The following is a 253,102-nucleotide window of genomic DNA, read 5'->3' on the forward strand; positions in this document are numbered from 1 at the left end:
TACTAATCATTGGTGTATATGTGTGAGTTTGTATGCAGGGTAACAAAACATCGTCCATGAAGGACAGAAGAGCATCCGGTCCCGCAGAGCTGGGATCCCCAGTGGTTGGGAGCTCCATGCTTGAAACTGGATTCGGGCTTCTCTAACTTGCAGCAGCTCTTAAACTCTGAGCCAGTTCACCAGTATAATTTTCAGTAGGAGTCACTTTTCAATTCCTGGAGTAAAATATCATTGTGGTTTGAACTCTTCTTCATTGTGGTGTCAACTCTTCTTGCCGTTAAAATCAAATAATACCAAACCAAAGGTTTACTTCACATTCTGACTCAAAGCTTGTAGGTCTCCTTCTCAGGAACTAGCTGGGCCATCTCTGCTACTGAGCCTTTGATGTTATTCCGTTTTATGTGTTTGTTTTGGTTTGGCGTTTGTTGTAGTTGTTTTGAGGCAGGGTATCCTGTGGCTCAGGCTGACCTCCACCTTACAGAGCCTAGGATGACCTTGAACCTCTGACGTTGCCACCTCTATCTCCCGAGTGTTGGGATGACAGGTAAATGCCACCAAGCCTGACGACTCTCTGGTGTCTGTTGTGTCTGACAACGGTATTCCCGTCCTTACAGGTGGTATTGTGAAGGCAAGGAACTTGAAAACTCCCCAGACATCCACATCGTACAGGCAGGAAACCTTCACTCACTGACCATCGCCGAAGCCTTCGAAGAGGACACAGGTCGATACTCATGCTTTGCTTCCAACATTTATGGGACAGATTCAACTTCCGCTGAGATTTACATAGAAGGTAAAGCGTGATGTGTTCTAATTATCTGTAATTAAGTAAACATTTGGAGAGGGTGGGGCTGTTCTACCCATCTAGACACTGGAGATAATAGCTATGAACCGAACAGACGAAACTCTTCAGATGATGTGCTGATGAACTCACATTACAATGAGAGAAACTCCCAACGAGTGAGATAAAGCAAGATAATATGCAGCCCTGCAGAAGAAAGAGGAAGAAGATGAATAGGAATTTTGTGTGAGTCTGCTGTAATTTTATAGGTGACCGATAAAGACCTCACTAACCAGGTGACATTTGAGGGAAAACCTGGTGGCCACAGGAGAGTCAAGGGAAAATCACTTAGGCAGAGAAATCAGCAAGTATGGTAGCTCAGAGGTAAGAGGGCACCAGTCTTGAGGTAGAAATGAGCCAATGTTTGGCCAACGAGATGCCTCCGTGAATAAAAGCCCAGAACCTGAATTGAATACTGGTACCCACAGAGGAGGCAAGAACCAACTCAGAAATGCTGCCCTCTGACCTCTGTGCATGCCTACACAACACACACACATCACACACATGCACATACACTTCACACACACACAGAGACACATACACACGCCATACATTCCACACACACCATATACACAGAGGCACACACACATGCCACACACACATGCACACACAACACACAACACACACACACAGGCACACACTCAGACACACACACACACACACACACACACACACACACATAGGCACACACCATGCACACCAATCTTTTTTTTTTTTCCAGAGCTGGGGACCGAACCCAGGAGGGCCTTGTGCTTGCTAGGCAAGCGCTCTACCACTGAGCTAAATCCCCAGCCCCACACCATGCACACCATATACACACAGGCATACATATAACACACACACACACACACACACACACACACACACACACACACACGAACTCTAATAATAATAGTAATAATAACAAAAACAATTTAAACAAAATAGGAAGAGTTGCGCTAATGTGGCCAGAGCAGAGCAAGGAAGGAGGAAAGTAATAGCAACTGAAGCCTGAAGTTCAAGGAGAAGTTGAGGTGCAGGGAGGCAGGTGAGCGAGGAAGGCAGGTAAACACATCCTAAATCCTTATCAGTCACTCCAAGGGCTTTGCTTTTCAGTAACATGGGAAATTCTGGAAGGTTCTGAGGAGAGGTGTAGCATAACATGATGGGTTCCCTAGCTGCTGGCTGAGAATACACACTGTTGGGAGTCAGGCGTAGAAGTCTGGTAACCACTTGAGAGGTTGGGAAGGAAGGCAGTTTCAGCAGGAGTAACTTTAGAGGAGAATTCAACTTGTAGTCCTAGGACGTCTATTAAGCTTGTCTGGGTTTGATCTGGGGCACTATTCTCTAATCCCCTTTCTTGCCTATTCAATACCTTAAGTATTGTATAAATGCCTTGCACTTATATATTATATGATAATGGAATAAACACTCATTTGCCATGAAGATTGCAAGGCCGAAGTGATCTCATTCCTCCTCATTTCCATCTCTTCACAATTTCCACAGAACTGAGCACATATTGAATATTTAACAGTCATTTAGTGAATAAATACACCGGCAGGAATGCGTTCAGCATTTTTAGCCCCAAAGTTTTGGAGCACAATAAATACCTCCAGGTTTAGCTCTGCTGTATATTCCCGGAGTTTGCTATCTTGAGAAGACAATCTATGCTCAGGCATCTGTAGGGGAACTGAGATTGCATTGCTGTTTGTGTGTTTTTCCATTCTGGCACCTGGACCTGGAAGACTCCCGCCCCCAAGATGAAGGATGACTTGTTAATATTAGGACAGGACGGAAGGGCCCCCACCTACACCTACAATGTTTGAAATCCAGAGTAATCCCTTCTTTCACCCACTCTGTTAGGATTTGTGAACACAAGGGAGTGCCTGCAAAGACTGCCCTGTCAATGCCAAAACCTCAGCAGGTGTTGTGCACACTGGGATTCAGAACATGGCCCAGTTAATTTGAACTGTAACATTGTAACACTCACTAGGCACATGGCCTTGAAGGGCTCCTTTGGTTTTTAGGGCGTACTTTCTTCCTTTGCCAGATTGAATGTTCATGTGAGGAACCAACAGGTTCCATCCTAAGTCCAAGTTTCTTTTTTAGGTCTTTGAATGCCTACGAGTTTGTTTAGTAAATGATCGACTTAAAAATCTCGTCTCTTGTTTTCCTTTCTCTAGGAGTCTCTTCCTCTGACTCAGAAGGGGACCCTAACAAAGAAGAGATGAATCGGTAATTCTAATATCCTAAACATTTGTACTGGGACTCCAAGAGAACCTCTATTTAATGTTTTAGAACTTGAAGGAGGTAGTTCCATGGTAGAGCCTGACACTTCAAGAAAACACACACACACACACACACACACACACACACACACACACACACACACACACACAGAGAGAGAGAGAGAGAGAGAGAGAGAGAGAGAGAGAGAGAGAGAGAGAGAGAGAGAGAGACATGCAGACTCAATTTATTTTTGCTTACATCCTGCCCACCAGATTAATTCGAATCTTTCCTGGTTCAAATTCAAATTCATTTAAAAAAAAAAGAAATGTCCCTTATGAAGTATCATCATACTTTTATCTACAGGATTAAAAGATATACACCTTCCCCAAATTTTTAAGTACATTTAAAAAGAGTAATTATAAAGCTGGGTGTGGTGGAGCACACTTGTAATCTCAACATTCAGGAGGCTGAGGCAGGAGGATTGCCATGAGTTTCAGATGATATAAATGTCCTGGCAAGTCATAGCCTTTTTGCTAACCAGTGACATTGAATAAAGTTTTATCCATCCAGTTACTGTTTTTTACAACTTCGATTGATCCTCTGCTATGACCCAGGTACTGAAATAGATTCAGTGGACACCTAGAAGAATCACAGGCTTCCTGCCTGTACAAGATTTAAGGTCTAGTAGAGTGACATGTACAGGAAGTAGGGTAAGAAATTCCAAGAATAATAAAGTACAGTGGAACAGGACCATTTGAAAGCTAAACAGGTCTGGGCTCAATAGACTTCTGGTCAAGGGAGGAGAGAGAGATCAAGAAAGGCTTCACAGAGCTAGGGCACATATCCTGCTCTCCCCACACAGGAGAAGCTCTGGGAGGGAAGAAATCACATTTTATTACTCAAACTCTTTATGCATCTATCCTTGCGATAACTTGTTCATAGCTCTTGAATGCATGTGAACATTAGTAAGGGATTCCTCTTTGACCTTTTACCCCTTGTTACCATCGTTCTCAAGGTCTTGGTCCCCAGTTCTCTGTCTTGTGTGTGTATGCCATCACCTCTTTAAAGGTCTTCCTCTCTGACCCCACTCTTCTCTCCCTTTTATAGACTTTGAGGTTGTACCAGTTGCTCTCAGATAGATTGTTCTGGTCTTATCATCAATCTGTTAAAAAAAAAATCCCCCCCCCAAATCAAACAGGAAACAAATAAACAAATAATATAATTTTTTTCATGTGGTCACCATACAAAGCCTAGTTCAGGAGAGTGTCAACTTTGATTGACAGCTAAGACGGGAGAGCCTGCCTTAGCCTTTCCCTGTGGCTGGGATCTCATCAAACAGCATGGCATTCATTTTTAGCTTTTCCCTCAGACTGTGCTCCTTGTGGAATTTCCCATTAAATTTGCCTTAAATTTACTTGTTACAGCAAACATTTTAGTTTCAGTTGTATATAACAGAGAGCAAACTAACTGTGATTTAAATGACACAGATATTTATTTATTTCTATTTATGTACAAATCAGGATTTGTCTGGTAAATAGGATTCTCAAGTATACTTGGTACCAGCATGGGCCGCCATGGGTCTCTGGTGGCCAGATACAGCGTTCTGTTTCACCTCATACTGACATGTGGCCCAGTCTCTTTAGCATGACTGGAAGGAGAGAGGGGTGTACCAACCTTCCTCTTGAGTTTCCACCCCAACCCCACCTTGGATTTTTAAGACAAGGTTTTCTTGTGCAGCCTTGGATGTCTTGGAACTCACTCTGTAGACCAGGCTGGCCTGGAACTCAGAGATCTGCCTGTCTCTACCTCCTGAGTGCTGGAATTAAGGTGCACATGCCACTCCCCTCATGGGCCATGTCCAGAAAGTCATCATAGGGGCACACCTGGCTACAGCAAAGGTTAGGACACAGTCTCTACAGTAGCCATGAGGGGAAAAAAGACTTTCCTATTATAGAGCTGAACAAGCGCTGGGAAGACGTGCAGTTTTGCTTCTTAGAATACATGCTCCCCAGCTAGGAGAAAAATTCACTGTGTCCGTATGTCCTCCCTGGTTGTATGGAGATCCCATAGGCATCTCTACTGAGTGTGGCAAAAGTGGGAGTTACCTCCTGTAACCTTCCTAAGAGCCTTTACAAACCAAACGATTATTTACCCACTTTAAAGATGAAGAAGTTGAGAAGCAACATCCAACCAAAGAGAGTAGCCCACTGCCAGTGGTCAGTGGTTATCTGTCCTCCCGGGCCATAGGTGACAGGCCCAGGTTCAAGATCGTGAGGAGGGGGGAACTTTAAGTTTTCCCAGGGTTCTTTTGGAAAACAAGAATCTTTCACCCAGAGCCTTCCCCTCTGCCTTAGGCTCTTTCTCTTGTCAGGTCCTCTGGCCAGATCCTCAGATCTCTATCTTCCTCACAAAACTAATTTTCTATCAGCATCCTTTTCAAGAGTACTTCCTGGTTCAAATTTCTTTAACTTGTATATATTTGAAGAGCTTGTTGACTTTAGGATATATTTATTTTTGCCAGGACAAATCTCAGAAATAAATATTTATAAATCCTGGCCCCCCCCCGTTCTTTTCTTGCTTGAGAAGGGAAGAGATGGAGTTGTTGATGGTTTGCTTGCCCAGTGTGCACAAAGCCCTGGATTTGATTCCCATCACCACATAAAACAGGCATGGGGGTTCATGCCTCTAATTTGAGCATTCAGAAGGTAAATGTAGAAGGATCAGAAGTTCAAGGCCCCCCTTAGCTGCATAGCCAGTTCAAAGTCAGCAGAGAGAGAGAGAGACAGAGAGACAGAGAGACAGAGAGAGAGAGAGAGACAGACACAGCCAGAGACAGACACAGAGACACAGAGACACAGAGACAGACAGAGAGACAGAGAGACAGAGAATGAGCGAGAGCACCCTAAATTTAGTGGTTTAGACCTTTAATCCCAGCACTTGAGAGGCAGAGACAAGTGGATTTCTGTAGCTTCAAGGTCAACCTGGCTTACACAGTAAAGCCCTGTCTTTAAAAAAAAAGAGGAAGAAAAAGGAAAAAAAAATAAATGGAGAGAGGGAGGGAGAAAGAGAAAAATAAGAAAAGAGAAAAAGTGAGAAAGAAATAGAGACGGGGACAGCAAAACAAATCTTTAGCAATTCTCTCCAGCCTGCACTGTCCCATCATGTGAGCCTCAGGTCACTGTTGATATATCTGACTCGCTGGCTGTGCCCCATGCAAGGAACCCAAGGCTAAGAAAGTTGTCTTCATGTGTGCATTGCCTGTAGAGTATATAGCAATGGAATGTGGGTGAATTCTTACTTGTAGAATATTGTCAAAGTCTTACTATGTCCAACTATAAGCAGTGCTGACATCACTGGTTTTGTAGACTTTTCATGAGCTTATAGTTCTGTTTTATAATCTATATTTTAATAATTTCTCAGAATCCAGAAGCCAAATGAGGTGTCCTCACCTCCTACCACCTCTGCAGCCATTCCTCCAACAGTGCAAGCCCAGCCTTTGGCAGCCCAGCCCAGAGTGTCCACCATTCAGCAGGTAAAAGAATCTAGGTCAAACACAAGTGACCATGACCACCTTGCATGGTCCAGTCGTGCTCCTCGTGTATAATCTATCATTAATCACTTTGTCTTCTGCCCATGAGCTCATGGCTTCTGATGGCTTTGGAAACCTAGTCTCTAACTCCTTGGGAAAACAAAGGAAAAGAGACATTTGATATGTTAATCCACAGCATCCCTGTTTTATAAAAAGTGCCAATCATATGTTGACCAATGGATGCACATCTTACCTTTCTTGCATGGAACTTGGCATGCTTCTCCTTACTAGACAAGGAGGAAGTTGGTGGGTTTGTTGTTGTTGTTGTTTTAGAAAACTCATAAAGACATCTTTCAAGTTGGTGATGATGTTTACTAGAAAACACCCACTGTATAGAAGCATATTCAGTAAAAGCTTTAAGCAGAGCTGGAGAAATGGCTCAATGGTTAAGATTAAGTATTGCTCTTGCAGAGGACCTGATTCGGTCCCCAGCCTGTACTTTGAGTTCATAACCAACAGTGATTCCAGTTCCTGGGGAATCAGCTGCCTCTTTTGGCTTCCACAGATACTAGCAGGCACGTGCACAAGCAGAGATACAGACCTATACACATAACTAAAACTAAAATAAAATCTACAAGGTTTCCAGGCATCTTCTATCCATATATAAAAATATTTATCTATGCATATACTTTAAAACATGAAATTATACTTTCTAAGTGTGTCTACTGCATGCTAATGAGGATCTAAATAAATATATTTTAACATATTGATTTACAACTTAAAAAAATATTCCCAATTACTTACCTAACCCCCTCAGTCATGCAGAAGTCAACTTTGAGTCCAAATACATTGGTCTTTCTATCATGATTTACGTAGCCCCGGGACTTGATAAGCTACTCACCTAGACCTTCAGGGGGATGGGGGAGTGTATTCTAGAGCTAGCCTGTCCTAGGAAGAAATGCAGTAGATTTGGTCTACAATCTCAAGTCCATGACTCCTGCATTTAGAAAACAAGGTCTTGGGCTGGAGAGATGGCTCAGTGGTTAAGAGCACCAACTGCTCTTCCCAAGGTCCTGAGTTCAAATCCCAGCAACCACATGGTGGCTCACAACCATCTGTAATGAGATCTGATGCCCTCTTCTGGTGTGTCTGAAGACAGCTACAGTGTACTCATATATATATAATAAATAAATAAAATATTAAAAAAAAAAAAGAAAACAAGGTCTTTTGACTTGAGGTTAGTGTTGGGACAAAGCCTGTAGGTTTGTTATCTTTAGGTCTCTCCATTCAGTAACCTTGGTGACAGTGACTGTACTGCTGATTCTCTCTAACAGTGTCAGAGTCCTACCAACTATTTGCAAGGCCTGAACGGGAAACCCATCATTGCAGCGCCGGTGTTTACGAAGGTAATCGAAAAAGATTTCTTTCTGTCAGGGCTTTAAACACCACGGAACCCAGACAAAGGACCTTTGACCAGCAGAGTTTATCTCAGGATTTGTTTTTTGGGAGTACAGTGTAGGACTTAAGGTATTTTGTGTTTCAGAAGTCCCCATGGTATTACAGTTAGACCCAGGTTTATTGGTTTTATTTTACTTTTTTTGAGCTAGGATTGAATATACCCCAGACTGGCCTTGAACTTACTTGTAATTTAAGATGACCTTGAACTTCTGATTCTTTTTACCTTAATCTCTTGAACACTGAGGTTAAAGATGTATGTGGCTACACCCAATTTATCCATTGCTAGGAACTGAACTCAGGGCCTTGCATGTGCTAGGCAAAATTCCATCAGCTAAGCTATATCCCTAGCCCATCTCCAAATCTCAGGTCTTCCCCCTCCTCCTCCTTCTCCTCCTTCCCTTCCTCCTCCTCTTCCTCCTTTTCCTCCTCTTCCTTCTTCCTCTTCCTTCTTTTTCTCCTCACTTCCTTTTGTTTTTACTAAAACAGGTGACAATTTTATTTTCACCTGTTACACTACAAGTGAAAACTGCACTTTTTAAAAAAAAATTTCACTTCTCCCTTCCAAAACTAGTCTGTTAGGGGAAAGTTTTCCTTGTTATGCAGCTAGGAAAAAAACAAAACAAAACAAAACAAAAAAATAACAGAAAAAAACCCCCAGAAAACAAAAGACACCCAGGCTCAGCACAGCAATCTCCTGGTGAAACAGAATAAGAAACAAAACCGATAAAGAACCTTCTGCTCTTATCTGTCTGGCTGAGTCACGCCAGGCAGAGTGGCCACCCTCATAGGACAGGCGGAGGAGGCCCGGGAATCCCAGGGATGCAGCCTCCCATGGATGACCGAGTTTCTAGGGCAGGTCCCATCCCAGGAGGAGGAGGGCCCCTCATTGGCATCATGGGAGGGCCTATCATGTGGGGTGCAGGCATCATGCCAGGGTGTGGAGGACCCTGGAGACTGGGGAGAGGTGGGGTCATGGCCCCTGCAGGAGGAGGAGCAGAGAATGGAGCTGGGGGTACCTTTCCTTGTTGATCTGCCGCTGTCGTTTTGTCAGTCAGGCCTACTCTTCCGTCTGTTCATTTCTGGTAATAGTCTTTCACATTGCCTTTGTTTTCCTATCACTGCAGTCTCACAGATGGAGAATCACTGGTAAGATACGTATCACAGAAGTGACCATAAACTTAAGCATGTTGCTCCTCAGGCTGTAGACTATGTAGTTCCACATCATCCCACGTCTCTGATTTCTAATGACACTTTCTGTAATGAGGGAAATGTACTCACTGCTAATCTCACTGACCTTTATGACCATTCTAAAACCTGTTAAACAGTCACTCCTGGAGATCATGGGACAGGGAGATCACATGACAGGATTCTGGCCACTTGTTATTCTCGAGATGGATCCCGACTTTCAGGAGAATCTGGTTAGGGGATTGCCTTTGGTGCCCAAGGAAACAGAGCTAAGTGATCTTGAGAGATTTAACATAAAGTCTGGCTTAGGACATAGAGCTTGCTCTTCTGTTCTGTGGTATTAGCAACTGTGGAATTATCCAATTCTAAATCACGCAGTCTTTGTATTTTGAACTTGAAAATTCAGTCAGAGGTTTTCATTTACAAAGGGAAAAGCTAAGGGAGGGTCAGAGAGATTAAACTAAAACTCAGCCGGTGTCGCAGGACTGGTTAATGGTAGGATTAGGGGTCAGAACAGGTTTCCTACTTGTAACACTGAGATTCTGTGTACAACACATGCCGTTGCCCAAGACAATGAATTCAAAGGTGAAAACTAAATCATGTCGGATGTTTTATGTTTTGAAAAGTAAATATGTCTCCATAATATTCTTCTTAGTATGAGTATGTAGGCCCAAGGAGATTTTTATTCTAAAAGGAATATGGTTGGAGCCATAGATAGTAATTGTGGGTAATTTTGTTTTCCAAGGGTCATTAGTAATGTCTAGAAACACTTTCTGTTCTCACATGAGTGGGCCATGCTAGCGGCGTGCAGAATATTGTTAAGCACCCTAGTACACAGGGTGCCAGCCCCTGTCCTCCAGCAAAGAATTATCTAGCCCCAGATCTCTAGAGTGCCCAAGATGAAGAAGCCCTGTTTTAAGAAAATTGGCAGGTGTGGTCTTTCCTCGAGGTACTGATAACCCTTGCTAGGTCCACAACTGTCCCAAAAGGGGAGCTCCGCCATATTGGATGAGATCATCCAAGATGGCTTTCCAAAACTCATCATGGAGTCTAGAGTGATCCTTGTCTACCCATTTCCATCTCAATTAGACACATATCCTTATGCGAATAAGGTATCTATTTACTTTAAAGATTCATTTAATATTCTGCCTCTGGTGTTTGAGCCTCACTATTGTGAAAGATTGGATGTAGAAAAACACCATGTCATGATTAGTAAACACAAGACTCTGAAGAGGAATTGTGGAGTGGAGTTGTGGATGGGCTGTGTGTGTGTATGTGTGATGTATGTATATGTATATGTATATATGTACAGGTGTGTATATGTCTCTGTGTATATGTGTGTGTGCATTTGTATATTCATATGAGTGTATATATCTATGTATGTGTGTCAGTTAACCTATTTCCGTCATCTCTTATTGACACTGCTAAGTCAGATAGTCTTACGATAGAGCATACAAGTGACACAGAAAGAAAGCAATGTATCATGCTCATTTGTTACAGGTTAGAGACCGTGCTGACTCTTCAAAAGTAGCTAAACCACCAGATACACCACATGTGGTCCCAGCAAAGTCTCCTGTCTTCCCATTCTCGGCACCTAAGCTCAGGTGTGCTAGGATTCACATGGCTCAGAACACATGCTGTTTATATTTCCCAGTCATCCTGAAAGCTATGTATGTATGCAGATAGGGACAGTGATGCAACCCCTATAACCCTAACAGTCGGGAAGCTGAGGCAGAGAGGCTGCTCAAGGCCAGCCTGGGCTACATAGAAAGATCCTTTCTCAAAAGCTAAGTTCCAAAAGCTAGTTTTCTTTCTTTCTTTCTTTCTTTCTTTCTTTCTTTCTTTCTTTCTTTCTTTCTTCCTTCCTTCCTTCCTTCCTTCCTTCCTTCCTTCCTTCCTTCTTTAAAAAAATCTGGGTTCAGGGTGTAGCTCAGTGGTTAGGTAGTTGCCTACCAAGCACAGAGCCCTGGGTTTATCCCCCAGGATTTGGGGGGAGGGTGGCGACGGCGGCACAGAGACAGAGAGAGACAGAGATACAGAGACACAGAGGGAGTCAGATAGGGCCCTTTGTGTTAATTCTATTTCATATTAATTTAATTTTCAAGGTCACTCATAGCATTCATTTTAACTGCATTTACTGAGGCGACTCTGGTTGCCTCTTTCTGATTAGATGTTCTGGGTGGCAGATACAAATGCCTTTGACATAAAAATGGGGAAATGAATCAATCACTAAATATGGTGAAGTCTAAAAATGTTAGCTTGCTGGTAGGAAATCAGCTCTCAGATTTGAGCTATGGGAAGGCTTTTTCTGCCTGCTGCATGTAGGCTTTTGCCTCCGTAAATGGGAGCAGGATGGCCCGGGGACATGGGGCACCAGGATAGGCTGGGGTTCAAATTCCAGAGAGACTTATCAGCCCCAGTGTGCTTGCGTTAGTTTCCGTCAGTGAGGGCAGGATTGAGGTCACAGTCACTGCCAGTGTCATTAGTGAATATCTGAGTCACAGTTACCGAGGATGGTATTACGCCACTGAGCAGTGATAGCAGGTGATTTGCATACATCGGTCCAGGTTATTCTGTCTCTGTTTACCTCTTTAAAGACGTCTGGCAGTGCAGTTCCTGTGACTCATTTTCCATACAGCCCAACAAAGCATTTCTTTGCCAATTATGGCAAGACAGCATTTTATTTTTAAAAGCCGTGATTGGAGAGTGGAGTTTTATTTAACTCCTCCCCCCTCCCCATGACAGAGAATGCTTGCAGGCTTTCAGGACTAGGTTTCTCTGTGTAGCCCTGGCTGTCCTGGAACTTGCTCTGTAGACCAGGCTGGCCTCGAACTCCACCTGCCTCTGCTTCCCAAGAGCCAGGATTAAAGATGTGACCACCACCCTGTGTGTATATTCCTTTTATAGAAGGTTTAAGTGAAAAGGAGAATTGCCCTACCAAGCAATGCCATTGTTACGAGCACACCATAAGTCCCAGTATGCTTACAGAGTGCCTGGTGCCAGTTGGTTGTCTTGTGACATAAACATGTGCTTATGAATGCTAGGCAAGCGCTCTGCCACTGAGCTACAACCCCAGCCCTGCTTGTTGTTGTTGTTGTTGTTTTAGGCAAAGCCTCAGGCTGACCTCAAACTCTCTGAGTAGCAGTGGGTGAGTTTGAACTCTGGGTCTTTCTGCTTTCACCTGCTGAGTGCCAGTGTTACAATGTATCCGTGAGCACACCTGCTCTTAGCAGTGCTGGGAATCCAACCCAGGGGTTTGTGCCTGCTAGGCAGCCTCTATCAATGGAGTTATATTCTCAGCCCACCTTGTATGCTTTGTTTCTTTTAATGTTTCACGTGTATTCACATATTTGGTGCGGGTGTGGGTACAGATACATGCATAAAATTAGAGACAACTTGCGGGAGTCAGGTCTGTTCCTCTACCCTGTATGTTTCAGGGATGGGATTTAGGTTCTCAATCTTGACAAGTGTCCTTCCCCTTTGAGCCATCTCACCGCGTTTCCTGTGTTTTGAAACACTCTGTGTTTGGAGCTAGACCACCCTTCCTCCTCCTCTTTGCAACATCAAAAACACTTCACTCTGCTTAGGAAGAGAACAGCACTCACACATCTTGAGTGTGGAGGGAGGGAGGTGACCAAATTAGAATCTTGCTCCTGTCACCTCCCACTCCATGGCAGCTGCCCTGGCCGGCTTTCAAGGCTGCCGCAGCCCTGGCTCTGGTAGCTTCAGCAGTAACTTGAAGATCATAAGGGGGCAGGGGAAGCGAGAATTTCAAGAGCGCTACATTATATAACCACAGAGGCAGGAAACCCTGAAATAACTGGGCCAGTGGCCAGATCCAGATTTCTCAAGGCTTCACCGTCCCTCCTCCCAACCCACCAATCCCATAGACTTCTGCATCCTTAGCCTGGAGCACCTATGATAACCAAACTGACATGGCCCAAGTATGGTAGTCAGAGGACAACTTGTGGGAGTCTGTTTTCTCCTCTCCCCATGTAGGTCCTGGAATTCAAACTCATCCTCAGGCTTGGTGGCAAGCACCTTTGCCTGCTGAGCTATCTCGCCATCTCCCATTGGTCGATAACCTTTCTTGGCCAACTGTAAGGCACTATATACATTTACATGCTTCATGTCCAAAGAGGCTGAAACATCTGGATTTTTTTTTCTTTTCTTTTTTTTCAGAGCTGGGGACCGAACCCAGGGCCTTGCACTTGCTAGGCAAGCGCTCTACCACTGAGCTAAATCCCCAACCCCTGGATTTAAAAAGATAAATAACAAAATGAACCTTAGAGCTATGCTTAAAAAATATTTTATTTTATGCAGATGAGCGTTTTGTAATTTGTCTGCATATATGTATGTGCACCCCATTCATACTTGTCTCCAAGGCCAGAGGAGTACATTAGACCCCCTAGAACTGCAGCTATAGACAATTGTGAGTCACCATGTGGATGCTGATAATCAAGCTTTGGTCTTCTTCGAGAACAAGCTCCTAACTGATAATGTATTTTAACCAGTAAGGGAGATGCTGTTTCTGTTTTCATTTTGTTTTGTTTTGTTTTTGGTTTTTTGGTGTTTTTTTTTTTTTTTTTTTTTGGTGGTGGTGGTGGTTTTTTTTGTTGTTGTTGTTGTTTTTTTTTTTCTAGACAGGGTCTCACTATGTAGCTGTGGTTGTCCTAGAATTTACTACATAGACCAGGCTGGCTCAAACAGAGATTCACTTGCCTCTGCCACCCAAGCACTGGAGCTAAAGGGTGCCACTATGTCTGGCTGAAATGCCGTTTGTGAAGGCATCCTTGTGTTGAGTCTGCCAGCCAAGACTGACTAAGCAGGAACCCCCATTTATGGCACTTGACTCTATAGGGCAGGGGCGAAGCAAGTATGTATTTAAATCTATTCTGTAGTAATACTTCCATCTCTGGAAGCTTCAGAATATCTTCAGGAAGAGAAGGGACAAAGGGCCCAGGGCTACCTGGTCATGAAGAATGTCCTGACTGTGTCGGATGTGTAACGAATGAACTCAAGCAGGAACTCTGCAGTGACAAATGAGACAGTTTTGTACTTTGGCCATTGTTTTTACTTCAGGGGAATGTGGACTTTTGACTATAGAGACTTTATTTCAGATCCATAATTTCTAGTAAAGATTAACTCAGGCTTTCTCAGTTAAGGACTGTCTCATTTAGCCTGTTCACCTTGACTGAAATTAGGTAAATGTCATCAAGTTTGAACTCCTTATGTGTATTTGTGTGGGTTTTGTTACTGTGACGAAATACCAAAGACCAGATCCTTTATACAGGAGAGAAGTTTATGTACCTTAGAGGTTTGGAGTTTCAAGGGTCTAACAGAGGTGTTGCCTCAGCTCTGGTAACACAATGATGGGGAAGAGAAAGAATAGGAAGAGAATCACACAGAGAGACGGGGTTTTAAAGAAGAAAGGAGGGCCTAGAGAGATAGCTCGGAGGTTAAGAGTACTTGCTGCTCTTCCAGAGGTCCTGTATTCTATTTCCAGCTCCCACACGATGGCTCACAACCATCCATAACTCCAGTTCCAGAGGAGGATCCAGCCCCTTCCTCCTCTCTCCTCCCTGAGTACCAGGCATATAGACGTGGCCCCTAGACCGACATGCAGGTGAATGCCACACATAAAAGTTCTTTTGAAAAAAGAAATGAAGAGAAAAGGAGCCAGTAACAACCTCTCAATTCACCTCTTTTAACACTGTCACACCGGGGAACGAGCTCCTAAGGTGTGAATGTTTAGGGAGATGTATTGTGTGATCCCCATCAGCATCGCAGCACTGGAGGATGCCTGAGGTCTACTGCTGTGACTACTACAGCGCCATCCACACTGTGTCCTAATGGCTTAACTAACCTGTATGTGTGAGTAGGTACACGGGCCATCTCCTGAAGAGACTTTGTACACGACCTTGGATTTTCCAGGTCTAGTGGTGCACACCTCTGGTTCCAGCACTCAGGAGATGGAGGCAGGAGAATCAAGAGTTCAAGGTTATCCTCAGCTACATAGCAAGGCTACTTTAATCTAAAAAATGAAAACAAAACAGCTCCAGAAAGATGGCTCAGTTGTGGGGCTGAAGGAAAACCTTAGCGGTAGAGAGACTTTTCCAAGGACCAGAGTTCAGAGGACTACACCAGGCAGCTTGTAACTCCAGCTGGTGCATTCTTTTGGTCTCAGAAGCCACTCCACCCACATACAAGTACATAAGCATACACATATACACATAATTAAAAATAAAAAATTATGTGGATAAACTTTTAAGAAAAAGAAAAATAAACCTACGGTTTGCAACAATAACAGCTTTGACTTTCAGCAACTATTCCTGAGAGGCTTGTAAGATCACCCTTGGACCCTTCCCTTTTGGGTATTGACCCCTGCTAGAATGAACTTCTACCTCCTAGACATTAGCAGGCCTACTCTGTACACAGTAGCACTGTGGGTATCTTGGCTGACCTTTCAAATAGAACACAGGTCTCCACTTTCATTGTCAAATGAAAAATTACAACCACCAGACAGGGCTTCTGTCAGCTGTGACACAGCCTCTCAAGAGGCTCCTTCTGCAAAACAGCTTCGCAGACCCCCTGCTGAGAACCAGCTTAGCGAGAACTGAGCCACAAGCCACATCAGAACCTGTAGATTGGCTTCATTCTGTATAGATCCATTTTATAAACCTGCCATATATCAATTACACAATCCATTCGGCCACTACTGTTTTCAACTGGGGACTGTTGATTTGTTTACCTCAGAAGTAATGAACATTCCATTGAGAATTAATTCCAGGGGTTGGGGATTTAACTCAGTGGTAGAGCGCTTGTCTAGCAAGCACAAGGCCCTGGGTTCGGTCCCCAGCTCCAGGAAAAAAAAAAAAAAAAAAGAAGAATTTTCTTGGAGGTCAGGGAAGAGCGTAGCATGCATCGGATGCATGGATGTTGCCTGCTTTCTAGGGGACGTGCAGAATGACTAGATTTTTCAATCCAATAGCACTTTTATTAATTCGGAACCCACTCTGTTATTTGGGTCATGAATGATTTCAGGAAATAAATTTGGGACTACGGAAAGAACAAAGTACTGACATTGAACTACAGTGCCCCCTGACTGTCATGATGCCAATTCACAGACACCTCCGAATTAAAAGTCAACAGCTATGCGCACGCACTGAGGTCAGAGTTTTCAACCTTTGGACGCTGGGACAAGACCTTGTCATCTACAAAACTCACGATTGAAAACTGTTCCACTAACCAAAATCACCCCACTTTGTAATATTTCTAAGGAGGTTTGTGTTTTTTGTGTAAGGCATCACTCCATAGCTGTTGTAGATGTCGTAGCCCACATCACTAGACAAGGGTTATAAATGTGTCAGAGCAATGCACAAATAGAATGTTTGTTTTTGTAGACAAGAACTGTAAAAAAAAAATGACAAATTATAGGAGTGGATGACAAAAGAAATAAAAAACTAACAAATAATAACAGAAGTTAGAAAAAAAAACCCTCCTTCACTCAAACTGTCTTACCTAATATTTAATAAACTTGATCAGCACTGAAGTGCAGGTAAAGTAAAACAATGAGGGGGCTGCAGCGATGGCTCAGTGGTTAAGAGCACTGGCTGTTCTTCCAGAGGCCCTGAGTTCAAATCCCAGCAACCACATGGTGATTCACAACCATCTGTAATGGGATCCGATGCCCTCTTCTGGTGTGTCTGAAGACAGCTACAGTGTACTCACTCACATAGATTAAATAAATAAATAAATCTGTAAAGGGGGAATAATGAGAAAAGAACCTTGGAAGGTTGGATGGTGCTATCTTTAGAGTAAAGCTGCCAGACACATAGATGATGTGGGGGAAAAAATCCAAGGGCGAGCCTCCCTAGGAGTAGGATATGGTCCCCAAATGCATTGGTCATAACAGTACTTCTGTCATCCCAGATGCTGCAGAACTTGTCAGCCTCTGAGGGGCAGCTGGTTGTCTTTGAGTGCAGAGTGAAAGGGGCCCCGTCTCCGAAAGTCGAGTGGTACAGAGAAGGAACCTTAATCGAAGACTCCCCAGACTTCAGGATCTTACAAAAGAGTAAGTTGACACTTTTCTGATAGTTTTGCTTTTTAAAATAAGGGTTTCATATAGGATTTTTTAAAATGTTTATACATATATATTTACATTATATATTAATATATATTAAATATATGTCTATTTTAAAAAGCTAACACAAAGGGGTTGGAGAGATGGCTCAACAGTTCAGAGCACTGACTGCTCCTCCAGAGGACATGGTCTTAATTCTCAGCTCCCATTTGGAGACTCTCAACTGTCTATAGCTCCAGTTCCAGGTCCGCTGCTCTCTTCTGGCCTCTGTACTGGAAGCATGGTGTACACAGACATAAATACAGACAAAAACACTCATGGGAAAAAGTTCTGTTCAGATTTCTTAAACTAATATAAAATCACTTGTCAGAATGTCTTCTAAGGCTGGGCATGGTGGCCTTTGATCCCCAGCACTCTGAAGGCAGAGGCAGGTGGATCTCAGAGTTCAAGGCCAGCCAGGGCTACACAGAGAAACCCTTTCTCAAAAACAAAACTAAAGAATGTCTCCAGGGCTGGAGAGATGGCTCAGTGGTTAAGAGCATTGACTGCAGCGCAAAGCCCTGGGTTCGGTCCTCAGCCCCGGAAAAAAAAAAAAAAGCATTGACTGCTCTTCCAGAGGTCCTGAGTTCAATTCCCAGCAACCACACGGTGGCTCACAACCATCTGTAATTCCAATGCCCTCTTCTGGTGTGTCTGAAGACAGCAACAGTGTACGCACATACATGAAATAAATAAACCTTTCTTAAAGAAAGAATGTCTCCTAAGATAAATTGTATTAATATATTGGTATACATTTTCCAAGATTTCTCCATACATACTTTTAATTAAAAAAATCTCAGTCTTTTTTTTGTTGTTGTTGTTTTAATTGATTTCACATTTTGAGACAGGGTCTTACTGTATATAGCTCTTGCTGACCTGGAATCTATGTAGACCAGGATTGCCTTGAATTCAAGGAGACTCCCCCGCCTCTTCCTTTCAAGTGTTGATACTAAAAGCATGTTCCACCACGCCCGAACATAATTGATTTTTTTACACCAGAATTTATAGACATCTTTTCATATTGCTATGTTGTTCTTAGTTTTACGTATTATTTTAAATTTTAGTTACAGGTATTTATTGTGTCTGTATGTGTGGATACATGTATACAGCACACCTGTTGCGGTTGGAGGACAGCTTGTGGGTTCTCCACTTTGTGTGGTTCCTGCTGATTCAAATCAGGCGATCCGCCTTGGCGACGAGTACCTTTACCCGTCGAGCCATTTTGCCAGCCATTATACTTTCGTTTGTTTCTTGCAGTGCTAGGGATTGAACCCAGGACCCTGTGCATGGCAGACAAGAGCTCTACCACTAAGCTACATCTAAGATTTGTTACCTTTGAAACGAGTATTAAGTCATGGGCCAGCTAGATGGCTCGGTGGGTAAGGGCACCTGCCTATATCCCTAGATCCAAATAGAGCAAAGAGAGCATTGACTCCTGAAGATCTTTCCTCTGGCCTCCACATGCATGGTGGCAGCAACAGCAGCAACCCTAAATACCATCTAACTGAGGTATTCCATCATTCTCTAACTGAGAAAGGAAAGACATGTTGGTAGTTCTGTGTATCGTGTAGAAGATGGATGGTATATGTACAGTCAATTATGGAATGCCTGCAATTGGATAAATGTGTGTGGAACTCCTCTATTTTGTGGTAGGCACTTTGAGGGAAACCAAACAATTCTAGGATAATGAACTTACTACCTTTGCATGGCCCAAGGCTCTTAAGTTTACAAACTTATAGGAGGAAGAAGCTACATTTTATTGGCACTTGGGAGCCTAAAGCTGAGAAATATTTCTCAAACATCACAAGCTTTCTTCTGGGGAAAGTGAGTCATGGGCCCGTGAGATGACTCAGCAGGCAGAGGCTCTTGCCTTCAAGCCTTAAGATCCAACTTTCATTCCAGGATCCACATGATGGAAAGAAAGAGCCGAGTCTTGCAGACTGTCCTCTGACCTCCACATGAGTGCTGTGGAGTGCACACAACATATGATAGATACATAGGTAGACAGATGGATAGATAGATAGATAGATAGATAGATAGATAGATAGATAGATGATATATATGTATATATACACACATACATGGATGATTGGATGGATAGATGGATAGATGGGTGGGTGGATGGATGAATGGATGGATGGATGAATGGTGGTAAATTATAGATGATAGATAGATGGTATATGATAGATGATAGGTAGGGATAGGTAGTAGATAGAGGCCAGTCCTTCTGAATCTCATCTCTCTCTGGCACTCTTCCTTGCCTGGGGCCCTGAAGCTTATTTTCCACTGTGTCGACCCAGGTGTGCTGTAAGACAAAGCACCACGTAGCTGCTTTCCAGCCCCCCTCGGCAGCCTTCTTGAGGTCATGGGTAGCTGGGTCATTATATAACCTTGACAGATTGTCCTTATCACTTTGCCCCAAGTAAGCAAGACACTGGGGTTCTACCGAAAGCTTCTGATGGAAATAATAGCTTCCCAGCCAACAAGTGCTCACAACCGTTTGTTCTTTTCTTCCTTCAGAACCCCGATCCATGGCAGAACCAGGTAAAGATCATCTCAACTTGAACTTATTCATATGTGATGAGTGGTTTGAGACACACATACATGGGAATGTCCCAATTACTCTAGTATCAAGACAAAGTGAAAATAAACATTTCTAGAAAGATCCAAATGAACTCTCGCTGTAATTGTAGAAGGGGGAAGATGGAGTATATCAATTGATCACCTGATATGAATCCAGTTAGGTTTGTTTTACCTTTTCTTGGGGATATTTTTCCTTCTACCCTAACTCTCACCCATTTCATAACCTCCTCAAAACCAGGCTTCAAATTTCTTTGATGCCAAGTCAAGTCCAAGCCCCGCAGTCTTTGTGTCTCAAACTTATTGGATGAGAGGCTAGGAAAATGGATTTTCCATGGATTTGACTGATACTAGGGTACCCGTCAAAATAAATAAAGAAATAATTTATGGATGAGATTCAGGAATTTATAGAGTTGTTTTTCTAATTTTGGAGAGTACTGAAATAGAAATGGGAGCCAGGAAACATCTGCCTGTAGACAGTGTGAGTGCTTTACAAACCAGAGCCTTCAGGCTGTAGCCCCCATGAAGTGATTGTTCACAGTTTTATTGCAGCTCTCTTCTCACAACAAAGGCATCCCAGAAGTAAGCTCAAATGGTCATACTGTACACCTACATACACTAGACCACCGGGCACGTAATGAAGACAGTTCTTTCTATAAGAAGTAACCAATATTGTCTGTCATAGCCTCCTGGAAAATTCTAGAACAGTGTTTCTCAACCTTCTTAAAGCCACAACCCCTTAATACAGTTCCTCATGGGGTTGGGGATTTAGCTCAGTGGTAGAGCGCTTGCCTAGCAAGCACAAGGCCCTGGGTTCGGTCCCCAGCTCCGAAAAAAAAAAAAATACAGTTCCTCATGTTGTGGTGACCCTCCAACCATAAAATTACTTTACTAGCTATTTCATAACTGCAAGTGTGCTATTGTTATAAATAATAATGTAACTATCTCCTATGCAGGACATCTGATATTCGACCCTGACCCACAGGTTGAGAACACTATGCTGGTGTGATCTAGTTGACTTAATTCAGTCATCACAAAGTACTGGGATGCCAAACTTCCCCCAATACATCTATTTTAACAATTTTGTTTTAATGACCCCAATCTCCTTTAGTTGTCAAAGAATATCTAACTGTATTAGTTTTAGGCTCTTGTCATGTCCTAGAATTGCCTGTACTGTGTCACAAGACTTCATTTTGTGTATCAGGTTAGTCCATAGGAACAACTGGAATTACAAAGGGAGATGCACTCCATCCCTCCTCACCTGGAATCTCTGTTCTCTATCAGCTAACTGCTACTATTTAAACAGCATTCATTGACAGTTAATATCTGTCTGATTTTTCGTGCTTCTGGTGATCAAACCCAGACCCTCTCACATATTAGGCACGAATGTTCACGCTGAGATATAGCCCCAGCCCTTCTGCCCAATATTAAACCGTGGCCTCTATTTAAAATGATCTCACAGTGGAATTTCCCCTCAAAGATAATGAGGGATTGGGGTTTAGAAACCTATTACATTACTTTTTCTGTTTCACACACACCCTTCCTTTTTCTTCCTTTGACCCTTGGTTTGTTCTTGTGTCTTTTGACAAAGTTTATTGCTAGTTTATTTTTGTCATCTGGATGCATGACATAGAAACAGAACGTGCATCATGGGTAACCACTGATCTTGGTCCACCCTAGCTGGCAAAGGCTGGAGAGACTATGACAGGAGAGTGAGGAGTTTGAGGCAGGCAGGCCTAAGTTGCACCTTTTGGGATGGAGCTCAATCCTTAAGGGGCACCCATAGTGTGATATGTAGCACAGCAACTCAGAACACTCTTGTCAGTTCTCAGCCTATTGGCACAGGGCTGTTGGTTTTATATCTTTGGACTCCTTCAGCCTCCTAACCGGTCAATTTGATCAAAATAGTTATTTGGTGCTGTCGTTTTAGAACTAATTAAGTCGGCTCCCTATGTCCACCTTTGTGGACATGTCGTTTGCAACCAGTAGTCTCAGGATTCTGTCTCTGTGAGTAAGCCATTGACCTCTTCTGCCTTACTGGCACACAGAGGAGATCTGCACGTTAGTCATCGCTGAGGTGTTTGCAGAAGACTCGGGATGCTTCACGTGCACGGCAAGCAACAAGTACGGCACGGTGTCGAGCATCGCACAGCTGGCTGTGAGAGGTGAGTGCAGTTGGGCTGCAAATGTGAATTCCAGAGTCATCTTTCCTTCTCGATTTGCATATGGGCCATAAAGAATTAAATTAGGGGCTAGAGAAATGACTCCGGGGTTAAGAGCACTGGCCATTCTTCCAGAGGACCCAAGTTCAACATTTCACACTTAACAACCATCTGTAACTCCACTTCCAGGGGAATCTAACACCCTCTTCTGGTCTTCAAGGGCACTGCCTACATATGATGTGTATACATACAGACAGGCAAAGCACACATAAAATAAAGATAAAATGTCTTTGAAAAATTAATTATTAAGAAAAATGTTCTTGGGGACTGGCGAGAAGATGGCTTAGCAGGGAAAAGTACCTTACACCAAGCCTGACTGACTGAATTTAGTCTCCGAGATCCACACGGTAAAAGAATAACACTGGTTCCAGCAAGTTGACCTCTGACCTCCACTCTCATCCCTTGGCCTGCCTGCATGAGTGTATATACACATGCACAAAATAATAATAATAGTAATAATAATAATAATAATAATAATAATAATAATAATAATAATAATGGTTGGACTGGAGAGATAGTTCAATGGTTAAGAGCACTAACTGCTCTTCCAGAGGTCCTGAGTTCAAATCCCAGCAACCACATGGTGGATCACAACCATTTGTAATGGGATCTGATGCCCTCTTCTGGTGTGTCTGAAGACAGCTACAGTGTACTTATAGATAATAAATTAATCTTAAAAAACAGAAAAGAAAGTGGTATTGTGGTAGAAATCATAATTGTTGGTAAAGCACTTGCCTAGCATGCATGAAGTCTTGGGTTCCTTCTCCAACATTGCATAGACCAGGCCTATGTGCACACACCTGTAATCCCAGTGCTGGGAACCTGAAGGCCAGGGGATAAGGAGTTCTAAGTCATGGTCACAGAGTGAGCTCAAGGTCAGCCTCTGATACAGGAGACCATATCTCCAAAATACAGTTTTCGAGTTCTTATTACACTGACAGCCACAATCTTCTCGGTGATCCTGTTGCCACTTCATGCATCCCGAAAAGCATCTCCTTGACCTTAAATTCCTCAAATTCTTCAGACAACTCCAAGGAGTTGGGAGATAGTCCAGTAGTGAGGTGCTTCACAAACTTAAGTTCCTGAGCTTGCATACAAAAGGCCGGCATGGTAGCCTATGGGTATAAGCTTGTGCTTATTCCTGTGTCTCAGCTAGGGTTTCCATTGCTATGAAGAGACACCATGACCAAGGCAACTCTCATAAAGGCAAATATTTCATTGGGGTTGGCTTACAGTTTTAGAGGTTCAGTCTATTATCATCATGATGGGAAGCACGGCAGCATACGAGCAGACATGGTGCTGGAGGAGCCAAGAGTTCTACATCTTGATCCTTAGGCAGCCAGGAAGAGACTGGTTTCTGCAGGCACCCAGGAGAAGGTTGTCTCTTCCACACTGGGAGGAGCTTGAGCATAGGACCTCAAAGCCCACTCCCACAGTGACACACTTCCTCCAAGCCACACCTCTTCCAATGAGGCCACACCTACTCCAACAAGGCCACACCCACTCCAACAAGGCCACACCTCCTAATAGTGCCACTTCCTGTGGACCAAGCATATTCAAACCCCCACAAGATGATTCTCTGGAATTCACTGGCCATGAATACCTAAAGTTGTGCTTTGGCCTCTACATGTACACACACACACACACACACACACACACACACACACACACACACACACACAGAATGGTTAGATTTCAGAAGTAAGTGTTCAGGGAATCATGCCCACATCCTTGAATAAACTAAACCTGCATTCCACATTGCTACATGCACAGCTGTGTGTCTGGATGTTCAAATATAGACCCTCCCACACTCCCCCATTCCACCCCCCCAACATCCTCACCATTCTTGAACGCTCCAGATTTGGCCTGTTTTTAACAAGCATCTTTCCATGTGTGCATCTACCTGGTCTGATGTTTTCCCCTTGCATGCCTGCTGCCCCTTCCCTCTACTCCCCGCTGGAGGTGACAGTCCCATGCTAGTCCTGTTGGTGGCTTGCAGCCCGGGTTCTCTACTTGTCCTTTCAGGAAACGAAGACATGAGTGATAATGAGACTCTTCACTCAGACAACTCAACCACCAACCCAGCTGCAACTGAGCAACAGCCCTCCCCACCCAACCCCCAGCCTCCTCCGGAGGAGCAGCCCCCCAAACCCAAACTTGAAGGGGTCCTGGTGAACCATAATGAGCCTCGGTCTAGCTCCAGGATTGGGCTACGGGTGCACTTCAACCTGCCTGAAGATGACAAAGATACTGAGGTATCCTCTGGGTGTGGCATGGCCAACACCAGCCAGACCAGGCCGGATTCCTTCCCTGAGAGGTTCAATGGGCAGGAAGCCAGAATCCCAGAGCCTTCCTCACCTGTCAAGGAGCCCCCTCCAGTCCTGGCCAAACCAAAACTGTAAGTAAGAACAGAATGTGTAGCTTCGAGGGGCTCTGAGCGTCCTGTGAGTCTGACCTTGACTATTACAGCAATGGGGCTGGTAGGATGACTCCGTTGGGTGAAGGGGCCACACAAGCCTGAAAAACAGGTTCAATCCCTGGGATCCACATGGTAGGAGAAAAGCAACTCTCACAAGCATCACCTGACCGCATGCACACCACACACACTCATGCATGCACACGTTAAAAAGTAAATTTAGGGCTGGAGAGATGGCTCAGCGGTTAAAAGCACCGGCTGCTCTTCCACAAGTCCTGAGTTCAATTCCCAGCAACCACATGGTGGCTCATGACCGTCTGTAATGGTATCGGGTGCCTTCTTCTGATCTGTCTGAAGACAGCTACAGTGTACTCGTCATACACACACACACACACACACACACACACACACACACTAAAATCTGTTTTTAAAAAAAGTAAATTAAAAATTTTTATTAGTAGAGTCGTCAGGCTGGGAGTGTAGCTCAGCTGTTAAGAGTGCTTGCCCAGGATGTACGAGGTCCAGGGGTGGATCACAGCCCTGCGGTAGGGGAGATAAGGTGCACCTATGATCCCAACACTTACCAGGTGGGGGCAAGAGGAGCTGAAATTCCAGGTCAACTCCAGCTTCACACGGACTTTGAGGCCAGCCTGGGCTACATGACACCTTGCCTCAGACAAGACAAAGTTAAACCTAATTCCAAGTGAGAAAATGTACATTGAGGAGTGGTCATCTCTGCACCACCATGAACAACTCTACTGTCACTCTCAGTATTTACATTCTATCCACACACACCCCAGCGGACACAGCACCTATGTCATTAGAGAAACCTTTCAGTTTATTTAGATAGTTCCTTGCGCATGCGTGAGTACACAGTGTAAAACAGCCCGATTTCCATGTGTTACAATGGGATGTAAGAAGCATTGGTCTTCCGACTCAGCCCAGGATCTCGACTCCTTGCGCAGAGCCAGGCCCCGTGTTCAGTACTCCTGCAGCCAAGCAAGTACAGAGCATGACCTTAGCATGTTGTGTTACATCCACATCTGTTACAGCTACCGATATTGTACATTGCAGATAATGATAGAATTCTATTTATAATTATATAAACCCTAATGTCTGTATACTGGTTGGTGTGTGTCATTTTGACACAGCTAGAGTCATCACAGAGGAAGGAGCCTCCCTTGAGGAAATGCCTCCATGAGATCCAGCTATAGGACATTTTATCAATTAGTGATCAATGGGGGAGAGCCCAGCCCATTGTGGGTGGTGCCATCCCTGGGCTGGTGGTCCTGGGTTCTATAAGAAAGCAGGCTGAGGAAGCCAGGGGAGGCAAGCCAGTAAGTAACACCCGTCCATGGCCTCTGCATCAGCTCCTGCCTCCAGGTTCCTGCCCTGTGTGAGTTCCTGTCCTGACTTCCTTTGGTAATCAGTGGTAAGGAAGCATGAGCCAGATTAACCCTTTCCCAAACTTGCTTTTTGGTCATGGCGTTTTGTTGCAGCAATAGAAGCCCTACCTAGGATGGTTGGCAAGCAAGCATACAGTGTCAGGTCCTGCACTGTGCCCATCGGTGGGCTGGTGAGAGGCTCACCAGGTGCGGTTCCCGTTATTTAGTTCGGTCATCAAGCCGGGCTCATTTGCTCACTGCACAGTGTGAGGCTCACTGAGGAGATAAGTTTCCAGAAGAGAAAGAGTTTATTCAGGAGGCAGCCACAAGTGGAGATGGAGGACCAGTTCGCAAAGACACATTCCTAGGGCATGGCTTGGGAAGCAGCATGGGCAGCGGGATGGAAAAGGTGAACAGATTAGGCTTCAACCCTTGGCTTTCTTTGGAGATGTTAGTGGTACGCCAGAGACCAGCCAGGAGCAGGCGAAATCGGCAAGGAGGTGGAGAGAGGATGATGTTCCAGTTTTCCTCCGTGTGTGTGTGTGTGTGTGTGTGTGTGTGTGTGTGTGTGTGTGTGTGTGTGTGTGTGTGTACAGGTGCACATGAACTCGTGTGTGCATGTGGATGCCAGAGGTTGATGTCATCCATGTTTTTTTAAACAAACAAACATGTATTTGTTTCTTTTAGGAGGAGTAGCATGTGCCTGGCACCCATGTAGAGGTCTCACATGGAATTCCAGTTTTCTTTTCTTTCTTTTTTTCTTTTTTTTTTTTTCGGAGCTGGGGACTGAGCCCAGGGCCTTGCGCTTGCTAGGCAAGCGCTCTACCACTGAGCTAAATCCCCAACCCTGGAATTCCAGTTTTCAACTCTGTCTCTTGTTTTTTTGGTTAGGGGTGTGATTCTCAGAGAAGGGACTTGGGGGATTGGCGAAACCAAACAACTCCCTTAGGGTCTGCCTTTTCTGTAGGGTGTTTTCTCGTCCAGGGTCTGTGTCAGGGTAGGCTATTTAAGATGTGGAGCCTTGTGCTACCAAAAACCTGAAGTAACAGGTTAAATACACAATAGTTCATTTTTTTTTTATTCATTTATTATATGTGAGTACACTGTCGCTGTCCTCAGATACACCAGAAGAGGGCCCATGTGGTTGCTGGGAATTGAACTCAGGACCTCTGGAAGAGTGGTCGGGTGCTCTTAACCGCCGAGCCATCTCTCCAGCCCGAGTTCATTTATTTTAAGAATGAGTCTCTTTCTGTCTACTCTGCCTTCCCTAGCATTTGTTCCCTGCAACCTCTCATGGGAAGGATGTCTGACGGTCTAGCCATTACCTGGTCACTTCAGGAGCAGAAAGAACAAAGGGGCGGAAGTCACAGACATAGGAAGCCCTTTGAAATGCCTTCTTAGAGATCTCAGCCAAATTCTTCAGACTTCATCTCTTTGACCAGAATTGAGTCCGTTGGTATTGTTGTAAAACCCTATAGTGGCCTTACCTCAGGAGTGTAACCCACAGAGCGCAGATTGACAAAGTGACCGCTGCGATAGCATGAGGGTGTAAGGTTTTTAATCCACGTACGTGGGGTTGCTCATCCATGCAGGGAGAGGCAACCCTGAACCCAAAAAGCGCACAACCTTTATTTGTTACAGAGGGCAGACTTCAGCAACAGGGTTAGCTGGCCTATTCTCATTGGTTGTGTACAGGACAAAGGATCTGGTCAGGTATTGGCTGGCCTGCTCAAGGGGCTGTTCTTGGCTTAGTTGGTCACTTTCCTCATCCAGCCCTACACCTGGCCTTGGTGAATCACTGGGAAAGGGCTAAGTTGGGGGTGGGGGGTGAACTGGGTGGTCGGGCAGGGTCAGGATGACACCTCGAGGTTGTTCTTGGAATTTATCACAGGGAGGGATGGGGGGTCTTTCCGAGGACAGTTTTTTTTTTTTTTAATCTTAATTAGCTTAGTCAGAATCTTGGTCACCAAAACGTTATCATATCACTGAGCATCATGACCTCAGATGTATCTCTCAGAAAGGTCACAAGTTTGTCATAGGCATCCTGACCACCAGATGTATTTCTCAAAACCTTGTTTTTTTTTGTTTTTGTTTTTGTTTTTTTTTTTTTGGTTCTTTTTTTTCGGAGCTGGGGACCGAACCCAGGGCCTTGCGCTTCCTAGGTAAGCGCTCTACCCCTGAGCTAAATCCCCAGCCCCAAAACCTTGTTTTTATAACTTTGTTTCTCATATCTATGAAACTATGAAACTTTATTTCTTCAGTATGGCAGCTGCAAAGGAGTCTGGGAAGTGTAGTCTTTAGCTATACACACTGTAATCATGAAAAAAAAACAAATCAAAATCCCCCAAAAATGTTTTAGGCAGGTACAAAAGCACACACCTGTGATCTTAGCACATGGGAAGTCGAAGCAGGAGGATTAAGGGGTTCAAGGTAGTCCTCAAGAAGTGCAGAATAAGCAGTGATGAACAGTGATGTCCGTCATATAAGACTTACAATTAATAAAAATATTTTTTTCCGAAATGAGTGACACCCTCTAAAAGTCCAATCCTTGTCACTATATCTTTTTTTAATATTCCTTGCCTCCTTTTTTGACCTTTTTAATCTCCCTTAATTGTATTTACATGTTTATATTAACATATATATGTTAATAACATATATATATATACACACACACACACACACACCCTTTGTGAACTCACATGTCCACCACATTTACTACTAGCTTAAAAAAGGATTGTACTTATTTTAGGTGTATACATATTTCGCTTGCATGCACAAATGCCCACTATGTATGTGCAGTGCCCACAGAGGCCAGACGCAGGTGTTGACTCCCGTGGAACTGGATGTACCGACACTTGTGAGCCAGTGCATGAGTGCTGGGGGTCAAGTTTCAGGAAGAGGAGCCAGCCCTCTTCACTGCTGAGCCAGCCCTCCAGCCCTGAGTGTTCCTTTTCTCTCTCTCCTTTAAATTTGTCACATAATAATTGTACAGTTGTGGGGTGCTGTGTGGCATTTCAGTAAAATCCACTACCATAATCGGTCTGATCAGGAAGGCCAGTGCCCTAGTCAGTTCTGGGTAGGGACTTCTCATTCCAGGTAAGCTCTGCCCAGCTTCCGCTGCACAAGCTTCGAGTTAAAAGGTAGGCTCACCCTTCCGGTGCAGACGGTTTTGCCTGTTTTCTTACTCTTTCAGTTAGTCATTCATATAGAAAATGATGTTAATTTTTTAAAATGCTACAGATAGAAGGGCTGAGGTGCATTCTTTCACATTTAATTGCTTGTTTACATTTCAATTGCATTTATCCTTTCACTTCTAAAGCAGAGTTGAGGATGAGGGAGGAAGCCACCCAAAGTACTGAGTTATTCATGCCATTCCAGACAACAGCTCTCCCACAGCTGGACAAGGGGCTGCTTAGTGTGTATCAAGCACAGGAGACGCGGAGGCAGTAAGCGACTTTTGCTTAGTAAATTGCTCATCTACATATAACGTATTAGAAATGTCGATGAAAGTGGGAGCCTTAAATTCCAAAAATTTGGAAAAATCAGTCAGACACAGCAGCACTCATCTGTATTCCCAGCACTCAGGAAGCTGAAGAAGGAAGATTGACCGTCCCTGGCTAGCCTGGGCTACATAGCAAGATTCTGTTTCAAAGAAAACTAACCAAAGGTCTGGGGGTGTGGCTCAGTGTTATAGGACATACTTAACATTTGCGGAACCCTGGGTTTGACCCACAACACCCCAAAAAGATGTAGGATATGAAGAAACTTCCTGTTCAAAATGGCGAGTGTTGGCTTTCCTTTCAACGTGTTTTTTATATTTGTGTGAGTGAGTGTGCATGTGATGCACACATGTGTGCATGTGCCCATGAGTGCTGTAACACCAGTGGGCGTCAGAGGACAACTTGCGGGCATCCTCCATGTGGGTTCCAGGGATTTGAATTCTGGTCAGCGGGCTCAGCAGCTAAGCCACCTCGCTGCCCCTCCATTCCCTGATGACTCTAAAACATGAAATATTTTCATGTTTAGTAGATCTCATATTCACCAGCTTACCCTCAGTGGCCCAGAAGCACATATTTACAGAGGGTCTGAGACCGATGGTCTTGAAATGTCACTATCTCCTATGTGTCTCTCCTCCAGGTCGCTCTTTCTGGAGTAAACTCTCCTAAACACCCCGGTTTGTTAGTCTCAATGCCTTCATGCACACATGATCCTAAGACACTTTCCTTTATCTTACATATTAATAATAATTCACTTGTGAAGAGAAACAAGCTGTGAGAAGGCAAGTCCCGTGTGCCTCTGTGGCCTGGCTCCTGCAGAGATCTCTCTCCAACCTCCAACTCCCCCATCTTCCTTCTCCTTTCTTTTCTCTCCTTTTTTTTTTTCCTTTTTTTTTTTTTTGGAGCTGGGGACTGAACCCAGGGCCTTGCGCTTGCTAGGCAAGCGCTCTACCCCTGAGCTAAATCCCCAACCCCTTCTCTCCCTTTTTAAATGCCTTTATTTTATGTATGTGTGTACCTGAGTATTGTACACAACCCATGTGTACAAGTGCACTTGGAGGCCAGAGAGGGCATCGGATCCCATGGAACTGGAGTTACAGGCAGGCATGAGCCTCTGTGTGGGCACTGGGAACTGAGCCTGGGTCTTCTGCAAGAGCAACCACACCTCCAAGCTTCTTTCTCTCTCATGCTGTGTGCACATATGGTGTGTGTTGTGTGGTATCTGCGTGTGTACTGTATGCACATGTAGGAGTGGGATTCCTATGTTTATTCCCTTGAGATACCGTCTCACTCAACTTGAATCTAGACAGGCAGCCAGAAAGTCCCACTGATCCTGCTGCCTGGGGGACAGTGCTGGATTATAGGTATGGCTGCCAGGCCATCTTTCTCACAGTGGTGCTAAGAATTTGAACTCATGTCTTCAAACTTGCACTGCAAGTAATCTTACCCACTGAGCCATCTTCCCGGTCTCCTTTCTCTTTTAAAGAACCAGGAAAGTCAAAGTCAAAGGTGACGTTTATAAGCACGATAAGTGTGAAGTTTATCAGCATATATTATATAATATATATCCTGATACACACACACACACACACACATGTACATATTTTTTAAACAATGTCTTTTATGGCCTGAACTAACATAAAACGACACAGCAAAGGCTATCCTTGATCTCCTGAGGTTCTTTCCTTCAACACTAAAGCACAGGGATTGAGGCTTGCCCCACCATTACAGTAGGGACCCTTTGGAGAGCAAAAATTAACATCTGTAATAATTATAATGCTAAAGGTTTAAAGCAAAACTGCTTTGAATGGATAAAGACAAAGGGTCATCTTATCCCCAAAGCCTTGCCTAGAGAGAGCAGAGAACATTCGAACACACCCGGCTCCTTCCATAAGGTGGTTTTGGAGGCAGCCTGAGAGTTAGCGTGCACCAAGCACTAGGCTCCATCCCCGTCATAGCGTGGGAGATATTCTTTTGGAGAATTCAATGCTTACACTTGTGTGCAGTGAGATGCCTTCTGTCCAAGCTCATCTAGTTAAGGCCATCAGAACAGTAAGTAGTATCACAAGAGTAACACTGCCTCCATTTCTTTTACTTTCCAAATTGTATAAACACCCACCATTGTACAACTGAAGTGTCATAGCACAAAGAATATTCTGATGGTGGTTCTCTTGGGAAGAGGGAAAGAAAAAAATAATGGCTCACTAGCAATTGTTAAGTGACTTCTTGCCACTTTGGCCCTATCTCTGTCTCTCTGTCTCTCTCTGTCTCTCTCTGTCTGTCTCTGTCTCTGTCTCTCTGTCTGTCTCTGTCTCTGTCTCTCTGTCTCTGTCTCTGTCTCTCTCTGTCTCTCTGTCTCTCTGTGTCTCTGTCTGTCTCTGTCTCTCTGTCTCTGTCTCTCTCTCTCTCTCTCTCTGTCATTCCTCTGTGCCCCTGCCCCCAGTATAAAATAGCCATCTGTAGCCCAGGCTGACCAGCTACTGTGTAGCAGAAGATGCCCTTAAACTTCTCATCCTATGCCTCCAACCCCTGCGTGCTAGGGTTTACAGGTGTCTGCCATGTTAGTTCAGTGCTGGGGATTGAACCCGGAGTTCCATGCATTCTAGGTAAGCACTCTCCCAACTGAGAGCTACAGCACCAGGTCCGTCTGTAGGTTTTTCTGAAGGGTGAGGGTGATAGTAACATGTCTCTTGTCTCTCCCTGCTCTGTTTTTCTGCAGTGACTCCACTCAGTTACAACAGCTTCATAACCAAGTGTTGCTGGAACAGCTACAACTGCATAACACATCTCCTTCATCACCCAAGGAGTCTCCTCTCAACACGAGTATCTTGAACTCTGCTCCCCCAACAGTGACCATTTCCAGCAAGCAAGTGAAGGGTCCTGCACCACAGACGTTTAACTTAGCCCGGCCGAAGCATTTCTTCCCTGCCTCAAGCACTTCCACAGCAACCGTGTCCCCATCCAGCTCCCCAGTGTTCACGTTGAGCAATACTCCTCAAACAATTCAGAGGACAGTCAGCAAAGAAAGCCTCTTAATGACTCACCCCTCCACACAAGGCAGATCTCCAGGCGGGCTCTCCATCCAAAACGAGCCAGCTCCTCCAAGCCCAGCAGAGCCAGCAGTGCCAGCAGTCTCCTACTCCATCCCCAGTGGACACCAGTTTCAGCCTCACTGTGTATCCCCAACTCCTGTCTCTCCTACCGGTCGGATTCAGAACCCAGTGGCTTTCCTTAGCTCTGTTCTGCCTTCTCTCCCATCCATTCCACCCACCAATGCCATGGGGCTGCCTAAAAGTGCACCATCCGTGTAAGTGTCTTAAAAGTTCAGAGATGCCACTTAAGAGCGGCATGCGCACAGAATAGCTTGGTCTGGCTATTAGAGACTCTTAGTGGGTTGATTCTGAGGTAATCTTATCAAATAGATACAAAGTGGACATTGAGTGGCTCAGAACAAGGGGCATGCTTTGGGGTGGTGGTGCTGATTTTGGTTTCTGAGACAGGGTTTCTCTGTATAGCCCTGGCTGTCCTGGAGACCAGGCTGGACTTGAATTCAGAGTTCTGTCTGCTTCTGGAATGCTGGGATTAAAGGCATGTGCTACCGTGCCTGGCAATTTGAACTATGCAGTGGAGCAAATGCCTAGCATGAGTGAAGCCCTAAGTTCTGTGTACAGCCTCTTATAAACTGGGTGTGGTTTGCACACCTGTAATTCTAACACTAAGAGCCAAAGACAAGAAGGGTAGAAGTTTAAAATCATCCTTGACTACATAGCTAGCTCAAGGCCAGCCTGGGCTACATGAAATTTTGCCTCAAGCTAATAAAAAGTAAGTTATAAAATAAAATGCCATTATATACAGTGTTTCATCCCCTGATGGCTGAAGTCAGGTTGTCGTTTAACCCACGACGACCCTCATAGGATGACTAATCATTTCATAGGTGTGGGGATTTATTTTGCAGACCACCCCAGGGTCTGATGAAGAAAACCACAAAGACCCCTCAAGCAGTGAGTGACGATTACATCCGAGAGACAAAGAACTCAGTGATTCTAGACTTGGGGAAGAAAGTGAATTTCAGTGACGTCAGATCACACCAGCAGGTAAGGCCATTGAAAGTCCGATGGTTGGGTGGAATTTTGTTGTAAGGATACAATTCTGTTTAATACAGTCTTTGGGTACTGAGGTTGTCTGGCCTAATAAAGTCGGTCACAGCTTGATTATAAAACAAGCTAGGAAGCTTGTTGACAGAAAATTGTGGCCCTGAAACATCTAATCAGTAACTCAGGTTACTTGTTTATAGGTGTTTGCCTAGGGTGGTTCCCTGTTACCCATGAAGACAGGATCCAAGACTCTCGATACATGCCTAAGATGGCATCTCTACACAGATACATGTCTATGTTAAAGCTTAATGTAGACAGAAAACATGATAAGGCTTGAGGCCATAGCTGCAGACCCAGAGTTCAACTCCCAGCACAAGGAAGGAAGGAAGGGAAGGGAAGGGTGATAGGAAAGACAGGAAGGAGAAGGGAGTGTCCGATGGGACATAGATCACCTGCCTAACATGTATGAAAATTTGTTTTGATTCCTTGGGATGTGGGTGACCAGCAGGATGGGGTGTATGGGGAGGGGCAGCAGAATGGGATGTAGGGACCAACAGGTAAAAGCACTTGCTGTGCAAGTCCAGCAACCCGACTTTGATACTGGAAGCCCATGTTAAGATGAAAAGAAACAAATAGAGAACTCCCCAAAGTCAATTTCTGACCTCAGTGCATGCTCCTATATACACCATGCACTAAAAATAGTGTAAGTATAAAAATATAAATGTAAGTTCAAGAAATATACGTAGTTAGATACTAACAACTATAATGATAGAATTGTTATAATAATACACTCTTTACAAAAACTAAAATGCAAATATTCTTTATTTCTGAAATGTCTCTGTTTAATGTCTTCAGACCTGTGATGGCCACTGGTAATGGAAAGTGCAGAGAGAGACATCAAGGTGTGTGTGCTGGCTGGCTTTATGTCACTTTGACACAGCTAAAGTCATCCGAGAGGAGGGAACCTCCACTGAGAAAATGACTCCACAAGATGGGGCTGTAGGCAAGCCTGTCGGGCATTTCCTCAACTAGTGATCAATGGGGGAGGGCCCAGCCCATTGTGGGCAGTGCTATCCCTGGGTTGTCGGTCCTGGGCTCTATAAGAAAGCAGGCTGAGTAAGCCATGGGGAGCAAGCCAGTAAGCAGCACCCCTCCATGGCCTCTGCATCAGTTCCTGCCTCCAGGTTCCTGCCCTGCGTGAGTTCCCGTCCTGGCTTCCTTTGATGGTGACCGGTGATGTGGAGGAATAAGCTGAACAAACCCTTTCCTCCCTGGCTTGCTTTGGTCATGGTGTTTCACCACAGCACTAGTGACCCTGACTAAGGCACCAGGACAACAAATATGTTAAAGAACAGAGAGTCTGTCCGCTGCAGCAGTCCTCAGCCAGCTCTAAGCTGGAACCATCTGATCTCTGAGACATTTCCACCTCTCTGTCCTTAGTCACTTTTCAATTGCTGTGACAAAATACTATGGACCATGACAACTGATAAAAGAAAACATTTAATTTGAGGCTCACAGTTCCAGAGGGTTACTCCATGACTTTCATGTTGGGAAGCATGGCACTAGGCAAGCATGGAACTGCAGAAGGAGCTGAGAGCTTACATTTTGGTCCATAAACACATGACAAAGAAAGAGACACAGAGAGAGAGACACACACACACAGAGACAGAGACAGACAGACAGAGACAGAGACAGACAGACAGAGACAGAGACAGAGACAGACAGACAGACAGACAGAGACAGAGACAGAGAGACATACAGAGAGATACAGAGACAGAGAGAGACAGAGACGGAGAGACATTGAGAATGACATGGCTTTTGAATCCTCAAAGCCCACTCCCAGTGACATACCTCCTCCAACAAGGCTACACCTCCTAATCCTTCCCAAACAGTTCCACTGACTGGGAAACAAGCATTCACATATACGAGCCTATAAGGGCCATTCTTTTCAAAGCACCACAGGAACTCTGGGTTTCTAAGCTCTACTAATATGATATCCTATAGCCTCAGGCTCCTGAAAGTCTGGCCACCCAGTTGCTCTCAATCTTTCCCCTCAATGCTCCCATCCCTCTAACACACACACACACCCACACACACACACACACACACCCACACACACACACACACCACACACACACACACACTCACACACACACACACACACACACACACACACACATTTCATTTTAGATAGGGTTGTGATTTGTAAGAGGGCTGGGATTATAAATAAGTTCCAATGCACTTAGCACTTCTCACCTCCCCTCTCCCCTGGCTTTTTGATGCAGAATCTTGCTATGTAACCCAGGATAGCCTGATATGTATATGTGTATATATACTATGATAGCAAGAAACCTTCAGCAAACCTCTTCGGCTCACAGTGCTGGGATTTCAAGTGGGCACCAGCATGCCCAGCTTCTTGATCTTTATATTACATTGAGGTTTGTGGCATGGCCACCAGACAACATCCTGCTCCTTACTCTGTATGGCTCCTTGCTCCCCATTACGTGTTCATGCCAAAGGGGAAGAATCATATGTGAGCATGGTGCAAACTAACAGAAAGATAGGGCTAGAGATGGAGCTCAGGGAGCCAATGGAGCCATCAGCAGGAGATGGAACCCAGGATTCTGTGGATTCCACCTCCAGCAGCAAAATAAAGTGGGCAAGTGGGCATGGTGGTGCACACCTGCAATCCCAACACTTGTCAGGCACAGGCAGGAGGATCAGGAGTCCAAGGCCATCTTTAGTGACATAGCACGTCAAGGCTAGCCTGGACGGCATAGGAATACATGCAAAGCTCTCAGCTACTGCTCTGACACTATGCTTGTCTGCCTCCCAACTTGATCATGATTAACCCTCTAAAACTGTAAAGCAGGCCCCAGTTAAATGCTTTTCCTTTATGAGGCATGGTGTTTCTTCACGGCAATAGAACAGTGATTAAGTCAGGTGATAATTTGATCCTGAAACACTGGATTTCCGGGATACCTTTGCAGAAAGTTGCTCCAGACAGGCCGAGTGGAGAGTGCCTTTTCCTATTGAGGACTACGGCATTAGGACAGGTCCTAGTCAGACAGCCAGCATTACAGTTAGCACCTGACACTGCCTGAGCTCACTGCTGGGTTCCTCAGCTCTGGGTTCCCAATCCGCCTTCCGGGGTTGATAATGAAACAGATCAAGCCTTAGAAAGTCTGGTCAAATGTTCCCAGTGGATTCTGGGTATGCAGTTCACCGAGATCCTAATTATTATGAGATAGTGTCTCACATATTCCAGGCTGCCCTCAAACTTACTAGGTAACTTATGACCTGGAGCGGGAAGGAATAGTAGGAAGAAAAGGAAGCTGACCACTGTGTAACAGAACAACCAATATTGTACACGGCTGTTTAAAGAGACAGAGCATCAAGGAAAACAGCATCTGAACTTTCCTTCTGGGGTACCTATGAAACAAATTCTGCAAGAACAGTTTGGCCAGTTCCCATTTTTGGGAAATAAACTATGTTAGAATATTAAATGCAAACCTGCCTTTAAAAAAATCCTTTGATTATCAAAAGTGCAAACAAGCATCTCAAACTAGCAAATGGTCTATATTACACACACACACACACACACACACACACACACCAGAGAGTTGCCAAGGCACACAAACAAACAGCAGTAGCCAGTGGGAATGAACAATCTAGAGTAAACTCACTCCTATCTGCTATACAAAGGCACGGAAGCACATTCCAAGAACAGCTCCATGTGTTTGAAGAAACTGAGGTCATCACTTGTTTTCTGGGAGTTTTCTCACAAGCACTCAAAATTCTCTCTACGAAACAATAATTCTAAACTCTGTGTGTGTGTGTGTGTGTGTGTGTGTGTGTGTGTGTGTGTGTGTGTGTGTGTGTGTGTGTGTGTATGTGGTGTGTGTGTGTGTGTGTGTGTGTGTGTGTGTGTGTGTGTGTTCTCCTTTGATTACAGGTATCACTGAAGGCAGCTGATATAGGAACTTGCATTTTTATTCTGAAAGTAGATAAGGTAGAAGTGAGAAGTGGCTTAAACCCAGTTTGGGAAATCAGAAACAGGCACCCGTCCATTGATGGTGGGCCAATCGAGACCTTTTCACTAGTAAACAGAAGAGAAAGGACCTATGGGTTTATTGTAGACACACTGCCTGCATTTGCACAGTCCATTAGGAATTGTAATGTAGGTTGTAACTTTACAGTTGGATCTGTGTGTGACAGATGTATCTGACCTTGAGATCAAGCAGACTGCTGCTCAAACTGCCCATCAGCTCAGGGATTTAGTAACAGGCCATGTAGAATGCTCTGTCACCATGTCCTTGTCCCTAAGGCTCCCCCTGCCAAATATTTGATCTGTCACGGAAGCAGCATGGCCTTTACGTTCTTATCTTTAGCACTGGTCTTTAGTTAATACATCAGATTACATGGTTAGTGCATTGGTCAAGGTATATCTGTTCATTTTTTTTAATTTTATAAACATTATCATCAAAAACGCTTGCAAATAAACTTAACTGTCACACACCAAAGTGAACCAGACCCAAACTATCCATGTCAGTGAAGTTCTCTATCGCTTGAACAGCCTTTTCTGAAGCTGGACTTCACGTTTCACTGTGGGATATGTTTTTATGTACTTCTCCTCCGTAAGCCCGGCAGCTGGGGTTCTTCCCCCAAACCCATAACAAGTTAGAAGCAGAGTTGTAGCTGGTTGGTTTTTCTCAGCTTGACACAGGTCCAGACATATCAGGGAGGAGAGGGATTCTTAATTGAGTAAATGCCTCCATCGGATTGGCCTACAGGCAAGTCTGTGTGGTATCCTATTGGTTAGTGACTGATATGATTGATGTGGGAGGGCCCAGCCAATTGTGGGTGGAGCCACCTCTGGGCATGCGTCCTGGTCTGTATAAGAGAGCAGACTGAACAGTCATGGGGAGCGAAGACAGAAAGCGGAGTTACTCCACGGCTTGTGCTTCAGTTCCTGCCTTAAGTTCCTGCCCTGACTTCTCTGGGTGATGTAACCTCCAAGACAAAATAAACCCTTTCCTCCCAGAGTTGCTTTTGGTCATGGTCTTCATCGCAGCTCAGTGGTTAAGAGAACTGTAAGTCCTTTCAGAAGACGACCAGGGTTCAATGCTAAGCACCTACATGATAGCTCATAGGCATGTGCATGCCATACAGACCTGTGCAGGCAAAACATCCAGACATGTAAAGTAAAGATAAATCTATTTTTAAAAAAGGCTAAGACAAGATCTGACTCCAGAGAGCTGTCTCTGACATTGGCACGGGTACGTACCCCCAGATCCTTATACAATTATAATAACAATAATGATAAAGCTTATTTTACATAGACATGTCAATAGACCCTTCTTCTTTGACAGGAATATAAAATTTCCAGCTTTGAGCAGAGGCTGATGAACGAGATAGAGTTCCGCCTGGAGCGTACCCCTGTTGACGAATCTGATGACGAGATACAGCATGACGAAATCCCCACGGGCAAGTGCATCGCGCCCATCTTTGACAAAAGACTCAAGCACTTCCGGGTTACCGAAGGCTCTCCAGTGACCTTCACCTGCAAAATTGTTGGGATACCTGTTCCAAAGGTAAGGAAGATGACCTTCCAGTTGATCGTCAATAGCATGGAACTATACTATATATAGTGTCTTCAGAAAGTCTCACGGGGCTGGGCTATAGCTTGGTGTCCCAAGTGACAGGCTCTAGCATGGAACAAAAAAAATCTCAGAGGGCTAGAGAGATGGCTTCACAGCCAAGAGCTCTTGCTGCTTTAACAGGATGGGAATTCAGTTCCCAGCACCCATTTAGGGTGATTCATAAACACCTGTGACTCCAGCTCCAGGACTTCTGATGCCCATTACTGGCCTCTTCCTGCCCACCAGAGACAACATTAAAAAGAAAAGTCTCTGACTTGGGATGTAGCTCACTATGTAGCAAGCATGAAACCCTGGGTTCAATCCCCAAAAACTTATAAAACCTGGACATGGTGACGCATGTCTAGAATCCCAACACTTATGAAGTAAATCAGAACTTCAAAATCATTGTTGGCTACACAGTGTATTTGAGGCCAGCCTAAGCTATCCTAATTAAGGAAAAAACAAAAAACAAAACAAACGGAACCCATATACACACAAACACACATGCACACACACAAACACACATGCACACACAAACTTATCATACTATAGTGAAATGTCTACAGAATAAAGATGAAAAACAATACTTAAAAATTAGCAAAGCCCCCAGGATTTAGCTAAAAATGTATCAGGAACAAGATCATTAGGACAAAAAGAAACCAGACTTGTTAGGGGTTTTTGTTTGTTTGTTTTTTTGTTTTGTTTTGTTTTGTTTTTAGGCAGGGCCTCATGTCATCCCAACTGGCCTGGGATTCACTATGTAGACCAGGCTGACCTCAAAGTCACAAAGACCCACCTGCCTCTGTCTCCAGAGGGCTGGGATTAAAGGCAAGTGCTGTCATGCCAAACTTTGTTTGAATCTTAATAAAAGTTTAAAACAAATTTCTTAGTCATGGTGTGTTATTTTGGATTATTGGCTCTCTTAGCCATTGAACTCATCCAGTTACTATTTCTCATTGTGTCGTTTCTATTTAACACCCACAGCGTGCCTTTTGTTGTACAAAGAGAGCTATATCAGTGTCCTTACTGTTAGGGTAGCAAACGCCAAGAATGCCCCATGCTTGTCACTGGCTCGAAGTCATCACATTCCTTGGCAGTCAGAGAAGGCTTTACACCCGGTGTGGCCCTGACAGGGGATCTGCTTTCACAAGCAGGAGTGTGGTGGTGCCACACAGGCTTAGGTAACAGGGCAAAGGCAGATGAACACCTACCACGGCCATGCTGTCTGCCCCGCCTTGAAGACCTTATTCTCCCTTGTACAGGGCCAGCCACAGAAATATGCACAACAGATCTGTCTATTTCAGTCTTAGAGTTTGGATTTTGGCCAGAGGGTAAATCTAGCAACTTGATCCTAGCCATATTCTTTTCCATCCAATAAACCACGCTAGCCTTTCAAGCAAGGTGAGCCATCCAGGTGCTCAAACCTGCATCTGCTTTATGACTGGGACTTACGTCGGGTAATGGGGGGATGACCCAGGTTCCTTGTTCATCATCTTGCCTGGGAAGACATATCGGATCCTTAAGCTAATTATGAGGTACAATAAAGATAGTTAAAAACTTTACCACAGTGCTAAACCACATTGTATTTTTTACTTAGGTATTGTATAGTACAGGTGGAACTGCACAGTGTACTGTCACTTTGAACACGTTTTATGATCTCTCTCGGTGTTTGCAAAAGGCGAGTGTCTTGCAACAGAGATGGTGTTTGGCCTTTGTCTCACAGTCTCTGAAAATCTCTACCCTTGAAGATGCTCACAGTGTGTCCTCACCAACAGTTCCTTTCTTCCCTCTCATGCCAGGTGTATTGGTTCAAAGACGGGAAGCAGATTTCTAAGAGAAATGAGCACTGTAAAATGAGGAGAGATGGGGACGGGACCTGCTCTCTGCACATTGAGTCCACCCACGGCGATGATGACGGCAACTACACCATCATGGCCGCCAACCCCCAGGTGGGTTGCAGGGTTCCTGGACACCGGCGGGAGTGGTTGATATCGCTTGTGAGAGAGAAGCATTGTGACTGTGTCTAACTAAAACACAGGGTCAAATTTAGACTAGTCTGCTACAGGCTGCCCTTGTCAGAAAACATTGGTGGGGCTGAAGGATACAGTTCAGTATTTAGAGTGCTTGTCTAGCATGCTTGAGGCCCTGCGTCTGATCCTCAACACCACGGAGAAACAAGTAAGGAAAGGCAAGCAGGATCAGTTCAAAGTTGAAATTTATCAAGTTTGAAGGCAGAAAACAAACCAAACCAAAACCAAGGGCCTCAGTAGTTAAAGAGTATTCGCTGCTCTTCCAGAAGACACATGCTTAGTTCACATATGAGAAGGCTCACAACTACTTGTAACTCAGTGGGTTCTGATGCCCTCTTCCAGCCTAGCAAAAACACATACACATACAAATAAATACAAATTAATTAAATAAAAGACTGCTAGAAGCATGGATCAGCACGTTAAGAGCACTTGATACTTTTGCCTAGGACGGGACGCAGATGCCTATTTGAGCAAAATACTCATACTTTAAACAAATCTTTTAAAAATTAAAATAAGCCTAGAGAAAAAATATCTCTTAAATTTATATCAGATTTGTTTTTTCTTTTTCTTTTGTCTTTATGGATAAAAGTTGGAGAGCTGTAATCTTTCTGCTTTTCTTTTCTGAATGAGACTTTTGTAAGATTCCCCTAAAAGACAGGACAGAGTATTTTCAATTGCCGTTTGAAATGTAAACACATAGAGCCATCATTGCTATGTTCACGCCTTACCTGCTGAAATGTCAGTGTCGATGAGGGGAGCATAAAAATGTCTGGCCAGGATCTCTGTATTGTTGCTGCAAGTAAGGTTAAATTCAGAAAAAAATGTATGCACATGCCCTCAGAGACCAGAAGAGGGTGTCAGATCCCCTAGAAGTATGGGTATGTAGATGCGGGGAACAGCTCAGGTCATCTGAGCAAGCTCTCTTAACCTCTGAGCCATCTACCCAGCCCCAGAAGCCAGATTTGTAAAAGCACTGGACAAGTGTGAGGACCAGAGCGCCAGTGAATGCTGGGTGGGTACGGTGGCCCACCTGGTATTCAAGCCCCGGAAGGCAGAGACAGGGGAGCCCCATTGCAAGCTGGTAGCCCTGTTAGTCATATCTGCAGGCACTGGGTTCAACTGAGAGATCCTTCCCCAATGACTAAGGTGGAGGGCCATCCAGTAAGACTCAGGCCTCAACACACATATGTAAATGCACCTGAATGCATATGCACGTGCTCGAAAACACACACACACACACACACACACACACACACACACACACACACACACACACACACACATTAAAAGTTGCATTGTTTTTAGCCAAGCAGTGGTGGCACAGGCCTTTAATCCCAGCACTTGGGGAAGCAGAAGCAGCTGAATCTCTGACTTCAGCCAGTGTTACAGAGAGAAGAAACCCTGTTTGGAAAAACAAAACAAAACTAAAGTTACATTGTTTTCTTTCCTTTTGAACACAGAAAAAAAATTTTAAAAAATTGTTGTTTTTAAAAAAAATAACGTGTAATGTTTTGGTGAAGAAAACATTAATATAAGTGGGAAAATACGGATTTCCTCCTTATTTTGATCTTGTTTGTTTTCTGCTTCTCAGGGGAGAATCAGCTGTTCTGGCCACTTGATGGTACAGGGTTTTCCCATTCGAAACCGACTCAGCCCTGCCGGTCAGTCTCACAGGTAACGACAGGAGATCACCTTCTCTGGAGCCCTCCTGTGTCCCTACCCACCACAGTGATCAGCAGTTCTAAGGTCTACAGATCACTGCTTCCATGTTCCACACACATTGCAGCGCCACCACCAGGGAGCACCTCGGAATACAGACGTCAAGTCGGATCCAAAGCATCCGAGTCAGAAGCCACACTTGAACAAAAACCCTCAGGAGATGACGCACAGGCACATTTATGTTTGAGAAGCTCCGAGCTTGGGCACTTACTATTATTAACTTTTAATGTTACGTGCATTGGTGTCCTGCACATACACATGATGGTGCCAGATCTCCTAGAATTGGAATTACAGACAGTTGTGAGCTTTGAAGAAATTGAACTTGGGTTCCTCTGGAAGAGCAGCCAGTACACTTAACATAATAGCTGGGCCATCTCTCCAGCCCCCACCCAACTCCTCTTTAAAGACAGGCTCCCATGTAGCCCAGACCCTTAAACTCACCATATAGCAGAGAATGACCTTAAACTGATAATTCTGCCTTCACCTCCCAAGTATTGGGATTTTAGGCATGTACCACCCTCTCAGTCCATGTGGTATTGCTAACCCATTAGACCACCTGAACTAGTCTATCCCGGGCCCTTTGGCACGATCATGGAAATTCAAAAAAAAATTATAGCCATCAGCACCTGTTCAAGTAGCACATAGTTGAGCCCCTTTGAAATGACTCACTTTTCTATCACTGAACAGAATCATGAGGGCTGAATGTTTCTACTGTAGTGTCCAGTATAACTGGTTTTCCTCTCAGACTTTTACAAAGCACTAATGAGAAAGAACCCGTTTTCCCCGGGTCTTGAGGTGCCACGAAGACTCAATGAAGCTTTCTATATTTGCCGAGGTCAATGAATGACATAGCTCACCAAAGGAACTAAAATAAAGACCTGTGTTCCATACAGGGTGAAGACAACTCTCCAGCCCCTCCTTTATCTTTTTTGTTTTGTTTTCGAGAACAGCTGTCACCGTTGATCACTCTTACTAGTTCAAATTTGTGGTCATCTTTAATTCCAGCCGTAGTTTATTACCAGACTGAATTTTCTTGCGGTCATAGCCATCCTGTTCTGAGTGACTCACAGGCCTGTTCTTTGGGCTGTCAGATTTGATTATGGATTTATTTCTTTATTTTGATGACTTTTCAACAAGTGCCAAATGCCACAGAGAGGGGAGCTAAGCTGATTAACACTAGTGAGTTCAGAGAGGAAGAGCAAAGATCTGCTTATTTCGTTTTTTATTATTTTTAATTATGTGTATGGGCGGGTCATGCGCACGTGAGCGCAGGTGCATTGGACCCTCCGAAGCTGAACTTAAGGGTGGTTATGAGCCCCCCAGCATGGGTGCTGGGAACTGAACTTGTGTCCTCTGGAAGCACCCACCCCTGAGCCTATTTTCTTGATTTTAGAGTTCAGAAATAATACTATAGTATATGGCCTACTTGCCACCAGAAGCTTTGGGTTAGGTTTGGTTTGGCTTATATATGTGAGCATGCATCAGTTCTAAACTGTGATTGATGATTGATTGATTGATTGATTGATCAATTGATGGCCTAGCAATTCCTCTCTACTCTAGGTGTGGCTCGTTTGGTAGAGTCCTTACCTAACATGCACCACATCCTAGGTAGGTTTCCCCCGGTACTACATAAACTGGGCACAATGCTACACGCCTATAATGCCAGCACTCAGGAGGTAGAGACAGGAGGATCAGAGGTTAGTTCAAGATCATCCTTGATTACTAATGAGCTCAAGGCTAGCCTGGGCTATATATACAGGGGACTCTCGACTCATAACTGTATAGCCTAAATACATACAGTTATTGTTATATGTTTGCAAATGTTTCTTGTAGAGGAAGGTCCAGAATGCAAGAAAGAGACAAAGAACCTCTGCAGGAGCGCTTTTTCCGACCACATTTCCTGCAGGCCCCTGGGGATATGGTGGCTCATGAGGGTCGCCTCTGTAGACTGGACTGCAAGGTACGTCCAAGCACAAGGCCGTCCACATTCTGCCTCTGGTCATTTCTCTACACTCATTTTTGTTTGCTTTGTTTGATGGGATTCTCTCTCAGATGAAGGGGTCTTGGGGAAAGGAGGGAAATTGTTCTCTTCATAGACTCTTTCAGAGAGCTTAATTCTTTTGATACCATATACAAATGTGCCGTTAACATCTTAAATCACCGTATCTTCATAAAAAGTATGGAAGCATAAAATTGTTAAAGCAAACCCATTTTAATGTGGGCATTATATCAAGTTGATTCTTTATTTTAAGAAGATAACCAAAGGATAACCTGTGGACTTTTCTTTTCTTTTTTTTTTTTTTTTTTCCGGAGCTGGGGACCGAACGAACCCAAGGCCTTGTGCTTGCTAGGCAAGTGCTCTACCACTGAGCTAAATCCCCAACCCCACCTGTGGACTTTTCTATGTGGTCCCTGGAACCCCTTCATCACAGTGAAGCCAGAAGCTTGAATCTTACTTGCATCTTTGGTTACAGGGAAGGGAGAAACTTCCTTTTTTCTCATACTAAGCCACCTCCATCACCTTTTGTCATTCTGCATTCTAATTTCCCGATCTGAAATGAGGCTTCATATAGGCAAGGTCTCTCAGTGTAACGGGACACTGACGTCATCAATTCTGTGCAGGCAACCATGCATGGTGTAATGGGAAATGTAGGTGCAGGTCAGTGCAGGCTGGGGAGCAAGTGTGTGCAGAGAGCCCCTTCTGTGTGTGGCTCTCACCCTCAAGTTGCTGCCTAAATAATATTCAGGTTCAGGTTGTGTGCTCTCCTGCCTCTCTAAGCTTTAAAAATACCCAGGCCTGGCTCCTCTCCCCAGAGAGTCTGTTTTAATATTATAATTAGTTCTCAAGCTTTTTATTTTTATTTTATTTTTTTAGATAGTCCATGGATGAAATTTGAAAACCTTGATTTAATACCTGACTTTTCTAGCTCTGGTACCTAAGCCGAAGCCATCTCTCTTACTGATGCCGCAGCCTGTGTTTTTCTATTGTCTCTGCCATCAGTCTGGGATATAATCACATGGCTCAGTCATGACTGAAATGGGGCTGAGATTCCGCACAGTTCAAAGTCACAGCACCACTCATTCAGACCCCTCTTCCAAGGCTGTGGCAGAGTCCCCACCCTCCCATGTCTTCCTTTACCGTACATTTGGTGCCAATAAGGAGAAAGCATTCAGTCACCGAATGACTCTGCCTGCCGACGCCACCCGTGTCAGCTGTTCTGTCATCTGTTAGGTGAGTGGCTTACCACCCCCGGAGCTGACATGGCTGCTCAATGGACAACCCGTGCTACCAGATGCCTCCCACAAGATGCTGGTCAGAGAGACTGGAGTCCACTCTCTGCTCATCGACCCTCTCACCCAACGAGATGCAGGGACCTATACATGTGTGGCAACGAACAAAACCGGGCAGAATTCCTTCAGTTTGGAGCTCACTGTGGTAGGTAAGGATTGCTATGGGACTCCTGGGCAGAAATCCTGTCAAAGTGACTGTTCAAATACTCGGAAGAGTCCCTTGCCCCAGCAATCTCTTTCCCCGTCATGGTAGCCGACCACATCTTCTACACCGCTTTCTGAGGTACGTAGTAATCTAGACATGTAATATGGCTGCCTCTTCATTTTAATCATATAATCAATGGGAACAATTGCAATAATTGACCAAGCAGTCTATGCACTATTTAACCAGCTGCACTGAAATCTAAGCTTTTGCCCTTCAGTCTGATTCTTGGACCACACTAGGCTCCTCTGTCACCTAAGTTACATACATCAAATCAGTGGTCCCCCATCTGAAGTGTTCCTTACCCAGCACCCTTTTGTAAAGCCTAACTTCAGGACGAGGGGTTTATCAGTTCAGTTGGTAGAGTGCCTAGGAGCACAGATAGCCTACTTAAACCAGCTATGGCTACATAAATCTGACACCATAGGGCTACAGAGGTAGAACAGGAAGTCTTCCTACACAGTGAGGTTGAGATCTGCCCAGTTACCCTAGGCTTCCCCTCAAGAATAAAAACAGAAATGAATAACATTTGAAAGCCTAAGTCTAGTGTCACTACCTGGGCATGGTGGTTTTGCCAGGCAACCCTTTGCAACCGTCTCTGTCGCCAAGGCACAAGAGCAGGCAGGATTCCCAGAGTGCTCGTGGACTACTGTGTGTGTGCTCACCGCTTTGCCTCCCTGCAGACCCTGAGCTTCTGAGGCCGGAGGCTCTGGTTTGCTGTGTTGTGCTTCTAGTTACAGAGAAGGGGGTATGCCATGGCCTGCATGTGGCTGTCAGAGTGCAGCTTGAAGGAATAGGCTGGCTCCTTCCACCAGGCCAGCCTGAATGATCGAGCCCCGGTCTTCAGGCTTAACAGTAAGCACCTTTACCCACAGAGCCATTTCCTGAGGCCCTGGTTTGATGTGTTTCTCTGATGTTCGCCTCAGTGGAAGGTGCTCAAGTCGATAAACAAATGAGACTGTACCCTCATAAGATGATGTGACCGAATCACAGCAAGGTCTAAGAAAGGGGAATCAGGTATCGTCCGTCAGATGCAGAGCAGTGGTCCAGCCAGAATTTCATTTTGGTACTTAAGAATTCTAATGCTAGGCTTCCCCCAGCTGTGGGTGACCCGTTAAGAAAACCAACCTGAGCCACACAGTGGTGATGCACGCCTTTAGTCCTAGCATTCGGGAGGCAGCGGCAGGTGGGTCTCTGAATTTGAGGTCAGCCTGGTCTACAGAGGGAGTTCCAGGAGAACCGGGACCACAGAGAAAATGTCTCAAAAAGAAAAGAAAAAGGAAGGAAGAAGAGAAAAGGAAAGCAATTCAAATCAGGACCGTTGCTCCTCCCTGTAGGCCAGTGGCCCTGTGAACCCTTAATTTAGTCTTGTCAACATAATAGGAAACACTCATTTTGCACAGGCTGCAGGCTTTTACATTTTCCCTATATTTCTAAAACCATGACTTTGATATATGAGGTTACTTCTTAGAATGTATAATTTTGTAAAAGTTTTTTTGTTTTTGTTTTTGGTTGGTTTGTTATTGTTTTTGGATTTTGGGGGGTTTGTTTTGTATTTTGAGACAGGGTTTCTCTGTGTAGCCCTGGCTGTCCTGGAATTTGCTCTATAGACCAGGTTGGCCTCCTGAGTGTTGGGACTAAAGGACTTTTATAAAGACTTTTTTCCAAATACATTATGAGAAAGAAAAATGACAATGTGACCAAACCTAGCAGGTTGGTTGGAGGCTGGAGAGGTTGCTAAGTGGCTAGAGCACTGACTTCTCCTGCAGAAGACATGGGTTTGGTTCCCAGCACCCACATGGCAGCTTACAACAGCCTTTAACTCCTGTTCCAGAGGCTATGAAGTCTTCTCCCAGCCTCTTCCTGAGCATGCATAAATTCATTCTGTCTCACATACGTGCACATAAATCAGAAATAAACAAAAAAATAAAGTTAGTGAAAATTTAGTTCCTATGAAGTAAATTCCTCAAAAAAAAAATCAGTTTTAGTTCATGAAAAATTCTCAAAACTATCTCAGTGGGTAAAGTTGCCTGCACCAAGCCTGCAGACCTGAGTTCAATCCTTGGTCCTATGTGAAGGAATAGAATTGACTCCTGAGAAAAAGGTATACACACACACACACACACACACACACACACACACACACACACACTAACCAGTTTAATGTAAGTTTGAAGAACCTCTTTTTAAAAGTCACTATTTCAGGCTTGGTATTGAGGTGCATGCCTTTAATGCCAGCACTTGGGAGGCAGAGGCAGACTTGAAGGCCAGCCTGGTCTACAAAGCACATTCCAGGACAGCCAAGGCTTCACCATGGGACCCTGTCTCAAAAACTAAAGTAAAATAAAAAGACGGTGATAAGTTTGCAGCATAAAGCTCCAGGCACTTGCTACCATTCAAATAGAAAAGCCATTTCTCTTCTCCAGCCAAAGAGGTAAAGAAGGCGCCCGTGATCCTAGAGAAACTCCAGAACAGCGGCGTTCCCGAGGGCCACCCCGTGCGACTGGAGGGCAGAGTCATAGGCATGCCCCCACCTGTGTTCTACTGGAAGAAAGACAACGAGACCATCCCGTTCACTAGAGAGAGGATCAGGTACAGCAGCTACCACCTCCGGGGACACCACCATGTTCAGAGGGGCCCATGGGACCATGCAAATAAGCCTGGCAGCCTCTTGCAGGTGGCTGCTTTCATTAAGTTTAATGCTCCTGAGTTTCAGCCACATTGTGGATGTTCTGGGGCAGCCTGGGCTACACAGTGAGTTCTGAATCAACCTAGACTAGAGTGAGACTCAGTCTCAAAATGGGGGGGGTCAGTATTCTTCCCTTTGAGCCCCTCTTCCTCTCAGTAGTTTTGTCTTGTCTTGTTGCCTTTACTTTGGCTTGATAAAAATATGTTTACAGTGGCTGGAGAGAGGGCTCAGTGGTTAAGAGCACTGCTGCTCTTCCAGAGGTCCTGAGTTCAAATCCCAGCAACCACATGGTGGCTCACAACCCATCTGTAATGGGATCTGATGCCCTCTTCTGGTGTGTCTGAAGACAGGGACAATGTCTTCATATAAATGAATACATTAAATAAATTAATATATATAAACATATATATAAATATATAATATACCAGAGAGACAGACAGACAGACAGACAGACAGATACTGAGGGAAAATGCCCAGGATGTCCATGCCTGCATTCCATACTTAGGAATGCAGAGGTAGGATCGGGAGTTCACAGTTATCAACTTGGCTACATAGCAAGTTGGAGGCCGTCCTGGGCTATAGGAGACTCTGCCTCCAAAATGAAAAGAAAATGAAATGAAAAGAAGTTTTAAAAACATACAGGAAGGAACTAGAAAAATGACTCAGCAGAGGACCCAAGTTCAATTCCCAGCATGCACTCTTCTAAGGGATCCAACAACCCTTTAAAGCCTCCACAGGCCCCTGCATCTTCATGGAGAATATAAACTTAAAGAGGCACACACACACTCACTTAAATGAAAATAAAAATTATACAAGGAACATATAAGACCTTGCATATTTCTGTCATATTCTCTAGCATATTAGGACCTGGGAAAGGTTTTTTTTTTAAAAAAGTATAAGGCTGTGTTAGGGCTGGATGTGATGTCATAGCCCAGCATTTGAGAGGTAGAGGCAGGAGGACCAAAAGTTGAAGTTCTTAGCTTCATAGTGAGTTCAAGGTCTCTCTGGGTGACATGAGACGCTGTCTTACGAAGGAGTGGTGGAGAGCTGGCTCAGTAGTCACTTGCTGTTCTTGCTGAGGACACATGCTTAGTTTCCAACACCTGCATGGTGGCTCACAACCATCTGCAAATGTAGTCCCAGAGAATTTGATGTCCTCTTATGGGTATCAGTATGCATGTAGTGTGCATATATACATACATATGTATATACATATACATACATACATACATACATACATACATACATATATACATACATACATGCATACATACATACTCAAATAAACCAATCTTTAGGAGGGGAAGCAGGAGAAATTTGGATGTAGTATCAAGAAGAATCAAAAGGATCTTGGAATTGAGGCTGGCTTGGTCTCCTAGTGAGTTCCATTCCATCCAGGAAACTGTCTCAAAGAGAGGGAGGGGCCTGGGAGGGAGAGGAAGATTGAAAGAGAACAAGATGAGGGCTTTTCTAGGCTGTGGTTAAAATGTGAAACTTCCCCTGTCCCTTCTCAAAGAGTTTCTCCAAGCCTAAAATTAACCGAGATGCTTCTGCTCCTGAGTTAAAGGTGAATGCACCCTTTCTCTTCTCCAGCATGCACCAGGACACAACAGGCTATGTCTGCCTCCTCATTCAGCCAGCCAAGAAATCCGATGCGGGGTGGTACACGCTATCAGCCAAGAATGAAGCCGGCATCGTGTCATGCACAGCTAGGTTGGATATATATGGTAAGCATGACCTCACTCAAGGGATGTCTGTGCTGGACAACAGTTTTTAAATAATTTTAAAGATTACTGTAGCATGCCCCATGCATACATTGGATAGATTGCATTATATTTCATGCTGGGAAGATGGTTTCTTCCCGCCATTTGTTTTCTGGTTTTGAGAATCAAGTGGTCAGACCACTGGCCTTTACTATTCCTCCTCTATTTAGAAATTCTGACAGAAACTCCATGTACAAGAAAAGGATACGTTTTGAATTCCTTGTTCAACCTCAGTGACTCACAGGTTTACCTTATCATCAGATTGTAATTCTACTGACACCATCTCCAGAGCCCTTCTATAACCTCACGTATCGAGAGGGAAAGACATGACTAGAGATTTTTATTTTTCAGGTTTACTTTATGTGTATCTGTGTGAGTCCTTGCTAAATGAGTGCAGGGACCTGGGAAGGCCAGAAGAGGGAGCCAGATCCCTGGAGCGGAAACTAGTAATTTCCGGTTGGGAAGGAAGAAAACACAGCAAGCTGTGGGTTTTTCCTTCCTTCCTTCCTTCCTTCCTTCCTTCCTTCCTTCCTTCCTTCCTTCCTTCCTTCCTTCCTTCCTTTCTGTGCTGGATTTTGTTGTTTGTTTGTTCTGAGACAAGGTCTCACTATACAGCCCTAGTTGGCCTGGAACTCTTTATGTAAACCAGACTGGCCTTGAACCCACAGAGATTCACCTGCTTCTGCTTCTCGATTGCTGGGATTAAAGACATGGTTTACCATGCGTGGCCTTATACAGGAATATTTGCTTCTCAGCTGGTGAGAGGCTTCGTCCCTGGATGAAGGCTTCTTTCTCTTCTAAAGTCTCCATAACTTTCCCTGTCTCTCTGTACTTCCTCAATTTTACACAGAGCCTCATGAAGCCTGGACTGACTCAAACTTGCTATGTGGCCAAGGCTGGATTTGAACTCCCAATCTTCCTGCATCTGCATCCCATGTGCTGGGATTACAGGAGTGTACTTGCCGTCAGGAAGGTTTAAATGTTTCTTTTTACAAATGGGGTCTCTCAGACTCAGCTATGCTTAAATGCTTTTTACCAAGGATCCACAGGAAATATTGACACAGGGGTCAAAAGTGTTCATTGATTCCTTTGATCATAACACTTTATTTGGTCCATTTTCCAGCTCAGTGGCACCAGCAAATCCCAACACCTATATCCATCCGGCCCAGCGGCAGCCGCTACGGGTCTCTCACCAGCAAAGGACTTGACATCTTCTCTGCCTTCTCCTCTATGGAAAGCACGATGATGTACTCCTGCACTTCTCGGAGTGTGGTGGAGAGCGATGAACTTTAAGGATGTCCGGGTGCCTGCTGTGTAAGAGAGTGGACTGTGGGGGAGGGGAAGGAAGACTGACGGCATGCGGTGGTTTCCAAACGACTGGATTTGAGTGAGTTTCCATCCTGCTGTACCCATGGCAAGAAGTGAGTTGGCTGAGGCTTTTTGAGCCTTGGCTGAGGGAGCGATGTCAGGCTGTGTATCTTAAAGATACCAGTAGACAACATACCCAAACCAAAGATAACCACACCACTGCTACCACAGCTTTTGGTGGGGGGTAGGGAGCTAGCATGCTCCCCCACCTGGTATGCTAGGGACCCTAGGCCCAAGTAGGAGCAATCAGGAGCCACAGCCAGGGCTGAAAGAAGTTAGCAACTTTAGGATAGAGGCAAAGGCGGGGAGCTCATTGCCACCTTTCATGGGTTACATCCATATCGGCCATCCTGGTAAATCCATTAAATGAACTCCCTCTTAACCTTAGAGGATCTTGCTATAGGCACCCCCCACCCCCGAAGCGACAAAACAGTTTGCATTATCTATCATACCTGTGGAGTCACGTGATAAGCCAAAATGTGCCTGAGATTTAAAGAAACCAAAAAACAAAAACAAGAGTTTATTAGACAGTCAGATTTCCCACTCTGCTTGTTTCGTGGTCAAAACAAGGCTCCCACCAGCCTATCAGTGCCATTTTAGGCAGAAAGCCACACCCACCTCCATCCCTAGTGCCTAGATGGGTACCGAGCACAATGGAGGCCTTCGAAACACATCTGCTGGGTAATGACTCCTAGACCATTCAGTTTCTACCGTTCTTAGCTAGTCCAAACATGGCCCCGGGAATGGTTGTCACAGCAGTCTTGCTGCAGGCAAGCCAGGGCTGTGAACTGGAAGTGTCTGTTGTCAATTCCCTTCACTCAAATCTCGGGTGTCCTCTCTGTGCCAGGTCCCCCTCAGCTGGCGTCCTTCTCAAGTGGCTTTAGTAATTGCTTAGAAAGGCTTGAAACTTCCTTTGCTTCAAGGCAAGGATTTCCAGTACAAAAATAAATTCATTTACTCAAAAAAAATCATATGTGTGTTTACTCTGTGTAAGATCCTGTGTTAGGTACCATGGGAGACTTGAAAATAAAAATAAAGGGCAAGAGAGCTGGTTTAACAGCTAAAAGGTGCTTGCTGCCAAGACTGGGAGCCTGAGTTTGAGTCCTGGAACCCACAGAAACCCATTCTCTTGGTGAAAGATGAACTTCTGCAAGTTGTCCTCTAGTCTACATACATACTCTGTGGTGCCCATGCACCAGAAATAAGCAAGACATAGGCTTTGCCCTCCAGAGCTCACAACGTGATTAACAGGAAGATAATATATATTTAAGGCATTGTAATATTGCTTCTTTTTTTTTTAAGATTTATTTTATGTATGACTACACTGTAGCAGTCTTCAGAAACACTAGAAAAGGGCATCGGATCCCATTATAGATGGTTGTGAGCCACCATGTGGCTGCTGGGATTTGAACTCAGGACCTCTGGAAGAGCAGTCAGTGCTCTTAACTTCTGAGCCATCTCTCCAGCCCCTGTAATATTGCTTCTTGAGTCAAAGATCTGGCCTTTGGAAAATGAAAGTTTCCAGTGTTCTTCATCCAATTTTTTTCATAACAAAATCTTGTCAAGCCAGGCATTGTGGTCTATGCTCATAATTCTAGCACTTGGGAAGCTGAGACAGGAGGATTAAGAGTGCAAAATCAGCCTCTACTTCTCAGGGAGTTTGGAACCAGCCTGGGCTACATGAGACTCCATTTCTTCTTCTTCTTTTTTTTTTCCTTCTTTTTTAAAGATTTATTTGTTTATTATATATAAGTACACTGTAGCTGTCTTCAGACACACCAGAAAAGGGCATCAGATCCCATTACAGATGGTTGTGAGCCACCATGTGGTTGCTGGGAATTGAACTCAGGACATGTGGAAGAGCAGCCAGTGCTCTTAACTTCTGAGCCATCTCTCCAGCCCAAGACCTCATTTCAAAAAATCAAAACCGGGGTTGGGGATTTAGCTCAGTGGTAGAGCACTTGCCTAGCAAGCTAAGGCCCTGGGTTGGGTCCCCAGCTCCGAAAAAAAAAAAAAAAAAAAAACCCAACCAGGTACAGTGATCCATACCTATAATCTCAACACTCAGGTGGCAGAGGCAGTCAGATCTCTGTGAGTTCTAGGACAGCCTGGTCTACACAGGAAATTCCGGGTTAGCCAGGAATACTCAGGACCATGGTGCTTTAAAAAGGGGTCTTACAGAAAATAAAAAAGACTGGAGATATGGCTCAGTTGGTAAAGCACTTGCTGTGTAAGCATGAAGACTGAGTGTCATACTCCAAGATCCACAAAAAAGCAGAGTGAGGTATCATGGACGTATAATCCCAGCTCCAGGGACAGATCCACAGAAAGACAGGAGAGGCCCTGACGCCTGCCAGCCAGATAGTCTAGCTCAGTGGTGATAGTCCGGGTTCAGTGAGAGAACTTGTCTCAAGAAAAAAAGGCAGGGGGTTGGAGATTTAGCTCAGTGGTAGAGCACTTGCCTAGCAAACGCAAGGCCCTGGTTTCAGTCCCCAGCTCCGAAAAAAAGAAAAGAAAAAAAAAAAAGAAAGAAAGAAAGAAAGAAAGAAAGAAAGAAAGAAAGAAAAGGCAGTGAGCAATTGAAGCTGTCACTAGTGTTGATCTCTAGCTTTCCCACACAGATACACACACACACACACACACACACACACACACACACACACACCCCTCTTTTAAGCACATTCAAAAATGTTGTTCTTTTCAGTTTTGAGTAAAAGTTTACATCCTTAGGAAATACAGATCCCAGTTAGTGAGCTTTGCTTTCCATTCACATATGCAGTGACGTCAACTTTATTTTTACATGGGGCAAGACATGCCCAGCAGCCCAGTAGAATTCAGATGACAACCTGAAGGAGTCTGTTCTCTCCTTCAACCTCAAAAATCCTAGGGACCAAACCCAGGTCGTCAGGCTTGGCAGCAAGTCCTGCTACCCACCGAGCCATCTTGTCAGCCCTAGGGGCGACTTCAACCTCACACAGAATGTACTAATAAGTTGTTTCCATAGTGGTATTTGGAATGAAATCCCTCAACCAAAATCCACTTTTTAAATTCTGAAAATGCCTCTGGAATATGTATATGAAATATGACCGCCACTATGCCTGGCTCTTGTCCTATGTATTCTAACTCCTATTTTAAATTTGGGATATATATTCAAGTATGTGATGTATATATTATCACCACCACCATTTTATCCACTCCTGTTAAGCATGGCCCACAAATACCCTTCATCTCAGATGCCAGCTCACTGAGTGTTTTTTAAATCTTGTCATTTGATCAAGAACTAAGATAGATATTATACTTGGCACTAGGCGGCGCTGTCTCACTCAAAATTCGACAAGCCTCAATTCCAGCTTGTGCTATTGGGTTGTTTTATATCATCAAGGTTTCATCAAGTCTCACCACTACTGGGTAATCATTCATTGTAGGGGGCTCTCCTGTGCACTGTGTGATACTTTACCTCCTGCCCCCAGAACTGTCACTACCCCAACCTGTGGTGACCCCAATCTCATGCATAACTGGCTGTTCCCTGACAGGGCTCTGGATAACCTCTCATGGAGAATTGTTCCCATAGGAGTCAAACTGGCTTCTGTTGGGCCAGGTTCTGTGAAAACTCCTCAAATGATTCATGTTTGCCCTGCAAATGTGTAGTGGGTTGGCCTGATGGTGCTTGTATTCTAATGCTAATACGGGTTCTTCAAGAAGCGGTTCCACACACTCAAAAACTGGCAGGTCATTAGTACTCGAGTCATACAATGTGAACCTTCTCCCTAATTTAAATCGTCAATAAAAGGCAAGAGCCGGTGATTTGGTTGTGGAGGGGAACAGTGGGACTGGAGGCTCTCAAGTGGAAGTTGCAGGTATGGAGGGAAAGAGAGAAGAAAGTAGAGAGAGGAGAAAGATGTCGTGGGGTAGGAGCCAAGAAAGCATGGCCCTTTTGGAGTTAAGAGCAGCCCAGAAGAAGCATAGTAAGTAGTGAGGAGTGGTGTTATCTATAGGAAATAGATTTTAATAGCATAGAGGGTAGATATCTGCCCAGCCTTAGTGCTAATAAAAGCTTTTATACATATAAAGGTCGTGTGGGTCCTTTATCCTGGAACTGAATGATTAAAGGCAGGGAAGGAGCCCCTGATTGAGATTAATGCTCACTTATGAACATTATGGTTATTTATTTTTAACCCCAGAAGCGGGAGAAGGCTCAGTGAGAGAGCCCCAAAACCCACGAGATTCACTAGCCCCCTCCTTTGTCCCAGGACTAAACAGTACAGGCTACTGAGAGTGGATCTCGGGCAAGCCAAGCTGCGAAGAGCAGACCAGCCTGGGGAAGAGGTTTAGACCAACTGAGGCACTTAGAAAGGACCCTCTCCAACCTAAGGATCTGCCTGCAGGCTGTGCAGTTGCTCCTGGTTCCCAGCTATTGTGAGCTGTCCCCTGTGCTAGGGTGGGCCTTGGCGACGCAGCTGCCTCTGAGTCATTTCTGCTTCTGTTCCCCATGTTCCAATAATGTTATGAATTGGTTATAAACTCAGAGCTGCTAGAGGAACCAAAAGCATAGGGAAATTCACTCAGAACCGATCTTACAAAGTCCTTCCAGAGCCCTTGGCTTGAAAGTCAACGTACCTCACCAGTGGGGTACCTAGCCGATTTTGTGTGAGCACTTCCCACGACACGTCGTCGTTTCTTGTTTGAAGTGGATCAGTGTTTCAGAGAGTTAATGACCGAAGAATCATCCTGCAAACTTGACAACTCAGGGCTTATCAGTATGCTTAAAAAGTTGCTCATATCATGTGGTTTTGTTTTAAAAATCTGTACAGTGCAAAAAAAAATTGCATATTAGTTAAAAACATGTTCGCCTCTGATTTCTGCCTAATTACGTTAGTTAGCATTCGAGACGTTAGGGAACCGCAGACACATTGCCTTTTGTTAATATGGAGGTAATAGCCGCTTCGGACTCCCAAGAGCAATAGCCTCGAAGTTGCAAGGAATAGACAATGAACACGCGCTCCGAATCTCTGGGGACTGTGCAGGAAGTGCTGAGGCGTGAAGAAATGCCTTTAACGCCCAGCCTGCTCAAAGATTTTAACTCATGAGTGAATAGAGAAATTAAAATTGCCGAATGTCATCTGACAATAAGTAATTTAAGGCTGAGATACTACATGTGCATTTCCTTTTATTTTGGAGACAACCTCATTCTGTAGCCCAGGCTGATTCATTTCTTACTAATTAGAACAGGCTGGACACAAACTCTGACTCCTTACGCCTCAGCCTCGCCTTCCAAGTCCTGGGACTGCAGGCTACCATGCCTGGCTGCGTGCGTGTGTATGTGTGTGTCCGTGTGTGTATGCACGTGTGTTGTTTTTGGGAGAAGGTTTCATGTAGCCTAGGCTATTCACTGACCAGTTTGCTATGTAGCAGAGAATGACCTTGAACTAACTCTGCCTCTACCTCCTAGCGGTAGGATTACAAGAATGTGCCAACAGGTCCAGCTTCTGTGATTGGTTGTTTATTATTATTATTATTATTATTATTATTATTATTATTACTATTACTATTATCATTATCCTCTGTGTGTGTGTTTGAGAGAGAGAGAGAGAAAGAAAGAGAGAGAGAGAGAGGTGGGGAGTAGGGTATAAGATGTCTTGGCACTCTTCAGGAAGGATTTCTCTCCTTCTACCTTATGTGGCTCTAACTTGGGTCACCAACAAGCACTTCACCCCCAAGCCATTTTGCAGGCCCTGTAATTATATTTTTTGTATAATATTGATAAATTAAAGGTTTGTCCCTTATTCCCATTCCTGTTTCTAAATGAAAAATTCTATTTCATTTAGTTTTTATAAATTTTAACATTAAATTTCCATGGGGTCAGAGAGATGGGTCAGCAGTTAAGAGCACTGCTCTTCCAAAGGTCCTGAGTTCAATTCCCAGAACCCACATGGTGGCTGTCTTAGTTAGGGTTTTACTGCTGTGAACAGACACCATGACCAAGGCAACTCTTATAAAGACAACATTTCATTGGGGCTGGCTTACAGGTTCAGAGGTTCAGACCATTATCATCAAGGTGGGAGCATGGCAGCATCCAGGCAGTCATGGTGCGGGCAGAGCTGAGAGTTCTACATCTTCATCTGAAGGCTGCTAGTGGAAGACTCACTTCCGGGCAGCTAAGGGTGAGGGTCCTAAAGCCCACACCCACAGTGACACACCTATTCCAACAAGGCCACACCTCCACATAGTACCCACATGTTCAAACCATGGCAGTGGCTCCTAACTCTAATTCAAGCTTTAGTGGCGCCAACTCCCTCACACAGACATACATGGAGGTCAAAAAACCAAATGCACATAAAAAATAAATTTCTTGGCCTATTTTAGCCCTTCATTTCCAATATAAAGATCTACATTAAAAGAAACATTCATATGACTATGAAGTATTAAGAGAATTTTAATAATTTGTATAAATTTCACATATATTATTTTTATATAACTACGGGATTTTTTTTAAACTGTAAAATAAGCAAAATACTTCAGCTTTCCTGGGACAGGGACAAAGCAAGTGTTATTCATGGGGGGTTGCTTAGATACTCCCCACCCCCACCCCCAGCTGTTGTTTTAATTGCCCAGGGCCCCTGGGGAGTTCTTTCACTATCCTGCACTACTGAAGGCTTCCATGATCTCGACATGCACAGCCCTCCCAGCTGCACGGCTAGGGAAAGGATGGAGTTTCTGAAGCCTGCCTAGAAACAGGTACCTGTTAATATCCATGCTTTGCTGAGATAGAGCAGCCCATATGCTGTGCTGTCATTGAAGTCAACAGATCTTCAAAAAGGAAAGAATCAAATGTGAACACTGGAAAAATGCTGTAACTGATCGGCAAGTCTTCCAAACAATGGAGTAAAGATAATGCCAAAGATGGACAACATCTGAATACTGACCTCACAAAGGTGTGTGTGTGTGTGTGTGTGTGTGTGTGTGTGTGTGTGTGTGTGGTGTGTGTAGTGTGTGTGTGTGCTTGTGTATGATATAATGTGTGTATATGTGTGGTGTGTAGTATGGCGTGTGTGTGTGTGTGGTGTTTGTGTGCTGTGTTGGTGTATGTGCTTGTGATATATGTTGTGTGCATGTTTGCATGGTGTATTGTGTGTGTATACAGGAGAGGTCAGAGGTCACCCTCAGGGGTCCTGCCACCACCTTGATTTTTGTTTAATTTTTTAAAAATTTATTTTATTTATTTGTATATGAGTACACTGTTTCTGTCTTCAGACACACCAGAAGAGGACATTGAATCCCATTACTGATGGTTGTGAGCCACCATGTGGTTGCTGGGAATTGAACTCAGGACCTCTGGAAGAGCAGTCAGTGCTCTTAACTTCTGAGCCATCTCTCCAGCCCTTGATTATTTTTTTAAAGACAGCATCTCATGTAGCCCAGGTTGATCTCAAACTCACCATGTGATACCTGGGAACTTCTGACCCTCCTGCCCCGACTCCTGAGTGCTGGGATTGTAGGCATTCCATACTAAATGGCGAGTGGAACCCAGGGCCAGGCTAGGCAAACGTGCTACCACCTAAGCTACATCCCCAGCACTCACTAAGCTAAGGCAATCGTTTTGATGGACATGTCCTATAGGTTTATTTAACCTGTAGGCTGCGTTGGTAGCTGGGGTTTAGAATCCATAATCAGAAGGTTTGGGCACTGTTGCTGTTGTTGACTTGTGACAGATTCCAAATGCACAGAAAACTTCAGTGTCCTGTTTCCCTAACCGTGAACACCCCCCCCCTTCACGAAGTACTGTTGAACACAGCCACTTTAGATGAAGGCTTTGGTCTGTCCATGGCTCAGCAAACTTGTTAAAGGAATCCGAATCCACTTCACAAGGCTCTTTCGACCAGCCATGACAGCAATGAAGCCTTCACTGTTCAAATTGTAGATTATAAGGAAAGCACTTGCACTAGCAACCTCAATTTTCTTACTGCTATAGAAACAGAAATGCTCTTCTGGGTGGCTATGCATCAATGTGTGTGGATGTGTACAGTCGTGAGCGGACACGTGTCGGAATGCCTGTATCTGGGTACTTGTAAGGAAATTTACTAACTGGCTCAGTAAGGACACTAAAATGTTGAATATTAAATATCTCCAATCTGAAAGCTATGTGTTATTTTAATTTAGCTTAATTTAGGTGATTCTCCTGCCTCAGCTTTCCAGAGAGCTGAGATTGTATGGTGAGCCACCACGCTGGCTTGGTGGGATAAAACACTCCCTGTGGAAACACACACCTGGCAAGCACTCAGCATTACCCCTCCCAATAGCTCTTTAGTGTCTCCAGGAATCTGGTAGAATATGTAAGTTCAAAACACACTCACAATAGTTGTATTTTACAAAATCTATATTTTAATGTGTACATAGTTAAAAAAATACAGAGCGCTCATGCCCAGGTACTTACTCTACCAGCCCTCCCATCCCTGACCTGAAAAAAAAAAGTTTTACTCTACCTGATACATGCACACACGATATATGGGGCATAAATGCATTATACCACAAGGTAGCTGCTCAGAACGTAAATGAGTCACATAATATAACTTCTCCCAATAGGGACAAACTTGCAAAATTTAAGAAGGTAACTGTCTGATGGTACCAGTCTTATCCAATCTTTTTTTTTTTTTTTTCCTGACACAGGGTCTCTTTTTATATATATATTCCTCCATCTCCTGAATGATGCTAGGATTACATCGCCGTGGTCTGCCTACCCGGCAGCTGGGGCTCGACCCCACGCCACGGCTTTTATACATGCAAGGCAAGTCCTCTACCAACTCAGCTAGACCCCAGCCCCGTGTCTTAGGCTAAAAGGGATAGAGCATTATTTTCCCAGCAGTCCAAAGTCATTCACAATGTCCACTATGAAACCTATAAAACACAAAATGGAGGGAGGGGGGCAATGAAATAATTTCATCCACCTGTCTGAAAGGGGAAGGAAATTAAAAGGTGACCGAGTTTTCTCCCCTAAGACCCAAATGGCCCTGTGGCTTAGCTGGCCATGGGGAAGGGCTCTGGCTGGAAACCGAAGAACTTCTGCCCGTAGGGCTCAGGGTCTACCTGGAGCCTAGCACCGGGGAATGGGAGGTAGGGGTGATCGCGGCCCCGCTGCTCGCAGCGCAGCCCCACCCAGTCCCGCTCGGCTTCGGCTAGGATGCGGGTGAGCGCCACGATGTAGCTGAGCGCCATCTGCAGTGTCTCGTACTTGGACAGCTTCTTGTCCTGGCCCCACTGCGGCACCACCCTGCGCAGCCGGTCGAACGCGGTGTTCAGCCCTGCATGCGGCGCCGCTCGCGCGCGTTGGCCGCCAGGCGCCTGCGCGCTGCGCTTTCCAGCCGCCCGGCCCGGCGCAGGAGACCGCGCGCTCGGCTGCGCCCGCGCACGGGGGCGCGCCGCGTGCTCCCGCCGGAGGACCGTGGGTTTGCAGGCGGACTTCATCCACGCTTCCTCTCTGCGGGGGCTCCGGGAATGAATAAGACACAGACGGAGCGACTTGCGTGCAATCAGTCAGTGGACGGAGGACACTGTGTGGAACCCTGGCTTGTGTCCTGCTGGGTAGCCAGGCTGTTGTCCTTTCCCTTGCCCAGATACAGTGGAAGTGATGCTCAGGAAAAAGTCATTCCTCCCACCCCACCCCACCCCAAACACGTGAAGTTGGACGAAAAGGAAACTTTCTTGGAGTTTACCGCGGATCGTTCTTGGGGTACGGGGAAGAAAGCCCTTCCAGTTCTCTGGGAAAGCCTGAGACTGCTTTTCGGGGTGATGAAATCTTCGCAGAAGCTCAGCTAGGTCACGAGCGCTTGGACAGCTTGCAATAGATGTGGAAGAGCAGTGAGGGAGGAGAATTTATAGCCCAGGGCTCAAGGAGGGAACAGGTGGTAGCAGGTGGGCGGGCGTCCCTCTGCTCCCATCTCAGCACCTTCCTACCCTGGGAACAGCAGGGGGGAGGAGGGCGACGCACAGCAAAATCCTGACATCACTGCCTTCGTCTTTTGAAGTTCTCTAAAGCTATGTCCAACGCTAACTAACACACCATCTGGAGTGGCCTGGACTGGCTGTCCCCAATAGAATAACAAGGTGGGGAGTGGAGGGAGAGCCTGGTCCATCGTTTCCCATACCAGCGGGCTGCTTGCATATCAAAAACAAAGGCCGGGTTTTAAATGATTAAGTAGAAAATCATTTTTCGGGAAGCTGTTGATTCTGACATGGCTAGGAGTATCTGAAGGCTAGTAAGATTGCTTTGTTAAGAAGTGGCAATTTTACATTCTAAAGTATTAATGTTTTCATTTAATTCACTAAATAAATCCATGCAAATTAGGAAATCCAAATATTGTTGCAAATAATCTCTGTGGAACGACTTACAATAAAGCCAAAGATCTGAATGTGTCTATCTTCAACTTGGCACTATGTTCTGTGGTTGAGTTATGCAAGTTCCAAGGCCTTGGCAGGCTAATTCAGCATCTCTACTTCATTTTCTTGTTCATTAATATTTGTGATAACTAATAACTTCATTATTTACCATTTAAACTTAAACCTCTTCTTTCACGTTCATGTGCAGAACTGGAAACATCTAAATAATTTGGGAAGCTTAAGAACTATTTTTTAATGGATTTTCTTTTTTGCCTATCTCTTTTACCACTAAAATTATTTCATGCAACTCAGTGATCTAGTATGTCCTCTGTCCTCAAGAACAGTAACAAAACGTGATTTCTGCCATTGATAATTATTAGATTTACACTGAGAACTCTTTAATTCCCTTCTCTTGTCTCAGCTTGTTTCTTGTTTTTCAGGTGAATCCAGAAGCAAAGAAACAGGCCCCAATAGTTTCAGTTTGATATTTCTGGGAGGGCCGAGGACGCTCTCTCTCGAACCATGAGTATAGCCTCAGATATTTTTGTTTAATCAAATCATCTACAAGCTCATACAAATCAAGAGGCCTTGTAACTTGGACTTGTTTCCCCCGCTGATACCTCTGACTACAACCCCAACACCATCACCCTGACTCCAAGTCCTTTCTTTCCATAAATAGTTTATTAATCCCCAGCTAAAGCACTGACGGGGAAATGATGTTGAATAACTTGAAGACAATGGGAAGCAATTGAACATTAATAATCTTCAGAACGACAGATGTTGGACAGAGACTTGCACAGAGCCACTCAGCTCCATCGCTCCTCTGTCCTAACAGTCATGTTGGGGGTAGCAGTTCTGCGCTGGGAACGACCGTGTTCTTCAGTCATCAGGATGTCAAACCTAGCTTATTCGCTTTGTAAGGTTTTCGTAGAAGTCTGCTTTCTTAGTGCTATTGTTCCTCATGTTAATTTAGCTCACCCTCCTCCCCTGAAGAGTCCCCTCTGTGAGGCACCGTGAATTATCTCCCTGCACAACAGCCATGTGTTTCTTCTGCCCATTAATGTCCAAAGTATTAATAAGACATATGGCTTTGCAAATTGCGTATCCAGGACAGATTGATTTGTCCCACCTACCAGAGAATCAAAAGCATTATCATAGGGAGCAAAAAGAAACACTGGGACATAAACTATATGTGATATGACATTAATCCAAAGTGAGGGGACCTTAACTAAAAGGGTGTCAGGCTGAGGGGGCAGCCTCTAGTCACTAATTTTGTGTCACTTCCTAAAGGCATCTTGGAAGAGATTGAGAGTACTGCTATCCCACACCTGGACAGTCCTGTGACACTTGTGATGGAAAATCAGCATAGGAAAGTTTCTGAGGGGCAGGTGAGATGACTCAGAGGTTAAGAGCACTGACTGCTCTTCCAGAGGTTCTGAGCCAACCACATGGTGGCTCACAACCATCTATCTGTAATGAGATCTGATGTCCTCTTCTGATGTGTCTGAAGACAGCTATACTCATATATAATGAAGACAGTGTACTCATATATAATAAATAAATAAATACATCTTTTAAAAAATTTTTAAAAAAGAAAGTTTCTGAGATCACTGAAAGAGGAAATCTATTGACATCAGGATTGAGTAGACTTAATTGAACCCAGGATTCTCTTCTATGTAGTTATGAACATTCTTTGTATACCTTTGCAAAGGTGCATCTGCTCTAGTGCTTCCCCTGGGATTTGTTTATTTATGGATAAGATCTTTTGCACCACAGGCTGGCCATGAACTTGCTACATAGCTAAGGGTGACCTCCCCCTCTAAAGTGCTGGGATTACCGGTGCGGGCTACCACACGTGGTGTGTGCCGTGCTGGGTTTCTGACATTCTAGGCAAACACTGCACTAGCTCAGCTTTATCCCTTGCCAGACCTTCCGTTCATTTAATAGAGAAGATGTCAGTCCAGGGACCCAGCACTATGCTTGGAAACTGGAAACATATATAGCTGGATTGAGAGAAGTTGTCTAGGGTTGGAGAGATGGCTCAGCAGTTTAAAAACACTGTTCTTCCAGAGGTTGGGAGTTCAAGTCCCAGCAACCACATGGTGGCTCACAACCATCTGTAACGGGATTCGATTCCCTCTTCTGGTGTGTCTGAAAACAGTGACAGTGTACTCACATACATAAAATAAATAAACAAATCTTTTTTTAAATGGAGAGAAAGGATGTCTAGTCTCTCGAATCCTTTTATCTTGGAGGCTTTAAAATTATGAGATTTCAGTCAGGTAGTGGTGGTACACATCTTTAATCCCAGCAGAGGCAGAGGCAGAGAGAGGCAGTTCTCTGAGCTTGAGGCCGGTCTGGTCTACAGAGAGAGTACACAGAGAAACCCTTTCTTGGAAAACAGAAACAAACAAAAAGAGATTACCTAATTATGCCCCTTACTTGATAGTGAGGCTAAAACAGATCTACCAGTGAGTTCCAGAAGCAAGACAAAGCTCTCACAAAGGTTTCAGGAATGTGATTAGCATTGCCATTCTTAAAGGTCAGTAAGCTTTATCTTTTTTTTTTCTTTTTTTTTGGGGGGGGGCGCTGGGGATTGAACCCAGGACCTTGCGCTTCCTAGGCAAGGGCTCTACCACTGAGCCAAATCCCCAACCCTGTCAGTAAGCTTTAGATTGCAGAGATCCTCCTACCTCTGCCTCCTGAGTGCTGGGATTAAAGGCATGCACCACTGCCTGGCTACTCCAGGTTTTAAAGGGAAGATTCTCATCGCAGTTTCTTTTCTCATGCTTTCTCTCCTCTGGGCCTATCATGGTTCCCATCTTTCCTACTACAGCTCATTTCCTGAAGGGAAATTTTGTGTCACCTCCTTTTCCAAACCACCCTGCAAATAGAAAAGTGTTTCTGCACCTTATGGCTCCCGGAGAAGTGTCATTCCTCTGTCCCTGCCAATGCTTGCCTCCAGCCTGGGCTTATGACCATCACACTAGCTGTCCCTGCAGCTTCAAATGCAATTTCCCAAGCTCCCCAGCTTCCTCCCTGTGCTGTTCAGTTTGGTCTGATGTTGTTTCCTTGCTTCTGTGTTTGGAAACTCCCGAAAATCAGGGACTTCTGAACGGCTCCTAACTATATCCTCAGCACCTAACCTTGTGGCTAGGACAAAGTAGATGCACAAGAAATCTTGTTGGAAGCTGGACATGGGGCACTGCTCTGCAGCCGCAATACTAGGGTGGCTGAAACAGCGGTATCTTTAGCTTGAGGATATCCTGGGCTACTTAGTGGACCGGTGTTTCTGCACACAACAAAGACTACAGTAAATAAGGCCAGCGGGAAAGCTCGACAGGTACTTGCCATGACAAGCTGAAGCCACATGTTGGAAGGGGATAACCAACTCCCACAGGCTGTTCTCTGACTGCCATGCAGGCCCACAAATAAATAAATAAGGTATAAATAATAAAAATAATAACAAATATTAGATGGAAAACGAGAGTAAATAGAAACTAGAACATGAGAGACCCAGAGAGTAGTCCCAGTTCCCATAGCAACCCGATTCTTTTTCTTTTTTCTTCTGTTAACAGCCACTCTGGGGGGGTGGGGAGGGACGAATGTGTCCTCCAAAAGCTTGCTGCCTTTGTTCCTGCTCTGAAAAATGTGACATCCGCTGTTTTTCAGTGAGCAGGTGGCTCCCTTCCCCAAAGGGTACTCTCATTACCATCCAGATTTTAGGCAGCTCCTGAGTCAGCTAAGGGCCCAGGTTTCAGTGGCCCAGTCCAGCCACGGATGTCCACTCCCAACCTGTGGGAGGAGGGTGTCTATGGGGGTTATTTTTGGCGGGTGTCTGTTCACCTTTTAGCGTTGCGATTCTGTTGCATCGGCAGTTTAAGCTCTTTGGATGAAGTTATTTTAAATGTCTAGACACTTTTTGGTTTCTGGAGCCTGAAGTTGGGCTTTTAGAAGTTCGTCCTGGCCATCCTGCATAACTCTTTCTCAGCTACACCTCAGTTCCCTCCAGCAAGGACAAATTAGAACAACATGACACTGTATTAGGAGACCAACTGCAACCCTAAAATATAAGACGCCTGAGTGGCTCTCTTCTTTTACTCATTGGCAACAATGTATTAACCTGTTAAACTCTCTCACCGGGATTTATCCACTGGCTAGGTGCAAGGGACTATTGTAGGCACTAGAACCAGAACTGAGTAATTTTAAACTGATGTCATCTGTTCCTCCACTTATATTGTAAGTTCTCTGGGTCAAGGGACAGAGTTTACACATAATGGTCTTGCTAGAGTGTTCAGTGTTAGTTGTTTGGTTGGCAGCAGTTCTTACCCAAAGCTGATGTTGAGCTAAAGAGACCAACCTTAGCCCCATAAACACCTTCGTGGTGTGTATTCCACATTTCACAAGGCCCATAGCCACTGCCGTAACTCTAACCAGTTCATAGAGCCAGCCATTGGCAGGAAGCACTTTTAAAACATTAGCCAATTCATGTCAGGGCGAATCAAAATGTACCAAGACAGTGAGGGCTTCATCTCACTGATTAAAAAAATAAAAGAGCCTCTTCCGGTCCCAGGCGCTGCGGGAGCCGCGGCTTACCGTGCAGACATGGCTAGGTCCAAGAACCACACCACACACAACCAGTCCTGCAAATGGCACAGAAATGGCATCAAGAAACCCTAGTCACAAAGATACGAATCTCTTATGGGGGTCGACCCCAAGTTTCTGAGGAACATGCGCTTTGCCAAGAAGCACAACAAGAAAGGCCTGAAGAAGATGCAGGCCGACAACGCCAAGGCAGTGAGCGCACGCGCAGAGGCCATCAAGGCCCCCGTGAAGCCTCAGGCTGTCAAGCCCAAGATGCCAAAGGGCTCCAGCCGCAAACTCAGCCGTCTGGCTTTCATCGCTCAGCCCAAGCTGGGGAAGAAGATTCGAAGCTACATGGCCAAGGGTCGTAGGCTCTGCCAACCAAAGCCCAAGGTTCAAACCAAGGCAGAGGCCAAAGCTCCAGCTAAGGCCCAGGCCTTGGCTCCAGCCCAGGCTCCCAAGGGTGCCCAGGCCCCTGTGACGGCCCCATAGAAAAGGCTCCTGCCAGTGTGAAGACAGACAGACTGCTGTGACACACCCACCTACACACTATTTGCAGTAGCAGTGTTCTATACTGATTTTACAAATAAACGTGAGACAAGAAAAAAAAAATAAACAAGAAACATAAATGAAGAAGTTAAAGGATAGTGCCAGATTCTCATTTGTTTTAAACTATTTTTAAAAAGATTGTATTTTATCTTATATGTGCATCATATGTGTAGCTGGTGCCTGAGCTGGCCCGACAAGGACAGTGGACCCTGTGGAAGTAGAGTTAGGGGGTGGGGGACTGTGAGCCACCATGTGGGTGCTTGGTATTCTGCAAGAACTATTAACTGTTGAGCCATCTCCTCCAGTCCCTAAAAACAACTTTTATTTTATTTTATTATTTTTTTATGTATATGAGTAGACTGTAGCTGTCTTCAGACACACCAGAAGAGGGCATCGAATGCCCTTAAAGATGGTTATAAGCCACCATGTGGTTGCTGGGATTTGAACTCAGGACCTCTGGAAAAGCAGTCAGTGCTCTTAACCGCTGACCCATCTCTCCAGCCCTTTATTTTATTTTCCAGTCATAGTTTCTCTGTGTAGTCATGGCTGACCTGGAACTTGCTCTCTCTAAAGACAAACTCGGAAGATCCGCCTGCTTTTGCCTTTGCTGGGATTAAAGATGCCACTATCACCCAGCTTCAAGTTCAACTTTTAAAAATTACATGATGTATTTGTACGTATCTGGGTGTGCATGTCCTGGTGCACATGTGGAGGTCAGAGAACAACTTCAGGGGTTGTTTCTTCCCTCTTATCATGTAGAACCAGGACATAGAACTTGGGTTGTCAGGCTTGGTGTCAAGTGCCTTAACTCACTGAGCCGGCCTGAAGATCCCCCCAAATGCTAAAATTTAATATTTAAAAAGCTCGTGCTTTCCATTCAAGTCTTCTGACCCTGCAGATTTAAATTTTCCTCTCCTGCTTATATAATAGCTGGAGGAAAAGTTTTTCTTAAGACTGGGCGGGGAGGGGGGGTTGGGGATTTAGCTCAGTGGTAGAGCGCTTGCCTAGGAAGCGCAAGGCCCTGGGTTCGGTCCCCAGCTCCGAAAAAAAAGAACCAACAAAAAAAAAAAAAGACTGGGCAGGGGGGCTCATGTATCCGAGGATGCCCTCAAGTTCCCGTGTAGCCAAGGATGACCTTGAACTCCTTGCTTTCAACTCTAACACTCACACACTCTCTCTCTCTCCTCTTCTCTCTCTCTCTCTCCCTCTCTCTCCTCCTCTTCCTCCTCCTCCAGCCATGTAGCCATGTCTACTGGATATTGTTAGCACCTGATTTGGTGGTATTTTGCTATCCACTGTTTGTCTGTCTGCTACCTGTTTTTTTTTTTTTTTTTAACATTTGGTTGTACATAATCCCTTTCATTTGAAACCAAATGTACAGCAATCACAGATCATTTTCCAGATCATACAGAACACTGGGCAAGCACTCTACTAACAAAGCCATCTCCCTAGCCCTTGCTGGGTCTGTTTGTTTTTTGGTTTTTAAGATAGAGTTTCTCTGTGTACTCGGGCCATCCTGGAACTTGCTCTATAGACCTGGTTGGTTTCTGACTCAGAGTCCACCTGCCTCTGCCTCCCTGGTGCTGAGAGTAATTTTTGATACTTAAGATTTATTAAAAGTTCGTGATGGAGCAGGGTAGGTGGGTGGGGAGCACACTCATGAAGGCAAAGGGGAGAGGGCAAATGGGATGGGAGATTGTGAAGGGTTAACAGGGAAAGGAGATATCATTTGATATGTAAATGAATGGAATGGTTAATAATAATATAATTATTAATAATATTTATTGTTATTATTAAAAGTTATCGTGAATGATCCAGACACTGTGTTAAACCATTTCAGTAAATTCCTGCACCCACTCAGCAGCTCAGAGTGGTGGGCTCCATCACTGTTGCTGTGTTATTTTGTTTTGTTTTAGTGTGTATGTGTGCGAGAGTATATGTGTGGTATACGCACATGTATGTGTACAGGTATGTGGGCCTATATGCACCCTGAGCAGGCCAGAGGAAGACACTTGAGTGTCCTGCTCTGTCACTTTCTGCCCTATTCCTCTCAGGCCGGGTTTCTCGATGAACCTGGAACTGTCTGGTGGCCAGCAAACCCACCCATTCTCAGCGCCATGGTTAGATTCCACCTAACGTCTAACAGACTCAACTTCAGCTAGTCGGTGGACTGACTACCAAGACATTACAGTCCACCAGAACAATACGAGGATGCTCTTTCTTCCTCTGAGCTCCTCCCTGCCCATTAGGAGAAGTAAGTCTGTGCAAATAACCATAAAATTAAACCCACCCAGGGAGGGCCATTGATTTACAATTGGCATAGCTTGCCAGATGCTACCTAGTCTAAGAACTGCCTTGGCTTCTCCTGGCCATGCTGTCCGCCCTTGGCTTTGCAGGGTGTGTTCCCAGCAGGGAAGACTCCTCCACTAATGCTTGCTGCCAGAACTCCAATTGAAGGCCTGGCAGGTTTCCCATATGTTACAGGAGAAAGGCCAGCCATGCCCCCTACCCGGTGCTGGAGTCACCCTCTTATCTAGTTCTGGAGCCTGAAGCCACCCCCAGGAGATTAGAGCCGCTCCCACCATCTAATTAACAAGGTGGCCTCCCGCTGCAAAAAGGAATGAGGGCAGAAGGAGAGAATGCCTGATTAAACTGGGACCCCTGAAAGCAGGCTCGGCGGAGATCACCGATGCATACTTAAGACATCGCTAATGGGTCAGGGCGGTTCTATGCCTGAGACCCAGAGTTCCGATTCTTCTCGGCGCCTTCCTACTTCAAGTCTTATCGCCATAGACACTCTCCACACAATTTTAAAACTGCGCATTGATGAACATATCTGAACAATTACTCCTACCGATCCATGTGCTCGGATAGCAAAATCGCAGCAACTGTTTGAAGATGCTCCCTTTTTTTTTTTCCTAGTGGGACAACCTGAAAAGGATTAGACATTACCGACCCCTCCTCTGCACCCGAAGAGCAAGTTTCTGGATTTGGAGCACGGCGTTTGCTTCTAGCCTCAGTTGCGAATCTAAATATTTGTGCTTCTGTCGGTTTACATAGAAACAAAGTCACAGTTTTAAGGCAAGAGGTTCCTGAAGAGCTCAGCCTCTGGCTCAATTACCGGTGGCCAGGGTTTGGTCTTTGGGAAGGAGGGTCTGAGTTAGGAGACAGTTGTAATGACTGGAGATTGAAGGAAATTAAAATGATCGGAAGTCAGAGCACAACACCTCGCTGCCACCAACTTTTGACATCCTAATTAGGATACATGCTTATGCAAATCAGGGCTGTCACTTTTTCCAACTCAGCCTAGCGCCTACAATTGTTCCCGAGATCGAGGCTGGTTGGTGACATGATTAAAACTCTCCCAGAATTTGAGGGCGGATTGGAAGGTAGTCTCCAGAGCTGCCCTAGTTTGTGTGCAGCCCGGCACAGCTGGGCTTTTGTCCTGTTAGCCGCCAGGACGCCTCGAATTCCTCCCATCAAGCGAAATAGAATGTGACACTGAAGTGTTCTCAAGCTTCGGTCCTCAGGAGTGGAGAGAGAGGCACCCGGGAGCCCACCCTGTGCGTCTGGAAGTGGGTTTGTGACTTTAACCCATGCAAGGAGTACAGAACGTTTCACTTCGAGAATATAGGAGACAAAGTTGGTCATAGGTTGGTAACTAAAGACACTGTAATAGACGCATGACTGGGAGGGGGCATGTTTGAAATACAATTAAAAATGAATAGGCTGGGGCTGGAGAGATGGCTCAGCGGTTAGGAACATGTACTGTTCTTACAGAGGACCCACTCCCAGCATCCACCACAAACCACTTAAAACCAGCATCCAAGGGAGGCCCCTAACTTTGGGCATATGCACATATACAGACATACACAGATGTACATGTAAATAAATAATAATAAGGTTTTTTTTTTTTTTTTTTGGTTCTTTTTTTTTCGGAGCTGGGGACCGAACCCAGGGCCTTGCGCTTCCTAGGCAAGCGCTCTACCACTGAGCTAAATCCCCAACCCCATAATAAGTTTTTAAATGAAGCATGCATTACCGAGAGAACATCTGACATGGTTCCAAAAAAACCAACTTAAACTTTTTTTGTGATTTATGTATTTATTATGGGCACTGGTGTTTTGCCTGTATGTCTGTCTGTATGAGGGTGCTGAATCTCCTGGCGCTGGAGTACCAGACAGCTGTGAGCTGCCATGCGGTGCTGGGAATTGAAACCCAGTCTTCTGGAAAGCACAGGCAGTGCTCCTAACCACTGAACCATCTCCCCAGCCCCCAAAAGTTTTTTTTTTTTGTTTGTTTGTTTTTAAAAGACAACAACATGCAAAAAAGCACAGCTCTTACCTCAACGGTTATAAGGGATATCATGGCCCAGGAAAATAGGTTCACGTTATCTCAAATTCCAATGTGGTTAATGTTGGTGGTGGTAACATCAGGTGGTTACAGCAGATCAAGGCGACCTGTGCTGTAGCCCCGACGCCTGCTGATTTTCTTATCTTTTGAGTTGGTGGAAGCTATGGCTCTGTTTACATGTTCTGAAAAGATTACCTCCTGGGGCTGGAGAGGTGCTCAGCGGTTTAGAGCACTGACTGCTCTTCCACAGGTCCTGAGTTCAATTCCCAGCAACCACATGGTGGCTCACAACCGTCTGTAATGGGATTCAATGTCCTCTTCTGGTGTGTCTGAAGACAGAAACAGTGTACTGTATAAAATAATGTGTATAAAAATAATAAATACGTCTTTAAAAAAAGATTACCACCTGCTCATTGGGATATTAATGTTGCTAGTCCCCTCCTAGCAACAATTACATCATCACCTGCTGTCATTGCTTCCTTCTCCACCAGCGCCATCTGCGCGGCCCCTTGGTATGAGTGACATGGCAGCTATAAGAGGACTGTTCACGAGTGCCCTTTACCCCCACCACCACTGCATTGTATTCCACAACAATTAGGCCATACATAGACGTAGGCAACTTGGCTCAGGATCTTTAACTTTTCAAGTGCCCTTAACACAGGGTCTTGTTTTACCTGTTTGCCATTTATTTCTTTTCTGGGAACTTAGGTTCATAAGGTTGTTGGTGGGTTGGTACTGCTGTTGGTTGTTGTATTGGTTTATCGAGGCCAGGATGGACTGAAACTTGAACTGTGCCTGCATCTGCCTCCTGCGTACTGAGGCCACAGGTATACGCCATCCTGCCAAACTCCTTTGCTTCTCTTGTTCCCACCCCAACCCTCTTCTGGTACTGGGAATTGTTTCTTACATGCCAGGCCCTGTGGTTGTCAGGTTGGGCACACAAGCCTGCAATCCTCTGGCCTTGGCCTCCAGAGTTGCTGGCATTAAATAGCCCTGCACCACCGGGCCTGGCTGTTTATTCTCTTAGTAGAAAAAAAATCATAAAAAATCTGGTCTTTAACAAGCGACCTAAACACGGGGGTGCCTTGCTATTTTGGAGATTTGACTCCAGCCTGAGCAACAGAACAAGATTCTTTCTTGTCTTAAAAATGAAATTGTCGTTTTTAAAGACATCAACATGCAAAAAAGCACAGCTCTCACCTCAAAGATAATAAGGGATATTATGGCCTAGGAAAATAGGTTCAGGTTACCTCAAATTCCAACCTGGTTAACGTTGGTGGTGGAGATAGAGGCAGGCAGATCTCTGAGCTGAAGGGCAGCCTGGTCTACAGAGCAATTTCCAGGATAACCAAGGCTACATGAAAAAATAAAAAACTGTCTCCAAAAAAACAGGAAGAAAGAAACACACACACACACACACACACACACACACACACACACACACACTTTTTTAATCAGTACAATCCTTTTTTAAATATATATATTTATGCATATATATTATATATACATATACATACATAATATTTTTTCCTTCTTCCAAAAACAAAGGGTTGAGGTTGGAGCAATGACTCAGTGGTTAAGTACGTGTTGTTCTTGCATACAGAGAACTTAGGTTCAATTCCGAGCACCCACATGATGGCTCTCAACCATCTGTAACTTCCAGGCACTCACATGGTATACATTCATACATATAAAAGAGATCTAAAAGAAATAATAATAATAATAATAATAATAATAATAATAATAATAATAGAGAGTACTAGGTAGGTATGGGCCATTCCCCTCCTGAGAACCTGGCAGCCATGTGTAGGGATGGGCTGGGGGCCATGGGTGGTAAGTCCAGTGCTTTCTATGAAAATTTTGGTTGGGAAATTTTTAAACATAGGGAGCCCTCTGGCTATACCAGGCAACATAGGAGAGCTACTTGTAGGCCTTGGAGATCACCTGTCGTCCATGGTGCTGAAGGAGGCTTCCTCCTTCACCTAGAAGTGCCCATGTCTGGCCTGACAGCAATTAATGAGCTTGTATAAAGCTGCCCCGGGCAGGCTGAGCCCAGTGCTTCCTAGCTTTGTTAGGAAACCAGAACAGAATTAGTGTGTGCTAATTAATTGGTCTTCAGGTAGTAACTACATCAAAGATATCTTGGGTACCCTGGGAAGCCTGAGAGAGCCAACCAGCTCAAGATTGATGAAGGGCTGCTGAGGTCAGGCTTTGGAACACAAAACCATCTGCTGGCTCTCTGGGGCTGGTACCTGCAGAAAAGCAGTTTTAGAAGAACAGGTGCTGGCTTTTAACTTAGCCTTTCTTTTCTTTTCTGCTGAAATCATGACTTTAGCTGGGAAGAGCCTCCAGTTGGCTGATGAAATTCACAAACTGCCCATTGTACCTTAAAATAACATGGCCCAACGGTATTACAATAACCTCAACTGGCTACTGCCCAAAGTCACAGACCACTCATCCCTAGCCACGTCCTCGCTCACCTCCCGAGAGTGTTAAACAGCAGCAGGACAGTGAGTCCTAGGCCCTGTCCCAGAAGACTAAAAGCTAAGGAGCATTGCTGCCCTCCAAATGGTGCATGACTGCAGACCAGAGCATGTGGCCCGTCTCCTCTGTGTAGTATGGATGAGAGCTCACGAAGTCCTTGGAGGTGGACATTTACACATTCCTGGTTCCTTGTGTCTCTCCTGGCTCAGTGGGCTGTGTATTTTGAGTTCTCTGTGATGGTAAGCTATGTATTTAGTGACAATGGTCCAAAGACATCTTTGCTCCATTATAAACAAAACAAGGGCCGGGCGGTGGTCTACACTGCTTTAATCTCAGCAGAGGCAGAGGCCAGTGTATTTCTGTGAGTTCTAGGCCAGCCCGTCTATAGAGCCACTTGGGCTAAACAAAGAAACCCTATCTCAAACAAACAACAATCAGAACAAAACAAGAGCCATTGGGGTGGCCCAAAGCCTACACACCCAGTGGCACACCTCCAAAAACTGTACTTTTAATCTTTTCCAGAACAATTCCACCAAACTAGGGACCAAGCATCTAAATACACAGTCCTGTGGGGGAGCCATTCCCATTCTAACCACCACACACCTTACACACAGAGACTGGCATTGGCAAGCACATTCACCAAGAAAATGTAACAAGTTAAAGAAAGAGTTTAGCTTAAGAGGAGAGGGCGCCTGTATCCTGCTCACACAGGGCCACCCAGGAAGTTGCTTTCCTGGGATTTGCTTGCCTGTGCTCAGTCCTCAGCACTGAGGCTGCCACAGCCCTTGTGTAAGGCGCCCAGGCCTATCTACACGATGCTAATTATGCAGGCGTAGAGTTCTGGAGTTATGAAAGCTTCCGCCAAGATTTCTAAAGAACAAACCTTCTTGTGTGACGCTCCCTGAAGACAGCTCCTCAGGAGGGTCACGAGGAATGGTGCTAGAAACTGCAGGAAGTAGAATCTGTCCATTATTCGAGGTGACTACTTAGCAATGCTGCAAACCAGTGAATGGACCAGCCCAGGAGAGTGGTCACATGGGCTGCACACAGCAAAGCCATGGAGGTGGCTCTTTTCAAGCTCAAATCATGCCACTATATCCTCATGGGCCAGATGCTGGACATGGGGCCACAGGATTTAATGTTTGCTCAGCTGTGTTTCAGTCTCGCTTTGGTTATCTTCGAGGCAGTTTTTCAGACTGTTTATACAAACGTGCCCTGATGTGGTACGATTCCACTTAATACTTGCTTGACTTTATGATGGTGTGCAAATAATACACATCTGGCAGAAACTGTACGTCATATTTTGAATTTGGATCTTTCCTCCCGGATAAGAATGTGTAGTTCTGCACTCACGTGAAGTTGGCAGCCTTAGCAGATGGAGTGCACTGTCAGTCACAGGATCTCACTAGACAATGGACACACTATGCGGCACTGTGTTCCTAAATGTGATGTTTGGTAGGGTAGGCGTTGGGTTAGTTACTTTAATGTTGCTGTGAGAAAGCACTGTGACCACAGATGACTCACAGAAGAAAGGGGGTTTGGGGGGCACTTATGGCCTGAAAGCGTCCATCATGGTAGAGAGGCATGGCTGCCATCATCAAGCATAGCAGCAGGAACCGGAAGCTGAGAGACATCTTTAACCGGAAGCTGGAAGCAGAGAGCAAACGGAGACTGGGCCGAGGCCTTGATCGCTCAGAGTCGCAGTCCAGTGCTATACTTTCTCCAGCAAGGCTGGCACTTGTAATCTCTCCAGACAGCGCCGTCAGCGGGGGACAAAGTGTTCAAATGCCTGAGAGTATGGAGACATTTTTCATTTAACTCTTCTCATTTAAGTCATCTTACGTAAGTCACGCCTATTATCAGTGTATACGTTTTTCATCAGGGTGAATATGCTGGGATGCATCACGAATTGAGGCCTATCTGTATCATTTTACATTCCCACTGCCATAAGCAACGTAGAGAAACAATTGCGGCTTTGCTGCTACCACTTCTAAAGAATTTAGTCATTTTGTAGCATTGTAGGGTTTTTGTTTGTTTTTTTAATTGACAAACTGGAGAAGTGGCACAACTGTCAAAAGAAAAGTGACTGCCGCTCTTGCAGAGCACTTTCCTGAGTTCAGTTCTTAGCACCCATGTTGGGCAGCTCACAAAACTGCTTGTAATTCCAGGTTCTTCGGGATGGGCAGCTCACAAAACTGCTTGTAATTCCAGGTTCTTCGGGATCGATGATTCTGGCCTTCGAAAGCACCTGAACTCTCCTGTGCACATATCCCTACACAGACTTTCACAAATACACGTTTGGAGATTTGGTTTCCAACCAGGGGGATGAGGGACTGAGGTGCATATTTTACATATCAATGAAGATCTGGCCTCCTGGTTCTTCCAGCATCCCTCAGTCCCTACCTTGTAGACCCTGACCCCAACCCTAAACTTTCCAGCCCAGGGGCTGGGCTGCCCTTCTTATATAATTCAGACATTTTGATCTCTCCTTCTCCACCTCTCTCTGCATGACACTCTTTCTCTCTCTTCCCCCTCTCCTGTATCTCCCTTCCTATGACAGCTTCTGAGGCCTCTTTCTTTGGGCCAGTGCACTTGTCCACCCGAGAGCAGCTTCCCAATAAACCTGCCTTTAATATAGTGTAATCTGACTTGAATTGACTCATTTCACCAGCAGAGAAATAACTTAGCACACATAATTTTTATTACGTATTTATTCTGTACTTGCATGCTCTGGTACCAAAGTGCACATGCAGAATTCAGAGGACAAATGGCTGTCAGCTCTGTCCTTCACCAGGTGGGTCCCGGCGATCAGACTCAGGTGGTTAGGTTTGGTGGCAAGTGCCTACATCTGATCTCGCATTTATTTACTTATTTTACATTTATTTTAATTTTTGAGATGAGGTCTCATGTGGTGAAAGCTGGCCTCAGACTTATCATATAATCAAAAGTGACATTGAGTCTCTGTTCTTCCGGCTTCTGTCCCTCAAACACTAGGATACTGGATTGTACTACTACCATGTCTGGTTTCTTGGTGGGCAGAGATTGTACTCAGAGCCCTGTACATGCTGAGCATTTTACCAATGGACTACACCCCTAGCTAAAAATAATCTTTATTATAACATTTAAAAACCATAAACCTGTCTTGATTCGCGCGTTTAATCCCAGCACTCAGGAGGCAGAGGCAGGCAAATCTCTGTTAAGTTTGAAGCCAGCACAGCCTTCAGAGACAGCCAGAGCTACATAGCCTCGAATGAATGAATGAATGAATGAATGAATGAATAAACCATAAACCTGAAAAAAAAAGTCATAAACCTGAGAGCGATTCTAATGAAAGTTGTGTAGAACTCTTACACTGAGAATGTAAAATGTTGGTGACATAAATGGAAAGAGACAAACAAGTGGGGAGACTAAGGCATGGTCATTAACTCAGAGGCGAAATACTGCAAAGATCCGAGCATCCTCTGAGCTCATCTCCAAGTTCCATGTAATCTAAATCAAATTGCCAATGGACTCTAGAGGGCTTTTGCCCACAAGTGCAAGCTGACCATAATTATATCGTACTATCTCACAGGATGGGACTTTTATATCTGCAGAGTCATCTCGCCAGCTCTTACATCTATTCATCTTAAATTTATTTAATTAATTTGCTTATTTTAATGATATCTCACAGTAGATACACTGTAGAATCACAGTAACTATATGATGTGCTGCTGTAAAGAGAGGAAATGGTCTGGTGGAACGAGTAGGCAGTCCACAAGAGACTCACCAGGATAACCAATGACTAAAGGGGACAGTGCTGAAGCCAGTTAGTGGGCAAGCAGTTCTTTAGAGTATGTGAAGCCAGAGGAACTGGTTATTTATATTTAAAGAAAAAAAATGCCTAGCAGTGAAAATTCCCCTCTTGTCACAGCACACTAAACATTCCTTTGAGTTAGACCAGTTTCATTTTTAAATCAAGTATGTAAAAGGAAACCAGAAATTCTCCATATTATATGTATCTCTGTTCGTGCATTTATGGTGTGGTGTGTGCAGGTACGTGTATATACGTGCATGCGCGTATAGAGGCCAGAGATGACTATAGAGTGTCTTCCTCCTATTTCTTCTCTACTAGGGTTTGAACCTCAGGCTTCGAACGGCTATGTAAGTGCAATGCACTGAATTCCTTCCTCCACCCTTTTTGTGTTTTACTGTTATGAGTATTTTTTAAGGCAGAGTCTTATACACCCATACTGACCTCCAACTCACTGCATAGCCAAGGGTGAGTTTACATGCCTGATCCTCCTGCCTCAGAGGGCTGGGATAGCAGGTGCACACCGCCGTATTTTATGGGGTGCTAAAGATCTAATACAGGGTATCAGGCCTGCCAAGTAGGTACTCTACCAACTGAGCTACATATCCCGCCCTTTAGTCTACAATAGAAAACCATTTGACAGTGTCTGTATTAAATATGCTGAAGCCGTTGCTTGGTGACTAAACTCTAAGGTGCAGGACCCGCAGTAAAAAGCGTGGAGGCCTAAAAAGACAGATACAAGTGTGGTTCCACCAGACTCTTCAAGAATAAAAACATTATTTAGTCATGTGTCTGTGTGAGTGTATGCACTCACTGGCTGCACAGACCTAGGCAGCAGACAGAGCCGGAAAGAGGTCAGATCCTTCAGAGCTGGAGTTACGGGTGTTTGTGGGATCCCCAGCTTGTTCCATGGGTGCTGGGACTCAAATTCCATTCCTCATGACTGTGCAGGAGCCACTCTTAACCACTGAGCCATCCTACCAGCCCCCTATTCATGCCAAACGTATACCCAGACCAAAATCGGAAGCCAGGGGAAACGTCACAAATGGAAGACTGTGTAAACAAATTGTAGTGCAGGATCAAACAAGTTCCCCCCTAAGGGAGCCTAGCCAGAACACTGTACATGTACTGATGTATGGAGTCTACTCCTGCTGGAGGGCATCACTGTGATTAACGAACATTGCCAAGGGAACTCCTTAATATTGCATAAAATAAAGTTTGCTTTGGTTCCCCTTTTTAAAAAATAGGGTTTTTTTGGTTTTTTGAGGTTTTCTTTTTTTGGTGGCCTCAGTGGCCCAAAATGTCCTGCATACTGTTTGCGTGTTTAATTAGCAATCCTTCTGTGTCTGCAATTAACACCATGACGATTAATAACTCCTTTAAAGCTCCACTTAGCTAGCAAAAGTGGACACCCAGGTATAATTAATTGATCATGAATAAATCACGGCTGATTAACTAATCTGTTTTGTTACTAACCTGTTACCCAACAGCTCCCACCTGAGCACAGCTAACTTTTCCAAGCCAGACAGCGCCGGAAGCTGACACTAAACCGGCTCCCAGAGAGTGCGCTCTTAAGCAGCAGGTGTATGGTATATCGGTGCAGTCAGGGAGCTTCTGAGTTTAGAGGTGACTGTCAAGGGAGGGATGGAAGTGGCCGATACATCTGGAAACCCCAGTGCAAGGCGGGTCTCAGACTAACTTGTTGCCTAGAGAGCTTGTTAAAACTCAAAGTACTGGCCCCAGACCTCGAGCTCCTGACACAGGTGATCTGAATAGGGTCCGTGATTTTGCTTTTCTAGCAAGTTCCCGCATAGTGCTGATGCCGCTGGGGTGGGGTGGGGATTGCTCTCAGGGAGGCCCCCCAACCCTTCTCTTGTGCTAGGGAAGACTTACAATCTCGGGGATCCCAAGTCCTTGCTATAGATTGTACATTTTGGCATTTGAAATGGGGTCTCAGGAAGCTCATGCCTTAAAATTCTGATCCTCCTGCCTCACTCGTGCTGGGATTATGGGTGTGTGCCACTGTGCCAGACAGAATGGCAGTGAATTTCCACAGTCCTCACTCTCACTTTTCACCTTGTTTGAGGCTGAGTCTCTCTAGATGTTTGCCACTGTGCCTTACATACCAAGCTAGTTGGCCTGTCAGTTTTGAGGTAGGTGGGGAGGGGTGGCGAAAGAGGGTGGAGGAATAGGGATTGGTTTCTTTCATCTTGACAAATCAATAGTGGGGTTCCAGCCACTTGTCACTACATCCAGCTTTTACATGGATTAGAAAGGTACAAACCCAGAAGGGCTTTACCCTCGGACCATCCCACAGTCCACCCAATACATCCTTTCTTCTATTCATTTTCTGAGTTTCTCCTAAGTTTTAATGCATAAAAAGGTGCAGAAAATGAAGAATATGATTTTTATTACATATATTTGTTTGGGGTATGCATGTATATGTATGGGTGTGTGCATGCTATAGCACATAGGTTACAGGACAACATGTAGGAGTGGTGTGGGTCCCAGGATTCAAACTCAGGTTGATATCCTTGACATCAAATGTTTCAGCCACTCAGTAAGCTCCCGACTCATTTTTTTTTTTAAAGCTATAAATTCCATTGTCCTCCAAGATGAACTGTTTCATTTTGCTGACTTTAGAGCCCATACAAACCCATATTCCCCAGCATTGGAGCAGAGCCTCTGACAGTTTTCGATCTATTCACCTTTCTTTCTTAGTATGATTACATTGGGAGATGGTTTCCTACATCTTGCCAAAGATCATCCCAGCTGGGGCTGGTGACTGTTTACATCTCCTCATAGAGGAATGGGGAGAGCATACAGCCTCCTCTGAGAATCCACTCCCTACCGCCTGTGGCATGCAACTCTGCCCTAACTGCACATGGCCTCACAAGAGGCTGAGGACATGGGCCAGCAGAGATTTGGGGAGCAGGGCTCCATCTGTGCCACTGTAGGAAAGGCAGCATTGCTGTTGCATGCCACATTTCAGGGGAGCACACCCACACTGATGGAGGCAACCCTTCAACTATGCTCTGTGAGGAAGCCCAATAACTCATTTGTGCCCTAGGGGAACTTGGGTGGCGATGTACCTTGGTTGGTCTTTGGAACCTCAGGGGGTGGGGAGGAAATGTTCTTGGCAACACAACAGGTCTACACAGCTATTTATTCTTCTACAAGGCTGTGAAATACCCTAAGGTACCCACACTGGGATTGAAATGGCTTCATCTGGCTCCTTATCAATGCATCTCTTGCTTTGGCAGTCATAATCAAAAGAAGGGACAGCATCCGTGTCTGCTATAGGGACTGAAGATGCATACTCAGGCAAAGCCTGGAGCCCACCACCAGGAGAGGATTCTGGAGAATCAGGAGAGGATTCAGCACCTCCATCAAATGTCTTCCCTTCTCTGGTCTTCACAAGAGGACTGAGGGCACCACTTGGTGCTGTTCGGTTGGTTTGGGTTGGGTTCTTGGCTGGAGAGAAGAGTTGAGCTGCAAGCCCAGCATAAGCATCTCTAGGCGGTCAGCGTGCCCTCCAAGACAACAGCAGCTCCGCCCTTCATGTCAACCCGCCCATCAGGTCTCAGGGAAATGTCCAGCTCCCCTCCTCGGCGGGAACACTGAAAGGCTAAAGAGAGCACAACCTGGTGACAACCAAGAGCATTCCCCCTGGGATTTACCACCCAGTGCAGGATTTATTGTTACCAACCCAGGACTCCTCCCAGGCCAGTTTCCAGAATGAATCCCTCCCTGTGTTCATGGCCCCTCCCACCTCCATCCCGTTCTCCTGCAGCCCCAGAGGTCCACATACAGTTGTGCACGCACTGCCTGGCCCTGTCCTTCCTGGTCCTCTGAGGAGGCCCCAGTTCTGATTAGAATAGAGTGAGTTTGTTTCTTCATAGCATATTAAAGCAGTCATATGTGCCAGGCCACAAAAGAAACACAGTCTACTCTTCCGGGGGTTCAGAAAGTCATTATACTCACACAGGGGAGAGAGAAGGGATTGTCTCTCTCAAAAATTACATAGTAAGCTGACTGTAGTCATCAAGCATTTTTATATCTGTGTTTGGGGAGGCAGGGGTGAAGAGGGTTGGGAGTGGGGGGGTCATTGAAGGGGAGATGTTATAGGGAAATTTCACATGAATAATAATGTCTTAGTACTTGTTTTGTTTTGGTTTGCTTTTTATCAAGATAGGGTTTCACTGTGTAGCTCTTGTTGTTCTAGACCACACTCTATAGATCAAGCTGACCGAGAACTGAGAGATCCGCTGACCTCTGCCTCTGAGTGCTGGGATTAAAGATGTGAGCCACCATCACCCACCTCTTATTACATTTTTAAGGAGCTAGTGAATATCAGAATAGATACAAGCCTAAAATGAGGCAAATAAGAAATTTGAGCTGGATATAATATTGTGCAATCCCAGCCTTCAGGAGGTATTTGAGCTGGGTATAGTATTGCACAATTCCAGTCCTCAGGAGGTATGCAAATTTGAGGTCAACCTAGTCTACATAGCAAGATCTTGTTCCAAAAAGTTAAGGGATAAGGCTACTACTCTGTGGTCGAACATTCGCAAAGCCTTAAGTTTAACACCGAAGCATCCAACTAGAGAGGAGGTTGGAGGAGGAAGAGGACTCATCCTACCTCGCATCTCTTTCTTCCCGAGCTGCTGGGACCAGTAACTGCTGAGAACGGTGTGTGCAGATCCTGAAAAGACAGAAGCTCTGAGAACAAGCAAACAAAACAAAAGTGGTGTGGCCCTAGTTGTGTAAATGATAAGTCCCTTATCCAGTTTGACCGAACCTTAGATGATCTAATCCTTTGTCAACTAGGCCACAGCAGAGTGTGAAGTAAGGAATTCAACATGGGGGGTCCTCTCAAAATCCCTGGAATCCTTCACAGAGGTTTTTGAGGCCTATTTTAAGAATTTGTGAGCTACAAAAGGAGTTTGAGGCCAAATTAGGCTACACAAAGATCTGTCTTGAAAAAAGAAAAAAAAAAAAAAGAAAGAAAAGAAGAGGAGGAAAAGGGACAGGGAGAGGGAGAAGGAGAAGGAGGAGAAGAAAGCTGTTATTGTCTGCCTTCCCACTTTAATTAATGTAATCAAGAGAACCCCTCAGAGTCATACTCAGAGGCCCAGAACCACACCAAGAATGTGTAGACAGCTGTTTGTATTCCTCCTATTCCCTGATTAAATCCCCCACCCCCGATCTTCAGTAAAGAGTACCTGTTACCGGGTCTTCAGGCACACCAACCCAAGGCGCAAAGTATCTGGAGTAGAAGTCATACGGGATCGTCTGCCCCCCAGACTCTCCTCTGAGAGTGAGAATGAGGCCTTTCACCTTCCCTGTCTTCTCAATCCCAGGCAGAGGCTCTGTGTTCACCTTCAGGCTCTCTAGAAAGGACCTTGGGCACAGACAGGATGGGTTAGGAATAAGCATCTCCACACCACCCTACATACAAGGGGGAAGAGGCTGGACTGCACCCAGATGGCTCAGCAGAGGGAAAGGAGAGCCTGCCTTGACTTCTACCCATGGGAAAGAGCGTGGCTGGGCCAAGCAAGCATAGTAGTGGGTGTCTCTGATCCTAGAACTCTGGTGGCAGAGGCAGGTGGATCTCTGTGAGTTTGAGGCCAGCCTGATCTACAGAGTGAGTTCCAGGCTAGCAGGAGCTACATGGGGAGACCCTGTCTCAAAGGAAAGAAGAAAAAGGAAGGTAAGCCACGCTTTGGAGCTAGCACAGCCTGACCAAAGCAGAGTTAGAAATCTGGGTGCTGGCATGTAAATGGTCCAACGTGGTGTTTACCTGTCATAAGAATCGCTGAGCCGGACCAGGAGTTTTCGGGTATCTGGAGAATACTGGATGTCCTGGACTGTAGTATCACCTATGGCTGCCTGTGAAGTGAAGCAGATCAGAACTCCTCAGAGGGACAATAAGATGATTTAGTAAGTGTAGGTACTTGCTGCCAACCTTCATAACCTGAACTCAGTCACCCAAATCCAAATGCAAGATGCCCTGTGACATCCGACCCTACACTATGGCTTGCCTAGCATGCATGGAGTCATAGCACCACATAGGCCTGGCAAAAGGATGCATAGTTCATAGCTGAGCTGGAGAGATGGCTCCATTGGTGAAGTGCCTGCTCTGCAAGCATGAGGATCTGAGTTCGATTCCCACAATCCATATTTTTTTCTTTTCTTTTTTTTTTTTTTTTTTTTTTTCGAGCTGGGGACCAACCCAGGGCCTTGCGCTTCTTAGGCAAGCGCTCTACCACTGAGCTAAATCCCCAACCCCCACAATCCATATTTTTAAAGCCAGGCATGATGACCAACAGTTGTCATCTCACCGTTGAGGGGAGACAGAGACTGGAGGCTCCCTGGGGCTTGCTGACTAGCTAATCTGTCCTAATCAGTGAGCTCCAGAACATTGAAAGACTCTGCTTAAAAAGGTCGGGGCTGGAGAGATGAGTAAGATGCTTGCTGAGTTTGAATCCCCAGCAACACACATAAAAAGCCAGGTGTGGCACATGCACATACCTGTAAACCCTGGTAATGGGGGTGACACAGGAGACTTTCTGGGGCTGTATCTCCTTTATCAATTCATTTATATATTTATTTGTTTGTATGTTGTATGTATGTGTATGTATTTGTGTTGTGTATAGTTGTATATATGTGTATGAGTGTGTGTGTATGTGTGTATGTATGTATATGTGTGTGGGCTCGAGTGTGGAGGTCAGGGGACAAGTAAGAATTAGTTCTCTCCTTTTGGTACCAGGCCCAGGCTTTGGGCAGGAGAGTGATATGGTCCCTACTGCATGACTTCACCTCTAAGGACTTCCAGTTCCCATGTCTGAAGCCATAGATGCAGTGTGCTGTTGTGCAGCTGTTTCCTCCCAATTAAAATATTCCCTCCTGGAGAGAGGAAGAAGTCTCCTCAGACACAAGAAACTGAGGGAAACCCTAAAAGTCCAGGAAACTCATAAAGTTACAAGGCTCACAAGTTGATCTGGAAAGGAAACTCTTGTTGAGGTTAGGCCTGTTGCAGTGTATTGTAATACTAAACTCTCACCCAAAGGTCTACAAGCTCTTACTGTGCAAACCTTGTTCCTTGATTTAAAACTATTGGTTAAATAATTTTGGTAGGGGCTGGAGAGATGGCTCAGAGGTTAAGAGCACTGACTGCTCTTCCAGAGGTCCTAAGTTCAATTCCCGGCAACCACATGGTGGCTCACAACCATTTGTAATGGGATCTAATGCCCTCTTCTGGACTGTCTGAGGTGTACTCATGTAAGTAAATAATCTTTAAAAAAAAAAAATAATTTTGGCTACAGCCAATTACTGGAGGGATTAGAGGTAGGTGGGTTAGGAGTGACCTTGTTGGAAAAGGAGAGACAGGGAGGAAAGAGGAAGGAGGAGGAAGCTGCCATGAGGGGAGATGACCATGAGCACATGGCCAGGAATAACAGCAAGTATCTGGGTACACTGCTGGGGAGGTAGCCAGGCCTGCAGTTAGAAAACTGGATTGGGGTGAACCTCAGTAATTGTCAAAGCCAAATGAAATTGTCATAGTCTGAGTCTCGTTTTGTAAGGGTCAAAAAACTGCTGAAGGAAGACCCCAGACTCAGACAGTGTGCAAAGACAGAGTGTTTATTCTGCAGAAACAGTCATCGTGCAGGGGTCAGCCATTCTCTAAAATGGTGACACTAGATAAAGGCACTCTTCTAGAGAACCAGGGGAACTCTCTAGAAGGATTACGTAATGTGAAATTTTATTGGCGGCTGCTAGGGGTGGTCAATGGTCTGCACTCCTATGTCAAGAGTTCAACCATGTGATGGGATAGGGCTGCCCATTTATGAGGTCCCATTTCTTGATTCTTGAGCACAAGCCATTGATGTTTTTTAAGTTTTCTCCAGTGCCCATGTGTTTGAGACTCTTCCCCATTTTTTCTTCTATTAGTTTGAGTGTATCTGGTTTGATGTGGAGGTCCTTTATCCACTTGGACTTACACTTTGTACAGGAGATAAGAATGGGTCAATTTGCATTCTTCTATATGTTGACCTCCATTTGAACCAGCACCATTTTTCTACTGGATGGTTTGAGATCCTTTGTCAAGTGTATGGGGGTTCATTTCTGGGTCTTCAATTCTATTCCAATGATTTACCTGCCTTTCCCTGTATAAATACCATACAGTATTTTTTATCACTATTGCTCTGTAATACTGCTTGAGTCAGGGATGGTGAATCCCCCAGAAGTTCTTTTATTGTTGAGGATAGTTTTTGCTATCCTGAGTTTTTTGTTATTCCAAATGAATTTGCAAATTGCTCTTGCTAACTCTATGAAGAATTGAGTTGGAATTTGGATGGGGATTGCATTGAATTTGTAGATTGCTTTTGGCAAAATGACCATTTTTACTATATTAATCCTGCCAATCCATGGGCATGGGAATTCTTTCCATCTTCTGAGATCTTCTCCAATTTCTTTCTTCAGAGGCTTGAAGTTCTTATCATACAGATCTTTTACTTGCTTTGTTAAAGTCACACCGAGGTATTTTATATTATTTCGGACTATTATGAATGGTATCGTTTCCCTAATTTCTTTCTTGGCTTGTTTCTCTTTTGTGTAGAGGTAGGCTACTGATTTATTTGAGTTAATTTTATACCCAGCCACTTTGCTGAAGGTGTTTATCAGGTTTAGTAGTTCTCTGGTGGTCACTTAAATATACTATCATATCATCTACAAATAGTGATGTTTTGACTTCTTCCTTTCCAATTTGTATCCCTTTGACATCCTTTCATTATCTGATTGCTCTGGCTAGGACTTCGAGTACTATATTGAATAGGTAAGGAGAGAGTAGGCAGCCTTGTCTAGCCTCTGATTTTAGTGGGATTGCTTCAAGTTTTTCTCTGTTTAGTTTGATGTTGACTGCTGGTTTGCTATATATTGCTTTTACTATGTTTAGGTATGGGCCTTGAATTCCTGAACTTTCCAAGACTTTTAAAATAGAGGTGTTGAATTCTGTCAAATGCTTTCTCAGCATCTAATGAGATGCTTTTTTTCTTTGAGTTTCTTTACATAGTTAATCATGTTGATGGATTTCTGTATATTGAACCATCCCTGCATCCCTGGGATGAAACTTACTTGATCATGATGGAAGATCGTTTTGATGTGTTCTTGGATTTGGTTTGCAAGAATTTAATTGAGTATTTTTGGGTTGATATTCATAAGGGAAATTGGTCTGAAGTTCTCTTTCTTGACTGGGTCTTTGTGTGGTTTAGGTATAGGGCTGGTCCATTCTGGGATGAGATTTTTCCCCATTTTTGTGGTTATCCCCGGATTGTTCTTTGGGAGGGGGATTTTATGATCTTGTTCTGGATTTTATGGTCTGTTCCTAGAGCTGGTGTCTTATGACCTAATTTCTGGGACTCATAAGTCTATTCCTGAAGCTGGTGCCTTGTGGCCTTTTTTTTTTTTTTTTTTTAAAGTCAGGCCCGGTTCTTAAAATGGAGTCCTTAAATGGGGTCCTTAAATGAAGACAAATGGGACTTATGTTGCCCTTTCAGTTTATTTTAAGCTTAATTTGTTCTTACTGCAGACTCTCTGGTGGAACTACCCACAGGCTGTACAGGCAGCCACCATGATGCAGCCCTAGTGAGCTGTCCCCTGTGCTAAAAGGGCCTGCCAGTGACTCAGCTTCTCTTCAGTCACTCACACTACTGGAAGGGACCATATGAAAGTCATTGGCTCACCAAGGTAGACTCCATGGAATCATTTCTCTGGTCTGCTTTGAGTACCCTTCTTCTAAGGTGAACAAACATGGTTCACATTGCCCTACTTGAAGTCAGTTCCACAACAGTGGGAGAGAAAGGGACAGTCACACACATTGTAGAGTGAATGGAGGTTGGGGGGCTTCTCAGCAGAATCCCAACCATGTTTTTCTCATGAGTTCCCTTGCACTGACATGGGTCCTGTCCTTCTTCCCCTATGCATCTGGGGTTCTAGAACCTCCATGGGACAACAGTACTTCAGACAGCTTCTTTATGACAATGATAGTGGCTGTGATGCCTCACACCCTGTAAAGGCATGATGAGACCAGCCTGTATTTCTTGTCCTCACCGGGAGGCACCTGCACTTTCTCTGTCCTCCTCTTCCCTCTCATTGTCCCCCACTCAAGCTGGTGACCATGACAGCTGCCAGCATTTTCCATCCTTTCTCTCCACCTTCTTTCTATACGTTTCATGGAATGGTCTTTTCTAAGAACACCCCAATGCAGGTGCAATAGTGGCGAGACTGTTAGAGATGTAACCAACCACTTTCTCATTAGACTGGAGGCCTGCTTCACACAGTGGGACTCGTGCCTCTCACTGTGTGCGCACCTGATTAGGTGCCCATCGCTGGGAAGGCTATGATCCTAGGAGGGACCTACTCTTGTGGCTTTGGGAAATGAGTATGTGTCACAGTCATGCTACCTTCTAAAAAGTCAGAGAACGTAATAAAGGAGGAGGCGAGAAGCACGTAAAATCCACAGGATGGGAAGGGCACACAGATGCACAAGACATGGCTCCTACTCTCAGGAGCTCATCACATCACATCAGCTATGGCAAACTGCAAAATGGGGCTCATGAGGCCCACGGCTTCCCTGACAGACCATTGGCAGTTAATGGCAATGGGAGAGAGGGCATCGTTTTGTCAGTGATGTGTCCACTGATAAATTTTCCAGATTCCAGTAAATGATGCCCACCACCACCCAGTGCTCATGCAATCAACTCTGTTTAAATGAAGGATTTTGCAAAGACAAAGGAAATTCTCAGCCTTCCTCCTTGCACTTGCCTGGTCACACCACCCCACCCCATGCTGATGCTCCTTCCAGCAGGAATGAACAGAAATCCACCCTTTCACCACTCAAGGGGGCTGAGGATGCCTGCTAAATTCATCACCTCGGGCTGTTCTTCCTTTTTCTGTCGGTCCTAAACATCAGGATCTTTCCCATTATGGAGGTCCTACTGTGGAGGTCCTACTATGTAGGTCCCATGTTACTCAAAGTTAAGTCAAATGAGTTGAGGGTGATTGCATGAACCTGTAATCCCAACACTTGATAGAAAGAGAATAGCAAGTTCAAGGCTAGCCTGGGCTACCCAGTGAGAAAAGGAAGACCACAACTCGGTGAAAGCACTCAGTCTTAAGTAAACACAACACTAACATTCTGATCTGGAATCACCCAGGTTTGCACTGCAATGCCTACATTGCCAGGAGGCCCATTTTATAGGATCACTTAAGGTCAGAAAACAATCCAAGGATGGAATAGTGTGAGGGAGAATTCTTAGTGCCTGTGAGAAAACACCTCAGTTTCTTCAAATAACACGTTCTCAGAATGTGCTTCCGGGCCCCTCCCAGGTGTAGTGGTAGGAGTGAGTTTACTTCATTATCCATTACAACTGGCTATTGTTATTTGTTTACATGCCTCTGTAGAAAAACATGGTTTGGCCATGTTGTTCATGTGATTGTAAACTTTAGTCATGTGATTTCCAACCCCCCTTTTGTTTTTCAGAACATGGTTTCTCTGTGTAACAGTTCTAGCTATCCTAGAACTCACTCTGTAGACTAGGCTGGCCTTAAACTCACAGAGATCCACCTGTCTCTGTCTCCTAAATGCTGAGATTAAAGGTATGCACACCCCCCCCCGGTGATTCTTAACCCTCAGAGTATAAATTGTCTGAATAAAGTTGGCTATTGCATGAGACCAGTATACCTCATTTTTTAATCCCCCCCACTCCCACTCCTCCACCCACATGTAGCGCGCGCGCGCGCACACACACACACACACACACACACACACACACACACACACACACACGTTCTCCCAGGTTCACACTGCCAATTTGAGCAGTAAACAATATCATACCAGAGCTTTCTGTTAAAACATGAACAAATGACCAAACCGCACAGGCCTTAACTGGATTTTTTTCACCAACCTTTATCAAGTCTTTAACTTCATGGAAGTCCTAGAAGGGGAACAGAGATAAAGTCATTGCCGAGCAGGGGAACTGTGGGCTAAACACAGTTTGCAGCAGTAACTGCACCTGGTATCATTCTGTGAGAATACAGTAATTAGGAGCTAACCTGGGAGAAGGTTGGGTAGAGAGGAAAGTCCAGGACAATCCCGTCTTCTGCTCTTCTGGCCTTTAGTTCCCCGCTCAGAGTGACAAAGGTCAGGGTGCTGTTCACGTTCTCTGGACAGAGGAGGGGTCAAAGGTTAGGAAAATAAGCTTGGTATAGGGGACTCCCTACCCTTAAAGTACACAGATTTGTCAAGTGACCTAACCCTGAAGCTATAAACCCAGCCAACTTTATATTTTTTTTAATTTTAATTTCTTTTTCAAGACAATATCTTAACTCTGAAGTTCCCACTAACCCACAACTCTCTATAGGTCAGGCTGGTTTTGAACTCACAAAGATCCACCTGCTTCTACCTCTGGAGTGCTTGCTGGTGGTGTACACACGGAATCCAGTACTAGGAAGATCGAGGCAGAAGCTTACATACAGGAGCCAAGTGTGGTGGCTCACACCTTTAATCCCAGCTCTGGAGGTAGAGGCAGAAGATCTCTGCTAGAGGCTAGCCTGGTCTACAGATTGAGTTCCAAGACAGCCAGGGCTACGTAGCTCAGAAAAAAACCCAACAAAGCATATATACACACACATGCATAGATACAAGCATACAAAAAATTCATGTTACTTATTTTGTGAAACAGCACAGCCGCAGAGGCCATCGTGGCGTGGCCACACAAGGGGACTTCACTCACTGGCGTAAACCATCTTAGTCCAAAGCAAGAACCTTCAGAGGAGGAAAAGCCAGAGGGAAGCAAGTCAGACCCAGGCAGGCTTTCGGCCTTCAGATCTTCCTAAATCTCTCGCTGGTGAGGCTAACAGCGAACTTGTCTAACGACCAGTGCAGACATCCACAGGCACCCTGCACTTAGGTCTGGAGCAGAAACTGTAGGTTCACCAACACCTTCTTAGTCCATTTGGGTTTCTATAGAGGAACCCCACGGTTTGAGTACCTCTTCAAGAGGCTTGGAGGTCAGGAGCTCGCACCCACTAAGAGCCTTCTCACTACCTCAGCCCAGGGCACAAGGCACAGGCATGAGAGGGCACCCAACACCCATGTGAGAGCTATCTTGCTCCCGAGATCCCAGACCCACCTTCAAAGAAGGCATTACTGACCTCTCCTATTAGGACATGTGTACCGCCCTGGGGACCCATTTTCCAACAGCTGCACTTAGATGGTAGGGAACATCTTAAACTTTAAATTTAGATTTAACTTCAATAGACCTCCTAGACGACAAGACCCACTTGTGCTGTCATCATGCAGATTAGCACATAAACACCTCTCTTAATCCTCCCTCACCACCACCACCCAGGAATAAATGAAAAACAAAACAAAACAAAACAAACAAACAAACCAAAAAAAACCCTGTGCATTTACTTTGTGTGAAGCTGTCCGTGGGCTGCAGTTTCCGGATGAAAGCCGTTTCTGAGAGGTTCATTTCCCTCGCAATTTGCTGATGGGCGTCTTCCTGGAGTGTCTGATTAGGAACAAACACTCTCTGAGACTTTGGAAACACAGACCAGACTCCCTGGTGTGGCGACCTCAGTTAGTTAACATAGCTATGTGCTCTCAACTTCTGAAGTTCAAGGAATTCGAGGCAAGTTTATAAAGACAACTTTTCAGATTCTATAGACGTGAAAGCTCACAGCAGCAAGCCAGCTTCCTGTTTATGTCAGTGTATTGCCAAGTAAAAGATCTCGTGTTTTTCTTCTTTTTTTAATTCTCTTTTTCAAGTACAGGGAATCAAGCCTTTGGCTTCATGAATGCTAGTCAAGTTCTATCACTGGGCTCTGGGCCCAGGCGTTTATTTATTTATTCACTCACTTGTTTTCCTTTGTAGACAACTTAGAAGATGCTTGGGTGGGTCTTCACCTTGTAATGTTTTTATGCCTGACAGCTGGATCTTATGGAGGCATATTCTCTCTCTCTCTCTCTCTCTCTCTCTCTCTCTCTCTCTCTCTCTCTCTCTCTCTCTCTCTCTTCTTTTGTGTGCATTGGTGTTTTGATTGCATGTGTGTCTGTGGCAGATCCCCTGGAACAGGAAGTTGAGAGCTGCCATGTGTGTGCTGGGAATAGAACCCTGGTCCTCTGGAAGAGTGGACTGTGCTCCTAACTGCTGAGCCATCTCTCCAGCCCCTTCAACTTAGGATTCTTCTACCTCTTCAGTGGCTGGGATTGGGGGAGGGGAGCTGCACCTCTAGGCTTGCTTTATGGTTTTTTCAGATGGGATCTCACTGTAAGGTCCAAACTGTTCTGGAACTCACTATGTAGCCCAGGCTATCCCCATATTTACTAATTCATAATCTTCTTCCTCACTATGTAGCTCAGGCTATCCCCATATTCACTAATTCATAATCTTCTTCCTCACTATGTAGCTCAGGCTATCCCCATATTCACTAATTCATAATCCTCTTCCTTAGTCTCCTAAGTGCTGAGATTTTAGATGTGTGCTATCATCCCCACCTAATGTTTTTCTCAAAATTTACATTTTTTATTATTTTTAATTTTTATTTTTTTGTACACTCGTGTTTTGCCTGTATATCTGAGTGAGGACGTTGGATCCCCTAGAACTGGAGTTACAGACAGTTATAAGCTGCCAGGTGGGTGCTGAGAATTGATCTCAGGTCCTTTGGAAGAGCAACCAGTTCTCTTAACTATTGAGCCATCTCTCCAGCCCCTAATTCTACATTTTAAAACGATATTGCATTTGTGGGAGGAAGGCTGGGTATGTGTGCTTGAATACCACCATGCCTCTGTGGAGCTCAGAAGGGAGGCCATCAGACTTAGCAGCAAGTGGATCCAAGGGATCCATCTTACCAGCCCTGCTGTTCTTTATAAAGTTAAAAGACACAAGTCCTCACAGAGTGCTTCTCTAGTGCCAACACATGATGACACTTCTATGCCAACTGGTTAATTTAACATTCTGGGGCACACGTGCTTCATATGTACATGGAGGTCAGAGGACAACCTTTGGGCTCTCCATTGCCACCTGTAAGTGGGCTTCAGGAACTGAACTCAGGTTGCCATGCTTGCATAGCAAACACCTCCTTGGCTGAGCCATGTTGCTGACCCTTCAAGCAAGCAAGCAAACAAGCAAGTTGAAAAGGGTGGTTGCTTGCCTATGGTCCCACTGCTAGGGAGATGAGACAGAAAGGTTAGGTTAAAATTTTACTTCCAGAGCTGAAGAGATGGCTCCATGGTTAATAGTGTTGCTGTTCACCCCGAGGACCCAAAAGGTTTCCCAGCACCTATAGAAGTGCCTCAAAATCACCCATAACTTTAGCTCCAGAGGCTCTGACCCTCTCTTCTGGACTCCATGGGTACACAAGTGGCATAACCCACATGTACAAATACATACAAAAAATATAGTTTTAGAATTTTATATAAGCAATGGAGTATATTTTAATTGGGTTTTTTAGAGGGAGAGGAGTCCTGTGAGTCCAGTGTTTTCTGATATTATTGCCTGGAGGTGAAAAGAGTTTAGAGAACCATGCAGACTTTTATTTCCAGGGGAAAACTGAAAGCTAAAATTCTTCAAATCTCAAGACTACTACATCGCTACATAGAGAGAACTGGTTGTTGTCGCCCACCCCACCCCACCCACACAGCTGCCACATACGTATTTCTGACTTGGAGACAGGAGATAATACTCATTGGAGCAGGAGTATGGAGTGGCCAGTCCCACTTCCTCCACAGTCAGGAAGCATGGGCTTCATTTAATTATTTATTAATTAAATCCATCAATTATTTATTAATTTTAAATTAAATATGTATTTAGTGAGAGAGAAGGGGGAAAGAGAGTAGGCATAGGTACAGAGGTCAGAGGACAATTTTCTAGTGAACGTCAAAACAGAAGGCAGGGCCTCTCTTGTTTCTGCCACCCCACTATGTGATCCAGGTTGACTGGCCTCAAAACTTCCAGATCTCCTGCTCCCCTACAACTGTGAGGATGCTGGGATTACAGGTGCCTTCGATGTAGACGTTGGGAATTGGACCCTGGTGAACTGAATATACATGGCTCCCCCACACCCACCCCACTTTTCTTCTTTCATGCAGTCAAAGATTCTCATCCATGAAACTCTGCTGTCCTTCGTCCACACAGCTTGGCCCTGGGAACCTGACTGGGGAGGTGAGGGAATGAAGAAATGACAGGCGCACATACAGACAAGCTGGGATGGTGGGCTGTGCTCACTCTGATGGAGAGTACCTACTACTCAACAAGGAAGTTCCAAGCCATCACCGTGTACAGCAGGGGAGGAGGGGCCAGCTAGTGTCAGGGTCATGGCTGTCTAGGGAACAGTCTGATATGTGACCAAACCAGAGAGGGAAGCTGCAGCCCCGACACTCTGTCAGCATCTATACACAGACCAGGGGCTTTGTCACTCCCCTGAGCCTCACCCAAAGACCTCTTTCTCCGAGCACAGTGGTCCCTGACCAACTCTGCTCACATCACAGGATGCAAGCTCAGGTAGGACTTCATCTATTGCCCACAGTACTGTCCAGAGTTAGGGTGGGTCTTTTCAATACAAGCAACCTCATCTGAGGCCTTCCTCACAGAAGTGTCAAGTGACAGTGCAGACAGACATGTGTCACCAAGGCCACTCTAGTGCCTGCCAAGTTGACCATGGATATAAAGCATCATAGAAAGGTTCCCTGCTTCCTACTATCCAGGAAATGATACAACATTCACTCAGAGGGCCAAGGAATTTTTAATCCCATTAACAATTATTCTAATAAAAAAACCTTATTAGCAATCATTGTAATCTAAGAACTATATGGGATTTTAAATTTAAATTCAACTAACTCATTTATTTGGGGGCCATGGCATACTTGAGAGGTCAGGGGATGTCTTGGCAGGAGGAGGCTGTCTGCTTCCACTATGTGGCTCCCAGGAATTTGAACTCTGTGTTCTTCAGGTTTGGTAAAGGCCAAGGACCTTTACCTGCTAAACCAGGATGGGAGCTGCAAGAGAGCTATTTATAAAAGGAAGATGTTTGGCAAACTAACTTTTCCACAGACTACAGATCAGTTCCTTGCTTCTAACTTAATTCTTTGCAGGTGCCTTATTTTCTTGATCCTAAAGAAATTTTCAATATATTTTTGTGATTATTTTAATGGAGAGATCGAATGTCTGTGTGTGTCTGTTACTTGAGGGTAGAGCCTTTGGAGATTAGGAGAGAGAGAGACAGTGCAGACATGCCTCTGTGTGTGTGTGAGTGGGTGGGCATGTGTGTGTGCATGTGTGCATGTGTGTATATGTGTGTGTGTGCATGTGTGTGTGTGCGCGTATATGCATGTGTGTGTATGTGCATGTGTGTGTGCATGTGTGTGTCGTGTTTGTGTGTGCATGTGTGTGTGCATGTGTGTGTCGTGTTCGTGTGTGTATGTGTATGTGCATGTGTGTGTGCATGTGTGTGTTGTGTTCGTGTGCGCATGTGTGTGTGCATGTGTGTGTATGTGTATGTGTGTATGTGTGTGTGCGTGTGTGTGTGTGTGTGTGTGTACGTGTGTGTGTGTTTATACACATGAATGCGGAGTCCTCAGAAGTCAGATCTCCAGGAGCTGGAGCTACAGGCAGTTGTACGTGTCCCATATGGGTGTTAGGAATGGGACTTAATTAAGTCCTCTGCAAGAGCAGTAGCCACTCTTAAACCATGAGCCTTCAGCCCTTAAAAAGAACTTCTAAGTGGGGACTAGGGAAGGTTAAAGGCAGGCATGATGGCACCCAGCTGTAACCCAGGCACCAAGGAGGCTAAGACAGATGGAGTTTGAGTGGAGCATCAGCTACACAGGGAGCTTAAGGCCAGCCAGGGTTGCAAATCTCAACCTTGCCTCAGATTTTCTTCTAACCCCTATGAGAGAGCCCCTAAAATAAGATTCAAAGGTAGCTTCAGTCATATCTAGTCTTAAAACTAAACTGATGGCCAGAAAGACCCCCTCCCTCTATACTTTTTAGTTTATTTCCTTATTTATTTTTTATTTTGTAAGATGGGTCTCTTCACATAGCCCAGGCTGGCCTCAGACTCATATCCTCTGAGTGTTCCTTTGGAGCACCAGAGTTACAGGCACGAGCCCCCATTCCCAGCTGCTACCAGGTCCCCCGCCTGGGAGTCTCTGTGGGCCTGACTCTGTCTAGGTACAGTCATTCCCTTCATAACCTGAAGACATGGCCATCAGCAACATGACACAGAACACAAGTTGAAGTGGCAAACACCAGGACAGTGTCCCCTATTTTACAGATGGCATGGGCTCTCCACACATCTGGAATTCCAGGCATGGCCCCTGAGAACTGTGTACTCACGCTCTCCAGCAGGCAGACTGCGGCAGGATTACCGCGGAAAGCTGTCGCTGTGAACGCATCTGCTATGAAAATCGGGAGCTTCATCTTCCTCACTGGCTCTGTCTGGGAGCTGCCTGCCTTGCTGGGAGCCCGCTTCACTTCCTGTTGTTGGAAAAAAAAAAAGTTAATGTTTTACTGGTACACACGCAGTTAAGTTAATGGTTCCCAGACTGAAAGCCAAACAATTATGCCAATGTGATTGCCTCTCTTTTTTAGCATTTGTACTGCGTAACCTTTGCAGAGTATCTCAGTGCTGGGCACGTAAGCAGTTGTTTGGCACGAGCAAAACCCAGGATCTATTCCCCAGTGGCCCTTAAACAGGGCACGATGGCACACATCTGTGATCCTAGCCCAAGGGAGTGGAGGCAGGAGAGACAGAAAGGCTCACGGCCATTCTTGGCTACACAGGGAATCCCAAGCCAACCTGGAGTACACGAGACCCTGTCTCAAAGCGGTAAGAGTTAACCAGCGTACAGAGTATATGAATGTTTACTGTCCTTATTAGTCTAACAGGTAAAAAGTAACAATTGGATTTTCATCAGTAGGAAACATCACATTGCCCTCTTCTTAATTAAAAAAACAAATAGCAAAAAACAAAAAACAAAAAAACACTGGGTCTTAGTGTGCAGCCTTCCTTAGACTGGATCTTCCTCTCCTGCCCCCTCCCAGAGTTGAGGACCAAACCCAGGGCCTTGCGCTTGCTAGGCAAGTGCTCTACCCCAACCCCATTAGACTGGTTCTTAAGGCTGGCCTTAAACTCAGGTATCTGCCTGACTCTGCTTCCCGAGTCCTGGGATTCAAGTCCCATGCCACCACAGCCAACTTACCTTTTCTCCTTTTGAGCTCACATGGCCGCTAGAGGAGCCCTTGGCACACAATACCTATTGAAATGATTTAAGAAGTAATTACTGGGCACACGTCAAACTGGAGCTTGGAGAACTAACAGGAGGGCTAGAGGATTTGTTGTTGAGTGTCATCTGCCAGGACTCCAGCAGCAGCAGAGCTGGTTTCTCACTGAGTTTCAGGCTGTTTATGCGGCTGTTTGGCGGTTTCATTGTAAATCACCATTGTGATAGCATGAGTCAGCACAGAAAAGGACAAAGCTCCTATTCTGACACGGGGTTTCCGTTTGCACTGCTGGAATGGAGCCCAGACCTCACACGTGACTGGTAAGTGTTCTAGCTAATCTTGTTTACCTGTTATGTGGGACTGGGATGTAGCCATGACATCTCTTGGTGGCCTTGACCTCTCTGTGGAACCTACACAGTCCTTCAGCCTGCAGTCCTCCCGCCCCAGCCTCCTGAATAGCTGGGATTACAGGCTTCTGTCTGCACACCTGGCCGTGGGGCTCAGTGACCCCGGCCTGTGGTACCAGGGGTCTGGAGACTACAACAGGAGGGCAGCCTTGAGTTCAAGGCCATCCTTGGGAAATAGAAAAGTCACTTTTATTCTGTTGTACTTGTCATCTCCGAGGTTTACTGCCTCCTTCTGCTAACCTAGGCCTAGGCCTAGAAGCTTCTAGCCTCCGTCCAATCTAATCGAGACCTAGAACACTTTCAGCATGAGACTTGATGCTGAATAAGCTCACCCTTTCTAGTTCTTCCTGAATTCTAGCTCACTGGTCCAACTCAGCTCAAACTCCTCTCCCACCTGACTCAGTCTGGCTTCTTTCTCTCTTTGGCTCTGCCTGGCCTCATGCTAACTTTGGCGATCTGTTCTAATCTTCTGGTCCTTCTCATTCTCTGGCTCGTTCTGTCTTCACCTGAGTCCAGCTTGTTCTCTCTGCAAAACTCTCCCAGTAAAACTGCCTCTTTCTCTCTCTCTGGGCTGCTCTCCATGAACTCATTGTATTCCTGTAGTGTACTCTCTCTCTTCTTATACTGTCTGTCTCTTCCTCAAGTAGCATCTTTCTTCTCCTCTTGAGAGTTGGGCATATCCTATTCTGTCAAATCTTTCTGATTTGTCACTTTGTCTGCCACTCAATTAGACATCATTTTCAAACATGGGAGCTTCCTTCTACAAACTAACATCACCTTCATTGTTTGGGATTAAAGGTGAATACCAAGGGTGTGTCTGTATTACAGCCAGCCAAATTAAAAGTGTCTGCTAAGATTGAGCTACAGTCTAACTGGAAACAGGTTCAAATATTCTGTAACAGGGATACCCCCATCTCAAAGAAAACTATGTTTGGGGCTTGACCGATTGGTTCCATTCATCAGCTTATGTTAAATGGTCCCTGCAAAGAAAAATGCATGAACCCCAATAGTCAGGAGTTACAGCTACAAGTTTCTAAAATGTCAGTTAAATAGTCTCCTGAAATTACATGTATGTATATAGAGAGAGAGAGTGTGTGTGTGTGTGTGTGTGTGTGTGTGTGTGTGTGTGTGTGTGTGTGTGTAGGTTTAAGCTCAGGGACTCAGGCATGCTGGGTCATGTCTTATAACACAGGCATAACCCCTCCCTAGCCCCTGAACCCCTAGTGTTCTTAGGAGAGGTTGACTTTGTTTGTTGAGACAGGGTCTCAAGTAGCTCAGACTAGCTGATAATTTGCTGGGTTAAAGCTAGCCTTAAACTCCTGCCCCTCCCTCCCAAATGCTGAGATTCCAGGCACATGCTGTCACATCCGGTTTAGGACTATCTTGCTAACTGGAGGAGGAAATCCTACTCCAAAGGCACCCACAGGGAATCAGAAGCACAGATTTCACCAAATTCGAAGCTCTGTTAAATCATGCTTTATTAAACAACAGAAGACATTGCCATTCTAAGCCACACAGGAGGGAAAGATTTTGACTCATACACTCTTAGTATGTATATTTATCATGACACAACCAAATCAAATACATACTGTTTTAATTTCCTGGGGTTGTCCTGATTGTTACTTCTAAAAGGATTTGTTCCTTAAACATTGACATTCCTTTGAATCTTTCCATATGAGCTGTCTCCCCTTGCTGTCTTTACAGTCACGTGACTCCATATTCAACACAGCCATAGTGAAGCCTCTGCAGCAGTTTACCGTCCACTCTCTTTAGTACTATTTCCACAGAGTTACTGGGTCTATTAAAAAGATCGTGAGTTTGGGCATGATGGGGCACACCATTAACCTAGCACTTAAGGCAGGGCAGGCAGATGTCAAGTTGGAGGTGAGCCTGATCTACATAGAGTTTCTTCCCAGCCAGGGCTATACCATAAGACTCTGTCATTCAACTCACATATACATACATACATACATACATACATACATACATACATACATACATGTGTGTGTGTGTGTGTGTGTGTGTGTGTGTGTGTGTGTGTGTGTGTGTGTGTGTAAATCTATCAGAAACCTTTTGGTGGTGATACATGCCTTTAATCCAACACTCTAGAGTCAGAGGCAGGCAGATCTCTGTGAGTTAGAGGGCAGCCTGGTCTACAGAGTTCCAGGGCTACACAGAGAAACTTTGTCTCAGGAAACAAAAAACTTCTATAAGACACCCACACCTAAATCTAAATTTCATCTGGCTCCTTATCAATGCATCTCTCATTTTGATTGGCAGTCAAAATCAAAAGACGGGACAACACAGGCAGAGCCCGAGGCCACCACCAGGAGAGGATTCTGGAGACACTGGTGCACCTCCATCAAATGTCTTCCCTTCTCTGGTCTTCACAAGAGGACTGAGGGCACCACTCGGCAGGCTGCTAAAGTAAGCTCTGTGCATTTGCTGTTTGGTTGGGTTGTGTTGGGTTCTTGGCTGGAGAGAAGAGTTGAGCTGCAAGCCCAGCATAAGCATCTCTAGGCGGTCAGCGTGCCCTCCAAGACAACAGCGACTCTGCCCTTCATGTCAACCCGCCCATCAGGTCGCAAGGAAATGTCCAGCTCCCCTCCTCGGCGGGAACACTGAAAGGCTAAAGAGAGCACAACCTGGTGACAACCAAGAGCATTCCCCCTGGGATTTACCACCCAGTGCAGGATTTATTGTTACCAACCCAGGACTCCTCCCAGGCCAGTTTCCAGAATGAATCCCTCCCTGTGTTCATGGCCCCTCCCACCTCCATCCCGTTCTCCTGCAGCCCCAGAGGTCCACATACAGTTGTGCACGCACTGCCTGGCCCTGTCCTTCCTGGGCCTCAGCTACTCGCTACAGCGTGCCAGCTGCCTCCCACCCACCTAAAGCTTCCTCCAGGAAGACTCAGGGATGTGGGAAGAGATGGAGGTAGAGAAGCCTTAGAAGGTGTAGCGAGGAGGCTCACACCCCCACCTTCCCCCACTCACCTCTTCCACCCCCACCCTCACCTCTACCACCCATGCCTCTTCTCTACTCAGAAATGTCACAGGGAGTTTGTTTTTTCGTAGTAAGCTAAGGCAACCACAAGGCCAGGTGCACAAGAGAGGCACAGCCTCAGCCTTCCGGGAGCTCCATACTCAGCTGGTCGTCAGACCCACCGAGGACAGAGAACAAACACCACAGAGACTTAGCCCTCCTCCCTTCAGAGAGATCGTATCCCTAGGGCTCAGAGCTCTACTTTGATGGTGAGCATTTGTTGTTTGGTTGGTTTGGATTGGGTCCCACTGGAGCTCCTTCCTGTGCACCTGAGTCTTACGTCTCTCCTGGGGACTGGACCTTCAGGAGACCGAGGTCCACTCTAGCCATCCTGAACTCCACAGTCCTGAACTCCACAGCAGGGCTGTGTCTCAAGAAGCCGAGAGCGGGGGCCATGACTCTGTGGCATCCCATTTGCCAAGCATTGGAAGGTCAAACACTCAGAGAGAAGGCGAGAAAGGGCAGAGAAGCTTTCTTACCTCGCATTTCTTTCTTCCCCAGCTCCTTAGACCAGTAGGGGCCAAGAAGAGTGTGGGTGGACCCTGAAAGAAGTGAGGAGCTATGAGAGCAGGCCCAAATGTATCAGCAAGTAACCTTAGATCCTACGTCAAGGTGGCCCACAGAACAGTGTGGAGTGAGGTAAGGGGAGAGAGAAGTTTATGAATAAACTTTTCCTAAGGACCTGTCAAATCTGTCTCGCTCTCTCTGAACCTTTGACAGGGCTATTTTTTATTTGTTTCTTTGTGTTTTCTCTTTTGAGATGGTCTTATGTAGCACAGGCTATCCTGCAACTAGCCGAGGCTAATCTCGAACTTCTTTTCCTTGTGCCGTAACCTCCCAAATGCTCCTTGACATATGTACCACCATGCCAGACAGGACAGTGGGTTTCAATGCTTGTCTGCTTGCCCATGGTCAAACCAAGGCCTTCACGTGAAAGTGTCTATATCTTTCAGGGAGCGTAACTCCATCCTCCTGTTGTGTAAATGTAAATGGCAGGAAAAGAGGAAAAAGATAACAGGCAACCATTTCAGGGCTTTGGGGACTCTAAGCACATTCTCTTATTTTTTTTTTTTTAAGATTTCATTTTATGTATGTGAGTACACTGTCGCTGTCTTCAGACACACCAGAAGACAGCATCAGATCCCCATTACAGATGGTTGTAAGACACCATGTGGTTGCTAGGAATTGAACTCAGGACCTCTGGAAGAATAGTGCTCTTAACTGCTAAGCCATTTTTCCAGCCCAGCCCATTCTTTTTAATTGCAGGGTTTTTTTATTTGTGTTTTCATTTCGGGAGTACTGGACCCAATACGTCACTCAAGCGCGCGCGCGCACACACACATACACACACACACACACACACACACTGCCCAGAATCCTCTGCCATGGGGAGAAGCTCACCATTCCGCATGGACACTGTGGATGTTCTCCTGAGTCTTTAGCTGTGCTTGTATGCTGAGCCTTGGATTCCTATGGTTTGTTCCTCACCAAGGACTCAGTGAGCCATCCTGGCTCTTGGCACCTGGAGTCTCTGCCTGTCTCCTTTCAACCCTGTACCTGCTTCCCCTAGCAGGCCCCTCCATCAAGCACCCCACCCTTGGCTACCTAGACCACTGTCCTCAAGGAGAATGAAAATAGAAGGCACTGCATTTCCTCCCATTTGATATCTTCCCTCTTCTTCAGATTGTACAAGGTCTGCAAATGTTGGCTCAGGTATCTAGGTACATTATTAGTAAAGGTCACTTGAAGGGTACTTTGTAGCCTCTCCCCTTGTTTCAGTGAGCAGAAAGCATAGGGGATAACTTAGCAGCCTAGGACTCCGCTTGGCCTGAGCTATGCACACACCTCTCTCTGTCCCACCTCCTCAGAGCTGGAGCTGCATCTACTCCCCTTAACACCCCCTTCATAGCATCCTATTTCTATCCGAATAAACCCTGGAACACGATCTGAGAACCACACCATGGTCAACAGGCCAGTCCAACTTAGACTAGTTTTGGGCACATGTACAATAAGGCAAACTGTCCAAAAAGTGAACTTTTAGGGAGAATCCCCTATTTATCATCTTATGCCTATGCATAATTGGTGTGTATATGATTGAAAACAGATGCACTATTACAAGCAATATGCTCAGGGAGAAAGGGCTTACATAACCCATAAACTTGCCAATCAAAACAGAAAATCTCCCCAAATTATCTCCTTAGTAACCAAACTCTTTTCTTGAACCCCATAAAAGAAAGTGTCAGGGACTGGAGAGATGGCTCAGCATTAAGAGCATTTAGTGTTCTTATGGAAGACTGAGTTCAGTTCCTAGCACCTGTCTTAGTTAGGGTTCTCTGGAGTCACAACTTATGGGTGGTCTCTATATAGTAAGAAAATTGGTTGATGATTTAACAGTCTATAGTCCAACTCTCCAACAATGATCAGCAGCAACTGTGAATGGAAGTCCAAGGATCTAGCAGTGGCTCAGTCCCAAGAGGCAGGCAAAAAGAGACTCTTCCTTTTTCCAATGTTCTTATGTAAATCTCCAGCAGAAGGTGTGTACCGGGCTGGAGAGATGGCTCAGCGGTTAAGAGCACCCGACTGCTCTTCCAGAGGACCTGAGTTCAATTCCCAGCAACCACATGGTGGCCCACAACCATCTGTAATGAGAACTGAATCCCTCTTCTTGTGTTTCTGAAGACAGCTACAGTGTACTTATATATAATAAATGAATAAATAAATCTTTAAAAAAAAAAAAAAAAAAGGTGTGTACCAACACACCTAGGTCTGGGACTTGCTTTGTCCCAGGTGACCTTGAACTCAGAAATCTCCTTGCCTTGAGCTCCTGGGATTCACAGCCACTTTGCCTCAAGGCCTCCATACCAAGATCCAGGTCAGAAACTTGTGTCTCCCAGCCTCAAGATCAGGATCAAAGGTGAGCCTTCCAGTTCTGGGTTGTAGTTCATTCCAGATACAGTCAAGTTGACAACCAGGCATAGGCACTATAGCACCCATACTGAACAGTTTACAACTACGGGACACTCCATCTCCACGTGTTACAGCGCTATCTACTGGCTTCTGGGGATACTACACATACAAGAGCACAGACAGACACAGACATACAAACATACATGTACATTCCAAGCCATAGTTGGACCCCTCCGTGGTGTTTGCTTATATAGCTCACTATCTTGACAGTGCGTCCTTTCCTGTTCTTTACTACTGCTCTAAAGAAACCTCCCTCACTACTTTGTAATCTCTCTGGGCTTTTATTTCAATTCTTTGAGTAAGACTACAAGCACCTGGTTATACCCAGCCCAGACTCTGACCATAAGTAACGCCAAGGGAGGAGTACCTGTTACCGGGTCTTCAGGCACACCAAACCAAGGCGCAAAGTATCTGGAGTAGAAGTCATACGGGATCGTCTGCCCCCCAGACTCTCCTTTGACAGTGAGGATGAGGCCTTTCACCTTCCCTGTCTTCTCAATCCCAGGCAGAGGCTCTGTGTTCACCTTCAGGCTCTCTAGAAAGGACCTTGGGCACAGACAGGATGGGTTAGGAATAAGCATCTCCACACCACCCTACATACAAGGGGGAAGAGGCTGGACTGCACCCAGATGGCTCAGCAGAGGGAAAGGAGAGCCTGCCTTGACTTCTACCCATGGGAAAGAGCGTGGCTGGGCCAAGCAAGCATAGTAGTGGGTGTCTCTGATCCTAGCACTCTGGTGGCAGAGGCAGGTGGATCTCTGTGAGTTTGAGGCCAGCCTGATCTACAGAGTGAGTTCCAGGCTAGCAGGAGCTACATGGGGAGACCCTGTCTCAAAGGAGAGAAGAAAAAGGAAGGTAAGCCACGCTTTGGAGCTAGCACAGCCTGACCAAAGCAGAGTTAGAAATCTGGGTGCTGGCATGTAAATGGTCCAACGTGGTGTTTACCTGTCATAAGAATCGCTGAGCCGGACCAGGAGGTTTTTGGTATCTGGGGAGTACCGGATGTCCTGGACTAGGGTGTCACCTATGGCTGCCTGTGAATCAGACCAAAACTTCTTAGAGGCCGGTTCTTCCTCAGTTGTTGGATATTTGTCTATCGCACCAGAAGCCCTGGGCCACATTAACTGGGCAGTGATGTGTGCTTATACCAGAAAGAGAGAGAGAGAGGGAGAGAGAGAGAGAGAGAGAGAGAGAGAGAGAGAGAGAGAGAAAGAGAGAGACAGGGAGCGACAGAGACAGAGAGAGAGAGAGAGAGACAGAGACAGAGACAGAGACAGAGACAGAGAGACAGAGAGAGAGAGGCAGAGAGGTCAGGGGTTTGGGGTCAGCCTCGGCTAGTAGCAAACGTGAAGCCAGGCTGGAATGCCTGAGATCCTGCCTCAAAGAAAACAACAGAACAAAGCTGCCGAGGGCACACCTTTGACTCCAGCGCATGCACGGCAGAGGTAGGAGGCTCTTTGGGAACTCGAGGCCTATATTGTGCATATAGTGAGGTCAAGGCCAACCAGGGCTACACAGTGCTATCTGACACACCTCCAGAGACATGCCTCCATCCCCACATATAAGGAAAAATCTCTTCTGAGGTATGTGCTGTGAGCCAGGTCCACCACTGTCCCCAGGTTCCATGAGGCTCCTTCAGTTTCAGGACTCAAGGTATGGCTTAAAGACAGCTAACTTCCTGACCAACCGAAGGGCCTTTCAGGGGCTCATGTAACTTCCCCTCTGCCATCCTCGAAGCAGGCACTGTTCATCAGTGCTCAGCACATGTCCCAACACACAGCTCCATCAGGCAGGTCCACAGGACTCCAGTTTCTACCCCTCCGCCCCCCTCCCTCACCTCTCTTTCCCCTCCTTCTATTCCTGTCTGTCTCAAGTTTGAGTCAATCTAGAATCAAGTCTGAATCCCTGTGTCATTTGTCCTTCACAGTGGGAGCTCCTTGCCCACCTCATTGAGTTGGAAAAAGTAAATGAAGTAGCCGTATGTGCACCCACAACTAGAACACCCCATGTCTGATCCATATGTCAGGACCCAGGGCTGGCCCCATAATTGGAACTTGTCTTATCATGCTCTGCTCAGCAAGCCCACTATCTTTATTGATTGGAAATTCAACCCTTCATGGTCCAAAAGGTCCAAAGATGCCCGATAGCTTCCTCATCACCTCCTTCCAGCACCACCCCCCCCCAAACCCTGTCTGCCCCAAACTATCTTACTTCTGTCCCACCGTGGCGATTTTGTTGGTCATGGTTAAATCAAATGAGTCAGGTGTAATTGTACAACTTGTAACCCTAGTATTTGAGAGGCAAAAGAGGCATGGTCAAGGCTAGCCTGGGCTACGCAGTGAGGAAAGAAAGGTTCATTGGAAGCAATCAACCTTACTAAATAAACACAACACTGGCATTCTGACCTGGAATGACCTAGGCTTCCAGAGCAATACGTCCACTGGACGGGGCTATTTTATGGGATCATGTCACACCTGAGCTTCTGAACACAAACAACCGCATCGCATCACCCAGGCTCAACACAAATTCTTTTCACCAACCTTTATCAAGTCTTTAACTTCATGGAAGTCCTAGAAGGGGAACAGAGATAAAGTCATTGCCGAACAGGAGAACTGTGGGCTAAACACAGTTTGCAGCAGTAACTGCACCTGGTATCATTCTGTGAGAATACAGTAATTAGGAGCTAACCTGGGGGAAGGTTGGGTAGAGAGGAAAGTCCAGGACAATCCCGTCTTCTGCTCTTCTGGCCTTTAGTTCCCCACTCATAGTGACAAAAGTCAGGGTGCTGTTCATGTTCTCTGGACAGAGGAGGGGTCAAAGGTCAGGAAAATAAGTGTGATTGTGTTCTCTGGGGGTTCATTGCTGTTTGTCTTCTTGGAGGTGGTGGTCATATAGTGTGTGTGTGTGTGTGTGTGTGTGTGTGTGTGTGTGTGTGTGTTCCTGTAGAATGAACCCAGAGGGTCACACATGCAAGTACCTGCCACTAAGCTACTTCCCCATTCTCCTAGGTCTTTTATCTTTGACTGGCATCTCTCTTACCAGTAGGCTGGCCTTGAGTCCTCACTGTGTCCCAGGAAGTCTGTGAAGTTTTAATCCTCTCTCCTCAGCCTCCTGAACAACTGGGAATTGAGGACAATTTCACCAACCTAAACTTGTCCTCATTTGTCTCCTCTGCCCTCACGCACAAAACCATTTCACTGTTCATGATCAGATTCTATGACCTAAAAGTAAACTGTCCCCTATACTTTGTCCTTAGCTAGCTGTACTGTTGTGGGAAGAGGCATAGTTAACTGGGTCACAGGTGAAGGGTCTCACACAGGGGGGTTTAAGACGGGCACTAAGACAGATTGTCGGGGAATTACAAGTTGACTAAAAGAGTTGTTAACACTACAAGCAGACAGGCAAACAACATGGTGGCGGCTTGAGCAGAGTTAAGGCTCCAGCACCAAGGACATGGTGGGGTTCTGAAGAGAGAAAATCAGTGTCCATGTTGCAGAAGTGTATGTGTATGGGGTCTCCTTTCTACCTCTCTGAGTTTTGGGGTGGTTTCATAGCACAAGCCTTCCCAGGAAGGAGGCAGGCAAAGAGGTATGGAGCAGGATGTATGGCCACAAGGACCCTGAATTAGTATAAAATCACTCCACCAGGTGAGAGTTCCTGACACTGGAAGTCTGCTACTTAGGGATGCTCAATGTCTCAGTATCTCAGTGCCTGTCAGTATCTTGGGAGTGAAAGCACTTCTGTACCATACTGTGGTCTGAGTAGTGGCTATATTCTAACACCCTACCCTCACAAAGGGCCAAGGCCTTTGAGGATTATAACTTGGCCAACATCTGGGCCAAGGTTAGTGCTTCCTCTCTAAGTTCAGTGTTGCTAGTACAAGCCCTTAAAACCATGGACCAGGCCACCATGGCCACCACGATGGACTGTACCCCCTGAACCATATCCCCTGAAACAAGGCTCTGCTCTCTTAACTTGCCTCTGTCAGATATTCTCTTGCAGCAACAAGGAGGAAATGAGTATACCAGATTACATGGTTGAAAGGGCTTGGCTAACTCACAAGTTCGTCTCCTGCTAGGCACAGGCTCCCTCAAGAACTTAAGGGCACTTGAGTCTGTAGAAGACACTGCTGGGCCTCCTCCCGCCCTAGCTCCGCCCCCTCCTGCTCTAGCCCCTCCTCTTCCCACTCTAGCTCCTTGCACTAGTCATCTTATCCTTCAGCTCGTCTGTCTAGCATCCACTTTCCTCAACCATGAGTCACAACTTCATATGGGGCCTGGTAACTTGTTGGGAGCGATGCCCTTGAAGCCCTCCATTGTTGATGTTATTATTATGGTTAGAATTAAGTATGACTGGGTTCATGGAAAATCCCCAGCCAGCTGCAGAAGACTAATACAAATCTGGTGGTCAAGAAAAATAATAATATGATAAAGTCATCCTGCTGACTAATAGATATACAAACCTGTGACCTTTCTGACATCCTGTCAACATCAGCCGATTCCCTGACCACACGAATGTTGTGTTGTTGGCCTGCGTAAAAGTTTCTTACTTCTCCCCTCCCTCTGTTACCCATGTTATGGTATAAATTCAGTCTTGGGGAAAAATAAAATTGTCGCCTTGATCAGACTCTTGTCTTGGCGTCCTTCTTCGCATCTCTTGTCCCCCATTCTCTTGAAGGTACCTTCAGACACCTTCGCTTACAGAATGGAGATGTTGCAAACAATGTGTCAATTGTACAAGGCTTCTGAACACCCAGCAATCAAAAATTAATTCAAAATCTTATGTGTAATGAATAGAAAGTGTTTCTGGCTGTGCTCACCCATGTTGTGAGATGATCTGAGACTGTGGCATGTTATAAACTGCACCATTTCTACTGCACATACGATGTGTTCCTCTTACAGAAACATAGGTTCACTTATAGAGAGCAAAGGTGTTTCATGTTTTTCAATGGCCATTTTCAGCAAATAAGTATCAATTCAGAATCTCTTTGGATTTGTATTGCAATGTTTGATTTTATCTTTCAAGAAAACAAAAAAATTAATTTGTGCGATTGTTTTGCCTGCATGTGTGTCTGTGCGCCACGTGTGCACAGTGCCCTCAGAGGCATAGATTCCCTGGGAGTGGAGTTCCAGAGGGTATGTGAGCCGCTGTGGTTGCTGGGAACGCAGGTCCTCTGGAAGAGCAGCTGGTGCTCTTAACCACTAAGCCACTTCTCCAGCCCCTCAAATGTTTGACTTTTAAAATTACTCTTTGAGTTTTAGCTACCTGGCTGGGTGGGAAGGACACCCACTGCCAAGACAAATAATATGGGGTTCAATGCCTGAGTCCACAAAATGGAAGAAAAGAACAGATTCCTAAAAGTTATGCTCTGAGCTCCACATGTACACTGTGACATTTGTTTGTGCATACACAAAAAGTGATTAATTAATTAAAATACAATAAAAATTGCTTGAGGACTCTAAAACCCTTTTCTGTTCTCTATAGACATGGTCCATACATGGTACACAGATAAACATGCAGGCAAAACCACTTACACACATAAAAATAAATGGAAAATTGACAGGCATCTAAGAAGGAAAGTCCAGGGGATCAGAGATAAAGACAAGACAGATGGTCTCGGGAGGCCTTGCATAAGCTATGTTCTATGCCAAGCAAGCTTAATCAAGAAGTACATAACTTTATATACTAGTTCAAGGGGAGGGATGGCACAAAGCCAGCGGAAACTATCATACAATGGGATGAAGTCATCAGGGAGCTAGACAGGCAGTGCTGCACAAGGTGAACATGGTTATCTCAAGAACAACCCAGACAGAGCACACAGTAGCCTTGGGATTGACAACTGCAGCTCGTACTGTGGGAAGAGTTGGGTCATTGGGATCTAAAGTCACAGCTCTGCCAACCATATTCCAGGATTCAGAGAAGGAGCTGTGTTCCTTAAATCAGAAGCTCCATGTATCAGAGCCTCAGGGGAAGCCTTGGGTCAGTCCAGTCTTCGACAATAACAACAAAAAGTAATTGTTTTTAGTTGCTGTTTAAGGAGCTGGGTGTGGTGGCTCAAAGCTATAACAGCAGCACCAGGAGACAGAGGTCGGAAGACTGAAAAGTGTAAGTCCTGCCAGGCCCAACTACCAAGTCCCAGGCCAGAGTTAGGTAGAGAAAAGGCAGGGGGTGTGGCTCAGTTGGTAGAGTGCTTGCCTAACATGCATGGAGCTGGGAGTTTGATTCCCCAGCTCTGCAGCAAAGGTTTGTGTTAATGAAAGCCTGTGACACCCAGACTTGGGCTTGAAGGCACTAAGAGCACAAAGGAGTTCAAATCAGCCTGGAACATGAGACCCAATCTCAAAAGAAAAAACTCTGTTAAGGCCTATGTACCTGATGCCTGTATAAGAAGACATTTTAAGCTGTTACTAATGTTACAAGGAAACTTTCTCATGTGCTGTAGGTTGATGTCATTATGCAGGTGAAGGCAGACAAGACAAAAGAGACCAGCCATTGGACAAGAAAGAAGAGAGGCAGGACAGAGGTTTTAGAAGCGAGGGAGAAAGGAGAGAAGGAGCCGGAACTGGGAGAACATGGCAACAGATGTTAATGTTATTCTCTGCACATAGATACAGGTTGTTATGACTATTTTTTTTCTTTCTTTTTTTCGGAGCTGGGGACCGAACCCAGGGCCTTGCACTTGCTAGGCAAGCGCTCTACCACTGAGCTAAATCCCCAACCCCATTATGACTATTTTTAATGGATGGGTGTATACAAGATTTTGTGCTGTCTAGATGAGCAAATTATATCTTATCAATTGGATCAAAGGATATTATGTGGTGTTCTTTTATGGGTGACTTAATTGTGTCCACAGTAAAAAGAGCCGTGGGATAGGTGGCCTCTTTATGAAACTGGCATGGCAGTGACCCGCCTTGGGAACTAGATGGGTAGAGAGATTGCTGCCAGGCTCAGAGAGTAGCTGTTGGCAGTGTGAGATGGAGCTTAGTGAGTGAGACATTTTGCTGACTGAAATGAAAATATCCCACAAGATGCCATGTGGCCCTACATACAGTGCTGGCACTAGCACAGGATAAAAGAAACCATTTTTTTATTTTTACCACAACAATGTGCTGTAACTACTAAAAAATTTTGTCATGCCTGAGTTGATTCCATAGTCTGTTATGCTCTGTGTTTTGGTGTTCTTGGAAGTTGATCGCAATTGAAGTCAGTTTGTATAGTTAGTCACAATAAACTTGGACCTGAACCAACCACCTGCCAGCACTTCCTGCACCCGTGTGTGATAAGCAGCGGTGGGATGGACCCCAACATAAGAGAGATACCTACACCAATATAAGAAGCCATTAGGAATATGACTTCCATTCTGAGTAGGAGTCAAGTAAAGACCTCCCTGAGAACTGACATCCTACTTGGCAGAAAGGACATATACATGGGCAACTGACATTCTGGTTGACAAGTTGGGACATAGCTAAATACCCCAACCAACGAGGACAGGATGAATGTTCAATAAAGACATGTTCCTATGGAAATCCCCAATCCCTAAATCCTGATTGGTGAAATATCTTGGCACAGATATTTAAAAGCTCTGTAGGATCCTGGCTCGAGGTCACAATCTGATAAGTCAGTTTTACAGCCTTGGTCAATCAGTCCTGGGGTGAATGCTCAATAAACTACCCCTGGCTGGCTGAGATCAGAGTTGGTATGGTTTGTTGGGCGACTCCTGGACCCCCACAAGATCAGCAGAAGACTATGTGGAGAATATCACACCTCCATTTTCCATCATTACACTATACACCAAATCCATTATGACCATGCAAATCCCTCTGCCACATGCAAATTAATTAAGGTTTTAAAGAAACTCACAGGACTAAGCCACAGTGGTACCTGCTATAATTGTAATACTTGGAAGGTGGAGACAGTAAGAACCAGAATTTCACTGTCATCTACACAAGAAACTTGATGCCAGCCTCAGCTATCTGAGGCCCTATCACCAAACAAACAACAATAAATACATAAATAAGCAAAGTCCACCTTACTTCTTTTGTGAAACAACACAGCTGCAGAAGCCAGGGTGGCGTGGCCACACAAGGGAAACTCAGCCTCTGGGGTAAACCACCTCAGTCCAAATCGGGAACCTTAGGAGGAGGAAAGGTCAAAAAAAGAAAGGAAGATCAAACCCACACAGTCAGGTTAGAAACACTTGAGCATCCTCTTCTCTAAATCATTGGTGTCGCTAACAGGCAAATCCTTCCCTACAGGGGTGAGCCTGAGGTAAAGAAACATTCTGGGGTTGGGGATTTAGCTCAGCGGTAGAGCACTTGCCTATGGCGCAAGGCCCTGGTTGATCCCCAGCTCCAAAAAAAAAAAAAAAAAAAAAAAAACATTCTGCTCTCCTGGGAAAATCCCAAGGAGTTTGATCCCCAGGATCCACATGAAGCTGTCCTTCAACCTTACACACACGCTGCAGCATGTGCATAGGTACACACACATACACACACACACACATACACACACACACACACACACACACACACACACACACACAAATAAATGTAACAAAAACTTTAAATATGTGTTTACTTTGTGTGAAGTCGTCAGTTGGTTGCAGTTTTCGGATGAAAGCTGTTTCGGAGAGGTTCATTTCCCTCGCAATATGCTGATGAGCATCTTCATCCAATGTCTTAAATAGAAAAGAAAAAAATGCCATTGAGTGTCTGGAACACAGATCTGACTTAACACAGCAGCTTATTTGACATCAAAAGTCAAATACTTAGACTTGGTATAGTGGTGCACATCTTTCATCCAGCACTTGAGAGGCAGAGGCAGGCAGATCTGAGTTGGAGACCAGCAGCCTGGTCTACAGAGTGAATTCCAGAACAGCTAAGCCTATGCAATGAGACCATGTGTTGAGAGAGAGAGAGACAGAGACAGAGACAGAGACAGAGACAGAGACACAGAGAGAGACGGGGGCAGGTTATGTTTGTGGTAATTTGAATGTAATTGGTCCCCATAGGCCCATAGGGGAGTGGCACTATTAGGAGGTGTGGCCTTGTTGGAGGAAGTGTGTTGTTGTTATAAAAATATAAAAAATAAAAAAATGCTGTCTTTTATCCCCCACTTGATCTGGCACTGCAGTACCCCCAAGATATCTACTAGATATCTTAAGTCTCAGTCAGCAAAGCCTCTCACATGCTTTGCTCCATCCCATATCACACTGCTGAAGGCCTCTCTCTGAGCCTGTTAGCAATCTCTCTACCTATCGGTTCCCAAGGCAGGTTTCCCTGCCAGAAACACACATCCCAACTCTGAGGTGGCCCAGACCAGCCGCCCCACACTCCATTACACTTAAATCTACACATGAAAGAACACATAACACAGTAACCTTTGATCCAATTGATAAGACATAATTGCCCACCTAAACATACAAAGCCCAGTACACATCCATCCCTTAACAACATTCATAACAACCTGTCAACCTGTAAAGGTACAGCGTGGAATCTTAACATCAGCCTCCATGTTGTCCCTTGGCTACTCTCTCTCCCCCTCTTCCATTCCCGTCTCCTCCTCTTCCTTCAAACTTTTCTCCCCATCCTTCCTTCTCATCCAGTGACAGGCCTCATTCTATCTCGTACCTGCCTCACCTGTGACATCATCCCACAGTGTGTCACTGTGGGGGCGGGCTTTGAGGTCTCCTACGCTCAAGCTATGACTAGTGTGACACTCAGTCTCCTTCTGCTGCCTTTAGATCAAGATGCAGAACTCTTAATTCCTTCTCCAACAACATGTCATGCTACCATGTCCTGCCATGATGATTAACGGACTGATCTTCTGAACCTGTAAGCCAACCCCAATTAAATGTTGTCCTTATAAAGGTTGTTATGGTCATGGTGTCTCTTCACAGCAATAGAAACTCTAAGATGATGCTTGAAAGGAAATTCAAGCTACATGGTAAAGAATTAAACTAACTCTCTCTCTCTCTCTCTCTCTCTCTCTCTCTCTCTCTCTCTCTCTCTCTGTGTGTGTGTGTGTCTGTGTGTGTGTGTGTGTTTGTTGTTTTTTTTTTTTTTTTTTAGATTTCTGTGGTTTCTTATTATCCTATGAGTTTCACTAGAGTTGCTTACAGGAACATGAATTAAGGTTACTTACAGCATTCAATGAGCAATTCAACATCTATAAGAAAATGTCTCTCCCTCCCACTAACTGCCTGTAAATCCTTGGAGATGATAGGGCCTCAGAAGCACTGTTCTGAAACTCATTCTTCATCTTGCCTCTGATCCTTGAATGCATGGATTGCAGGTAAAGGGAGTGCACTCTGTGTACATGGCACTGAGATCCAACTCAGGATTTTGTGCTGAGACACATCCTCAGCCCAATTTCCTTCATTCTAACAAAAATATATTTTTTAAAAACACAGCCACATCAATACATCCTATATCCTAGTTCTTGGAAGATGAAGGCAGGGGGATCCTGAGTTCACAGTCATTCTCAACCATATAGCAAATTTAAGGCTAGCCTGGGCTACATGAGACCTTGTCTCCAAAACAAAACGATTGATTGATTGATTGATTGATAGACAAATAGATAGATGAGATAGATGACAAATAAGTGATAGTAGTAGATAGATGATTGATAAATGATTCACAGATGGTAGATAAATGATTGATAGTAGATAAATAGGTAGTAGATAGATGATAGAAAGATGATGGATAGCTAGACAGATAATAGATGATGGATAGATAGATAGATGGATGGATGGATAGATAGATAGATAGATAGATAGATAGATAGATAGATAGGTAAATAGATAGATAGGTAAGGTATATAGGTAGGTAGGTAGGTAGATAGATAGATAGATAGATAGATAGATAGATAGATAGATAGATAGATAGATAGATAGATAGATGGTGGATAGACAGATTATTAGCTTTTTATGTTGAGTGGCTCAAAACCAAGGCTTTAACCAAACATTATACTACCTGGCCATCACAAGCTCTTTATCCTCCTATTAACACTTTGCAGAGAGGAAAGGTGCCAGCAAGCAGAGAAACAAGGGCCACCATAAGACTTCTAAGGGAGTGCTGAGTGGGAACCATTGCTGAAAGAGTCCGATAGTCTTTTTTTTTTAAAGATTTATTTATTTATTTATTTATTTAATGTATGAGTACAATGTTGGTGTCTTCAGACACACCAGAAGAGGGCATCATATCCCATTATAGAGGCTTGTGAACCACCATGCGGTTGCTGGGAATTGAACTCAGGACCATTGGAAGAGCAGTCAGTGCTCTAAACCTCTGAGCCATCTCTCCAGCCCCCGAGATAGTCTTAAGCCCTTCCCCTGACCCGCTCAGATTGTCCTCTCAGAAAGATGCCAGGGGAATCCTGGCGTGTGCATTAAAGTATGAGAAGTCCTGTTGCCATGTCCCTGTGTGCAAGGCAACCAAGACACCCACAGGAAGCCATAGCAAGCCATGTCACTGAGCAAACCATTGGGGCAGGCAGGGTTGCTTTGTTTGGGGGTTGGGGATGCTGGAGGCTGAATCCAGGTGTCACCCGTGTTCTGTGTGCGTGTCTTCTGCCTTGAGCTTCATCTGTAGCCCTGGGATATGAAGATTTTAACAAGAAGTACTATAGGTTTAAAGGTGCTCACAACCAGCCAGGCGTGGTAGTGTATGCCTTTGACTCCAGCACTTGGAAGGCAGAAGCAAGCAGATCTCTGTGAATTTGAAACTAGCCTAATCTACAAAGTGAGTCGATGATAGCCAGGGCACTGTTACACAGAAAAATCCTGTCTGGAAAAAGCTAAACAAAACAAAACAAAACAAAACAAACCCAAAAAAAACAAACAAAAACAAACAAAACAAAACAAATTCACAACCATCTGTAAGTCCACTTGCAGGACATCCAATGCCCTCTTCTAGCCCCTGTGGGCATCAGGAATGTACATGGTATACACACATACATGCAGGCAACCGTTCATACCCTTGAAAGAAAAATAAATCTTTGGACATATAACTTTATCGATAAGGTCTTATGCTGGGTCTGGACATAGGTCAGGTTTGGGTGAGGTAGACAGGAGAGTGTACACAGAGTCTTGCATTGGTAAGTGTCTTAAGCAGGACACAGCCTCAGTTTGGTTCTCCTAAAATCAGGGAATATAGTATAGCACATATGGGTAGAGTCCCCGAGGTTGACATATAGCATGAACTCTCAAGAAGACACACACACACTCACACACACAACACACACACACATCACAGACACACACACACAGACACACACACACACAAACACACACACACACAACACAACACACACACACACACACACACACACACACACACACACACACACACACACACACACACACACACACACACACACACACACACACACACACACACACACACACACACACACACACACACACACACACACACACACACACACACACACACACACAAACCCACACACACACACACATACACCCACACACACACACACACACACACACACACACACACACACACACACACACACACACACACACACACACACACACACACACACACACACACACACACACACACACACACACACACACACACACACACACACACACACACACACACACACTCACTCACACACACACTCACACACACTCACACACACACACTCACACACACACTCACTCACTTTTCATTAGAGTATTTATTTTTCCATCTTGTACTTCAAGCTTCTTTTGCACAGAAGTTCAACCCTGATCAGAGGGTGTGACTTACTGGCAGAACACAAGTTTGGTGTGTATAACCCACCCTCCAAATAACCAGACCCAGCTGTCTGTTTTGTTTTGTTTGAGACATGGTCTCAGGTAGCCTTGGCTGGCTGAACTAGGTAGCTAATATGACCCCGAACTTCTGGTCCTTCTTCAACCACCTCCAAAGTTCCGGGATGGATCACAGACATGCGCCCCAATGCCTGGCAGCCCTCTGGCTTCAACATCCATTCCTCCTTGGCATCCTCAAGGAGATCAAATTCCCAATACCAAAAGCAGAGTGATGTTTGCTGCTCAGAGTGCCAACATCCGGCAGTGTGAGACAAGAAGACGCTAGCTGACTTCTTAGAACCCATAGGATTATTGAGTCTGAAAACCAGAATAAAGTTTTATTTTATACTCCCATCTTGTGGCAACACAGAGACATGGCAGCCTACATATGACAACTTGTCTTCTGGGTCACTGTCCCTCTACTGTATTACCCTTCAGAGAAGCCAGAGCATCTGGTACAGGAAGTGCTAAAAACAGGAAGGCATTGGGACGCTTCCCTGAGATGGAACTCATAAAGGAGGCACCATCCTAACGCTTCTGATGGAGGCCGGGGGTGTAGCTCAGTGGTAGAGTACTTGCCTAGCGTGGGTGAGGCCCAACCTCCAATTAAAAACAAACAAACAAACAAACAAACAAACAAACAAACAAACGCAACCATATAACCCAAAGTTTATGCTCAGTTTTATTTTAGGCTTCACACATCCTGGGCAAGATCTACCCTACCAAACCACGCCCCAGTCTTCATACTCACTTTTTATGTCCTGCCCAATCCACTCCAAGGTAAACCCACAGAATTAGTGACTGTTGGTTAACAAGAGTGTAGATTGTTGTCTATATGCAGGTGAGGGCAGGCATGAGATGAGGCAAGGCCTGTGATTGGGCAGTGAAAAAGTAAGGCAGGCACAGAGTTTTGGAGAGAGGAGAGAGAGAGAGAGAGAGGAGAGAGAGGAGGAGGAGGAAGAAGAACCAAGATGGAGGCAGAGAAGGAAGACCCAGATCCGTGTGGCCTTAAAGAGCCACAGGTAGTTATGAATATTTTATAAGGGATGGATTTTTACAGGACAATTTGTCTTATCTAGGTGGGCAGTTTATATCAATATCGATTGGCTGAGTTTATTGTGTGCATGTTTTGTGGAGTGAGAGTTTAAGATATAATTCCGATTGATAAATTATAAGCTTATTGAGTTTTGGTTTTAATGGGCTACTGGACGTTTTGACTATAACCACAGGGGGCGGATGCAGAGTGTGCAACAGGAGAGCCAAGAGTCAGGTGATCTCTGTATGGGACTGGATATATGTCAAGATCACTGCAGGGCCCAGAGAGAAGCCGGCGGCAGCGTGGGATGGAAATTGGGAACCTAACGAGTCAAGTGGAGACGTTTTGCTGATTGAGATGAAAATACCCCGCAGATGCCATGGCCTGCAGGAACCAGCAGTAGCATGGGTTGGTGAATTCATTTCTTATTATTTACTACTACACAAGAATTCTATTATTCTTCCTTTATTATTACTATCATTATTATTATTAGATATGTAAAGTTGCATGTGTCTACATGTGGGTATGTATACATAAGTTTAGGTACCCAAGGAGCCCAGAGGTATTGGAACCCCTGGAGCTGAAGTTACAGATACCTGTGAGCTGCCATGAGGGTGCTAGGAATTGAACCCAGGTCCTCTAGAAAAGCAGCAAGTGTTCTTAACCACTGAGCCATCTCTCAAGAATTCTGGGAGTTTTTTTATATGTATTTTTAAGAGTTATTATTATTTACCTATCTGAGTTTTTTGCCTGCATATTTGCCTACACATCACATGCACACCTGCCTAGTGCCTGCTGAGTCCAGAAAAGGCACTGGATCCCCTAGATCTGTAGCTACAGATGACTGTGAACCACCACAGGCTGCTGACAAATGAACCTGAGTACTCTACAAGAGCAGTCTTACCTGCTGAGCCATCTCTCCAGCTCCTAGCAAGAATTCTTAGGAGAAAGGTTTGCCACAGTTCAGTTGATTATAGCTTTTTCATAGTGTTCTTCATGAGCCTACCTGGTGCCTCCCACATGCTGGGCACCGTATGTTAGAACAAGTCAAGTGGGTTAGGAGCTTGGAGCCATTGCTGACTGAATTAAAACCAAGATGAATCTGGCCCTCTGGGAGATGTGGTGTGCCTCTGTGAGTGGGGAGAATCAGCCGCTTAGGAGAGAGTGACCCCAGGAAATCACATTAGATCTGAATAGATATTCAGAGCTGGGCATGATGGCACACGTCTTTAATCTCAGCTCTTGGGAGGCAGAGGCAGGTGGATCTTTCAAATCTTTGATCTGGAAGATAAGGACAATAATGAAGCCCCCACTCCTGGGGTGTTGGTTCAAAGTAATGTGATCCGTTAGCAGCATTGTCTGGCTTAGTCCTCCATAGTCAGTGTTTTGTGCTGAAGACCCAGTGCTAGAAGTTAGCTGGGGTACACGGGAAGCAATGTCTCCTCGCTCTCGCTCTCGCTCTCGGACTCTCGCTCTCGCTCTCGCTCTCGCTCTCGGACTCTCGCTCTCGCTCTCGCTCTCGGACTCTCGCTCTCGCTCTCGCTCTCGGACTCTCGCTCTCGCTCTCGCTCTCGCTCTCGCTCTCTCTCTCTCTCTCTCGCTCTCGCTCTCGCTCTCTCGCTCTCTCGCTCTCGCTCTCGCTCTCGGGCTCTCGCTCTCGGACTCTCGCTCTCGGACTCTCGCTCTCGCTCTCGGACTCTCGCTCTCGCTCTCTCTGTTTTTGAGACAGGCAGCGAATCCTCTGAGTCACCAGATCTTGGTCCCGGGTCTCACTGGTTTCTTGCCATTGTCACGTTAGTATTTGTATTTGTAATTCCTTTTTGTTTCTGTTTTCCAGGCGGTATCTGAGGTCATCATCAGTTTGTTGCTGTAGATGTTTGAGACAAGACCTTGTTATATAGCTCTGGCTGTCCTAGAACTCCTTTATCGTAGACCAGGCTAGCCTCAAACTCAGAGATCCACCTGCCTCTGCCTCCCAAGAGCTGAGATTAAAGACGTGCCATCATGCCCAGCTCTGAATATCTATTTTAAAGTTTTTTTTACACTATCTGTTCCATCTTTTATTAACCCACAACCTGTCTTTGCCTTTATCTCGCATATAATATTACATTTTGTCAAATTTTTCAAGAGATAGAGGTCTGGAAAATAAAAAAGAAAATGATAAAAGCTCTTGGGTCTTTATTGTTCAGAATTGTTCCTTTTCTTTACACAACTTTGTTGTTTTCATTTTGTTTTGTTTTTGAGACATGGTCCCATGTATCCCAGGATGACTTGAAACTTGCTATGTAGCTGGGGTGACTTTTAACTCCTGATTACAGGGAGGGAGTGAGAGATTGGGGTAGCAGAGAGAGAGACAGAGAGACAGAGACAGAGAGAGAGAGAGAACAGATCCTTTAATTCCAGTTCTCAGCCCTACCACTCCTAATTTACGGAATGTTTAGGTAAAATGTAAAGACCTAGGTGGAATGTTAAGGCCTAGGTAAGATGTTAAGGTCTGGGTAACTGTTACCCGCCTAGCCTGCCATTATAAGGAAACTTTCTTACATGTTTCTGCTGTTCTTAGGAAACCGTCTAATGCTGAGATTGATTACCTATTCTGTTATGTTCCGTGCCCTTGGGAACCAGTCATGATATAAGTCAGTAGAATTGTTTTGTATAATTACCTAAATAAGCTTGGGCCCAAAACAGTCACCCAGCAGCACTTCCTATACCTGTGTATAAGCTTTTATGGTATTGGCCTTTATAAACTGCTCTGAGATGGACCCCAACATAAAGACACACCTGCACCAATATAAAAACTATTTGAAATAAGACTTCCATTTTAAGTAGTGGTCGAATAAAGTTTAAATCCCAAGACCTCCCTGGGAACTGACATCCTCCTTGGCAGAAAGAGACATGTATGTAGGAAACGGATCTCCTGGTTGGCAAGTTAAGACAGGAATGTTAGAGAGGTTCCATCCTGGTAGATGAGTTAGGACATGAATACTAGACAAGTCAAGTCCCCTGCCACAGCTGAATACATCAACCAACGAAATAGGATGCATGTGTGACAAAGACATGTTCCTGAGGAAATCCCTATTCTGAATTCGTGATTGGAGAACTAACTTGGCACAGATGTTTGTGGATTTTGGGCTTTAAAACCCTCTAGGATCTTAATTCCGGGTCATGGTTCAGTTCCCAAATCTGGACCATGGCCCTGGTGCACCAGTCCTGGGGCGTATGCTCAAAAACTCTCCCTGTCTGACTGAGATTGGTGTTCGTGTGGTTTGTGAGGCAATTCCTGGAACCCAACATGTGGAGCTAGAGATCAAAATCCAGGGCTTCTAGCACACCAGCGAGACACGGCCTCAAACCCTACAACAGCCAGTTATCAAGTATTTAAAAAGCTCAAAGTACAAAGTCTAGCCTAAGCCTGTACACCAAGTTCTTCAGACAGTCTCATCTCAGTCAAATCATTTTCAATTAAGTTTATTGACTGATATTATAATAAAACATACAGATTATACGTATCTTTGGGCACCATACAATGTTATGATTTGATCAAAGTTTAAATAAGTTAAAAAAAAAAGACAAAAATGCACAACCAAAATTCACTTAACATCTCAGGGCCTTTTCCTTTGATGGAATCCGATATTGTCGAAGGATATACTCCCGTAGTAGAGTCCTTGCCTAGTGGGTTCATCGCTCCACTCTCTAGTCCTCAATGTCTCTGCTGCCTGAAGGTATTTTAGTCTCTGTGGTCAGCAATGAAGAATGATCAAAGTTCCTTTGCCAAGCCATAGCCGGATTGCGATGTGAATAGCTAGAGGAAAGCCCAAGGTGCAGTACTGAGGCTGTACTCTGCGCTGTGCACTTTGGAATGCTGAATCCTTGGCTAGTCGTGGTTGTTCCACCTTCATAGCCCCCTTCCACTCCTACTTAGAGGGATCTTAGACTATCCCAGCTCGAAGAGACAAAGGCAAGAGGAGCTCTGTGAGTTCAAGACCAGCCTGATCTACATAGTGAGACTGTTGCAAACAAGCAAGACAACAAAAAAGAAAAATTATAAATAACATAAAACATATTTTAATGGGCAAGTAGATAAAGATAGATAGAGAAGGTTGCAGAGATGGTTCAGGAGTTAAGAGCACTGACTGTTTTTCCAAAGGCCCCAAGTTCAATTCCCAGCAACCACATGGAGGCTCACAACCATCTGTAACTGTAGTCCTGTGGAATCTGATCCCCTTTTCTGGTGTGCAGATGTACATGCGGATAAAACACCCATAGTCATAAAACAAATAAATCCAGTGCTCAGGAGGCAGAGGCAGGTGGGTTTGAGGTCAGCCTGGTCTACAGAGTATCAGAACAGTCAGGGATATACTCTGTCTCAAAAACCAAAAACATTGGGCTGGAGAGATGGCTCAGTGGTTAAGAGCATTGTCTGCTCTTCCAGGGATCCTGAGTTCAATTCCCAGCAACCACATGGTGACTCATGAACATCTGTAATGAGGCCTGGTGCCCTCTTCTGGCCTGCAGGCATACATGCAGGCAGAAAGCTGAATGATGTATACTTAAGTGTTTTTTAAAAAACGTTAAAAAACAAAAACAAACAAAAAAAAAAAACCAAGATAGGACAGATCCTTCAACTCCTTTGTTTATTGATTTTCTGGAGATAATCGAAGTTATGTAACAACACAATTATTATCTGGTGAATACTGAATATTTAAATCACTCACAACTCCAAGATTACATAGGTATATATAGACTGTCTCAAACATATGTATATGTGTGGGTGCATGTGTGCGTGAATGACATGGCGACCTGGGACAGATACAGTAAGATTTGTTACAGACAGTTACAGTCAATTCCACAATTCATAACAGAAAGTTATGCTTGCCAGATCTTCTAAAGAAGATTCCAAATTTGGAACTGGAATCTGGTTGCTAATTATTTTCCCACTAATCTTTCCAAGCTCTCGTATGACTAGATAAAGCCTAGTAATTCCTTTACCCTCCTCATCTAGTGGAAGGCAGATGCTGGCTGCAGGGTTGATCCCTTTAACCCCAGGGATCAACTACTTTATGCTAACTGTCTGAGTAAAAGGGCAATATTGATTTTATTTTTGAGACATTTCTCATTAACAGTCCAGGTTGGCCTAGAACCTGCTATGTAGCCCAGGCTGGCCTCAGATTCATGATCCTGCTGCTGTAGCTGCATCCTATTTTTTATTTGGTGCCAGTTGCTTTCTCTCTCTCTCTCTCTCTCTCTCTCTCTCTCTCTCTCTCTCTCTCTCTGTGTGTGTGTGTGTGTGTGTGTGTGTGTGTGTGTGTGCCCTTGCCCAGAGGATGCTTGTAGGCACTCTGTTCTTTTCTTCCACCCGGTGGAACCTGGAGATCTAATCAGGTCACCAAGCTTGGCAGCAGACCCCTTTACTCACTGAGCCATCTCACTGGCCCCCTGGTGCACTTGGGGAGTTGAAGGACAGTTTGCAAAAGTCAGCTTCTTCCATGCACCAAGTAAGACTTGGGGGCTGAACTCAGGTCCTCGGGCTTATCAGTCAGCACTCTTGCCTGCTGAGTCATCTTGCAGGACACTGAAGAGAATGTCTACATTTCTGAGGTATGGATAAGGCTGAAGCCAGGCATGATGATGAACCCTGCAATCCCAGACTCAGCATGCTGAGACAGGAGGAATCTAAGGGGAGCCTGGTCTCCATGGGGAGTCATAGCCAGTCAGAGTAACACAATGGAGACTGTCTCACCTTCTCCTGATGAAAAGCCCAGGTCATGCCAAGTGATGCGGACCCACAGAACTTCTGCAGTTGTGTGTTCAGTTTTTGATGCTAATTAAGGAAAAGCCTAATTCTGAAAGGGAGCACCAGTCATTCTTTGATAAAATATTTGATTATGTATTACTTTCCATTTTTTCTGAGATTGTTCTCTATATAGCCCAGGTTGGCCTAGAACCTGCTTACACAGCCCAGGCTGGCCTCAAACTCATATCCTCTGAGTGTTCCTTTGGAGCCTCCACTCCCAGCTGCTGCCAGGTCCCCCGCCTGGGAGTCTCTGTGGGTCTGACTCTGTCTAGGTCCAGCCGTTCCCTTCATAACCTGAAGACGTGGCCATCAGCAACATGACACAGAACACAAGTTGAAGTGGCAAACACCAGGACAGTGTCCCCTATTTTACAGATGGCATGGGCTCTCCACACATCTGGAATTCCAGGCATGGCCCCTGAGAACTGTGTACTCACGCTCTCCAGCAGGCAGACTGCGGCAGGATTACCGCGGAAAGCTGTCACTGTGAACGCATCGGCTATGAAAATCGGGAGCTTCATCTTCCTCACTGGCTCTGTCTGGGAGCTGCCTGCCTTGCTGGGAGCCCGCTTCACTTCCTGTTGTTGAAAAAAAGTTAATGTTTTACTCCATGTAGAGACATAGTTAATAGTTCCCAGATAAAAAGTCAAACAATTACTCCAACATACTTTGCACCTAAAGATGTGTGCACCCCTACTTTTCAAAGCCTCTGCATTTAATTTGTTTTAAAATACTAGCTGAATGAAACATTTTTAACCTTAGTCTACTCACCTCTCAACCCCAACAGAACTCCCCAACATAATCGCCTTCTTTCCTAGAGTAGCTGAAACTAGCTGAGGCAGTGACTTTAATGAAATTCATGAGACACCTGAGAGGTGCACGTCTTCCTGTCTTCCCTAGCTGACAAGTTCTTCTCTCAAGGCCAAACATGGTGTGTGTGTGTGTGTGTGTGTGTGTGTGTGTGTGTGTGTGTGTGTGTGTGTGTTGAGGATTAAAACTAGGGACTCAGTCAGATGTGTGGTGCACATCTTTAACCCCAGCACTGGGGAGGCAGAGGCAGTGAGTTTGAGGCCCAGCCTGGTCTACAAAGTGACTTCCAAGACAGCCAGGATTACACGGAGAAACCCTGTATCGAACCCCTTCCCCATCTCCCCCAAAAATAGAACAAAAACACAACAACAACAACAACAACAACAACAAACCTCCCCCAAAAACCAGGGACTCTATCAAGCTAAACAAAAATTTACAACTCCTTTTTTTTTAATTTATTTATTTATTATGTATACATCATACAGCTTTCTGCCTGCATGTATACAACTACAGGCCAGAAGAGGGCACCAGACTATAGATTATAGTCTGGTTGTGAACCACCATGTGGTTGCTGGGAATTGAACTCAGGACCTCTGGAAGAGCAGTCAGTGCTCTTAACCTCTGAGCCATCTCTCCAGCCCCAAATTTACAGCTCCCAAAGTTCCCGATTTCTATCTAGGAGTTGTGGGGGACAGGTTTCCTCGCCAGGCTGCACACTCTGGCCTGAGACCCGAGGGCTCAAGTATACTGCCTCACAGTATACTACAGTATCCAGCTCTGGCTTTGAATGTCTTTTTAATTAAATTCATTACTGAAGAATACAATCTACCTTTCAGCGCTTTCTTTTTAGGCTTCTAGAAATGCTGGGTTGCTTCTCAAACCAACAAGAGCATCCTTATAAAGGCTTAGGTCTCGGAGGGTCTATCTAACAAGCTGTCTTTCACTATTCAATAAGATGTCGCAGGCCCTCCACCCACAGCAGACCCAGTGTCAGCTTCTCTTCTTTAAAGCACTTGGATTCTGTTTTGGCTCAGGGATGCCCAGGGTCCCTGTCTGTCAGGACAGTTTCATTCCCTTTGTCAGATGATCAATTTTCAAGATTTCCTACAGCTACATGGTGACAAGTCTCAACTAGGGAAGGAAGGCTAGAAAGATTCTGGAGAAAGTTTCGCTTTCTGATTAACAGGAACAGAGCTAAGAGAATAGGATGCCCATCCTTTTTCTCTGAGCTGAACGTATTTTTGATCCTAGAAACGCAGCAGCCTGGTTATTGCACCATGATAAGCAAGGAGATAGAAGGCTCAGAGACGAGATATGGGGAAAGAGTGCACTTGCTGGTGCTGTAGCTAACCTGCTGGGTGCCCCTTAAGCGGTCCTACCTCTGAACTTCTGCCTAATACAGAGTAAAAGTCTCAAAGTTTGAAGCCATTGTTAGTACAGAGACGGCCAGAATAGTGATTCGCCAAAGGACCCATAAGTATGTTTTGTTACGAGCAAGAGGTTCAATCAACTGATTATTCTGGATTAGCAAACTCCAGGTAAAATATGTGTGTATGTGTATGTGTAAAATACATATGTTATATATACATAACATATAATGGTTTATATATAATATATAATATCACATGCATATTTTATATATATTACATTACATTACATTACTGGGGATTGAATAACTCAGGTCCTCAGACAGGTGAGGCAAATACTCTACAACTAAGCTAAACCCCAAGCTGGCAGGTATCTTTAATGATAGATGTTGTTGTTAAGACAGGGTTTCTCTGTGTAGTCCTGGCTGTCCTAGAACTTATTCTGTAGGTCTGCCTGGCCTCAAACTCACACAATCTGCCTGCCTTTGCCTCCTGAGTGCTGGGAGTAAAGGCATCCACCGCCACCACCCAGCTTTAATGGTGGATCTCTAATGTGCGTATACGTGACAACTATTCTTGGTTGTCAATTTGACAACTTGACTACATCTGGAATTAACTAAAACCTAAGTGGTTGGGTATACCTATGAGGGATATTTTTTCTTTTGTCCTTTTTTTTTTATTTAAGCAGCCATTAAAAGCCCTTTCCAAACTTAAATTCTAGTGTTGTTAAAATCTCGGGTTAGAACAGTCACAGAATTTATAGAGACATAAAAAACGTGTCCTAAATTGAGAATGGTGGTTTGCGTCTATTGTTCTAGCTTTTGGGGAGACATAGATCTGAGTCAAAAGGATCTGCCTAAGCCCAGGAGCTTAAAGGCAGCCTGGCCAACACAGTGAAATCCCATCTCAAGGAAAAGAAAATGTCCCTTTATTACAGAAACAGGAAATTAAATGTGCAGCTCTTGTAAACAGTAGCTTAGTTTGTTCCTTCCGAATGCAGTTAAACCCTGAAAGGCATTTATTCTGTATCATATGCCCTATAGGGAGGAGATGGAATATTTGGATTACAATGTGATGGAACTAATATAATACATTAAATCTGACATAGCAGATATATGTGTAGCTTGTTCGGGGAAGCAGAGGAAAGCAGATAGATCTCTGTGAGTTTGAGGCCAGTCTGGTCTCCATAGCAAGTTCTAGCGAGAACCTGTCTTCTGGCTTCCTGTTGAGATGGGGGAAAAGAAACTCAAAGCCAGTTTGGAGCAATCCTGGGCTGCACTGCTCCTCTCTTGTAAATAATAAGTTCCTCCCTATTCAACCCCACAACCCACCTTATTTGCTGGATCACAAAATGTGTAAAATTTCCCTCCACCAATCAGCAAGCAGTCAGTCACTGTGGAGGAAAAAGAGGAGGAGGAAGAGGAGGAGGAAGTGGAAGAGGAGGAGGAGTAGGAGGCCACCTTCATCATTCTGGAATAGTCTGACAGCTCCCAAATCCCAAAAAGATAAGATCTGTCCACAGTGAATTACGACTTGGCTTCTGTGCTACTCTCCTGGCAGACCCCCAGTAGCAAGGATTTTTTATTAACCTAATTTGGTTCACATAGTAAGAACAGCTTCTTTCTCCAGAATTGTTTGTCAAAAACAGTCAACCAACTGTTTAAGAACATGACTTCTGCCTGAGCTGTAGGCAAGTTACTGAGGCAAACAATTGGCTTTAAGCAAATGTTTGTAAGCACCAGCATGACATGAGACAATGTGACAGGTCTACTTTCAGGGCTTATTTTAATGGGTGTGCATGTGTGCATCTACAAAAGGCAAAAAGAGGATGCTGGATCCCCTGGAGGTGGGGTCACGGGGGTTTCTTAGCTGCCTGGCGTGGGTACTGAGACCTGACCCCAAGTGCTCAGCCAGAACAGCAAGTGCAACCTGGCATGATGGCCTACATCTTTGATTCCAGCCCAGAGGAGGCAGACGCAGGTGGATCTCTGTGAGTTTGGGGCTAGCTTGGTTTACATAGAAAGAGCTAGGATGGTCAGAGCTACATAGTGAGACCCTGTCTCAGAACAACGGACAACAAAACAAACAAAAAACAGCACGTGCTTTTAACTGCTGAGCCATTTCTCCAACGCTGGAAGGGGGTTTCCACTGGAAGAAGAAAGGAGAAAAGCTCCGGGGTGTTCCTGGAACTCTAGAAAGCAATGCGCAGGAGACAAACAACTCTGAATCTATTCTAGAACCACAAGCATGAATACCTGAGGAGGCCTAAAGTGGTTACTTTAGCCACCTAGAAACTTTGTGTAAGAGCTGGAGAGATGGCTCAGCGGTTAAGAGCACTGACTGCTCTTCCAGAGGTCCTGAGTTCAATTCCCAGCAACCACATGGTGGCTCACAACCATTTATAATGGGATCTGATGCCCTCTTCTGGTGTGTCTGAAGACAGCTACAGTAATATTCATATACATTAGAGAGAGAGAGAGAGAGAGAGAGAGAGAGAGAGAGAGAGAGAGAGACTGACTTTGTGCAAACCTAAAGTCAGGACAGTGCCTGTTAATTTCTCATTGCAACAAAGTAACTGTGCAGGACAACTTAAGCTTGGAAGATTTCTATTGGTTCCTTTTCAGAGAGTTTAAGGTGTTCAGGCACCACGTGGGGTGGGTCAACAGTAGAGTGGAGAAGAACAGCTCAGGGTATGGCAGCCAGAGAGAGAGAAAGCATGCACTTGAGGAGGAGCTTTATTCCAGCCTCCTGCCCATTCCTGTAATGGGTAAAAGTAGCTAGGTAGTGGTGGTACATGCATGACTTTAATCCCAGCAATTGGGAGGCAGAGGCAGTCAGAGCTCTGTAAGTTCAAAGCCAACTTGTTCTACAGTGTAAGTTCCAGGATGACCAAGGCTACACAGAGAAACCCTGTCTGGATAAATAAGAGGGGGAGAGGGGATATTAAGGTCAAGAAAACAAGTAACCCAATTAAAAATGGGGTACAGAGCTAAACAGTTCTCAAAAGATGAAACACAAGACACGAGAGTCTGAAAAACAATGAAACATCCTTAGTCATCAGGGAAATGCCACTTAAAACGACTTTGAGGTTTCGAATCTTATACAAGTTAAATGGCTAAGAGCAATAAGACAGATGACAGCTCATGTTGGTGAGGATGTGGGGTATGGGGAACACTCATCCACTGCTGTGGGAGTACAGCCCATACAGTTACTATGGAAACCAGTGTGAGTTCCTTAGGAAGTTGAGAATAGATCTATCTCCAGACCCAGCTCTACAACTCGTAGGCATCTACCTAAAGGGCTCTACAACCCACTACAGAGACACTTTTTCATCTGTGTTCATTGCCGCCCTATTCATAACAGCTAGAAATTGTAAACAGCCTAGCTGCCCACTGACTGATGAACGGATCATGAAAAGTGGTACATTTATACAATGAATATTATTCAGCTGGCTTTTAAACAATCATGAAATCCAAAGATAGTTGGGTGGAACTATAAAAAATTACCCCGGTGAGGTACCCAGATCCAAAAAGACAAATATTCATATTTTCTTATACTTTCTTATATTAGCCTTTAAGCTTTTGACAGGCATACTACAATCCGTATAATCACAGAGGTTAGAGGTCTAGAGTAGGAAACTAGGGGAAAGGACATGGTTTTCCAAGGAAGAGGAATAGACTTTATCCTTATGAAAGACAGGGAGAGATTGGAACAGGAGTTATAAGTGGAGAGAGTCAGGGGACAATTAAAATGAAGAGCCATCTGGAAACTAACTACAGCAGAAGCTTCTTAAATATGAAAGAAATCTAAATGCATTCACCGAATAACAGGGGAAACAAAGCCCCAACCAGACAACTTTTGCCACTAACTCAAACCTCCAGTGCCAGGAAGGGTTACACTGAATTGAATTGTTGGCCAAATGGGCCCCATACAAAACCCCTCAAACAACTCAGGGTATTGCTAAGACTATTGGTTGCTCTCCGCAAATGGATGGTAAGGCCCTATTGCTGAAGACAACACTTAGGTTCTCTTGAAGTTGAAGCCCTTACTAACTAGTGTTTATGACACTGGTCCGTATGTACTCTCTACACTACCAGAGGAGAAAGGTCACCACCAAACCAGCTAGAAAACATTCTATCCACAATGGTGACCTGCCTGCATGACACATAGGCACAATAGTGGCACATACGCTGTGGGAGTAACCAACCGCTCTCTGATTGGACTTACCACCCACTCCATGAGATGAAAGCTGTTTCCAACACTTCGCAGATGGCCAGCAACCTGAGACTACATAAGTCATGCACTCAGGGGAAAGCCAAATACTATTGTTTCTCCTAAAGGAACCTCTTAATGAAATGACGCCAAGTGACAATCTGCTCTATCAGATCAGTACCTCAATCAGCCATCATCAGAGAAGCTTCCTCCTGCAGGAGATGGGAGCACATACAGAGGCCCACCGTGGACAATGGGCAAAGAGTGAGAGACTCTGAAACGCTCAGTCCTGAATGGGACGTCTCCATCCAACCCCTCCCCTCAGCACTCCATGCATTATTCAGAAGAGGAGGCAGAAGTAATGTATGAGCCAGAGGGCATGGAGGACACCAAGGAAAGAGTGTCTTCATGTGTGTCAGTAAGATTGACACACATATGAACTCACAGAGAGTTCACGCAAGCATCGGGCCTCCAGAGGTCCAAGCCAGATGGGGGTTCCAGTGCCAAGAGGGGAAGGTGGACACAAACTCCCATCCCTAACCAAGAAGCTATCTCCAAATGATAACCACTTGCAAAGAAAAGGTTTTCTCCAAAAGAGTCTCACTGGGTATATAAACCACATTTATGGGTATTCCACATGTCCAGCAGTAGATGGTCAACAGAAACGGAAATCAATGGAGTTTCTGAGGATTTTTGATCTAATATTGTTTTTTTTAACCTTACTGGTCTTTTGCTTGTAAATTATGATTTCTGATTTTGTGTATGGTGGGTGCGTGTACGTGCACATGCAAGTGCATATATATATGCGTGTGCTTTTTTTTCTTCTTGTTTTGGTTTTTTGCTTTTGCCTGCTTGTTTTTTAAATAAAGAGAGAAAGAAGGTGTGGATGGGTATGAGGGTGGAAGACCTGGGAAATAAGGGAGGGAAACCAAGATGAGGATAGAAAAAAGAAATTTATGTTTAGTTCAAAAAGAAAAGAGAGAGGGAGGGCTAAAGAGGGTTATTAAAACAAAACAAAACAGACAAACAAACATCTAAGCTTCAGAAGCTAAGACCAAGTTTCCATCATTTGTCTGACTAATGTTGTTGAAGTTATTTCCCATCATGCTCTCTGATCTCTGCATCAGAGGCTGGAGGACACAGTGGTTCCAAAACTTTTGCTGTTGTTTCTTTCGTGTTGAGATGGGGTCTTATTTGTAGTTTTGGCTGGCCTGGAACTCACTGTATAGACTAGGCTGCATTGGAACTCATAGATCTACCTGACTCTGCCTCCCAAGTGCTGGGATTAAAGGCTTGGGTACCACGGCTGCAAGCCTCTCCCTCAGCAACAACCAAGTATCAGCAGAGTGGAGAGCTGAATTGAGGGGAAACAGTCAGAGAGGAAATTAGCAGAAAGGAGAGCTGAATTGGGGAAAATAGTCTGATAGTGACCATATTTGGAATCTGACTGCAAATAGTAAAATGTATTCATGATCATGACCTGAAAGCTTTAGTCAGACTGTGCTACTTCCCAGGGAGTCTGGTGAGGATTATGCTGGAGAAACCTGATGCAGCTGAGCAATGTCTCAGACATCCTCAGCATCTTAGTCTGCATAAAGAGATTCATGGAGGTAGAGGGACCAAGGGAACAGGGGCAAGGGAGGACTGAGAGAAAGAGAACGAATCATAGTGACTATGTAATAGATTTAATTTCAAAAGATAAATTATCTATATGGGTGCTTTGCCTGTGTGTATATCTGTGTACCAGATATGTGCCTGGTGCCTAAAGAGCCAGAAGGAGGCATCAGTTCCCTTGTAATTAGAGTTACAAATTATCTTGTAAGACACCATATAGGTGCTGGGAATTGAACCCAGGTCTCCTGGGAAAACAGAGAGCAGCCTTGACCATTGAGCCATCTCTCCAGACCACTATATAATAGGTTTTAAGACTGAAATTATTATTAGAAACAAAGAGGAACATGTTATAATAAAAGGATCAATATGTGATTGTACTGGCTGGTTTTGTGTGTCAACTTGACACAAGCTGGAGTTATTAAAGAGAAAGGAGTCTCCCTTGAGGAAATGCCTCCATGAGACCCAGCTGTAAGGCATTTTCTCAACTAGTGATTAAGAGTGGAGGAACCAGCCCATTGTGGGTGGTGCTGTCTCTGGGCTGGTGATCATAGGTTCTATAAGAGAGCAAGCTGAGCAAGTCACACGAAGCAAGCCAGTAAGTAACATCCCTCCATGGCCTCTGCATCAGCTCCTGTGACCTCTGCATCAGCTCTTGCTACCTTCCCTGCTTGAGTTCCTGTCCTGACTTCCTTTGGTAATGAACAGCAATGTGGAAGTGTAAGCTGAATAAACCCTTTCCTCCCCAATTTGCTTCTTGGTGATGATATTTTGTGCAGGAATAGAAACCCTAAGACAAGGATGAAGACATGACAAAAATAAATACTTATTAACAGAGCATAAAATGCAAAACTGACAGAGCTAAGGGAAATAGACGACCCAACATCAATAACTGGAAATTTTGATGCCTACTTTCTTGTTTGTTTTGTTGTTGTTTTAAGATTTACTTTTATGGGGTTGGGGATTTAACTCAGTGGTAGAGCGCTTGCCTAGCAAGCGCAAGGCCCTGGGTTCGGTTCCCAGCTCCGAAAAAAAGAAAAAAGAAAAAAAAAAGATTTACTTTTATTTATGTATATGTGTCCATGTCTGCTTGCTGTTTAGTTTTCTGTTTTTTGTTTGTTTGTTTGTTTGTTTGTTTTTTACCAACTTGACACAAGCTAGAGTTATCTGGGAAAAGGGAAAGTCAATTGAGAAAATGCCTACAACATAGGCAGGCCTGGAAGACATTTTCTTGATGAATGGTTGACGTGAGAGGGCGCAGCCCATTGTGGGCGGTGCTACCTCTGGGCAGGTAGTTCTGGGTGGTTCAAGAAAGCAGAGGTCACCGAGGCAGTGAGTACTAAGGAGCAATTTAAGGGGACTGGAGAATTGGCCGCTCCAACTGTCTGTAACTCCAGTTTCAGGGGATCATTAGGAGTAGCCTTGTTCTAGTCTCTGCTTCAGTTTCTGCCTCCAGGTTCCTGCCCTGCTTGAGTTCTTGCCTTGGCTTCCCTCAGTGATGAACTGTGATAAGATATGTAAACCAAATAAACCCTTTCCTTTGCTTTTGGTCATGGTTTTTTGTGGGTCTGTGTATTGGAAGCTTTCCATGGAGATCCCTGGCCTGGCCAGGTTCAAGAGAAGGGGAGAGAACTTGAGCAGGGAGGAGGAATGGCCTCCGCCACCTCCACTGTTGGTGCTGCTCCACCTCCATCTCCACCACTGCCACTTCAGTTGCTCCAAGATGTCAGGCCGGGCTGAGCCATCAGGAGGCTGACTAGCCAGGGAGGGGCGCAGGGGAGCTTCTGGTAGCAATTCTGGGAGAACGGATCTCTTCCCCAAGCGGCAGTGTTATAGCTTCTATGACAGAAGCTCTCAGATGATGGAGTATCTCACACACCTTTATTCTGTCTGGATAGGATCCTCATATACAGTTTTGGGGTAGGTCAGGGTCTGATAGTAGATACTTCCTATTGGCTTGGTCTGAGAGCTTGGGGATAACTTATCTATATGTGGGAGGGCTTGGGGTGTGGCTCCTATGAGACTGATGGTCACAAACCTCTCTACAGGGGGATGTGGAGGGCTGTAGCTACATGACAGGGGCCTGGTTTCCTAGGAGTTTAGGGAAACGCCTACCATCCCTTAGGGTCATAGGGGTTTGAAACCTCAGCTCAACTGGGAACCAGGCTACCTTTCACAGCCCGCTGCCCCACAACTCCCCCTTTTCTTTTTATTAGGGAGAGGTCTCATCAGAATGACTGTCTCCTATGTTGGGAACAGTTTGATACTGAACCAAGACCTGATTAGTAGTGATCTTTGTAATGTTACTTATCTGTTGCTTTAGAAACTGAATGAGACAGGGTGCCAAGAGAAGAAGGGCCAAGGAGGGGAAGAATCTAAACTACCGAGGGGTTAAAGTACCAAGGGGAAGGGGTGTTGGGTGTATAGTGTGCCCAGAGGTTCCCCCAGAGCTCTTTGAGCATTTGTATATCTCGTTCTACCAGCCCAGATTCATTGACATAGACATAGAAGCAACATTCCTCCCCCAACAAAATGCAAGTCCCTCCCTGTTCAGCAGTCAAGTAAGTCCAGGGCTCTCTGGTTTTGCTAAAAGATATCTGGCCTTGAAGAGGCTGTCTGTAGTGGAAGCCATTGCCTGGTAAGTTTGTCTTGGAAGTCGTTGGTCAGATGTTGTGTTTGGACCAGGGCTGCTCCAGCAGTTTCTGGAGAACCCAGTGAGACAGCAAAGCCTAGTCCAATGAGCAAAGGGATGATGCTTCTCTTTTGATAGAGGTCACTGTGGGATCCAGATGGCTTTGTTGGAAGGCCAGTCAACTCAGGGAGTGTTAAATCTAACAGTGGCCCCTAGGATTGGGGGTGACCTGGAGGAGGGTTTTTAGGGTCTCCTTAGGTATTATTTTCTGTATAGGTAATGACCTCTATCTTAATGTGGTCTCTCTTTTTTTTTTTCCCCCGGAGCTGGGGACCGAACCCAGGGCCTTGTGCTTCCTAGGCAAGCGCTCTACCACTAAATCCCCAACCCCAATGTGGTCTCTTTTTGGTAGAGTGGTAAGAACCACCTCTAAGGCTTGTAAGATAGCTCTCCCTAGAAGATTGGTGGCTACTTGAGCCACCAGGGGGCGTATGAGACCAGTAGCTCCCACCTATAGGCCTGTTTGGTGGTGAATGCGTGAGAGGCATCCCCTATGCCTAGGAGCTGGGGCCCAGGGGTCAGTTGCCAGTCACATGAGATCTCTTGCTGTCTTAAAATTGTCCTGTTTGCTCCAGTATTAATAAGACACTTGAGGGGTTGGGGATTTAGCTCAGCGGTAGAGCGCTTGCCTAGGAAGCGCAAGGCCCTGGGTTCGGTCCCCAGCTCCAAAAAAAAGAACCAAAAAAAAAAAAATAAATTAAAAATAATAATAATAATAATAATAATAATAATAATAAGACACTTGAATGGTTTATTATCTATTTTAATGGTTAATTTTAAGTGGGAACCTTCTGAGATGCTGGACCCCCATAAGACTTCTATGGGAGTAGTTGTCCCTCTTATCCCTTTTATTATAGCAATAAAAAGTAAACCAAGATTGTCTCTGCATGTGTATATCATGTGTTTCCTGGTGCTGGATTTACAGGCAATTGTGAGGTGCCCATGGTGGATGCTGGGAGCAGGCAGCAAACAAAAAGATCTATTTGTGTATGAGTACTTTGCACGTATACCTATGTGCCATATTTGTTCCTCATGACCACAGAGGTCAGAACAGGGTGTCAGATCCTCTAGAACTGCACTTACAGATGGTTATGAACCACTGTGTGTGCACTGAGACTCAAACCTAGGTCCTCTGCAAGAAGCAGAGCCATTTCTCCAGCCCTGAACCACAGATTCTTTGGGTGGGGGCTGTTGCTGTTCGGTTTGTTTTTAAAAGCAGACTTCTCTCAGGATTATGTGTCTTAGGATGGTCTGGAACTCATTACATAGCTCAGGCTACCCTTGACCTTTCACCTTCCAGCCTCTGCATCCTGAGCATTACTGGAGTGTGTGTGTACCACCATCATACCTGCATCTGTCCCTAGTACAGCTTTTCTGAATCAGTGCTTCTCTGCTGTGTCTTCTTCTAGACACCCCCTCTCCATTTTTATCTACCCTCCACATGATAATTAGAATTATCTAATTAGAGGCTGGGGACAAAGCACCTTTGGTGGAGCCTTATCATGCCTTGCCATGCTTGACACAATTTCCTTTTTTGTTGAGAACTGGATAGTTGTATAAGAAGGAACTGTTTTCATTTTCCTGATAACAATACTCTTTTGTTTATGATTTTACTTGTCAATTTTTACTTTGGCAGTGCTGGGGAGTGACCTGAGGATTCACATGTTAGGCAGGTCCTCTACCACTGAGCTACACAATTTGGTGACCAAGGAGGCCAAAGAAGGTGTCAGGTCTCTTGGAACTGGAGTTAGATGATTATGGGAATCAAATGTGGGTCTTCTGGAAGTGTGGCCAGTGTTCTTTACCACTGAGCTTTCTTTTGTGTGTGTGTGGAGGAGGCATTGTGTGCTTGCCACATGTAGTCTGAGGACAAGCTGTGGGAGTTGGTTTTCTCGTCCCATCTTGTGGGTCCCAGGGATTGAACTCTGATTAGCTTGGTTGAGTGCTGGGCTGTTTGGAAGCGCTGAGATACTGCTCAGGGGTGGGAAAACAGTCTGAGAAGTGGGAAACCAGAGCTGGTTTGGGGGTCCCTGGGCCTGCAACGAGGCCAGGCCAATGGGGTTCTCAGGCTCTTGAATGTCCAGGTGCTGCTGGAAGTCACAGAAGAGCCGAGAGCGGAATTGGGAGGCCTGCAGGCCAGGACGTCAGTGGCTTGTCCCAGCCGTGATTGTCCTTCACTTGGAGGTGGCATGCTTGGTGGTGTTGTGGTTAGGAGAAGAGAGGCCTTCTACAGGAGAATTAAGCTACAGTTCTGTAGGGGAGTGCCCCCTCTCCATGGCTCCCTACAGCAGATCTTGATGAAAGAGACAGGCCATGATTCTAAACAGTTTATTGATTGTTCATGTCGGAAAATGGATGCATAACCCTTTTCTCAGGGTCTGACCAGAGACTGAATACCTTTTATCTGGGAAAGGAAGCTTATTGGCTAAGCCCTCAGGGCCTCTAGTTACCTAATTAGGATGGAGAACTCTGTTTTGGGTCTACGTGACCACAGGGCACATTTATTTTATGTGAGGAACATGGCACGTGAACAGGGAGCAAGGAGTGTACCCACCGAGTCTCCGGTCTCAACTTGCTCTACCTTACCCAACTTCCTGGCATGGTTTTACTGTCTAATACACACATATAATAATTTGCTGGAGTCTGGTAAAAATGAATTAAAGTGTCGGTTTGAATATGCTTGGCCCACAGGGAGTGGTACTGTTAGGAGGAGTGGCCTTGTTGGAGGAAGTGTTTCACTGTGGGGTGGGCTTTGAAGCTCCACTCAGTGCAGAAGAGTCAGCTTCTCCATGCTTAGATCAAGATGCAGAACTCAGCCTCAGCTCCTTCTCCAGTACCATGTCTACCTGGATGCTGCCATGCTTCCTGCCATGATGAACCTCTAAGCCAGCCCCAATTAAATGTTTCCTTTATAAGAGTTGCTTGGGTCATGGTTTCTCTTCACAACAGTAAAACCCTAATTAGGACAATGTACCCCTAAAACGTAAAAGGAGGACTGAGGAGATGCCTCAGCAGAGAAGAATGCTTATTGCCCTTGTAGGGGACCAGGGCTTGGTTCCTAGCACCTTATCAAGTGACTCACAACTGCCTGTCTCCAGCTCCAGGGGATCCAATGCCCTCTGGCCTCTGAGGGCTCCTGTGAGTACACACCCAGGCACTCGCACATATACACAAACTTAAATCTTGAAAGAAAAAAAAAAAGCTTAAAAAGTGGGTGTGGCGACACATACCTGTCAATAGCATGTATGGATGGACACAGGACGGAGGACCCCAGAGTAGCCTGGGGTGTTTAGCAAGTCTCAAGAAGCCCCCCACACACAAAACTATAAACTGGGGTTGAAAGAAATGATCTCTTATCTCGTATCATGACGTATCTCCTACATTGCCATCCACTTAGACATTCCAAAAGGCACAGTGATGACTCACGTTCCCTGGTTCTTTTCTTGGGCTCCCACAGTGGTCACCCGAGCAATTCAATACTTGGAACTATTTCAAAAAATTAGAGAAAGGGGACCTGAAGTTATAAGCCCATTAGGAAGGGTGGGTGCCTTGCAAGCAGAGGACCTGAGTTTTGATCCATTTAAGAGGCAGAGCCAGGAGAGTCTCTGGGGCTTGCGGGCAGCAAACCTTGTCTAGGCAAACCCTAGGCAGTGAGGGGCCCTGTCTCATTAAGAGGTGTATAGTGAGGACAAGTAGATGGCTCAGAGGTAAAGGAGATTGCTGCCAAGCCTCGTGCCATGGGTTTGATTCCCCAGGCTCCACATGGTAGGACAGAATGGAGAGAACAGACCCATGAAGGCTGTCCGCTGACCTTCACTACACACACACGCACACACACACACACACACACACACACACACACACACACACACACACACACTCACACACAAACAAAAAAGAAGCCCAGAAGATGCTTGTGGGTTGGCCTCCATGGGCACACAAGCACAGGTATCTCCTCCAGTATGGAGAATGACTGGGTTCAGGGCCTCCTGCCTTAGGAACCATTTGTTTACTTAATATCATAGTAAATGAGGTCTTTTCGTTTCCATAGTTCCCGGGGAAGTAATTTAAACAAACATTCAAATCTGGAATCTTTGAGAGCCTTGTCCTGAGAATCGGTGGTAGCCATGTGAAGAAGGTGGTCCATCTTCTGAAGACATCTGATATTTAGGTCATAAACCAGAGAAGGAGCCCTTCACAAAACCTTGTCAGAGTTGCTGTTCCAAAGCCCTTAACACTGAATAAACACAACCCCAATATGATGCTGTGGGTCGTTTTGTTCTTGGCTTATTTTCATGCAGGCAAAGTGATTATTATGATTCCATTCTAGTGATACTCTGTAGTATCATTAGGGATGTGTGAACACCGACTGTACACTAGTTTTTAGCTAATGTGCTCTGTCTGCCCTAAGAGAGCGCATTCTCAGTTTCTCTTTCATTTTCATGCATGCCCTGCATGGAATTTTCCTTTTGTCTTTTTTTCTGATGGAGTAATGCACAGTGACGTGTATCCTTTTTCTCTGGGAGGGGTGGGCATTTCTATTTCCTTCTCTTGCTTCATCTTTTCTCTCATGATACACTGTAACAGAAATTCTCCTCAGGGTCCCTATGACCTCTACTCTAACAGGAGAGCACATGAGAGGGGGGTGGGGAGCAACTGGGAGCCCTGAGCTGTAACCATCTCCATGGAGACAATTCCTTAGAGATCAATCTGGAAACAATTCTGTAGGCATCACCGGAACAGCAGGGTCCAATTGCACCAAGCCTTACAACAGGATTCAACCGTGTGAGGAAGGATCAGCTGTTCTTTTTAAAAGAAAATTAGTAAACTAAGAAGTTAATACAAATTACCTATATCACGGTCTAATGCTCCTTTAAATGAAAACATTCCTACTAGCTGTAATAAAAAGGCAAAAGGACTGGATATACTAATTCCAAGACCTTCTAAATCTTCATAGTGGTAAAGAGCACTCACCACAAAGAAATGATAGAGACACACCTCCAAAAGAAACATCAACACTGGTTGAAAAGTCATATATTAGAACCATCAAAACAAACTGAGGATTGTTGCCTATAACCACACAAAGTGTGTGCAAAGAATGCCAAATTTATTCAGGCGGTAAGTAGACAGAATTCCAGGGGAAGAGGAAAAGGGATTACAGAATTCCACCCACCATTGTATTGAAAGACTGAAAGAGAAAGGAGCCATGTAATTAAACCCAATAGAAAAAAGGCCCTGGTTCGAGTTCACCCTAAGTGTTCAGTTTGGAGTTCTGCTAATGAACCAGTTAGGTTTTGGGTCCTCCTGTCCTGTCTACCCCCCTTCCCCTCCCACCCCCAGTGTATCCTTGGCTGTCCCAGAACTTACTCTGTAGACCAGGCTGTCCTCTAACTCAGAGATCTACCTGCCTCTTTCTCCCGAGTGTTGGGATTAAAGATGTGTACCCAGCTAAACCAGTTACTTTTTAAAAATGAGAACATGCTTTGGGCCCTAAATTCAACCCCCAGCTATTAAAAGGAAGGGGGTGACTTTAGGGAATTAAAGTAACAATAAGATAACCAAGCTTCAGCAAGTCTTTAGCCAGTAAACTTCTAATTTGTAACCACAAAAAAGGGTTTAGTGTTGGGCTCAGCTTTTTGTGTTGGGCAATTTATTTTCACTCTGATGGGTCTAGGAAGTGCACCTATGAAATGAATACCACTTTTTAAGGCTATGGAGACACAGATGATGTAGAGGTTGGAGCGTCAGGAGTTCAAGATTATCCTTGGCTACCCAAGAACAAAGACAACGAATTGCTTACTATGTCGTTCCAGTAAGTCCTTAATAAACCTGAACTATGATGGCTTCTATAATAACTTTTGATTTTCCTGTCTGTAATTATAATCACACACACACACACACACACACACACACACACACACACACACACACACACACACACACACCCTTTCTCTGAGGGAAATTTTGGGTTATAAAATCAGTAGAGCACTAAAGACTTTCAAGTAGGTTTGAAGATGAATTAAAACTGTGAAATGCAAGTTTCCATACCAGAAAGTAATTGGCCTCTTAGCTCTAGTCTAAACATAAATAAAATTCTCATAAGTAAAATCCATCCTTCTACACTGCCAATGTACCACGCAGCCCCACTCCACTCCTAATGAACTTCCCAGTGTCTGTAGCGCAAAGAAATCTTTGAATGCACACTGAACAGTGATCCCAACCTAGCCCCGTCCACGTTTAGTCTTAATCTATTCACCCTGGCCTCTTTGCCCTCACACTGTCCATTCCCAACGTAATTTGCTTTGCTCTTCTAAGTCTCTTACACCAGGGTGGTCCTCAACCTTCCAACAGACTTTCCATGTGCAATTTGTGCTAAAACTTAAAAAAAGAGCACGACAGAACGTCAACAAGCGTTTCTTAGGTGTCTCCGGGAAGCAGTTTTTAGGAACACTAAACTTTATTTAGATAAAGTGTACTGCCATGAGCCGCTGACCGGTCAGTGGGTTTAATGGAGAGAAAAATGAAACATGGCAGGTAGGAAACCAATCAAGACGTCGAGAGGTTGGCTATGCAGGTGAACAAAGGGGAATCCTGTTGGGTTTAGGCGTTTTGTATCTTCGGAGGCGAAACATTCATTTTCTTCCGATTGCATAATGCAAACACGGTAGACGAGAAAAGAAAGCCTTTCCCTGGTTGGGGGGCAGAAACCACGTGGCTCCTTTCGCGCGAGGGGCCTGTGTGGGATTTATTCCCGATGGAGCATTAAAGAGATTTCGCAAACCGCGTCACCACGGCTCCGCAGAAGCCACACACGCCCTCCCGTGGGGAGAGACAAAAGCGAGCTCGGGGGTTCAGAGGGTTCGGTAACCAGGAGATAACCGAGTCCGCAACAACCCCCTTGCGCCATTCCGCGCCCACCACGGTTGCACTACGCAGGTCCTGAGTGCGTAGGTGCCCTTGGCCCCGCCCTCACCAAGACCCCACTGTAATCAAGTCTCGCGAGAGCAGAGCGGCCGGTCTGGACACTCCGCCCCGCCCCCTCCTTCTCGCTCGCTCCCTCCCATCCCCCCTCGCCAGTCTCTGTGCTGCGCAGCTCCCGGAGCGGTTGCAGCCGCGGGAGACGGTTGAGGGAGAAGAGAAAACCAACAACAACAACAACAAAACAAGCCAAAAAAACCGTTGTGGAGAGCGCTGAGCCGCGAACCAGCCCGTGGTCCCTGCCGGCGACCGGATCCCCGCGACCGTCGGAGTCAGCGTTGCTAGCACCCCACAGGGTATCTGAAGTAGAAGTGGGGTAGGTTGGGCCGGTGGTGCCGACCGCGGAGTCGGGAGAAGGACGAAGAGCCCGGAAGCGGGTGAGGGAAAGTGGAGTCGCCGTGCGCCCCGGCGCTCGCTCTCTCGGCTGCCGCCATCTTGGGGCCGACGGCGGCCGGGTCGCCTTCCCGCCTTTCCCCGCTCCCGCTACTTTGTCGCCTCTGGCTTGCGGAAAGTGTCAGGAAGGAGGGGGGCGGGAGAGCCGAGCTCTCCGGTAGGGATGAGGTTGGGGAGCTCAATGAGCCGGGCTAGCGCGGAGGCGGGACGCGCTCCGGATAGAAATGGCGTCCGGCGGGCCCGGCCTCCCACCGCGGCCTCCGGTGCTCTCGAAGGCACCTGGGCTGGCGGGGCTGCGGATGGCTGCTGACGCAGACGCCCGGGATGAGACAGGGGGAGCCGGGGGGGGAGGAGAAACCAGTGACGACGGGAGCGCTCCGCTGCCAGATGCAGGACAAAGGCGGCCACCGTCCTCCTTTGTAATTCCGCCTCGGTGGCGAAGGAGGGGGGCTGTCCCCTAGTTCTCTGGTTTCCAGGGCAAGGTAGATAAACGGAAAATCTGCAGGAGGAGGTAAAGGACGCTTAGCCGACCTTTTAGTCTCGATTTGGAACTGCGGAAAGAGTACGTACGCATCTCCAAAGGATTCCTTCCCACCCCACACTGCATGCCCCGCTTAGATGTTTACCGAGACTTTAATTTTGTAAGAGAAGTGAAAGGCTTATCTAATAGGAATAGCACCCTATTCCGGTGAGATGGGTATGTTTCAAATAGGTCGAGTCCGGTGAACATAGTACATAGTACATCTTTTAGGCAGGGGTTGATAGTTAAATGAGGTTTTTGTGTAGGTAATTCTCCAAGAATTGTGTTTTGTGTCGTTCTGTAATTAAGGCTGAAAGTCAAATACATTCGTTTCATTTAATGTCTAGGCGTGTTTAAAACTTAAGTATCGAACTGTGGTGTTTCGAACCAGAACTCTGTTTATTAAAATGGAAGCCTAATCCCGTACCTAGTTGATGTGTTTTGGGTCCATAAATTAGAACTGTGTCAGTAATTTTCATTGAAGATGGGTTAAAAAGGAAAAAAGGACACCCTGGGCCTGAAAGTTAGCTTGTAGTATTGCTCATGAGTAATGGGAAAACTGTTAAGCGCATTCCAAGATTTACGACAAAAGCTGGACAAAACGCTCATTAGTATGGACTTTGGAAATGCAGAGGGCTCAGATCGACTGTTATGAGCTAAATGATATGCCAACATTTTCTTGATTGAATTATATTATAAATATATTTGCTTTTTTTTTTTTTTTTTTTTGAGACAGGATCTTGATATTAACCTGTAACTGGTTGTGTACAGAAGGCTGCCTTCTAACTCTCTTGGAGCCACCTGCCTCTACCTCCCAAATGTGTTTTGTTTTGAGATAGGGTTTCATTGTAGATCTTGGAGGATCTTGTTATTTTTCCCTCCCAAGTGCTGGGGTGGCAGCTGTGAGCCACCATCAACTTTTGTTTTAAAGTGGTATTCCACTGATTTTAGTACATTACTAGTTGTCAGACTATCACTACAATCCAGTTTTTAAAACACTTCTATAATTTCAAAAAGAATATATGTACCAACAGTCATCCCATGACAGTTCTCTATTTCAAACCTGGGAAGATCGTGGTTTTGATTTTTTTTTTTTTTTTTTTTTTAAGATTTTTATGATCTGGGTGTTTGTAATTTGGAATAGTATGTAGTCTTTTTGTGACTGAAATTTTGTTTTCTATTTAAAGTCTCAAAAATGTTACTAAAGTTGGCTTCATTTTAACTGATAGTATTTTTAAATTGGTCCTATCACTTGGAGGTTTTATGGTTAGTGTTTTGCTGCCTACCCTGGCAACCCTAGGACTCCTAGGTTCAAACCATCCTTCCTTCCCCTTTAGCATGGATGTGATTCAGGTTGGTTTCCTGTCTCAAGCTCTGAAATTAGTGACATGAGAACAGTTGGCATCCCCACAGCAGAGTAGCAATTAGTTTATGACACTGTTATAAAGGTTGGAGTATTGTAAATAGTGAAGTGAACTGTTGCATAGCCTTTGAAAACTGTATATTAAGGTATCAGAACAGACTGCCCTTTGGGTTTTAGTGGGATTCTAGAGTTGACTTAAAAGGTATATTAGAGCAAGGCTGCTTCCTTACTCTCTTTACTTGAATAGAAAGTCACCCTATGAGATAACTTCTTGTCCAAATCGGTTTTTGCCCAGTAAAGTTTTGTTAATTGAAATCAAGAACTGTTGAACAAAAATTTTTCTCTGACCTTCACATTGCACTCAGGTATTTGTGTGAGGTATGAGCACATACACCAGATTAATTAACTGTAATAAAAGATTGTTAAATAAAAGTTATCAGTGTAGTGTTTTTCAGAGTTCTTGTTTTCATAAGAACTTTCCTGGCAAAAATGGTGTTTTAAGTTTTAGACACACAAAAGAGCTTTCTCCCTTGTACTTGCTACTGAAATACTTGTCTTTCCCTCATTTTAATTTTATGAATGTTTTGCTTGTTTCTATGTTATGTATACCACATGGGTAGAAACCCAAAGAGTGTTAGATTCATGGGAACTGGGGTTATACAAGGTTCTAAGCCCCTGTGTACCTAGGAATAGAGCCCAGGTCCTCTGCAAGAGAAGCAGTGCTTTTTGTGATGAATTATAGTCATCTCGTGGGGGTGGGGGTGGGATTATCTTAAGCTGGTGTGGTAGCATCTGTAATTCCATCTATGAGTCCTGTCCAGGTTATAGAGCTCCACCTGGCTACAGTAGTTTGTTTTTATACTCAGACTTCAAATATGAATAGGCATGTACTATATATACCTTTGTGTTATTAAACATTTGCAGTTGGGCAGGTGTATCAGTAAAGCTTAGTACTCTCCAGCTGAGGCACGACTGCTTGAAGTTCAAGGCGAACCTGGGCTACTGAGGCCCTTGGATCCTTGGATTTTTGGTTTTGTTTCTCGTCTTGTATTCTTTTTGTTGGTGTTTGTTTTGGTTTTTTTTTTGTTGTTGTTGTTGGTGTTGTTTTTTTTGTTTTTTATTTTTATTTTTTTTTTTTTTGTTTTTGTTTTTTTGAGACTAGAGAACAGCCCTGGCTATCCTGGAATTTACTTTGTAGACAAGCTAACCTTAAACTCCCAGAGATTCTCCTGCCTCTGCCTCTGGAATGCTGGGATTAAAGGTGAAGATCCTTGTTTTAAAACAGAAACAAGTTAGGAATATAGTGACACCTTGTCTATAAAACAAAGTCTGGGGAGCTTTGGGTCAACATTAGTAAAAGAGTGTAGCGTGAGGAAAAGGATAGTGTGTGACAGCAAATTTTATTCTGGTGGTAAAATTCTGCAAGCCTTGTTAGATCTTCAGGGTTGTTGGTAGGAGGGGGGTGAATTTCACTATCTTTTCCTACCCTACCCCAAAGAAGCATGTTAATAGAACACTGTTGCAAATTGTCCCAGGAGTCACTTTAACTTTTGCCTGCATTTTGAGTTGTGACACTTGTCAGAGTTGTTGGAGTTTTGGTAAGACTGTGTTGTGATTGACTGCTTTATGTGCTTGTTTATTTTCATAGCATTTAAATCAAGCAGTATTGAAATGGATTGGGTTATGAAACATAATGGTCCAAATGACGCTAGTGATGGGACAGTGCGACTTCGTGGACTGCCATTTGGTTGCAGCAAAGAGGAAATAGTTCAGTTCTTTCAAGGTACCTCTAGCACTAGTCAAAGTTTAGTAGTATTTTAAATTGTGTTTATTAGCTGTTACTGTTTTTAATTTGTAAAACCCATTTGATTTTAGAACTTAGTTTTGTGAAAACCTGGGTTATATAGTAAAATGGGGAATGTGCTCCTGTTATTGCATAGAGTATGTGTAGGCCATGTAAACATTGATGATGTATAGTATAGTTAACCGAGAGTAACTGTGATGACATGGGCTGTGAGTTACCATTGGGAGCACAGTTAAATGATTTGTAGTTTTTCATGTAGTGGGCTTTTAGAAGTATAATTTTAAAACACTGGTCACAAAATATTTAATCCAATGATATTTGAAAACTATTCCATTTGTATTATGGGGTGATGGGAAACTAAGCCTTTTGTTTTGTTTTGTTTAGATTTGTTTTAAATATTTGATTCAGATGGGAATGTTTCAGCCTTTAACACTGTTCCCCTTGATGGGGTATTTGTCCTTGGGTTAAAGGGTTGGAAATCGTGCCAAATGGGATAACATTGACGATGGACTACCAGGGGAGAAGCACAGGGGAGGCCTTCGTGCAGTTTGCTTCAAAGGAGATAGCAGAAAATGCTCTGGGGAAACACAAGGAAAGAATAGGGCACAGGTGGGGATGGAGAGTTTGGGATGGTGTTACATTTTTATTTTTGGGGGTTGTGGGTCGCTATTGCTTAAATGGGGGGGGTAAGCATAACATTTTTCTGGGGTAGTTTTAAAGAATTGATAATTACCTAAATTTAACATGGAAATACAGATTTGGGTGGGGAATTAATGCTTATAGTTTAAATTAAAATTAGATTGTTTCCATTTTTTTTGTAGGATGTTGTTAAATTTGTTTTTGTATAATCACCTGATTTTTGTTTTGTTTTTGTTCTTTTTTTTTATATACCTATCTTGTACTAAAGGAAACAAGCTAAAATATATTCCTAATTCAGTGTTTTCAAATGACTCATTTGTCTATGTAAAACTTAAATATTTAAGTTTGTAGGTGTAAAAAATGTTAACCTTATGGTTTATTTAGGCAATTTAAATTGGGATATGTACCTAGATATAGACAAACTTACTGCATTTGCCCAGTATCTAATTTACTCTCTAATGCATCTGAGCTGAAACCTGTACCTTAAAACATTTTTAAATAGGTATATTGAGATCTTCAGGAGTAGCAGGAGTGAAATCAAAGGATTTTATGATCCACCAAGAAGATTGCTGGGACAGCGACCTGGACCATATGATAGACCAATAGGAGGAAGAGGGGGTTATTATGGAGCTGGGCGTGGAAGTATGTATGACAGAATGCGACGAGGAGGTGATGGATATGATGGTGGTATGTGTGTCTAATGAACAAAGGCTCTGTTGTCATTTTCTTGATGTTCCTGACACTTTGTCAAGAAGTACAGAAATGGCAGTAATTCCAGTACCTATGAGGTTTCAAAACCTGGTCATGAAATTATGGGATGTCCATGACCATCAGGTGGAACTTGATTGATGCATGTCTTGACAGCTAGAGAACATAGTAGAGAAGTAAAAATAAAGATGGTTGGCATGTTTTCTTCCTGGCATAAATATGAGACTTCATTTTCATGTCATGTTTGAATTTATCCTCTGTAAATTTCCATTAAGTGTTCACTTTTTCTCACATATAGTCAGCTGCAAACATGATTGAAAGAGCTAAGACAGTTGACTGAAATGATTTTGTAAGCTAGTTTACAGAACAATGGCTCAGAGTTGTATTTATTTTTCCTTACATTTTCCACAGGCTATGGAGGTTTTGATGACTATGGTGGCTATAATAATTACGGCTATGGGAATGATGGCTTTGATGACAGGATGAGAGATGGAAGAGGTAAACAGAATATTGTCATAATGAAGTCAATTTTACAGGGTTGGGGATTTAGTTCAGTGGAAGAGCACTTGCCTAGCAAGCGCAAGGCCCTGGGTTCGGTCCCCAGCTCCGAAAAAGAGGGAAAAAAAACCCCAAAAAAACTATTCACTGAAGTCAATTTTACCATTCCCTTTGTAAAGTTCCAGTAGTAATTAGGTAACTTTCCAGTAGTAGTAAGACAACTTTGATAGGTTAGTGGAAACTTGTGTCAATGCACTGCTTTGGAGATGTATATGAATATACTTATGTGAACCCACAATGGTTTATATCTAGGCATGGGAGGACATGGCTATGGTGGAGCTGGTGATGCAAGTTCAGGTTTCCATGGTGGTCATTTTGTGCACATGAGAGGGCTGCCTTTTCGTGCGACTGAAAATGATATTGCTAATGTGAGTAATTGTGGTTTTATAGTGGGTTTTTTTATTTTTCATTTATTTTTTGTTAATAATAATTACTCATGGTGGGGAGACAAACTGGGCTAGAATTTGCAAGAATTTGCAAATGCTAACTTGGCTTTGAGCCTGTTGGAATTACAAGCAGCTACCATGCCCAGTTGACTCATCTTTTTTATTTGTTGAGACTCAGGCTAGGGTTGTCATTTAGTAGATTGATTATTTGCCTAATGTGCACATAGTTGTTTGTGCCCATTATGTGCTGACCTAACGAGATTTTTCAGCAGGTTAAAAAAAATGCATTAAAATAAACAACAGAAACCCAGCTCTGTTAAGGATAGTCAATCAGGTAGGAGCTTGGTAGGGACTGAAGCAACCCCAAACTCAAGATACTCCTAAATATACTTTATCATGGAGCTGTATCCCAGAGTTGCACAATTTTCATTTAAAATTTAGTATTGCCTTAACTTTAAAAACAGAAGTGCTTTTTGCATTTTAAAATATGTACTCCTTCCCTGCGTGAGCTAAGTTGACCACTTCTGTAGCAAAGGATGACTAGCCTACCTCCACAATGCTTCAGCCTTTAGAGACTCTTAGTAGTTTATTTAGTGGACTAGGAAAGTAATTAAGGTATGTGTTAACTTTAAATAGCTGGAATTTAAAAATGAATAACTTCTATTTAGTTCTTCTCACCACTCAATCCAATACGCGTTCATATTGATATTGGAGCCGATGGCAGAGCAACAGGAGAGGCAGATGTAGAGTTTGTGACACATGAAGATGCAGTGGCTGCCATGTCTAAAGATAAAAACAACATGCGTAAGTGGTATCTTTGGTATGCTTGTTTTGTAGTTGTGGGCAGTTTATAAAATACTTGTTAAAGCTTGTGCTGTAGACCCAAAGGTTTAAAATCATCTGACCTGTTAATAATGCTTAAACTTTAATGGCTATCTGAATTCTATATTTATGGATAAGCCTATTTAAATACTAGCTAACTGATCTTTAATACCTTTGATCCAGCATCCCTTTCTCTACTCTTACCTTTTTCCACTTTTTTTTTTTTTTTTTTTTTTTTTTCCTAAAGAACATCGACACATTGAACTCTTCTTAATTCCACCCCTGAGGTGGTTCTGAATGGGAGGTTCTGGAATGGGGAGGCTATGGGTGAGATGGAATGGGTATGTATAGTTTTGTATTTGTGACAGGTAGCATCTCCTCTGTAACACAGGCTGGCCCAAAACTCACAATCCTCCTTCCTTGGTGCTTTAGCATATCCTTCCAAAACCTAGGTTTATAAATCTTGTAGAATAAGCAAGTGTTAGCTACTTTGTTAGGCAATCATCCTCTGTTGCTTCTTTATGTGTAGATAATCAAGGAGGCTACGGATCTGTTGGGAGGATGGGAATGGGAAACAGCTACAGTGGAGGCTATGGTGCTCCTGATGGCTTGGGAGGCTATGGTAAGTAGTTGTTTCTGTGTCATGGTATTGTCCTTCATTTAAAGACATGGATGTCTCCTGATGGGTGGTTCTTACTGTCTTCTTAAGGTCGTGGTGGTGGAGGCAGTGGAGGTTACTATGGGCAAGGTGGAATGAGTGGAGGTGGATGGCGTGGGATGTACTGACAACACCACCCCAACGTACACGTCCTAACACCTGCTCTACTAGACTTTCTTACAGATTTCTTTTGTATTTCAAGAACTTTATAATGACTGAAGGAATGTGTTTTCAAGATATTATTTGGTAAAACAACAAACTGTGATGGGAAAATCTGTTTTCTGTAGGTTTTATTTGTTGCATACTTTGACTTAAAATAAATTTTTATATTCAAACCATTGATGTTGCTACTTTTTATATATATAGGTACTCCTAAAGATGTGCTGCCTTCGTAAGATTTGGGATGATGTATTTTACTGTTAGCATAGGGCAGTGTTAGAGGGCAAGACTGCAAGTAGGCATCTGGGATAGCGCTAACTTTCACTCCTGGACATCATGTAAATAAAAGCCTAAAGATAGATCTAGGTGGTTCAAGAATATAAGTTAGTATTCTCTTTTCAGTCTCGTTTATCGAGCATAGCTCTGAATAATTTAAGAGGTATCTGGATTCTAAATATTCACAATTGTATTATGAACGGGGGAGGGAGGTAGGAGTATTGAAATTATAGCTTGAGATTTTAAAACCCTCATAGCACTTGACTAAGATACCAAAAATGTTCCCAAAACTTGAGTTTGTCGGAGTAGTTTGAGTATTTTCAGTTTCTCACCTAAGAAAATAGGGTCTTCAATGGTGTAAATGACATTTAGGAAAATGTAAAACAATGCTGTAGCTGGTTTTGTGTCTGAAACTGGCTTTGAGTAGTTAAGTGCTCTGTATAACAAAGGAAAGGTGCTTTCTACTAATCTTTTATCACTTTGGTCAATAAGACATTTCCCTAAATTGGCTAATGGATCAAAATGAACCTGTCAATGTGAACTCAGTTATTGAACTTGTTACTTGTTTTTGCTAGACATGCTATTAATGTAATAAATGTCAACATGGGAGATAAAGGAATGCTGTCTGTGCTAGTATGCTTTGTGTTCGTTATTGGCTGTAATGTATTGGTATAGAGAATCACATGCCTTTAATCCCAGCACTTGGGAGGCAAAGGCAAGTACTGTTAGATGCCAAATTGAGGTTTCTGATCGAATGACTGCAAAGGAGTTATTTTTCTCCATGCTTTAAGAAAAGAGAGTTGCCACAGCATGTCATTTGGAGCCTATCCGCCTGAAACGGTGAGTTTCTGTCTTATGGGTTTATCTTGGTGCTTATATACTGATGAACTAGTTTGCATGCTTGCCACAGAAGTCAAAAGCACTTCAAGGGTTACTTTAAATTTCAAAGCTGGTGGCTGGAAAGGACTTAAGTAGAGTACTTAAGAGTACTTGCTGCTCATTCAGAGGGGCCTTTTGGTTCCCAGCACCCACATTAGGTTGATCACAACCCTGCTGTAACTCTAGTTCCAGTGAATCCAATACCTTTTCTGGCCTCCGTGGTCACCTGCACTCATATGGCATACACTCACACACATAAACAAATCTTTAAAGCAATAATAGTAATTGTCAATTTCTTAGATCTCCATGTTATAAAATTCACATTTATTTTAAAAACATTACAGATCAGAATTACAGTTGCAATTCCTTGGCACCATGATGACATCTTTGTGGTAGTACTGGCTAGGTAAGTAAGAGAATGACAGAAATTTTCAGCAAAATAAGAATTGTGAATGTTTTGTAATGAATGGGATAACCAAAGTTTAAAGTTGGGTGGTTTTTATCTTTTGGTGGTAGTGCTATGAATTGAGAATTCAGGCTCTTAACGGCCATAATAAGCAAACATTCTACCACTGATCGAGTTAATGCTGCTCCAGAAAAGGCTTGTGTTAATGACAATTTTTAAGTATTTGAAATTTTTTCATTTACGCTCACTTTTTTTTTTAAAGATTTTAATTTTGTGAGTACACTATGACACACCAGAAGAGGGCACCGGATTCCATTACAGATGGTTGTGAGCCACCATGTGGTTGCTGAGATTTGAACTCAGGACCTCTAGAAGAGCAGTCAGTGCTGTTAACCACTGAGCCATCTCCCCAGTCCCCTATGATCACTTTCAACAGCAGAAAAATATTAGTCATCCCCATCAATCAAAGTGGTTTAAGAATATATTATAATTTTTTAATTTTTGTGCCAGGGTTTCACCATGTGTGTGTGTGTGTGTGTGTGTGTGTGTGTGTGTGTAAATAGGGATGAACCAAGTCCCCTGTGTGTGTGTGTGTGTGTGTGTGTGTGTGTGTGTGTGTGTGTGTGTGTGTGTGTAGCAATAGGGATGAACCAAGCAAGCTGCTCTTGAAACTTGTGGTAGTCCTCCTTTCCTGCCTTACTATCTTAATTCTGTCTCAAGGCCAAAAGAAGAGACAACTAGAAATCAGTCAGAGTGAATGTAAGTTAACCACAGAAACTGGTAAATACTGGTTTTGTAAAATGGCAATTTATAAAACCTTACTGAAATGCAGCAAATGAAAAGATCCTGCAGGAAAGGGGATCAGAAAAGTACCCAGTCACTGACCAGTGTCCTTGGGAATGTAAAGTCGATAGCGTTTTTGAAAGGCTTATAGACTTAAAGGTACAAGACTGGAAATTAATATACTTACGATCCTGAATGGTCATGATTTAAGTAACTTAATGCTTTTTCCCCCTGCTTGAAAAAATAAGGAACCACTATCTACCTAAGACCATAGCATAAAGGTATTTGATAGACACATTGGGTGAAATTCTCTTGTGGGTAATGCGCCAATGTAAGGCTTCTTAGAATCCTAAGAGAACTGAGGATGGAGAAACTTAACTCTTTCATAGCAAAGGCAAAGTTTTAAATGCTCTTATTTTTAATTCTTTAGAATCTTTAAAGGCCTGTGGTCTCACTCAGTCCCCCTGTTCCCTGGGAAGGAATGTTTTCTCCTTTGGAATCTGACCCTTTACAAAAGTTAGCATCTGGGATAAGGATGATGGTTCTAAGTAAAACTCGCCTTAAAGTGAGGGAAAGACTAGAGGCCAGAGCACTAGTCCTTTAATCCACCATTCGAAAGATGGGCAAGTGAAGAGGAAAGGATGGGGTAAAATCACTGGTCTTTCTCATTGTAGAGGAGGGAGACGGACAAATAAATAAATTAGAATCTTACCAGATAATGAAGAATATACAGGCCTGGGATGAAAGCACACAGCTATGATCCCAACACTTCAGAGCTGAGGCAAGAAAGTTCATGATAAAAAATGCCCAACTTTGATTCAGTCTGTCTTTCCTTTTCTGTTTCTTTTTTTTTTTTTTTTTTTTTTTTTGGGGGCTGGGGCCCGAACCCAGGGCCTTGCGCCTCCTAGGCAAGCGCTCTACCCCTGAGCTAAATCCCCAACCCCCCTTTTTTTTTTTTTTTTTTTTTTTTAAGATTTGTTTATTTTTATATAAGTACACTGTAGCTGTTTTATATGTAAGTAAATACCAGAAGAGGGCATCAGATATCATTACAGATGGTTGTGAACTACCACGTGATTGCTAGGATCTTTGGAAGAGCAGTCAGTGCTCTTAACCACTGAGCCATCTTTCTAGCCCCTTTCTGTCTCTGTGCAGCTCTGGCTGTACTGGAACTTGCTCTGTCTACCAAGCTGGCCCCGCTGAACTTCAAAGATTCACCTGCCTCCACCTCCTAAGTGCTGGCATTAAAGGCATGGGCTACCATTTCAAAAAACGGTGCTAATCAGCATATAACAAAGTGAACGCATTTCCAGTTTTTCTCTGAGAATTGTGATGCTTTTAAAGTGCATTAAGAGATATGCAGGCACCATCAGGTGCCAACTCAGTTCAGAAGCAAATAAGCTGTGGCCTTGTTCTCAAGAAGGCCTCTGTAAGGTAAGGCAAATGTGTATTAGCTCTGCTATCTGACCTTGTGTTAAAGGTTATTTGATTGTTGAAGTAGTGATAAAACATGCTATCTTAATCTGATTAAATAACAGGAACGGAATACTAACCCATATAACTTAGAAACGTGTGTGTTAGCTGGAGGTGAGGTACAGTACTGACTGGGTGCCGCTGTACACACAGCCCTCCCTCATTGTAGGTGCTTCTGTGCAGGAGCATTGAGTTCCTGTGTCACGGCACAGTAGAGGAGCATCTCTGAATGAGCATTGCATGACAGGAATCACAGACGCGCACGGGCTTTGGTGAAGAAGGCAATGGCAGCTCGTTGTCAGAACAGGCATTACAGAAAATTTCCCCACAATTTCTACAGTGGTGCTATTAAATGGGAAAATAAAATCAAATTAGAAGCCATTTTTGCTGCCAAACTCTTTAGAATCACTTTCACCCCTCTTACCTTTCTTTTGGAGAGTGAAAATTCCTTCTCACAAAGCTTACAGTGGGTTGCATCTTTGTCTTTTAGCCAGACCAGTCCCTAATAGGGAAAGATGAGTATTAATGTTCAAATCATTAACACCTCTCCTTGCTTTAAAAGTATGAAAACAGAAAGGCATTCTCATGTGCACAATTACTGTGACTCATTTTCACCATTTTTTAGGGGGTCACTTCTGTTCAGTATGAAGAAATAACATAGGAAAGAAGGCACAAGGCTCAGGCAGTAGCTCTCAGAGTTAGGTTAGAAACTCAGGAAATGTATGGACAGAACTCAGTTCTGCATTGTCCAGATGTGGGTAGGGAGCTTGACTTGAAGACAAAATAATGAGCAACTCTGCTTCTTCAGGGGATATTTGATGAAAGTGCTGTGTTGTCACAGAATGATAACATTTTGGTCCTGAAGTAAAACACTGGGAAATAAAATAACTGACAGGCAGTTGACCTCAGGAAAAATAACAAGGGTAGAGTGCACCTGGGAGGCAATGGCACTTCTTGAATCTCTGGGTTCAGGGCTATGGAGGGAAACCATGTCTCAAAAAGTTCAGGCAAGGTGTGTGATGGCATATATATCTTTAATTCTAGCACTCAAGAGGATCAGCCAGGGTTCTAGTGAGACCCTGTCCTGCTTACTAAGGGCATGCAAGGAAGAAATGAGTTTGAGTGAACAAACAGGTTCAACCATATCCATAGCAAGGTGAGAAAACGTTACAGTGTGGCTCAGTCATGCAGTGTTTGCCTAGCAATGTGCCAGGCGTGTTCAGTTCCATTCCCTGCACTACAAAAGGAGAGCAGTGTGAGTCATGTGTTGCTTTGAGTACAGAGCTAGATGCCAGAGAAAACAGCTATAAGAACTGGAAGCAGCTGTTTTTATAATAGCAGGTTAAAGGCAAGGGAAGCAAAACACTTTGAGATCTTTTTGGAATGGGGTCTGGGACAGTGGCTCAGCCATGAAGAGTGCTACTGTTATTCCAGAGGGCCAGCATCCACATAATGTCCTGTAACCCCAGTTCCAAATCTAACCCCCTCTTCTATGGGACTCTATAGGACTCTTTTTTTTTTTTTTTTTTTTCGGAGCTGGGAACCGAACCCAGGGCCTTACGCTTGCTAGGCAAGCGCTCTACCACTGAGCTAAATCCCCAACCTAGTTCGGAGTACTGATATTACAGCAGTAACATATTTTGTTGTTCATTCATTTTGTTTTTTTCAAAGCAGGGCTTCTCTGTGTAGCGTGGAATTGCTCTGTAGACCAGACCAGGTTAGCTTTAAACTCAGAGATCCACCTACCTCGTGCACCACTGCTCCCTGGCATCATGTACTATTTTGCTTAAACAATTAAATGGAGTTGGGCATGGTGGTATACACCTTTGGGGGGCAGAGGCAGATTGATCAAGGCCAGCCTGTTCTACAAAGAGTTACAGGACATCCAGGGTGACACAGAGAAACTGTGTCTCAGGAAAAAAGAATGGGTGGGCGATTAGGAGTAAAAGGCCATCATTCATTACACAGGTCATAGGATTCTTTCAGGCAGCCAAAGTCAAGGCAATGTTGTGTGCATCAGAAGCCTTTTCTAGAAGGGTCAGCAAGGACATGTTACTGCTAAAGTAGCATTATAGTGCCATTGTTTGCTAAGACCAATCATTATACACCCTTTAACAGATGCTAACATTTCTATCCTTTTAAACATGTCAGTAAGGGTGGAGATAGTGATGAACAGAAGGGCAACTGCACCACCCACTCCCCTTCATGGCTGCCACCTCTGTTCACACCGTCTGGTGCTAGGACCAAACCACGGGCCCCCAACATCCCGGTTTCCAAACATTCCAGGTTTACCAACTTTAAAAAACTTTCAGCTGGACTCACAAACCTAGTTACTCACCTGCAACGCTTTGTTGGCTTCTTTTATATCGTCTATTTTAAGTTTAGATCTAAAAACATAACAAACAGCCCAGATTTTAGTATGCATGTAAATACAGAACACCCAGTATTTCACAGATTATTTTTTTTCACTGCATATAATTTTAGGTCCTAACAATCTCTGACTAAGAGAATATTTTGTATTTTCCTAATTTTTTTCTAAATGTCTTGAAACAAAAATCGGTTTTTTGAGATTTCCACAACTTGATTTTGGTTTTTGTTGAAATAGTTTTACAATCTACAACTGAATTTTTTCAGAAGTTTCTGTGTGTGGGTTTACGAAAGTGCTGTACACACTGTAATCCCTCTGTTAGATTCCTCAGCCCATATAGACCCAGGTGTGGGGCCTACATCGGCAATACTAGTTCTCGGGAAGCTATACAGCAGGAAGACTGGAAGAAGTTCAAGATCATTCTTGGCTACTTGTATTAAAATTACTTTTTGTTTTTGAAGCACAATTGAGATTTCATAGCCCAGGCTGGCCTCAAGTCAGGTTACAGATAAGGCCTGCTTACACCCAGCTCGCTTACATTTTCAATGGACTATCATCTGCAAGAGTTCTCAGCAGTGGATCCTGAAGGCTTGGGGATACCAGTCGTTACTGAACATTTGTCACGTCATATTAAATGGTTACATGGTATATAAGTTTTACCTGCTGTAGAGCTCTAAACATGTTCTCATTTTTGCACCAGGGTAACTTAATTACACTTGAAATGGATGGATTAATGGCACACAGTCCAGCCTATTTTTTGAGAGTCCCATGAGCCCAGGAATTCAACACCAGCCTAGACAATATACCAATATCATTTCTCAGGAGGAGGAGTAAAAGGAGAGGGAACACAAACCTAAAATAAAAAATTGAAAGGATGGTTTTCTTAGGTATTTCCCATCTCCATTTCTTTTAAAGATTTATTTTTGTGTGTGAATGTTTTGCCTGCATGTATGTATGTGTGCCATACACACGCATTATGCCCAAAGGTCAGAAAGAAGCCACTAGATTTCCTACAACTGGAGTCACAGATGGTTGTGAGCTACCATGTAGGTGCTAGAATTTTACCTAGGTCCTCTGCAAGAGCAGCAAGTACTTTTAAGAACTGTTATATAAATGAGTGCTCTATCTGACATACACCTGTGTACCAAAAGAGGGTGCCAGATCTCGTATATGATTGTGAGTGGGTCCTGGGAATTGAACTCAGGATCTTTGGAAGAGTAGCCAGTGCTCATACTACTGAGCCATCTCTGCAGCCTCTATTTTTTTTTTTTTTTTTTTTTTTTTTAGGCGTGCTCTCAAGGCTGGCCCTGATTGTCTGTGTAACTGAGGATGACTTGAATTCCTGATCTTCCTCTCTCCTTCCCAAGGGCTGAGATCACAGCCTTTCCTGGCTTCCTTTTCACTAGGGATCCCAATAACATTCTACTAACACAGGATCACACTGAATCATGATGGTAAGCTTTGACCCCTGCAGGCATAGTCTGTCAATAGTCTGATATAGCCCTGGAAAATTTCAAAATTCAGCTTTTGTTGTCCTGACAAAATTAAGTTTCTGGATTTGTTATCACTGAAGAACTCAAGCAATATTTTTTGCTCTTGTTTGTTGGAGCTCTTCAGAGCCAGTGTATTGGAGTGCACAGAACTACTGAAATCCCTTTAAAGAATCTAGTTTTGGGGCTAGAGAAATGGCTCAGTGGTTAAGAGCCACGACTGCTCTTCCAGAGGTCCTGAGTTCAATTCCTAGCAACCACATGGTGGCTCACAACCATCTGTAATGAGATCTGATGCCCTCTTCTGGTGTATCTGAAGATAACTACAGTGTGCTTATATATAATAAATAAATAAATCTTTAAAAAAAAAAAAGAATCTAGTTTTGGGTTTTTTGTGTGCCCATGCTCAAGACCTTCTGCACCACTGATGTGGTATGAGTGTGTCTTTCACACATTTGTGAGCACTTAGCTGAAGGAAGAGAGAGAAATTACTCGCAGAGTTTGCTGCCAAGTTCTTGCAGAGCCTGTTCTTGTTCATGGTATATTCTTTTCAACTGCTGATTTTCATCCTGGAGGTTAAGAAACTCCTTCAATAGAAAACAGAAAACATAACTTTAAAAAAAAAAAACCCAAATTACATACGTATCATTAGTTAGGAAAGTATAAATATCATTGTACTTTGTTCTGATTGTGCTTCTACTTCCCAAGTGCTGGGGTTACAGGAGTATCCTATCAAGCTTGGATAAGGGACTTTCCACCTCCATTTCTCTTACATAAAAAAAAATTGTGTGCAAGTATCCTTGCCTGCATCTATGTGTGTTTCCATGTGCATGCTTGATACCCAGAGGTCAGGAAAGGGCATCAGATGCCTGCAGCTGGAGTTAGAGATGGTTGTGAGCCACCGTGTATGAGCTGGAATCTTAGATCAAACTTTCCTGGAAGTCACTGTAACTAGGCTAGCCTCAACCTCCTGATTCTGCCTTGGCCTACTCAGTACAACCTCCTTACTCATATTCCTAAGATGACCAGTATATCTTGTTTATTCATGTACATGTAAACTGTATAAAGTATCTTGTTTTAGAAGTATCTTGTATATGTATTTTTGTGGAGGTTGGAAGATAACCCTGGTTGTGGTACTTAAGACTGCCTACCACCTCCTTTGAGACACAGTCTTTCACTGGCCTGGAGCTTACAAATTAGGCTACACTGGTTGGCCAGTGCCAGGGATGCCTCCCCAGAGCTGAGAGTACAGGTCCCACAAGCACTTTACTGACAGCCATCCCCTCAGCCCCCAAATCATTTATATAAGCCAACAGAGCAGTCAGGCAGGCACAGTGGCTCATGTCTTAGTCCCAGCACTCCTGAGGCTGAGACAGAACTGCTGTGAGTTCAAGGCCAGAGTTCAAAGGTAGTCTGGACTATAGTATGAAATCCTGCCTCCAGCAACTTGTCAAGATGTAAAATTTAAAGTTTTACCACTATTTACTTTTTTAAGACTTATGATTTTTTGGGTTTCGTGTCTAAGATGAGATAGGACATCTTTTTCCTTTTGAAGATCTTCTTGCAAAGTCTGCCTCCATTCCTTCTCAATCTTCAAGTCCGTTTCCAGCTGCACCCTTGAATGGCAAACATAGAAGCTCAGTGTGTGGTAGGGTCTCATGTATCTGAGTGTAGCCTTCAAGTCCTAGTTCTCCTGTGCCCACCTCCAAAGTGTGCTGGGTTACAAGTGTTCTCTACTGCCAAGCCATGCAGATGCTGCACACCTTTAACCTCAGCACTTGGGAGGCAGAGGCAGTGAATCTCAAGGCCAGCCTGGTCTACAGAGAGTTCCTTGACATCCAGAGCTACATGGAGAAACTCAAAGAAAACAACATCAAAACAACTGTGTGCTACCCATACCTGGCTCTTTTTTTGTTCGCCCTTTCAAGACGGTTTCTCTTGTGTAGTCCTGACTGGCCCCGAACTTAAGAGATCTGCTTGTCTCTGCTTTCCCAAGTGTTGGGATTAAAGGGGTGAGCCACCAGTGCCCTGTTTTAAAGGCTTATTTTTTTAATTACAAGTGATAGACACCTGGTATGGTGCTATGGACTGAACTGAACTGGTGATCTTCTGTAAGAGGCATACCCACTGAGTCATCTCTCCAGTCCCTTTATTTTTTTTATTTTTATTTTTTGAGACAGGGCCTCATATCTCAGATTGGCCATGAACTTGCTACCTAGCCAAAAATGACCTTTAATTTTTGATCCTTTTGACTCTGCCAATATTAACCAAGACCCAAGATTCAGCCACACACCTTTAATCCTAGTACTTGGAAAGCAGAGAGAGGCAGGCAGATTTTATTGTGTTTTGTTTTTGAGACCCTGACTTAGTGGGTAAAATCTCTTCCTGCCAAAGTTTGACAACCTGAATTTGATCCCACAGTCCTACATTGGAAAAAGAAAACCAACTCTCACAAGTCCGCATCTAACATGCATACTCTAGCACATGCATGCTAACAGACTAAATAGAGTAAAACCATGCATTGCCTATATATTTGTATGTACAAAGAAAAGTCATACTTTGTACTTATTTTATTGAGCTTTGGACTTTGTGCAAACTAAGAAGCATATAATCATTGTACCAATGAGTTACACTGTAGCCCAGAACAGTTTTAAGCTGCTCGGGAGGGTTTCAACCTTTACAAGTATCACTCACTAAAGCTCCTCCCCAGGGGTGCCATACTCACTGCCTTTGTTATTCAGAAGAAGACAGGCTGGAGGGAGGGTGGCTGAGCAGTGAAAGATACAAAACTACAGGCTGGAGAGGGTGGCTGAGCAGTGAAAGATACAAAACTACAGGCTGGAGAGAGGGCTCAGCAGTTAAGAACACTAACTGTTCTTCCAGAGGTCCTGAGTTCAATTCCCAGCAACCACATGGTGGCTCACAACCATCTGCAACGGGATCTGATACCCTCTTCTGATCTGTCTGAAAAAACAGCTACACATAAAATAAATAAACCTTTAAAAAAAAGATACATAACTGCAAGTAATTAAAAATGAAAATATTTTTTAAAATCTTAGAAAACAGGAGCTGAAGATACAGCTCAGTGGATAGAGTACTTATGTAGCATAAACTCTGGGTTTTGACTCCCAGCATTACATAAGCCAGGCACGATGGTACTTACCTGTAATCCCAGCATTCAGAGGTGGAAGCAGGAAGAGCAGAGGTTCAAAGTCACCCTCCCTTATGTAGGGAATTATGTAGACCCGTCTGGGGTTTATGAGACATTATCTCCAAAAGTCAATAGATAAAATAATCAGAGTAAAACTAATATAAGTATCCTTACAATTACATATTCTGTGTGTGTGTGTGTGTGTGTGTGTGTGTGTGTGTGTGTGTGTGTGTGTGTGTGTGTGTGTGTGTGTGTGTCTCAGGTGTGCCCTTGGAGTTTAAACCCAGGGCCTCACCAATGCTAAGGGACTGAATCTCTAACCCAAATTGTTTCTCTAAAATTTACATTTATTTAGTGTGAGGAGCTGAGACATGAGTTTGTGAGCCAGAGGATAACCCACAGGAGTCAGTTTCCCTCCATCTGCCACATAGGGCCTGGAGACTGAACTCCCGCTTGCTGGTAACTGCCTTTCCATACTGAGCCATCACAAGTATCCCACGTACCTTCTTCAGGTGCCTGTACTGGCTAGCAGAGACCATGTTAGTACAAGAATTTGATTCCAAGACCAAATACTCACAGCTGTTGCTCCTTCTGCGAGATCTGTCTCTGCAGACTGTCGGATTTGCTCAGACACTCTTGGGCATATTTCTCATCCTCATCTTCAGCTTCCATTTGCGCCTTCTCTGCTTGCTGCAATCTGGTGTAATTCAAATCAACTTTGGGTAAAACTGAGGCTAGAACTAGGGTGTAAAAGGGTGAAGAAGACAAATAAAAGAAAAATGGGGAAATAGAAACATTTCTAAATGAAAACAAAGTTTGGGGGGAGAACTCACAAACTCAAACGTGAAAGCCACACAATGTCTAGAAATTGTTCTGTGCTTTTTTTTTTCAACATAAGATATTATGCCCAGAAAACTATCTTTAAATTTGCTTTATTTCTTGTTCATAATTAATGCAAAGCAATACAGGTTTTTACTGTTGGAGGATAATGATTCAAATTTCAAATATGGCTAGGTATGATACTGCCCTTTTACAAAGCCGTGAGCAGCATACTTGGGTCTATAGTAAGTGCAGACCACACCTGCTGTGTGTGATGCTAAGATGTGTGTGCCAGGACTCAAGTGCACTACAAAGGCCAGGAGCAACCACCACTCTCAGTACTGGAGTCTTCCTGTGGGGCTCTGTGCAGCTGATTAATTATGCAAAGCTGTTTATGTACGTGTGTATATGTGTATTTTTAAAATTCAACAATATTTAGTGCTTGGCATCATTCCCTAGAAAGAAATTTTTAAATATTTATTTTATATTTATGAATGTTTTGTTTGAATGAATGTCTAGGCACCACATATGCTTGGTGCCCACAGAGGTCAGAAGGTGTCAGATCCCATGGAACTGGAGCTATAGACAGTGGTAAGCCACTCCATGTGGGTGCTGGGAAGTGAACCCAGGTCCTCTATAAGAATATGTGCTCTTAACTGCTGCCACCTCTCCAGCCCTAAGTAATTTCTATTCTTTACCTTGAATCCTGTTTCCCTATTTTTATTTAAGTCACTGTCCCCAGGCTTAGCCACACTCATTGCCTCCCTTGGCCATCAAGATTTCTGAGGTTTATCTTCAATATTTTATAAGAAAATATTTCCTAGAATTCAAGGGACATTAACTCTTCATGAGAAGTCACAAGAGAACTCTTGTATCTTCATATCTGCCTCAAACACCCTAAGTAAGGCAACACACACTGCGAGTACAAAAGCCTCCAAGGAAAGGAGAGGAAGTAAGTTACCTCTAGGTCTACATTGAAATGAAAGGATTAAGGCGGTAGGGGTGGACTCCGTAAAGTAAGTGAGGTAGGCCTGCAGTTGTGCTATCACAGGAGGGCGGGAGGATTAGAAAACGGAGGTGCTAAAGCTCAAGGCAACGGCCAGCCTGGCTTGAGAAAATGCTTTAAAAACTTAACTTTAAAAAGGAGCCATTAGGCAGAGTATGCCAGTGGGTGTGGGTATATGTTTTATCTGTGCCAACACAGCTTGAAACCAAAGGTTTCTAGCTTCCATCAAAAAGTAGCTAAAAAGATAAAACTTTGAAAATCTTGCCATCCTCGAAGATGAGACTCGGATCTGCCCTTGTGCACAAGGCTGAGGAGTGCATGTGAGGAGCCCGCCCAAGTGCAGCTGCCATGTTGCACAGCAGCCATGAAGGGGTGGGTCCTGCAGCCTGTACATATGAGATAGCATAAATGCTTTTCCATTAACATGGGAGAGTATGGGCTCTGCTCTAGGAGTGGGTTTCAGAAGGAGATGTCTTTGACCAGCTTGTACTGGTCCTGAGGGTCACTGCTAGCACTTTTCACCAATGACACTGCAATTGTCCTAGTTTGAGTTAACAAGTCGTTGTCACTTCATAATGGAATGAACAGAAATCAAAGACAAGAAACAGTAATAAAGATGTCCAAAATGTAAAAGTGGGGATAAAGAAAACAACAAAAAGAAAGAAGAAAAAAGAAGAAAGAGGATGTCAATAAAAGAATATTTGTGTCAGTAAAGCATCACTAGTTATGTCTTTCCTAAGTAAGTTCAAAGAAAGCAATGGTGACACACGTTGACTCAGCATGACAGGGCAATGGACACAGAGGTTTTCCGAGGGTAAGGTGAAAAGGCCAGATGGAAGGGCTCCACTGACAACGTCCTGCCTTGGGAAAGCAGCTCCCCTGTTACCGCATGCTGCTTTCAGAGGAGGCGGCCAGTGTGGAAGAATGGACAGCTGCTCAGCAGGCGGCCTCTGAGCCCCATGTCATTTTTCCAGGTCTTTGTTTTATGTCACAAATTAAATGACAAGAAACTACAGGTAGTGTGCCTTTAAATTATCTTCAAAAGGTAACTTTAAATGAATTGTCCTAAATAAAGCAACTTGATTCCATGCAGCAACCAAAAAAAGGCAAATCCTGTCTTGGCATTGGCAGACACAGGCCCTAGGTGAGGTCTTTCTAACAACTTTCTGTGGCATGTGTAGAGGTGAAGAAAGGAAGGGGAAGGGAAAGACTCGAATGTGAGTATCATGTAAGTATCGTACCTTTGCTCCAGCTGCCTCATGGCTGTAGTGATTTTATTGGTCTTTTCTTCTAGTCTGGCAATTATTTCATTTTTTTCTTTCAAGCCATCTTCAGAGCCCTATTTATAAAAAACAAAACAGCTATGGTGGTTTTGATTTTGAAACCTAATTATTAGGCCAAGTTATGTCTTGGAATTATAGCACTCGGGAGGCAGAGGTAGGATGATTATGGGTTCTATACCAGCCTCACTACACAGGGGCATTGAGGCCAGCCTGGGCATCCGTCCCTCTCAAAAATAACTGGTTGCACCAGAGAGGGGCTCAGAAAATCCACATAGCTGACCTGTGAAGCTGGACCTGTGGAGCCCATCTGATGGAAGGGTTTACTTCTGAAAATTGTCCTCTGACTTCCACACATGTTCCAAGACACATACACAGCCTGCACACTTACAATAATACAATAAAAAGATCTCTCATACGTCAATGTGACTGAAACATGGTGGCTCACACCTTTATCCTAGCACTCAGAAAGCAGAGACAGGTGGGTCTCTTGTCCAATCTGGAATATAGAAGTTGAATTCTAGGATAGCCAGGGCTACACAGGAAAAACCCTGTCTGGGGTGCAGGAGGTGGTTGTATTTAAGTTTGATGAGGTAGGGACAAGCATCTAAATTCAAGGCAAGCCAGGGCTACCAGGAGAGGCCTTATCTCAAAATAACATAAGTGAGTGTGAGATCATTCAGTGGGTAAAGGTGTTTTCTGCTAATCTGGAAAATCAAAGTTGGATCCCCAAGTTCCATACAATGAAAGACTGCCCATTCCACAAGGTATCCTGATGTCTACATGTGCGCACTGTGGTACACACACACACACCAAAAACTAAATGTAAAACATTACTGAAAGTCAGGTGTGGAACATAGGCCTTTAATCCTAGCACTGCAGAGGCAAAAGCAGGCAGATCACTTTGAGATCAGGGCCAGGCTGGTCTAAGTAGGTTCTAGGCTAGTCAAGGCTACACAATGAGACCCTGTCTTAAAGACAAGTTACTGAAATTGGAGGCTGGAGAGATGGTCCAGTGTTTAAGATAACTTGTTCGGCAGAGGGCCTCAGCTTGGTCCCCAGCATTCACATATGGTTCACAACCATTCCAGAGGATTCCATGCTCTCTTTGGACCACTAATGGCACAAGGCATGCATGTGGCATACATTCATGCAGCCTACATTTTAAATAATAGTAAAATTTAAAAATAAATTGGGAGGAAAGGAAGAAGGGGGGAATAGATTTGGAACTGGGTGGGTGTAATGTTCTGGATGTCCTTAACATGATGAAGCCTAGGGGTTAGATCTCAGCACAAGAAAAAGGGGATGGTGGGGGGTGAGTTTGTAGCTGAAATGTGTCAGTTATTGCCTGCAGTAACAATTACAAGTCAACTAAGTCTTGTGTTAGGGAAAAAAATAGGCCAGCAAGGCGGCTCAGAAGGTAAAGCACTTGCCACCAAGCCTGATGAGTTTCATCTCCAAAATCATGTGGTGGAAGGAAAGGGCTGATTCCCACAGATTATCCTCCGACCTCCAGATTTGTACTGTAGCATGCATACGCTTGTAATCTCGGCACTGAAAGGAAGGAGGCAATAGAGGCTGATAGCCTGGCCACCCTTCTGGTGCCCTGTCTGTTGATGTGTGGGGCAAGCAGCTTCAGTAGCTAGGGCTAAAAACCACTCCTACCACTGCCTTCCCCATCATGACTGACTATCCGTCCAACTGTGAGACAAGTAAATCCTTAAATTACCTAAGTATTCTGTCCCAACAAGGAGAAGGAGAAAGGATCTGGGCGTGGTAGCACGTACTTAATTCTAACACTTGGGAGGCAGAGGCAGTTTATGAAGCCAGCCTTGACCACATAGTGAGCTCCAGGACAGCCAGAGCTATATAAAGAAAGCCTGTCTCATAAAACAGAAATCAGGGTGGAAGTGGCTCAGTGCTACAGTGCTTGTCATCATGCACGAAGCCATGAGTTTGATTCCTAGCAATGCCAAAAGTCAAATTACGTTCTGTACCTGCAGCTTTTGATACATCTCAATGTTGATTGCTTTGACTTCTTCCAGCTGTTGCCGAAGGCCTATGAGAGTGTCTTGTTTCTCATGAATATCTTTCTCCAACAACTTCATGGCCAGCTCGATCTCATGCTTCATGCCAACTTGTACTGATAGCTCATTCTCCACATCCTGCAATTTCACAATGTCATCAGTTCAGGTTGTCAAAATCAGATGTGCAACCATTAACAAGACTGGGAACACTTCATTTCCATCTAATATTGAACATCATTCTGCCTGGTGTGGTGGTTCACACGCCATTCCAGCACTGAAGAGAATGGGACAAGACTGCTTTGCGTTCAAAGCCAATCTGGGCTACACAGTGGAGTCTGTTTCAAAAACAAGGTCCAGGCCTACTGCTGTACACTTTCAGTCAAGCACTGCTCAGGAGGCAGGGGCAGGGGCAGGGGAATCACTGAGGCCAAAACTAGCCTAGTCTACATAGAGGGTCCAGACCAGCCCGAGCTACATAGTGAGACCTCATCTATCCTAAGATTTATTCATTTATTATATATAAGTACACTGTAGCTGTCTTCAGACACACCAGAAGAGGGCATCGGATCTCTTTACAGATGGTTGTGAGCCACCATGTGGTTGCTGGGAATTGAACTCAGGACCTCTGGAAGAGCAGTCAGGTGCTCTTAACCGCTAAGCCATCTCTCCAGGCCCCCTAGCTTGCTTTATATTGCTATGACAAAAGCAACTTGGGACGCAAAGGGTTTATTTGACTTATGGTTACAGCCCATCAGTTGAAGGTAGGAACTTCAGCAGAAACCAGAGGAATGCTGGCTTGATCCCCATGGCCTGCTCAGACTGCCTTATTTCTTACATCACCCAGGACCACCTACCTGAAATGGTACTGCCTAGACTGGGCTGAACCACATTGATCATTAACTAAAAAGAAAAAAAAAAAAGCCTCACGAACTTATTTACAGACCAATCCAATGGGGGTATTTCCTTGTTGAGGTTCTCTTCCCAGGTGACTCCAGTTCTTTCTTGTTAAATTAACAAAAACTAGCTAGCACACTGTCAAGATAATCAGATTAAGACATTTCCTAAGGTTAAAAACAGGAAGAGTGCACTGAGAGGCTTGCAGTAGCCTCTTCTTTGCCCAGGCAATGAGTATCTGCATTTTGCCTCATTAAACTGTGTGTGTCCATTTTTGTGTCTGGTCTACCATCTGAAGTCTAATGTTTTAAACATGGTGTTGCTAACATATTTCACTGTATTCTCTTTCTTACTGTTTCTGTGATGGCGGTCTTCATTCACACTAACAATCTTGTAATAGTTTTAAAAGTACTGCGAGGTATGGGTGTTTTGTTTTGATTTTCAAGACAGGGTTTCTCTGTGTAACAGCCCTGGTTGTCCTAGAACTCACTTTGTAGACTAGGCTGGCCTTAAACTCACAGAAATCCCCCTGCCTCTACCTCCCTAGTGCTGGAGATTAAAGCTGTGCACCACCATGGCCAGGGCTGTTTTTTTTCCTCCCAACTTATTGATTCGTTGTGAGTTTCACATCATGCATCCCAGTCCTACTCATCTTCCCATCCTCCTAGTATCTGCCCTCTTCCCTTACAACCTACCCCCAAAAAGAAAATCTAAAACAAACCATAGAAAACATGGAGATGTGTTTTTAAAGCAACATGACTCCATGGGCATCACATTCAGCTTTATGGCAGCCTCAAGTCACCTGTGTGTGTCTGCTGGGAGTGTCTAGAAGGGTAGCTGATAGAGGGCAATGTGCAGTGGGGTTCCTGGGCGTGAGGGCTGGAGGTTATATAAATAAGCTAGCTGAGCACCTCACCTATATGTTCTTGCCCTGCCTTTTCCAAGGGAAGGACTGGACTAACCCTTCCTCTTCTATGCGTAGACTTCAGAGTTTTATCCACGGCAGTGAGAAAGGACTAGAACGTTACCTTTGATCGCCAAGCCTGATGACCTGAGGTCAGTCCCTATGGCAGAAGAACCACATGATAGAAGCCTCTGACCTCCACACAGGTGCCATGGCATGTGTGCAGACATACAGAATAAATGCAAAACAGTCAAAGTGCATTATGGGTATCAGGTTCTACTCCACCTCCAAGAGGCTAAGGCTGACACACTTGAATGGTGTTGCCTGAGAGTAAATTATCCCCAGAATTTTGCTGACATAACTGCGAGGTTAAACTACCTGTCGGAGCTGCGACTCGTCTCGAAGCTGCCTTCTGGCGTCATCATACATCTCGTCTAGACCTTGTCGGGAATGCTTGTATGTTTGAAGCTCGGTTTCTACATCCACTTTGGTAACCTAGGAAGACAGGTCACACCATCACATGGGGCTCTGTCATCCCACATACCTGGCTTACAGGACTGAGGACCCCAGGCCTCTGCAGCCACAACTCACCTCTAGGTGCTGCCGAGTTCTCATTAAGATCAACTCATTTTCACTACGTAACTGGTGGTTTTCCTCTTGGAGCTTTATGATATTATTCTTCGCTATTGCTAACTGCAAATCGTAAAACACAAACAGAAAGCCATTCTGAGCATCCTTGGGTAGACTTGCTGCACAGGTTATATGTGTGGCTACAAGCTGCAGGAAAGAAACCCCTAAAACCAGTAAGAAGAGTCTCACACTGTACAGAAGCTTCCGTCATAAAAATGTGTTGTAGGCTGGAGAGATGGCTCAGCAGCCACAGTGTTTTCTCTTTTTTTTTTTTTTTTTTTTTTGGTTTTTTTTTTTTGGAGCTGGGGACCAACAGGGCCTTACTTCCTAGGCAAGCACTCTACCACTGGCTAAATCCCCAACCCCCCACGGGTGTTTTCTATTCTGCAATGGGCCAAAGTCCAGTTCCCAGCACCCACCAGGAGCTCACAACCATCTGCAACTTCAGTCCCAAGGCTCTGGTGCCTCCTCTGGCCTTCCTGGGCACCAGGTATGCATGTGGTACATAGGCATACATGCAGGCAAAACACTCACTCATACACATAAAAATAGGTATGTTCATCTCATTTATTTTGGTGGAGTTTTCTTAGGAATTCACTGTAGAGCCCTGGGTGGACTTGACTTCAGATCTGTCTGCCTCTGTCTCCTGGGTGCTGGGATTCCAGCCATGCTTACCAGGCCTGGCTAGTGTGTGTACTCTGTGTGTGTGTGTGTGTGTGTGTGTGTGTGTGTGTGTGTGTTTTGCCTGCATGTATGTATGTACATCATATGTTTGCCTGCTATCCAGACTTCAAAAGAGGGTGTTGGATTCCCTGCAACTGGAGTTATAGATGGTTGTGAGCCACCACGTAGGTGCTGGGAACTGAACGCCTGGTCTCCTGCAAGAGTGGCCAGTGATTTTAACTGCTGAGCCATCTTCTTAGCCCCTCACACTATTTCCCTTCATAGCTGAGGCTCATGCTCATTTGCTAGACTTGTGAGAAACTTGTCAGACCCACCATACGTGGAGTGCAGTGCGGAAGGAAGCCCAGAAGAGTGATGTAAAGCAAGCACATGGTAAAGACTTGTGCACGTGGAAAAGAGATGGTGCTGGGTTTGAAAATGTGACAGATGTTCATGGTGACTCAACAGGACACCCACCCCGTGGATGTGACAGGTGATGGGACTCCAAAACTGTGTCCACTAAGACAACTTTTAGGGTCTGAGCTTTACACTAGTGCCCAGGATGCTTGGCTCTGAAGCCCAGAACGAAAGGAAGAATCCTGAACAGGTAGAGCAGGGGCCATTCCCTGAAACTGGCAGCAGTTTGTCCATTTCTGAACACTCTGGGGAAACAGCTCAAACCTTGTTGTGTAAGGAAGGCTAAAAAGAGTCGCAGACTCATGGGAAGCTCCAGAATATCCCCAAGAAGGATTCCCACCAGCAGTATATACATGGTGTTCTTGAGTGTTCTTTTGGGTTTTTTGTTTTGTTTTTCTGAGACAGAGTCTCATGTAGGTCAGGCTTGCTCAAATTCAATGATATGTAGCTGAGGTTAGCCTTGAACTCCCTATCATTTCCCTGCCTCCCACGTGCTGGGATCATGGGTGTATGCCACCATGCTGGGCCTCACATACGCATTTCTTATTTGCAAGTATTCAACTTATCACAACTGCCTGGTTTGGAAAGAAATCAGGACAATTCTTTAATGAGTATGCGTACACTGTCACTGGCTGAGCATTTAAGAGCACTGACTGCTCTTCCAGAGGTCCTGAGTTCAAATCCCAGCAACGTCATGGTGGCTCACAACCATATGTAAAGGGATCTGATGCCCTCTTCTGGTGTGTCTGAAGACGACACTGTATTCACATACATATTTTTTTTTTTTAAAAAAGGTTTATTCATTTGTATGTGTATATCTACATAAGTATATGGGGGTAGTGGGGGTCCTGGAGCTGGGATAGGTTGTGAGCTACTGTGTGTGTTGGGAAGTGAACCTGGGTCCTTTGCAGACGCACAAGTGCTCTTCACTACTGAGCCAAGTCCCCGAGTCCAGATTTCTCACTTATTTTTATTTTATTTTTTTTTTTAAGATTTATTTATTTATTATATATAAGTACACTGTAGCTGTCTTCAGATACACCAGAGGAGGGCATCAGATCTCTTTACAGATGGTTGTGAGCCACCATGTGGTTGCTGGGGTTTGAACTCAGGACCTCTGGAAGAGCAGTCGGGTGCTCTTAACCGCTGAGCCATCTCTCCAGCCCTTAATTTTATTTTTAAAAGATGAACTAGCTCTTCCCCAAAGGGCTTGGGATGTTGTACACAGGAGGGTGGAGGACAGGTGACAGGATTATATAGTCCTGCCCGTGAGGAGAAATATCTGACTAGCCAGACAGTGACAGCTAGATCTACACAGTTGGTTGTAGTTGGCTAAGAATCTCACTCCATGATTTTAGGAGTCTGTGTGACTTTTGTCTCTGGTGCTGATTTCCAGTTACGATCACAAGTAACAGTACCCCAGAGCACGCAATTAGGAACTTAAGGTCTATGTGAGTTCTCTAGAACTCACAATCTTGGACTGCAGCGAATGTCCCACCATGTGTGAGTGTGTGTGTGTGTATGTGAGTCTCTGTGTGTGTTCTGGTGTGGTGTGGTGTGGTGGATGCTGACCGCACTCATGCTTACAACGGAGGATCAGAAACAGCAGGTAATCAGAAAACAACATCCCCTCTGGGGACTGTACCTCTTCGATCAGCTTAGTGTTTGACTTCTCTAACGAGTCCACTCTTGAATGGAGGCTGCTGACGGTGCTGCTGGAATTGGCAATGAAAACAACTCATTCAAAATCACACAAGCTCAAAAAGGCTAGGACAGCACACCTCCTCAGACTCACAGGTAAGGCTAGGACAGTAGCAATGACTAATGAACTTTTTTTTTTTTTTTCCGGTTCTTTTTTTTCGGAGCTGGGGACCGAACCCAGGGCCTTGCGCTTCCTAGGCAAGCGCTCTACCACTGAGCTAAATCCCCAACCCCTAATGAACTAATTTTTAGGGGGAACAATTTCATTAACCTGGCTGACTTGAGCTGGGCTAAAATAGCAACAGAGACCACAGCAAGACAACATTTCTCTCAGGCCTTGAGCAGGTAAGGTCTCTCCGTCTATGGTGGCGATGCATCAACAGTCTTTGGGCCTTTTTGTTTTGCGTTGTTTTTTGTTTTTAAGGCAGGGCCATGTTTAGGCCAGGTTGGCCTCAAAATGACTAGTGGAACCTTGAACATCTGACCTTACCCCTACTTCCCAGTCCTGGGATTATTACAGTATTTGGGCACAGCTCTCCCTGTGTATTGTTAGTTTCTGTTCTGCATCTAGCCAGACCCTCATGCCTCTCAAAAATGCTTAGCAATCAAAGATGCTAAGTAGAGAGGAATAAAGATTAGGCTGGAACAAAAGCAGACCCTACAGTGAGATTCTACACTATGGTAAGGCACTCATAATACTCACTTGAGTTGTCTGTTTAGCTCTTCAACGTAATTCTTTTGGTCTAAGATGGCAGCAATTTGAACGTTCCTATGATGGGAGGAGAGAGGAGCTTAAAATATACCTAAATCACCACAGAGATAAAATATGGCTTTGTTTTTAAAACAGGCTGCCATACATCAGTGAACTGAGCACTTGGAACCCTGCTGAGCAACATACTTGCTAATCGGTCATTAAACATCTTAAACTTAGAGCCAATTAGATAACCGCAACAAGATAGTCACTAAGGTGTCTCTCAGCAAGGACAGATGTGACCAAAGTCAACCTCTTGTAAGGGACTTTTCTTTATCTGCCCTGTAGAAGCTTTTAAAATCAAAGCACAAGCCAGGGCTCCAGGGAGGGAGGAAGAGAAAACAAACTGTGAACAGACAGCTCAAGTTCAATTGCAAACAGCTACGTGAAAACTGTAACTCCGAAATGATGATGAGGAGGAAGACATACCTTTCTTTGTTTCCAATCTCTTCTTCATTCTTTAAATACATTGAGAAATCAATCACTCCAACCTGAAGTTAATAAACCCATTTTTATTTACAGAGAAGTACTGGTCAGCAGGTCTGGCATGATGGATATAGTCTTGCCAGTTTTCACTGGCTTGAGGGATGAGAGGTCAGGGAAGCCTGCCTCTGGGGCTTAGTGGGGTGCTTCCGGAGATGTTTAGGTCCTGGTGGCTCTGAGCTAAGGAGTGCTTTATCCTTTCTTTAAATCCTGAACAGACTACAAGTAGCCAGGAGAACTGTAGCAGCTATAACCTGTCTGGAGGAAGCCCCCTTGAGGACAGGCCTCTAAAGGATACATCTTGGCCTTGAGCCTCGCCAGCCAGTCTACCTTCTGGCCACCCTTTCTGTCTTATTGCTCCCTCTACACCACAGGGCCCATAGCTCAAGCCAGTCTGTCAGACCTCTAAAACCATGAGCCCAAATAAACTTTCCTTCCTTTGTGGTGGTTCGCCATGTATTTTAATAATACTTGGTCTGTAGTTGGTGTCACTGTTGGGAGAGGTTATGGGGCCTCCTTCTAGCCTTGGTAAGCTCTCAGGGTTCATAGCCACACTATTTCCTGTTCCTGTGGGCATACCATGCCTTCCCTACCATTAAGGACTCTGGCCCTCTGCAACGGTGAGCCTCAACAATCTCTAAGTTGTTCTGGGGATGATATTTCATCCTAACATCAGGAAAGTAACAAATACTTCAGCTGTTTCTATCAGGTGTTGTCTAACACAACATGCAACTCAATTTTGCTCAAGTGACTAACAGCGCTATGTGCAACTTAGAGCTGCGAGGATCCAGGAAGAACTGTGCTCAAGGAAGACCCAGGTCGGCCTTACCCACGAGCACTCACCTGGGAGTCTAGGTCCTCTCCCTTCACACACAGGTTGGCATCAATCACGTTCAGGCCGACCAGCAGCCCGACAATCACGGCTCCTTCCTCCTCCATCATCAGTGCGTGGTACTCATAGAACTCGCTGGGGACATGAGAACAGAAACCTTCATCATAAGCCTAACTCTCGCAACTCAATTGGAAACCTTAACACCTTATCAGACTCATCTCCCACCTTGTGGACTCGAAACTACCTTAGTTCCTCTAAATCCCATTCTCAACACTTAACCTGTTAAAAATGCTGGATGTCTGTATTAAAAACAAAAGGACTGAAGGAGGTAGGAGAGAGAAACATTTTGAGGGAAAAACAGAAATTAAAAGAAAAAGAGGTAATGAGGTGCATGGAAGTTTGTGTCTTGAATCACCAGGAGGCTGAGACAGGAGGATGCCTATGAGTTCAATGCTGGCCTGAATTACACAGTAAGTTCCAGGCCAACCTTGGTGGGCAGAAACTTAGACCATGGCTTTTTTTTTTAGTTATTTATACATGTTTTTTGCCTACATGTACCTACATATACTACATTCGTACAGTACCCACAGAAGCCATAAGAAAACATCTGGTTCCCTGCAACTGGAGTTACAGCTGTCAGCTGCCATTGTGGGTGCTGGAAACGAAACCCAGGTTTTCTAAATGAGCCTCCAGTGCTCTAAGATGTTGAGCCATTTCTCCAGCTTGTGGACAGCGAAAATGGTGAAGTGACCCAGAGACCTGGGATGCTGGATTCTCAGGACTCAGTAACTGTTGCTGATCTGATTATAACACTTATAATTACAGCTGAAATTTCAGTCTACAGATTCATTAAGATCTTTGGAATGGCTGGCACTCAAGAGCAGAAGCGGGCAGATCTCGAGCTAGAGGCTTGCCTGGTCTACATAGCACATTCCAAGCCATCCAGGGCTACTAGTAATACCCTGTCACAAACACATTTTATATGTTTGAACGTTTTGCTTGCATACATGTATGTGCACTAGGCTGGTGCCCTCAAAGGCCAGAAGAAAGTATAGAAGCCCTGGAATCAGATGGCTGTGAACTGCCACGTATGTACTGGCAACTGACCCATGGTTCTCTGCAAGAACAGCAAGTGCTCTTTTTTTTTTTTTTTTTTTTTTTTTTAAAGATTTATTTATTTATTATATTTAAGTACACTGTAGCTGTCTTCAGACACACCAGAAGAGGGCATCAGATCTCTTTACAGATGGTTGTGAGCCACCATGTGGTTGCTGGGAATTGAACTCATGACCTCTGGAAGAGCAGTCAGGTGCTCTTAACCGCTGAGCCATCTCTCCAGCCCAAGTGCTCTTAACTACTTAGCCATCTCTCTAAGTATTCTTAATGGGGAGTCAATCAACTAAGGACATGTGGGTAAGTACACTCTAAAAATGCCCAAGCAGAGACTTGGTCCCCAGGCATACTAGCACACACTGGCAGTCCTAGTACTTGAGATAGAGACAGAAGGAGCAAGATCTCAAGGTCACCCTCGGTTACGCTGCAAGTTAAAGACCAGTCTGAGCTATGAGACTCTGCTGAGAAAGAGGGAGAAGGAGAGACTTGCAAAGAGAACAGTCTAAAACTGAAGTTACCAGTGTCTTTATAATCCAGAAAAGCTCAGGTGCCATTACGTGTGATGTGTACACCTACGGCTTTAACTGGGCCTCAGAATACTGCTGAGAACTCCCAGTGCCTTAGCTATGCCCATTGTCATTTCACAAATGGCTGAGATGTGAAACCAGAGTCCTAAATAAAACCAAACACAGAACACTACTCCAGAAATAGCAGCATGGTGGTCCGAGAGAACCCAGGCCAGGGGTTGCCATGGGCCAGCTCCCTTTGAAGACTCACTGATCTGCTCTGAAAACTGTCTTCAATGTTTGACCTTTGGTTAAACTATGCTCATGATACAGCTGACGCATTCATTAAAGACCTTAAAAGGAAATCTTCAATCGAACCCCCAAATCCCAGTGCAAATTTGTATCCATAAAATTATAATTCGGAGGAAGGGAAGCAACTAGCAATCACGCTGAGGTTCTGCCATGTTCAGCCATAAAGAGCTGATGGGGATTTCTTGCAGGCTGATTGCTTATGGTGGCGTGTTACTCTCCCATCTTTTGCTTTCTCATTTTGTCGCTCCTTCTATTTTACTGTATTTCAGACATCTTTCCTTCCTTCTTTTTGGGCTGGCAACATATAAACGCACTAAAAAACTGAACATGACTCCAATGATACTGACCTCAGGAGCTCCCTCTGGATAATTAGGCAACGCAGGTAATCGGCCATTTTTTTCTGCATGAGGGCTAATCGAAGCCACGCTCTAGCACGACCCAGGGGAGTCCTAGAAAGAAGAGCCACTGGGTTACAAGACCGCCTTAGTGCTAAATTCGCTGGCCACGGGCTCTGTATCTGTTGATAGATGACACTGTTCACCTTTATATCGAGATGCTAATGTCTGGGGTTGGGGGTTGGGCACATACACACCTGTGCTCTTGACCTAGATGACACATCTGGACACCAAAGACTAGCGTTGCGATAGCTTTCCCCTGTTGCTTCTCCACTTCATCCTGCCCAGTGATGCCTGTCTTCCTCACCCAGGGCACCTAGTTTTTACTTGGGTTCTAAGTGTACAAACTCCGTACTTCATGCCTGTGCAGTTATATGCTAGTTTTTAAATTTTATTTTACGTGTATGGATGTTTTATGTGCATGCATATCATGCATGCATAGGCCAAAATCAGGCATTTGACCCCCTAGAACGGGACTGGGATATAAGGTGTTATGAGCTGCCAAATGGGTGCTGGGAACTCAAACTCTTGTCCTCCCAAAGAGCTGAGCCATCTTTCCAGCTCCTTATGCTAAATTTTTAAGCAAGCAATTCTTCCTCTGGGTGGGTTGTTTTTTTATGTATATTAAGTGTTTGCTTAAATGTATGTTTGTGTATCACATAGGTATAGCACCGGCCCAATGAGGTGAGAAGTAGGTGTTGGGTGCCTTAGGACTAGAGATACAGATGGTTGTGAGCCACCACATGGGTGCTGGGAATCAAACACAGGACCTCTGAAAGAGCACCCAGTGCTTTTAACCACTGAGCCATCTCTCTAGGTTCAAGTTATTAAGTAAGAAAGAATGCTCTAGAATATTACATCTGTTACAGGTATTATAGCACACTACATAGCCACATACCCTCTCACACCACATATCACACACACACACACACACACACACACACACAGACACACACACACACACACACACACACACACACACACACACTAATAACAAAATAGAAGTTTAAAAAATGGAGGAGTCAGGTGTGGTGACACGTCTTTAATCCCAGCACTCGGGAAGCAGAGGCGGGGGATCTCTGTGAGTTGGAGGCCAGCCTGGTCTACAGGGTGAATTCCAAGACAGACATAAATAGTGAAACCCTGTCTCAAACAAAACAAAACAGCAACAACAAAAAAACAAAAACAAACCAAAAACCAAGAAAAAGAAATTGCTAACTTGAAAAAAGTTTTCCATGTTTATGACTTCTGAGCTAGAACGCACCAGCTTGTGGGGTTTCTAGATGTTGCTGTTGTCCAGACTGAGGTTCTCTGAGGGAAACAGTGTGGGGTGAACTGTGACAGTGAGCAGGGCTCAGGCTGAGAGGGTGGTAATGCAGTCTGTGAGTATCGAGAGATGGGCAGATGTACTCAGGGAACACTCGACCATACTTACTTAAGACCAGGCAGATCCCGGACACTCGCTCCGATTTCCTCTGCTTCTGGGTACAGCTTCTCCACCAGTTCCAGAGGGCCCCAAATAGTTTTGTTATAACTCAAAAAGGATTTTCTCACTGGGAAAAAAAATATATATCTATATACATATATACATATATATATCACATAATGTCAACTCATGAAATGGGAGTAACATCATCTTTAATATTTAGTTACACATCTGGAGAGTTGGTCCAGTGGCTAACGGTGCCTCCTCATCAAGCATGAGGCCTGAGTCAATGCTAGCAGTCACATAGCAAGTTGGGCATGGTTGTGTATGTGCCTGGAACCCCATCACTGGAGGGTGGAGAAGGGCAGCCTAGGGCTTGCTGGCTAACCTGCCCAAGTGAAACTGAATTTCCACTTCAGTGAGAGAGCTGTCAAGACTGTCCTGTGCTGGCCATTGTGTGTGCTCATATTAACCCCCCCCCAACACACACACACACATATAATCTCAGCTTTATGAGAGGCTGGGGCAAGAGGATAAGAAGTTTAAGGCCAGCCTAAGTAACTTAGTGACCTCCTGTCTCAATAGAAAGGAAAGAAAGGGGGAGGGAGTGGTTGGAGAGATGGCTCTCAGTAGTTAAGAGCACTGACTGCTCTTCCAAAGAGGTCCTGAGTTCAATTCCCAGCAACCACATGATAAGATCTGGTGCCCTCTTCTGAGATGTAGGCAGAATATGGTATATATAATAAATAAATCTTTCAAAAAGAGCATTTGCTTAGCATGCACAGGGTTCTAGGTTTAATCCCTAAGTACCACCAAAACTAAGTGCATACATACATTAGATGCACACACATACATCTTGGCTGTTCTTCTTTTTTTTTTTTTTTTTTTTTTCAGAGCTGGGGACCGAACCTAGGGCCTTGTGTTGCTAGGGCAAGCGCTCTACCACTGAGCTAAAATCCCAACCCCATTGGCTGTTCTTTTTTTTGATCAGGAACATCCAGGTAAGTAACTATATGATAGTCCAAGTCATTCTTTTTTTTTTTTTTAAGATTTATTTACTTTATGCATGTGAGTACACTGTCACTCTTTTTAGACACACCAGAAGAGGGCATCAGATCCCATTACAGATGGTTGTGAGCCAACATGTGGTTGCTGGAATTTGAACTCAGGACCTCTGGAAGAGCAGTTGGTGCTCTTAACCACTGAGCCATCTCTCCAGCCCCAGCCCAAGTCCCCAATACCAACATAAAAACTTTTTCATAAGTCTATTAAGTAAATTCAGCACAGAGCCAGGTATAGGGGCACAGCTGAGAGGCAGAGGCAGAAGAGTCCTAAGTTTGAGCCTCCATGGACTATGGAGAAAGTTTAAGATCAGCTGGCAAACTGCACTATCTTATCTCAAAACTTACAGGCAATGCTAAGAGCTCTGAAGGTGTAAGAGACGTAATTGAGAGGCAGGACGCTAACTTAGGATGCACGAGGCCCTTGTACTGAAATAAAGAGAAGCAGAATAAGGGCTGGAGAGATGGCTCAGCAGTTAAGAGTGTTGACTGTTTTCCCAGAGGTCCTGAGTTCAATTCCCAGCAACCACATGGTGGCTCACAACCATCTGTAATGGGATCTGGTGCCCTCTTCTGGTGTGTTTGAAAAACAGCTACAGTGTACTCAGACGAGTGCTGGAATTACAAACGCAAACCACCAAGGCCAGTTTACGAGGGGCTGGAGGTCAAAGCCAGCATGCTAAAGCACACATTCCTATCAACCAAGCACATTCCCCGCTTGGGTGTACAACTTTCCTAGCCTACTACACAGACACTGATCATAGGAGACCAGTGCTACCCCCAAACCTGGTGTACACTTACATATATATACACATATATGGATGGATGGACAGACAGACAGACGGATGGATAGATGGATGGACAAACGGACAGGTGATTTTTTTAAACAGGTTCTTACTATGTCATCCTGGCTGGCCAGGAACTCCCTATGTAGACCAGGCTAGCCTCAAACTCAGCAACTTGCCTGTCCCCTGCCTTCCTGGTGCTGGGGCTAAAGTTGTACCACCACAGACACTCCAGCCAGCACAGGCTGGCCTCAGACTTGCTCTGTAGCTGAAGCTGACCTTAAACATCTGAACTTCCTGTCTCCACCTTCAGGGGTGCTGGGATTACAGACATGCATTACCACACCTGGCTTAGTTGTTATTTTAAGTAAGAGAATTATTATTATCTGGTATATACTTAAACACTGAATACTACACAGCCAAGTGTGTCATCTGATCTTAGAGGTGTGTGTGTGCAAGGGAGGCCAGACATTGGCTTTGGGAGGCAGCCTCAAGAGTCCTCTACCCTAAGTTTTGAGGCAGTGTCTCTCCATAGGCCAACTAAGCTAGCTGAACTCCAGGGATCCTCTTGCCTCCACCTCCCCAGTTTAGGGATTACAAGCTTGCGACCTAGTCTAGTTTTCTGCATGGGCACTAAGGATTGAACTAAGTCCTCACACTGGGTCATCTCCCAGCTGCTCTCTCTCTCTCTCTCTCTCTCTCTCTCTCTCTTTATTTATTTTATGTATGTGAGTACACTGTCACTGTCTTCAGACACACCAGAAGAGAGCATCAGATCTCATCGATCTCATTACAGATGGTTGACCATGTGGTTGCTGGGGTTTGAACTCAGGACCTCTGGAAGAGCAGTCAGTGCTCTTAACCACTGAGCCACCTCTCCAGCCCCCTATCCTGTGTTTCATTCCACACGTAGCTCTGAGTTGCATGATTCCTTGATACACAGCAAGTACCAGACCAATCTGGGCTATTTGCCAGTTCCTTATCTCGAAACAAAACAACCACCTGAGTATGACAGGGCCTGGCTAATCTCAGTAGATAGAGGCGAGTGGACTTCTGGGAGTTGGAAGCCAGCTTGGTCTATACAGTGAGCTCCAGGCTAGCCAGGGCTACATAGAGAGCCTCAGAACCCACAGACTTTTCACGGATCAGCCTCTAATGTGAGCTGCATAGAAGAGGTTCATCCTCCCCGGATCACTTCTGTCTCTACAAGAGCGGGTTCAGAGGACACTCTTCCATGCATGGAGACATTTCTAGCTCAGCAATCATCTTTGATGTACTTATTCCACAGAGGTTAAACTATTAGTGAGCTCATGCCAGCATCTCCACTCAGTTTCAGAAGCAATCCAAAGCCACTGAGACGGCTCAGTGAGGAAAGGCACTTGCTTCCTGAAAGTTGCCCTCTGACCTTGATGTTCCTGTTCATATGTGCACGCACATGTGTGTGTGTGTGTGTGTCTGTGTCTGTGTGTGTAAATAAATATAATTTTAAAAAATTACCCAAGAAAATGAAAACCCATTGAAAGGTAAATGTGTAAAAATATGTAATCAGGTCAAGTATGTTGGCACCTTCCTTTGATCTCAGCACCTGGGAGGAAGAGGCAGAGGAAGCTCTCTGTGAGTTCCAGGCCAGCCTGGTCTACAGAGTAAGTTCTGAGACAGCCAAGGTTATTTATCACACAGAGAAACCCTCTCTCAAAAATACAAACAAACAAACAAACAAAAAAACGAAAAGATAATTTTTTCTGAAGATCATTTACTACAATACTTTCTCCTGAAACCAACATATTCAAGCTTTTTGTTTAATTTTTATTATTTTGTGCTGTATGGATGGATGTGACACAGTCACCAGAACTTCACCTTAACCTAGACTCCAAAGATCAAACTGGGGTCTTCCAGCTGGAGTGGGAAGCCCTTTACCCATGAAGCCTTATCATTGGCCCAACGTTGATTTAAAATGCAAAATAATGAACAGCAGCTACAGCCTCAAAACTATTTCTCTCAAGGACACTGAGGGTGAAAAGCGAGGGGCTACAAAATGGGTTGGTTGATTTCGGGAGTCTCCTCATACCTTTCAGGCCGTGCTTCAGACAATGTTCCATCACCACAAAGAACTGCTGCAGAGGAGGGTAATCGGAGTCCAGGGTGCGGCCAAAACTCAGGGCGGACTCAATGAGCCCTTTGATGCTTAGTTTCGCCATGTTTAACAAATTGGCTCTCTCCACAGCCGTGGGGTCTTTTGTAGCTGAAAAACACATGAAAGCCCAACATTATTCCCAGGTCAGGATGACAGTGGCAAGTCCACAAATCTGTCCTTCCTCATGGAAGTCAATACTGTTTGCTTTCCTGTGATTGGCAACTGAATATCTCTTCAGGCCAGGGCGCCACAACACAACCTCTTTCTTCTCTCGCACAAGCCACCGCACAGTGCCATGCCCACTGCAGCCATGCGTTTGAATTATCCTCAAGACACCACACAGAGAATGAGCTTTATTCTCTAGCCGGATCACCTGAGCTCCATCCAGAACCCAAGAAAGCAAGGGGGAAGGCTCTGACCATCACTTGCCAGCCACAGCACATTTGTGTCATGAATGCACAAAATGGCACATGCGTACAAACACACACACACACACACTGACCATTACTTACCAGCCACAGCACATCTGTGCCTACCTACTACACATGTGTTAAAGGAAAGTGACTTTCCGTGAAGACAAGCTTGGAAGCATAGGCCACATGTTTGAGGGCCTTGCAAATGGTGGATCGCAGGTATGTCCTGATGATTTCCAAGCAAGAATAAGAGGCTAACAAGGTGGCTTTGCTAGTAAGAGCATTAGCTGTTCTTCCAAAGAACCAAAATTTGGTTCCTAGCATCCATTAGAATGGTTCACAACTACCTGTAACTCTAGCACTAGGAGGCCCAGTACGCTCTTCTGACCTCTGAGGACATAACACACACAACAACACACATAATACACACAGAAAACACCCAACACACACATACACACACACACACACACACACACACACACAAATCTTAATTTCAAAAACATTAGCCAGGCAGTGGTGGCACACACCTTTAATACTAGCACATAGGAGGCAAAGGCAGGTGAGTTAGAGGTCAGCCTGGTTTACGGAGTGAGTTCCAGGACAACTAGGGCCACATACTGAAACTGTCTCAAAATAAAAAGTTCAAAATACACAAGCAACAAAATAAAAGGTAAAGTTATCAGATTCCAGAATCTCCCAGAACAAATATCACAGGACAAACAAAAGAATCAAAATATTTGGACAAATATAGGGATAGTGAAGAAACAGCTCAATCCGGGATAGTCGTCCATGCCTTTAACCTCAGCAACTGGGAGGTAGGTTCCAGGCCAGGTAGGATTAGATAGTAAGAACCTGTCTGGAAACACACAACCTCTAAATAAATAAAAGAAAGACAGAAAGACAGACAGACAGACAGGAAGAAAGAAAGAAAGAGAGAGAGAGAAAGAAAGACGGAAAAGAAAAAGAGAAAGGTGAAAAATTCCAGTACAAGCTGGAAAGAGGTTAATTCCCAGCACCTGTGGCAACTGCTTAACCCCCAGCTCCAAGGAGTTAAGTCCAGCACCTCTGGAGACCCCTAGACTTAGGAACACACCCATTAAGAATTAAAAAAAATTTTTTTTTAAAAATCAGCTGTTTTCACAACACTCTAAACAGTGCCGGATAGCACAAATATTTTATCCAAAGATGACAAAACAGATGTGAAAAGCAAACATAACATTTCTTTTTTTTTTTTCGGAGCTGGGGACCGAACCCAGGGCCTTGTGCTTACTAGGCAAGTGCTCTTCCACTGAGCCAAATCCCCAACCCGAACATAACATTTCTTAATCTCCAGATAGCTCTGCTCATGGTGGCAGAGAACGGGAAATCTGAGCTAGAGGCCAGCCTGGTCTACATGGAATGTTCTGGGACAGTCAATACTATACAGAGAGACGTCTCAAAAACAGGCAACCTTCAAGTTAATGACAAATCCAGGTGGTCAAGGCGTTCACTAGACCAGTTTCAGCTATTTAGTGGCACACTGTCTCAAAACTAAACAGCTGGGCGTGGTGCGGCACACATTAATCCCAGAATTTGGGAGGCAGAGGCAGGGGGATCTCTGAGTTCGAGGCCATAGTTCCTGGACAGTCAAGACTATGCAGAGAGACGCTGTTTCAAAACACAAAAGCCCCCTTGCTCTCACCCTCTGTTATGGTTTGCATTTCAGCTAAATAGGCTGACATCCTCCGCAATCTGAAACAGCCCGGATCTGCCCACATCTTTTTCCTCCACTCTCCGTCGAGGTGTGATTCCTCTACCCACCCTCGCGCCCAAACCACCTGACGTTTCATAATTGGCAGGATTCTTTTTTTAAGAGTGTTCATCACAACCTGTAACCTGCACCCTAGGACGGCGGCTTGTGCAGCAGCGGTCGTAGGTGGGGCCGGTCGCCAGCACTCCCCGGCTGTCCCTAGAGGGGGCCCTGCTCTCTCCAACCCCCAGCCTGCACGGAGACCCCGCGGGACGGGCTCCCGGGAGCTGGTACCACACCGCTCCTCTCCCCAGTCTTCCGCCCACCACTCGCGAGACTGGGAAGCCATCCTTGTCCCTGGACGCCCTGGTCCGGGCCAATCCACCCGCCCCAGCCGCCAGGCCCCAGGGCGGGCGGGGCGCAGGGATGCGGGCGGGCGAACGTTGCCATGGCGACCCCGGGAGCCCCCAAGTGCCCGAGTGACTGCGCGTCCCAAGAGGAGGATGGTGACCCCGGCTACTACCCTTACCCATGGCGGCGATGAGTGCGGGACACGGGTGCGCGGAGCAGGTCAGCAGCTCTCCGCAGGCGGGCAGCGGCCACCGCGTCTGACCCTGCTCCGCGCTGCCACAGCGCCCCTGGCGGCGGGAGGACGTCATGGCCGTGCGAAACCGGTCCCGGCCGACCATCTCCCATTTGACAACCCAGACAGCGTCAGTGAAAGAGGCGTGACCGAGATTTGTGGGCTCGGGTGCCGCAGCACAGCCCCATGGGAGAACGTGGATCCGGGCTTCAAGCTACCTGCCAAGGTTTCTTCCACGCAGGCTGGATGGGTTTAATGGAGCACACTGGCAAATTCAGAGCGAGCCCGTAGATTTTAGGAAACCTCGCGCAATTAGCAGAGCCGGCGGCCCGTAATCCCAGCATTTGAGAGATGGGAGCGAGAAGGATCCGTAGTTGAAGACTCGGCTCAGTTACATAATGGATTTGAAAACTAGCCTAGTCGCAAAAAGCAAGGCACTGACTGAAATCCGGCTGCGGCGGTGCATACTGTTAACCCTAGCACTCTATAGGAGGCGGAGGCAGGAGGACTGCTAGGAACTTGAGGTTACTCTGAGCTACCTAACAAGTGCCAGGTCATCTAAGGCTAGCTACAAAAACCCTGTTCCAACTTACAAAATATAATACTTTGTAAGTGGGTGTGGTGGACCTATAAAATACCAAATCTTAGGAGCTGGAGGCAAGAGCTGGAGTGTTTGTTGCTTAAAAAAAAAAAAAATTCCTGGGTGAGGTGTAAACAATGTCTACCAAATCCTTCCAAAATTCCGATGACACACCAAAATGATTGGCACCGTTCACGCTGAAGAATCACTGAGCTATGGGGAACAGTATGGGGGACCTTGAAATCGCTATACGGATGATTCCTCTCTGGCTGCAGAGACAGTCACCCCTCCATGAGCCCCTTCCTTCCTACATCTGTTACTTCCCCCTAAGGCCATTTGCAGTTAGGGTGGAATTGTATACAACAGCTTGCAAGTAATGAGTCCAGTGGCCCTCATTCTATGAGGGAATTCAAGTCAACTTGCCCAGCTGTGATCTTTGTAAGCAGACATAGGCCAGTTTGCTGAAAACAGTGGTAGTTTTGACTCATTCCTATACAACACAGTTCAAGGTCATCTCCCAGACACTCGATATTTCAAGGCCAGTCTGGGTTATGTGGGGCTGTCTTTTAAAAAATGCGCACACACCTGCCTTTCAGACTTGCTGTAGCTAAAACTTGCAACAGGGAAGCTGGGTGTGGTGCCAGCCCTACACCTGTAACCCCAGGACTCACCCTTGAGGCAAAAAGCAAGCAGATCTTGGTTTGGGAGCTTATAAAGACATCTCAGGGGGCTGGAGAGATGGCTCAGCAGTTAAGAGCACTGACAGCTCTTCCAAAAGTCCTATGTTCAATTCCCAGCAACCGCATGGTGGCTCACAACCATCTGTAATGGGATCTGATGCCCTCTTTCGGTGTCTGAAGACAGGACAGTGTGCTCACACAAGATTAAGTAATTTTTTTTTTTAAAGATTTATTTATTTTATGTATATGAGTACACTGTAGCTGTCTTCAGACACACCAGAAGAGGGCATCAGATCCCATTACAGATGGTTGTGAGCCACCATGTGGTTGCTGGGAATTGAACTCAGGACCTCTGGAAGAGCAGACAGTGCTCTTAACCGCTGAGCCATCTCTCCAGCCCGAGATAAGTAAATCTTAAAAAGAAAAAAAAAAAAAAAAAAGACTATATTAAAAAAAAAATCTCAAAACCACCAAAAGTAGATCTGCACAACATTAAATCAATACTCTGGTTTATAATGTTAGAGACAGTTGCCTGAACCCAGTCATCTTAGAAACAACATCTATCCTGTTGGCAGTCATGTTCCCAGGCCCCAGAACCAACTCCTAGCCTGCTATTTCGGGTGTTTCATGTTTGTCTACTGTTAACCAGTAAAAGGGAAGTGGCCTTGCAAGTAAGGCATGCAAGTATTGCCTGCAAGTGAATTACTTGACCATGTGTAGCTTGCCCACTCCTCTGTTCCCTTCTCATTCTAAATTCCAGACCTGAGTCCAGGAGGAGACCTGACTGACTGCAAAACTAAGTCAAGGTCCTTGTAAGCAGGTGACCTGCAGAAGGCCCAGTCACCAACATTTACTTCCTTGTTCAAGCCTCTTGTGTCAAAATATGATTGGACAATGCTATAGCCCGCTCTGCGCTTTGAGGTTCCATCCTTTAGAAATACTGTACAATTTCTCTTTTGAACCACAGTGAGCTCCAGAGTCTGTGTCCATGATCAATCAGTAACTGTCCGAGTTTACAACAGAAATTTGTCATCTGCTAAGGTGAACGTCCAAAGGCACAGTAGTATGTATGTGCTGTACTCTCTGACTGGCCTTATTTAAATACAGCTCTTGCTTCGCTGGACTCTTGTGACTGCTTGGGTTGTGTTTCAGTAACTCTCTGATCTGCCGTCTACTGTTTTCCTTCAGTGGGTAAGCCTACCCAGTACATCATTTATAAAGCTCTTTGGGATATTGTTATTTCTTGGTTTCAGCTGTAGGATGTTGTGGCTGGAATGAACACGATCCCGGGAAGAGAGGTATCTGAACATCTGGTTCCCGGTTTGGAGATGGTTCAGCGTGGTAGGAAGCTGGCCTTTTGGAGAAGGCGTTGATGTTCAGTCTCACCTCACTGACAGTAAGCTTTCTTCCTCGTGCTTGTGGCTGAAGATGTGACATCTCAGTTCCAGTCTCCTGCCGCAATGCCCAGCACCATCATGGACTCTCCATCTGGGAACCTAAAATAAACTCTTCCTTAAGTAGCCTTCAGACTTGATGCTTTATCTCAGCAAAAGAAAGGTAACTGTTGTAAATATAAGGAACATTTCCCCTGTCATCAGGGAAAAAGAAGCTAGACACCTGAACTTAGTAGTTATGGGGGACAGCGGGTGACTAGGTTATGGGATGCACGTGCTCAAAGCTGGAGGCTCAATCTCTACCACTGCAGCAACCAGACAAGCAGGAAGGTCACAGGTTCAAGACACCCAACATACAGGAAACCCTACATCACACAGACATATAAGTCATAAAATGAAAACGATTCAGCAAAATCTATCAGGACAAAAAATTTATTAAACTGTACATTAAATTAATAAAAAAAGACAGAAGCATCAAAGTGAGGTAGGTTTTCTACTCCAGGAGATAAGACCTGAAGTCACCTTATATGCTCGCTGGTAAATTTATCCATAAAAACATCTGTACATCAGTGAAAAGATTGAGCAATGACCCCAAGGAGGCAAACCAGGATGAAACAGGCCGTACCTCATAAGCTGGCATTGATTCAGAAACCAAAACTCCTCAGAAATTTTTTTCTTTTATATCAAATACATCAAAAATATGTTTTATATCAAGACCTCATCTAATATTAAATATAAAAAAACCCAGGAAATCACAAAATTCAGAGTTAGCCAGGAGTCAAGCCAGTATGTCTGACCTTTTACAATTCTGGAACCAGACCCCAAATTCTAATTTGTTTTGTGAGATCTTGACCTTGAGATCTAACAGAACCTTAGGTGTTACAGTACAGACCCCAAGCTTTAAAGTGGAAATCTTACTTCCCCCAGCTTGGCCATACACAGATATACTTGAAGTATTTCCAAATTTTGACTTCTCAATCTTGGGTACATCAGTATTTTTAAAGTAGAATTTCGCCTGGTAACAGAAGAGAAAAATCTGGAACTTTGAGAAAGGTACATTCACGTCCTTTTGTACCTTTCGGCTAAACGTCGTCTTCAGTTTAAGGGTGGCGTTCCCAGCAGAGCTAAGCTGGAGCTTAGGTCATGTGGTCCCCTCACTGCCATGCACGGCAGGTAGCAGTGCAGTGCTTCAGTCTCTCTGACAGTCCCCCAGGATGTGGCACAGACTCTCGTGCTCTCTTGATGGAAGGTTCGTGATGTACGATAAGTTAAGGAAGAAAGATCCAGTGAATGTACCTGTGTTTTATGGTGCACATCCATAACCTCAGCCCCAGAGGTGGAGGCAGCAGGAGGAGTTCAAGACCACTGCTCTACAGTAAGTTGCACAATAGCGTGGGATACACGGGACCCCGTGGGAAGGTAGAGAAGGAGTGATAGGGGAGAATAATGTCTGAAAGTGAGAGAAAGCCAGGGGTGGGGGCCCAGGCCTGAACCCGGGGCTGCTGGAAGATCAGACCTTCAAGGTCACCTTCAACTATACTTCATGGCCAACCTGGGATACCTGAGACTTCACCTCACAGAACAACCTGTTTGAAAAGTAACGAACTGGGAGATGGCTGTGTTGCGTGCCCTTAATCCAGTGGATCTTGATCTTCCTGATGCGCGACTCTGTAACACGTGTTGTATTACACATATTTAACATAGCTCGTGTCCTAGTGATCCCCAGTGATAAGACCATTCCATTGCTACCTCTTATCTATATCTTTTCCTTTGCTGAGTCATAATGTAAATGTCCAATATGCTGGCCCTTTTGTTTGACCACCCACACAGGGTGGGAGACCCACAGCTTGAGAACTGCTACTATAATCCCAACCCTGAAGAGGCAGAGGCAGCGGCAGCATCTCAGTGCACGGCCAGGGAAGGTCTCATAGAGACCGTCTCTAAACAAACAAACAAGCAAGCAAACGAAGGAAAGCCAGGCTTTGTGGAACATGCCCGTAACTCAGCAAGCAGAAGGCTGACACAGGAGCTTCGAGTCTTGCCCCCCACACTCCATTTTTTGAGACAGAGTCTACGTAAGCCCTGCCTGTCTTGGAACTCTACAAAAGGCTGGTCTCGAACTCAGATATCCATCTGCCTCTACCTACCCAGGGCTGGGACTAAAGGTGGGCAACCACACTACGCTATACCCAGTTTGATTTTTCCAGTTACAGCATAATACTTTGCCTTGTATCAATGAGATGCAGCATCTGGGGCTAGAAGGCAGGAAGGGGGAGCCCATTCCTGCATATGCTGGTCCTGGTGGCAGAGAATGCCACTTCCTCTCCCCAGCTCACTCCACAGACTACCCTGTCCATCACCATTACGTGATGGCCAGACAAGACTTCTGTGACGCGTTTCTTGCCTCCATCAAAACGGTCTTTGAACTATGCCCATGGCAGACAAAGGTAAGCCTACATTCACTCAAGCACAGGGGAACCCACGGAAAGAAAGCCTGAGGGAGCCCACGAATGAGCAAGGATATTAACTGCTCTGCGTTCAGATGGTCAAAGAGCTTCTCCAAAGGGGGAAAGCGCTTCAGCGAGGACACGCTGCCCAGCAGGATCAGTTTATGTTTGGCTCTGGTTATGGCCACGTTGAGTCTTCGCCAATCTTTCAGGAGCTCACCAAGCTGGGAAAAAAAGAAGGAAATTTCCAATCCAGTCATGCTATATATCTAAATTTGTTATAACATAGTTTACCTTAAACGACTTTTTTTTTGTTTTTTTGATTTTTTCAAGACAGGGTTTCTTGTAGCTCACCTAGACTGGGCTCAAACTTGCTACACAGTCAAGGTGGTCTTGAACTCCTGATCTGCCTCCAATTTCCAAGTACTAGGATTACAGGCTTGGGCCACCATAGCTGTTTGCTATTTGTCCCTTTGTTTTCTGAGGCACTGTACTATGTAGCCCAAGCTAACCTCCAACTCCAGCCTTCCCTGCTTTAGTCTCTGTCACAGGCATGACCCAGTGTGCTATGAGTAAAACTAAGTCCAGAGTGGCATGTACGTAATCCAGAAAGTCACACAAACAAGAAGCGCCATTATCTGGACCGCAGGAATGGAGTAATGAGGAGCAGGGTAAGGAGTTTCACCACATTTGGGGCATTTCAAACCTCATAGGAATGTTTAAAAATGGTACTGTGTTTCAAACCTCATAGGAATGTTTAAAAATGGTACTGTGGCTCAGTGAGCAGCACCAGATGCTCATCCAGAAGACCTGGGTTGGATTCTCAGCACTTACATGGTGGATCCGTAACTTCAGTTCCAGGGCATCCAATGCCCTCTTCTGGCCTCCTGGGGCTCCGGGCATGAATGTGGCGCCCAGACATACATGCAGGTAAAATATTCACGCAAAAATGACTAATTCCTTTTTTAAAAAGGAAACAGTATTAAAGAGTGAAAAAAGAATGTAAACGAAACAAGAACCTGAAAGTGTCTGTGAATTGAAGAGTATTCTGTATGAAAAATGCCCCAAATGTGGTGAAAGGGATTCAATCACTCTGAGATAAGGAGCGAGGTTAAATGTGATTCCATGGATGAGAGAACATGATTCAATCTCAATCCCTTGTTGGTTTTGCTTTTCCAGCAGGGTTTCTCTGTGTAGCTCTGGCTATCCTGGAACTCACTCTGAACACCAGGCTGGCCTTGAACTTGGAGCTCCGCCTGCCTCTGCCTCTCAGTGCTAAGACTAAAACCATGCACCAGCAATATCCAGCACTATGATTGAGTCTTAAAAATAAAATCCTGGGCTGGAGAGATGGCTTAGTGGTTAAGAGCACTGACTGCTCTTCCAGACGTCCTGAGTTCAAATCCCAGCAACCACATGGTGGTTCACAACCATCTGTAATGAGATCTGATGCTCCCTTCTGGTATGTCTGAAGACAGCTATAGTGTACTTATATATAAAATAAATCTTAAAAAAAAAAAAAAGCCTGATGCATGCTGTATTACAAATCTATCCAAGTGCAGTAAGCCAATTAGGAGAAAAAGTAATAATTACAAGAATTCAGGGACAGAGTGGTTACCAGGGTAAGGAGTGGACAGCTGTTCACAAAACAAAAAGGTTTCTAACGCACCCTTTGGACAGTCTTGTTTCACAGCATCCCGTTGCACACATACAAATGGTGGCCAGGCATGGGGGCACATAGCTGGAATCCCAGCTTCTTAGATGGGAGGGCTGGGTTACAATGTGAGCTTGAGATAGGTCTAGGCTACAGAACATGCTGCCTCAAAACAAACAACAAAGGGCAAAATGGTTTTGTGTTTGCTTTTAGACAGGGCCTCATAGGGAGGAACTCAGAGATCCTCCTGCCTGTCTCCTAGTTTCCAGCTTGTTTTATTTCTACATTTGTGTGTGTGTGTGTGTGTGTGTGTGTGTGTGTGTGTGTGTGTGTGCGCGTGTGTGTGTACACGAAAGAGGAGAGGGAAAGATCGAGAGAGAGCTGGGTGCATGTATATGGAGGTCAGAAGTCAACTTTAGGTGTCCTTCCTTAGCTACCCCTCTGTTGTCTGAGGTCAGGTCTCACTGGCCTACAGGCTTCTGGGGAGCCTCCTGCTTCTATCACTGTGTTGCCTTCACTGGACTTCAGGACTCCATGACCACACCAGCACTTTACGTGGAATCTGAACTCGGCCTCACACTTGTGAGGCAAGCCTGTTACCATGCGGGCATCCTCCCGACTCCTTGGTTTGATACAATTTTTATTCACCGTGACTATCACATATGTGGTGCACAGGTGCCACGGCACAGGAGTGGGGTCAGAAGAGAACTTTGGGGAGTCAGTTCTCTCCCACAATGTGGCTTCTGGGTTTCAAGCCCAGGTCACAGGACTTAAGAGTCAAACGTCCTGGGTAGTGGCGGTGGTGGTACATGCCTTTAAACCCAGCACTCAGGAGGCAGAGGCAGGCAAATCGGAGTTCAAGGCCAGCCTGGCCTACAGAGTGAGCTACACCCACAGAGAAACTCCTCATCCCCACCCCCGCCTCAAAAAACCCCAGAGTCAAATGCCACCTGCCTTCCAATCACACACGCCTTGTTCTTAGACAATTTAGAGAGAGAAAGCTGGAGGGAAGCTGGGGAGATGGCTTAGATTAGGGTACTTAATGCTTGCGCAGAGAACGTGGGTTCTGTTCCCAGCAGCCGCATGGTATCTCATTCCCACCCATGACCTCACTTCCAGGGGATCTGACACTCTCCCCCAGGCTCCAATGACTCCAGGCACCCACATGGCACACAGACACACGTGTGCAAAACACTCATTTACACATATACGAGACAGAAAGAGAGAGAATGAGCTAGAGTGTAGCTTTATGGGTGAGGTGCTTGCCTGGCTAGCAATGAAACCCAAGGCCTTGGGTTTTAGCCTTGATGATGTGAGGCCAGAATGGGGGAGGGAGAAGACTGCTCAGATCAGTCGGGTGCAGATAGTCAACTTACAGTTCCATCCTCGTTGCTCCTAACAAAGGACACCAGGATGAGACTCTTGTCCCTTCCTTGGTACTTGTCCACTGTGTTAACCTCGACCATCCCAACAGAAGACCGTGCCAGCAGGTCGGTGATGGTCCGCAGCTGCTGCCGGTACGGGGCGATGATGCCAATATCCGAGGGGCTGCAGCCTGCCTAAGTGGAAGACAGGCATGAAGTGATGCGTCCTGGTTTCTAAGTTCTTGAAGCTTTACTGCCGCTTGGTATTTATATCTTTTGCCCCAACTTTTAAAACGTTTTAAGTTTTCATTGCTTGCAGGTATGTGCTTTGTAGCTGTGTGTTTTGGTGCCTTTATGGGGGATGGAAGGTTCCCTGTAGATGTGGAGGCCAGAGTTCTGACCTTAGAGGCAGGTCATCACACCTACCTGACGTTTAAATGGGTGCTGGGGATCTGAACTCAGTCAGATCTTTAAGCAGGCAGAGACAAGTCCTTTTATCCACTGTGTTCTCTCCCAGTCCTTCAACTTTCTGCTGTCGTGTTCAGAGTTAAGGTTTGTAGTGTGTAGTTCCTACTACCCCGCTTTAAATGCTTTAAACTCTGGGCTGACTGTGCTGCCAGACCCTTCATCCCTCAACATACTTATTTTTTATATGCTTTAGGTCAATGGCTGGGCTCTCCTAAGCCTCTCTGGGCTAGCCTGCTGGGCTCCCCTAAGCCTCTCTGGGCTAGCCTGCTGGGCTCCCCTAAGCCTCTCTGGGCTAGGCTGCTGGGCTCCCCTAAGCCTCTCTGGGCTAGGCTGCTGGGCTCCCCTGAGCCTCTCTGGGCTAGGCTGCTGGGCTCTCCTGAGCCTCTCTGGGCTAGGCTGCCTCTCCTGGGGGCTAGGCTGCTGGGCTCCCCTAAGCCTCTCTGGGCTAGCCTGCTGGGCTCCCCTAAGCCTCTCTGGGCTAGCCTGCTGGGCTCCCCTGAGCCTCTCTGGGCTAGGCTGCTGGGCTCTCCTGAGCCTCTCTGGGCTAGGCTGCTGGGCTCTCCTGAGCCTCTCTGGGCTAGGCTGCTGGGCTCTCCTGAGCCTCTCTGGGCTAGGCTGCTGGGCTCTCCTGAGCCTCTCTGGGCTAGGCTGCTGGGCTCCCCTGAGCCTCTCTGGGCTAGCCTGCTGGGCTCTCCTGAGCCTCTCTGGGCTAGCCTGCTGGGCTCTCCTGAGCCTCTCTGGGCTAGGCTGCTGGGCTCCCCTAAGCCTCTCTGGGCTAGCCTGCTGGGCTCCCCTGAGCCTCTCTGGGCTAGGCTGCTGGGCTCCCCTAAGCCTCTCTGGACTAGGTGCCCTGCTCTTTACTTCCAGCAACACCTCTACCTCTGCCTTCAGCTTAGTTGCTCAGTTAACTTTAGTCCTAGCTCAGCTCCCTAAATCTGCCCTCAGCTTAGCTTCATTTCTGTTCTTCCACCTGCTACTGGAAGCCCAGTCTGGGAAGTGGGCAAGGGCCACTCTGCCTGAGATCTCACATGGCTCGTGGCTCTTTCTCCCTCTGAAGCATGGTTAATGTTTTTCTTCCTGCGTCTGTTAGCCTGCAGGAAACTGGAAGTCTCACCTCTTCCACCCAGCCATTGGCTGCTAGCATCTTTATTGATTGATCACCAATCGGGGAACAGGACCTTCAGTTTCATTTCCCATAAGAACATCAGAACCACCCCCTTCAAAGGTTCTAATGACCCTATACACTCAGGACACTACACAGTGACACTTAGGACAAACTTCAATTGCTACCATAAAAAGAACTGCATGTCACTGGACCTTTATTCCCAGCGATCTGGAAGCAGAAGAAGATTGATCTCTACAAGTTCTAGGCCATCCTTACTATAGAATGAATTCCAGGAGAGCCAGAGCTAGGCCAGTCTGGGCTACAGGAGAGCCAGATATATAGATATATATATACCGTGTCACAAAATACAACAAAAAAATCTTAAATTTTCTGACTGTAGCTTTTAGAGTGTCTTAAGATTTGGGTTTTGGATCCTGGGAGCTGGAGTTAGAGGTGGCTGTGAAGTGTCTAACATGGATGACAGAAACTGAATTCAAATTCTTTCTAAGATATCAGCCCTTAACCACTGAACCATCTCTCCAGATCCTGACCCTCCTTATATCTCAATGAACAAATATTAACACCAGATCTTCTGTTCCTTAGGGTCTGGCAATATTAACAAAATAGTTACTACTTACTCTGCGTGCATAGCGACTAGCCTATGCACTACTTTACCTTTATAAAAGTTGAGGTTAGGAAGACGATGAGTCTGGCTTCTGTGACATTGCTCACGCCACCATTTTCAATTTGTTCTGGAGCTGGGACCTAAGCAGAGAAATGTGAGCCAGTGATGTGGTCTGACCTGACTACTAGGTTGGAGATAAACGGAAAGAAGTATAAAGTAATATATAGGGATGTTTGACTATCTCTGTGAGTCATGTGTTTACCTGGTACTCAAAGGTCAACTGCCATGTGGGTGCTGAGACTCGAACCTGGTCTTCTGGAAGAACAACCAGTGTTCTTAGCTACTGAGCCTCTCCAGCCCTAACACTGTAGATCTCGGTGTCTTTTTTTCAAACACTGCAGCAGAAAAGGCACACCTAGCCTGAAGGTGACCCGCCCACATCTTTCTCACACAGCATTCATCTCACACATACGTTGGTTCTGTAAAATATGTTTGTTTGTTTATAGTGTCTCAGGTATGGCCTGAACTACACCAGTAGACCAGGATGATCTTGAACTTCTGATCCTAACTCCACACCCCAACCTCAAGAACTCAGCCTGACACTCATCTACCTGTAGAATAACTGCCCCGAGAGCACCGGAGCCAGTAGGTGCCACAACACACGGTGAGGCACGGGCGTGGATCACGGATTTCAGAGTCTGAGGCTGGCTAGATGAGAACCAGAAGGACAGACAGACAGGACTGTGGTGCTGTGCTGAGGTGTAGGTGTATGTTAGAATGTGCTAAGCTTGGTTCTAAGTAATCGGCTTGAAAACTTAGCTGAGAAATTTAAATATTAGGACAAATATTTTAAAAAACTCTTCACTCTTCACTCATTCTCTTCACTCTCATTTTACCTTATCTGTATTAAGGAAACAAACGGGATTGTCTGGCTCAAACACTCCAGCCAGCCAGGGGTTATCAGAATAATCGGCATAAAACTCCAGGCTCAGCCTGACATCCTTGAGGTTGGGCAGGGTTATCACTGCGTTGGCCACTCGGTCTGATCCACACTCCAGTTTCCCTTCATACGTGAGCTTATTGCTCAAGGACATAATCTTCCTGGAAGAATTAGAGAACACCACCTCGGTTTGGATGGAGATGAAGACAAAGCGGCCAGGCACACAGGACGGGCAGGCCGCACGTACCTGTTCATCCTGTACTGTACCGTCAGCTGCACGACAGCACTCTCGTTCCTCTCCAGCCTCTTGAACAAGCTCTCGCTCATGCCCAGAGCTCTGCCAACAAACCATATTGTAAGCACACCGAACTGTCCCTTAGGAAGGATCCAACTAATTTTTTTAACTTTAGCTACTGTGATGGTTTGAATATGCTCGGCCCAGGGAGTGACACTATTAGGAGGTGTGGCCCTGTTGGAGTAGGTGTGTCACTGTGAGTATGGGCTTCAAGACACGCATCCTAACTGCCTGGAAGCCAGTCTTCTCCTGTTTGCCGTCTGAACAAGATGTAGAACACATCTCAGCTCCTCCTGCACCATGCCTGCCTGGGTGCTGCCATGTTCCCGCCTTGATGATAATGGACTGAACCTCTGAACTTGTAAGCCAGCCCCCGTTAAATGTCCTTATAAGAGTTGCCTTGATCATGGTGTCTGTTCACAGCAGGAAAACCCTAACTAAGACGATTGTGCTTTGCACCGCCACTGTGGTATTCCTGTGGCGGCTGGAGGGCAACTACCTTTGGTGGCTATCTCCTTCCACCTTAGCTGAGTCAACTACCTTTGGTGGCTATCTCCTTCCACCTTAGCTGAGGCAACTACCTTTGGTGGCTATCTCCTTCCACCTTAGCTGAGGCAACTACCTTTGGTGGCTATCTCCGTCCACCTTAGCTGAGGCAACTACCTTTGGTGGCTATCTCCTTCCACCTTAGCTGAGGCAACTACCTTTGGTGGCTATCTCCGTCCACCTTAGCTGAGGCAACTACCTTTGGTGGCTATCTCCGTCCCACCTTAGCTGAGGCAACTACACTTTGGTGGCTATCTCCGGCCCACCTTAGCTGAGGCAACTACCTTTGGTGGCTATCTCCGTCCACCTTAGCTGAGGCAGCTACCTTTGGTGGCTATCTCCTTCCACCTTAGCTGAGGCAACTACCTTTGGTGGCTATCTCCTTCCACCTTAGCTGAGGCAACTACCTTTGGTGGCTATCTCCGTCCACCTTAGCTGAGGCAGCTACCTTTGGTGGCTATCTCCGTCCACCTTAGCTGAGGCAGCTACCTTTGGTGGCTATCTCCTTCCACCTTAGCTGAGGCAACTACCTTTGGTGGCTATCTCCGTCCACCTTAGCTGAGGCAACTACCTTTGGTGGCTATCTCCGTCCACCTTAGCTGAGGCAACTACCTTTGGTGGCTATCTCCGTCCACCTTAGCTGAGGCAGCTACCTTTGGTGGCTATCTCCTTCCACCTTAGCTGAGGCAACTACCTTTGGTGGCTATCTCCGTCCACCTTAGCTGAGGCAACTACCTTTGGTGGCTATCTCCGTCCACCTTAGCTGAGGCAACTACCTTTGGTGGCTATCTCCGTCCACCTTAGCTGAGGCAACTACCTTTGGTGGCTATCTCCTTCCACCTTAGCTGAGGCAACTACCTTTGGTGGCTATCTCCTTCCACCTTAGCTGAGGCAACTACCTTTGGTGGCTATCTCCTTCCACCTTAGCTGAGGCAACTACCTTTGGTGGCTATCTCCGGCCACCTTAGCTGAGGCAACTACCTTTGGTGGCTATCTCCGTCCACCTTAGCTGAGGCAACTTTGGTGGCACCTTTTGTGGCTATCTCCACCACCTTAGCTGAGGCAACTACCTTTGGTGGCTATCTCCGTCCACCTTAGCTGAGGCAACTACCTTTGGTGGCTATCTCCTTCCACCTTAGCTGAGGCAACTACCTTTGGTGGCTATCTCCGTCCACCTTAGCTGAGGCAACTACCTTTGGTGGCTATCTCCGTCCACCTTAGCTGAGGCAACTACCTTTGGTGGCTATCTCCGTCCACCTTAGCTGAGGCAACTACCTTTGGTGGCTATCTCCGTCCACCTTAGCTCTCCGTCCACCTTAGCTGAGGCAACTACCTTTGGTGGCTATCTCCGTCCACCTTAGCTGAGGCAACTACCTTTGGTGGCTATCTCCGTCCACCTTAGCTGAGGCAACTACCTTTGGTGGCTATCTCCTTCCACCTTAGCTGAGGCAACTACCTTTGGTGGCTATCTCCTTCCACCTTAGCTGAGGCTCCAGGCTCGGGAAAGTGCTTTTCCCACTGGGCAATCTCACGGGTTCCCAAAAATCCAGCTTAAAATTAAAACTTGCTGTTTTCTTTTCTTTCTTTTTTTTTAAATTTTGAGACAGAGGTCAAATATCCCAGGCAGACCCACACACTTGAAAGGTAGCAGTGGATGGCCTTGAACTTCTGATCCTCCAGCCTGTCTCCCAAGTGCTGGAAGTGTGTGCACTGTGCTTGGTTCATGCACCACTGGGATGGACCCAAGGCTTCACGCACAGCAGGCAACACTTTTGAGAACTGAGCCACATTTCCAGCTCCTAAAGTTAAAACTTTAGTACTGAATGGTGACACGGGTCTGTCATCCCAGCTCTCTAGAAGCCCGAGATGGGAGTCTGAGGCAGAAAGATCCTTCAAGCCTGGACGATACGGCAAAATCCATCTATTAAAACCAAGCTGAAACCCGTGTGAGGGTGCACATCTTTAGTCCTAACACTTGGGAGGCAGAAGTAGGCAGATTTCTGGTCTACGAAGTGAGATCCAGGCCAGCCGGGGATACATAGTGGGACTCTGTCTCACTCCAAAGCACAAGCCAGGCAGCAGTGCTCCCCCTGAGCCTGGGATCAAGCCAGGCAGCAGTGCTCCCCCTGAGCCTGGGATCAAGCCAGGCAGCAGTGCTCCCCATGAGCCTGGGATCAAGTCAGGAAGCAGTGCTCCCCCTGAGCCTCAGATCAAGCCAGGCAGCAGTGCTCCCCCTGAGCCTGGGATCAAGCCAGGCAGCAGTGCTACCCCTGAGCCTGGGATCAAGCCAGGCAGCAGTGCTCCCTGTGAGCCTCAGATCAAGCCAATCAGCAGTGCTCCCAATGAGCCTCTGCTGCAGTTCCTGATTTCACTTCCCTCAGTGGTAAATTGTAATCTAGAAGCCAAATAAAATCATTTCCAGGACGGTTTTGATCAGTGTCTGACACAGCAACAGGACGCAGACAAGAGCATGTACTCACCTTGCTTCCCGGTTCAGTACCAGGGGAGGAAGCTGCTTATGGTCCCCCACCAACACAAACCTCCGAGAAAAGAAAAGTGGGCCCAGGCAGATGGGCTGACTGATTTGAGAGGCTTCATCCACAATACAGAAATCAAAGGTTTTTCGGGAAAACATTGGGTGGTTTATTCCCATGCAGGTTGTGGCAACGACAGGCTAGGTAAACACAGAAAATAAGTCAGTTGCTGAACGTCAAAGACGGTACTTGGGTCCCGTTCTTCCCCCACATACACTTTTTGAAATTAAAAGATCACCGGGGTTGGGGATTTAGCTCAGTGGTAGCGCGCTTGCCTAGAAAGCGCAAGGCCCTGGGTTCGGTCCCCAGCTCCGAAAAAAAAAAAAAATCAAAACCAATCCCTTCCAACAGCAAGAATTTCTCATTACTGAATTCAGAAACATTTACAGTTTGTTTTGTTTCTTGGGAGACTCTTTTTATGTAGTTAGTCCAGGATCCCCCGGACTTTCTATGTAGCACAGGCTGGCCATAAATGGTTGGGTCTGAGGGGACCACTAGCCTGAGCCTCCAGGGTAGCCGAGAGATCAGGCCCACACCATCATACTTGGTACATTACTAACTCCCTTGCTCTGCAAGAGATGCTGTGAAGAAGACAAAAGGCAACTTACAGAGAGGGAGACCAGGAAACCATATATGCAGAGAGGACCAGAACCTAATGTGTGCATAGTGCTCCCAAAGTCAACAGCAAGCCCAGCATGGAGGCAGAGGTCTGTAATCCCAACTCCTGAGGGAGGTCAGGGGCAAGCCAACTACAAAGTAACTTCAAGGTGAGTCTGATCTACAGACAGACAGACAAACAACAAAAGCTCTTTGTGGAGACAGATGGATTCCCTGGCCGGTTAGCCTAGCCTAGCCTAGCCTACTTGTCAACTTACAGGACAAAGAGAGATCTTGTCTCAAACTGAGACTGTCCTCTACATGCACACACGCACATGCACACACACAGTAAGAATCAGACTGACTTACGTGACTATTATAGAGTTCTTCTAGATGGGCTAAGGACGTAATGGACCTCAGTCTGCACATCTCCTCCTCTGTAAACTTCTGGATGTCTGGATGGACCTTATGAGACTGACCCAGACGCAAAAATCCAATTTTAAACTTGGCTAACTTCAAGAGAATATTGTCCACTGCAGAGTGCGTATAACTGGTCAGCAGAACGCTGAAACCACAGGCAGAGAGGATCCTTACCTAGGCATGGAAGGCAGAGAAAAACATCACCTTAAAGCCCTGATAACCGTTAAACGGGCTTATAGTTTTCAAACACTCACAACATTCAGTAACACCGGAATCCAAGAGAAGAGATAAGTAACTTTTCTAAAGAGCTATAAAACTAAAATAATCAATAAACATTATACAGCATTGATTTTTTCATGACATTTTACTTATTTCTGTGAGTGCATGCATGCCACAGCACACAAGTGAAGGTCAGAGGGAAACCCGCAGCTCTCTCTCCCTCCACCATGTGGATTCTCGAATTGAACTAAGGTCACCAGGCTCAGTAACTTTGTTTGCTGAGCATCTCGCCTGTCTAAGGCGTTTTTATTATGCTATTAATCATATTGACCCCAGAGTGGTGTGGGTGTGCCTGTACCACCATGCCGAGTCATCATTGTTTTGTTTGTTTCGATGAGACAGGGTCTGTGCACCTTGGTTAGTCTGGAACTTGCTATGTGGACCAGGCTGGACTCAAACCTACATATATCTACTCTCCTGTCTCTGTCTTGAAGTGCTGAGATTAAAGGTGTGAGCTACCACACCAGGTAAAATGTGGCAGAATAAGGACTAAAATAACCCATAAGCCCCATGTGCCCAAGGACAGGTAACTTCCTGGAAAGCCGGGGGCCGGTGTTCTTGGAAGACAAATCACACATTTCCGATTTACTAAACAAGGTTGGTTGCCCCAACTACACAAGATACACTCAATCACACCCAGGCGAGAGACATGTAGGCAGGAAGTATGCCAGGACATACGCTTGGCCCCAATTCGACGGATATGGCAAGTGTTTGGCCTTTATAGGCACCTGACTGACCTAGTTCAGCACCAGGAATTCTGGGTATGGACCTGGCCCGTGTCCATCTTCTAGCCAATAAATAAAACTGGGTATCTATGGAACTGGTCCCCTTGTTTCAGTCCAGTTGTCATATCCAGGAATCTCCTAGCCAATATTCAAGCTTACAACATATTGTGGTTTTTTCCTTCCCTCATCCGAATGTGTAGTCTTTGAAAAGAACCTTCTTCGTGCTTGTCTCTGAGGCTTATTCAAACCTGTATTTCAATTTGACAAAACAAAAACAAGATTTTGTTTCAATGAACTTAAAAAAAAAATAGTCTCTTGATATCTAGACTGTGTAGCCTAGGATGGCCCTACAACACGCTTTCCTCTGCTTCTCAAGTTCTAGGATTACTTGTAGAATACCATGTCCAGACCATAATTCACCTTTTATAAGAAAAAACAGCTAGGCAGTGGTAGCGCACACCTTTTAATCTCAGCACTCGGAAGGCAGTAGGATCTCTGAGTTCAAGGTCAGCCTAGTCTACAAAGTGAGTTTCTGGACTTTCCAGGTTTATACATTTTTCCCTGTCTGCTCTGAGTACCTTCTTAAAGCAAAACAATGCCTCAGTGATTTGTAGTTTTCGTTGTTTTTTTGAGACAGGTTTTCTCTGTGTAGCCCTGGCTGTCTTAAAACTCACTCATTAGACCAGGCTCACAGAGAACTGCCTGCCTCTGTCTCCCTAGTTCTGGGATCAAAGGTGCGTACCACCACCACCACCACCACCACCACCACCACCACCACCACCACCGGGCAATGATTTGTTTTTTAAGACAAGGTCTGTTAAGTCGAGGCTGGCCTAGAGCTCAGAAACTCACCTATTTCTATCTCACAAGTACTGAGATTATAGAAGGGAACCACCATGGCTTGCTTTGTTACGTGATTTTGTGTCTTTGGTATGCATATACATCTGTATGCATACTCAAATGTGTGTAGGTGCATATGTGTGTGCATGTATGCAGAGGCCCTAGGTTAATACGAGGAGTGTTTCTCAGTCATGCTCTAACTCATTCACAGATGCAGGTAAGACGGTGTCTTTAAATCAAACCCTGAACTCACTATTATGGACCAGGCTGGCTGTCCAACTTGTTCCAGGGATGCCCCGGTCTGCCTAGATGTCACACACACCCAGCATTTGTGGGCTATGGGGATCTAAACTCTAGGTCTCACACTTTCGGGCAAATACTTTATCACACTGAGCCATCGAAATCTATCTACCTTTGTAAACTTAAGGTGTGTATGACGTGTGTACAGGAACATGCATGCTGCTGTAATGTGTGGAGGTCAGGTGACAACTTACAGGAGTTGGTGGTTTCCTTCCAACATTTTGAGGCAGGGTCTCCCTTATTTTTGCCATGCTGCACACTAAAGGTGATCTGGCTGGCCCGGGAGCTTCATGACCGTTCTCCAGTCTCCACTCTCCCATTTCCCTTTCCCGACTAAACCACTTCTCTGTCCCTCTATAACTGCATGCCTAATCAACTACTGACCAACTGGACACTAGGCATAGTTTAGGTTATAGAAAGAATCAAGAAAACCAAGTGGAAATGCTGGCTATCCCATACCCTTTAGAATGTTGGCCACTGTATCCTTCGCATCGTGTGGAAGAACGGAGCTGAGGTAGGCTATAAACTGAGGTTCCCTGAAATCAATGATTAGTTCTCGAAGTCTTTTGCTGCAAAGAAAAATAAAGAAATTTTACTAGTATCTCGGCATAAGTGGGAAGAGTCAGGCTCCACCGTTACCAACCTGCTATCTGTGTTTTCCATCAATTTAGACAGATTTCCTAAGGGAGTATTTATATCACCATGTTTTTCTTCCCGGTCTAATCGAAACAATGTTGTTTCTGGAAGTGTTGGCAGGTTCCTAAAACAACAAAACGGCTGTGTAAGGCACACATGTCTGTAAGGTGTGGAATGTGCTCTGTACTCCTGGTACTTGGGAAGAGAGGAAGTTCAAGGTCACTGTCAGGTACATAGCCTGTCCCAGGTCATCCTGGACACAACGTGTAAATCCAATCTCACACCCATATATGCACAAAAAAATAAGCAAGTGTAAACTGTTTACAATAAACTGTATGCAGAGACACCTGTAATTACTCCCTCGTGTCTCACACTTCAGGACTGCCCACACCGCTAAAGCCTCGGGCACACTACCTCCACCAACTCGCCTTCCTGCAACATGGTCAGTCCTGTGGCTGTGCCTCACACCTCAGCTAACCTGTGAGTGGAGAAATGAGCCCTCCCAAAAGCCGTCTAAGTGGAACACGGGCATCGTGGAGATTCTTCCTAGTATGCATGTGTCTGTCAAGTGTGGGGGTGGATAGGCCACAAGCCTGTGTATGGAACTGGAGAACTTCTGTCTTTCCAAGAGTTCCTGGAATAAGGTCAGACTTATGCAGCAAGAGCCTTCTCAACCATCCTGCAAGCAGTCACTGTCTTTTTTTTTTTTTTGGAGCTGGGGACCGAACCCAGGGCCCACTGAGCTAAATCCCCAACCCCAAGCAGTCACTGTCTTACTCATGAATTTCAGTGTCCTGACCGTTGGTGAGGAGAGCTGGAGATGTAACTCAGCAATAGAGCTTTTACCTCCTGTTGGCGAGTTCCTGGGCTCAAACGTCAGCATGAAAGAGAAAGGGCTGGACTGTGAGAACTACGGAGGCAGGCTGTGAGTTGCTGGGTGAGGTAGTACACAACTTACATGCATAAATAAAGACTCAGCAAAAGAACACAATATGGCACGACAAAGCCCAGCTACCAAAGGCCTTCTGTTGAGTGAATTTGTTTGAAATGTTTAAGAGGAACTCTGACAGGGACAGAGAGCAGATCAGGAGCGTGTATGATCCGAGTTCCACACGGACAGAGCTGTTGTCCAAAGAAGTTTTACTACCTGTCTAGCAAGCAGGTTACCGCTGCTGTGTCAATCTTCTTCACGTAGCCTTTAGACAAAGCAAACAGTTTTCTCTCTTCTCCACTTAAAATGATCCTGTCGCCTGCCATCAGATTGGTGGCTGGCATGGGGCCATTTTTCCGCTGAAAATTATGTAAGTAGTGTCCATCACAAACTCGCTTTACAGGCTCCGTCCTGACCAGGCTTCCAATGCAGTTGCCGCTCTCCTCCCTGAAGGAGGGCAAAAGAGAGAGAGAGAGAGAGAGAGAGAGAGAGAGAGAGAGAGAGAGAGAGAGAGAGAGAGAGAGCGCGCAATGACATAATATATTTGTTTTTACTACAATGTATTTGTTTATATAACCCATGAAAAGATTTTAAATTTTTATCATCATCATCGTCATCACTACCACCACCACCACCATCATCATCATGTGATATGAATGTGTGCATACATGGGCCAAGCTGCTCCTGTGAAGCAGGGGATGACTCCCAGGATGGAGTTCTTCCCTTCCACCATGTGAATACCAGGGATTAAACTCAGGTCATCAGGCTTAGCTGTAAGCACCTTTACTCCCTGAGCAAGCTTGCTGGCCTATGGCCCCTGGCAACCAATGCTAAGTTTGCTGTTGTTGCTTTTAAACACTTTCTACAATCCACTATGAAGTGTGAACGCCACATTAACGATCTCCCATTTGTTCTTTTTAACATAATTTTCTGACGCCCGTGACAAGGTCCTGAGTAAATGAAGCCATAGACACTTTAAAAACTGTGCTTGTAGGGTTGGGATTTAGCTCAGTGGTAGAGCACTTGCCTAGGTGGCGCTAAAAGGCCCTGGGTTAGGTCCCAAGCTCAAAAAAAAAGAACCAAAAAAAAAAAAAAAAAAGCAAAACAAAACTGTGTTTGTATCGTCTGAGTGTTCAGGTGCCCACCTGTGCAGATGCAACCTTGGGTGATCCCTTAGGGACTGTCTACCTGAATTTCCCACATAGCCTCTCAACGGCCTGGAGCTAGACAACTGAGCTTGCTGGCCAGTGAAGCTCTAGGACCTAGGGGTCTCAGCGTCCGCAGCATTGGGCTCACTCTTTACAGGGGTGCAGGGGATTAAAACTCAGGCCCTCGTGCCTGCAATACAAGCACTTTACTGACCAGGTCTCCAGGAAACCAAACTACACAAATCTCTGCTGTCAAGGATTTCAAATGCTACAGTGTACTAAAGAACACGGTACTGACAATCCGCTTGGTGGGACACTTACAGTTTGGATGCAGGCGTTAACCAGATACTCTGGTGACTCTTCTTAGTATCTTTAGATTGTGACTCCAACGTTAACATGAGGCACCACAGGCTGAAATACTTCAAGTGCGCCAGCGTCAGGTGCTGAGTTCCTTCCTGGATTTTGGACCGCATGCCTTCTGGGATGGAAGTGTCATCTACCTGTTCAACTGCTCTAAATACAATGTTCCAATTAGAGCTAAGCATACACTTCCCTGGCAGGTAGTGAAGTAAGGTTTCTTACACTTACACTTACACACACACACACACACACACACACACACACACACACACACACACACACACACACACACACAGAGAATGTTTACCTGCTATAAAGAGCACAGTTGCCCATCTGGAGAACAATATTTACAGGTTTTTCTCTTCCTCGATTATTTGTGGTAAGGCCGAAAGTCGGTGCCCCTCGGCCAGCAGCTGTTCTGCTCACGCTGTGCAGCAGACAGAAGGCCAGCTGGTTCCTGAGCTTCAGTAGTTCTGGGGAACAGGTAAAGTCGGCTTTTAGAATGAGGCCGACTTTCTACCAGTAAAGGCCTCACATATAACGACAAAGCAGAGAGCTACATGGGTATTTGCCTCTGTATTAGAGTAACCATGGTCGTGATGTGCACACTCAATGAGGTTTTAAACTTCCTCCCTCATACCTGGTAAGTACTGTGAGGCTGTTTAACTGTTTTTGTTTTGAGACAGGGTCTTACTGTGTAGACTGGGCTAGCCTGGAACTCAATTCGTAGACCCGCCTGCCCCAAGTGAGAGTGCTGGGGTTAAAGGTACGGACCACAGCGAGCTAGTAGGATGGCTAAGCAGGTAAGGGAAATTGTTGTGCAAACCTAGAGACATGCGTTCAATCCCTGAAACCCACATAAAGGTGGAAAGAGATCTGACTTCCACAAAGCTGTCCTGAAATCCCTAGACCTGCACTCCTCCCATAAATAATAAAGAGAAACGATAAGCTTATAAAGTAGAGAACTGCCAATCACAATGTGCAGTGTGGTCTGCCGAGTAGCACAAAGGTACCGAGGAGGGCAGTAGTGGCTCACGCCTTTAATCGCAGCATTGGGGATGCAGAAGCAGGCAGATCTCTGAGAGTTTGAGGCCAGTCTAGTCTACAGAGTGAGTTCCAGGGCTACACAGTGAAACACCATCTAGAAAACAAACAAACAAACAAACGAAACGAGAAGTATCACCAAAAACTGGCAGGAGGAGCAGGCAGGAGAGGTAAAGCCAAGAAGAGCAAAGCAGTTGAACCTCTTTTGTCCAGATGGTTGGCGGGCACAGGGTACATCTGCCCGGTCTTGAGATAGAGGAGCCAGCCAGCCTCAGGATCCTCTCGTCTCTCCTGGCTTAGCAGCGTGTACAGGACCACCTGTGTAAGAGAGACTGTCAAGTCCCCCCCAACGCCGTCTGGAACCGCACAAAGGAGAAGGTCAGCCGCACGATTCCCAGTGTGCAATGGCACAAGCACTTGGTAAAGGTGGCAAACCAAACTCAATGCCAAACATTTAATCTGCACAAATAGCTCTGCCGTTTGACTGGAAAGAAATGTAGTGAACTGGGAAATGGGGGTGAGGTTCAGCAGCACAGTGCCTGCCCAAAAACACAGGAAGACAGGGAGAAAAATGTCTTCCCACCTTGATAGTCAAATTCTAGACTCCACCCCCCCAAAGTTAAGAAGTCATTAAACTGTTTCATATTTTTAAGTTAAAAATCTCTTTATGTTATTTCCTGACTTAAACATGAACCCTAAAATGCTTGGGATTTACAGTCACTATGACAATTCAACAAAACCAACAGTGACTTTTCCAAAGCAGGAACTCTTGTTACTTGTTGGGAGAGTTAACATTAAAAGTGTTCAGCAGAGCCACTAAAATCTACAACCAATACAGCCTTCCTGCCTGGAAGTTCTAGGGTTGTCTGGTCTACATAGTGAGCTCCAGGATAGCCTGGTCTACACCGTGAACTCCAGGATAGCCTAGTCTATATAATGGGCTCCAGAACAACCAGATCTACGGATCTTGACTCAAAAAAAAAAAAAAAAGGGGGGGGGAGAAAAATAATTTGACAAGAGCTGGAGAAGTTGACTGAGCAGTTTCCGATGCTGACTGCAGCCAGATGTGGTGGTGCACGCCTTTAGTCCCAGCGCTTGGGAGGCAGAAGCAGGCAGATCTGGAATTCGATGCCAGCCTGGTCTACACAGCAAGTTCTAGGACAGCCAGGGCTGTTGTAAAGAGAAACCCTGTCTCCAAAAACAAAACCAAAAAAGTAGTGACTGCTCTTCCAAGAAATCCTGATTCACACACCCACATGACCACTCACAACATTGTAACTCCAGTTCTAGGGGATTTGGTGCCAACTTCCTATATCCACAGAAACCAGACACGTGTGGTACATAGACATATATGAAGGCAAAACAACAATAGATATTATTTTTTTAAAAAAATCACAAAATTTAAAAAACAAACAAACAGAAAATTTGGCCAACTGGGGACTGGAAAGAAGGCTCAGAAGTTAGGAGGCAGCACTGCCCCTGCAGAGGGCCTGAGTTGTGTTCCCAGGATACGTGGGGCAGCACACAGCTGCCTATAAAATCTAGCCTCAGGGAATCTAAAATCTTCTAGCCTCATATGCACATACATACACACATGACCACATACTAAAAGATGAAAATAAACCTTTGGATTTTAACAGAATAATTCTGCAAACTGCAGAAATAACTAGACACAAAGCCCTGTGTTAGAACCCTTACACTGAAAAAGAGCACAGGCTGCTTGCTCTTTCAGAGGACCTGGGTTCAAATCCCAGCACCCATATGGCAGTTTATAACTATCTATAACTTTAAGATCTGACACAAGACCCTCACACAGACATACATATAGGCAAGACATCAATGCACATAAAATAAAAATAATTAAAAAAAAACCTGAAAACAGTTGGGCAGTGGTGACACAGGCCTTTAATCCCAGGAGCCAGGTGGATCTCTGTGAGTTCAAGGCCAGCCTGGTTTTACAGAGAGTTCCAGGACAGTCAGAGTTACATAGAGAAACCCTATCTCAAACAAACAAACAAACAAACAAACAAACAAACAAACAAACAAAAAACCCAATGAAAAGAAAACAGCTGGAAGCCACTGAGGCTAAATTTCTATGCTAAACTAGCCATCTAAGCAGACATTTTCTGAATGTTCCGGGGCTATGTATATTTGGAGATTCTGCCATGTACACTGGTCTGTTCAAAGCAGTGTACTCTGAACTTCTATTACAAATTAGAAACTACAGCGTGGGGCTGGAGAGATGGCTCAGTGGTTAAGGGCACTGACTGCTCTTCCACAGGTCTTGAGTTCAATTCCCAGAGACTACATGATGACTCACAACCATCTGTAATGGGACCTGATGCCCTCTTCTGGTGTGTCTGAAGACAGCTATAGTGTACTTATATACATTAAATAAATGATACAACATGAACATAAACACTACCTCGCTAAGCGGAGATTAGGAAACAGAACATATGTTTAGGGATTCTCAATTCTACATTTGTTTAAGAGTTATACCTGGGGTTGGGGATTTAGCTCAGTGGTAGAGCGCTTGCCTAGCAAGCACAAGACCCTGGGTTCGGTCCCCAGCTCCGAAAAAATAGAAAAGAAAAAAAAAAAGAAAAGAAAAAAAAAGTTATACCTGACCTCGGTGTTCAATAGAATTCGATTCTTTGCCAGTTTTGAGCTCCAGTGGCATTATCTTATATTTCGTCTTACAATCTCGATGTATTTTGACCCCAACGGTGACATCTATTTTGCCTTTCAGTCCAAACCTCGGGACCAGATGCTTTCTTCAATATCTAGTGACTTGACTACTTCAATGTTACAAGGTGAACTTCTGTCACTGCTATCACTTGGCCTAAAAGGGGAGACACAACACAGTCACTCCACACCTGACCCGATAACTACCACGCAAGTATCTTTTCTGGTTGCTGGGGGTCTTGTTGGTGCTTTCTGAATTGCAATACTGGCATCACCTGGGATTTGAATCTCGCTGCTCAGCCTGTGGCTATAAAGACTGGCTGTGACAACTGCCCGAGAATCGCAGTGGTGTAGTAAGGTACTTAACATAAAGGCCTGACATAGTGGTGCCTGCTGTTAATCCTACCACTCACTCCAGTTGTAGAGGCAGCAGATCTGTTGGGTCAAGGCCAGCCTGGTCTACATGGTAAGTTCCAGGCCAGCCAAGACTGCATAGGGAGACCATGAGGCAAAAAATAAAAAAGTTGTCATAAAAGATGAAACAAATCAGAGTTGAAGAGATGGCTCAGTGGTTAAGAGCACGGGCTACTCTTCCAGAGGTCCTGAGTTCAATTCTCAGCAATGACATGGGGTCTTACAACCATCTATAACGGAATCTGATGCCCTCTGCCAGCATGCAGGTGTACACACAGATAGAACACTCATATCCATAAAGAAAAAAAAGTTTCGTATGAAATGATATCGATTAACATTAGGATAAAATAAAATCCTCTACTCGGGAGATTTCTTTGGTCATGCAAAGATACTATAGATAATAATTTGTGAAAAACAGTAACAACAAAATGATAAATTACAAAAGCTTATGCTTTTAAACCAGGATGATGGCTTACATCTTTAATCCCAGCGCTCAGCAGGCACAGGAAGGCCGATAAGTCTCTGTGAGGTCCAAGCCGGTGGCAGCTAGACAGTGAAACTCTGCCTTAATCATCTTGGTCACATCCTTAGTGTGTGCCTACATGTCAGCATGAAGACCCACGAATCCAGGGTTAGCTCTGTTTCTGCCGTGGGAAATGGCGTAAGTACCTACACCAGCTATGCCATCTTGCCAGCCTCTATCTGACCTCTAAAAAGCTTTGGAAGAGCTGTGCACTTAATTCTTTCTATACATGTTTGTGTACATGCCTGTTTACATGCGACAGTATCTGCAGGAGCCCTTGGAGGCCAGAATGAGACACCAGAGCCTCTGCAACTGGAATTACAGAACTCACATGAGTCCTAGAAATAGAACCCAGTGCTCTGTAAGAAGAGTAAGTGTTCTTAACCACTGAGTTACCTCTCCAGGCCCCTTTAAAAAGCTTTGCGTCCGCTATCCAGAGGCAGGCTGATCTGTCTGAATTCAAAGTCAGCCTGGTTTAATATGGAGTTCTAGGCTAGCTAGAACTAAGCTAAGTAAGACCTGGTCTTAAACAAACAAACAAACAAACAATCTTGGAGTCAACAAGCATAAGGGATCCAGTCTAAAAATCTGAACAGAATACAAACACTTCTTACAGAGAGAGATGCATTTGAGGGAATTCTGCATTAGTGCCCTTATGCATGTACTCGTCGGCCCACTTAGAGAAAGAGGGGAGATACTCTTCTACTTCACATCTTACTTCATCTTGACTCAGATTCAAGCGATACCTGCCAAAAAAGGGAAACTGGATAAGAGAATAGAACTATTAGCAATATAAATGAAGAAAATAATATCGAAGCAGGTTAAGGAACAGATGTTTCCAGATGAGGTACAATAGAATACAGCTCAGTCTTAAAATAATCAGTGGCACAGAACATACTCTGCATGTTTAAGCCTCTGGGGTTGAGCCCTTGCTTTCTCTCTTTTAAGGTGTAAAACCGACAGAGGCTTGATAGCACACACCTAACGTCAAGCGGGTATAGCGGCTAGGGCTTAGCATGTGGAAGGAAGTACTATCCACAAGCCTGAAATCCCCAGTGGAAGGAAAGAACCAACTGCACAGGGCTGTCCTCCGACCTCCACATGCTGCCACATGTGCTGGGCCCACATCACACACACAAATACACAAAAAAAATAGTATGTAAAATGAAGTTTTAAAACAAACAAACCTATATACAGAAGGTTATCTGAACGCACCAAGAGTGAGACAGGAGACAGGAGTTGGTCAGGCAGCTAGCCTGGATTTACACAGCAAAGCAGCAGAAAGGAGGCCAACACTGTTTCATCAAGGGGGAACCCCAAACGCTGTCTCCCGCTGCCTCCCCAACCCTTGTTCCCTGACCCCTCCTCTCTCCTGCTACACACACACACACACACACACACAAACGCATGCACTCGCGCTTTAAAAAAATGATAACGGAAGAGGCTAATCTTTGGGTAGGGAGCCACAGAAGTCTACTAAAATACAGACTTATTCTTGTTAAAACTGGCTAAGTTTCCAATACCCGATTCCAAACCCATACAGTGCTCAGTATATTGTCTCTAAACTAATGCAAAAGCATTTGTCACACATTCTCTGAGCTTCGAAGCTATATTGCACTGGTTCCATCCTTGAGCACATGTGTGGGGTATTTCAGTAATGTTACCCAACAGTCCCTGTTGCCCAGAGTCACCACAGGGTACTATGAATAAGTTGGCAGGAAGTTACAGGGTGATGTGGCATCTACATTTCTCAGTGACTTACATTTCCTTCAAATGCCTTACTTCTCGGAGAGTTTGAAGAGCAAGCTCTTGTAGCTTTTCTGGAGCAAAGCTCTCACTTATTGCTTTTTGAAAGACTTCGTGGAGAATTGTACCGATCAGCATTTGGCGAGTGGCTGTATCAGAGACCTATTAAAACAAGTCATGTGCACATTTCAGGCTAACACATTGACACAATGGTAGTTATGCAGCCAACATGAACTTAAGACAAATGCTAATACATTTGCAAAGTTGTTTTGCTTGGTTTTATTTATTTATTTACTTTATGTAAGTACATACACTGTAGCTGTTTTCAGACACAGACACACCAGAAGGCATCAGACCCCATTACAGATGGTTGTAAGCCCCCATGTGGTTGTGGGAATTGAACTCAGGACCTCTGGAAGAATAGTCAGTGCTCCTAACCACTGAGCCATTTCTCCAGCTCCTTTTGTTTTTTTCTAATTGGTTCTCTTTCCTGGAGAGGTGCTTTGCCTGCATGCGTGCCTGCACACCGCTCACAATCCTGGTGCTGGCTGTTGCCACTCCTTATATTTTTCCTAGGGAACACTTATACCCTTTAAACAGTCCCTTACAGCTCTGTTCTCTGTCTTCTGGTCTCTCAGTCTATCTGCTGTCTCTATCTCTTTCATGTCCCCATTCTGAGATGGCCTTTCACGCTCCCTGCCCCAAAAAACCTCTGGCATTAGATCAGTTTCCTGGTGTGATCTCTTTGCCACACACCTTGGCCCCAGCCTGCCAAGGTGCTTCTGCCACTAAATCCTAAGACTTGCCCACAGACCAACTGACCTGAGTTTGCTTTCACAGATCCCACGTTAGAAACAGCCAGACACAATTATAGGTGGTGGTGCCTAGCTTTAATCCCAACACTTGAGAGGCAGAGCAGTGTGGACGTCTGTGAGGATGAGGCCAGCTTGGTCTACAGAGTCCCAGCCAGCCTATGAACTCCCAGCAGCCATGGCTGTTACGGAAGATCTGGGCCAGCTACCATGCCAGCGTACAGGTGTGTTAGGTCCAAACCAGGCCTCCAAAACAGCAGTGCCATTGACAATGTCTAAATTACAGTCTGAACTTAGGTCAGGCTGGACCCTGACTGGGTCAAAAAAGGGTTGCTAGGAGATAAACAAAAGCCGAAAATCAGGATTCCTCAGAAACTTCTGAGTCAGGTTTCTGTTTTTCGGAAAGAGCCACTACCGTCTTTATCTAGCTACCTTCAGCCATGGGACATCTAGTTCCCTATCCTGAAACACATGTCTAAGTCCCCAGGTAGCCCCAAGCTCTTGGGTCACAAACCACCCCCACCCCACCCCACCCACCCACACTCTAACTTTCAGGCTGCTCCTGAGTTTACATACTTCCTCCTGTCTCTTTAAACTTGGCACCGCTTCCCCTAGCTTTTGCTATTTTCCCCTGCTCACCCGATCCTCATACCACCCTCTAAGATAGCCATGGCAGCCTTGAACACCCCCCAAATAAATCTTCCTTGTACAGGGTGATGGTGGTTGTACACGGCTATACTCCAGCACTTAAGAGAGTGAAACCCTGTCTCGAAAAACCAAAACCAAAACAAACAAGCACCAAACAAACCAACCCTGTCTACCCATGGAGTGTCCAGCTCAGTGACTTCTCTTTGTCCCCACTTCCAGGGTGGATGGGGCTCAGGAGCCCCTTCCCCGAGCAGAGTCTTTGACAGTTGATGGCTTCTAGGGGAATGAGTCAGTTTTCCTTAGCAGTGTGGGCCCCAATAAGTTGACCGATGGTTTGGTACCAAGGGGTGTAAGGACAGGACAGCACAAACTGGAATTAGTGGGTTATTAAAAGAAAATGAGGATGCGGGCTGGAGAAATGGCTCAGCAGTTAATGGCACCGACTGCTCTTCCAGAGGACCCAGGTTCAAATCCTAGCACCCACATGGCAGCTCACATGTAACTCCATGATCTGATCCCCTCACAGACATACATACATGCAGGAAAAACACCAATGCAAATAAAAATAATAAATTTTAAAAAAGAAGAAAAAGAGGAACACAAAGTTGAAGGGAGGTTAAAATAGATCTGGGAGGAGCAGTGTAAAGATTACCAAAGTAATCACATGACATTCTCAAAGAATTAATTCACACACACACACACACACACTCACTCACAAAACTGCAACTTTTTTTTTTTAATATTTATTTATTATGTATACATCATACAGCCTTCTGCCTGCATGTATGCCTGCAGGCCAGAAGAGGGCATTGGATCTCAATATGGATGGTTGGGAGCCACCATGTGGGTTTTGAACTCAGGACCTCTGGAAGAGCAGACAGTGCTCTTAACCTCTGAGCCACCTCTCCAGCTCAAAACTGCAACTTTTGTCTCCTTCTTTCTACCTCTTTCTCATGATGCATTTTGTAACACCTTACCCCATCTTGGGGCTGCTGATCTACCCTGTAGCTGACCTCCATGCTGGCTTAAGTCAGGTGCCGTGGCTTTCTCTCTCCCTCTTTCTGGGCAGCTGCTGAGGTTGCCTCCTGTGGAGTTTTCCTTTCAAACTCTAAGAAAATTGCCCTTGATCTTAGGGAAAAAGAAAAAGCAAGCCAGACACAGGCATGCACTCTCATCCTCATGAGTAGCTATTAAATGCCTGTGATGGTTTGTATATGCTTGGCCCACGGGAAGTGGCTCTATGAGGAGGTGTGGCCTTGCCGGAATAGGCTTGGTCTTGTTGAAGTGTGTCACTGTGTGCATGGGCTTCAAGGGTCAAGCTATCCTAAGTTCAGAAGTCAGTCTCTTCCTGGCTGCCTTCGGATCAAGATGGAGAACTGTCCACTCCTCCTCCAGCAACACTGTCTGCCTGGATGCTGCCATGCTCCCACCATGATGATAATGGACTGAGCCTCTGAACCTCTACGCTAGCCCCATTAAATGTTTGCCTTTGTAAGAGTTGCCGTGGTCATAGTGTCTCTTCACAGCAGCAAAACCCTAACTAAGACCAAGCTAAGTAAAACTCAAAGGACCAATAGATGGTCTGCATCCCAACACTGCAATGACTCAGGGCAGGTCACACCGCTGGTGGCTCTCAGCCTGTGTGCCCTCTGTAAAGCGTAGCAGGTGAGGACTGAACACTAGTGTGAAGGCCTACCTTCCAGAGGTGCTGAAGATGTAGCTCAGCGTGGGGCGAGGCCTTGGATCCCACCCTCAGCACAGCAGGGGGAAACACTGATGGAAGTCACTTACCCTGAAAGTCTCACTCAGGACAGCTCTTCTCAGACACCGAATACTGCTGGCGACGCTTGTGCCAGAGATCAGCATGTCCGGGGACAGGATAAAATAGCCAAAGTCATCGTCTACTATCCACGGCTCAGATGCACAGTCTCCCTCGATGTGAACGATGTCTCCTGGCTCAACTGGTACCGAACTCCTGAAAACAGGCAAGGTTGAAACAGAAACGTATAACCTAGGTTCCCATAGTTAAACACATCCAGAAGCAGCGAGGACTTTATCTGAAGAATAAATATTTCTAAATCTCTGGGTATTAAATTCCATTTAAGCGGGGGGTTGCTATCGAGACGGCTCTATGGCTAAGAGTACCACTTGCCCCTGCAGAGGACCCTGACTCAATTCCCAGCACCCACAGTGCTGCTCACAACTGTCTGTAACTCCTGTTCCAGGGGATCCAATATATTCTTCCGGCCTCTATGGAGACTGTGCACACACATGGTGTTTGAACATATATGTGCAGACAAAACATTCACATAACATAAATTTTTAAATAAAAATTAAAATTAACTCATCAATGTAAAATTTTTATTATTATTATTTTAAGTATACATGCATGTAAATGCGTGCAGCGCCCAAGACCAGAGGAGGGTCTCAGATCCCCTAAGACTAGAGTTACAGGAAAATGTGAGCTACTTTGTGGGTGCTAGGAACCAAACTCAGGACCTCTACCAGAACAGAAAGTGCTGTTAACCATTGAACCACTTCTTGAAACTTCTTTTTATCTTACCCCCCCTTAAAATTATTCTTTTTCTTTTTTAACATATTTATTTTGTGTGTCTGTATGGGGTGGGGGATCTATCTGGTTCTTCTACCATGTGGGTCCCAGGCATCAAACTCTGGTTTTCAGATTTGGTTGCAGGCACCTTTTCCTTTGAACGATCTCTATCTCCTTTTAATAATTTATCTGCACAAGATGGGTTTTCAGGGGATACCCTAGGCACACACAAGGTCTTGGGTAAGGCAGTGTCCTCCTGACTCTACCAAATCACATCAGGTAATCTCAGCATTTGGAGTCGAGGAAGTGGAGGCAAGATACAATCAGTTCAGGTACAGCCTGGGCTCTGTGAAAGACGGTATTAGAAAGCAAACAAAAACAGCAAACCACCGGACCACCAAATCATGGCTCTAAGTCAAATGCAAATCACCAGCCATTCCTCAGGATGCACAGAACTTCCTGCTCTCGGTCCTGGGACACAGTGATGAGTAGGTGCTTCTCCTCTGCTCCTCTTTCATTCAGCTTGGTCTCAACGGCTAGCACCAGGTATCGGTTATCCACTCCTTGGCTCAGAACTGTCTCAGCAAAGAAAGCGGCTGCCTTCTTCTGAAGTCTAAATCGAAAACATAAAAACCATCCCGTCAGAGCCTTGAGATAAGCAGCCAGTTGACTATACTCAGTCTTCTGGTTTTCTAGTCTTGTTTGATTTGAAAACCTTAAACTAAAGAAAGACATGGGGTGAGATTCTTGTTATAAAGACTGGGGCTGGGGCTCAGTTGGTAGAGTGCTTGCCAAGCATGTTCAAAGCCTGGGAGTCAATCTGATGCCCATCTCTGCACAAACTCGGTGTCTGAGTGTGATGGGTCAGAGGCAAGAGAACCAAGCTGTCTTTAGGTGCACAGGGAGTTTTGGCTAGCCTGGACTACATGAGGAACCATGTCAAAACAAACAAGAAGTGACTCTTCTCCTTTTAAAACACATATGAGCAATAAGTGAAGTTGCACATCATGACTCACAGGGTTGAGGCAGGGGAACTACCCCCAAAATTCAAGTGTTGCAAGGGATCAAACCAAAGAAGGAGACACCCAAACTGCTTTAAATAGGGAAGTTGACTATCTCTAGAGGATCAATACCATAGACTAGGGAGTTCCCGAAAGCACAAGATTGGACTTTTATACATTTCTGCCTTCGCCCTCGATACATGGTTACATACATTCTGACCGGTATTTTAAACTGGTAGGCAAAGATGGTTAGAATTGGGGAGGGGGTGCGGGACTAGGGTTAGGGTCAGTCTACAAATAGGAGAATGCCCACCAGTTTGGCCAACATCACAAATACCTGGAATGGACATTAATCAGCCCATGTGGCTGTTTCTTGGGCCTTTAGGGCCCATTCCTGCCTCCTAACCACACAAGATTAGCCTGGTCTACACCATGAGACCCTGCATAATACAACAGCAACAAAACAAACACCTGGGAAGTGTTAAAAGGAGGTTTAAGATCAAAAGGTCAAAGCCACCCTGGGCTGGCTACACATCTCCACTCGAGGCTAGCCTGGAAAATACTGAAAAGGGTTTCTACCATGGTCGAAAGCCTTTACAAAGTACAACGTAAGGGAGACATTCATATCGCTTTTCCAAATTGCTGATATACGGTGCATGACAATGTTCGGTGGCATAATAGCACTTGCTGTGCTGGATTCCCCCAACTACAGGGGGTGGGGAGGCTGGGGAGAGCAGCATGAAAGGCTAATCTTTACAGTATTAGAGGCCTTGGGCCTACTGTATACCGGGTGTATACCAGGTGTTGGTTCCCCCAGCACCACCAAACAAATCTAGTCCAACATAGTACAGATGCAGGAAGAAGTCCTGGCCTCCCTGTCCTTGTCAAGAAAGCAAGCTCCCCCTTGGCTTCCCAGGAAAGGTCTCTGTTAATGCAAAGGCTGGTCTCAATCACTTCTACTGGAGTCACTTACAGCAACTTCTGAGCCCTCAGAACCGTGCCTTATTCCGGGGTAGGGGGTGGTTCATTTCTGTTCAGTAACCCAGGAGTTTCTCATTTGTGTTTAACAGTGATCAAGGCAACTTCACAATAATAAAACTATGCAAACTAGTATGTAAGCCATATCTCTTCTCTCCTTACGTCTTTCTGGGTGGGTTTCCATAATCCTAACAAGACACCAACCCTCTCCAATTAAAGACATCCAATGGAGGCAGAGGCAAGAGGATCTCTATGAGTTCCATGCCAGCCAAGAATATTGAGAGACCTTGCCTCAATAAATAAAAGGATAAATGCCTTCCACCTTCCCCTACCAATCACTTCGGGGGAGGGGCAGCACGATCCATAGCTTTGTAAATGTTATCGCTCAACACCCTACTTAGCATTAAATTCTGGGACACCTCCAGGAGCTCTTCTAAGATAAATTCCCAGCAACCACATCAGGCAGCTCACCGCTGCTTGTAACAAGAGCTCCAGGAGCTTAGGCACGTGCACACATACACATAAATAAATTTAAAAATAAATAAATAAGACTGGTCTGACTAAAGGAGATTTCTGGCAAGCTTTATGCCCGGAGTTTAACCCCGCGGTCCCACGTGAAAGCAAAGAACTGACACAGGTGCTCCTCCTACCGCCACAAGCCGGACCTCTGCACACGCAAATTAAACAAAATCAAATCCAAGGTATCAAAGACAGTAACCATCATGTGAAAAAAACTGCAGGCTACACAACCACGCCCAGGTCCCAGTTAACACTGGCCCAGAAGGATCGCCCCCAGCGATCGCCTGGGAGGACTACACGGGTTCGCCCGCGCTCGCCCCTCGCGCCCGCCGCTCTCCCGCAAGCTCACATCTCCATCCGCGGCACGGCCTCCGCTCCGCTGTCCTCTTCCAGCAGCAGCAGGTCCAGATCGTCCAGCGGCTCCATTCCTGCTGAAGCCCGCCTGAAGAGCAGGCAGCAGCGAAAGGCGACAGCGCCCGCAACTCACGCCGCTGAGACGAGCCAGCGCGCCGCGCATGCGCAGAAGTCCCGCGCGCCAGAGGCTCCCGCGCTCTCCGCGCCGGGAAAGCACAGCGCAGGACCGGAGGCGCTTTCCCGCCGTCTTGCCTCCAGGACCCGATTCCTTAGTGAACCTGCGGAGCTGTCACGCTTACGTTCGCCGCACGCACCTCTCTACAATCTCCTCTCCGGCTTTTCAGAGGAGGGCGGAGGATGAAGCTGTTTCCAATAGGTACCTGGCTGCTTCCCACTGCCGTTAATCCCAGTACAAGGGATCTGATGCCTCCAAAGGCATCTTCATGCACTTAGTACATACACATACTCACGGGCACACACACACAAAATAAATCTTTGAAAAAGTGAATCTAGGAGGCCGGTGCTAGCACACGCCTTTGTTCCCAGTGCTCGGGAGGGAGGGGCAGGCATATCTCGAGTTCAAGGCCAGCCTGGTCTACAAAGAAGCCCTGACTGGAAAAAAACGAAAACCCAAAGCATCCAAACGAAAGATAAGTCTAAAGAAAAATTCTTTTAAAAGAAACATTTCATAATTTTAACATCCGTCCATTCTGATGTCTGCCTGTATGTGTACATGTGTGGACACCAGTGAGTGGTTCAACAGTCAGTGCCTTCTATGGCTCTTCACTTTATGAGGCAGGGACTGACTAAACCTGGCTAGTATGTGGGTGCTAGGAATATGAACGTAGGTCATACAGCTCTATCACCTGAACCACCTCCCCAGCCCTCCCATTCTTTTATTTTATAGTTAACATTTTCCCTTATCAATAATGCAAACATTTAAAAGAAACACTTTACCTAACACGTGTAACCATCGGGTGGATCTCAGGTTCCACAGTTGATAAATAAAACAAGCCATCCAAACAAGGATTAAAAACTACTTTTAATATCTTATGGATTCTATAATAGACATAGAATGTAATTTATTTTAAAAAATATTTTCAGTTCTCTTTTATTGATAATATAATTGAGATATTTATTTTATAGATTTAAATTACCTTAAGATTAAATGGAATAACTAGCTACAGTGTGGTCCAAAAATTAAAATATACAAAAGAGCTTTACATTATAAACAGACTTTATCCCCACTCCTGGTACATTTACAAATCACAAGATACATTTTTATTTTTAAAGTAAAGATTATAAAAATGAAACTGATTCATCCAATTTTTCAAGCTATGACAAGAAATCTTTACATACATGAAAAAATGCAGAAATAACATTTGCAGCTTAATTTTAATGTCTTAAAAATCACATCAATTCTACAAATCACTACCTCTAAAGACAGTTTACTGCTTCTACTCCATGTGTCATGCTTACAACAAAAGAGAATAGTGTTCTAAACACAATGATTAGAATTTTTATATTCTAAACAATCTCTTTAAAATGTAACAATCGCAACGTGTTTTATATTTACGCTTAGGACTATGACACACTAAACTTACATTACATGGAAGAACTTTATATCTTGACATAATACCTCGGAAACATTGCTTCATCTAAATTTATGGTCCATTTAAATTTTCTAGTACATACCAAGTTATTTAAGACAAGCATCTACAATGTTACTCTCCTTTTAAGAGCAAAGATATTTAGTTTTTATTATCACTGCCTTTGGGAAACACAGGCTTTTAAAAAACTCATGAAAATCAAAGTCCATGATTATAGCATTTGAACAAGACCTGCTATTTCTTCATTTCTTGAATATCTCCTTTAAAATTCAGCACTAATTTTATTGAGAGTGAAAGACAGCTGGGGATGTACCTCAGTGTACACTTGGTTTTCTGATGGGATCTCATCATGCCTGGTCCTAGATTTAATCCCCAAAGAGAGAAGAAAGAAAGAAAGAAAGAAAGAAGAGAGAGAGAGAGAGAGAGAGAGAGAGAGAGGGAAGAAGGGAGGGAGGGAAGGAAAGAAGGAAGGAAGGAAGGCAGGCAGACTGCTTTTCAAACTAATGAAGGGAAAGGTGTTGTTTTTATCAACTGGAGCAGAATTATGAGGACACTACTTTGTTGCTGGCTCTGTTTCACAGACCTTAAATATTCAGTCCTCATTCTGCGACAATAAAACGAAATCGGCTGATTTTAATAACATTACCCAAGGCTAAAAGGCTGGAGATGTAGTTCAGAGGTAGAGCACTTATCTAGCAAGATAGGCAAGAGAGACCCTGAGTTTACTCCCCAGAAGAAGTAAAGAAAGGACAGAGTGGAAGGGGGTAAATAATGAGCGGGGTTAGTTGGCTGGGGGTGTGGGCCATTGGCAGTGTGCAATTATGCAATCGTCATGCATGAGTGTTATCCATCCCCAGCTTCACACTAAAGCAGAAAAGGGCCAGTGACATAGCTCAGTGCTATGGTGCTTGCAGGCTGGGGATGTGGTGAGGGGGTACAACATGTGCTTGGCATGCAAAGGCCCTCGGTTGGATTCCAGTCCCTCCGCCCCCAGTAACCACAGTTACAATGGAAAGTTTGGAATGGTATGGTAGGACTAATGACAATCTCTTGAACTCAAATATGAACTTTCTTTTCCTTCCTATTAACGCTTTAAAATAACCAAAGAGGTAGCCACAGTCAGCCCAAGATGGCTCTTCAGGGTTTTAAGGTATAATGTTTGCCATTAAAAAGTATGTCAGAGCAATCATGATGGTCGACGCCTAGAATCTCAGGCATGGGATTCCAATTCTCTGGAATGGGTGGCAGAGGAAAGAGGATTGCTACAAGTCTGAGGGCAGCCTGGTCTCTTCACAGTGAGTTCCAAGCCAGCCAGGATAACATATGGAGATCCCATCAAAAAGAAAAATAAAAAATTATGCTAAGCATTTTTGATCTATGATTTAAAAACTGAAAGAAATCAAGTATTAAAATACCAGTGGTTCCTGTGTGAGGGCAAACGTCCCCTTCAAGTAACGTTTCCCTCACAATTAAGGTGTCACTCATACACACACACACACACACACACACACACACACACATATATATGTATATACATACATACACACATGCATACACACACACACACACACACACACACACACACATCCTTCTGAGAACTTACTGAGCACAGTAACTACAAGTCATGATTTTTTTCTTTTAGTTAAGGTGAAAAAATTGCTTCATAAGTTCATATGTTGTGAAAGCCACAGCTTGAGAGGGAATACAGCGGATGTAGTTCAGAGATAAGCCACGGTACAATCCTCTCCGAATCCCATGGTGTCCATAGACATACTTCATGGTCTCCCTCATGGTACTGAAAGACAGTAGAAAATGACGTAGCAATCACCCACACACTGACAAGACCACTCGGAGCCCAGAACAGCTCTGTTTTATTGTTTGGATGGTTTCTTCAGACAGAATTGTGGTCTGTAGCCTGGGTTAGCTTTGAACTATAATCTTCTGCTTCCCAAATGCTGGGGAAAGAGACCACCACCAGAACCAACCTATGGTAGCCTTTTTAAGGAGGCTTAAATGGCTGTGGTTGCTCAAGCTTGCAACTCTAGCATCTCAGAAGCTCAAACAGGAGTTTCAAGCCAACGTGAGCTACAGAGAGAGCTGTCTCAAGTAAAACAATAAATATTTGCATATATAAATCCATACATACAAAGGAGGCCAGGTGGTGCACGCCTGAAGGTCAGCACTTGGGAGATGGAGACAGGAAGACCAGGAGTTCAAGGCAGTTTTGGCTAAGGTAAGTCAAACATTTGAAAACCGGCCTGGAGAACTGGCTCAGAAGTTAACCGAACTTCTGAGCTCAGGTTCCGTTCCCAACACCCACATGGTGTTCTACAGCCATCTGTAACTCCAGTCCCAAGGGATCCAACACCCTCTCCTGGCCTCAGCAGGCACGAGGAATGGACGTGGTGCACAGACATACATGCAAGCAAAACACTCATGAAACTGTAAACTTCCATCTGGAATAGCTTTTGGAAGACAGAGGTGACACATAGTTAATGAAAAAAATCAAGTCACCCCCAAAATGGGAAAGCACTCTGCAGAACATTTCCAGGTTACTCAGGTCCCTGTGCTCAGTGTGTACCACATCTCCGTGGTTAACTGGGAGCACTAGCCCATTGTCAGGTTAATGGAAGCACTGGCTGTATGAACATCCACCCTTTAAGCTTTCACTGCAGTGCAACTTTCTGCAGCTGCTTGCTGATGCGGGCCTCAAGTCTGGGGTTACCAGAGTTCTAAGAGGCACCGCTGGGAAGGATGGGACCTCTCCCAGGTGGGGCCTGGCATGAGGCAGCTGAGGAAGACTGTAGGACCCTACCCTCTTCTTTCGTATTCTCTTTCATTTCTTGCCCATGGATTGGGTGAGGTTGAGTTTCTCTGACAAGGTCTTATGCAGCCCTGAAGGGCATGTTCAAGGCCAGATGTGTACTACATTGTGAGATTCTGTCTCAAATACTAACCAACCAAGAAGCCAAGTAAGAGGGTCACACCTTATCCCTTGCACTTAGAATATGAGAAAGGAAGGTTTCAAGTTCAAGGCCATCCATGTTGCATACAAAGCTAGAAGCCAATCAGGGCTACATGAGATCCAGTCTTAAAATTAGAAATTTAAAGACCATTAGGTTTCTAAATATTATAAAGAGTTAGACTTCAGAACACTTACAGGCACTTCTCAAACTCCGGTAGGACTGCCCCCAACTGCATTCTCCGACGGGTCACATCAAATGGGTAGCTAAAGAGACACAAGGATTAAAGACTTAACAACACTCTCTCATTTCCTGTCTAACACCCATTAAAACCACCAGATCCTAAATCTACTGGGCAGTCTGGAACTGGGCAGGTGGAGGCAGGAGGATCTGAAGTTCAAAGCCACCCTCACCTACATAACAAGTTAGAGATTTGTTTTGACCACAAGAGACCCTGGCTTTTGGGGGGAGGGGGAGGTGAGAAAGAGAGGACAGGTTAAGCTGTGGGTCAGCTTTGAGGAAAGAGAGGTGACGGGGCCAAGGGAGAACTAGAACTTTGGGGGTGGTCCAGGGTCCACGGAAGTCCCCAGCCAGCTGTGCACAGCAAAGCAGACACCTCTCCTTTACCATCATCCCCAGCACAGCACTGCCTCCTATCTGAAGATGCAATCCACTTCCTGGGCAGCTCTTGCTCTGAGCATCTTATCCGGCTGATCCTGGTTCTGCTTGGCCCACCCAGGATTCCGAGGAGTCTGGGGACGGCACTCCCACTGCCTTCCTGGTGCTCAGGACATGTCCTTGACCACCTTGGAAGCTTTCTCACTTGCTTTCTCTAAAAAGTCCTGCTGCTTAGCTTCCAGCCCTTCATGTCTCATTCTACTTAATCTCTTGCTCTGGGGAAATTTCTTGAAACCACCTTCCCAATTTTGATATAGTAATGGACTTATTATAACGTCCCCTCTCTATATCTTTAACTCCAGTTAAACACTGAACTGCTTTAATAAAAACAGCTTGGGCTAGGATGATTGCTCAGTGGTTAAGAGGACTTGCTTCTGTTCCAGGGAACCTGGGTTTAGTTCCCAGCACCTATGTCAGGTGGCTCACAACCACCTTGTCTTAGCTAGGGTTTCTAGCTGTGACAAACACATGTCAAAAGCAAATTGGGGAGGAAGTTTCTATATTATTGCTCATTGTCAAAGGAAGTCAGGACAGGAACTGAAACAGGACAGGATCCGGGAGGCAGGATCTGCTTCAGAGGCCATGCAAGGGTACTGCTTACTTACTAGCTTGCTTCCCCTGGCTTGCTTGGCCTGCTTTTGTACAGAATCCAGGACCACTAGCCTAGGGATGGCACCACACAGAAAGGACTGGACCGTCCCACACATTGATCACTAATTGAGAAAATGCCCTACAGCTGGATCTCACAGACGCATTTTCCCCACTGAGACTCCTTCCTCTTTGAGAACTCTAACTTGTACAAGTTGACACACAAAACCAATCAGTACACATCTGTAATACCAGCTCCAGCAGATCTGACACCCTCTTCTGGTCTCTGAGAGAACTGTATTCTTATGGACAAGCACACATACATACATACATACATACATAAAGATAAAATCTAAAGAGGGGGGTTTCTGAGTCGGCTATTATATTTTTCCTTCAGTGAAACTTACAATGCTTCATATACTGTCTGGAACAAAATAGGTTGTCAAGAATTTAGTGCACACACGCACGCACGCATGCACACACCCCACAAACCATACATATAAACACACCACATATTGTACACATACATATTCACATATCAGAATCCACACACACAAAACACACCACATATTATACACATACACACTTACATACCACAATCCACATATACACTTATCCCACATACACCCCAGAGACCACACACACACACACACACACACACACATTAAATGGCTCAAATGTCAGAAACTTCTTGTGAGCAAATTGACAGAACAAATGAATGGAGCCACGCAGTGATGGCTCGAGCCACGCCTTTAATCCAACCACTCGGGAGACAGAAGGCTGATCTTTGTACTTCAAGGCCAGCCTGGTCTACAAATTGAGCTCCAGGATAGCCAGGTCTACACAAAGAAACTCTGTCTCAAAAACCAACACAAACAAAACAAAAACAAACAAATGAATGCTCATATTTACATGATTTTTTTTCAAAGGAATCTATAGGAAATTGTGAGGATTTAGATTAATGTTATTGACTATTGGCCTGTAATTACCTATAATAGGCTTATGAAAAAAAGGATTAAGTTAATATTTATCAAAATTAAGTTGTATTTTATAAGGGATTGTGCTCTTCAATGATCTGTTAGAAGAGAATAAAATGAACAACAATGTCAGACATGACTCAGAGCCAGAGACATAGGGACTCAAATTGAGACACTTACGATATCGTCTGTGCTATTGCTCCAGCAACACCACCACAAAGTAAGTTTATGTGAGTTTTCAAAACTAAGACGTTGGGGTTGTCGGACGATGGTCGGCCAAGCAGGGTGGGAGCATAGGAAAGCCCAACACTCTTCAAGGTACCAAAGGTAAAAAAGGAAACACCTGAGAAGCAGGATACAAACTTACTATGGCATGAACTGAGAAAGAGATCTGCATTACATGATAACAAATTAATTGAGAAAACAATTATGCATTTCCCAGTCTAAGACAATTGCTTTAATATGTTTAATTAATACTATAAATGATAATTCAAACATATTACCAGTTATCAAAAAACATAGCATGATTTTTCACACACTAATATATACTGTGTACTGAAGGGGCAGAAGTTAAAACTATTTCAAATCATATAGCGTAGAATTAAACAGTCTTCCAAAGTTTAAAAAGAATAAAATTTAAATTCATATTTATAATTTGAGCGGGGGGGTGTCTGAGAAATAGTCTCACAATGTGACTCTGCTGGCCTGGAATCACTGTATAACTCAGGGGAGCCTCAGCACCTCAGTGCTGAGATTAAAGGCATGCACCACCCAACCCATAGTTCATAGTTTTTACATACATATGAGCATAATAAGTAGACTGTGGTGGTTTAAATATGCTTGGCCCATGGAGAGTGACACTATTGGCCTTGTTGGAATAGGTGTGGTCTTGTTGGAGGAAGTGTGTCACTGAGTAGGTGGGCTTTGAGGCCTCCTGGACTCAAGTTCCCGATTCCTGGCTACCTACAGAGAGCAGTCTCCTTCCGGCTGCCTTCAAGTCAAGATGCGGAACTCGCATCTCCTTCCCGAGAACCATGTCTGCCTGCACACTGCCAAGATGACAATAGACTGAACCTCTGAACCTGTAAGTCGGCTCCAATTTAATGTTGTCCTTGTAAGAGTTGCCTTAGTCATGGTGTCTCTTCACAATAGAAACCCTAACTAAGACACGGATGTAATCAGAATAAAGACATAGAAGCCAGCCTCAGTGGAACACACCTGCCAGCCCAGCACTTAGGAGTCCTAAGCAAAATCAAGGTTTCAAGGTCATTCTTAGCTAGATAGCATGTTCAAGGCTAGACGAGGGTATATCAAACCTCGTCTCAAAAATAAATATGCACCCAGAAAACAGCTCCATAGCAAAAACAAGAAAATACAGTATGTCTCCAACACAATGAGCCTCAAAAACACACAGTCTCAACATGATTTCCTTCATATGAAATGCAGGCTTACAGAGATGCAAAAATTAATGGCTGTTGAGACTTGGGAGTCCTAACTACAGATGAAGATGATGTCAAGCTCATTATGATGATGGCTGTATGTCTAAAATCAGGTAAAAACCACATCCATGGACAAGCTATATGGTGTTCTAGTCACAACTCAATGAAGCTACTATTGGAAAACAACTGAATTGCTATCCCTTAAAGACACTTTAGGAGCTAGAGAAACAGCTCGGCCTTAAGAGCACTTGCTGCTCTTACAAAGGACACAGCACCCACATGATGCTTTACAGGGGTCTGTAAGCCTCGTCTGGCCTCCAAGAGCAACAGACACATGCAGTGTACACATATACAGGCAAACCACTCACATATAAAATAAAAATATAATTTAAAGACGACAGTGTTCCAGCCAGCATAGCAGTCACAGTTATAATCCTAGCACTTGGATTCAAGGTCCTTGGCTATGAAATGAGGCCAGCTTGGGCTACAAGACTTCTCTAAAAACAAAAAGAGAAACGAGAGAAAGAGCTTCCTGCATATCACCAGGGCCGGCCCCAAACTCCCAGCCTCAGTCTCTTGCCTCAACTTTTCAAACACCTGGGATCATGAGCATTTACCACTTTGCCCAAACATTAAATGTATATGAGGTGATCTTGAAATTCTGACCCTCTCACCTTGACCTCTCCAGTGCTAGGATTAAAGCAATGTGCCACTGTACTTTTTTTTTTTTAACTTTATTTTAAAATTTTATGTGTATGAGTGTTTATACGTGCACCACATGGATGCCTAGTGGCTGCAGAGACGAGAAGAGGTTGTCAGACATCTGAACCACAGTAACAGATGATTGTGAGATCAAGCAGGTGCTGGGAAGCAAACCCTGGTCTTCTGTACGTGCTCTTAACTACTGAGCTATCTCTCCAGCCCCAAACCTGAATTCTTTGTTTGTCTGTTCTTTGTTTTTTTCCAGACACGGTTTCTCTGTAACATCCCTGGCTGTCCTGGAACTCACTATGTAGACTAGGCTAGCCTCAAACTCAGTAAACTCCATCTGCCTCTGCCTCCTGAGTGCTGGGATTAAAGGCATGTGCTACCATGTCTAGCTCAAAACTGGATACTTAACAAACATAACTGTTCATTAAAAAAAACGTTAACGAGTACGTTAACAAGTCACATATTAATAAAAGATGTAAGATTGCATTTTTTTTTTTTTTTAAAGATTTATTTATTTATTATATATAAGTACACTGTAGCTGTCTTCAGATACACCAGAAGAGGCATCAGACCTCATTACAGATGGTTGTGAGCCACCATGTGGTGCTGGGAATTGAACTCAGGACCTCTGGAAGAGCAGTCAGTGCTCTTAACCACTGAGCCATCTCTCTAGCCCCAAGATTGCATTTCTATTTAGTGTACATAAACAGTAAACTTTATATATAATTGGCTGAATGACCATATTTGAATTATAATTCTATTTTCATCATAAGTAAAAACCATTTCAGAGAGCATCTTTTCATGTTGTCACTTAAAAAACACCGGTGACATAAACACAAAGTAGGATGCTGCCAAATTACATTTTGCTTTGCCTTGCTCTGCTTTATGTCTGAAATGGGATCTTGCTGTGTACCCCTGGAAGGCCTGGAGCTGGCTGTGTAGACCAGGCTGGCTTCCAACTCACAGAGCCCTGCCTGCCTCTGCCTGTAAGTGCTGGATGGAAGATGTGTAGCATCTGCCAGCCTGGCCCAGTCTGAATCATACCTGCATACGGAGCCATTCCTAATATAGTAGGCATCAGACCTCTGTAGAATCCAAGGAAACCACCTTCCTTTGAATAAAGAAAGGTAGAGGATTATATCGTACTCATTATGATAAATGCCATCCAATAAAAGCATAATGCAGAGATTGGGGATTTAGCTCAGTGTAGAGCGCTTGCCTAGGAAGCGCAAGGCCCTGGGTTCGGTCCCCAGCTCCGAAAAAAAAAGCATAATGCAACAGAAGTGACTCTAGGCCTCACCTGAAACACAAACTCAAGCTTCTCAGGGCTACTGCTGCTGTTACCATTGATAACTCCTTCCTCCCTCCCTCCTACACTGTGGCTCTGGGAATCAATTCAGAAATTCTGCAGGGTAGGTGAGTGCTCTATCACCGATCTATACCTCTAAGCTGGTATCACTAGTTCACACAGAGAAAGGTAGCTATCCTGACAGTTTCCTAGATACCGGAGGCATGCTGTGATTTGGAAAGGGGATGGCCTACCTTGGCATAGATTGTCTTGAACGCATGGATGATCCCTGAATAGGTGTGTTCGCCTTTCACTTGGAAGGCCAGGCGCACCCTGACCACATCCAGAGGGTAAGTGCAGATAACTGCTGTCATGCCTGAAAAGAATGGAACAGCAGACATCAAAACAGTGACAGCTACATGTGTACACACACACAATCCATAGAGTAATGTCTTAGTATTATAAAAAATGGTGAAACCTACTCAGAGCAAAGGTGAATTCGAGGACTAAAGACTCAAATCATACAACAGCAGTACCTAAGGAGGGCTAGGGGTTTCTGTTTAGTTGGTTTTTTGAGACAGGGTCTCATTATACAGTCTTGCTAGGTTTGACGGTACCACTCCTGGAAAGGGTCAGTTTTTTAAAAATCATCTTAAGTTCCTCTCATTTTGAAATCCTAATGTCAGCACCAAATGATGCAGCTCAAACACACCATGGGTTTGGTTTTATTGGATGTGAGATTAGTAGTACTGATTATACACCTTTAATCCTAAATTTAACACCTGTAATCCCAGCATTGAGGTGAAAGCAGAAAGCTGAGGATTTCAAGGCCACTCTGTCTAAATAGCTAGTTTGAGACCAGCCTATGCTCCACGAGACCCTATTTCAAAAATCAAATACAAAAACACACTGGGGATCTAGCTCATTTGGTAGCATGCTTGTCAAGTGTTCATGAAGCCCCAGATTCAATTCTCAGTATACATAAACTAGGCGTGGTGGTGGTAGTGGTGACACATGCATATGAATCAGCACGTGGGAAACAGAAGCAGGAGGACCAGGGCTTAAAAACCATCCTCAAGTACATAGCAAGTTCAAGGACACCTATAATACCCAAGACGCTGTATAAAAACAAAACAAGGGCCAGTTGTAATGTCTTAATCTCAGTAGTGGGGAGGCAGAGGACAGCCAGGACTACATAGTGAGACTCTATCCTAAAACAGTCAGTTAGGCTGGGAGTATGGCTCAGTAGTAGAGCATCTGCTTAGCATGGACCAGGCCTAACTTCCACCCCCAGTAGTGAAAGAAAAAGAAAAAGTTTAGCTCTTATTGCTTTCTTAGAGTTCTTTTTTGTTTGCTTGTTGTTTTAGACAGAGTCTTGCTATGCAGCTCGTGCTGGCCTAGAACTCTCTATATGGGCCCAAGGTAACATTCAACTAGTAACAGTTCTCTAGCCTTGGTCTCCCAAGTGTTGGAAATGCAAGGACCTATAAGTCCTTGCTTAGAGGAGGGCCTGTGTGTGTATACACATTACTGTCTGTAAAGTGATTCAGTTAACATTGTTTTCTTGGTTTGTTAGCTTTCTAATTTTATCAAACTTACTTATTTTTAAACATTTTGGTTTTTTTTAAGACATGGTCTCTGTATATACTCGTGGCTGTCTTGGAACTCACTGTGTACATCAGACTGGGCTGGAACTCAGAGATCCACCTGCCTCTGCCTCCCAAGTGCTGGGATTAAAAGATACACACCGCCACTCCCAGCTCAGGTTGGCCTCAATTTCATGATTCTCCTGTCTCCACCTTTTCTGCATGTCCTACTGGTGTGGAGCACACAACCACTGTCAGGGGTTACTTCTGTGTGGTATTCTTCCATGGTGCACTGCTGTAAGGTCAGAGGACAAGTCGCAGGAGTACACTCTCACCTCCACCTTGTGGATGTCAAGTACTAAACTCAGGCTGCCAGGGTTGGCTGCAAGCACCTTCACCTGCTGAGCCATCTCACTTACCCAGGGTTTAGTTTTTGATCCTCTTCTTCCAGAGCCAACCCCCTTACTCCTATTAACCAGTATCCCCATCCCTTGTATCTCTTTCCACTTTCTACTTAACAAATATAAAATTCCCAGTTACATTTGAAGGTGGTTAAAGGTAAACAAAGATACTAGATTACTAGATATAAATTAACTAGAACATTAACTCATCCTTGAATAGGAACAACATATTAACTGTAATCAAGTAAACATGGAAAAATAGAGCCATCAGAGAGTCACAGCTCTAACTAGCCTTTTTTTTTTTTTTTTTCTTTTTTTTGGAGCTTGGGGACCAAACCCCGGGCCTTCCGCCTCCTTGGCAAGCGCTCTACCACCGAGCTAAATCCCCAACCCCTCTAACTAGCCTTATATTACCTCAATAAGTATTTCTTTTTTTTTTTTTTTTTTTTTTTTTTCTTTTTTTTTGGAGCTGGGGACCGAACCCAGGCCTTCGCTTCCTAGGTAAGCGCTCTACACTGAGCTAACTCCCCAGCCCCTCAATAAGTATTTCTTAAGCAAAGATTTTTTTTTTCTCTTATTTTTAATTGTGTGTGTCCATCTATCTGCGTGTTGAGTGTGTGCACGAGAGAACAGGTGCCCATGGAGGTCAGAGAGATCAGTTTCTACTCGAGCTGGGATACCAAGACACTATGAGCCACCTGAAATGGGAGCTAGGATCCTATCTCAAGTCTTCTTCATGAAGAGAAGTGGGGCTGGAAGGATGGTTCAGTAGTTAAAAGTACACATTGCTCTTCCAAAAGACTCCAGTTTGGTTGACAGCACTCATGCTGGGTACCCTACATAGCCAATAACTCCAGCTCCAAGGTATCCAACACCTCTTCTGGCTTCCATGGGTAGATATGTGTATACACTCCCACATATATTCTCTCTCTCTCTCTCTCTCTCTCTCTCTCTCTCTCTCTCTCTCTCTCTCTCTGACACACCCACACATGTGCATTTGCATGTAAATAAAATTATTTTATTACAGGCCCACCAGGATTACATAGTAATGCTGTGTCTCAATAAAAAAATAGATATTTTAAAAAATAACAGCCACCTCTCTAGCCCCCAAATTAAGCATGTTGATATAAAGAAAATTTATTTATCAGATATAAAATGTACCTACTCATCTTACCTGCCATGGATCCAGCCATTAATCTATGCACATGACCAGAAACTCCCAGCTTTGTAGTAATGAACTAGAAACCAAAAACACTGAATTAAACGAGATGATATTTTATGTGTTGAAATACTGTTAAAGGAGCCAGAAAGACGACTCAGCGGTTAAGAGCATTCGCTGCCCTTGCAGACTTGGGTTCAGTTCCCAGCACCCACATGGCGACATGGCAGCTTATGACGGTCCCTAACAACAGTTCTAGGGGATCCAATACCCTCCTCTGGCTACCACAGGCACCAGACATGCACAGTACATACACATAGATATATATATGCAAGCAAAACATTCATATACATAAAATAAAATCCCAGCACTTAGAAGGCAGAGCCAGATCTCTGTGAGTTCAAGGCTAACCTGGTCTACAGAGAAAGTTCAAAGACAGCCAAGGCTGGGGTTGGGGGATTTAGCTCAGCGGTAGAGCGCTTGCCTCAGCAAGCTCGAGGCCTTGGGTTCGTCCCCAGCTCCAAAAAAAAAAAAAAAAGAAAAAAAAAAAAAAAAAGACAGCCAAGGCTAAACAAAGAAACCTGTCTCAAAAAAAAATATTTTTTAATTTCTTTATATTGGTGTTTACTACATGTATGAAAGTGCAGCACCAATAGAAGGCAAAAGAGGGTGTCAGATTCCCTGAAACTGGAGTTACAGATGCTTTTGAGCCACCATATGGGTGCTAGGAATCAAGCCTGGGTTCTTAAGAGCAGCCAATGCTCTTAACCTCTAAGCCATCTCCAACCCAAAACATAAATTCTTTTTTTTATGTAAAGTCAGGCTGGGTGTGGTGGCTCATGCCTTTAATACAGCAAAGGCTGGTGGGTCTCTGTGAGTTCAAAGCCAGCCTGGTCTACAGAGCAAGTTTCAGGACAGCCAGGGCTACATAACAAAAACCTGTCTCAAAAACAACAACAACGACAACAACAACAACAAAACCACCCAAAAAGCAAAAAACAAAGACAAGAAAAGAGGGGTTGGGGATTTAGCTCAGTGGTAGAGCAAGGCCCTGAGTTCGGTCCCTAGCTCTGAAAAAAAAAAAAAAAAAAAAGAAAGAAAAGAAAAGAAAGAAGTAAACTTTGAAAGATAAGAGAAATCTAATGAGAATAAGAAGAAAGCTGTTAGGGCTGGAGAGATGGCTCAGTGGTTAAGAGTACTGACTGCTCCTCCAGAGGTCCTGAGTTCAAATCTCAGCAACCAAATGGTAGCTCACAACCATCTGTAATGAGATCTGATGCCCTCTTCTGGTGTGTCTGAAGACAGCTAAAGTGTACTTATATAAAATAAATAAATAAATAAATTTTTAAAAAAAAGGAAGAAAGCTGTTGAAGCACTGCTGCAAAATAAACTTTTGAAACATGATTTCCCTTATTTAATAACAAAGTCCCAAACTGAGAATACTGTTCACTGGTAAAACATTTGTCTAGGATGCTCAAGTATCTGAGTCTGATCCTCAGAACAACGAAATATTTGTGCACGTGTGTGTGCATAATTATATGTTTATATAATATGCATTCATTAAGTATGCTATACATGTACACTTTATGCCAATTGAAAACATATAAACATAATATATGAATATAAATATATAAATATAAAAGTCCCTCTGGTATTCTCAGAGAACAGGAGAACAAGCCTATTAAATGGGCTGGAGAGACAGCACAGTGGGTTAAGAGTGACTGCTGCTCATCCACAGGATGTAAATTCTGTTCTGAGCACTCTAACCAGCTAACTCCAGCTCCAGGGGAAATCCAGAGCTCTCTTCTGGCCTCCACAAGCACCCATACGCACACATACATATAAATAGTTTTTTAATTTTATTTTGTGTGTGTGAGTGTGCACACTCATGACGTTAGGGGAGAAGGAGTCAGCTATCTATTTATGGATCCCAGGAACTGAATATGGGTTGCTAGGCTTGACAGAAGCCACCCTTACTCTAGCCACCTCAGTGACCCTGTATCTATCTTTCTGGAAGGCACTTCTGAACAGGGCATGGTGGTATACGCCTACAATTCCAGCACTTGAGAGGGAGAGGAGGGAAGATTAGGAGTCCAAAGCCAGTTTTGGCTACACAGTAAATTCTAGGCCAGCCTTACATAAATTCCAGATCCATCTCAAAACAAACTAATAGGAAATGAGAAGCTGCTCAATTGCCACAGAAACCTAAAAGCTTGCACTGGATTCACAGCACCCAAAATTAACTTTGAAGCTAAAACCATTAGTGTGCACAGAATTGTAGGCTCAATCCCCAGCACTGGGGAAAAAATTCCAAGAGAGCATGCCCATATAATCCCAGGGTAGAGAGAATCTGTTGTGTGTTGTATGGTTGCATCACTTGTCAATAAAAATCCTATGGCCTATAGAAAAGGGCGGAATAGAAGGTGGGACATCCAATTAGCAGAAAGGATTCTGGGATAGAGGCAGGCTGGGATTTGCCTGGAACATAGAGGTCAAAAACATGGCAGCTGAGCAGAGGTAACCCGTCACATGGCAGAACTCAGACTAGAATAAATGGAATAGTAAGTTATGATCTAATCAGGGAACCAACCTAAGCTTATGGCCAAGGTGCTTGTAAATACATTTTGAGTCTTAGAGTCTTAGAGGCTTGGGCCTCCAGTTCCTAGGAGGAAAAAAATGCACTCGACATCCACACCTGGGAGGCTGAGGCATGAGGAACATTAGGTCAAACCTAGCCCATGCTTAACATAAAGATACTGTTTCAACACCACAAAAGATGCAAGGGACTACAAGATGATTCAGCAGTAAAGACACCTGTCCCAAGCCTGAGAGCCTGAGTCCAATATGCAGACCTCACAGAGGGAAGGACTTTTACAAGTTATTCCTTGATCTCCATGTACACACACACACACACACACACACACACACACACACACACACACACACACACGTTTGGCATTAAACATAACATTGAAAGACATGAAAGGAAGAAAAATCCAACTACCGTTTTATAATGCTCAAAGGCCATGAACTGGATTGCACCGTAGGGAAAGATCCGAATCATCATTGCACCGTTTCCTTTATATAATCCAAGGTAGCCTTCCTTTTGGGGAACAGCGCGCAGTGCAGAAAGTACCCCTACTCATGGAAAGAGTTTAGAAAAAGATTAAAAATTAGAAGTTAAGGTGATGGAAACTTTGAGCCAGGCATGTGTCTTACATGTGTAATCTATGGTAACTCTTTTTGTTCTTCTTTCTGTTTGTATTTATTATTGTGTATGTGTTTGAGAACCTGTGCTCGTGTCACAGCATGTGTGCAGGTCAGTGGACAACTTTGAGCAGTAGGTTCTCCTTACATATTTATATGGGGTTCTGGGAATCAAACTCAAGTTATTAGGCTTATGCGGTAAGGGTTTTACCCACAAAGCCATCTTTCTGGCCCTTGTTTCTCCTTTTTTCTTCCTTTTTGTTTCATGAGTGAGAGAGAGAGAGAGAGAAAGAGAGAGAGAGAGAGAGAGAGAGAGAGAGAGAGAGAGAGAGAGTGAGTGTGTGTGTGTGTGTGTGTGTGTGTGTGTGTGTGTGTGTGTGTTTTGTGATAAGGTTTCACCATACAGCTCCAGCTGGCCTACAATCTGTAACTCAGAGATCTGCCTGCTTCTGCCTCCTGAATACTGGACTAAAGACGTGCGCTAGCTTGACCCTTGTTTTGTTTTAATCTCAACTTGGGGGAGGCTAAGGGAGGAAGATCACATGTTCAAGGTCAGCCTCAGCTACATGTAAATTTGAGGCCCAATCTAAAGAACAGTGTCCTAATGTTCCTTCCTCCAATAAATGTATTTAAATTCAATTTTTCATAAAAAACACTGGTAGAGATTATTAAACCATCATTCATACTGAAATGTTATTTGAGAAATTACATAATTTCATGAGTGTTTTGGGTTTTTTTTTTTTTTTTTAGAAAGGGTCTCCTATGACTGAGGCTGGCCTTAAATACACTAGGCAGTCAAGAATGACCTTGAAGTCTTGATCATCCTGCCTCTACCCCTCAAGGGCTGGTATTATTACTGTGCACCATCATGCCTGACCACAAATGGTAATTTATTTTTTAAATACAATTTCCTTATTTTATTTTATATATACAACTGTTTTGCCTACATGTGTGTATGGACCACATGAGTTCCAGATGTCCAAAGAGGTCAGAAGAGGGCATTGGAACCCTGGAACTGGAGCCATAGATGGTTGTGAGCCACTGTGTAGGTGCTGGGAACTGAACCCAAGTCCCCTAAAAAAATAACAAATCCACCCTTTGAGCCATCTCTCCAACCCCAGCCTGGAAGTGGTAATTTCTATACAATAAGTAAACATCATTTATCTAAACCATATAAATACACTTTACTCATAACTGTACTCGATATCCTGGTACTCAGGAGGCTGAGGCATGAGGATCATTAGTTCAAACCTAGCCTGTGCTTAACATAAAGATACTGTTTCAAAACCACAAAAGATGCAAGGGACAACAAGATAAAACATAAAGCTCAGGGCTGGAGATATGGCTCAGCGGTTAAGAGCACTGATTGTTCCTCCAGAGGTCCTGAGTTCAAATCCTAGCAACCACATAGTAGCTAACAACCATCTGTAATGAGATCTGATGCCCTTTTCTGTTGTGTCTGAAGACAGTTACAGTGCACTCATATATATATATTAAATACTTCTTTAAAAAACATAAGGCTCACCACTGATCAGGACATGATGGCACACATCTTTAATCCCAGTACTCTAGGGGTAAAGGCAGGTGGATCTCTGTGAGCTCAAGGCCAGCCTGATCTACTTAATGAATTCAAGACAGCAAGGGCTGTATAGAGAGGCCCTGCTTCAATCAATCCATCAATCAATAAAAAGAAAAAAGAAAAACCAAAAAACAAGCTGGGTAATGGCAGTGCATGTCTTTAAACCCAACTCAGAAGCAGAGGCAAGAAGATCTCTGTAAGTTCAAGGCTATCCTGGCCTACAGAGTGAGTTCCAGAAAAGCCAGGGCTATTAGAAAACCCTATCTTGAAAAAACAAACAAACAAAAACAAAGAAAAAGAAAAACGAAAGAAAAGGAGGGCGATAAGGCCCTTGCAAGGCTTGTCCCAAACACAAACATTGAGTCTACTCAGGCAGATAATATTCCATTCCTTTTTATCTTTGGCTTTTGGGCAAGTTGGCAAAATTCCAACCTAGCTTTTTGCCAACTTGACACAAGCTAAAGTCATGTGAGAAGGGAGAGCATCAATAGAGAAAATGACTCCATAAAATAGGGCTATAGGCAGGCAGGCCTGTAGGGCATTTTCTCAAATAGTGATTGATGTGGAAGGGGTCAGCACATTGTAGGTGGGATCACCTCTGAGTTCTATAAGAAACTGGTCCTGGGTTCTACAGGAAAGTATACTGAGAGCCGGGCTGTGTTAGTGCACGCCTTTAATCCCAGCACTCAGGAGGCAGAGGAGGGCAGATCTTTGAGATCCAGGCCAGCCTGGTCCACAGAGGACTGCCAGGGCTACACACAGAGAAACTGTCCTGAAAAACCAAAAAGAAAAAAAAACGAAGAAAAGGAAGTAGAGGAGGAAGAGGAAGAGGAAAGGAGGAAGAAGGCAGACTGAGCAAGCTGTGAACAAGCCAGTAAGCAGCAATCCTCCATGGCCACAAGTCATCCTGATGCACACCTCTGCATCAGCTCCTATGGGTCTGCCCTGTTTGAGTTCCTGACTGTCTTCCTGATGAGCTGTGATACAGAGAAGCAAGCATAATAGACCCTTTCCTCCCCAGTGTGCTACTGGTCATGGTGTTTTACCACAGCAATAGAAACGCTGACTAAGACAGCATGTAGAGCTCACCTAAATGTTTGTAATGGTGGTTGTGAGCTTGTAATAAAACCTTTACTCGATCCAAGGGAGCAACTGTGGTTTTGGCACAGCATCCAGCAATACCTAAAAAAAAAAAAAAAGAAGGAAAGGTCAGAAAGAAACTGGATGCCATCTCTTCCTAAAGGGAAATCATCACGGGTGCAGCCAGAACACCAACTACGGTTCAGTTTGGTCTCCATGGGGAGAAGTGCTGAGTAATAAATAGGTTCTGTAGATCAATGGTCCTGTTCCCTGTAACTTAGGCAATTTCTAAGCAATGTAATACCCAATGATGGATGTAAGACCCAATGATGGATGAACAGCGGGCAATTTTACCCAACTAGGAAGTTCCATTTAAAACTCTCTTCTAGAAATGCTTTTCATTAAAACACCAACCTTTGCCTACAAAAGCAATCATTCCTTTACAATGCAGCAAGTATGCATTTGGTGCCTACTCTGTTGCAATGGTGGCCAAGTGTGCATGGAAGGAAGAGAATGCTTACAAGAAGTTCCCGGGGGTTGGGGATTTAGCTCAGTGGTAGAGCGATTGCCTAGCAAGCGGAAGGCCCTGGGTTCGGTCCCCAGCTCCCAAAAAAAAAAAGAAAAGAAAAAAAAAAAAAAAAGAAGAAGTTCCCATAGAGGACTGAGCTGTTAGTCTACCAACAAGGATAGCTCTAAAATGACTGAATAAACTGAATAAAGGACATGGCGGTTCCCATCAGCCTTTGGGAGGTTGAGACAAGAGAGCTCTGTGAGTTCTCATTGCTGCAGTTTCAGACTACCTTGAGCTACTGAGTGAGATTAGATCTCAAAAAATTAAACGAGCATCAGCCCATGCCTTTAATCCCAGCACTTGAGAGGCAGAGGCAATCAGGTTATCTGTGAGTTAGGGGCTAACCTAGTCTATATAGTGAATTCCAGGACACCAGGGCTACAGGACTATAGAGAGACCTAGGGCCAGAAGAACAAAACTACAGAAAGAAATGAGAGCTAGTGAGATGGCTGTAGTAGCTTAAGATACTTGCTGTCAATCCTCATGACCTGAGTTTTCACCTGAGACCCACATTATGGAAAGAGTAAACCAGTGCCCACAAGTTACCCTCTGACCTATACACATGCTCCACACCCACTCAAATAAATGTAATTTAAGAAATGTTAGGAAGCCGGTTGTGGTGGTGCATGCCTTTAGTCCTGGCACTCATGAGGTAGGGCCTGTGAGTTTGAGCCCCATCTGCTCTACACTTCAAGTTCCAATATAGCCAAGGCTACATAGAGATCCTGGTTCAAGAAAAGAGGAAAGAAAGGAGAGAAAAGAAAAGAACCTCAGTACCTTGAGAGATGACTGGCAGTTAAGAACACTGGCTGTACTTCCAGAGGACCTGAGTTCAATTCCCAGCACCTACATAGCTACCCATAATGATCTGTAACTCCAATACCAGGGGATCCAATGCTCTCTTTGGCATTCATTGGCACTACAATATGGTGTGCAGACATACATACAAGTAAAACACCCATACACGAATGGAAAAATTATTTAATTTTAGCACACACACAAAAATAAGAAGGCTTCCCAACTAGGACCAGGAATAGGTTAAGTACTATAATATCAGCACTTGGAGACAGAAGCAGGAGATCTGCCTCAGCTGCATATTAAGTACAAGCCAGCCCAGGCTACATGGGAGCCTGTTTCAAAACCCTACTACCACTACTCACTGCAAAACCTGAGGACTGGAGTTTGGGTTTGAGTTCAAATCCCTTGTATCCATGTAAAACCTGGGCATGGTGACATCTGTCTGTAAACCCCAGCATTGGCAGTGGAGACCAGCAACGCCAATCTCTGGGGCTCCCTGATCAACCACCCTAGCCTAGCTAATCAGCAAGCTCCAGTGAAAAACTGCTTCAAAACCTCAGGGGAAGGCTGCACACAGTGCTGCATGTTTTAAATCTCGGCACGGGGGAAGCCAAGGCTGATAGATCTTGGTATGTTCTAGGTTATCCGAAGCTACATAGTAAGGCCTTGTGTGAATAGATGGGTGGTTAAGTGGGTAGAGATAGATAGATAGATAGATAGATAGATAGATAGATAGATAGATAGATAGATACATACATACATACATACATACATACATACATACATACATACATAGAAAGAAGATAGAAGATATAGATAAGAAAGAGAAAAAAGAAGGACGACACTGGTGGATCACACCTGTAATCCTAGTTCTCAGTCACTTGGGAGGCTGACACAAATCAACTGCAAGAGTTAGAGGTCATTCTGAGCTAAGTAGTTAAGTTCTAGGCCAGTCAGGACTACCCAGAGAGATCCCATTTCAGGAAAGAAAATGAATAAGAAAAGAAAAACTTGAGTATTCACTTTGTAACAAGCACTAGGCTAAGAGATCTGACCATAGACACTGTGCTGAGATTATTACAGTCTCATTTAACCCTTTCAGTACTCTAACGTCACAGAGTCTGGTGGCACAGGCCTGTGATCCTACCTACTGGAGAGGCTGAGCGGAAGGATTCCAAGCTTAGAGCTTGCCTGTGCAACAGGGCAAGTGCAAGGCTATCGCGGGCAACTCAATGAGACTGAACATGAGCGAAAGGGCTGGGAGGCTGAGCTGCTCTTGCAGAGGACTGGAATATTGTGACTCACAAACACCTGTAATTCTAGTTCCACAGTATTGAGCAACCTCTTCTGCCTGTGGGCACCAGGGCTGCACAGGACACATATAAATACATACATACACGCAGAAAAACACACATAAAAACTAAAGAAGTAATTATTTTTTAAAAAGGAAAGAGAAGAGGAAGCAGCAGCAGGAACAGCAAAGCAGGGTGTGGTGGCCACATCGGACTGAGACCTGGCATGAAGAAAGCAGAGCCAGGGGTCTGAGGGATTCACAGTCCCCTTCAAGTATATACTAAGTTGGAGGCCACCATGAGACACATGAGAGTCTGTCTTAAAAAACTCTAGCTGGGGAGTTCAATTCCCAGCAACCACATGGTGGCTCACAACCATCTGTAATGAGATCTGATGCCCTCTTCTGGTGTGTCTGAAGACAGTGACAGTGTACTCATATATAAATAAATAAATAAATAAATAAATAAATAAATAAATAAATAAATCTTTTTAAGATGGCTCAGCACACATGTAAAGGCACTTGTCTTCAAGTCTGAAGCTCTCAGTTCAGTCCTCAAGATCCACCTGGTGGAAACAGAGAATTACTCCCACAAGATAGCCTCTGACCTCCACACATGCTTGGCATGCCTGCGCCCACAACCATGCATACAATAAACAAACAATTGAGCAAGCAAATGTAATTTGTTAAATGTTAGTATCCTGTGTGTATGAGTGATTTGCCTGTAGGTATCTTTGGGTACCATACGTATGCCTGGTACCTGCTAAGGTCCGAGGAGAGCTGGATCCCCTGGGACTGCACTTAACAAACATTTTTAGTGTCAGGAAAGTGCTGGGAATCAAACCTAGCTGTTCAACACGAGCAACAAGTGCTCAAACTGCTGAGCCAACTCTTCAGACCCCCGAAATTATTTTTTAAAGGCAGGATCTGGCAAGATGGCCAAGTGGGGCACAATGTTTGCCACCAAGCCTAAGGACATGAGTAGGATTCCCAGGGCCCACAGAGAGAACTGACACTTTATCCTCTAAGTTCCACATGAGAGTGTGATAGGTACACACAGGCGCACAGAGGTAAGTTTTAAGTAAGTAAAAAGTACGTTATGTCCCATTCCCAAAAAAGTGCTGGGCATGGTGGCACATACCTATGAGCCCAGGACTAGACTGTGGAGGCAGAAATGGGAGAATTGGGAGTTTAAAATTAGCCTCAGCCAATCAGGTTCCTTCTTCATAGGGATCTGGTGATACAATGGCTGCCAAGAACAAAATCCTTGATAGTGTATGCAGCCTGTTCCATGCCTGAGTTCCCCTTAGAGACCTTCAAAACAGTTTTCTTTTTTTTTTTTTTTAAATTTATTATATATAAGTACACTGTTGCTGTCCTCAGACACACCAGAAGAGGACATCAGATCCCATTACAGATGGTTGTGAGTCACCATGTGGTTGCTGGGAATTGAACTCATGACCTCTGGAAGAGCAGTCGGGTGCTCTTAACCTCTGAGCCATCTCTCCAGCCCCAAAACAGTTTTCTAATGGATACTGGTATCTCTGAGCCCAACCAACCTAGGGTCCCCCCCTCCCCAAAAAAAAAGACAAAGTGCCTTTGGGAAAGCCAGGCAGAGTGGCAAGGGCTCATGCAGTGGTTTGAATGAGAATGGCCCCCATAGTATCATATTCTTAAATACTTGGTCCCTGATTGGTGGAACTGCTTAGGAAGGATAGGGAGGTGCAGCCTTGTGGGAGAAGGTGGGTCACTGGGAGTAGGTTTTAAGTTTCAAAAGACTTCCACTAGTGTGTCTTTCTGTGCCTTCTGCTTGCTGACCAGATGTGAGTTCTCAGCCATGGCTTTGCTCTGCCGTCATGGACTCTAATACAAAGCCCAATTAAACATTTTTTTTTTTTGAGATAGGGTCTCTATATCTAGCTCTAGCTGTCCTGGAACTTGCTCTACAGACCAGGCTGGTATTGAACTCACAGAGATCTACCTTCCTCTGCCCCCAAAGTGCTGAGATTAAAGGAGTGGGCCAGCACACCCAGCTGACAGATCTTTCGTTTTCTGATATATATCTGTCTAGATATATATCTAGATATACATATATATCAAGGTCAAAGTAGGCGACTAGGGGTGTTCCAGTAATGTAACATACATATATATATATACATACGTACATATATATGTGTGTGTGTGTATATATATATATATATATATATCCCCCAAGACAGAGTTTCTCAGTGTAGCTGTGACTGTCCTGGTTGTAGACCAGGTTGACCTGGAGCTTATGTAGATCCACCTGCCTCTGCCTCCAGACTAAGAAATGTCTTTTTAATCTGCAGAAGAAAATAATTACATTCCCAGCACAGCTGCATGCTATGACACTATCTTTTTATTGCCAGCCATAAATAGTTAAGTAATGGCAACTCAAATAATCAATCATTGTGAGGAGAGGGCGGTTAAGAGATACAACCATCTGCATACAGAAAGGGAGAGGAAACCTGAGACATGTAAACCAGATAGATGGTCATGAACCCACAAACCACAGCACTACTTTTTTAAGCAACTGCAAGCTTGTTTACCACAATTCCTGGAACCAGTTTTGGTTGTAGGCAGTTTGCACAATACCCTTAGTCATTTTATTTTGTTTTTGAGACAGGGTATCACTATGCATTCCTGGCTTGCCTGGAACTTGCTATGTAAACCAGGTTGATCTCAAACTCAAGATCTGTTTGCCTCTGCATCCCCGGTGCTGCAATTCAAGGCATGTTCCACCATGTTCAGTTCATATCCTAGTCTAGTTTTCAAAGTTAGCCTCCAGAGAAGGACTGCGGCATGTGCCTGTAATTCCAGCACTTACTTGGGATGTAGAGACAAGAGAATCAGGAGTTTAAAGCCAGAGTCAACTACATAAGGAGTTTGAGGTCGGGGCTACATGACAAATTCTCATATCATTATACTCGTGCGCGCGCGCGAAGGAGGCACAAGCCCAAGTTAGCCTCTACCTCCAATATTTGTTTTCTTTTTAAGCAAACAGCAAAATCCAATCCTAAACTGTCACTCAGGTCGTTGGTAACAGAAAGGAGTGGTGCCCACCATGTCCCACCTAAAGGATCCTTTTTTCGACCTTTGGGAAAAGGTGCTTGGTTCAGCAGAGGGATTAACCCCGGCTGCAGCGGCTGAAGTAAAGACCCGGCTGGGCGCTGCAGCAGAAGCCCGGGACTGTCACGGCGGCTGCTGGCTCTGACCGGCCTGCGGCTGGCTTCACCACCCAACTCCAGGATCCCAGCGGTGAACACCTACCTCCGGCTAAGAAGGAACGCAGCCAGTAGAAGTCTCGACGCGAGGTCGGGCCCCCGCTCCCCGCCGCCTGCGGCACCGCGGGTGGAGGCTCGGCCGCCGCCAGGGCCGCTGCAGCCACCAGGGCCGCCATCCGGACCTGCGCCACGTCCCGAGCCTCCGCTGCCAACTTACAAAACACTAGGAAGCACCATGGCTGTTGCCGGCTCTGACAGGAGCCGAGCTGCCGCGCGGGCGGGGCTAGATGATGCCGGTGGCGCGGCGGCACGGAATGATGACGCACGCGGCCGCAGCTGAGTCCAGGCCTAGAGAGCAAGACGGAAGTGGGCGTCACCCAGGGGGTCTGGGACGCTCAAGGTTCCGATGTTCGCGATGAAGGTTTGTGAGCCTCTTTAGCCAGACTAGTTTGTTCAGGCTTGCAGTCTCAGCAAGCGCGAGCCTGGTGGAGGTCAATGGAGATCAAGGCCCGTCTGAGCTACGTAACTCATGCCTGTAATCCCAGCACTCAGGATTCTGAAGCAGGGGGATCACCTCCAGATGAAGGCCAACCTGGATATCATAGTGAGTTCCGGACTGGCCCGGGCTGCTGAAAGAGACTGTGTCAAAATAAAAGGCTAGTCAAGCTAGCTGGCTCAACGGGTGAAGGCACTTGCCACTCGGCTGGACGACCTGAGTTGTCTCCAGACCCGGCCTAGTTGAAAAGTTATTCTTAGACCTCCATACATGCACCTTGCCAGCGCATACGCACACGAGGGTGTGCACACACACAAACACATTATAATAAATGTTAAGAGCTGGAGAGATGGCTTAGCAGTTAAGAGCACTCTTGCAGAATATCTGGGTTTGGTTCTCGTGTGTGTGTGTGTGTGTGTGTGTGTGTGTGTGTGTGTGTGTGTGTGTGTCCCTGGCATTAACACAAGTAGCTCAGCTTTATCCTGATCCATTCCCATCTTCTACTAGTCATATCTCACTCCATCTCACACACAATAAATTCTTCTTTAACCTGATAACTCTCTTTTATTTCTTTCCTCCTCTCTCCCTGCCTTTCTCCGGGCCAGCTACGGAGACTTGGCTTGTTTAGAGGTTCTTGCAGGGTGACAGAGCTATTCCCACACCCTTTATTGAAGATCCGCCCTCCTCTCTTAGGTCATCCTCTTTGACCAAATAGGCATGTAGCTCTGGAAGGCATGTATATGGAGTGGGAAGAGGGGAGGAGACACTCACATAGCCAACCAGATCAACTTGGTGATCAGTGGGGTGACATGGTGCAGCCACAACACCCTCACACCCTTGACCTAGTACTAAAGACTAAATATGGCCCAGACACTTCTGCCTCAACTCTGCATGTGCTAAGAGTACAGGATTTTACCACCACTCCTGGGGTGCTCTCTGTCTCTGTGGGGAGAGGGGGATAAAAGAGACTGGGAATCCATTGACCTCAGAGCTCAGAGCTTATCAAATGCTAGGCAGACACTTTACCCCATTTGTAACTAACATCTAGGTTACCAACATTTGAACTCCCAATCTTCTCTTCTAAGTAATGGTAATTCATTCAGTTTTCAGTCTTCCACAAATAGGAACATTTTCTCCTCTTCATAAACTAGAAAAAAAACACAGAACTGTCAGTCTCCCTGCTTTCTCTAGCCCTCTACTGTGTGTTCTTGACATAACAGCTAACACAATGTTTTAAAACTATACATTTATTCATGTTGTGGTTGGGGGAGCACATGTGTGGAGGTCACAAAACAGCTTATGGAGTCAGGTGTCTTTCTCCTTGCACCACATGGCTCTTGTGGTTCAAGCTCAGGCCTTCAGGTTTAATAGAAAGCATCCTTACCCTACTGTGCCACCTTGCTGATCCTAAAGACAAAACAGCTTGACATGGTGGTTCATGCTTGTGATGACAATGTTGGAAAGGCTGGGGCAAGAAAAATGACAAGAGTGTCAAGCCAGCCTGCCCTACATGATTCTGTCAAAGCTACCCTGGGCTACAGAGTGAAACCTGTAGAAGAAGAGTACAATCAAGGGCTTGAGGATGTAACTAAGGTGCATAGACTGCAACAAGCTCTAGTATGACCTTCAGCACCAAAGTAACTGGATGTGGTACTGTGCACTCCTGCAATCCTGGGCTATACAAGGAGAGCCTCTGAAGCAAAAATGTTCTAAAGAGAGCAAGTGTGCACCTTACAGTGGTCGAGTGAATGTCCACTGTATCATAGCAACTAGAACAGGGTTCAAGCACACTGGCCTCTTTGCTAGACAGATATGTGCTGCCACGCCCAGCAGATGATAGACATACAGAAAGATGAATCTTCTCCACTTTCCCACTTCTAGAATATCTGGACAATAGTATTCCTAGACTAAAAGAGACAGTTTAATCCTGTCTCTCAAAGAGTTTGCTGTTTCTCACGGGATGAGTGTAATATTAATAGAAATATATATCACACAAAGGATAAACGGGAATAGCACTAAGCATGGTGGCTCCTTATGACTCTTTTTAGAGATTTATTTATTTCATGTATGTGAGTACACTGTTGCTGTCTTCAGACACACCAGAAGAGGGCATCAGACTTCATTACAGATGGTTGTGAGCCACCATGTGGTTGCTGGGATTTGAACTCAGGACGCCTGGAAGAGCAGCCAATGTTCTTAACCATTGAACCATCCCTCCAGTCCTCATTATGAGGCTTTAGAGGCACAGACAAGTAGATTCCTGTGTCTTCAAAGCCAGCCTGGTCTACATAAAGAGTTCCAGGACAGTCAAATGCTGTTACACAGAGAAACCCAGGTCAGCCAGGCCTGCATATCGAGACAAGCCAAACCAAATGGGAACACAAAGAAAATACATGTTTTAGGGAAGACAGCAGTTAGACTGTCCATGGCATGGATAATCATGGGCAAGCACAGAGCTCAAGTGCTCACAAGTAAGGAACCATAACTTGTTCAATAAAGAAAAGACAGATGGCTCAGCGGTTAAGAGCACTGACTGCTCTTTCTGAGATCCTGAGTTCAGTTCCCAGCAACCACATGGTGGCTCACAACCATCTGTAATCGGATCTGATGCCCTCTTCTGGTGGGTCTGAAGACAGCAACAGTGTACTCATACAAATAAAATAACTCTTTTAAAAAAAGAAAGAAAAGACAGTCCAGTTTAGTTTGCTTGAGTTTCTGGTTCTCTTACCCGTGACTCCCTAGTATTTGTAAAGCAGTTCACTGGCCAATTTCCTTTTCTTCTAATAGATTCTCATCGAACCTGGCCTAGCTATAAACTTGCTGCAAGGTGCCCCACCTTGCTGCAAGGTAAACTTGTGTAAGGCTCAAGGTTGAGTCTTAACTATTGAGAGACGCCCCCTCCCCCAAGTGAGACACAAGAACAGAGTTCAATGCAAATGCAAGAGGTTTATTTTTCCGGCATATCAGGGTTGACCTTCAATCAGCCCCTCCTGATGAGTGACTAGAGGATGACCCTGAATGACTATAACAAGCAGTTTTTATGCTTTTTAGGAGTACTGGTTACATCAGCAAGGTTACAGTTTACGAACACTATCTGGGACCCAGGTGAAAGTCAGTTCATTTCCCCGTTTTTCAAGAATGTTCCTGCTCCTCCCAGGAACTGTGGGTGGGGAATGGAGGCAGGAAGCTGGTACTTGGCCTAATCTTGACCTGAGGCGGTGAGTGTAAGGCTGGTGAAAGCCCCTAGGGTCCTTCAGTTGTTGTTTGTTTTTTAAGATTATTTATTTATTTAATGTCTGTGAGTACACTGTAGCTGAGTTCAGACACACCAAAAGAGGGCACTGGATTCCATTACAATGGTTGTGAGCCACCATGTGGCAGCGAATTGAACTCAGGACCTCGGGAAGAGCAGCCATTGCACTTAACTGCTGAGCCATCTCTCAAGACCTGTTTTGTTTTTTTTTTTTTTTTTAAGATTTATTTATTTTTTTGTATGAGTTTCTATCTGTTTCTACACCTGCACATAGCAGGAAATACTAAAAAAGCAATCTATGTTAGGCACCGGCCTGTTCTCACCTCTAGGAGAGTTCTGAAATCTCTCCACCAGACTATGTTCCCCCATGGTGGGTCGCTGCCCACGCCAGCCACAGGCATCCAAATTCACACGGCTGGCTAGCTGGTTTGCTCTTCTCACAAACCCAACCTTTGCCGCTGTACCTTTCTCTCTGGAACCCAGCTGAGTTGACACATGAAGGAAAACACCACACAAACTTAGTTTAGAATCAACAGGTAACACAATCGCTGGGCACAGCTACTACCATCCTAGTTTGTAAGCCATTCTAAGTTAAATCCTCTGGTGGCGAATCCTGGCAGGTCCACCATCTAAACCAGGGGACCTCTTGTTCGCTATAAGTTGTCCCCTAAGCTCTCCCCGTCCAGATGCAAGTCACCTTTTCCTGCCTCTTCTCTTCCTCTTTTCGACCCGGAAGTCCTGCCTATTCCTCGCCCAGTAATTGGTCCCCTGAAATTTTCATTCATTAGGAGGAGGTTCTGCCACACCTGCATGCCAAAAAAAGAGCACTAGAACCCATCATCGATTGGTTGTAAGCCACCTTGTTGTTGCTGGGAATTGAACTCAGGACCTCTGGAAGAGGAGCTGGTGCTCTTAACTTCTGAGCCATCTCTCCAGAGAGAACTTTTTTTAAAAAAAAAAAAAAACTTTAAACTTCTGATTCTCTTGTCTCTACTTCCCAAACTGTGTTTACAGACATTTGCTGTTTTATGTATTACTGGGAGTGGAGTTCAGGCCTTCATAAGTGCTGGGCAAACACTGTAGCAACTGAACTTTATCTACAATAACCAATTCTGTCAAAGACAAAGGTCAAGGTTATGTCACCAACAGTCTTAGTCTTGGCTATGGAGTTGAAACTTAATATTGTGGATAATGAGAAGCTGGTGACAGCTATATTTGGAAACATTAAACACAGAGTAATGGATAGGATGGTGGGGGAGGCAGACACTGACAGATCACTGACAGATCATACACCAGGGAAGTTATTTAGGAAGACTTTCAGTGATTCCAGCAAAGGGATGATAGTGCCAGTTGTAGTGGTCCTTGCTTTTAATCCCAGCATTCTGGAATATGGCGGATGAATGGAAGTGAGGTGGACTCTGGTCTAGCTAGGGATTTCCGGGCCAGCTGAAGGTATCTACTGAGACCCCTATCTTGTGTGTGTGTGTGTGTGTGTGTGTGTGTGTGTGTGTGTGTGTGTATGATTTATTTATTTTAGTTATATGAGTACATTGTTGCCATCTTCAGACCAATTACAGATGGTCGTGAGCCACCATGTGGTTGCTGAGAATTGAATTAGAACCTCTGGAAGAGCAATCAGTGCTCTTAACCCCTGAGCCATCTCTCCAGCCGGAGACCCTGTCTTTAAAACGAAAAAAAGTGTATGTTGGGGGATGGTGCTGTTGGGGACAGAAAAACAAATTATTCAGAAAGGAAATCTACACACTGCACCCTCTTCATAGGCTGAGGCAGGAGAAGCAGGAGTTGTTTGTTTGTTTGATACAGGGTCTCAGTGTATAGCCTAGGCTAGGCTGAAACTCATTCTGTAGACCAAGATGGCCTTCAACTCACAGAGATCCACCTCTGGCTCTCAAATCCTGGAAGGAAAGACGTGTGCTACCACACCTGGTAGGATCAGGAGTTTCAAGGTTATCTTCTAGGATACAGCAAGACAAAAGAAGGAGGAGGAGGAGGAGGAGGAGGAGAAGAGGAGGAGGAGGAGGAGGAGGAGGAGGAGGGAGGAGGAGGAGGAGGAAGAAAAGAAAGAATTTAAACAAACGGGGTTGGGGATTTAGCTCAGTGGTAGAGCGCTTGCCTAGCAAGCGCAAGGCCCTGGGTTCAGTCCCCAGCTCCGAAAAAAAGAACCAAAAAAAAAAAAAAAAAAATTTAAACAAACACGGGTTAGAGTCACAAGCCTGTAAACGCAGCATTGAGAGAGCTAAGGGAAGAGGGTGAAAGTGGCAAGTTTGGGATTTGAAGCTAACTTGAAGAATATGTAAGTTCTTGCGTTCAGAAAACAAAGGAACAAATTTTATTTGTGTGGTCGGGTCGGTTATGGTTTTCGGTTTTGGGATGTTGTTGTTGTTGTTGTTTGAGACAGGGTTTCTCTATTTCAGGGTTCTAGAATTTGCTTTGTAGGTTAGGCTGGCCTCAAACTCAGAGATTCATCTGCTTCTGCCTCTGTTAGAATTAAAGATAACATGCACCACTACTGCCTAGCCAAAAAATAAAATTTTTTTTAAGAGGCTAAAGGCATAGCTTAGCACTTAAGAGCAATTACTGGGGCTGGAGAGATAGCTCAGTGTTTAAGAGCACTGGCTGCGGGCTGGAGAGATGGCTCAGTGGTTAAAAGCACTGACTGCTCTTCCAGAGGTCCTGAGTTCAATTCCCAGCAACCACTGATGCCCTCTTCTGGTGTATCTGAAAACAGCTACAGTGTACTTAAAATAAATAAATAAATAAATAAATAAATAAATAAATAAATAAATAAATAAATCTTTAAAAAAAAAAAAGAGCAATTACTGTTCTTGCAGAGGATTTGAGTTCAGTTCTCAGCACACACAGGCATCTGTAACTATAGTTCCAGTGAGTGTGACTCACTCTTCTGACTAACTTGTGCATCAAGCACACAGGCAAAAACTTATACACATAAAATATATAAGTATGAATTTAATTTTTGAGACAGGGTCTCACTATGTAGTCCTGGCAGGCCTGGAGCTCTCTATGTGGACCAGACTAACCTCAAACTCACAGAGATCTACCTGTCTCTGTGTCTCAGGTGCGGGAATGTGTCCTCATATCTTGTTTTATGCAAAGCTGGAAATAGAGTCCAGGCCTTCACACATGCCAGGCAAACACTCTACCAATGGAACTATATCTTCAGCTTCAATAACCAATTAAACCCGTGTGCCACCATGCCTGGCTGAAGCATTTGTATTTGTTTTTTGAAACAGGGTCTCACTATGTAGCCCTGGTTGCCCTGGGACTCATTTGTAGACCAGGTTAGCCTAGAACTCACAGAGATCTGCCTACTTCTGCCTCCCCAGTGCTAGGGTTAAAGGTATGCATCACTATTGCCCAGTAAAAAAATTTTATGTAAAGTAAAAATAAATATTTGGGTGAATATTTATCTAAACAGAGGAAGAAAGACAAGAAGCTGATTCAATGCACAGGAGTTTGGAGATACACACAAATAATGAATAACTCATGCCTGGATAGCAAAAGAATCTTTGAATACTTATAGACTATAACAATATTTCAATAAATATAGACCACAAACATGACAATGACTAGTTTAAAAAGGTCTTCTTTAGGTTTTATCTCTCTTTTTGTTTGTTTGTTTTTGTTTTGAAACAAGTCTCAAGACCAGGGTTGGTTTCAAACTCACGGAGATCCAGCAGCCTAGACTTGCCAAATGCTAGGATTTAATTTATGGGGCACCAGGCTCAGCCCTGTCTTTGGTTTTATGCTAGCTAGTTTTCTGTCAGCTTGATACAAGTTAGAGTCATCTAAGAAGAGGGAATCTCAACTGAGTCAATGTCTAAGCCAAAGTGGCCTACAAGTCTGTGAAGATTTTCTTGATGAATGATTGATGTGGGAGGACCCAGCCTACTCTGGGCAGTGCCATCCCTGAGTAAGTGGTTCTGAACTATATAAGTATATTTTTGGTAGTGAGTCTAGACTTAAATGGCTGGACTATCTTCTCCAGTCGATGCTGGTAAGAGTGTAAACTTGTACAAGCATTTTGGAAATCAATTTCTTGATTTCTCAGAAAACTAGGAATAGTTCTATCTCAAGACCCAGCTATACCACTCCTGGGCATATACCCAAAAGATGCTCCAACATATAACAAGGACACATGTTCCACTATGTTCATAGCAGCCTTATTTATAATAGCAGAAACTGAAAACAGCCAAGATCTCCCTCATCTGAAGAATGGATTTAAAAAATGGGGTACATCTATACAATGGGATAGTATTCAGCTATTAAAAACAAAGACATCATGAATTTTGCAGGCAAATGGATGGAACAGAGAATATCATCCTGAGTGAAGGAACCCAGACCCAAAAGAACATGCTTGGCATGTAGTCACCTGTAAGCGCATGTTAGCCAAAAAGTACAGGATACCCATGCTGTACTCAACAGATCCAAAAAAGCTAAACAAGAAGGAAGGCCCAAGAGAGGATGCTTGGATCTCACTTAGGAGGGGGAATAAAAGAGTCATAGGAGGCAGATGGAGGGAGGGTACTGGATGGGAGAGGGGGTGGGAAGGGAATGGGAGGACATTTCAGGATCAGAAGTGGGAGGAGACAGGAGAGATGGCTGAGAACGAATGGAAATTTGCAACTGGTGCGGGTGGAGGATTGGAGCACATCTCCAGGACATGCCAAAGACCTGGGATGGGAGAGGCTTCCAAGAATCAATGGGAGTGACCTTAGCTGAGACTCACAGCAGTGAAGATATGGAACCTGAGGAGGCTGACTCCTATAGCCAGACAGGAACCCCAGTGGGGCAATAAAGACACCAACCCACCCACAAACTTGAGACCTATCCCACAGTCAAGACCAGTACCTGACACTACTAATGATACTCTGTCATGCTTACAGACAGAAGCCTAGCATGGCTGTCCTCTGCGAGGTCCTGCCCAGAAGTTGCCTTAGAAAGATGCACAGACTCACAGCCAACAGTGGACAGAGGTTGGGGACACTTACAGAAGAGTCGGGGGAAGGATAGGAACTCCACAAGAAGACCAACAGTGTAAACTAACCTGGACCCTTGGGGACTCTCAAAGGCTGAGGCATACAAAGACCAAAGAGCATACAAGGGCTGCACCTAGGCCCGTGGTACATATGTAGCTTTGACTGGCCTCAGTGGTAGAGGATGCACCTAGCCCTTTAGAGACTTGATGTGTCATGGTGGGGAGGACACCCGCGGGGTCCCTCAGCCGCTCAGAGGAAGGGAAGGTTTGGGAGGGGTGAACCTGGAGTGCAGGCAGAGTGCAGGAGATGTAAAGTGACTGAAATAAATACATAAGAAAGAAAGAAACCTTAAAGAAAAGAAAGAAAGTGGGGCTGGAGGGATGGCTCAGTGGTTAAGAGCACTGACTGCTCTTCCGTAGGTCCTGTGTTCAAATCCCAGCAACCACATGGTGGCTCACAACCATCTGTAATGAGACCCGATGCCCTCTTCTGGTGTGTCTGAAGACAGCTACAGTGTACTCATATACATAAATAAATAAATCTTAAAAAAAAGAAAAGAAAAGAAAGAAAGCTAAGAAAGCCATGAAGAGCAAGTCAGTAAGCAGCACTCCTCCATGGTCTCTGCATCAGCTCCTGCCTCCAGATGTTGCTCCTCTTACTTCCCTAATGATGAACTACAAGCTATAAGACAAGATAAACCAACAAAACAAAACAAAATGACATCAAACAAACAAAGATGAAATAAACCCTTTCCTGCTCTCATTGCTTTAGCTTATGGTCTTTATCAGAAACCCTAACTAAGTAGGATAGGTTTTCAATTTGTTGTCTTGCTTTAGTAATGTTTAGAATTGAACCTAAGGAACTGGAGAGACACTTGTTGCTCTTGCAAAAGACCTATGTTCAGTTCTCAGCACCCATATGGTGGCTATCAACCATCTCTACCCTCTGTGAGTAGCCTGGCATACACATGGTACAGATACATACATACAGGTAAAACACTCATACACATAAACAAATCTGAAAAACAAAACAAAACAAAAAAAAGAGACATGGTCTCTCCTTGTAGCCTTGGCTACCCTGGAACTTGCTATATAGACCATGGTACCCTCAAACTCACTGAGCTCTGCCTGCTTTTGCCTCCAGAGTACTGGGATTGGAGGCATGGAATTGGATGTAAAACTTTTAGTAAAAAAATGAAAAAAACCAGCCAGGTAAAGGTGTGGCATCTTTAATCCCAGCACTCAAGAGGCAGAGGCAAGCAGATCTTGAAGGGCTTTCACCAGTCTTACACCTACCACCTCAGGTCAAGATTAGGCCAAGTACCAGCTTCCCACCTCTGGTCAAGGATAGGCCAAATTCCATTCTCCACCCACAGTTCTCAGGAGGAGCTGGGACATTCTTGAAAATCCGAAGAATGTCACAGTCACCTGACCCTCTGGTCCCAGATAGAGTTTGAATGTGTGTCATATGCTTGCTAGCCAACAGATTCAAAGGTCAATATGCTTAGCCAATAAGTTTAAACTGTAACCTTGCTGATGCAACCTGTACCCCTAAAAAGTATAAAACCTACTTGTTATAGCCATTCAAGGTCGCCTTCCAGTCACTCGCCATGAGGGGCTGATGAAGGCCAACCCGGACACACTGGAAAAATCAAGCTCTTGCGTGTCTCCGGGTAGTTAAGATTCACTTCGAGCCTTAAAGTCTCTGAGTTGGAGGCCAGCCTGGTCTACAGAGTGAGTTGCATGACAATCAAGCATACACAGACAAACACTGACTCAAAAAAAATTTTTTTTAATTGAGGGGCATGAAAGATGCACTTAGTGAATACAAGCACTTATAGTTCTCACAGAGGACCCAAGTACAGTTCCCAAAACCTGCATGGTAGCTCACAACCTTCGAAAACTCCAATTCCAGGAGACCAATA

General features: G+C 44.8%; 7 protein-coding genes, 1 long non-coding RNA gene, 1 other non-coding gene and 2 pseudogenes across 21 annotated transcripts in view; 4 read left to right on the top strand and 7 right to left on the bottom strand.

Moving 5' to 3' along the window:
- Nucleotides 1-53,202, top strand: part of Mypn (myopalladin) — an 86,297-nt gene extending 33,095 nt beyond the window's left edge. The window contains exons 3-20 of one of the 2 annotated variants that reach the window (XM_032888986.1): nucleotides 615-790; nucleotides 3,001-3,052; nucleotides 6,467-6,578; nucleotides 7,910-7,981; nucleotides 17,151-17,292; nucleotides 19,861-19,884; nucleotides 21,969-22,085; nucleotides 24,168-24,540; nucleotides 32,160-32,747; nucleotides 33,396-33,534; nucleotides 38,907-39,128; nucleotides 40,976-41,125; nucleotides 42,798-42,880; nucleotides 44,759-44,885; nucleotides 46,158-46,365; nucleotides 48,845-49,010; nucleotides 50,701-50,834; nucleotides 51,994-53,202. In XM_032888986.1, the coding sequence (XP_032744877.1) occupies nucleotides 615-790; nucleotides 3,001-3,052; nucleotides 6,467-6,578; nucleotides 7,910-7,981; nucleotides 17,151-17,292; nucleotides 19,861-19,884; nucleotides 21,969-22,085; nucleotides 24,168-24,540; nucleotides 32,160-32,747; nucleotides 33,396-33,534; nucleotides 38,907-39,128; nucleotides 40,976-41,125; nucleotides 42,798-42,880; nucleotides 44,759-44,885; nucleotides 46,158-46,365; nucleotides 48,845-49,010; nucleotides 50,701-50,834; nucleotides 51,994-52,163 (3,055 nt within the window). In that variant the 3' untranslated portion in view covers nucleotides 52,164-53,202. The remainder of the gene's footprint in view (nucleotides 1-614; nucleotides 791-3,000; nucleotides 3,053-6,466; nucleotides 6,579-7,909; nucleotides 7,982-17,150; nucleotides 17,293-19,860; nucleotides 19,885-21,968; nucleotides 22,086-24,167; nucleotides 24,541-32,159; nucleotides 32,748-33,395; nucleotides 33,535-38,906; nucleotides 39,129-40,975; nucleotides 41,126-42,797; nucleotides 42,881-44,758; nucleotides 44,886-46,157; nucleotides 46,366-48,844; nucleotides 49,011-50,700; nucleotides 50,835-51,993) is intronic. The other variant, XM_032888987.1, reaches the window with a different exon arrangement.
- Nucleotides 8,775-13,292, bottom strand: LOC116887560 (annotated as a pseudogene).
- Nucleotides 53,203-60,890: 7,688 nt separating the features above from the next.
- On the bottom strand, nucleotides 60,891-61,851 carry Atoh7 (atonal bHLH transcription factor 7). Its single transcript, XM_032888781.1, is given in 4 exon segments — nucleotides 60,891-61,531; nucleotides 61,534-61,602; nucleotides 61,605-61,676; nucleotides 61,679-61,851. Coding segments are annotated over 4 exon segments (441 nt in total). The 5' UTR covers nucleotides 61,698-61,851; the 3' UTR covers nucleotides 60,891-61,250.
- A 5,332-nt stretch (nucleotides 61,852-67,183) lies between these two features.
- On the top strand, nucleotides 67,184-67,685 carry LOC116887310 (annotated as a pseudogene).
- A 13,077-nt stretch (nucleotides 67,686-80,762) lies between these two features.
- Nucleotides 80,763-96,911, bottom strand: Pbld (phenazine biosynthesis like protein domain containing). The gene is made up of 9 exons (XM_032888858.1): nucleotides 96,771-96,911; nucleotides 91,847-91,946; nucleotides 91,097-91,195; nucleotides 90,484-90,593; nucleotides 90,336-90,365; nucleotides 84,173-84,261; nucleotides 83,595-83,773; nucleotides 83,012-83,074; nucleotides 80,763-81,997 (listed from the first exon to the last, which is right to left on the bottom strand). The coding sequence occupies exons 1-9, from the start codon at nucleotides 96,852-96,854 to the stop codon at nucleotides 81,885-81,887; spliced, it is 867 nt and encodes a 288-aa protein (XP_032744749.1). The 5' UTR covers nucleotides 96,855-96,911; the 3' UTR covers nucleotides 80,763-81,884.
- A 3,603-nt stretch (nucleotides 96,912-100,514) lies between these two features.
- Nucleotides 100,515-153,378, bottom strand: LOC116887280 (phenazine biosynthesis-like domain-containing protein 2). The gene is made up of 10 exons (XM_032888860.1): nucleotides 153,305-153,378; nucleotides 124,165-124,305; nucleotides 112,655-112,754; nucleotides 112,111-112,209; nucleotides 106,766-106,875; nucleotides 106,618-106,647; nucleotides 105,023-105,111; nucleotides 104,445-104,623; nucleotides 101,590-101,652; nucleotides 100,515-100,694 (listed from the first exon to the last, which is right to left on the bottom strand). Exons 2-10 carry the CDS (start codon nucleotides 124,246-124,248, stop codon nucleotides 100,582-100,584), a joined length of 867 nt encoding a protein of 288 aa, XP_032744751.1. The 5' UTR covers nucleotides 124,249-124,305; nucleotides 153,305-153,378; the 3' UTR covers nucleotides 100,515-100,581.
- Rufy2 (RUN and FYVE domain containing 2) lies at nucleotides 148,321-183,143 on the bottom strand. 11 transcript variants are annotated; one of them, XM_032888850.1, is made up of 18 exons: nucleotides 182,467-182,873; nucleotides 180,307-180,480; nucleotides 176,402-176,519; nucleotides 174,919-175,020; nucleotides 172,652-172,775; nucleotides 171,755-171,816; nucleotides 171,278-171,343; nucleotides 170,519-170,588; nucleotides 167,755-167,856; nucleotides 167,542-167,658; nucleotides 165,336-165,503; nucleotides 163,300-163,397; nucleotides 160,811-160,930; nucleotides 158,569-158,698; nucleotides 157,575-157,669; nucleotides 155,563-155,611; nucleotides 153,649-153,726; nucleotides 148,321-148,551 (listed from the first exon to the last, which is right to left on the bottom strand). In XM_032888850.1, exons 1-18 carry the CDS (start codon nucleotides 182,861-182,863, stop codon nucleotides 148,450-148,452), a joined length of 2,172 nt encoding a protein of 723 aa, XP_032744741.1. In that variant the 5' UTR covers nucleotides 182,864-182,873; the 3' UTR covers nucleotides 148,321-148,449. The 11 variants fall into 11 exon arrangements, 10 of the variants coding, with proteins under 10 accessions (XP_032744741.1, XP_032744740.1, XP_032744739.1 ...); XM_032888849.1 differs by lacking the exon at nucleotides 148,321-148,551 and adding an exon at nucleotides 153,396-153,569 and having other exon boundaries at nucleotides 170,519-170,585; XM_032888848.1 differs by lacking the exon at nucleotides 148,321-148,551 and adding an exon at nucleotides 153,396-153,569.
- LOC116887281 lies at nucleotides 148,883-150,319 on the top strand. Its single transcript, XR_004386208.1, has 2 exons — nucleotides 148,883-149,212; nucleotides 149,300-150,319. It is a non-coding gene; the product is annotated as an uncharacterized LOC116887281 (long non-coding RNA).
- A 3,451-nt stretch (nucleotides 183,144-186,594) lies between the features above and the next one.
- Nucleotides 186,595-219,288, bottom strand: Dna2 (DNA replication helicase/nuclease 2). Its single transcript, XM_032889257.1, is given in 26 exon segments — nucleotides 186,595-187,009; nucleotides 188,276-188,422; nucleotides 191,229-191,411; nucleotides 193,465-193,554; nucleotides 194,311-194,515; nucleotides 194,602-194,691; nucleotides 197,676-197,869; nucleotides 198,696-198,920; nucleotides 199,938-199,972; nucleotides 199,975-199,998; nucleotides 201,350-201,459; nucleotides 201,534-201,650; nucleotides 202,674-202,904; nucleotides 203,927-204,118; nucleotides 204,273-204,301; nucleotides 204,303-204,323; nucleotides 204,325-204,372; nucleotides 204,374-204,438; nucleotides 205,210-205,327; nucleotides 207,633-207,772; nucleotides 207,775-207,851; nucleotides 209,246-209,377; nucleotides 210,394-210,539; nucleotides 213,629-213,812; nucleotides 214,819-215,001; nucleotides 217,236-219,288. Coding segments are annotated over 26 exon segments (3,132 nt in total). The 5' UTR covers nucleotides 217,313-219,288; the 3' UTR covers nucleotides 186,595-186,940.
- A 1,184-nt stretch (nucleotides 219,289-220,472) lies between these two features.
- On the bottom strand, nucleotides 220,473-243,210 carry Slc25a16 (solute carrier family 25 member 16). 2 transcript variants are annotated; one of them, XM_032888710.1, is made up of 9 exons: nucleotides 242,458-243,210; nucleotides 236,516-236,608; nucleotides 233,645-233,778; nucleotides 230,656-230,719; nucleotides 227,749-227,870; nucleotides 227,251-227,317; nucleotides 224,237-224,399; nucleotides 222,011-222,079; nucleotides 220,473-220,645 (listed from the first exon to the last, which is right to left on the bottom strand). In XM_032888710.1, exons 1-9 carry the CDS (start codon nucleotides 242,585-242,587, stop codon nucleotides 220,489-220,491), a joined length of 999 nt encoding a protein of 332 aa, XP_032744601.1. In that variant the 5' UTR covers nucleotides 242,588-243,210; the 3' UTR covers nucleotides 220,473-220,488. The 2 variants fall into 2 exon arrangements, with proteins under 2 accessions (XP_032744601.1, XP_032744602.1); XM_032888711.1 differs by lacking the exons at nucleotides 233,645-233,778; nucleotides 242,458-243,210 and having other exon boundaries at nucleotides 236,516-236,589.
- Nucleotides 240,358-240,493, top strand: LOC116887774. Its single transcript, XR_004386271.1, has one exon. It is a non-coding gene; the product is annotated as a small nucleolar RNA SNORA70 (small nucleolar RNA).
- Nucleotides 243,211-253,102: the final 9,892 nt, after the last annotated feature.

The sequence above is a fragment of the Rattus rattus genome, chromosome 18 (assembly GCF_011064425.1).
Source record: "Rattus rattus isolate New Zealand chromosome 18, Rrattus_CSIRO_v1, whole genome shotgun sequence".
Lineage (NCBI taxonomy): Eukaryota > Metazoa > Chordata > Mammalia > Rodentia > Muridae > Rattus > Rattus rattus.

What these genes read in the sequence shown, in the direction of transcription:
- Pbld (XM_032888858.1), bottom strand. Translation starts at nt 96,854, where the DNA reads ATGAAGCTCCCGATTTTCATAGCAGATGCGTTCACAGCGACAGCTTTC. An exon ending in CAGTCTGCCTGCTGGAGAGC is followed by an intron (nt 91,947 to 96,770) that starts GTGAGTACACAG and finishes GTTCCTAATCAG; the next exon opens with ACACTCCAGGAAGACGCCCA. An exon ending in CTCAGCGATTCTTATGACAG is followed by an intron (nt 83,774 to 84,172) that starts GTAAACACCACG and finishes TCTGTGCCCAAG; the next exon opens with GTCCTTTCTAGAGAGCCTGA.
- LOC116887280 (XM_032888860.1), bottom strand. Translation starts at nt 124,248, where the DNA reads ATGAAGCTCCCGATTTTCATAGCCGATGCGTTCACAGTGACAGCTTTC. An exon ending in CAGTCTGCCTGCTGGAGAGC is followed by an intron (nt 112,755 to 124,164) that starts GTGAGTACACAG and finishes TTTCTATTTAAG; the next exon opens with ACATTGGATGAAGATGCTCA. An exon ending in TGTGTTGTTTCACAAAAGAA is followed by an intron (nt 106,876 to 112,110) that starts GTAAGGTGGACT and finishes TCCTCTGTCCAG; the next exon opens with AGAACATGAACAGCACCCTG.
- Rufy2 (XM_032888848.1), bottom strand. Translation starts at nt 182,863, where the DNA reads ATGGCTTCCCAGTCTCGCGAGTGGTGGGCGGAAGACTGGGGAGAGGAG. An exon ending in GAGCTAAACAGACAACTCAA is followed by an intron (nt 170,589 to 171,277) that starts GTGAGTATTATG and finishes TGCCAATTCCAG; the next exon opens with CAGCACCGTCAGCAGCCTCC. An exon ending in AGATGTATCAAAAGCTGCAG is followed by an intron (nt 163,398 to 165,335) that starts GTACAGAACGTA and finishes TTTTATAAATAG; the next exon opens with GGCTCTGAAGATGGCTTGAA.
- Slc25a16 (XM_032888710.1), bottom strand. Translation starts at nt 242,587, where the DNA reads ATGGCGGCCCTGGTGGCTGCAGCGGCCCTGGCGGCGGCCGAGCCTCCA. An exon ending in CCTTTGAGCATTATAAAACG is followed by an intron (nt 230,720 to 233,644) that starts GTAGTTGGATTT and finishes TTTGGTTTCTAG; the next exon opens with TTCATTACTACAAAGCTGGG. An exon ending in GCAATAGCACAGACGATATC is followed by an intron (nt 222,080 to 224,236) that starts GTAAGTGTCTCA and finishes GTGTCTCTTTAG; the next exon opens with CTACCCATTTGATGTGACCC.